Source organism: Mytilus galloprovincialis, chromosome 5 (genome assembly GCF_965363235.1).
Source record: "Mytilus galloprovincialis chromosome 5, xbMytGall1.hap1.1, whole genome shotgun sequence".
Taxonomy (NCBI): domain Eukaryota; kingdom Metazoa; phylum Mollusca; class Bivalvia; order Mytilida; family Mytilidae; genus Mytilus; species Mytilus galloprovincialis.
Window position 1 is genome coordinate 9,548,859 of NC_134842.1, and position 218,662 is coordinate 9,767,520.

Below are 218,662 nucleotides of genomic sequence, written 5' to 3' on the forward strand. Positions count from 1 at the left end.
TTCACACCTTTTGCATGAAGGAAAAAAATGCCTATCAAAATCCAAAAGAGATTTTATCTTTCTGAAACACAAAATGCATTCAACTTTATTATATCTAGTGGATGCCAGACATTAAAACTTTTCCAACTTCACAGGTAAGTCTGTACTTAGAGTCATGTAATACAGCCATATTTGTCCGTTTGTTATGATGAATCTTAATTTCATTTGGACCACAGGCACTTGTTTCTATCCATTGGAAGACCCACTATCAACGTATATTTATGGATAGAAACGAATGCTAGTCAATTCGTTCCAAGTCCGATTCGTTCCAAGCCAGTTCGTTCCAGATTTGGACAAATCGTACCAAGTCAATTGTCAATTCGTTCCAACTGATTTATTTCATTATTAATCAGACTTAACAATGTGTTCCACCTGATTAAGTTCATTATTAAATCAGACTTAACAATTTGTTCCAACTTTTGCTGTTACTTATAATGTATATGTCCCTATATCACTGTATTTTTGTAAATCAACCTACAGTGCACGGCAAAAATCGGCAATTCCTTGTCCATTTTTTCTGTATATTTCATATAAAAGATAATTTCTCAATAACATATGTTCATCCTAACAGTTCATAAGATAATTGTTCAATAGTCTTTCAGTATTTCACAATTTCATAATTTTCTGGCTTCTATAGCTGTCCCAAAGCTCCATCATCTTGGACTGTGATCTGTTTGTGGCAGCTGCTTACTTTTTTTTCGGTTTTGTACAAGGACACTGAGTAAATTTTTATATTGTACACAACCAGCTAGTGCTAATGAGTAATAACGATGCACGTAAGAAAAACATAGCAAATGTGGTATGTCAGCCTTCAATTATTATTGACAAGCGTTTATGACCCAAAGTACGATATTATTCTTTTGATGAATGCATTAACAACTGTTATGCGCACATCATTAGAATACAATAATCAATTATAATGATTACTATTTCTTTAAAAATATCATTAGTTAGTCACTTTATTCATTTTTTAAATATTAAATTTGTCATGAAATACTTACCTTAATAATAAATATAAATTATCAATATATTATCATGTCCAATATAGATCGTTCTTCCCAATTAATAAACCATAGAATTTTTTAGATACGTATTTTTTATAAGTACAGCATTAAAAATTAAAATAATAAGTCTATTTAAATGGTTAATATTGTTTAATACTGTTCTTGAATAAGTTGGAACGAACTGAGCAGTTTTTGGAAAAGTTGGAACGAACTGACCAAGCAACTTGGGACGAATTTGTTGGTACAAATCAGAGTTGGAACGAATCATCCAGATACCATAGAAACAAGTGCCTGTGATTTGGACAGATTAAATGAAGATGAAAATGGATATCAATTCACAGCACAATTTTTTTATGTTAAGGTAATAATCTGAAACTTACTAGTTTTCAACTTGTATCTTATATGCGTGGGGATTGTTAACCATCAAGCTGTCAAATGTTACGCAATGCAGATACACATTGACAGGTCAACATTTAGATCAAGTAAGGGATGGGGAAAGAAACGAAAGCGCAACGAAAGATATGAGTTAGAAATGATTTTTACAACAACAAATACGGGTAGTAATTTCCGGATGTAAAAGGTTTTTCAAATTAAATTCAATTTTTATAAAGCACAAACAATATATCACGTAGACCTGACATAGGCGGATCCAGGGGGCCTGGGGGGCCCGGGCCCTCCTTTCGTGGGAAAAATTTGGTTGATTATATAGGGAATCACTGAAGCATGACTGGAGCGGGCGCCCCGGCCACTTGTAATGAAAAGTTCTGGATCCGCCACTAACTAACCATGCTTAAATTTGTCTTGAAATAGCCTTTATTTAGAAGAAAACACGTGACGAGTTATACTTTTATGTATGGACTCCTGCATGACTTGCAGGACAGAAACCTATATAAATTGAATATAGCGGGTTTGGCATGTTTGTGAGTGCTCAAATCTCCCGTAAAGTAGAAAAGTGATGTAACAGCACAACAAAAGAACAAACTATGAAAATAAGTTGGAAATGACTCGACTGACTCACAGATCAACAAAAGAACAAACAACTAAATTAGAGACAGAGGACGCTTAATGCCGATCTACGATAACTGAAAGCTATTAAAAGTCAATAACAAACATTTAAGTTCTCCCAGACTAAAGTATAATTCATGGCAAGTCCAATTGATCATATTGTAAAGTTGAAAAAGCATGGCCGCTTATATGCCATGCCATTGTAGCACCATACTTGTGCCTAATAAATTATCTTGTCTTATCTTGTCAAACTATAATTATTCTTATATCAACGTGATGTAAAACACGAGTGCGATTGGATTTAATTTTTCTTGGTCTGTTTGATTACAAGTGTACTAGAACACACCCGCGAAATCGCGGGGGAAAGTTGATAGTTAATAGTAATATATATACATCAGTGAACGCCATAAATAGTAAAGAGCCCCCCCCCCCCCCCCAAGTAAACCATCGGAATTAATAATAAATTATAACAAATACAATTTATTCATAGTAAATGTATGTAAGTGTACAGAATATATCTGTAGATAGTAAACTATTGGAATTGATAGTAAATAGCAAATATTATTTATATTCGGTTTCCTCCCAAAATAATCCAAACTGAAACACTTTAAGCAAGGATGATAAATTTTTACGATTTATGACATTTATTTCGGCAATACATAAACTTGATTGAGAAGAGAAAAGGGGAATGTGTCAAAGAGACAATAACCCATCAGAAAACAGACGAAGGTCACCGTGACCAATGGGTCTTCAATACACCGAAAAAATCCCGCACCCGGTGCGTGTTTCAGCTGGCCCCTAACTGACAAAACTGTGTACTAGTTCAGTGATAATGGACGTCATATATATACTAAACTCCGAAATATGTAAATGAACTATTTTGGTCTCTTGTGGAGAGTTGTCTCATTGGCAATCATACAACATCTCCTTTATTTTATAAAATTAAAAATCATACAAGCCTTAAAAAAAAGGCAAGAGGCTCCTTACTTTGGACAGGCGCAAACATTGCGGCGGGGTTAAACACGTTTTGTGAGATCTCATCCCTCCCATATTCCTCTAGCCAGTGTAGAAAAAAAATTGACACACAGCCGAATGCACACAGTAAAACTCAGTTTAAAAGGGTCCTACTAAAAAGCGCCCGGGAGCGCCCGGGTGAAGAAAAAGCGCCCGGGTGAAGAAAAAGCGCCCGAGAGAAGAAAAAGCACCCGGGGAAAAATATATATATTGTATTGGCATGAGACAACTTTGTGTCGATGAAACAAGTTATGCACTTTTTTTTAAAATCTTGGACAAGTATTTTGCATATTTAGATAATAGACATTTGTAATAAAGCACAAAAACAAGTATGAATGTTTCAATTTTAACAATAATATATGAATACTATTTCGAAAAACATATAATAATGGATTTATATATACAGTCTATGCTGAAGATTTATAAAAAAAATAACATTGAATCACCGATAAGCATTACAAATCGCATGCCGCGATGTTAACAGTTTTGGTTTAAAAAAAAAAATAATAAATCAGCAAATAAAGCAGTACTATACATGTACCGTAGTTAAAACAAAGGCTAAAAAGCAGGAGTTTCACTTTGGTTTAAATTTAAAACTAAGCATTAAAAAACCGATAAGCATAGCCATTAACAGTTTTAGTTTTATAAAAAGATATAGTAAATCTATATCAGCATCTGCATATAAACATCTACTATTGTTAAAAAAGCACTTCCAACGTCAGTTAAAGTGTGTTTAATAAAATACAAAACTTTCAAAAGTGTTTACCATGCAGTTGCGAATATTAGACCTCGGGCACTGCTTTTTTTCAAATAACCAAATATACGTTTTGATCGAGAACAATATCGTTCTTGATTCTTCTATATGCTCTTGTTTATTTTTACTAACGTACTTGTATAGACGTCGCGTACGGTGTTGGTGATAATACGGGTTTTGCTTTCCAGTTCGCCTTTATTGCATTTGTTAGAAGTTTCGGAATTGATAACTTTATAAATGTATATATCAAAATGTGCGTAATTAAAAGTAGAAATGGAATATGCTTTAAAATCAATACTTTTATTCATTTTGTTACTCGAATGATCCCTTATAACACTGATTTTGAGCGTGTCGACAGGTAACACCGCGACATATGATCAGCGTTGCTTTGAAGTTATTCTTGTCATTTTTTAAACTTATTAAAAAAAAGTTGTACTCCTAGCAAGAGTAGTCTTTGGTGGTAATGGTGTATGTTTTATTTATGACGTCATCGTTAACTGGACGCGTCTGACCAGGACGAAAAGTTCACTTTGTTTTGTGGTCAAGCCGAAAATAGAAAAAAAATATGGATAGGGGTGAAGTAAAGAGTGATTTTAAAAGGTAATTCAAATAGATTATTCCGAAAATGATATATCTTTTTCTTCCGTATATAATAAGGGAAAAAAATAAAAAGTTTTGTTACAACATTTCAAAAGATCGTGGCAGAATTAATGATTTTTTGAAATTTGTATTTCTGTCACAAAACCCAAATCTCGCATATATTTTGGAGCTCTTCAAAATTCAAACGAATGCTGCAGATCCAAACCACAATTTACATATCCACCCTTCCTGTGTCAAAATTATACAATAAATATACAACTTTCTATGTCTTCAACTAGTAAGTATTGTTTAAATTATGTCCTAAATTGTTCATTTTGTTAAATCCGTTGAAATGTCACACTCGCCGTTTTCTGACGTTTTGGCGTATTTGTTAAGTATCTTATGAAAAGTAATAGGCAGTTGCAGTCTTTTCTACGATATGAAATTTTATTCAAACGTGAAAACTTTTTTTTTAAGTGTATGAAAAAAATTGTGTCGAAGTTTTAAGAGAAAATATTGAAAAAAAAATAAATGCGATCTTTTTGTTTTTGTCTAGTCAAAATGTCACAAAACGCCTTTTTTACATTTTTGTTACAAGTATGATAAGTCATATTATACAGTTTTGGAGGTGAAAAATTTTGAAATTATAACAGCACAAAAAATACTATATAACATTAAAATCTACTGTTCAAGGATTTTTTTGAACCCATTTTCGATCACATATTGGAAGTATTAACGACACAGTCAGCGACTACTTTTGTCTAGTCATAATGTCACACCATGCTTTTTTACTTGTTTTGACGTAACGTTCTGTAAAACTTGACATGTAGTGCCTAACGTCGCAAATTACGGAAGCCTTTACGTGCCATGCTAATTTTAAAACTTTTTCCAATTTGATATAACGAATTATGAATTTGATATAACCGATTATGAATTTGATATAACAAATTATGAATTTGATATAGCAAATTATGAATTTGATATAGCAAATTATCAATTTGATAAAACAGATTATCAATTTGATATTAAAATTATCAATTAGAAATAACAAATTGTCAATTTGATATCATAAATTGTCAATTTGATATCACAAATTGTCAATTTGATATAAAAAATTGTGAATTTCTCTACCAATAGTATGATTATGATCACAATGATTTAATTATAATAACGAGATTGATTGAAACTGCGTAACCCAAATTGGTGCATTTTTTGTGTATTGATTGTTTATCTGACGTCCAGCGACAAATATGTCATGGAATGCTTATTTAAAACTTTCCTAGCAGGTTTAATGTTTATGAAACCCTCTCCCTCCCCTTTTATCTATTATTTGAGGCAGTTTGGGGGACTAGTTTGAACGTTCTCTATTCAATACATAGGACCTGGTGTCTTAGAACGAACGATTATGATAGAAAAAGGATCAATTTATATTGCACATTTTCAAATCCAAAAGAATGCATGGTGTGTTTCTAGGGATATAGGAACATGCCAGGATAAAAAATGCTTCCCCTTCTTCAAAATCCTGGCATGCTTCTTTACCAATTTCGATGGGCACATACAAGGATTAATGAAATTTTCTTTATATATTTGTTTCAATATTTATTTTGTTTGCAAACTTTTTACTAAAAACAAAGACCCATGCGCGAGATCTAGAAGAGAAAACCCATGCACAATCAGTGCAAAAGGGACCTGATGTATCAAATTTATTATTTTTTATTTCAAATTATCATAATTTGTTATATCAAATTGATAATCTGTTATATTACAATTTATTTGTTATATCAAATTGAAAAAAAGTAAATTTGCATGGCCCTCAAATACTTCTGTAGCAAATATCTTATGCAAAAACTTTTTTATATTTTTTTTATATAATATCTTAACAGATTTTTATCGAATCTAATTAAAATTAATATCTGTATCTGTTTTTACGGAGGACATTTTAGCGCATTGGTAGGACATTTCAGAGAAAAAAATCTAACGTTTTAGCGGCAAAGTAAAACCCGTTTTAGCCCAAGATTTTTAACCAATTCGAGCGAAAATGGAAATTATCAATGTCCATTTTAGAGCAATGCTTTAATCCTTTTATGATTAATGATTAATGATCAATATTTTTTTTTAAATAGAAGCAAGACAGCACAATTTAAAAAATATCATGTCCATTAAAATATAACACTAAGATTTTAAAATCAAATTTTAAAAGTCCGTTCTAGCCTGGAATTTATATTCCAGAGAACGTACGTAATGGGCTCTGGGTATACCCCCTGTACAATACTGTTCATAAAGTTGCAGTAGGAACTGATTTTTCTCTTTATCTTGTCTAGATTGTGGTGCACATTCGCCTATACATTGTATTTTTATTTATGTTATTGTTTGTAATTTGATGATAGTATCAAGAAAAACGTAAATGGCTGAGTGACAACTAAAAAATTACTTTTATTTCCATGATGAACCAAAGTGAACATATATATATATATATATACATCTTCTGACATCAGACTCGGATTACTCTTGAACTGAATTTTAATGTGCGTATTGTTATGCGTTTACTTTACTACATTGGTTAGAGGTATAGGGGGAGGGTTGAGATCTCACAAACATGTTTAACCCCGCCGCATTTTTGCGCCTGTCCCAAGTCAGGAGCCTCTGGCCTTTGTTAGTCTTGTATTATTTTAATTTTAGTTTCTTGTGTACAATTTGGAAATAAGTATGGCGTTCATTATCACTGGACTAGTATATATTTGTTTAGGGGCCAGCTGAAGGACGCCTCCGGGTGCGGGAATTTCTCGCTACATTGAAGACCTGTTGGTGACCCTCTGCTGTTGTTTTTTATTTGGTCGGGTTGTTGTCTCTTTGACATATTCCCCATTTCCATTCTCAATTTTATATATATATATATATATATATCTACTCGTCTAAACATCAACCCAACAATGTTAGATCTGTAAATTTGCTTTCGCAAATTTTTGGTTCTTCCCTCGCCGGGATTCGAACCCATGCTACTGTGATATCGTGACACCAAATCGCCTGCACTGCAGCCGTCATAGTTATATATAAACAAACAACTTTAATATAAAGCCAGCATAAATTAATGCTCATGGTTTTAGTATTTTTCAACTAGGAAAGTTTTCGCTAAAATGGGCTATCGAAAATACAGCTGAACGAATTAATCCTGCGCTAAAATGGGCTCTAATGTCTGTGCTTAAATGTCCCCTAGTAGTTACATTGTTCGCTAAAATTATCTGCGCGGCAGCGCCCATCTGTTTTCTTGTTCATAGTTGAGATTAAATTTTCTTTTGTTTATGTAATATGCAAATTTGATTAAATTAATTTTATTGTGGTTAATTTTGAATTTGCTTTGAACGGTTGATTCTTATAACATTTAATACAGACGATGAAACAAACGATTCAACTGATAAATTTTTTTATTCGGAAATTTTCAAAAGCGGATAAAAGAATAAGCCCTTGACACCATTTGCGAGTATGATGGTCTTGTTAAACAATGATAGTCCGTCGGAAAGGGGCGATAAATGACTGACCCGTGTTAAGAGAGAGCAATATCTTTTGCACGTAAAAGTCACCCTTTTAGATTTCGAAAAGAACAGGCTAAGGCTACAAGGAAGCACTTGCACCCTCAAAGTGGAAACGGATTAATATAAGTTGTAATAACTTGTTTCCCAATCCTATAAATAAATATGTTTAAACTAAAAGAAAAAGCAGCAGAAAAGACAGTGGTTTGAACTTTTTTTTAAATATCCTCTTTCAATAAAAAGAAAAGAAAGAGAAGATATCTTTGCTCCAAGGGGATACTAATGTCAATGGATATTATTTTTCTGTTTTAATTTAACTGTACTTAAAAAAATATGTGCCGCTTTTTCATTTCGGTTCTATACGTAGCAAGTCAAGCAAACCGCTCATATAAATTATGCTGTATGATTGAGCTGCACGAAACGAAAAAACGTACGACGCTATTATACAATGCATGGAAAATAACGTCAAACTAACGTTACCAAAACTAACACCAACACCGTACGCGACGTCATACAATTTTGAAATCTTAAATGTAAAAGTGCAGCAACACTATCTACACACTTTAGATGTAGCATCGTACATATCCCCATTTATATTAAGGACAAAACATGCAATGATTAATTTATTTTTTTATTCAGGAAAACATTTATTGTTATAAAATGTTATTATTTTATCCTCCCGGGCGCTCTCGTGCGTTCCCGGTCGCTTTTTAGAAGGACCGGTTTAAAAGAAGTCCGAGTCCGATGTCTGAATAGATAACAAAACTGAGAAATTTCAATTACCTTTATCTTATTTAATTAACATTTATGTATATATGTCTCTGATAATAACAAGGTAATTAAATAATTATAATTATTTAATGTTAAAGCGAACGCATATTTTTTTTTAATGCGGTGACCCTGCAAATAGGGTGGACATCAAATAGAAGAAGAATAAGAAGATGACCTTTTGAAATTAAACCGGAAGTAGTTTGTTCAAAGGAACTTTGCATGCAGAGATGGATGATCAGTCAGACCATGAAAAGAGTGGAGAAAAATGCGAAAACACTATTGTTAGATCCATGATGGAGGACTGGGAAGATTTAGAAAAAGATTATATGCAACTAGAGGTAATATGGCAATGGTTAAAAATAACATGCGTCATAACTTTACAACAAAATGTACTATTCGAATTCTGATGAAATCATAACTTTTATGGCCTCATTTATCAGTCTGTTCTGTGCAAAATGACAGCTATTTTTGCTATTTGCAATTAAAGGATGCTTTACAAAAATGGATAATAATGTACTTTATTTGAGGTCAATATTGCATTTATTTAAAACTCTATGTTACATGTACTTTGTCACAGTGTGAACAGCTGATAAGCTTGAATGACACTGCCAGTGAGTTCAAGGTAAAACATTTCATTATCATGTGTTTTGGCCTTGAGATTTGTTAATTTAACTTCTGAATACACACTATGCATACATGCAACTGTATGGGATAAATAAATTGAGTAGTAAGTTTATTTGGGATAAGTGACATAATTAGGCTTGATTTCCAAATTTGCATTGATCGCGTTGAATCTTTATCATCCACTTACATGTACTACAGTTCTACATGTATGTTACAAATGTTAATAATCCATAATTCAGGTAGCTGTTAAAGATTGATATTAAATCAATTACTAATAAAAAGGGCTCACGCTAGCAGGTGACCGTGACTAGGCATAGGTCTAAGTCACTATCCAATTGATATATTTACCTAAGCCCTACCCTTGAAAGTGATGTCTTGTTGCATTGGTGTTCACAATTGTAAGTCACATGCAGCCACACTTTCGTCAATAGGCAGTTTTTCTGTTATACAAAGTTGTTAAATTACAGCAATTTTTTCCCATGTTTTGCATTAATGAATAGCATCCTATTCCTTTTCATATCACTTTTCAAACATTGCTTATTTTAGCAAATTTTTCATTGTCCTACAACTTATTGAAAATAAATAACTCGACAGGTCTTTTCAGGAGCAGGTTTTCAAAGCGGGGTTCCAACCATATGCATGAAATGTCCCAATTAAATGAATTGAATTGACCCTGGAATGACAAATTTCAGAGCTGTGCTATTGGCCAACTTCTGGCATTTTTCTGTACAATTCTGATCACTTGGTTGGCTTGGTTGATGTGTCTGAGACATCTTTTATGAACCTAATGAAGATAAAAATCAGATGGGCCAGTTCAATAAAAGAACAAAATGGAACCATTTGCTACTATCTATAATAGTGTACTTTGTAACTCGAGTAGTTGTAATCTCATGAATCTGAAGTCTTTTTCCACAACCTTGATTCTCTTGAATTTTAAACAATCTTTTATAACACTGGATGAGTCAGGTTGATAAAGTCATAGTTATATGCAAACAACCAAAGTTTTGAACCTTTCCATTCCATCAGCCTGATTCCATACACATCAACATGATCAAGTATTGGGTTTTTCTTTGTTCAAGGCCATATACTTGACCTGTAGTCAGAACAAGTAATTGTTTAAATCCTTGTCTTTGTCCTGTTATAATATCTTTTATCATATATTTAGTACAAAATACAGCTATTTTGTATATCTAATAAAGGTTGTTTTTCCAGTCTGTATCACCTACCCTGTATCGCATACCCCGTATCGCATAGCTAAACCCGTATCGCATACCCCGCAGTGTTCTCCCCAGGATTTTGGGATAGCACCAGGGTAACGCGTGTCAAAATGATTTGTACAATATGTCGTGTCGCGTTGCATCGCTTATTTTTTCTTCTTGTTAGTTTTTGTGCCATTACCTTTTTGTCTTTTGTTTTGTTTACTGTATGACTTTGGGTAAAAAAAAATACTGGTAAAAAAAAGTAAATCAAACAGTTTGTATACTTTAATATCTTTTAAGAATAAATAACAGAAAGCACTTTTAGTCTCTAACTAGTCACTTTTTATACTTTGATCAAGCCAATTTTGTCCTTATACTTGTATAGTTACACTACACATTCCCCATTTTTGTTAGATTACACCATAACAATTAACGTTAAACAAGATTAAATTTTAATGTAGAACCGTTAGTAAATTAAATACTATTTTCCATAGCTTTAGACATGATTCTTTTAGACATCAATAAAATTATTATTAAAATCATTATTGTGTTATTTCATGATGGACATGAAAAGTATACTTGTATTATCTATGTGGACACTTGTGACAGGTTGTCATGTCTAGCTGAGTTCCAATCATTGTAAATTTATTTTGTAAAAGTTAATCATTAAACTTCTTTAATACTCTTCAGCTATATATATGAAATGGATGTTTTCAACAACATACAGCCCTAGCTCAGTCAGTTGATGTATAAAGGGATATACTACCTATTTAATATAATATGTTTGTGCTTTAATAAAAGTATGATTGTCAAAAATAATTTGCAATATATTTTTGTTGGTATATTCAAAGAAAGTTTTTATCCTTGAGGTAACATCCTTATATAATTTTGCATTCAATTTGTACTTTATTTCTATTTCAAATGATGGATAATATTTTAGGAGCACATTGTTGTAATAAGCTAAATCAGGGGAAGTAACTCAAATTTTAAAAATACGCAAATCATTTATGACCAAAGGCTGGAGTAATAGAGTTTATTAACAAATGTCTGCTTGTCCCTCAAAAGTCTCATAAGTCTGTGATCATTAAGTTATGATCTCTTAATTAATTAAAACACAAGAATCATGTACATCGATTAAATCCAATCATCAAGGTTAACCTCAAAAGGTAAATCGATCACGTGGTGTAAACAATCTTCTTGTCAGAACTGGATTGAACTGGTTTGAACTGGTCAATTTTCATCTGAAATGTTATACCCCATGGAAAGGTTTACCGTTATATGATTTTTTTTTACCGATAATTTTAGCACCTCGGTGAAAATTATACATCGCGGCAAGACCGATACCACCACGGTAGAAAATTATACATCGCGGGCCCGTGGTCCTTTAAGGGCCTGGGGAGAACACTGCCCCGTATCGCATGGTAAAACCCGTATCGCATACCTTTTTTTTTTTTTTTTTTTTTTACATAAAATTTTTTGTTTTTTTTTTGCTTAAGAATAAATTTCCTCAAAATAGGTCATTTTTTTAATGACGTCATTGTTTGGTATGTAACGTCACGAACGTCAAGTTTTCATATTGTATGTGACGTCACGAACATCAAGTTTGCATATTTTTTGGCACACTAAATGCAACTATAAAAAATACAAAACACTCAAATAAATACAATAATAAACAAAATATTTTTAAAACAGCAGCAGGCAAATGGTAAGGTAACCCAGGTGCTTTGTATAAGCAGTTATTTTAAGGCTTTGAACCAAGACAAAAGCAGAACTGAAGGTAACCCAGTGCTAATCTATCGGGATCAGAAAACAGTTCATATAATATAATACTCTTCTGTTGAAATATATGATAAAGCGTATAATACATGGCAAAATCCGTATCACATGCCGTATCACCCTCGACCAATATCATCCCTCGGGCCTAAAGGCCCTTGGGCTGATATTGATGTCTCGGGATGATACGACATATGATACGGATTTTGCCATGTATTATTCTCTATATCTCTTTATATTCATATGAAGTAGTTTAGTGCACTTGTTGAATTTTATTGCATTCCATAATTTTATTATTTATCATCTTTATGAAAAAAACTCTCAATGGTAGCAAAGTAAATCACATCAAACAATCATGGGAATGAAGCTTGGTGTGAATTAGAAAATAAGTTAAGATTAGGCTTAAATTAAAATATTGTTTGTTTGCAGTTTACCGACCGACCCTTGAAAATCCTCCCGACTGAAAATTTTATTGCTTTAAATTTGAAGAAATTTTTTTTAATACTTCTATTGACGCGATCCAGAACTTTGGGTCCTTTCCGGAAATGATTTAAAGTCTGGGTCAATTACGCATTTCAAGTTCGGTTTTTCTTAGCTTCCCGTCAAGCGTTCATGTTACCATTTAATGATAAAGCACATGGAAATTGTTTACAGGTATACATGAAGTCACAGAGGAGTACTTTATGCTGTCGTCTCGTGTCAATTTTAAGACAAATAACAAACAAAAAAGTTTATTAGTAAACTGTTTATACAGATTCAGGCACATGTAATGATGTGTGATGATATCATTGACAATGATGCAGCGGATATTCATAACTGACACGATAACCATTCTGTCTCAAACAAATCGGGTACAGAATCTGACTTTATCGAACCAATTTCAGTGGTTAAATAATTCGACAGCAGCTTGAAGTATGGCATATTTTCTACAAATCGTTGTGAAGACGACAAAGATGAAACCACTCCTCCGTGACTTAAATCTTCATGGATATCTGTAAACACGCCTGTACGGAGGAAGGGCTCATTTGAAATGTTAATGGATATAGATCATGCCAAATCAATAAGAAGCAACCCTAACTACACAAAGATGTAGAGAAAATGAATGGTTAGCTTGAAAAATAAATATACTCTCTCTATATTAAATCGATTGCAATGAGTATGCTCCTTTAGGGAGCTACCATTTGATTTTTATGGGGGGGGCTAGGATGAAAAATTTTGTCCTGCATTTATTTTTATGCCCCATTTATGGGCATTATGTTTTCTGGTCTGTGCGTCCGTCTGTTCGTTCGTTCGTCCGTCTGTCCGGCTTCAGGTTAAAGTTTTTGGTCGAGGTAGTTTTTGATGAAGTTGAAGTCTAATCAACTTGAAACTTAGTATATATGTTCTGTATGATATGATCTTTCTAATTTTAATTCCAAATTAGAGATTTAACCCCATTTAAAATATTTAAAACATAGAAAATGATAGTGCGGATGGGGCATCCGTGTACTGGGGACACATTCTTGTTAGCTGTAATCTCTGTCCTGCCTTTTTATTTTTCACTCTGATCGGTCCTCCCTTTTTTTTTTAGTGTATCCTGACTCTTTTTACCGAAATTGTCGTCCTGACTTTTTTTTTGCAAGTGTCTCATCCTGCCTTTTTTTTTTACTCAAAACTCCTGTCCTGGCTATTTTTTTCAAATTTCATCCTAGCCCACCCCCCCCCCCCCCTAAAAATTAAAAATCAAATGGTAGCTCCCTTAGGATAAGGGGGGCTGCCCCACTCATTGCAATTATTCTCTTTTTTACAATATTAAATATACCCAAACTGTGTGGACTGTGTGAATCCAATTAAAACATGTCCTTAGGAGCTATGCTGCCAATTTTTTTTTAATGCATTAAAAACATTTCAGTACAGACCATTTACTTTAAATGGGGTGCTATGGATTTCACCCCAAACTTTAGATTTCTTTGGTTTTCATTAAAGCCTGGCAAAAATATAACCTTATCACATATAATTAAATATTGTTAGAAATATGAAAACAGTCGAATGTCTAAATACTTTTTTTTCAATTTGCCTTTTTTTCAATTGAGGAAGATTCAATGGTTATTTTTATTTTATTAAAAATACACTCTTTAATACATTGTCTTATAAATCTTTAATATCTACATTTTTCTGATGAAAATACTCTACTCATGAAAACATTCTAGTCAAGAAGCATACATGTCTGAATATATTTCTTTAAAACAGTTCTAGTCACAATGACATTCCTTGTTTATAAGTGTTCCAGTATTTAATAATTATACCATATTTTATGTCATAAATTATGTTAAAGTTTCAGTTTTGGTTAAAAAGTTTTTTTATCTGAAAATGCCTGTTCATTTGATGTTGGTTTTCAGCATGTCCAGTGTTTGTTGTTTTAAAATGTTTTTTTTTCTTCACAAGAAACTTAGTTTAGTGTAACTGCTTGTTTAAACTGTATTTTGGCTGATAAAATAAAATATTTTTCCTACCTACCGACCCTTCAGTCTGAAGGTACAGTCGGAAAACTGCAAACAAACTTATTTTTAAGGTTGGCCTTATAGTTTTATATTCATAATTTATTTTGAGTTGCACTTTGCTCAGGCCTAAATTAAAATATTGTTTGTTTGCCCTTTTCCGACCCTATGTTTTGAAACAGGGTAGGTAGGTAGGTAAAATATTTCATTTTTTTCCAAAAAAAATAATTTGGCTCGGAATAATTTTTGTCATGGGTAGGCAGGTAGGTATAATATTTTATTTTATAGATACAAAATCTGCATAATGTCATTTTTGTCTGTTTTGCTTTTGCTAATAAGTTTCTGGGACTCCCAGGATGTTTTGAAAAAAAAATATCTGACATGTAGAATGTGAAGTTTATTCATATGCACGACTATTTTGTTTTCAAATATCAAAATATAGAGCTGTGCCGCATATTTTCAACATGTATATACCTGGAACTTTTAAGAGTTTTAACTTGCACTAATATTCTGTACTACGTACCTTGTATGCTTACCTCTACCTAAAGGTTTTCTGTAAGAGATAACTTTGTCCTAGTAAAATATGTCTGGGCAGACATACTTTTGTAGTAGAAAAAGTCCCTAGAGTGTTTAAATTTTCGTGTGTGCCTGGGTTTCCAATAAAAATGCTACAAGACTTGAACTCAATTGTCTACATCGCATTTATAAAAGATCTGTTTGGAAAACTTGGGCGATTTTACTGCCAAATATTCTTCACTTTACAGGTTTTTGTCACCTTTGGTTCATACTGTATAGAAGTGGGATATTTTCAATAGACTGTTCGTCATATAACATTTACATATGCCCGAAACACAGTTTTGTATTAAACGAACTTTTTTGTAAATGAACCCTGCTCATCAAGTATAAAGATACATTTACAGAGTAACGTACGTCATATCATGTTTTCAAAGCGTTCAACATCGATTTCAAACAAATGCTTTGAAACTCTTAATGCAAATGTTCATGTCAAACGCTCACGTGATACCAAACGGACTAGACCTTATACGGTAAAGATAAAACCCGAGGATTCCGGTAAAAGGTGTATCCATAATTGAAAAGAAAATGCGAAACTGTTTAATGGCTATTTTCCTTAAAAATATATATGAATATAATTTTAGGTAGATCATGAATCATACAAAAAAACTTTGGAAGAACTTGGACTACTGCAGAAAAAATGTCTGAATGGGGTGGCACATCAAAGATACAGGATGAAAAAAATACATGAATCTCTTAAAAGGTAAAAATGTTTTAATGGCATGTACATGTATGTAAAAGGATATCTGGGTGTATCATGATAATGACTAAACAATCAGACAGTAAACACATAAATGTATGATACTTAGGAGGTAACTGTATTTTAAGCTCCGACAGCATTGATTGGTGATTTGATGGTTACAACAGGGCTCACGCTACCAGGCGACTTGGGCGAAGAAGTCGCCCTCCCGACCGTCACTTCGCTTTCCCCAACCCCCAAAAGCGAAAACAAGTCACCCTGTTCTTGACGATAGTCGCTTTCAGTCGCTTCCGTCATCGGACATTTTCAATTTTTACCAAGTTGATGAAACATCAATTTTTTACTGATAATTAAAGAAATTCAGACATAAACTATTCATTATCTTTTGAAAAGAGGTTGAAGCATTGTCTTCGCAGTGTGTATCAGGTTATTTGATAAAAATGCAACTTTTTATCACTTCGTGCATTTTCGCAAGTTCCGGTGCTTGTTCCTCGAAAAAGTACATCAACCTAAATTTCGGCCGCAAAATAAGTTTGTTACTTCATTTAAACGTGATAAAAGTTGCCTCCAGTAAATGTTTAATCCATTTATTGCATTAAAACCGTCATGTTCCTTTCCAAATAACTTGTCAAACATCGTTTATTTTTGTAAATTTTCTTGCATTAGTCCGCCATTGACCGATTTCTTAACTACATATCTGAACCGGACCAGCTATGACTGAAATCCGTACTTTTACAATAATTACTACGGACGCACGGATGGAACAGCTGACAGAAGAATATTGATCCCAAAGGGGAAAATTACGCATCCCACACGCATTAAGAGACTTTTGGTTACATCTAATTGATTGGTGTATATAATTCCCTATATTTTTGGAAAATGACGCAGTCATTGTTTCATTACTGGCGACCTGAACTTCATTACATTTCTCTGCCTACCGCGCTTGGTTTCGTATTTACTATTTTCTATACAAACTGGAATCTGCTTGTGTTATCATTAATTATGCATGAGAGGTCATTGTGTAGTAATCAGCCAGGAACCAGTTTACAAACTAACTGGTGTCTGCTTGTATTCCACTACACTCGGACAAAGTGTTGTAGTTTGACGGGAACCAGTTTAGAATTTGTAAACTACAAAACGTAATCGGTTACTGTTCATTCCGTTTTGGTGTTTCATACCGACTTTTATGGTTTGAATAAGCTTAAGACCCTTCAAACATTAATGTGATAGGTATATTAAAGACTGTTTTACAAAAGGATGGAACTGTTTTGCTTTCAAAGTCGTACTATAGTGATATCTGTTATGTACGGATTTCCACTCTCACCGGTTAATTTCTTTTCTTACACGTGCTTTTGAAACTTCCTGTTTAAACATCGCAAGTTTTTAAATTGTTTTTTGAGTGAATTTAACTTATTTTAACAATCATGAAGCGTTCCAGAATCATTTTCAAGCAGTTTCTTCTTCTCTTTGATGATGGAAAATAGGTTTTTAAAGAGAAAATACCACAAACGATCGCAGAGGAATTGAAACGTACAAGTCAAGTCGGCACCTGGTTAAATTGGCATCTAGTCAAATCGGCACCTATTTGACGTCAATTCGGCATCCAATAATATTTGTTATAATATTTTCTATTCAATTAATTTATAACTGTTACCAAGTACATAGTGAATATGTTGTTGTGTATTTAGGTAAACAACGAAACCAAAGTGAAATTATGTTGTTGTGTATAAAGGTAAACAACGAAGCCCTTACCCAAGCTGTTGTTTTAACAATTAGACAATTATTAAAAAAAAATGGAAAACTATGAGTCCCTTTCAATAAATCAAACTTTCATGCCAAATAATAAGCAAATTTAAGGAGTTTTTTTTCAGTAAAGTTTAAAAAGCATTAAACAAACAATCCTGTAAAATGCTCAACTGGTTTAAATAATGCATAAAAATATCCAATATCTCATGTATTAGTCCAAATAATTATGACGTCTGGCAAGGCTATTTTTTTTTTCTGTGACGTCTTCCTACGAAGTTCGTAGGAAGGCTTTCTTAGGAAGGCGTCCCATAAAAAAATTAACATAGCCTTGCGGTCATAGAAAGGTGTCCCAGAATAAAATTAAAAAAGCCTTGCCAGACGTAATAATTATTTTGACTACTCATATATATATCATTAAAAATACACCAAAAATGTCATTTAGTTGAGAAAAATAAATATATACAAAATGTACAATGAACACCCAAAAATGTGAAAGTTAGTATTTAACTCTTTTTGCTTAAATACTGAAAAAAATTCTGGCAACCCCTTACTTATTTTTACTCTTTTTGCTTAAAATACTGTTAAAATATATATTTAACATGGGTGACGAATTGACTATATCAGGTGTCGATTTAACCAGGTGCTGATTTGTCCAGGTGCCGGTTTGACTAAAATTCTTTGACAAATGTTTGAAATTACCTGAGTTTCATTAGACCTTTGATAACAGTAACAAAAAGATTATTTACTTAATATTTTGTGGTATCAGGTCTGTTCGCGCCCAATACACTTTCGCACCTTGCAGGTTCGCACCTCGCACGTTCGCACCCAAGGTCCGTTCGCACTCTACTCATTCGCGCTCAATTTTAATTCAAATTCAAGTTGAATAATTGGAAAATCATGATTGTTGTTTTAAATTGCTTTGGTGTAAATACTGAATGTATTTATAGCTTGGTATGAGTAAAACATTGAAGATTTTAAAGGAAAAACACAAAAGATAATTGTTTTTAACAGCTTGGTCCCTTTGATCTGAAACAACGAAACAATAAGATATAGGAACCAAAATATAGCAATCCTCTATTATAACCAAAACATGATAAAATCTATTCAACACACAGAAAAAAAACATAGTCAGAATCTCACTTCATTTTGAAAGAAGTCAATGAAACAAAGTTATAGCAATACACTAACCAAAACATGATTAAGAGTTATTCAACACAAAATAAAACGTTGACAAAATACCACTTTAATTAGAAAGGATTATTATTATTTTTAACAATACGCTATCCAAAACATGATTAAGATTTATTCAACACAAATAAAAATGCTGTCACACTTTATTTTGAGACAGTGACAACAATTATACTTATAAGAAAACACTTGCTTACAGAGTTATTAAACACAAAACCAATTAAGATTGGGTGCGAACATTTAGGGTGTGAAAGTGAAAGGGGGCGAACATGAGTGGGCGCGAACGGACCCGGATTCAGACTATGTACCAGTGAGAAATATACAAGCCTTTCTACGGTATTTATTTGTACAATTCAGGTAGTCTTGACCTATTCATTTGTCTTAAAAAAACTGCCAGTTGTCACCTTCACTTCACACACACACATATATACGAATATCAATTATATGCTTACGAGACATGTTGCATTGTTAAACTAATTACGGTATGTGAAAATCAAGACTTGCATAAAAACTATCCCAATATTAGAGACTGTGGTGTCATTTTTCTTCAGAGCTTTCAGCTCTTTGATTTATGAAAGTTTCAAACTATTGATTAAAGTTGCTTAACTCTGAGACTATTATACTAATATCAATATATTATGGCCCAGCTTAATAACTTTTATATTTTTTTATGAGAAACACTGAATTTCATACACAAGATAATTTTTAATTAAATTGTAATTGATATAATTTCTTAACCTTTTTTAAAATAAAATTTGTTTTTTTAGGGCTAGATATTTAGTTGGTAATTTCTCACAAGAACCTTAGTAAAACTTAAACAACTTTTAATTTCAAATGTTACTATAATTGTAATTTTTTACTCATATGAATTGAACAACATAAAAAGAACATTATTTACATATGGCCCTTTATACTATTGTAAAATCCAAACATTGTTAGCGCACCCGCGCGAATGAGCACTTCTCTTTCAAATCTCACCACTTCTCCCTATCAGTTTCAAAAAGAGAAGTCACTTCTCCCTATAATTCTGAAGTAGTGTGAGCCCTGGGTTACAATAATAGTTTACTGACGACACTATAGTGGAGCAAGCAAACAGGTATTTGCAACCATCAAATCACAATTTGATGCTATTAGAGCTTAAAATACAACACATGTTGATGAAACTGACAGAAAACAACGTCAAATAATACTATTAAAATACGTCAAATGTCGTCTGCACTTGCGCACACATTTTCATAGCATCAATTCAACATTATCCAATCAAAATGTACGTTACAAACAAGGTTGCATTAGAATAATCATTACACATGTGCAAATCAACTTAGGCAAAATAAGTATACATGTGATGTATGTGAATAGGGTTTCAGACCAATCTTTTTTTTGAATGACAACCCTGACATTTTATTAGTGATTGTTTTTAATCTTTTCATCAGGACATCATTTGTTGTAAACAAACTTATTTCATCAACTTATATATGATAGAGTTGCTTGTATTTTAGGAAATTTTCCTTTGATCTTTCTGACTGATAATTTCCTTTCTCAGCTGAGTCGAGTGATATGTAATATCCTGGGTAAAATAACATTGTACATATATACCAGAGTGTTTAATAAAGTACTAATTCTTTGTTATTGTTCTAGGGCTAATAAGTCAGACGATCCACAAGTGAGAGCAACAGGGAAAGAGCTCAACCAGAAGGTGCTAGGTCGTAAAAACTCTCTCAGAGATATGGAAGATATTCTACCTCACAAAAATGGGTAAGATATTATATAAATGACTACGTGTAACTACTTTACAAACTAAGATAGAATAACCAAACACACAAAATGAAAACAACAGGATTTGTACAAGTTTCCTGACTTTACTTTATTGCATTTAAAATGATTGAATACTATTTTAAGATTAAGATTCATGTCACTTTTGTGTGGTTTAACTTTTAGATTCTGGACTAAATAACTTTATCAACATGTCTGACAGTTGTATTTTAAAATGATTCATTTAAGGTGGTACCCATCACTTTGACTAAAATTAATTTGGCTCATTTAATTTTCATAAATTTCGACAAAGATATTTACTTTGACCCTTTGCAAAAAATATAAAAATGTCAAAAAACTTGAACCAATCACTTTCTCAGAAAAAATATTTTGGATTTGTAGCAGTTTGGCAAACACTAATTTTGATTATTTAGAAGCTTAATATTTGATGGAACACCATGACTGCCTTAAAAAATGTATGTTAATGATCAGCATTATATGCAGTGTTCACAACATTATATGCAGTGTTCACAACATTATATGCACAGTGCTCCATACAAATGTTGTGAGAACTGTGCATATAATGTTGTGAACACTGTGCATATAATGTTGTGAACACTGTGCATATAATGTTGTGAACACTGTGCATATAATGTTGTGAACACTGCATATAATGCTGATCATTAACATGAGGCAGTCATGGCGTTCCATAATATTTACTTAACAATAGAATGTGATTAAAACGTTTAGCTGATTTAACAGAGTTATCTCCCTGTAGTGTTAAGTACCATCTTAAGTATTTCTCTTTATCCATATCTTTTGAGGTACGTTCAGAAAATCATGGTGTCATAGCTTTCTGAAACTATCACTTTTGACCCAGTTACGTTTTTTCAGTATTTACATGATGAAAAAATATTAAACTATTTAATTCACATCTAGTCAAAACAGTATGAATCATTTTGGCTGTTTGCAAACAATCGTCAAAACACATGGTACTGTTACTCAGTACTCACAGATTTTGAACTATATTTTTCAGACTTTACCTGAGTATTATTCTTGGACAAGTGAGTGTGTCACTCCTAAACAAAGCAGACAAGTAAGTATCATAGTAATATAAACAAGTCTATGATTGCGTTTTATAAAAACTGCAATTTTTATACGTGTGCATGTAAAACAAATGTCTTGGTAGAAAGTTCTAAATACAAAACAACATGAAAGACAAAAGACCAAAAAAGTGAAAAAAGTATATTTTACAAAACGCATTTGTCATAGTAATATATATACATGTAGAGTCAACGGAAAGCTCATTATTGTTTTCAAATGAGAGTCAATGAAAAAAATATTGGCTTAGGTATTTTTAACTGAAAATCATTTGATAAGCTAGAACTTGACAAAATAATTATAAGTTACGATGTACTTAGATGTAATGTCATAGCTGAAAAGTAGTTTTCAACCGAGTAGCATGGAAAAATAAAATACTTAATAATGTAGGTATTACCAATACTTATATTTAATACATGTAATACCATAAGAAATTCTTCAAGTTAACTCTGATTATACATTACAGAATTTATTTATTTCAGATACACCTACAAGCATGATTATGAGAAGTTTAAAGTGACTGTCAGTTATATAACACTGGCTCTTTCTACTTTACTATTCTTCAACCCAGGCTACAGGTATTTATATGGGTTAACTTGGATATAGTTATTTGAAGATGTACATGCAGACCCAAGTAAATGTATATGACTTTAAAAAAAAACACTAGTAACTTTGTGTCAACAATTTTCCTGGATATATTCCTGGATTCTAATACATAAATGCTTATAAAAAAAACCCATTGAAATAACTGCCTATAACAAATGCATTACTTGCTTAAAGAGCTATTTATCTTAACCCTGATCCTCCATTGGCGGATCCAGGGTGGGGGGGTCCAAAATTTAAACACCCCCTTTTTCTTGGCCGATCAATGCATTTGAATGGGAACATATAGTTGGAACCCTCCCCCCCCCCCTTTGTCCTGGGTTGGGAACCCCCCCTTTTTAAAATGGCTGGATCCGCCACTGTCCTCCACAATAATAATTACTTACTAACTCAAATTATTACACTTCCTTAGCTCCACATGAATTGATTATCAATGTGTTTGTTCTGTTAAAAAGTCTGCAAGTACTTGAAGTGGAAGATTCTAGATCTATAAGCAATTGGGTTTAGATGAAAGTCTGTTCAAAACACCAAGATACTACTTTTTTCTGTATTATGAGGACATTATTATTCAGATATATCAGGAGTGATGATAATAAAAACTACAATTCAACTTCTGTAAGGTTTCTCTCTAGGAACCCTCTCTTATCAGAAAGACTGGCTTATTAATTTGATAAAATGTGTCACAAGTATCATCTATTTGATTCTACGTTTAATTCATTTTTACAGATGGATGGATGCAGTATTACATTTCCTTTTGGTGTGGTATTATTGTACATTGACTATTAGAGAAAACATACTGAGAATTAATGGGTCCAGGTAAAACTCAAATATTTAAATATTTTTAAACCATATTTTATCTTTTTATACATGTATTTTTTTAAAATTTTTATTTGGTTTAAGGATAAAAAAGAAGAAACATCAGTCAATACAATTAATAGAAGTTATAAATGTCATCAAAAGAGAAGGAATAATCTTGAGTTTTTTAGCATCTTTAAAGTTAAGATTGTAAGTGACCGCATAGAACGTTTCAACAGATATTTTAAAATCTGAGAGATTTAAGACTTTGATAGTAGCTGTCTTAGTTCAAATATGCATGAACACTAGCAAGACAACAGTCATAAAAGTTCCCAATAAAGTTAGGTAATGCAACAAATATATAAGTAAATAAGTATCAAAGAATCAGACTATGATCGCAATTTTTGGCCTGTCCCAAGTCGGGAGCCTCTGGCCTTTGTTAGTCTTGTATGATTTTTAATTTTAGTTTCTTGTGTATAATTCAGAGTTTAGTTAGTCGTCCATTATCACTGTACCAGTATACATATTTTTTAAGGGGCCAGCTGAAGGACGCCTACGGGTACAGGAGTTTCTTGCTACATTGAAGACCCATTGGTGGCTTTCGGCTGTTGTCTCTATGGTCAGGATGTTGTCGCTTTGACACATTCCCTATTTCCTTTCTCAATTTTATTTGATTATTGTTTCAAGAATATGTTATCAGTCATAAAAAAAAAATGCTAAAAGACCAGGCGCAATAAACGATTAATACTAGCATTTTGAGTTTGTTAGCAGAGGTTACAATTCCTAATATTGAGTGGAATAAGATAAGCTTCTTATTTTTCAGTATCTATAGTGCATGCTACACCATTTTTGTTTCCAAATATAATATTGATTGTATATATTATGTCTATTACAGAATAAAAGGTTGGTGGATAACTCATCACTTTATATCAACGGTGTGTGCTGGTATAACATTGATTTGGTAGGTTTTATGTTTTTTAAAAGATGTCAAAATTAGCCTTTTTTGAATATTAATATTACTTGGCATACTTGGTATTTCAAATACAATTAACTTGGAATAATCTTATGTTATCATGTTCCAGTTTGCAGTAATTGTTCCAAGTCAACCTCATAGGATAACTACTTCAGACCAATTACCAACCCCACTTTTCAGACAAAGAAATGATCAAAACATTAACAAAACTTTCTCCATGGTGTAAGTGAATAAAATTAAGACGTAAATAACTACAGACAAGATATAATTGATATTTAACATGAAGATCTCCCACTTGTGTGACAATAGGCAGGGGAGCCATCATCTTAGAGTAGCTTCTGTCAGGGCGGCTAGCTATGGATAGAGTTAATGGAAGAATTGGTAATTAAAAAACTTTGATAGTAAAATTAGAACAACATTGAGTATCATTTGTTTGTATTTTTTTTTAAATTTTGATTAGAATGGAAATATTCAGAAGATGACGATTCATATTTTCTTTATTTGTATATCAACATTGGTTTAGAAGGATCTTCTTCCTTTCGCTCAATGTCAGTCATAGGACAAAAGTGAGTTCCCACTCGAAAAATGATTTGCAAAAAAAATGTTTTTAGTTGAAATGATAGGACATTTTTTGAGTGGGAACTGACTTTTGTCCTATGAATGTATATTCTAACTTTTATATGATAATTTCAGGCCAGATGGAGTTTCGTACCAGTCCTTCAGATTCCAGTATCTTTTCTTTAGTTTTTACCTAAGTAGGTATATTGTTACTCATTAGTATGTATATTGTTACTCATTAGTTGGTATATTTTTACACAATATTTTATACATTTCAGGCAAGATGGATATTCCTACCAATCATATAGATTTCAAAATCTTAGTTTTAGTTTGTACCTAAGTATGTATATGTTTAAAATCATTTACCTATAACCAGACCTTGTTTACTTTTATGTAAGCACTCATATCTGTTGCAGCCAAGCACCTGTTTCTGTTATATGCAGAACCTGTTTATAACCATTTCATTTCTAGTTCTACCAATATATTTCCTCCTTAGCTAACACCTGTATATACCTTTTTTGTAACCGTTTTCTTTGTATTTCTACCCAGTTACTTCCTTCCTATCCGTTGCTAGTTTACTTTGCCATGTAACAATCTTCTGACTGATATGATAATCAAGATCTATAACATTAATGAAAAGTGTAGGCATCAAAATTGATCAACAAAGGTATCAATAGTATTGGATGATAATATTTATCGATATGACACATGCTGGTTTCCTGATTGTTTACTGCTTCTTTTTCAGAAGATAGATGTGTTGCATAATCTATATCTGATACACAGATGTCAAATGGTCTGACATTCATGGGTGTTGTCCTTGACCTCATTTTGATTATCAAATGAGTTTTTAATATCTATATTTGTTGTTTCATTAATAAAGGTAATTTGTCTGATAGTTAAATAATGTAATTAAAAAGAATGCTTTGACATAAGGAACTAATTTTTAGGAGGGAGATATGTAAACAATTGTGTTATTGATTTTGTGTAATTTTTCTTGTCGTGAGTGATTTCCTTCTCTTGCAATTCATTTAAAAATTAAATTTGAAGTTAAGTTTTGTTCTGTAATATAATTTTTTTGGGATATGATTGCTTTCAAACAATCTGTAGACTTATACCAGTGGCTCAGGGCAATGCCCTCATGTCAATTGTTTTATTCTAAATATTAAGGAACATCTCAGATTCTTATGATTGTCTTGCTTTAAAAGGTAAAACCAAACAAAGGGATTGAACTTAAAGATCTTTAATATCATGTTCTTCTCATAATCTTCATGTTTGATATTTCTCTTGACTTATATGCGTGTTTTTAACAACACGGAAAATCAGAATTAAGCAGTATTTATATTTAGTGTTTTTATAAATTTAGAAACACTTCAGAGGGAAATCCCCAGTTTTGCAAGAGTTCTCTGAATTCCGATAAATCTATTTTTGTCATATAAGAACTGAAGTGGAGTTTCTCTTATATGTCACCGTTATGAAACTGATATTTGATATTGTACTTCCATAAAGAAATAAAGAACCATCTAGGTCGTTTAATTAACATTTAATATACGTTCTTGCTTCAGGGTTTGTTTAGGTAATTATGTGCATGCGTATAGTTTTCTTGACTTAAAGGGTACATCGCAACACCCCTTACGGCGAAATGGAGTCATCCATAGTATTGTTTCGAGTTGCTCCCTTCTGGAAGTAACTTCCGTAATTTCTGAAGACAAAACATGTCGAGAAAAATTATCTGGCTTTGTCGACAAACTTCGTGTTATATTAAATACGATTGAAGTTTTAACTGAGGAATGTGTAAGGAAAGGAGTCATGACTACTGACCCAAAGGAAATTTAATATTTTTAAAGGAGTTAGGAATGGGTTCCTCCTAGAATTATCGTAGGAAAATAGGTGATAAGATATGAAGTGAAATACCCTCTCTCACTCTGAGTCTCTTCTGTGACCTCTGTGGAAAATACACTTGGAATTTATAGTACAAAAATAAAACACAATGAATACATTGTTTGTACACTTGTATCCTGGATTGGCTATTTTGTAACTTCAGATTACGTAAATTACATTTTACATGTGCAGTTGAATTAGTTTTGAAAATAATATTATTCAGCTACATGTATACATGTGTTAATGAAGACAATGGCAGTCGTATCCTTCAGAGCAATCTGCTCTTTGATTAGTATTTATTATTAAATATCCCCCAAAAAGTTTATCTTTGTAGGTCGTTGTATGGGTAAGGCCTTATGTAATTTGATAATTGTATGAAATTCCTGTTTTCTTATTTTGAATTCTCATTTCTTAAATAATGCTCATGAAAAGAGTTAGTTATAAAAAATCCTTAAATTGATTCAAATGCCAGAAAACAAAACACCATATTAAATTTGATATAGAATTATATCAAATGGATTACTTCCCTTTGAGCTGCTTATTTCCTTGACTTGTTGATCATCTTATTTTTATGTACCATCTCTTCTAGGTTTATTATATGTATTCCTCAAATGGATTACTTCCCTTTGAGCTGCTTATTTCCTTGACTTGTTGATCATCTTATTTTTATGTACCATCTCTTCTAGGTTTATTATATGTGTTCCTCAAATGGAGTACTTCCCTTTGAGCTGCTTATTTCCTTGACTTGTTGACCAAGTTGACTGTGGTTAAATTTTTTATTAGGTCTTTGAGCTGCTTATTTCCTTGACTTGTTGACCCCATTAAGAGTTATTGCCCTTTATAGTAAATTTTTAACCATTTTTCGTAAATCTTAGTTATCTTTTACAAAAATCTTCTCTGAAACTACTGGGCCAAATTGAACCAAACTTGGCCACAAACATCATTGGGGTATGTAGTTTAAAAAACGTGTCGGGTGACCCGGCCAACCAACCAAGATGGCCACCATGGCTAAAAATAAAACATAAGGGTAAAATGCAGTTTTTGGCTTATAACTCAAAAACCAAAGCATTAAGAGCAAATCTGACGTGGGGTTAAATTATTTATCAGGTCAATATCTATCTGCCTTGAAATTTTCAGATGAATCGGACAGACCATTGTTGGGTTGCTGCACCTGAATTGGTAATTTTAAGGAAATTTTGCTGTTTTTGGTTATTATCTTGAATATTATTATAGATAGAGATAAACTATAAACAGCAATAATGTTCAGCAAAGTAAGATTTACAAATAAATCAACATGACCGAAATGGTCAGTTGACCCCTTTATAAGTTATTGCCCTTTATATTCAATTTTTAACCATTTTTCATAAATCTTGGTTATCTTTTACAAAAATCTTCTCTGAAACTACTGGGCAAAATTAATCCAAACTTGGCCACAATCATCTTTTGGGTATCTAGTTTTTAAAATGTGTCTGGTGACCGTGCTATTCAACCAAGATGGCTACCAAGGCTAAAAATAGAACATAGGGGTAAAATGCAGTTTTTGGCTTATAACTCAAAAACCAAAGCATTTAGTTCAAATCTGACTGTGGTTAAATTGTTTATCAGGTCAAGATCTATCTGCCCTGAAATTTTCAGATGGATCTGACAACCCGTTGTTAGGTTGCTGCCCCTGAATTTGTAATTTTAAGAAAATTTTACAGTTTTTTGTCATTATTTTGAATATTGTTATATATAGAGAACTGTAAACAGCAAGAATGTACAGCAAAGTAAAAATAAGTCAACATGACCAAAATGGTCAATTGACCCCCTAAGGAGTTATTTTTTTTTTCTTAGTCAATTTTTAACAATTTTCATAAAATTTGTATGTAAATTTTTACTAACATCCACTGAAACTACTGGGTCAAGTTCATTATAGATAGAGATAATTGTAAGCAGCAAGAATCTCTTCTAGGTTTATTATGTGTTCCTCAAATGGATTACTTCCCTTTGAGCTGCTTATTTCCTTGACTTGTTGATCATCTTATTTTTATGTACCATCTCTTCTAGGTTTATTATATGTGTTCCAGTTTTTCTACCAGAAGGGATCTTTATACAGACTGAGAGCATTAGGACAGGGTCATGATATGGATGTTACTGTTGGTTTGTATTAGATTATATGTCTGATGTGGGTCTCATTGGGGTCTAAGCGTGACGCCGGATTGCTGATTTTTTGTAAGCGTGACACGTGAAAATCAAATTATTGTGCCGTGAAAACGGGAAATGAAGTCTAGCAGGACACGGGAAATTGCAAAAAAATTGAGAATTGCTTATGTACATAGTGTAAGCAGGAAACGGGAATCTGACAACACAGTAAGCGGGATCCGGGATCAGAACCCCCAATGAGACCCCCTCTGATTTCTTTCCCATCTGTGTACATTTTGTGTATGCCAAATTATATGAAGTATCTTTATTGATTTAGGGGGATTTTGGAAGACCATTTAAATTTTCGAATTTTTAGAAATCAGAAGTATTCCACATTCGAATAATTCCTTATTATTAATTATTATAGTATTAAACACCTTTTTAAAGGAATTCATTGGTGTATAAACTCGACCAATTCACTCACAAACAAATGAAAGTCCGAAGGACTATTATGCTATGATTGTGAGTGACTTGGTCCAGTTTATACACCAATGAATTCCTTTAAGGATGTTTGCTTGTCATGTTTTGGGATTTTTGTCAGAATTTTGGAATCCTCTGGTTTCATCCATTTGAATGCTTTAAAAAAAATTGTCCACTAACCCCCATTTCTATTTTTATAAATCTTTGCATTTATAATTATAAGCCATCTGTTAAAGTCTTATAAAATCCTTGTTATTTTTAGTTCTTTTTAAGAACTTAAACTTGTCAATGATAAAGCTATGAAAATCAAGAGAGAACATTTTCCTGCCAAATTCTTAATGGCTAATATCTCAAAAACAAGCATACAGACTTTTAACTTTTTTTCGCTCTTTTGATTTCTATATTAATCTCGTATAAATATATACCAGTTTTATGAAAAGCTTGTTATTTTAAAACTCAGTAGCAAACTTCCTTAAAAAGGCGTTTAATCCTTATAATTCTTTAAACTTGAAGATCAGGAATATATTTTTCCACACTCGTTACCTCTATCACACATTAATTGTATATTTATTTCAGTGAATAGACCTGGCGCATGAATATATTTGTTGGTTAATGCAAAAATATGTACTCAATGAAATTTGATATCTGATAAAAAGTAAACTGCAAAAACTCTTATTATCATTCAAACTAATGTGTTTGTGTAATGTTTTATCAAACGAATAACGTGCAATGCAAATAAATTTTGTTAAGATCGATGTTGTTATCGTCGCCTTCTTGTTTACATTGGTTACGAAAAGGAGTTCGGTCAACATCGTCTATCGAATAATAACCAATGTCAAGATCCACTACCGGAAGTTCTCTGGGCCAATCATATCAACATTTTTCCTTATATGCAAATCATAAGAATTATTACCTCATATCAAAACCATATTATGTTGTTGTTGTTGGGGGGGGGGGGATTAAATTGACTTTTTCATTTTCATTAAAGTTATATAACATGAAATTATGAAGCATTCAAGCATTGTTCCTGCATTATTTCTTATTTAGTGTATTAATTATTTGAAAATTTAATATAACATTCTATTTGTTTTTTAGAGGGATTTATGTCCTGGATGTTTAAAGCTTTTTATTTGTTTTTTAGAGGGATTTATGTCCTGGATGTTTAAGGGATTAGTTTTTCTGTTGCCATTCCTGTTTGCAGGTTATGTAAGTATGAAACATTTACTGCTTATAGACATGTTATTTTTAACTGAATGTGTGCTTAAATAAGGGTATAAAAACAATAATCTTAATTTTAGTGCCCACCACCCTGTAAGATATGTGTAAAGAAGTTTTGTTTTCATTGCATTAGGCAACAAAAATATGTCTGTTTAAGGTTACATCATCAAAATAAATAGCATAGGTAAGTCACTATTTCCATTTCATTAATTTTTCCATTTTTTGTGCCATGATTTAGAGTTGTGCAGTCCGTCTTGCTGTGGTTCTAAGTTGTTCATGGGCCGTTTTACACATATTTTTAATGATAGGATTATTCCCCTTGGTTATTTGTTGAAAGAAAATGGCGGCAAATTTTTTATTTCATTACACGAGTTGCGAGTTTCCTTTAAACAGCTGTCATATTCGCGATTGTGAACATTGGGATGAATCAGGCAATTGATTAAATTTATTGGCAACCCTTACTTTACTTTTGACACAAGTTTTATTAATTTTTCACTTTACGACGGAAATAAAATGGCGCTCAAATTAGGGTCGGTCAAGGTAACCGTAACTATAATTTTTTTTGGCCTTAAATAGAAAAATATCGAATTACAAATTAGAAATGAGGCAAACTAAAATTAGAGACTGAAACAATTTTTCAATTTGTAAAGGGACACCACCCAAATTCAATCTTTATCTGTGTTTTTGTCGAGCCTGCAACTTTTGTTGCAGAAAGCTCGACATAGGGATAGTGATCCGGCGGCGGCGGCTACGGCGGCGGCTACGGCGGCGGTGTTAGCTCACTTCTTAAAAGTTTTATATTTTAGAAGGTGGAAGACCTGGATGCTTCATACTTTGTATATAGATGCTTCATGTTACGAAGTTTCCGTCAGTCACATGTCCAATAACCTTGACCTCATTTTCATGGTTCAGTGACTACTTGAAAAAAAAGTTCAAATTTTTTGTAATGTTGAATTCTCTCTTATTATAAGTAATAGGATAACTATATTTGATATGTGCGTACCTTGCAAGGTCCTCATGTCTGTCAGACAGTTTGCACTTGACCTCGACCTCATTTCATGGATCAGTGAACAAGGTTAAGTTTTGGTGGTCAAGTCCATATCTCAGATACTATAAGCAATAGGGCTAGCATATTCAGTCTATGGAAGGACTGTAAGGTGTACATGTCCAACTGGCAGGTGTCATCTGACCTTGACCTCATTTTCATGGTTCAGTGGTTATAGTTAAATTTTTGTGTTTTGGTCTGTTTTTCTCATACTATATGCAATAGGTCTACTATATTTGTTGTATGGAATGATTGTAAGCTATACATGTCTAGCGGGCAGATGTCATGTGACCTTGACCTCATTTTCATGCTTCAGTGGTCAGTTAAGTTTTTGAGTTTTAGTCTTTTTATCTAATACTATATGCCATAGGTCAACTATATTTGGTGTATGGAAATATTTTATGATCTTTATGTCAGTCGTGCAGGTTTTATTTGACCGTGACCTCATTTTCAAGGTTCATTGCACAGTGTTAAGTTTTTGTGTTTTGGTCTATTTTTCTTAAACTATCAGTAATGGGTCAACTATATATGTTGTATAGAAGCATTGTTAGCTGTACTTGTCTGCCTGGCATGGTTCATCTGACCTTGACCTCATTTTCAAGGTTCATTGGTCTTTGTTTAGTTATCTTGGTTAATGTTAAGTTTATGTGACAGTTGTAATAAAGCTTAGCTTTATACTTAAGACTATCAACATAATATCAATGATTAGTATAGAAGGCGAGACATTTCAGCGTGTGCACTCTTGTTGGTAATAAGAGTTGTGTATAAGATTCATAACATTTGGTTGAGGCAAACAAAGACCGAGAATGGAAACCAATTTTTGGATGTACAGACTGATATGGGTAAAATAATGAAGCCCCCTCTGCTACGGTTGGATAATAAAAATCAGTACAGAAAAAAACACTTAACTCAAAAGAAATGTGTTCTGTGTGACTTAAATCCATAAACTAACAAAACAAAGACAAATAATATTATCTTATGAAATAATGGTTGCCGTTATTTAAACCAAGCATTAGTTCTTCGACTAAACTCAAATTACCTGTAAAACTCATTGGGAATTTTAATTTTATGGCTCCAGAAAACCATTATGCTCAAGAAATTTTGCATACATGCTATATAACCTATATTATTCATTTCAGTTTTTCCAGATGTACAATGCCTACACATTATTCAAGTTGTCACTTCTTCCACAAACTAACGAATGGCAGGTGTGTATTGTTTTTCAAAATACTTATTATTCCTTTAGTCATTTGTACACTTTTATGTCAAATTTTAAAGAACTTTTGATTGAGTTTGAAACCTGAGTTTAAAGCAATCTCATTCAATGAATCACCCAACTTATAAGAATAAGACATGGTATGATTCCCAATGAGATAACTCTTCAACAGATGAAATCACAGTAAACCACCATAGGTCACTGTACAGCAATCATCAACAAGCAAAAGTCATATCAAACATTAGTTATCAAATTTATTTTGATTTCACCAAAGAGTTTTGTAGGTTAGTTGTTACATTTACTGACAATTTAAATGAAGGGATCATTGGTGGATCCAGGATTTTCAAAAAGGAGGGGGAGGGTTAACAGACAAAAATTGCATCAAAGGGAGGGGGTTTACAGATCAAAAGTATTGAAGAGGGAACAGGTATATTTTAAATTCCAAAAAATTTACCAGGAATGTGCCTGAAAGTAAACAATCAGTGTGTTGATATTCTTCTCTGAAGGACAATGCAAAAAATTCAGCTGATTGCTTATTTATAATAATTTCTATAATTAACAACATGATAATTTATGCTTTTGTTTGTTTTAAGGTGACAGCCCTAGCTATAATTCACTTTATTCTGTCTGTTGGGAATATTACCACTACTCTGAAGGTCGTACAAGGCAAGATTCAAGGAGAAATGAGAAGTCGTAGTCTAACAAGCAAATACAAATTCAATAATGGTGTTGCAAAATAGTCACATGACACAATCCTGACCAATCAGATGTTTAGAATATTTATTTTTAAATTTTTGTACAGCTGTCACAATTTGTTTTGAATTTCGAAGAAGACTTTTATGCCATAATATTGATGCATTTATAGATCTAGAATTGACACACAGTTGTATTTTTGACAAGCATGAGTCTACATTTTATTTGCTTAAAAAATTAGATTTTTAGAGTACAAAATTGGCAAAAGAAGAATAATTTAAATATGGAACCATTTATTATGCTGAAAATAAAATAACAGTACATATGCAATTTTATTTCTAATTTCACAATTGTATTTTGTGGTTTGGAAGTATTTTGGAAAAGAGTACTGTTATGCACATTCTGTTATTTGTTAGTCTTCAATTTTTAGCTCACCTGGCCTAAAAGGCCATGTGAGCTTTTTTCATCACTTGGCGTCCGTCGTCGTCGACGTCGTCGTCGTCGTCGTCGTCGTCTGTCGTCGTTAACAATTTTTCAAACATCTTCTCCTTTGAAACTACTGAATGGATTTGAATGAAACTTAACATGATTGTTCCTTAGTATATCCTGCACAAAATGTGCGCTTCGATTTTTGATCCGTCAAAAAACATGGACGCCGTTACTTAAAATAGAACATAGGGGTCAAATGCAGTTTTTGGCTTATATCTCAAAAACGAAAGCATTTAGAGCAAATGTGACATGGGGTAAAAATGTTCATTAGGTCAAGATGTATCAGCCCTGAAATTTTCAGATGAATCAAACAAACCATTGTTGGGTTGCTGTCACTTAATTGGTAATTTTAAGGAAATTTTGCAGTTTTTGGTCATTATCTTGAATATTATTATAGATAAAGATAAACTGTAAACAGCAAAAAAGATCAGCAAAGTAAGATCTACAAATAAGTTAATATGACCAAAATTGTCAATTGACCCCTTAAGGGGTTATTGTCCTTTAATGACAATTTTTCACAATTTGTTCATCATTATATTTGCTAACTTTAAAAAATCTTCTCCTCTGAAACTACTGAATGGATTTGGTTAAAACTTAGCATGGTTGTTCCTTAGATTATCCTGCACAAAGTGTGTGCTTTGATTTTTGATCCATCAAAAAACATGGCCGCCGTTACTTAAAATAGAACATAGGGGTCAAATGCAGTTTTTGGCTTATATCTCAAAAACGAAAGCATTAAGAGCAAATCTGACATGGAGTCAGATGTTCATTAGGTCAATATCTATCAGCCCTGAAATTTTCAGATGAATCAAACATCCAATTGTTGGGTTGCTGCCACTTAATTGGTAATTTTAAGGAAATTTTGCAGTTTTTGGTCATTATCTTGAATATTATTATAGATAAAGATAAACTGTAAACAGCAAATATGATCAGCAAAGTAAGATCTACAAATAAGTCAATTTGACCAAAATTGTCAATTGACCTCTTTAGGAGTTATTGCCCTTTAAAGACTTTTTTTCACAATTTGTTCATCATGTTGACTTACTTTAAAAAATCTTCTCTTATGAAACTGCTGTATCAATTTCAGCCAAACTTAGGCTAAATGAGTTTCAGAGTTTCAGAGTATCTAGTATAAATTTTATATTTCATTTCCTTGTATGTCAAGAAACATAGCTCCTATGGCTAAAATAGAACATAGGAGAAAATGATTTTTTTTTGTTTTTGAAGAAAATAGGACGATTTAAAGAACATTTAAATAAATTGAAAAGCCAAAATAATCATTGATGAGAGATTAAACCAAAAAAATTCAGGTGAGCGATTCAGGCTCTTGAGAGCCTCTTGTTTTTATATATCTTAAAGTATTTTAGATTTTATATTGTCATATCTCAGGTGAAGGACTGGGGCATTATAGTTTGGGTTGAAGCACTTTCTCCAAATTTATTGATTCATTCTCAATTAGAGCTTTTGAAAACAATATAATTTTTGGCATCAATGACAATGATTTTTTTTATATGTGTAAAAATACTCTGAAAAAACTATTTTAGAAAATCAGCTCACATGACAATGCATTTTAATATATGTAAGTTATATATATAAATTTTTATCAGTTTAATTTAGGCATCATCGGTCTTGTAGGTTCATGTTTCTTGGTATGCTGTTTGTTGCCAGTTGAGTCGAGTCCTCAAAACATTTGGCAGCAAAGAGTGAACAGGTCTTAGTCAGAATAACATGTCTTTGAAAGATGACAGGTCTGCTTCCTGTTAATTATCACCATGTGAACTTTTGTATTAAAAATCTTGCTCAGTATAAAAGTCTAGTACAAATCAAGAGTTCAAATTCATATTCATAACACATGGTCTCATACTGAATATTTTTATTTGCTACTGGACATTAAGCAGCAATATCATCCATCCATCTTTCAAACAAATGAGAACGTTTTTGGTTTTCTGAGGTAGGAAGAAGAGTTCAGATTGGTGCTTTCTTAGTTGTTTGAATATATGATTCTTTGTAGGGTGCTTATTTAAGAATGTCACAAAATAGATATGTTACAGATAATTAATGATAAAAATGGTATTTTTTCCCTTAAATGAAAATGAAAGTTTAGGGACAGCAAACAAACAGTATAAACGAGAGAAAAAGACATGGTGTAGTCAACACACATCTCAATAGACACGTCTCTGTATCACAAACCAAGCTTTAAAATTGTGAATTCATTAAGTATGTGCTATCAACTGTGGTATTATTTTCTTAACATTTCTGATCGATTTAAGTGGAAACATTGGCTCCATATTACTGCAACAAAACATGTTTTCAGGTAAATTAAGTAAATACCTGTGGAGGGAACAAAATAAATATAAAACTGTTTTATAATATGTTATAATAGTTTTGTACAATCTTATGTTTAAGAAATGATAGTTTTTTTTTCGGCAAATGGCTTCTACTGCATATTGTTTTATTTTTATAATTGTATTATCTTCAATGGACAAATAAATAAATGTAGTATTATAGTAGATAATTAAGCCAGCCACTAAATGCTGTTGTTCTATTATATACATTTCAGTACTATTAAATCCATAGAAGTCTGTACAAATAATTGTTCCCTGTAACATATTTGTTAGTTAATAAAAAAGTTTATTTAAGTTGCATTTCTTACCAGATAGAGCTTGTTGAAAACAATAAATAATATATATCTGTTTGGTTTATTACATATTTATGGACAATTATCGTTATAAAGAATCTCTCTGTGATACTAATATTTGCCTACCATTAGGCACATGAACCTTGCTTTTAATGTAATAGAAATAATGATATGTGGTATGATTGCCAATAAACAACTCTCTTCTAGAGACCAAATGACATAGATTTTAGCTCCTTTTGATATGGAAAACATAACACATTATTTCTTAAACAAAAATGAACATTCTATAACACATATCTTTGATTTGAAGTGAATTGATGTATACCTAATGAACATACTGTAGGACCTCACATTTTTCAGATTTTATACACTGTTTTTGAAAAACTATAATTGATTAGTTGTCCTTTGATTGGTTTAGAAGCATTTATTTACTACACGTCATGACAAGAACTACCTTTTGTTATGCATTGCATAGTAGTATATGGTCTTAAGAGTAGGAGGCATAGGTCCTGTAAAAATTCATTAAATGTAAAATATTAAGTAAAAATAATTTATTGCACATAATATATGTAAGAAACGTAAATACACATTAATTGTTTAATAATTAACAGAGTTGACGATAAAATAGAACAATTACCACATATTATGATTACAAATGTACTGTTCTAGACTCAGAGTGGATTTTAGGTAAATGCGCATAGTGTCTATTAGTTGAACATGTCTGATGCATGTCCAATCATGTTATCTTCCTGTAAATTTAATGTACATTTTATACTTATTATAGGACATAACGGACATGGGTAATACTAAAATAATTGAAAAAAATTCAAACAATTTTTTGTCAATAATCTCAGATTTTAAAGTTTGTTTTATATACATGTAGTCACAAATAGGTTAGTTGAATGTCACATAGAAACATGTTTATTGCACATCTATATTTACAATCTCAAGACTTCAGAATGAGTGTAAACTGTCATACAGATTATCAATAACCTGTGAGATCTTTACATAGATTGGCAGTATCATGTGAACGTCCTGATTTAAGATCACACAAAAGAGAACTTTTACAGTCAGTACCACATATTTCCTTGGTTGCCAACTTTTGAGAGAACCTAAAAATAAAATAAAAAAATATAGAAATTTTAATCTGAAAATTTAGTTTAGTATGTATTGTTCTTTCATGAAGAACAACCGTGTTGTGGTTGCATGAGCAACGCTACTGCTGCCATATGTGGAGCATGATATGCGTTGTTCTTTATGTACTGTTCATGTTGTTAATCGTTTTCTGTTTTTAACATGCAAGGGAGCTTCCATTTGATTTTTATGGGGGGGGGGGGGGTGCTAGGAAGGAATTTGAAAAAAATAGGCAGGACAGGAATTTTGAATTTAAAAAATAGGCAGGATGAGACACTTGCAAAAAAGAAAAAGTCAGGATGACAATTCAGGTAAAAAAAGTCAGGATAAACTAAAAAAAAAAAGGCAGGACCGAATAGAGTGAAAAATAAAAAGGCAGGACAGAGATTACAACTAAAAACAAATGCAGGACAAAATTTTTCATCCTAGCCCCCCCCCCATAAAAATCAAATGGTAGCTCCCTAATTATCTGTTTGAATATCGTTTTGGTATCTTTTCTCTCGTTTTTGAGATGATTTGGTAGTTGCTCAAAACACTCGGACACCTTATGATACACAAGGTTGTACTTGTGTTTTCTGTCATCTTGGATTGCAAATGTTTGGTTAATGATTTTAACTAGCATTATATTTTTTTTAAAAGGTATCCAATATATAAGCTTTTTTCAAATGAAATACATTTATACTATTTTACCTTGAAATAAATTGTGTACAATCACAGAAAAAGTTTAATGCATAAAAAAAATTGATCATGTTTTGTGTAAAAGAGAGGCAGAAGATCCCAAAGAGACATTCAAACTTATAAGTGGAATATAAACTGACAATGCAAACAACAGAAAAAGACCAAAAGATAAACAACAGAATGCAAAACATAACATAGAAAACAAAGACTGAGGAACACGAACCCCACTAAAAACGGGATGATCTTATGTGCTCCTTAAGGGTAAGCAGATCATGCTCCACATATTACACATATTGTGTCAGGAGCAATATTTAATCATATAATTTTATTTTGCGAAGAAGATGTACAGATACTAAATAATTATAATTTTGTTATCAACCAGAAAAGATTTCAGAGTTTTTAATTTTACTTGCTGAAAGATTTCACTCCTGGCTGAAGATTCATTCATTTCAATGTTTCAAGTTTATAGTTTTCCTACAAGTCAGAGAAAAGTGTTTTCCCTAGTAGAATTCAAATAAAACTTGTAGCTTGAAAACAAGGTAACACATACATTTAGTTCTAGTTAAGGACCAAGCTTAATGTTGATTTGTTCTTTTTTACTGATCTTCCATTCGAATCATTTATATTTTTATAACCTTACCTATAATATATCTGAAATAGTGTGTCATTAGTTTTAAACCTATTGATCAGATCATCCCAGTCTGCTGGATATAGACTTTTTAGTCCAAGATCAGCCTGAAATAAAGGAATTAAATATTCTAAAAATAAACCAATTCCCCAGTAATTGAAAAGCAGTTTTTAGCCAATATACAAAACACGACTGACCCCTAGCTTAAGAAGCACTTTGTATTTATTAGTATCAAAACTTACTTCAATACCAGATAATATATGTATTTACATTTTTTAGATGTTTTATTTTAGTATTAATGAATGGGTGTTTTTATAATTGCCCTGTTTTATGTCCAAGGTCTGTAATAATGGTCGAGGAAGTCTGTAATGGCCTGAGGCACCACCGAGGGCCATTACAGACATCCGAGGACATTTAACAGGGCCATTATAAAAACACACATTTCTATTTCTAAATACATTTATTAACCAACTGAACAAAAGTGTATGTGTTGCTGCCAACTTGATGTACTCTCTTACTCTTTTAATGACAGTTTAGTTTAAAAAAAATAATTTGTACTTCACCTTGATAAAGCTTTAAATATACCAAATATCCAAGATGTTAAGTTGAAAGAAGTTATGTTTTGAAAAACAGGAAGAACAGTGATCCCTTTATATGATTCTTTAATGAAGGTTACTTGTTACTAAATTAAATAAAATACAAAAAGATATTATACCTTTACAACTTTATATTATTACTTTTATTAAAAAAAAACTTGGCTTAATACAGACAAACTGGGCATTAATACAGAGTTATTACAGGAAAAACAGGGCCATTTAGAAAAAACAGGGCCATTACAGAAAATATGTAATTTTTTAATAAACAGTCATTTTAGGCAATAATGTACTTAGTTGGTTAATAAATTGTGATTAAGAAATGTGTTCAAAGTCGGCTCTTTTCCTATATAATTTAGACTAAAAGAATAATCATGTATTTTTTATCGATTTCAAATAGTTCATTGTTTTCTTAATTAACCTTATTGGATTTCACAATATGCGAAATTAACTCTTTCCAATCCATTATCAAAGCTATCCATTTTGTGAAATTTCCGATTTTTGCATTTTGATGGATTGTGAACTCGCAAGGTAGTGTTGCCTGTATAGGAGAATACGCCTTTTCAGTCGACGCACCCGGTATTGCTCTTTTTGAGTTGTTTCGATTCCGTCGGATTTTGTTTTAACTTGATTTGCCTTTAATTAGTTGACTTACAAACTTTGAACTTCAGTAAACTGCTATCGCAAGTGAAGAGGAAATATAAAAGAAACAATGATGTAATAATATAAATTTATATAACAGTATCCTGAGATAGTATGATTTGTACATCCAATGCCATTTAGAGGTGCGCAACCTAAAATTTGTTAAGCTATCTTAATTCTCACCTTTGCATTGTATTCAGGTTCCCACACTGGTGTATTGTCTTTATTGACTTTTGTCAAATTTAAATAATAATTCTGGTAATTTAGAGGATACTGAAAAGGAAACAAAGTTAATCAAACCTGTATCACTACTACTAGTAGTATATATATTTGTATTGAATATCGTTGTTCCGTCGATCTATTTCATCTATGCAACCTTAACATATCCTCTTTCAAAATTGAGACAACTTTTTATTCCATGAAAAATTAAGCCCAACGTAGATACATACATTCCCTATTATGAAGGAACATTTGCAATTGTAAATAAAAAAAAATGTTTTTCGCAACCAAGATGCTTACTTTGTTTTTATTGACAACACACTGGTTACATTTGGTATGCGTGTTTTTCGACGTGTTTGGAATATGCTTTATGATTTGTATGAGACATATCTCTTTCAGGGAATTATCTTCAATAATAGTAAGTAGCTATTCTTTAAATATATTCATCAACTTGAGGTTTTTGATTGCCACTTGCTATCTGCCTCTTTTAAACTGAAGCATTTTTTAAATTACTCATCAGGTGTTTGATGTAAAGCAAGTAAAACAGGAGTTAGATACCTTTAGTAAAAGGAAAGCTGAAATGTGATATCCATTATCAATCGGAAGAAGGATTACACAGTAGAAAATTAAAATAATATTATACCCATGAACTTCCATTGTAATGTCCGTCTACTTCATATATACGGAATCCTGGGTTTAAGTTAGAAAACGTAGTGACACTTCCTGGGTTATAGAGGACACTTGTTGGTCTCTTAAACTGAACTTCATCATAGAACATAGTAAACATCTCGTTATGGACATGTCCGAAAAATTGTGCGGTAACTGTACTCTCATATCTGGTCAAATAAAAACAGTTTTGTAAAGAAAAAAAACAATAAACAAGAATAAGAATTATGAACTATCAATCTTTTAATATTTACTTGTTTTTGTTTTGAACAAAAACAAACAGCACCACAGTTATATTATAATATTCTACATCGTTAGGCTGATACCTATATTTGATACAAATTTGAAAACAATACCTCAAACCTTTATAAAAGGTCAATTATCGAAAATCTAAATTCACCGAGTCGTGTATATATATATATATATATAGCGATAGCAAATAGCAGGACATGGTTCTACATTGTTGGGTATTCTATACATAAGAATCGAATAAGAAAAATGAAAATGGTTGGTCTGGAAAAGAGGTCTTTATTTGAAGTGACAAAAAATAAGCTTAAAAAAAGTAAAATCACAAAAATACTGAACTTAGAGGAAAATCTAACAGGAAAGTCCATAATCGCATGGCAAAATCAAATAACAAAACACATAAAAACGAATGGACAAGAACTGTCATATTCCTAACTTGGTACAGGCATTTTCAAATGTAGAACATGGTGGATTAAACCTGGTTTTATAGCGCTAACCCTCTCACTTTGCACTTTGATGACAGTCTCATCAAATTCCGTTATATTTACAATGATGCGTGAACTAAACAGATATAAATTAATAAATAAAATAGTCAAAATATGGGTATAGCAGTCATCATCGTGTAACAATTTTAAAAGGAACAATTTAAAAACACAAAAACATCTATCTACAAACACATTCATTGATTCGCGTGTCTGACGTAAGAAAATATTATACGTCACATAAATTTGTTTTTCAATGTATAGTAGTAAACAATTTTTAAAATTTCACATAGGCAATGTTAGCATACAGGCTTAAAAAATCAAAAGTATGTAAGAATCAATTTCAGAAATAGACCAAGATTAAAAATAGTCCAAAAGTTCTATAGAATTTATAAGAGTCCACAAATAGTTAATTCCACTACGCGATTGAATAATTTTGACGTTTGTGGTTCAACGTATTTTGTAATTCATAAAAGAAATATATTATAATGACATAAAATAGAGCAATATCATACTGACGGGATCTTTTAAAAGGTACAGAATCACTTTATTAAAATCAAAAAAATACAAAAAGTCGCATATACAAAACACACCAGCAAAAATGAATGACAATACAAACACATCGACGGGATGTATAAGTACCAAGCCACGTCAAACGGATATCACATAAATAAAGGCAACAGTAGTATACCGCTGTTCAAAACTCATAAATCCATGGACAAAAAAAAATCGGGGTAACAAACTAAAACTGAGGGAAACGGATTAAATATAAAAGGAGAAAACGACACAGCATTAAAATGTAACACACACAGAAACGGACTAAGCATTAGACAAAATCCTATGAGAATAACAAATATAACATCAAAACCAAATACATGAATTTTGGATAGATAAGTACCGTGACACGTCTTATAGTAATGCGAATTCACACTCAAAAATAAGAGAAAACAAACGACACAACGGAAACACAACGTTAAAATGTAACACATACAAAAATGAACTATAATATAACAATGGCCATATGCCTGACTTGGTACAGGACATTATTAAAGGAAAAATGGTGGGTTGAACCTGGTTTGTGGCATGCCAAACCTCCCACAATCCAACAGCAAAAGTAATATTAATAATAGAACAAAGACAAATGAAAGAACAATAAAACACGTTGTTAAGAAGATAATTAACATCAGTACGCAGAATCTATACATCAGGACCATCATGTATAATTTGTGAAGTTGACACGGAATATTTATCGACATGGTCTTGGTAGTACATTCCGATGAACTTTTTTTAGAAAAAGGACGAGACATTCTTTGACATACCCATGGTTCATCATATTTCTACTCAGACACTGATGACGTTTTACAAGCTCTTGAATATCGAATAAGTTTGGAAATATATATCCCATATGCAGGTGAAGTTGGTATATTACTACTAAGGTGGGGGAAATTTATAATTTCAAAATCAAAATCGTCTTGTTTGTCATAGATTCTAGTACTGAGATGACTGTGTAAGTCAAATTCGAGATATAAGTCTAAAAAAATATACAATCATGAATGTATAAAGGTTAAAAAAACTTGACACGAAAATATCAAAACTGAGTTGCACGAGTACCACGTACATGCAAGAGTATTATCAGGAACACGTCAAATGTGCTGGCTGATCAAAGCATGAACAATTGCAAACGATATTAAGATTATATATACGACTACAAAGCATATTACTCGACACTTTGAAATATGAATTCAAATACTCTCTGGCAAGTTTTAATGAATAGAATAAGAAATACCTGTTGATAACTTTATAGTAGTTCCAGCTCCAAGCTTTTAAGCAGCTGCCACCACCGGGGATAATATGACCAATGATATGAACCTATAAAAGAGCCATGGTAAAATTATGATAAAAACGAGGCGACAAAGGGACCCTGTTGGAAAGTGATATTGAAATAGAGAAATACGACAAGTATACAACTTTAATTTTGTTCTAAAAAAAATTTAAGGTTTTGGTCTGAAATAATATTGTAATCTACGTGTTGTTGTTCATTAAGGGTCCTTTATTCTTCGTATATTCAAAATTATTAGAGTGACTAGTGCAAAGTAATGCTGACGAGTCATGTGACTTTGATTGGCGGAAAACGAGAACCGGATCCGAATAATGCAGTAATCATTTCTCTTTAATTAAATTGGTCTATCTTAAGAAAGAGATCTTAAGAAAGAGATAAACCGTATTATGACTTTTGAACACCGATTTACTGCTGTTGCCGTTATTTAAGGTGTGTATTAAAACGTAAAATCACAATTATATACAGAACTTAGAGGAAAACTCAAAACGGAAAGTCCCTAATCGGATGGCAAAATCAAAATACCAAACACATCAAACGAATGGATCAATTTGTATCTGTTATTAGAGTTTCACTAAGCTTTAAGATTTCAATCCATTTCTTTATTATATATACATATTTTACATATATTGAACTGATACTTATTAGATGTATTACATATTGTCGTACCTTTTCTTTATTGTCCTCTGCTTTTTGTAGAACATTCATAAGCCAATTGAGTTGTCCCATGGGGTCAGTTGTATTAATCAATAACCACCTAGTGATATAGAATTCAATTTGTTGGATGTTGATTGTCTACTAGTTAAGTACATTAAAATGTATAGCTCACATGTGCAGACACGACAACGTCTATGGGTAAAAATTGTAAAACATATATTTAAAAAAAAAAAGCCAAATATTATAAATTGGAAATAAGTCAATTGAAATGATGCAAATTAACATTTTTATGAGTCCCTTAAACGTTTGTTGTTATCAATTTATTGGATTTCTCTCATAATTTATATTTTTTGTTAACAGAAACGGCGAAAACCAAACACACATAACATGTCAAATATCCTATTTGTAGTTTGTTCGTTTCCGTCAAAAAAGTAGAAGTCGTCAACTATAGGAAACAAGTTTTTAAAAAAAACCGGATTAACAAAGAAAATTGTCATTTAGACATATCATTTGAAAGTTTGTGAGTAACACAAAATCACAATCAAGTGTTCCTATCTTTGATTAAATGATTATAACAAATCGAAATAAGCATTTACAAATTCCTTAATTTTGATAAAAGACGCTAATTCGGAAATACTGTTGAACCAAATTTTGTAAAATAATCTTGCCTTAGTATTCTAATATAATTTTCAACCAAGTATTTAGACTCATATTTTACTTACCAATTCTGATTATTGCAGTAGTTCATGTTGAGTGACACAAGTCTGAGCCCCTGTTGTATCATTGTTGTATAATATCCTGCTCTACAACCAAATAAGAATCCCATGACTAGATATTTTTATGATCAAAACTATGTGAAGGTAAAAATCATAAAATATAAATGTTGAATTTACAGACACCTCAAGACTTTCAAATAAACTTTATGTTTCAATTCATTAGCTTTATTTTAAGATAAACATGTATATATGATAGTGTCAGGTTGATATATAATCAAAATAAACGAATATATTGAAAACTCAATAATAAAAATACCTTTTTATATCTTTCATGGTATCTGCAGGTAGCCAGTTTTTCCAAAGTTTTGCTGTTTCATTATACAACCAAGTTTCAGCATCGTTTCCGGTTATGTAGCTCGGTGGAAAACTGAAATCAGAGAAGCAATCATGTTTCAAAAAACGTCTTATTAGTTCATTCGTCTGGAATATACGATCCCCAGAAAGGTTTTAAGATTCCTTGATAATCATTGCAAGAAATATTTCTGTCGAAAAAAATAGAAAACAAAAATGGTGAAATATTTAACTAAAGGATACATTTTCAATGAAGGCTGTCAGATTTAAGCATGTTCTAGTTCTAGATATATATCCAAATAAACGTAATGATAGAGGATACGAAAAGCGACAAAAACTTTTCTGTATCTGAATTAATAATAATCTTAATCAGAATCGTAAACAAGAAAAAGACCGAAATTCAAGAATCACAACTATTTAGGTGTAATATACAGACAAACAAGTTTGGTGAAATTAAACGTGTTTTATCAACTCTCTAGACGTGTACGTCCTCCAATAAAAGATATTTGGAGTAAGAATTTCAACCCAATTTCGTACCTGTTGACAGGTGCACTTTCATGATTGCCCAATGTCTGGTAAATCTTTTTACTCGGAAGATAAGTTAGGAACATTTTGGCAACAAGTTCCATAGCTCCCGTAATGTCTGATCTTGACTGGTTCCAAACATTGTGAGCTGGTAGATCTCCAGTAAACACTACATAGTCAAACTACAATAAGATGGTACAACAATATGATAGGTCGAAAAATGGTTTAGTAAACATGAATGATTTATTTTTAAGGATCCAGTGAGCTTTGTAAACGCAAAACAAATCGATCTTAAAACAAGCTCGACGATAAATAACTATATAATGATTGTCAAAAGAGTGTGCCAAACTGCTACAAAGACTCAGCTGTTCTTCAATATATATAAAATGTCAAACAAGTCCAACTACAATAGGAAAGAAGCGAGGATGATACCGAGAGAATAAAAAAGTGGGAGATCAACAGACAATACTATGACTACAAACAGAGATACGACAAAACACAACAGTCCACAAATTAACACATGAAAACTTATTATTTAAGATCGAGTATCACGAACCCTACAAAAACCAAAAAGAAGTCATGTGTTATAGAGGGGTACGCAGTCCCTGTTCACAAACACCCCATCATATTGCTCTTAGAAAGTTAATGGTACAGGAAAATTGGTACCGTTAATGTCATTGAAGGATTAGGTCCGGTAAGGGCAGATTTTGGCCTACAACTAGATGAAAAATTTTGACCACTTTTTAAACGCTTAAGTGTCTACTTTAGTAGATTCAATTAGTTTATGTGAAAGATTTTGACTGATTTAGTCATTAAAGACGCTCAAATTTAATCTTTAATATTAAAAACCTTTAAAATATGCCATAATATGTCACTATTCAGATGGTTTTTGTCAAAAATTAGACTGGTCGCATCCATGTTCATCCTCAACCTTTATATATATGTTATGTGTTAACATCAAGTACAACTTCCATTTAAGACAAAACCGTCTAAAAATTAACGTATATGCTAGATAAAGGCAACAGTAGTATACCGCTGTTCAAAACTCGTAAATCGATGTACAAAAATCAAAATCGAAGTAACAAACTAAAACTGAGGGAAACGCATTTAATATAAGAGGAGGACAAAGACACAACAGTAAAATGTAACGCACACAGAAACGGACTTAGCATTAGAGAAAATCCGATGAGAATAACAAATATAACATCAAAACCAAATACATGAATTTTGGATAGAAAAGTACTAAAATTATAAAGATTTTAGTAATTAAGCATGTGTTAATGATGCTAGTACTCGATAAATGTGCATTGTATTGTCAAAAACAGCCCATATGTATGTAACAAAAGTATTCTACGTTCCAATAGATAGCTAAAGATTTAACAATTTTGTAAAACTGCTATATTTTTGGGCAAAAACTGGACCTACTATTTGCATATGGCCATGTCACAATCACGAAACAATTGTAATCAACAGTAATGGCATAAATACCTCAAAAGCCACATTCAGTAAAACATGTTTCAAAAATTGGAGAAAAATAATCTGAAGTTGCTTGTGAGGTTACATTCGATGACAATACATAAGCAGAAAACGATTCAATGCAGATATGGGCTACCTACAAGTCAGACAGACAGCAAAATAACAAAACAATAAAACAATTATTAATAAAAAGAAATATAAAACAACACTTAAGTCAAATTGAGTTTCCTTGTTGTGAATGTCTGTGACATAAGCTGAATTTAATTTACTCTACACAAACAAATGGTTTTAGATAACTTTACCTGATCTTTGATACTCCTGAGATACTCAAATAAACTTTGTAATGTAACATAAGGAAGGTCACAATCATCCAATGAACCCCATTTACCAGCAGCCTTTGCACCAGTTGCTAAAAAAAGACAAAGACAAAGACATAAAATATTTGTACTAAACATGTGAATATAAAATGCAAACTAATCGATCTGACATAAACAAGAACAAAAGCTTTAGAATATATGGCGGTAAAAGGTTTGAAAATGCATCATCAGGACAAAATACATAAAAAGAAAACATCAAGATGGCAAAAAAAAACATCTCTTATACGGATTTTCTTGATGGTAAACTTTGAAATATCGTAGATATATATATTGTATAAACAAGTGAGCCTTGAATGCCACTTTGTAACGGAAAATAGACCATGGGAAAATTGAAGAAGAAAGAGCAAGAACGAATTACTGTTGTATGTGCCTTCTCAATATGATGTAGTCTTGCTATGATTGTGCATATAGAAGAAGCAAGCTACACTTTATTGGTTGTTTATAATTTGTTTATCAAGTTTGTGTCCTTGATAAAATAGAAGTAAAAGTAAATCAAAATAAGTATTTTATTTCTCTGCTTTCATTATATATACTAACTCATCGTATCTCCTATTCTGCAGCACAGAGGTTCACCGCAATCAGCATTAGCCCCTGCCAGATACTGGCTGTCTATGTGGATATCTGTTAGGTGTAGTATCCGAAGTTTAGGAGATCCTGGCTAGTTAAAAAATAATATCCTTGTTAACATGAGAAAGGTTTTGCCGCCGCAAAATTGAAGCACATAACGAAGCAAGTTAAGTAAACAACCAGTTAATTATTTTTATTTTTCAATTAATTTTCATAAATTCTTGTTAATCATATATTTTGCTTGCTGTCTTTTTCTATTGTTTAATTTGCAGTTTCTACATAAAGAAATATATGTACTAAATACTTTATCAAATAGTCCGTTAAAAAGTCCGTTTCTATGTATGTTGGCCATTGTTTTTGGTGCAGTTCAGACGTGCTTCTGTTGTTCCATTTTTTCCTATTATAGTTTATAGTCCCTCGGTTTTAGTTTGGAACGTGGATTTGTTTTCACTTAATCGATTTATGACTTTGGAACAGCGGTATGCTTATTTTGCCTTTGTTCTGTACCATTGTGTTATATTATTTGATTTTGCCAATTGATAAAGGACTTTTCTATTTGATCTTTCCTTGGAGTTCGGTATTTTTATTGTTTGACTATTTTCTATCGGATAGTTTTTATGCATTATATTTTTTTGGTAAATCTAAATGGAAGGAAATTTCTGTATCAACAGCATAGTATTGGAAGACACATGTATGAACTAGTAGAAATTATAGATTTAGTGATTTTAAGAAAAAATTAAGAAAGGTGTTCACCTATTTTGATTTCTCCCTCAAATTACCAATTGGCGACGAATGTTTCACACATGACGTTTGGATTACAATTCACTTTTGAGAGAACGTGTTGTTTCGCTTAAAGCTGGGAACGTTTTGTGAGTGGTGTTTCACGTAATGTTTAAGTCTGAAATATTTAACCTGTCGGAGTACATGTGATTTCATTAGAGTTCTGTGATATTTTGGAGAGTGATGAACCATAAAATATACAGTCTTAACAAAGTCACCGTTAGGAGTATGTCTGGTTTCTTGGGAAATTTTGAAACATTTAGTAGAACGTGTTGTTTCGCTTAAAGCTTGAACGTTTTATGAGTGATGTTCCACATAACGTTTGGGTCTAAAACAAGTTACCTGTGGGAGTACATATGGTTTTACTGGAGGTTTTGGAACATTTGGTAGAGTGATGTTCCACATATCTTCTGGGTTGTAAGATTTCCCACAACTTTCTCCAACTACAAGACCGCATGCTTCTTCAGGAGACAATACTAATTTTTCAATTACTCCGACGAATTCATCCTGTAAATTTAACACATCTTTATATTTAGGTTGGTTCCTTCATATGTCTTCGTTTGAAAGACTATTTTCTGTTTGTTTTGTCTTGTGTGTCATTTAGTACTTTTCCACGTCTAAAGGTAAATAAGTTGAGAAAACTGTACTAGATATATAAACATGATAAAATCATATAGTCTTTCTTCTATCTCCCTTATCAGTTATTATTGTCATCATTACTAGATTTTGTGATATGACATAATTATAAAAGGACTTGGATGCATAGCTTAATATATTTTGTTTCATTTAAATATAAATTGTGTTTCGTTTAAATATAAATTTGACCATCTATGGACTTTTTTTAATGCTGAACCATTCTTTTGAAGTATAGTATGGTATATTCAAATATTAGAACAGGTATACAAGTATCCTTGCTTTTCAACGCATGTGTTCTTAGTTATGTAATAGTAATGTCTACATGACTTTTTGTATTGTTCCAACTGGTGCTTTTATGTGATGTTTTAGTATTTATGTATGTATCAATTTCTCTATATTTACTATTCAGCACTTTTACATGATCCAGAACTTTCACTTCAACATATAGTTCCGATTCATACGTAGACTGGAGTAAATGCATTGCATTTGATAATACAAAATAAATTATTTAAAAGTGCTTTTTGACGTATACAGACTTACCTTAAACATTCGAACAATACCCTGACAAACCCTTTCATCTTCAATATGAAATGTGTCACAAAGTTCAATTGCAAATTTTACTATGTCAGCTTCTGGTGCTTGCCTTCCTACTAATTCGCGTAGTCCAACCACAAATAATTTACAGACATCACACGGTATATTTTCTAGATTGCCACAAACTATTTTTATCCGAGGCTTCTGTCGTATATTTCCAGCTATAATTGAGTTCGAGTCATGTGTCGAGTCGGTACCACCCAAAAAGCGGTTGTACAATATTGGTCCAACTGACAAGAAAAATGTAGAGACTACTGCCGAAATAACAAAGAAGTATGTCTTGTCCATGGTTATAACTTATGTAACTAAACGTCTAAATTCAAAAGTAGGTTGATAGTCCAAGTGATAACATTTTATTTTATCACTGGTGTGTATATAAGGTGTTATCATAACATCACATATGACCACTTAATCGGATGACAATGTCAACCTATTACATATGTTAAACATGTTAACCTCAGATTAAAATACATGTATATACTGCGTTTGAATAAATTGAATTTCCTGGTCGAGTTTACCCCTAATCAATCGGAAACGAAACAAAGTATTTTCAATTATGTACTATATATACGTTAGATCATAAGGAAACTGTTAAAGTAAATAAACTTTCAACCTAAAAGAAATTTATTACCGTCACATGTATTCATCATATGTGTATATAGTTTATCAAATACATGTATCAAACTTATTTTGGTAAATTTATCATAATAAATATAACTCCTTTCAACCTGGCAATGATTCAAATGTATGTCACAATACATATCATAAATAAACGGAGTGTCTTACTCCAAATTTACTTCTTAAAGTTTTCTAATATAGAAATTAAGTACATCAGCACTTTTTAACGCATCGGTTCCTTTTTAGGCATGGGTGGGTGGAGAGTCTTATTTCTATTTCGTCCATTCATATACATTGTAGATTGTTTTCAAATAAAAAATAACAATTACTGGGAATAAAAAGACGTTTATATCCCTTTTTTCTTATATAAAATTTTCATTCACTAAATAACAAAACAATAGATAAAAGCATTATCAAATATATTTTCTCCTGCTTACAATTCCAAACAGCGCAAAAGTCGTTAGAAAAACTTACCAAATAGATGTAGAAAGATGTGGTACGAGTGCCAATGAGACAACTCTCCATCCAAGTGTACATTTAATAAAAGTAAATCATTATAGGTCAAGGTACGGCCTTCAACACGGAGCTTTGGCTCACATCGAACAGCAAGCTACAAAGGGCCCCAAACATTACTAGTGTAAAACCATTCAAACGTGGAAACCAACGGTCTAATCTATATATTAAAGACAAGAAACGAAAAGCACGTATTAACTACATTAACAGACGACAACTACTGTACATCAGATTCCTTTAGAGAGAACACGTAAAAGAGCAAACAGAAACGCCAGCAATCGTCAGTCAAATAAAAAGCTTAAAAACTCATTGAAAGTTTTTGAAGGAAATATGAAAAAGAAGAAAAAAGAGTTAAAAAACTTACGGATGAACAGAAAATGACACCACGAAAAAGAAAAGACAATATGATGAAGAAAGATGGATTATCTGGAAAGAAACATGTATCTATCAGAAGGAAGTTGTCTAAGGCTTATTCCATGTTCCACGATATAATGCAGGTGAGGAAAGACGGAAAATTTTAAAAACTTTTTGGGAAATTATAGACTGATAACGAAATATTGATGTGTGTCAAGTCTCAGTAAAGAAATCAAGATACACCGACGAACTAGAGCTTGAACAGTACATCAAATAAACGAAAATCAAAGAATTCATGATCAGAAAGAAAAGCTTATATGAGAGTTTCGTGAAAGAGAATTTTAACAATAGTATCATCCATCCAGGAAAGAAAGATCATCACAAAGATCAGGAGATTCGAGAAGTAAAACAAAGATAGTTCTAACATATTACATTCATAGTCTTCATAAAAAGCTTATGCTGGAAAACCCAGATGTCAAAGTTTACAGGTCTGCATTCTATACGATGTAACCATCAAATATTGTGCATGTAATATTTTTTTGGCAGACAAAGCATCAACATTGGCCTAAAATTGAAAGGTCTTCGACATACCGGTAATGTCATACTGGATTAAAAATATCCTGACGTCTTGGTTAAGGAGTGCAATAGAAACGAAAAGATTCTAGGAAATATAAATGAAAATGCATGGAAGAATTTCAAATATTTCAATTGAAAAAGGGTTCAAAACGGTATAAAACTCAGATGGTAAGAAGTTGAGGAGAAAAGTAGAAAAACCTGCATGCAATGACCTCTTTAACAAGGAACTGGTAGTGTTCAGGGGTTATGTACAGAGAGTACAAAACACAATGCAACAACAGTATTTACAATTCTTAAAAAGGCCATCCTATCGTGAAGGAAGAGTATCTGGAATTGACTACTGTGCATTATCTACCGACTCTCCGACAGGCCAATATGGGAATAAATATTTAATTCAGATTATTGCCAATCACGAGGTCGATTTTGGTATTCAAATAGATGGAACTATCTTGAAGCGGTTTATTGAAAGGGCTTTTGTGATGGCCTCGGAGCCAGCGTGAAACGAACTGCAGATCAAGCAGCCAAACAAGGGTAGTGTTGTATCTAGGAAGCGTCTGATTTCTTTGCATTAGGTATACATTTTCAAACTAGAGGCTCTAAAGAGCCTGTGTCGCTCACCTTGGTCTATGTGAATATTAAAGGAAGCAGATGGATTCATGACAAAATTGTGTTTTGGTGATGGTGATGTGTTTGTACATCTTACTTTACTGAACATTTTTGCTGCTTAAAATTATCTCTATCTATAATGAACTTGGCCCATTAGTTTCAGTGGAAAATTTAGTCAAAATATATACAAATTTTATGAAAATTGTTAAAAATTGACTATAAAGAACATATCTCCTAAGGGGGTCAATTGACCATTTCGGTCATGTTGACTTATTTGTAAATCTTACTTTGCTGAACATTATTGTTGTTTACAGTTTATCTCTATCAATAATAATATTCAAGATAATGACCAAAAACAGCAAAATTTCCTTAAAACTAACAATTCAGGGTCAGCAACCTAACAACCAATTATCCGATACATCTGAAAATTCCAGGGCAGATAGATCGTGACCTGATCAACCATTTTACTTCCTGTCAGATATGCTCTTAATGCTTTGGTTTTTGAGTTATAAGCCAAAAACTGCATTTTACCCCTATGTTCAATTTTTAGCCATGGCAGCCATCTTGGTTTGTTGGCCGAGTTACCGGACACATTTTTTTAACTAGATACCCCAATTATGGCTAAGTTTGGTTAAATTTGGCCCAGTAGATTCAGAGGAGAAGATTTTTCTAAAAGATTACTAATATTTACGAAAAATGGTTAAAAATTGACTATAAAGGGCAATAACTCCTAAAGTGGTCAACTGACCATTTTGGTCATATTGACTTATTTGTAGATCTTACTTTGCTGAACATTATTGCTGTTTACAGTTTATCTCTATCTATAATAATATTCAAGATAATAACCAAAAACAGCAAAATTTCCTTAAAATTACCATATCAGGGGCAGTAACCCAACAACGGAATGTCCGATTCATCTCAAAATTTCAGTGCAGATAGATCTTCACCTGATTAACAATTTTACCCCTGTCAGATTTGCTTTAAATGCTTAGGTTTTTGAGTTATAACCCAAAAACTGCATTTTACCCCTATGTTCTATTTTTAGCCATGGCAGCCATCTTGGTTGGTTGGCCGGGTCACTGGACACATTTTTTTAACTAGACATCCTAATGATGATTATGGCCAAGTTTGGTTAAATTTGGCCCAGTAGTTTCAGAGAAAAAGATTTTTCTAAAAGATTACTAAGATTTACAAAAAATGGTTAAAAATTGACTATAAAGGGCAATAACTCCTAAAGTGGTCAACTGACCATTTTGGTCATGTTAACTTATTTGTAGATCTTACTTTGCTGAACATTATTGCTGTTTACAGTTTATCTCTATCTATAATAGTATTCAAGATAATAACCAAAAACAGCAAAATTTTCTTAAAATTATCAATTCAGGGACAGCAACCCAACAACGGGTTGTTCGATTCATCTGAAAATTTCAGGGCAGATAGATCTTGACCTGATTAATAATTTTATCCCATGTCAGATTTGCTCTAAATGCTTTGGTTTTTGAGTTATAAGCCAAAAACTGCATTTTACCCCTATGTTCTATTTTTAGCCATGGCGGCCATCTTGGTTGGTTGGCTGGGTCACGCCACACATTTTTCAAACTAGATACCCCAATGATGATTGTGGCCAAGTTTGGATTAATTTGTCCCAGTAGTTTCAGAGGAGAAGATTTTTGTAAAAGATTACTAAGATTTACGAAAAATGGTTAAAAATGGACTAAAAAGGGCAATAACTCCTAAAGGGGTCATCTGACCATTTCGGTCACGTTGACTTATTTGTAAATCTTACTTTGCTGAACATTAATGCTGTTAACAGTTTATCTCTATCTATAATAATATTCAAGATAATATCCAAAAACAGCAAATTTCCTTAAAATTATCAATTCAGGGGCAGCAACCCAACAACGGGTTGTCCGATTCATCTGAAAATTTCAGGGCAGATAGATCTTGACCTGATAAACAATTTTACCCCTGTCAGATTTGCTCTAAATGCTTTGGTTTTTGAGTTATAACCCAAAAACTGCATTTTACCCCTGTTCTATTTTTAGCCATGGCGGCCATCTTGGTTGGTTGGCCGAGTCACGCCACACATTTTTTAAACTAGATACCCCAATGATGATTGTGGCCAAGTTTGGTTTAATTTGGCCCAGTAGTTTCAGAGGAGAAGATTTTTGTAAAAGTTAACGACGACGGACGACGACGACGGACGACGGACGACGGACGACGGACGCAAAGTGATGGGAAAAGCTCACTTGGCCGTTCGGGCCAGGTGAGCTAAAAAAAGGAATCAAAATTAAATACATTTTCTATAACCAGATTGACTATGACAGTGCAACTACTAAACTTCCTAGAAGACCTCAATAAAATAGTATTCCAGAAACAACAAAACTGCATGCAGTTGTGAGATCATGACTGGAAACAACATCGACGTCTTGTGGCAGTTAATCAAAACAAAATGGCAATACACATCTCAATGGACACGTGTCCTGTATCACGAACTAAGCTCTAAAATTGTGAATCCATTAAGTATGTGCTATCAAAGACCAGACTTGGACTACAATATTAGAAATGAAAACTATTTTTTTTTAACATTATGATAACTTCATGTGAAAAATTGGCTCATTTTAAGTGTGCAGCAAAACTTGTTTTCAGGTTAAGTAAGCAAATATCTGTGGAGGGAACAAAATGAATATTAAATTATTTTATGATATATAATAATAGTTTTGTACAATCTTGTATTATTGAAAAATAAAGCCCTAGACTTTTGGAAATGGCTTGTACTGCATATTGTCCTATATTTATAATTGTATTATCATCAATGGGTAAATAACTAAATATAGTATTATAGTAGAACCTACAATGAAGACAGCAAATAAATGCTGTTGTTCTATTATATGCATTTTAGTAGGATTAAATCCATAGATGTCTGTACAAATAATTGTTCCCTGTGACATATTTGTTAGTTGATAAAAGAGTTTATTTAAGTTGCCATTCTTACCAGATAGAGCTTGTTGAAAACAATAAAATAGTTTATTACATGTTAACATCATGTGTGGAAACTGCCTCTTGTAACAAATGGTTGGGATAGGAACTCTCTTTGATAATGATTTTTGCATACCATAAGGCACACGAACCTTGCATTCAATATAATAGAAATAAGATGTGGTATGATTTTCAATAAAGACAACTCTCTATCAGAGATGGAATTACTTTTTTGGATTTGGGAAACATAAAACTTTTAAGTTGCAGATTATGTCTCAAACGAAAATGCACCTTCCAAACCACATAGCAAATCTATGATATATACCTAATGAACATCAATTAGAACCTTGCATTTTTCATATTGTTGAATAAACATTGTTTGTGAAAACTGTCTAATATATAAGTTGTCCTTTAAATTGATTAAGAAGCATCAATCTACTACTGTTCGTGACAAGTTCAATCATTTGTTATGCATGATTACCTTACCTGTATTTGGCAACACTTTTAGTAATTTTGGATCTCAATGCTCTTCAACTTTGTACTTTATTTGGCCTTTTTTTAAAAACTTTTTTTGGATTCGAGCGTCACTGATGAGTCTTTTGTAGACGAAACGCGCGTCTGGCGTATATATAAAATTTGGTCCTGGTATCTATGATGAGTTTATCTGCATAGCATTATGGGTTTAAGGGTAATGATAGGTCTTGTAACAATTTATTTAATAGAAAATATTCATTAAAAAAAAAAGAATTTATTACACATAATATATGTAAGAAACATCAGTTCACATTAATCAGAGTTGACTGTATAGAAGAATAGTTTCCACATGTTATAACAAATGTACTGTTCTAGGCTCAGAGTTGGTTTTTTTTAAAGTTAACAAACACAGTATTTAATAGTTAAGTCTAGCATGACAACTTCTCACAAGATTGTAAACGCAAGACTGAAGCATATCTAATCTGGTTAAACTAAAATGATTGCCAAATTGAAATGTTGCAAAATCACAAAATTTCATAAATAATCTCAGATTTTAAAGTTTTATTGTATACTGTCACAAATAGGTAACTTGAATTTTACATAGAAAAATGTATATTGCACAACTATCTTTACAATCTCATGACTTTAGAGTCAATTAACTGTCACAGGTTTTATCACTAATAACCTGTGATATCTTTGCAAAAAGTGGCATTGTCGTGTGATCGTCCTGACTTAAGTTCACATAAAAGCCTACTTTTACACCCTGTATCACATATTTTTGCGGTTGCTAACTTTTGAGTGTACCTGAAATAGCAAGAATATATTGAGCCTATATTAAAGGTAGATAGTTTAGACTGAACATTGTTTTGTTAAGTATGGATTGTTCTTTAAATGAATAACATACGTGTTGTTCTTGCATGATTTACATCACAAATGTTTATGAGGAGCAATATCTGCCTATCTTTCTGGAGAACCATAGTTCGCCCTAGGATTTTGTTGGTTAGTTATTTGGTTGATTGTTTTCTGTGTTGTATTTGTTGTTGGTAATTTTTCGTTTTATGACATGTAATTGTCAATTTGAATGTCCCTTTGGTATCTTTTGCCTCACTTTTGAGATGAATTGGCAGTTGCAGTAAACACTGTGACACCTTATGACATATAAGGTTATACTGCTGTGGATTGCAAATGTTTTGTTATGAATTTTAACAAGTTTTTAAAAAAGATACGTATTATATTATATTAGCAGGAATTTGTTTTTAAATGAAGACATTTTTACTATTTTATCTTAAGAGAAATAACTTGTTTTCGAACACAGAAAAGGTTTTGATCCATAAAAAATGAAGACGTTTTGTGTAAAAGAAAGACATAAGATACCAAAGTGACAATGTCATTGTAAACATAAGAAAAAGGCCAAAAGACACACAACAGTATACAAAACACAACAATGTAAACAAAAGACTGAGCAATGGAAACCCCACCAAAACCGGGGTTGATCTTAGTTCCTCCGGAAGTGTAGGCAGATCCTGCTCCACATATGGCAAAATAGTGTTTGTTTTCTTTTTTATGCGTTTATACCATTTTGATCGTAGAACTGAGTTGAACCAAACAAAGTGTACAAAGAAATACATACCATACTTATTTTGCTAATATGCTTTGTTTATATGCCTTTTTGTGTTTCCTTGTTACATATGACGTGTCGTTGTACTTATACTTGCCGTCGTTGTGTTATTGTGCAATGGTAAAGTATGATTATATATTTGTTTGTTTTATAGTGATTAAGATACTAACACAATGTTGACTGCTGCATCCCGATTTTTGATATTTTTACCTGTTATGTCTGTTTGTTTTGTTCACACATCTTTGTCAGTATAACGAACTTTTATGTTACTGTTAAGCTAGCTATCAAAGCAGGTTTAATACACCATTTTCTATATATAAGAAAATACCTGTACCAAGTCAGGAATATGAAAAATTCGTTTCATGTTTTAGCTTTTGATTTTGCCATTTTATGGGACTTTCCGATTTGAATTTTATTCTGAGTTCAGTATGTTTTGTGATTTTACTTTTTACATCAGATAAGAAATATTATTTTCACTTACTTGGATTTTAATGATGACACAAACTAAGGTAAAACATTGCAATTTGGAAAAAAAACACTAACGATATATTTGCTTCATAAATATTCTGTTATTTATCTATGACTAACGCAAAAAAAAATGTTCGGTTTGCTGTCTACATACTTACCTTAAATGTTATGGTCATTTTCGTTGAGCAACGTCATAGAATAGAGTTTTTGGTTTAGGGCCATTAAAGTGCCGAACATTTCATATATAATATTTTGTCAAATATAGAAAAGCACAATAGTTTACCTACCTACACCACACTCTAACTTTTTTCTGCATTGAGGCAGGAAACGAGGAAACGAATATATATATAATATTTTTTTTGATCACCTTACCTATAATATCGCTGAAACAGTGTGTCATTAGTTTTGAACCTATTAATTAGATCATCCCAGTCTTCTGGATATAGACTTTTAAGTCCAAGATCAGCCTGAAATAAAAGAATATAATATTCAAAAAATTAACTTCAGACCAATTACCTAGTTTTGCAAAAGTAGTGTTTATCCAATATGCAAATAAGACTGACCTTTGTATCTACTTTTCCTTAAAAAAACGTACCTCAACACTAGATAATACATGCATTTAGTATTTAAATGTTTCTAGATATTTCACATTGTCATTGAAAAATGTGCTTAAAAAATCTGCACTTTTCCTGCATAATTTAGACAAAAAGAATAATCTGTTACATGTTTATCAAGTAGAATTAGCACACAATATATTCCGAGTGTTTAACATTGATTACACATGGTTCAGAATAAAATGATCAAACTGCTTTATTTTTATCAACTTAGGAAAACAACAAATATTTGCAGTGTTTAATCTTGTATTCATAAACACATTTCGAGTTAAAATCTACGATGCTCAATGAGCTCACGTGTTAAACTCTTATGTGTGTTTGAATAGCTCACCTAATTTGCTCAATTCAACAGATGTATAACAAATATTATACAAGTGGTGGTTATGCTACGTATAAAACGTGGCTTTACTCATGATTTTCCTAGAAAAAAATATTCTGTAACATGTCACAAATATGACAGTTGTTTAACTCTCTCCGTTTATTGATAACGTCTAACGGTTGATTTTGTCCTTGCAACTCAGTATTATTGTTAATACTTTTTTTCTGTTCTTTCAAGACTCCCATTGCTCTGTATGCTTTATTCTCTCTCCGAGGACAAACATGTTGTTGTTTTAGATGACTGAGCCTCAAAAATGTAAACAGCTTCATTTGGAATGTCTCGTTAAATAACTTGGAATTCAAAGCAAAACTGTGAAAACCACATGTACTTCTACATCATTCACAAAAGAGGTTTGAAAAAAAATCATAAATCCGTTCTTCCCTAGGTATTTACATAAACATACGATGAAATTCTCCCATCTTTATACTGGATGTCCAAACTTTACGAACACAACTTGTAGGGAACGGTTATAAACGATATATACTCGGATTAAAATTTTCAACTTAAGATGTTTACGAAACCTGTTTTTACCCTTATTTTTTCAATAGATATAAATTGATTTTCGAAATAATATTATGCGGTATATTCAACTAGCGGTGTCAATCAGACGTGGATTCTTACAAAATCACAATCGCAATCTTTACAATTTTACAGTAACCTTTTTTACACTGTACACTAATATTTCCGAAGCTCAATTGAAAGATCGACTTCATGATCTGACTAACCAGAGCTTTTCTTCAAAATGTGAAACGTTGATATACATTCCTTGTTATAATTCATGCAAACTCTTATTTTGTGAACATTTTTATCGAGTATTAAAACAAGCATGGCATTGATTTCTACATAGCAGTTGACGCACCCAGCTTCGCTCCATTTTGGGTTATTGCGATTCCATCGGTTTTTTTGTCTGTTTGTAATCGGATTTACAAGATTTGAACATCGGTAAACTGCTGCGTTTAAAGTGGAACTTTCAAACGATGATATCAACAAAGATTTGGACAAAGTGGTAAATATTTTAAAGGCAGTTATCAACAGTATCCTGAGATACTATGATTTGCTGTATGCAATTTAAAAATTGTTAAGCTATATAATAATTAATTCTTACCTTTGCATTGTATTCAGGTTCCCACAAGGGCTTATTGTCTTTATTTACTTTTGTCAAATTCAAATAATAATTCTGGTAATTTAGAGGATACTGAAAAGAACAAATTTCGTTTGAAACACAGTTAATAAAACCTATATCACTACTAGCATTTGTATTAAATATCGTAGTTCAATAACAATGATAGATTTCATAAATTTACTTAATTTTTAATCAATGCTCTGCAACATCTCTTTCCAAATTAATACTATCTATTCCATAGGTAATCTGATATAGGCTTCAGAAATATTGCGAGACATGACACTTATTTTGTGATCCAAGAATATGTTGAACCACGTTCAATCTAATTAGCTATATAGGTTTGCCTTTGTAAAATTATATTATTAACACTTTGCACTTTACCAGCCTTAACCCAATATACTCTTTTCTAACTTTTAAAAGACAGATTGAAAAATTTAGTCAACTTTTTTTTCAGGAACCCCCCTCCCCCAAAAAAACCTACAACCTAGTTACAAAAATCCTGTATAAATAAGGGACAAATCAGAATAACAAAAGGTGTTTTTCTTCATCAGGATACATGCTTGTGTTTGATTAACGATAAATAAACTCATTATAGATACCAGGATTGAAATTGTGCATTTGCGTCAGACGCGCGTTTCGTCTCAAAATACTCATCAGTAATGCTCGAATTAAAAAAAATTAAATGGACAAATAAAGTTTGAAGTTGAAGAGCATTTGGCACCAAAAATTCCTAAAAGTATTGTCAAATACGGCTAAGGTAATCAATTCCCGAGGTAAGAACGCCTTACCATTTCAAAAATTCGAAGGTTTTGTAAACAGTTATAATGTAATTGTTGCAATGATAACGATAGTTGACTGGTGATTCCATCGGGGAATAAAAACTCCACCAGCTGTGGCATCGACCTAGTGATTTTAGATAAACTCATAGATATCAGGATTAGAAATTTGTATTTGCGCCAGACGCACGTTTCGTCTACAAAAGACTCATCAGTGACGCTCGAATCCAAATAGTTAAAAAACGGCAAATAAAGTACGAAATTTTAAGAGCACTGATGACCGATAATTCCCAACAACACACTTGTAGCAACAGTAGTATTCCGCTTTTCAAAGCTTTAATCAAGTTTTCTGTCAAGATTTCTTTGATCCAAAAAGCTATTGAAAAAAGAAGACGCTTCACAATAACGATATCTTTAAAAAATCGACCTACACCATCACGGAAAATCATGATTTGGTTGACTATAGCTACTAGGGAATCTGTACGAGTAGCAAACTTGTCGATCCTATATTTGTGTCGCATATGACCAGATATATGTTTTTTTAGTCGTAGCCACTATCATATACTCATCATATCATGCCCTTTTATCACCTAGTTCATTCATATATGATTTCCAGTTTAAAGCATCTATTTTGCACATGATTTCTCTTTCTTTTACACTGTTTGATTCGGTAGGATAACTCAATTTTGTATTAATATTTGTGTAATCGTTCGAAAATACATCAAATAACACCTAAACAAACTGAATCCCGTTTATATATATATATATATTTAAACAAAACGCATTTGACTAACAGGTTGAACAACTGATGTTCTTTAACCCTGCTGACTGCCATAGGCGATTGCCAAATATAATTGATCACGAGATGTAACAAAATGGATCTTAATATAAATTTAGACTTGTTCATGTATATATATATATATATATATATATATATATATATATATATATATATGTATATATATATATATATATATATATATATATATATATATATATATATAATGAACAAGTCTAAATTGAAAACTACGTTCAAACCTATGATTGCGTTCGATAAAAAAACGCAATTTTTATACGTGTGCATGTAAAACATGCACACGTATAAAAATTGTAAATTTCGTTGTAGAAGGGTCTAAATACAGCACAAACAACATTTTCCAAAAGACCAAAAAGTGAAAAAGTATATTTAAACAAAACGCATTTGACTAACAGGTTGAACAACCGATGTTCTTTAACCCTGCTGACTGCCATTGGCGATTGCCAAATAAAATTGATCACGAGATGTAACAAAATGGATCTTAATATAAATTTAATACATTAAAACAATAAACTTGTGGCCATATACTATTAGTTACATATTGTGCTAGTGACCTAATACGGTATATATGGGGTCAGTAAATTCCATATGGGGTGAGAGCGAAGCTCACTAGCACACTATGTAACGAATTTATCTTACCGACTATCTTAACGTGTAAAATTAAGACTAGCAAGTCTTCAATACAGTTAGCATTAACATGATGCCAACAATGACAACTTGTTAGAATTAAATGTGTTTTCTGAATTTATTTCACTTTATCATCACTTTCTTCGTCTGTTGAAACCATACTAACCGTGTATGAAATAAGCCCCGCCTCCTTATTACCTTATATGGAATATAAAGGGACGTAACTCCACTACTAACCGTGTATGGAATAAGCCCCGCCTCCCAACTAACCTAATATTGAATATACACGGTTTCCACGAGGACGCTTTTAACCAATCATATTCCTAGAAATGTATAGGAGGTAAGATAAATGTATATATTCAATTTTGGAAATTTATCTGTGACTTATTTTTTGTGTAGTTGAAAAGTTCGTGTGACGCACAGTTCGTAATTCTATAATGCTGTATTTGTGTTCGTCGTTAATTCATATAAGCTAGGTGTTTGTTATTATTCTGTGATTAACATGTACATCATATTATTTATTTATGCATTTCTCTGTCGTAAATGTTCTTGTATGTATTTGTCTTTTACACGTAATATTGTCATTTTAGCTGTAATCCTAACATTGCCAAAAAAGGCTGAGATGTTTTACTCATAATTTTGTTCTTAAAATGTCCTATACCAAGTCAGGAATGTGGCAGTTGTTATCTAATAATTCGTTATTATGTATGTTGCATTGACGTTTGTTTTAGTTGCACTTCAGTGTTCCTGTTGTTCCGTTGTTTTCCTCTTATAGTTGATGCGTTTTGTCGGGTTTACTTTGTATTATGGATTTGTATTTTTTCAATCTATTCATGACTTTTGGACAGAGGTTTACTACTGTTGCCTTTATTTATAACTTCACCAAATGCGATTGATCACCATGCTTTATTGTTTGTATATTTTCATTTTATCTTGTTAATCCTTAGTTATGCTTAGAGCCTGTCAATTTACCTATACCTATGGTATATGAATAATGAGGATATCTTTGGTATGATCAAGAATCATTTTCCAATCTTTTATTTAATGATTCCTCATTTTCTACTTTGACCCGTAAACGGATTTAACAGGAGTACAATGAGATATGGCTATTGGAACATGATAAGCTTATCTATTGCAGTACCACAGTTCATACCCGGGTTTTGCACGTGCGATTTATATTGACAAATCGATTCATATTGACAAATCTTATTGTGGTGTGGAATTTTTAACAGTCAGTCGTATTTTTTCTATAAACAATATCACTTATCGACTTGAATATAATATAGACTTTGTAATTAACACTGTAGATATGAATTTGTTTGAATATGTTCATAAAAGCATTCAGTTTCCACTGTAGCTGTAGTTGTTAATCTTGTATTCCGGGTATTTAAGCTTTTAGCAGCTACGTCTGTTGCTCAAACTTTTTCATATCTTAATGAATAAAATATGTTTACAGCAAAATGACTTGAGTGTGTAGATAAAGATAATATATTTTGCTAGCTTGCTTGCTAGCTGAACCGTGAAATCATTATTTGATTAGGGATAACTCTCCTTTAACAGTAGACTAGTCCGACAGATAACCAATCTATCTGTCTGTAGGATATAACTACTCCGAAAGGATGGTAGTATACCTAACCTGATAATGATACTTTACCTACACACGCAAGTCATTTTGCTGTAAAATTAAATCGACTTGTGATTTGTAATTACTCCTTTATATCTGCTTACTAAAAAGAAGTTAATTCGAAATTGTATAGCAGGTGTTTGATGAAAACCAAGTAAGACAGGAGTTGGATACCTTTAGATATTCATTATCAAGCATATAGGCCATTTATATGCACATTAAGTTAATCATTACCCATGAACTTCCATTGTAATTTCCATCAACTTCATATATACGGAATCCTGGGTTTAAGTTAGAAAACGTAGTGACACTTCCTGGGTTATAGAGGACACTAGTTGGTCTCTTAAACTGAACATCATCATAGAACATAGTGAACGTCTCATTATGGACATGTCCGAAAAATTGTGCGGTAACTGTACTCTCATATCTGGTCAAATAGAAACAGTTTTGTAAAGAAAAAAAATAAGAATAAGAATTATGAACTATCAATCTTTTAATATTTACTTGTTTTTGTTTAAACAAAAAAAACACAGCACCACAGTTATATTATAATATTCTACATCGTTAGGCTGATACCTAGTAAAACAAAATAAGAATGAACTATTAGTGACCTTCTGCTGTTGTCTGTTTATGGTCGGGTTGTTGTCTCTTTGACACGTTCCCCATTTCCATTCTCAATTCTATAAACTATTTTAAAGTCATATGAAACGTCAAATTAAAAAAAATGATGCATGTGTTTTTTTATAACCAAAAGTCTAGTATGTATCTATACATATACTTTTGTCTGGAGAACATTTTTTAATTTGTCAAAATTTCAAAGAAATTAACTTTTTTTTAATTGAAAAATGAAAATGATGATGATATCGATTCTCACAAAAAAGAAGTGATATGAACTAATAGCATAAGATGAAAATAGAAACATCCATGAATGTATGAGGTAAAAAACAAAACGTGACACGAAAATATCAAAACTGAGTTGCACGAATGCCGCGTACATCCAGGAGTATTATCAGGAACACGATAGTCATAGGTACTTAAATCTGTTGTCTGGTCAAAGCAGTTAGCTTCCAATTATATATACAGCTACTGACGTATAAGCCGACACTTTGAAATAAAATTTTAAATACTTCCTGTTCAGTTTTAAAAATAGAATAAAAAAGAATGTTTATAGTACACGGATGCCCCAATCGCACTATCTTTTGTAATGTTTACTTATAAAATTACCTGTTGATAACTTTATAGTAGTTCCAGCTCCAAGCTTTTAAGCAGCTGCCACATCCGGGGATAATATGGCCAATGATATGAACCTATAAAAGAGCCACGATAAAAAAAATAATAAAAGAAAGGAGACGGATACTAAAGAGACACTGTTTGAAATTGAGAAATACGATAAGTATATGGTTCATAAGTGTATCTCGTTTGTTATATAGATGAGACCGTTGGTTTTCTCGTTTGAATGGTTTAACACTAGTATTTTTGGGGTCCTTTATAGCTTGCTGTTTGGTGTGAGTAAAGTCTTCATGTTGAAAACCGTACGTTGAACTATAATGGTTTACTTTTACAAAGTGTGACTTGGATGGAGAGTTGTGTAATTGGCACTCATACCACATCTTCTTATATCCAACTAAGATTGTTATTGTCAATAACTTTATAGTTTTGGTATGAAATAATATTGGTATGTCAGTGTCATGTGGTCCATAAAGAACCCTTTATTCTACGTATTTCTTAATTATTTAGTCCGAGATAATAGAACTGAAATCTGTTGATGTGAAGGATGATGAGTCATAGTGTTTAATTTCTGTTTTTCCTTTTAAGTATACAGCAGACTTGCAAGTTCTCTTTCAGTAAAGTATACATGGCAAATTTACGTCAGTGTTTAAAGGTGTGTATAAATTTATCACTCTGCGGCGGTTTATAAAAGTTCACTAAGATTTAAGATTTTAAATGGAGCCCAATTAAAGAGTATAATATAATAAAATACATTGTAATTAGACAATAACAAACAACAATAGTCTAGTATGCATACAAAGAAAGAAAAAGAAGTTTGAAGATCAGGAACTACACATTCATAAATATATTTATAAATATTCGTTCAACCGAGTTTTCCTCCTTCTTAGATTCACCCCAACATACAACAGTTACTAAAATGAATTGGCATTGATTGAATATTTAACTTAACTGCAAAAGCTACTATGGGACGGTGCTGCATGGCAAGGTGTGAGAGGGACGATCATGGTATTCATGAATGTAAATAGATAATTTGGTTATGATATTATGGTAGCAGACCACCAATTTACTCCCTCCAATTTGGTAGGTATGTAAAAGTAGCCCTAAAGTGCTTGTATTGTCATATTTTACGTAACTAAATTATGATTTCTGTGTACTTAATTTTGCTTGTGTAAGAAGTTTCTTCAGATTTTGGTGCTTGTCGCCGGCTTCCAATAAGCTGTGATTCATCGACTAGATCTTTCATTTTCTTTGATTGATGCAAAATAGGGGGAAAAAGACTTAGCAGAATTAAGGAAGGATCTGTTGATTACGTGGATTATGAGTTATAACAAACGGAATTGATTGTTGCTTATCTTTTTTGTCATCCCTTGATCATACTGTTTTTCTTATTTCAGCGATTGGAATGCTCAATGCGTTTCTTATTCCATTGTCAATTAAACTGACTTGATAATTTTGTCTTCTTAGATAATTTTTCAATTCCTGTAGTCTCATATATCACGTAACTCAACATTTATTACTATTGTGCATATATATACAATGTATACATATACAAGTCTAAATTGAAAACAACGTTCAATCCTATGATTGCGTTGGATAAAAATCGCAAATTTTATACGTGTGCATACCACAATTATTTGTACACTTTAATTTAAACTGTAATTGTACTGCTCCTCGGTGCGTCTTGATTGACAAATAAAAATTGTTGTTGTTGTAAAACAAATTTCGTTGAAGAGGTGTATAAATAGTGCACAAACAACATCGTCCAAAAGACAAAAAAAAGTAAAAAAATATATTCTAAGTAAACGCATTTGACTAACATCTGATGTTCTTAAACCCTGCTGACTGCCATTGACGATTGATATATACCCAACGCAATCATATGTTTGAACGTTGTCTTCAATTTAGACTTGTTTATATAAATATACTATACTTTGTAGTGTACTACATATAATGCATGTTATACTTTGCATGTTACTGATACTTATAAGATGCATCACATATACGCTTTACCTTTTCTTTATTGTCCTCTGCTTTTTGTAGGACATTCATAAGCCAACTGAGTTGTCCCATGGGGTCAGTTGTATTAATCAATAACCACCTAGAAAAATAATGATCAATTAATGTTAATGTTGCTTTTCTATCAACTAAGTACATTTAAACGTATAGCTTACATGTATAGACGTGACTATGGATAAAAATGCAGAAAATACCCCCCAAAAAATGGCAACTGTTATAAACTTGAAATAAGTCAATTCAAAAATTATGCAAATTATCATTATTAGGAGTCACTCAAAGATGTGTGGTAAATGGTGACAACAGACGATACTGCTGTTCGAAAATCATAAATCGATTGAGAGAAAAATAATCCGGAGTATATACTTAAACCATGGGAAACACATCAACTATAAAACAATGAAACAATAGAAACCGCATTACAACAAAATTAAACGACAATGCAAGATATATAGAAACGAACTAGTAGATAACAACTGTCATATTCCTGACATAAAAAAATAAAAATGGGGGGTTGAAACTAGTTTTTTGGCTAACAAACCTCGTGCTTTATGGCAATATTAACTATACCGCTAAAATGACAACAGATATGACAGGAATACATTACAAATAAATGCACGATACTCAGGACAGAGACGTACATAAATAAATAATATGATAGTACCTTTCGACATGTTTACCACAGAATAATAACGAATACCTAAACTTAGTAGGACAATACACACAAAAACAAAGTAATAGAATATTACGAATTGTGTGGCACACGAATGTATCCATACCTCAAAAAGTGTAATCCATTTATTGGGTTTCACTCATAATTTGATTATTTGTTTTTTACAAAAGCAACGAAAACCACACACTCATAATATGACAAATATCCTATTGGTGGTTTGTTCGTTTCAGTGAAATAAGTAATAGTCGTCAAATTTTAAAAAAAAATAGAATAACGAAGACATTTTTCATATATACTTGTTAATTTCAGCGTCATTTGGTCTTTTGTGGCCAGTTGTCTCATTGGTAATCATACCACATCTTCTTATTTATATGTCTTTTGAAAGTTTTTAAGTAATACATAATCGCGATTCTAAAGTTCCTAAATTTGAAATGGATAAATAGTTATAAGCCGAGTACTCGCGAGTATCATGACCGAGTATCCGAGTATTAATTTCCAGATCTTGTGACATCCCTACTTAATACAAATCGAAATAGGCATTTACAACTCCTTTATTTCAATAAAAGACAATTATGAAATCCTCTTCATTGATTCTAATATAATTCTCAACCAAGTATTCAAACTCATGTTTTTACTTACCAATTCTGATTATTACAATAATTCATGTTTAGTGACACAAGTCTGAGCCCTTGTTGTATTATTGTTGTATAATATCCTGCTCTACAACGAAATAAGAATTCCATGACATTCTGGTGATCAAAATTATGTGAAGATGAAAAAAGTAATGTTGAATATACTGACACAACAAGGCTTTTTAAATAGACCTATATCATTGATAAATTCACATTGACTTGTACGTTTCCAAAAATACAGAAAAAGATTTTAAAGTAAGGACTATATTCAAAATTATTATAAAAAAACACCTTTACACTGAACCACACATCTAGGTATGTAAAGTTCGCATGTAGATTTAAACAAGAATGTGTCCATAGTACACGGATGCCCCACTCGTATTATCATGTTCTATGTTCAGTGGACCGTGAATAGGTGACAAAACTCTTATACGGCATTAATATGAATAGATCATACCACAGGAACATGTGTACTAAGTTCCGAGTTGATTAGACTTCAACTTCAACAAAAACTACGCTGACCAAAAACTTTAACATAAAACGGGACACACGGACAGACGAACGAACGGATCCACAGATCAGGAAACATAATACCCCTCTACTATCGTAGGTGGAGCATAAAAATGACAGCTTGTTTTCAAATGTATTCGTGTAATGTCTATTCAGGTTTTATGAAAATTTGGATTTTAAAGAAATATGGCATTTTCATTTGCCTATGTAGAATTATGAGCAGTTTAAAAGTCTACATCTTATTAAATTTGAATTATTGAGTGATATCCGTCTTTCTTTACTCCTAATGAGAAAAGCAAAGCCATCGATTGTATGTCCATGAAAATAAAATGCAACAAATATGAAATAATTCACTTCAAACTTTTTACTTCAATTATAAGATATTTAAGATAACTTTCCATAGAAGAGATATGAATTTGGTCTTTGATACAGGTTTTGCATAAACACATGTTCCAATCTATTAGCTTTATTTCAAGATAAACATGCATATTTCAAAGTGCCATGATGAAATATTAACAAAATAAATATGCTGAAAGCTTACAGCTAATTTCCTACTGCATGTAAAGAAACTTTGGTTAGCTTGCTTGCTTTGTTTGTATATTGTACAATTGTAATTGGGATAATGTTCAATCAAATTTGAATATAATATATACAGGTTATAATATGCCTATATATATATTGATTGAAGATGTCAATGTTAACTACAAAGCTTGAATTAACATTTATACAAACAGAGCAAGCAAACCTACCTAAGTTTTACTCTACAAGCATTAGGAAATCAGCTGTAATGCTAATGGTTTGTTACCTTTTTATATCGTTCATGGTATCATCAGGTAGCCAGTTTTTCCATAGTTTAGCTGTTTCATTATAGAGCCAAGTTTCGGCATCGTTTCCAGTTATATAGCTCGGTGGAAAACTGAAATAAGGAAAACAATCGTAGTTAGTACATGTTTTAGTTCATTCTACTGGAATATTGGTTCCCAGGAAAGTTAAAGATTCCGTGATTATCATTACAAGAAAGATTTCTTACGAAAAGAACAGAAAACTGGAAACTCATTTAGCTTAAAGATAAATTTTCAATGAACGTTGTCAGATTAATTTTATTATTATGTATATTAAAATAATTGTAAAGATAAAGAATGCAAAAAGCGACAAAAAACGTATCAGCACCGACAGTCATCTCAATTAGGATTGCAAACCAAAGAGGCAGAAATCGACATTCAAAGTACAACTTTATGTCTAGGTACAACCAAAAGCATTTAGGAAAAGATATTTGGAAAGTTAACGTTTTCACTAATAAATGTATCCCGTGTTTTTCGTACCTGTTGACAGGTGCACTTTCATGATTGCCAAGTGTGTTGTAAATCTTTTTACCCGGAAGATAAGTTAGGAACATTTTGGTAACAAGTTCCATAGCTCCCGTAATGTCTGATCTTGATTGGTTCCAAACATTGTGAGCAGGTAGGTCTCCAGTAAACATTACATAGTCAAACTAAGATAAAATGGTACAAAAATATGATAATTGAAATGTTTTAATAAACATAAAGGGTTTATGATCAATGAATCTAGCAATTTTTGTAGCAAAAAAAAAACTATCTTAAAAGAAGCTCAGCAATAAATTACTATATTATGATTGTCCACCCCCTTTGAAGATAAATGGTAGTTTCTTAAGACGTTTAATTATCAAAAGAAATTAAATGCAATACTTCTGTCAAATTGTATTTCCTTATTGTCAATGTCTGTCATAACAGCTGAATATAATCTACCTTACAAAACAAAAGATTTTTTTTAAAACGCTTTTGTATTACCTGATCTTTGATAGTCCTTAGATATTCGAATAAACTTTGTAATGTTACATATGGAAGGTCGCAGTTATTCAAGGTACCCCATTTACCGGCAGCATTTGCGCCAGCGGCTAAATAAAGAAATAAAATATGTGTAATAAACATTTGAATAGAGTCAAAATACAAGGAACGTGAAGAGTATATATATATATATATTGAGGGGTAAAGGCAATCCTACACGTGGAATCTATGGTGGTTAAATGTTGAAAATATACCTAGGGAACAAAATACATAAACAGAAGATATCAAGGTAACAATAATAACAAAAATGTTGAAGTAAGACAGACTTCTCCCTGACACGGATTTCCATACTGGTAAAATTTTATACTAGTATATCGTATCACCTGGAGAATTACATATGGTAGTGGGTATTGATTGCCACTACGTAGCAATGGAACATAGCCAATAGGAAAATTGAAGAAGAAAGAGCTAGAACTAATTACAGTTGTTTGTGCATGCTCAATATAATAAAATAGGTTATCGTTGTGTATATAGAAGAATCAAGAGACGTTTTATTTGTGATTAAAATTTATTTAATCATGTTTGTATGATTAATCAAATAAACAAAATAATTTATATGCATTTCATTTCTCCGCTTTCATTATATACACTTACTCATATTATCCCCTATTCTGCAGCACAGAGGTTCACCACAAACAGCATTAGCCCCTGCCAGATACTGGGGGTCGATATGGATATCTGTTAGGTGTAGTATCCGAAGTTTAGGGGATCCAGGCTAGTTTGTGAGTAAAAACATTATCATATAAATCAGTAGAAGGTTTGGCTACTGCAAAATCAACGAATATATATATAAAATTGACATCAACGTTCAAACCTGTGATTGCTTGGATGAAAACCGTAATTTTTATACGTGTGCATGTAAAAACAAATCTCTTGGTAGAGGGGTTTAAATAAAGCACAAACAACACTTTCCAAAAGACCAAAAACATATATTTAAAAAAAACTGCATTTGACAAAAAGGACAAACGACTGATGTACTTAAACCCTACTGACTGCCAAATAAATTGATCACAATATATAACAGGGATCTTAATTATTAATTTAATAGCAAATAGAAAACAATCAACTTGCGGAGAAGATGGTATACCACAAACACGAGGTGCAAAAATGTGTACACCATATCCGGATTTCGACAATTGATGTCTCTTCAGTGATGTTAGGGATCAAAACGGTATTTGGAATGCCGTATAATTTACCTCAAGTTAGGATAGACTCTTCAATTTTAAAAGGTCGAAATAGAATGAACGGATCATATAAAATATAATACAAGCACAAACGAAAAAAAATATATAAACACGTCTAAATTGAAAACAAAGTTCAAGCCTATGATTGCGTTGGCTAAAACCGCAATTGTTATACGTGTGCATGTAAAACAAATTTCTTAGCAGAGTGGTCTAAATACAGCACAAACAACATTTTCCAAAAGACCAAAAAAAGTGAAAAGTATATTAAACAAAACGCATTTGACTAACAACTGAAATAGACAAATAAACTCATCATAGATACCAGGACTAAATTTAATATATATGCCAGACGCACGTTTCGTCTACAAAAGACTCATCAGTGACGCTCGAATCCAAAAAAGTTAAAAGGCCAAATAAGTTACGAAGTTGAAGAGCATTGAGGACCAAAATTCCAAAGAGTCAAGTGTTCACATCATATGTCCACATTCTAAATCGACCTGAATAACAACTGACAAGGTGCGCCGAAGAGTATACTTGATACTTTCTTTACTTATGTTAATTACAAAACGTTGGTCTTGAATATTATGAAATATGCAGATATATTTTTCTATGCGTTCCTCATTGTTGATTGATCTTTCGTCATATTATCCCCAAAAGGTACACCTTAAAATACAACAAATTCGAAAAATTGACAAGCAAATAAAAAAATCAGCAGAAATGATTTTAATATGATTTGCTTTACATGAGCAAATGACAACAATTTATATTTGGGATTACACAAAGGAGAGTGGTGTTCCACATAACTTATTGGTCGTAAACAATATACCTTTGGGGTATGCATGGTTTCATTACATAACGTAAATGTCGATAACAATTTAACTTTGAGAGTACTCGTGGTTTCACTGGAGGTTTTGGAACATTTAGGAGAGTGAAATTCAACATAAGTTATTGGTCAAAACACTTAACATTTGGTGGTACGTGTGATTTAATTGAAGGTTTATGGACATTTGGGAGGTCTATATACTGTCTTGGTCGGAAACGGTTTCAGTGGAAGAGTCGGAACATTCTGGAGAGTGATGTTCTACATAACGCCTGCCTCAAAAACAATATTTACCTTTAGGAATACGTGTGGTTTAAATAAAAAAATGAAGATTTAGGAGGGTGATATTCATCATAACTTTTTGGTCTAAAACAATATACATTTAGAAGTACGTGTGATTTCATTGGAATACTTGATATTTGTTAGAGTGATATTCCACATAACGCCTGGGTCTTTAACAATTTACCTGTATAAGTACATGTGATTTTATATATTTGGGGAAATGATGTTCCAAATAACGTCTGGGTCTTAAAAAAATACTTTTGTAAGTATGTGCGGTTTCTCGGGAAATTTTGGAACATTTAAAAGAGTGATGTTTCACATAACGTTTGGGTCTAAAACAATTACCTGTGGGAGAACATATGGTTTCACTGGAGGTTTTGGAAAATGTGGGGAAATGATGTTCCAGATAACGTTTGGGTCTTAAAAAAATACTTTTGGAAGTATATGTGGTTCCTCGGGAGATTTTTGAACATTTGGTAAAGTGATGTTTCACATAACTTCTGAGTCCTAAAACAATTTACCTGTGGGAGTACATGTGGTTGCACTGGAGGTTTTGGAACATTTGGTAGAGTGATATTCCACATATCATATGGATTGTAGAATTTTCCACAAGTTTCTCCAACTACAAGACCGCATGCTTCTTCTGGAGACAAAGCCAATTTTTCTATAACCCCGATAAATTCATCCTGTAAAAGTAATGTTATTTTATAATTTAGGTTTTTCTCTTTATAAGTTATTTATTTGTTATAGAAGACTCGTTACTATTTGTTTTGTCGTACGTGACCTTCGGTGATTTTCCCCCATCCAAAGGTGGATTAGTAAAGATAACTTGTAAAACCTACACTAAATATTATATAATGATAAAATAATATTTGGCTTTTTCTGTATCTCCCTTACCTGTTATCATTATTCTTTTTATGATTTAGAGATATGACCACCTATAATTTAGAAAAGGCTCAGATGGAAAGCTGAATATGTTTTGAATCATTTATATATACCTGTGGTCATTGAGGGGATGCACAATGCTGTACCATTCGTTTATAGTGTAGTTTGTTGTAGTGCAATTACATGTACTGTATACATATATCTTTGTTTTTCAATTTGTTATTGGTTAAGAACTGGCATTGTCTACAGGACTTTTATATTGTACCAATTAGTGCTTTATTTCTAGAGATCTTCTTGTTTGTATTTAAGTTTCATTGGGTTTCTGTCTTATTGACGTATATCCCACATCTCTCTATATTCACACTTCAACATGAACCCCTTTCACTTTGTATCTGTATAATTACTTAAAATTTAGAATGGAAATGGGGAATATGTCAGCGACAACAACCCGACCAAAGAGCAGACAACAGCCAAAGGCCATCAATGAGTCTCTAACGTAGCGTGAAAATCCCGCTCCCGGAGGTGTTCCTCAGCTGGTCCGTAAATAAAATTGTGTACTATTTCAGTGAAAATGGACGTCACACTCAACTCCAAAACATATAAATGAACTCAAATTTAAAAAAAAATATACATGACTAACAAAGACCAGAGGCTCCAAACTTGGGACAGGCGGGAAAAAAAGCATTTTCAAATTATTTGTATTTACTAAATAACATTTAAAATTTCGACGTATACAGACTTACCTTAAACATTCGAACAATGCCCTGACAGACCCTTTCATCTTCGTTAACAAATATGTCACAAAATTCAATAGCAAATTTAACTATGTCAGCTTCTGGTGCTTTTCTTCCCACTAATTCTTGTAGTCTTTTCACCAAAATTTTACAGGCTTCACAATTTAAATTTTCTACATTGCCACAAACTATTTTTATCCTAGGCTTCAGTCGTATATTTCCAGCTATGATTGTGTTCGAGTCATGTGTCGAGTCGGTACCACCCAAATAGCGATTGTATAGTATTGGTCCAAGTGACAAGAAAAATGTAGAGGCTACTGCCGAAATAATAAAGAAGTATGTCTTGTCCATGTTTTATAAGTTATATAACTAAACGTCTAAATTCAAAAGTAAGTTGATAGTCCATGTGATAACAATTGATGTTATCACTGCAATTGTTATCACTAGCGTGTATATATAGACAATAGTATTGCATAGACTTGACATATCAACGATATAAGGATGAGGCTTAGAAACAGGGAAATGCGAGGCTCGGGTCGAAACTATTTAATGCGTTTCCCTCGGTTTTGGTTTGTGACCCGGATTTGTATTTTTCTATCGACTTTTGAGTTTTGAACATCGGTATACTACTGTTGCCTTTCTTTATTGTCTTTAAACTGCAATCTGAAAAAAATTTAATTCAATTGTTGTTTAATGTGTTAATGTTACTTATTTGATTTAAATATTGGGGAAAATCCCCCTTAAATTAGGCCTCAAATCATGCAGGCGGAGAAATATACAACACGATGAAGTGTACATTACCTGTTAAAACCCGAAATCGATGGTGAAGGAATTCGTTTGAATATGGACAAAAATATCAACAATAAACATTAAAGTATATGAGATATCTTATAAACAATTTTAATACAAGATATCTTATATAATTTATAAGATATCTTATATAGTTTATAAGATATCTCATATAGTTTATAAGATATATTATATAGTTTATGAGATATCTTATATAGTTTATGAGATATCTTAAAAAGACAATTATATAAGATATCTGATAAACTATATTAGATATCTGATAAACTATATAAGATATCTTATAAACTTCAGGAGATATCTTATAAACTTTCGGAGATATCTTATAAACTTTAGGAGATCTCTTATAAACTAAATAAGATATCGCCTATGATATATAAGATATCTCCTATAATATATAAGATATCTTATATAATTTCATTTTTATGAGATATCTTATATATTATATAAGATATCTTTAATGTTAAATAAGATATCTTCTAAAATTTATAAGATATCTTCTAAAATTTATAAGATATCTTATATACTTTATAAGATATCTTCTAAAGTTTATAAGATATCTTATAAAGTATATGAGATATCTTATAAACAATTTTTATATAAGATATCTTATATAGTTTTTAAGATATCCCGTGTAGTTTATAAGATATCTTATATAGTTTATGAGATATCTTATAAAGACAATTATATAAGTTTTCTGATAAATTATATGAGATATCTTATAAACTATATGAGATATCTTATAAACTATATAAGATATCTTATAAAGTTTATGAGATATCTTGAAGTAAGAATAAATAGCAAAACGGCTTGCCATAGTTTTGCCCCCCTCCAGATTAAACATTTTAAAAAGTGGCTGTACTAAGACTATTAATGTAATAGGCAATGGCTATTTTGTCGGCTCTGATTAAAATATCTTAGAAATGGCTATTTTAACGGCAACGGCAAAATAGTGAATTTGCGAAATAGCCACCTTCTTCTTTATTCTTTCCTCCACTATCTGGAGTACCACCTTTTGTTGTGTAGCACGGATAAGCAACTGATCGATGCTATATATAAGCAACTGTGTGCATGTGCAGGAATATGTTACAGTGAATATGATCGGTGCACAAACCAGTATTATTTCGCCTAAAATTAATTGTTCAAGATACTGGTGTAAAGGATATAAACACAGCCTGTCGTACCCACCACCAATTTACAACGCAACGGCAGTTGGTCTTATCCAAAATGAGCTAAGACTGCGATCCCAGCTGGGTGCTCAATTAAAACATAAAACTTCAGTCTTATTAAAATAACTTCATCACTTTTGTACATGTGCAGGAAACTGTTCCATCACCATACTATATACATTTGTACTCCATTTAAGGCACACATGTTATTATGTCAATTATACACTAATCAATGTATATTACAATGTACTTTAAAAGTTCATGTACTGTGGCATATACTAAAATCTAAAATCACTTCATGTACCACCAAATTATCAATGTTACTGTGACAGTTTGTAACTCAGCATATAACTCAACTTTCTATTGTTCATTCTAAATTAAACCATTATGCACATCTTTATTGGTACTTCGCTTAAGTCTCCCTACACTGCACCAGTAGCCTTATGTCTCCTACTTCACTAAAAAAAAAACCACAACAAGTTAAGTTAGGGAGAAAATCAGTAGCTTACACAATAGTTACTTTATCACTTATTTGGGACATATATTTTATTGTCTGAGTATAATTTCCTTATACCTTAATAGAAAAGTAATTTCCCTTAACTTAATAGAACAACTTAGCCATTTATATCATCCCTTAAGTTTCCTTACAAACTGAAGTATAAGTACTGCAAAAAAAAATATAAGAACACAAGGCTTATACTTAACATTAAACCTTAAACTTTAGATTAATGGTAACTTAATAAATTGCTTTATTTTATTTTAACCTATTAAATGATTTTAAATGACATTGCCATCCTAGCTGCCAACTTATTCCAGTATACTAGTAGAGCATCTTTTATGGTGTAGAGCATATACCATTCCTCTTGTTATGGCCTCAATTTTCTCCATAAATAAAAAAAGTCTGTATTAATATTGGAACTTGTGGACTAGAAACATCCAAAATCACTCTCCATAGCATTGAATTGTTTGAGAAGACAAGATTTCCTATTTCATGATTAAAGTCATAAAGCAGAGTTCTTAGCTCTGGAATAAATTGATTCCTCACAGTATCTGTACTAGCACATTGTAGCAAGAAATGTTCAGTATCTTCGATCTCATCCATACACAACGGACATATCGCACTTACTTCGTACTTGTTAAATCTACTACGATTTTATTGCAGTGTATACACTCCTGCAAGTAATCGAGCTTTTACATTAGCTTTCATAATAGAAATAGAGTCAAGTCCTGTGTTGGCCCAAACGTTTTGAACAGTTCCACAATTCATTGACATGGGATGCGAAAAGCGAAGAGTAGACTTTCCTTCTGCCATATTCGTTATCTTCTGTCTGCAGAATGTTTCTATTCTCTTTTTCACATAGACTTAGTTTTTCCAACTTTCTCTATTTGGAATTGAATTTAAGATGTCAAAAATAGATTCAAATTCATAAAATGAGAGTATATCGTTCACATAAATAAACCAGCTATGAGAGGTGTTATAATTCATCACAAGTTGTCTAATACTAGCTTCTTCTCTATATCATTGTTTCGCACAATGTTGCCAAAGTTTACTAACTTGTCTATGTAAAAACGCTTCTATTTGCATCTGGCCAGACAGAATACATATTGCTGCATCAGCGGTTCGTTCTGGCAAGTTTTGCAGAATTTTAAGTTGTGATTTGTGAAAAAAGTTCAATTCATCCAATTCCTTTCTGCTAAGTGTTACACAGTCTAGTCCAAAAATTAATCGTGGGCGAACATATGTATTCCATAATTTGATGACTATATTTGGGTTGACTCCATTATATCCGTGCATACCTGCACCCATTACCGAATACGAGGTTCGTCTAGCTAATTTAATTCTTTCTGATACCAAACATTTTTCTACTGAATTTCGATTAATTCAAACATGAGTATATGAAACAACATGTTCTATAGGTTTTTCGTGTAAATAAAATTCATCCACACATTTTTCATTTCTTCTACAATTGAAAGTCATAATTTTACTTTTAGCTTCACTAATAAAATATCTATCTTTATTTGCAAAAGTTTCTTGTAAATTTAACATTGTCTGTAACGAAATAGCATCTTCCGCTAATAATACAATATCATCTGCGCATGCTGGTGAGGCAATATGTATCGTTCCAATACGGAAGCACAAATGTTTGTTTTGATACCAATCTAATAATGGATTAACATAAAGTTTATACAGAGTAGGAGACAAAATACCACCTTGTCTAACTCCCTGTTGCTCATCAAAAGCTCTTGAGAAATGTCCATCCCACTTAACCTTTGATCTCATTTGCTGATACCATTTATATACTACAGTCACTGGCACATGAGATGACAAATTTAACGGCGACATACAATATATATCTGTCTTAATAAAAAAGTTACTATCATTAAAAGCTAAAATATAGTCTATTTGTGACGAAGCTTTGTCATTATGGTGAAAAAAAAGTATGACTAGAAGGATAATTCCTTGGTACACATTAATTTATTTCCTGTATTGATGTTAAAAACACTTTGTCTCTTGTAGTTTTCTGTTTACGAATCAATGAGGCATTTAAATCACCTAGCACTATTATGGTGTGGTCTGCATATTTAATAGTTAATTCACTTATCTCATCAAAACATTGCTCATATTTTCGGTCTTATTCCTTACTACCAGTACAGGGCATATATACAGCCACAATACAAATTGGTTTCGGCTTAGTGTCTAAAGTTATAACACAAATACGTTCATTACCATCATTATGAATTTTCACAAATTGGTCTAAGTGTGCTCTCCATAAAATACCACAACCACCCCATCCCCGCATGCGCTGTCTATTACTAATAGGATCATATTCGTCAGTACATTTTATAGTAGTACAAAAAACGCGTTCAGCAGCAAAAGTATCTAATTTTTTTTTTTGAAAGACCATAACCAATGTTCCTGTATAGCTAGAATATATATATATTCCCGAGTAGCTCTGATAGGTATACGGCATTTGTTGTGAAGTTCTCAACATTGAAGGGTGAAATAACGGTTGCCTTACCATTGATGTTGGTATTTGCTGTCTCACATAGTGATTGGCCGATATGTTCAGATTTTGACTGTGAGGATAGAATGGTAACCTTGCATATACTTGACTCGGTAATGTTGGTTGCATTGGCCATTGAGGTTGAAGACTGTTTACAACATGCTGTTGTTGTTTTTGGGGTTTTCTCCTGTACCTTGGAGGCCTTTTTTTCTTCACAGTTTTTTCTAAAAAAAGATGTATCTGATTTTGCGGTATTGTCCTGCTCAGAAATGTTACATGATGTATTTATCAAGTTGGTATCTACTGAGACCCCACTATTGACTGGATTTTGTGAAACAGTGTCCTGAGTACTAGAACTACACTCTGTCGCCTGTACGTTATATACTGGTGTATCGGACCCTTCTTGAGACAGTGCATGACGATTATTAGAGCCATAATTGTTATCATTTATATCTATACTTTTATCACTATTTAGAAATTGTACTACTTTGCTTTCTAACAGATTAAACCTGTGTTCAAGAATTTTGAGCTCACTATTAGAGTTATTGTTAGTGTTAATTTGAGAATTACAATCACTGTTAACATCCTGCACACTTTTAGCACGTTCACTTAATATAAGAGACTGTTCTAATTCTTCAATTTTCTGTTCCAAAGTATATATATACGATTGTGCTGCAGCTAATTTCTTACTAGTGTCATTTAATGTTCGTTCTTTTACTTTGAGAGCTGATTCTTTATTAGCTAGTTCACCGGCTCTTTAGCTTTTAATTGTTTTTCCTTATCAGGTAAATTGTCAAAAATTTTGGTATCACTAAAGCAAATGTCAGTATTTATAGCTACATCTATACATTTTCTATTAATATTTATACGTCGTGGTAAGTTTCCAATGGACTTTGGAGTACTCACACTTTTACTCCTACTTTTCTTTTTACCCCCAAGCTCCCTTGCATTTAAAACTTTCACTATGGACGGACAACTAATGTCATCAGTGCTATTAACGGACGGATTACGATCCTGAATTTCAGATCTATCAATATTGTCTATAGTAAATAAATCCCTACAGCTTGTAAAAGTGTAATAATTATTTCCAGATTCAAGGCCCTTTCTATCTGAGAGTGATATGTTTTCACAAGCATAATGAGACCAGGCGTTGCACCTATCACACAATACTGCGTTATCTGCACAATGCTTATCGCAAACCAGACAAATTTCAGTTTCATTTATACTCAAGTTCATATCTACAGACCGCCCTCTTCCTGGAAGACTAATTGTGTCAAAACTAATATTTGATGCTGCATCAGTGTTACTCACAATGTTAGAAGAGTCAGTTACACTTTTTAAATCTTGTGCAATTTTGTCAGTTTCTAAAAGTTCACAAATTTTGTCCCTCATTATCTTGTTCACATTACTAAAATCCCCAATCTTGTCAAGCTCACTAATAATAAAATGCAAGTGATCGGAATAAAAAGTTTGTAAATGACAACCATTCACATTAACAACTGAAGTCGTCAAACATTTTATCCTGTATAATTTAATACCACCCTTAAATGCCACCAGAGTTCCTCTGCCCTTGTAATACCACCTGTCGACTATTTAACCTTGCTTTTAATAAAATAAAATTGAGAATGGAAATGGGGAATGTGTCAAAGAGACAACAACCCGACCATAGAAAAAAAAAAAAACAACAGCAGAAGGTCACCAACAGATCTTCAATGTAGCGAGAAATTCCCGCACCCGGAGGCGTCCTTCAGCTGGCCCCTTAACAAATATATACTAGTTCAGTGATAATGAACGGCATACTAATTTCCAAATTGTACACAAGAAACTAAAATTAAAATAATACAAGACTAACAAAGGCCAGAGGCTCCTGACTTGGGACAGGCGCAAAAATGCGGCGGGGTTAAACATGTTTGTGAGATCTCAACCCTCCCCCTATACCTCTAGCCAATGTAGAAAAGTAAACGCATAACAATACGCACATTAAGATTCAGTTCAAGAGAAGTCCGAGTCTGATGTCAGAAGATGTAACCAAAGAAAATAAACAAAATGACAATAATACATAAATAACAACAGACTACTAGCAGTTAACTGACATGCCAGCTCCAGACTTCAATTAAACTGACTAAAAGATTATGATTTCATCATATGAACATCAGGCACAATTCTTCCCGTTAGGGGTTTAGTATCATACCATCATAACATATATGAGGAGAACATAACCCGTGTCATGCCAACAACATGCCGAAAACCCTGGTGTTATAATTTTTCAGTAATACATAAATTTCTCTCGTTAAAATCTAAAACATTGTTACATACACGAGCGAATCGTACACGTTGAGATATATATATAAACACCGTAAGATGGAGACAAGGGAACGTCACCATCTAAAAATGGACAATTAACGATAGGAAATGAAAAATCATCTCTTTTATCATAAATTTCAGAATTCAGCTTTCCGTTAGTGATATAGATATCAAGATCGAGGAAAGGGCAGTGGTCATTGTTAATAGTATTAGCTTTATTTAAAGTAAGTTCAACAGGATAAATTTCTTTAATATACATACTGAAGTCGTAATTATTGAGAGCCAAAATATCATCCAAATATCTAAAAGTATTATTAAATTTGTTTATCAGATGTTGTTTTGATGGGTCTTTGCTTATTTTTGTCATAAATTGTAACTCATAGCAATACAAAAACAGGTCCGCAATAAGTGGTGCACAGTTAGCAACCAAACAATATTCATTACACAGGTATCTCAATATTCGATGCATAAAAACCATGACCAGTGGCGGATCCAGAACTTTCCATAAGGGGAGAGCGTGACTACCTGAAAAGAGGGGGTGGGGGCTCCAGTCATGCTTTAGAAATTTCCTATACACTTTACTTTACTAAACAATCAGCAAAAATTTATTTATTAATTAAGCTGCCTTAATGCTGTTGGGAAATTTATTCAAGTCAATATGAGTTAGATGTATTAATTTTTCATATTTGAATATATTATATATTATGAACCAAGGGCTTTATTATTTACAGTCTAATTGAAAATGTAATAAGACTGAATATTTGACATTCATGGTTGATCATGTTTGAAACAGCAGACCATTTGAAGATCAAAATTAACGTATTCTGATCTATTCTGATCAGCCTACTTTCACTTTCAGATTTCGCGCTAGTTTACGTCATAGATAAATATTTATTTATATCTGAAAGCGCACATGCTTATGATTTGAAAACAAGAGAGAAGCCGCTACTAGTGAGACGGTGTGTCAGACGTGTTTTGTCTATTGGATAGCGTGGAATATGGCTAAAAGACTGCAAAATCTTGTTGGTGACACAGTAATTAGACTGTCAGGTGAAAGTGTAGAGGAAATAAGGGTTGAGTCATTATGTGGAAAAGATTCTGTGATTGGGATTTATTTTTCTGCACATTGGTGCCCTCCGTGTAGAGGTTTTACACCAAAACTTATCGAATTCTATAATAATGAAAAACAGAAAAGGAACGGTACTAAGTTTGAAATTATTTTTGTGAGTTGGGATAGAGATGAAACTAGTTTTAAGGAATATTTTGCTACAATGCCATGGTTGGCTTTACCTTATGACCCAGACAAAAAACACAAGGTAAGTTTACCTGTAAATTATGTGATAGGTGTAAATAATTGACATTCTAAGTAGCATTTTATAATGTTAGATAACACCACTTAAATTTTGAATTTTTATCACTATTGATATAATTTAAACCAAAAACATTTAAATACAGGTACAGTGCCATGCTTACTAATTAATACACTACAGGAGGCAAAAGTTGGACATTATAAACATTTAATATTCCAAATACTAACATCTTTCCAGTCAGCCTTAAATTAAATTTCTCCAAGAATCAAATTTAATAAGTTGACTACAAATTATATTTATCTATTAAATTTTATACCTAGGAAAAAATTGAATGTTTTATTGGTACATGTAGAAACTTGATTCTTCTGGAAACCTGAAAATCTGTATTGTATGTAGGAACAGTGTAACAATTAAGACAGTGTAAAAACAGCCAATGTACAACAAAAAAAGGGAGGTGTTTATCCATGAAGATTTAAAGCATTTGAAATCCACATTTTTTGTTTGGTGGTGGCAGAATGTGATAAATCCAGGGGTCCCTCTTATGACAGTCAGTGTTCCCCCTTGACCCACCACTGTAGAATGAATAATTTTAAAGGTAGCAAAATAAATAAGTCAGTAAAAGTATAACTAAGTTATTTCTTACTTTTGAATGGTCAATACTTTTCTGTATAAAATAGTTTCTCTAAAATAAATAGCTTTTCTTCAATTTATGTAATATGTGCATTTATATGATACATCATGGACATAGTGCCACTTATTGTTGTGAAAACTACAACATGTATGTAAAAAATGTACAAGGTTTTTGAGTATAGCTTTGTTAAAAAGTCAACTCATTTGCAATCAAACTTTAGCCTTTTGTAAAACAGATCTGCCCATACAGAAAAAATTATCACTAGGCCAACTGCATTGCTCAACTGGCCGCCAGTTGAGCTAACAGTTGAGGGCCAGTTGAGGGCTAGCTGGCCATTAGTTGAGCAAATAGTTGAGGGCCAGTTGAGGGCTAGCTGGATTTTTGCCATGCAAATTAGGTAGCCCTCAACTATCAATGCTCAACTTTATGCAAATTTAGTTGAGCAACGTTGAGAAAATATCATAGTTGAGGGCTAGGTGTCCAAAAGTTGAGCAATTAAGAGTTGAGGGCTACCTGGCCAACAGTTGAGGACCAGGTCATTAAAAGTTGAGGACTAGGTGGCCAATAGATGAGGGCCAGGTCATTAAAAGTTGAGGGCTAGGTCTTAAAAAGTTGAGCATTATGTGGTAATTGCAAACTGATGACTACACATTGTAGAAAAGATAAATTTAAATTGTGTATTTTTATAGCCAAAATACTGCTGAAAGATCTTAACTCACGACATACTTAATGTATGCTTTATCCTTGCTTTTTAGAAGTTATCTAGCAAATAAGAATAGATCTCTAGTTTTATACCAAATTCATTATATTAGAATATTCTTATTTTATTAGTAATACTTTCTAAAACAAATTTTCTTAATAATAAAATAAACATGTCTTCTGTCTTACACATTTTGACAATATATAAATTAATGCATAAATATATTGCCTCATTTTTTTCTTCACTCTTTAAAGTTTATAAAGAAAACACTTTAAATATCACTATTTTGAACTAAAAGAGCATAATTATACACTTATTCAAAATGGTGGAATTAATCAAATCTAATCCAATGTTCTTACCAAAGGATGTTTCTAGAAATATGTGTTAAACACCAATCTTCCTAAATCCAAGAGTCATGTCATCAGAAGAATACACTGCACTTTTCAATGTCAATACAGTTATTTGTAACTTTTTTTTTATCTACATTCATTGTAAAATTCATATTTTATTCATGATAGCCAGAAGACATCTTTGCTTGCCATGTGCATGCTCAAACCCAGTACAAATTTTAAATGTTTGAGGTTCTTTTGGGTATTGTGACAGTGTGATCACTTTGAGATTTGCCCCTAATAATAACTGTTAATGACCTAAATCTTGAATATTTGATATATCTTATAATAAAAGAAATACTGTTTGTTTTTTATCTTTATGTCAAAGATTTAGTTAAGTTAAAATACAGAAAAATGTATAAAATTGAAAACGTGCTTCCCTTAATTTTGCCTCAAACTTTGTGTACATTTATAATAATACTTCCTGTCCATTTGCACTAAAGACAGATAAAACAGATGGCACATAACATTTATATCACCAGGTCATATTTCTAATTGCTTAACTTTTGCTCAACTATAAAAAAAAAAATCAAAGTCTGAACCCTCAACTTTTCCTCAACTACAAAAATTTCAAAGTCTGAATGCTCAACTTTTCCTCAACTACAAAAATTTCAAAGTCTGAATGCTCAACTTTTGCTCAACTATATGAAAACCAAAGATCAATTGCTCAACTTAATGGCCAGCTTCAGTTGAGGGCCAGTTGAGCGACATCTATCCAACATACAGTGCTTGGCCAGGTTTGAGTTGAGCTAAGATGCTCAACACCTAGCCCTCAACTATTTTGCTTAAAACAGCTAGCCCTCAACTGTCTGCCACATGGCCATCAACTGGCCCTCAACTTTTTTTTCTGTAGGGGTGCTCCTATTTAAAAAAAAAAAAATGAATAACTAAACTATCAACACATCTGTGAGTTACTTCCCTTGATTATTAATTAGTTCATGTAACTATACATCTTTGAGTTACTTCCCTTGATTATTAATTAGTTCATGTAACTATACATCTGTGAGTTACTTCCCTTGATTATTAATTAGTTCATGTAACTATACATCTGTGAGTTACTTCCCTTGATTATTAATTAGTTCATGTAACTATACATCTGTGAGTTACTTCCCTTGATTATTAATTAGTTCATGTAACTATACATATCTGTGAGTTACTTCCCTTGATTATTAATTAGTTCATGTAAGTATACATATCTGTGAGTTACTTCCCTTGATTATTAATTAGTTCATGTAACTATACATCTGTGAGTTACTTCCCTTGATTATTAATTAGTTCATGTAAGTATACATATCTGAGTTACTTCCCTTGATTATTAATTAGTTCATGTAACTATACATCTGTGAGTTACTTCCCTTGATTATTAATTAGTTCATGTAACTATACATCTGTGAGTTACTTCCCTTGATTATTAATTAGTTCATGTAACTATACATATCTGTGAGTTACTTCCCTTGATTATTAATTAGTTCATGTAACTATACATCTGTGAGTTACTTCCCTTGATTATTAATTAGTGCATGTAACTATACATCTGTGAGTTACTTCCCTTGATTATTAATTAGTTCATGTAACTATACATCTGTGAGTTACTTCCCTTGATTATTAATTAGTTCATGTAACTATACATCTGTGAGTTACTTCCCTTGATTATTAATTAGTTCATGTAAGTATACATATCTGTGAGTTACTTCCCTTGATTATTAATTAGTTCATGTAACTATACATCTGTGAGTTACTTCCCTTGATTATTAATTAGTTCATGTAACTATACATCTGTGAGTTACTTCCCTTGATTATTAATTAGTTCATGTAACTATACATCTGTGAGTTACTTCCCTTGATTATTAATTAGTTCATGTAACTATACATCTGTGAGTTACTTCCCTTAATTATTAATTAGTTCATGTAACTATACATCTGTGAGTTACATATCATGGAGATCATCAATAAGACGTTTCATTAGTCAAAGTTGTGTTTTTGTAACAAATGTTTGCAGCAATCAAAGTTACGATTTTGATGTGCGATACATGCAGCTGTTTTTTGATAGGGATACAAATTTAATAAGAAGAAATTTTTTGTTTTTCTTGAAATTTTATGAATTTTTGTATATTTGAAAGTTTTGTAATTTGGGAATAGACAGATGTAAATAAGTCAAATTTTACATAATGAAACCTACATGATAAATTAACTGACAAACTAGTCATGCTTGTACACCCCAGTTATCATGACTGATAAGAACGTCTTACAAGTTTACTTAAAGATTTGGGCCCAAACAAAATTTGACATTTAGGACAGAAAATTTGATGACTTTAAACCAATCGAGATCAATAAAAGATATCTTGATTTTTTTTTAGGATGGTATACACATTCATGGCATTTTAAGATAACTTAAAATTATCTTAGGCTTATACATGTTATAAGAAGAAAACATGTCTGTTTAGGGTTACCATATATATATCTAACAAATGACTTTACTAATTTTCATGTAGCCGTTAACCAATAACCAATTAAACTAAATTTTGTGGCCAAGTATAAATGATAAACATCTATTTTTTTTTAAAGATTTTAAACTTATGTACAACCTGAAATTGATATATTTGATAACGTATGGTTAATTATTTTAGTATCTTGTGAACATTACATGTAGGGGGAAAGGAGAAGAATGACATCATATGTTGATGATGCATGCAAATCATGTTTTACATACATGTACTTAATAGAGAATAATAGATTTGGGGTATTCATCCATGGCACAACATCAGTTCATGTATATACACAGTAAAAACCACAAACACAAAGGAGTAGCACTGTTATTGCTGTTCTTCATCTCAAAGTCACATTAAGCCCTTCTACACAGAGCATTCTACACAGAGCCAAAAAAACTTTCACCTCATTGCAAGTTTAGGACGACCTTTAGTATGTGCTTGAGCACAATTCTTTCCAAACTGACCAGCACACCACATCTATAAATTGGAGAAAACATCCATAGAGTATCATCAATAAAAAAACCTTTCTAAGATGTATGTTATTGAAATACCAAAGTTCACATGTCATTGGTGTGAATTACAAATCAGCAAATAGAGTTTTACATCAATTAGGCCATTAGTTTTTGGTTTGAATTGTTTTACCTATGTTTATTTTGGGCCTTATAACATGTATAAAGATGACTTTTATAGCTCTTATAGTATGGGCATTGTTGATATGGTGACCTGTAGTTGTTAATTGTGTCATTTCAATTTGGTCTCTTGTGAAGAGTTGTCTCACAGGCAATCATACCACATATTTTTTTTAATTTTTACCATAATTCTGGCTCTGAGTTACATTTTTAACCAAGTCATAAACAAACTTTCAATGGCATTTTTAAACCTGGTATAAAGAATAGAATCCATTAGTTTGATGGACTATAGAATAACAGGAAAAGGAAGAGAATACAGAGGGAGATTATGTGCATTCAACATGCATAGTTCTTTATTGATTGACATTTTTTAATTAGAAATAGTTGCATAATGGATTGCTTATTTTTCTACCTTGATGTATGAAATGATACACAATGTAATTTTGAACAGTGCTGAACAAACACCACTTTTCATCAGCTGTCTGTGTAGCGGAGAAAAGACCCTCTGGGTTTTTGTTTGAATTTATAATTGCGCAATAATGATTTTATGAAATTTGAGTGCACATTGCATGCATTTATATTACACTGTAAAACTTTTGATGTTTTATTGAATACATTTGTAAAGGAGTATAATTGGAAGAAAATCAAATAAGATTGAGTTTTTGAATGTTTTTATCATGTTTATTGTACTGTAATATAATTAGTTCCACTTCTGCAAAACAGAATTTATTTTGTTTCCATGAAATAAAATTTTCAGCTATGAAATTCATATTAATTTATCTTATTTTCACATTATTTGATGGATAAATACATTGAAATATGAGAAGAAACTGTTTTTGAATGCATTTAAATGTTATTTGCATAATTTGTTTTAATCCAAGTATTTAATGTATTGAAAAACTGCGTTTGGAAGAGAAATTTAATGGTATTTTAATATGTGTAATTTTCATGATTTTGAAGTCTTTAAGATGTAAGATCTTTAATGCAATTATAACTTGTTTGATCACAGAAGAAGTTGCAAAGTTTTATAGTTGTACATGTAGTAAATATTTATGACTAATGACTATTTGAAAAGTACTGATTCACACTGCACTTCTGAAAGAGGGTAAAGTCAGGAGTACCTTAATAATATCAACTCTTTAAAGAGGGTAAAGTCAAGAGTACCTTAATAATATCAACTCCTTAAAGAGGGTAAAGTCAAGAGTACCTTAATAATATCAACTCCTTAAAGAGGGCAAAATTCAGGAGTACCTTACGGTAATAATATCAACTCTGACTGAACTCTTAAAAGAGGGTAAAGTCAGGACTACCTTAATAATATCAACTCTGACTTGTGTTTTGTGTATTGTTGCTTGTCTTTTCACATTTTTTTCGAGTTTGAATATATATATCCCTTTGTTGTCTTTCCTCACTCTTTAAGTCTATATTACTTTTTGGTAGATTAAAACTCCAAGAAAGCTATCCACCCAGTATTTTGGACTTTGCCATACTTAACTTTTTATTTCAATTTTGATTTTCAACTGTTTCAATTTAATTTGTGTGTTAAACATGTTAAACTAACAGAAGAGTATGAAGGGTAAGAATTTGTCTCACCTTCAAAGTAATAAGGTAACAAAATCAGGGACATATAATTATGATAATAGAAAATCCATTTGTTGTCTGATGTCATCAAGCATACATTTCTGTATGGAGCTTCATTTTCAAAAGGAAGAAAAAAAAGGGGGGCAATCTTTATCTTACATATATATGCCCAGAATTTTTTGTCTTAAACCTTATTTAAATGATATAATGACTGCATACAAAATCTAGTATAGAATTGTCTGTTGCTGCTTCATTGATGGATACCCAACACCTAGTTTTATTTGTATTAACCATTGTATCTGGGATATAAAGAATATAATTACAAACTGAACCAAACAAGTAGAGCTAATATCTGACTTTGACCTCATTTTCATAGTTCACTGATCAATATCAATTTATTTTAGGTTTGGTTAGTTTCTCTAATATTTTAGATAGTAAGTTTGTACATATATAATTTATTACCTTCTACATGCCAATTTTCAACGCATGTTTAAAAGTCTTGCAAGAAGAACTGCCCTGTTTTCTGGTAATTTTCAATTAGTGTAAAGGAGTGCATTAATCCTCAATGTTTAATGCAAACTCCTAGAAAATTAGATTTTGACTCAAAATGGTAAAAAATATTTCTTTCACCAAAAATTTCATTTCTGCAATTTTGTTAGTTTATGGGCGTTTTTCAATAAAAGCGTAAATTTCAGACCTAAAAAAAAATGGAAAATCAACTTGTCTAAAATTTAATTTCAAGAGTTATTTTGAATACCTCTATAACAGACCTGTTTGTAAACAAAGAGTGCAATCTTAAATATTCTTTAAAATGATATTATTTTCAAAATTTGTGTAATGTTTCGTAGGGGACTTTTGTCCCCTACGAAACTTCTTCTAAACACACATATTTTTTGCAATTTTAAATGTTTCCTATAGACATTCCAGTTTGTTTACTTTAAATACTAGAAAAATATCATTTTTTTCTGAATTGGAAAACCATTTTTATCGATAAAGATTAGACAGTACTTCACATATGAAGGTTCAACTCGTGTTACGTAGTGGACATTTTGATGCGTTTCGTAGTGGACAAAACCGTTTCGTAGTGGACAAAAAGTTTCGTAGTTGACATCAACCCTATCATATGTTAATAAAAATATAATAAAAATTACATGAAACTAACCCTTGTTATTTGTTTTGCACAAATATAATTGAAAAAAGATTAAAAAAAGACTGCATGGTAGTGGTAGTGTCCACTACGAAACGTTTTTATCCAATACTTGTTTCGTAGGGGACCGTTTCGTAAGGGACGTATTCGCATGTTTTATTTTTTTCCCACAATCCCTATATCATGTATATTGCAATAGTAACAAGACTGATTATATTCATCTAAGCATTTATCAAGCTGTACACTGATATTTTTTTCATAATTTTAAAACCAGATACTGAAGGAGATTTGACCCGTTTCGTAGTGGACATTATCAAAAATACTGTATCACTCTGGTCCATTTGATGTGCTCAATTTTTCTTACCAACAATTTAATTGCTGTTATAAAAGCATCACTTCTTTTGTAAGACCCTAATGTTTATATCTCTTGCTAACAAAAATTACATTGATTTTATAAAACTGTTTATTGGCAAATTTTAATGACTTCGTTTCGTAGTGGACATTTTGTGAGGGACACACCTTCTGAAATTAAAAAACCTATATTGAAAGCTGTTTATTAAAATATGTTGGCTCTGAACATACTTTTGAATTATTAAAGAACTTATGTAAAGTAAAAAAAACCATTTATTTCTTCATTTTTTTACGATATTTTAGAGTATGAATGTTGAACAGGCGGTCTAGGGACATGCCATTTTGGTTGTTTTGGACCATTCAGGAGTCAAGATCTTATCAATCCCTCTAAAAATAAACTGTTTCTTTGCTTAAAAATGTTAAATCTAATTCAATGTACTGACTGCACAAAAAATTACTTGCAAAGATCAAACACATTTTTTTTAAAGTGGCTGGGACAAGAAAATACGTTTTTATTGAAAAACGCCCTTCTAAGTAAACAATGACATCAGAAGCACTGTATTTTGTCAGAGTATAGGGCTACTTTTACTAACGTTCTAAATTGGAGGAAGTGAATTAGTGGTCTAACATCTGCAGGTTATATATAGGAGTAGGTCCGGTGAGGGTTGATTTTGACCTCAAATTTCAGATTCATCTGATGAAAGATTTTGGACATTTTTTAAACATTTAAGTGTCTACTTCAGTCGATTCAATCAGTTTATGTGAAAAATTTAAACTGATTTAGTCATTAAAGTTGCTCAACTTCAAGCTTAACTATGAAAAATCTATCAAATACGCATAATATGTCATTTTTCAGATGGTTTTAGTCAAAAATGAAAGTGGCCGCATCCTTGTTAATTCTCAACCTTTAGATATATGTTATTTGTTATCATCAAATACAACTTACATTTCAATATTAAGAATGAACACAAATGCGGCCACTTCCATTTAAGATGGAAACCATTAAAAATTTAACTCAAATGTTAAAATTGTGAAAGTTTAAGTAATTTAGCATAACTTAATGATGCTACTACCCAATATATGTGTATTGTATTGTCAAAAACAGACCATATTTATGTAGCAGAAGTATTCTACCTTCCAAAAGATAGCTAAAAGTTTCCATTTTAACAATTTTGTAAAACTGCTATATTCTGGGGTCAAAAATGGGTCTTATTAATAACTGGACCTACTCCTTTGTTCATTTAACTTCTTGAAGAATGCACATTGTCACACTTACATGACATATATGTACATTCCACTGAACTAGGGTAAATGAATGATAAAAATCATTTGAAAAATAATAACATGTATCTCATAATTTTTTAACATGAGGGTTTTCTGTGATTCAGTGCAAAATTACAATGCCATCAAATATTTCTTCAATTTTCTTTATTAATCATATCAAATAATAATTAAATTTTATTTATTGATAATTTTACTTTGATGTTTATGTAACAAATCAATGATAATTTGATAACAATTTGATATTGGCAAGTAGAAAATAAACGATTGCTTGCTCTGTTAAATTAGCTGCAATTAAAAGGCAATACTGTGTTTTATTACCATAATTTCATGGAACTTTCAAAAGAGGGGACATTTATGGAAAATCATAATTGAAAAATGAAATTATCAACCACAATGGAACTGCTTCTATATTCTATTTAATGATTTTTGTGTTTCCTGCTTTGCTTGTAATTCTGATTTGAACAAATATTGGTCTGTTGTTAAGACTTGCACTTAGTAAACTACAGTGCATTCTAAATAGTAGTGCATGTTTTGTATTTGTACTATTCCTTGTTGAATGTATCCAACTACTCCCTTTGCCAATTGTAGATGGGTTTTATACTTGGTATATAGACTGCTGCCCATTCAAAGCATGATAAGTTGACAGTGAAAAATAAGCTGTTCAACCAATTTACATTGGAAAGCAACTATTGACATCAAAAAATTAAAAAAAATGATATGAAAAAAACATTCAAGATTAAACACATACTTCTTCCTCAAATGGAAAAAAAAAGAAAAAAAAAAGAGGATCGCTTATTACAGGGTCAATTTTGGAATTTGGTAAATAGACAATGTGCTTGATGAAAAAATATAGTTAAAATATGTAGCTATGAATCTTCTGTATACAAGTGACACTTGATGTAAAATTCTATGGTACATGTATGTAAGAGATATATGTATTAGTTGTTTTTACGATGATGTAATCCTGAAATAAAAATTTAGATTTATCTATATTATGTATGGCCTAAAAAACCACAAAACTATAAAACTTTTAGGGTGCTTGCCTCAACTATTACCAACATGTTTAAAATCTTAAGAATTTGCCTCTTAACCTCAATCATGTAAAACTTCTAGTCTCTACATCATTTTTTTGTACTTCAGGGATTTAATTCACATCTAACATTATTCCATTAATAAACGTAAATCATATTTTGACTGTCATACTTATCTGGATGTAAATATTATAAAGCTCTATGGAATACATATGTTTTACTTTATTTGTTTGTGTATTCAGTAAAAACATTAAAAAGTTATACAGTATGTCATCTGATTAAGTGTCAAAACATGATTTATAAAACCTTTCTCCTATTGACTTAAAGCTGAGTCTTTGTTTGAAATAAAAACTCAAGTGTTACTATAATACTTCATGATGTAATAATATAATTTTATAGTATAAAATTGAGGATGGAAATGGGGAATGTGTCAAAGAAACAACAACCTCACCAAAGAGCAGACAACAGCCGAAGTCAAACCAAGTAGTTTATTTTATTTGATGGACTTATGATTGACATGTGATATCAAGGAATTCCTTGAATGACAACCCTTTCAATCCGCTTAGATGTTGGGACTTTCTTACATCACAGTTAGAAGACTACCCAGATGATTGGTGTTTAATATCCAGTGGCAAATATTACAATCACTGGCTAGCATTTACATGCAAATGTCATATGAATACCTCAGATAAACTCTGCTTTATAATGGACCGAAACACTGAGTCATATGCTACATTGGTAGCTCAAAAGATTGGAGATTGCTGAAACACAAAATTAATACTTTGTATTGCTACCCAAGCATTCATTTCTGACTTTGGGCTCTGAAATTATTGCTCTTTTAACTCTTAAATCTAGTGTGGTTTACAAAAGACAAGACATTACAATTTCAAAACCTTTTTTTTTGCCTGCACTAAAAAATTTGTAAATGAAAAACACGTTCAAGCCTTAGAATAAAACATTAATTCACACTACCTTTTCGGAAAGTTCTTACATAGTAAAAACCAAGCCTAAAGTCCTTTAGCGTGCTGAAATAAAACAATGTCAACTTAAACTTTAATATGGAAGATACATTTCAGAGTAGATTTAAAACAACAGCAGTAAAGACACAACCATGTGCAATGCCAAGAACACACCTATACAGTATATGAATGCTAAAACAAAGGGTTCATTTTAATGGTTTCAAATAATAACTTAGAGAAATAGATGTTCATCTAAAAGATATTGGAATGATTTGAATGACAATTCCTATTAGGTTTATTAATGATCATGATGATGTTATAGTAAAAGGCGAGGTTTGAAGTATCACATTTACCTACATTCTTTTATCATGTTTATGTATTTTTTCAGGGTAAACTGACAAAAAAATTCAGAGTTCAAGGAATTCCCAAATTAGTTCTGATTGATGGAGAAAATGGGAAAACTATAACAGTTGATGGTTATACATGTTTAACAGATAATCCCAATGGGGAGGGATTTCCATGGAGACGGAAAAAGGTCACAGAGGTCATCAAAGGACCAATTATAACCAGTAATAAAACAGAAGTAGAAGCTTTAGAGGCTCTGAAAGGGAAATATGTTGGGCTATACTTTTCTGCACATTGGGTAAGTATTTTATATTAAAAATGTAAAATGGAACTAATGTGTCCTAAAATTCCCTAGAAATTGACCCTATACAGGAACAGATCCAGCCATGCATTTTCTAAAGGGGTGGTTCCCAACCCAGGATAAAGAGGAGGGGTTCCAACTATATGTCCCCATTCATATACATTGATTGTCTAAATAGGAAGTGGGAACTGGAAACACCCTCTTCCCCCTTGATCAACCATTGCCTACATTTATTTTAAAGAAGAAAAAAACAATAGTATTAGTTACTGAGGTAAAATGTCTTTATTGTCCATATTCGGTTTCACATACCTGTAGGAAGTTGTTAAAACTGTCAGAGACATTTGAACACAATATTGTATTTTTATAAATTTGTAATTCAGTGCATATGAATTAACTTTTATACCTATATATACATAATATCTCACAAGGATTCAGTAGCTTTGTTTAAAATATTTAAATAATAGCAGTTGACAACTTATTGTATTATATTGTTAACATACACAGTGTGGAATGAATATATTTTATTGAAACTTGATACAATGTCTGTATTGGTCTCACAAGTGTGCTGTTGTTATCCTATAAACATTAAAAGTGCAAATGTAAAATTGAACAAATTAATAAAAAAGTCATACTGTAAAAGCAGAAATTATTGTGAGGTTTTTATTTATGGGAATAATGCAACTTGGTGAGTATCTCAACTCATATTTTGATAAATAAATCATAGATCTGTATGTAGATTTTCTAAAATTGCAATAATTAAACTCGCATTCTTGTCCATTAATGAAAAATATCTATAGATAATAAATTCACAAAATAATTTTTGAGTTTACAGCAGTTTTCTAATTGTGTAGTACAGGGGCATGGACCAATCACAAACAGCAGTTGTACAAAAAGAAAGATTTTTTTTTAGTCATAAAGAAAACCTACCAAATCACTGAACATTGCTTGAGGTAAAAACAATGTGAGGTACAACAGACATGACAGACCATTCTGTTTATATTGTAGTTTCTTACAGCACTTGTAGAAAATTAAGAGGCTCTTGCTGTAATAAACATAATAGTATATGTCATTATAGATGACTTGATTTGTTGACAGATAAGAATGTTCTTTGCCAGATCTTAAATTCAAAACTTGATAGGGGAAAAAGGGGGAGGAAAGGGGTAAGGTCACATGTTGGAAAGTTGGTTTTAGTTGGTGGTGATTTGATTGTTGAAGAAACTAAGGGTGATTTTTAGGTCTTTTGTTTCTGGTAAATTTGTTGACAGTAAATGTCACACAAGATGATAATGTTGAAAAATAGATGTCAATAGCTGGTTCTAATGTTAATAACTTGAAAAAAGGTGATTTATTGAAAATGTATTGGCATGCTGATGCTAATTTTTGCAACAGTTGATGAAAGGTGTTTTAATGAGAAGTTGGTTGTGTTTCCTATGGAAGTAAACTAGACTATTTCATGAACTTGTATTTAGTTTTTAGAGAATAAAGTTTCTATCTATCTATAATAATTGGGGATGGAAAGGGGAGCGGACTATACACAAATGACAACAATATAAGGCTGATATAACGGTTATAACTACTGAAGGGCAACTTGGCTTACTGAAAAGCAGTGCTTAAAGGTTGGGATACAATGTCAGATTTTTTTTTAACAATTAGCATTGTGGAAGTGGTACTTTAAAATGTGATTGTGTATGTGCTCTCCTAGCTACAAAATGTATCCAAAATCAAAGATGTAGAACATATTCTATCATAATCATTTTGGTAACTAATGCAATTACTGTTTCCTCCAACCCCGTCTTGAACATAAAAAAAAATTAAATAAATAACACTCCTAATGCGCAGATTGGTTGTCATTGTGCAACACAGTTAGTAACACCATATATATAGGAAAAACATAGAACTCTTTTGTCATACTGTCTAACATCCAAACATACTATCCACACTCCTCTGTGTCCACGCTTGTTTCCCTAATAATAAACTTTTATATCATATTCTTTTAATATTAAATCGGCCTCGTTACACTTAATGCCTCTTACCATAATTATGTCCTACATTGCTCATATTATCAATTTATTATTGACTCATTATTTGTGTATTACGTATTGTATATTTCACTAATGTTTATATAATCATTGTATTATGATGTTTTTGTATCTTGCCCGACAAGGGCCCATAATTGGTATAATAAAATAATAATGTCTATCTGATCTTGAGGTCACAGGTGCTGAAGTTTTCAATTTTGAAAATAATATTTATGAAAAAGGCTTTGTTATAAGCCACGTAACTTTTTTCATAGCAGGGAAGAGTTGTTTTAATTTTTCAGTGATTGATTTAAAAAAATGATCTCAGGAATTGTAATCAAAGTTTTGCATAGGTGCAGTGATGTCTGTTTTTTTTTTGCATTGAATGTTGAACAATAGAATAGAAAATGTTGAGGATCTAGTTTTGATGAAGATATTTATCCCTGCAGGTGATTACATTCACCAGGCGCTATCACTGACTCTAGATAAACATGCTTTTATTTACAGTGTGCTAATGATTTAAATGTCTGTTTATATAATTATCTGCAAAATTGCATCTTGTAAGAAAAATTTTCACCTTAAAATTCGATCACATTCAGTTTGTTGAGATGTGGTTGCGTAAGAGTTTTGTAGATTTATGGCGTAATCTGGAAAGATGCTTGTGCTTCAAAGTAATTAACTTTCTGTATTTTATGAAACTGTTATCAGCATGCATTTCTGAATTATCTTTGATATTCTGGTTCGTCTCTAAATAATATTAAAAAAGTTCAATAAAAGTTATATCTGTGCATGAGAAAATGTGCAGAAGTTTTTGGTGTCTGTTTCGTCTGATCAAAGTGGGGTAATAAATCTATAATTGGAGTTTGTTATGTAAACTGAGGATCACAACTGTTTACTCTTCATTAAGTTTGTCAAAAGGGAAAGCCATTTTTATGTCCACATAAATCAAAAGAGCTACTATATAATTGTTAATCCTCTTAACTTCTTGTTTTTTCTACTTATTCAAGTAGAAGCAGCATTCAAATTTGAATAAAATGTAGATTTTAGAATTCTGTTGCAGTACATGATTACTTATACTATGATTTTTGGACTGGTTTTCACTTGCCAACCACAGTTATCATACACATACATTTATTAAATAAGATTGGGAAAAGAGGCAATTGGTAAAAATGACAGGAAACTGCCTAAATGAATTTTAACATGCAATTACTTAGTAGTCTAGTAATAATATATAAATAAGAAGATGTGGTATGATTACCAATGACACGACTCACCATGAGACAAAATAATACACAAGTTTACAAATATAGGTGACTGTTCGGCCTTCAACAATGAGCAAATCCCATATGACAGAGTAAACTATAAGATGCCAAGAAATGATCATTTTAAAACAATTAAAAAAAAGATAATGGCCTGATTTATATCAAATAAATAAGTGATAAACAAATATGATATACAGCAACAACCTCTGAATTTCAGGCTCCTGAATTTAGGGACAGACACATAAATAAAGTATGAGACAAAAGGAGATGTAACGTATGTAGGTCAATAAGACAACAACATTACCCAAGGACAAATATAACTATAAAAAACATCTCATCTAACATATAAAGATATAGGAACCAAGAAATAAGGCAATTTCCCCATTAAAGCTATATTATTAAACAATCTGCCTAGTACTTTCTGACATTGCCTCATAAATATTATTATATTAAAAGTTCATCAGTAAGAATTTTTTGTTTCTTATATAATTTTTAAGAAGGTCATGTGAATAAATTGTTTTGTTACCATTCTGATGATTGTAGCTATCTCAATATGTGGATTTTCAAATGATGTTTGTATAACATGACATAATATAGCGGCTGGTAGAACTTTCACAGCTCCACTGTGTTGTAAACAATGTTTTAGAACATGTGTGTAGGGAGTAAAACAGAATATATAATAGCAAAAAAGCCAACTGATATTGTTGCATCTGTTTAAAGTTAAAAAAACTAAATTCTGTTTATTTTTTTTGTGTTTTTAAAAGATGTAACATAAAATTGTTTAAGAATTAAAATTATTAGAGCTAATAAATTTACACAACTAAAATCTAAAATCAAATTCACATCTACATATTTTTTTGGACAGATAGCTTGTTTTGTTAGACAGCTTGTCACGAATTAATTGATGTTATGAGTAAAATCACCTTAGATTTCACTTAAAGAAAAAATATCCAGAATTTAACCCACTATTTAGTTTATCACCTGATAATCTTAATTGTTACTCAAAATCTTAAGCTATACACAGCCCAAAAGGCCAAGTGAGTTTTTGCCATCACTTAAGTCATAGCCCTTGTCTAGTTTTCTGTTTGTCACTGTAAACTTTAAAAAATATCTTCTCCTCTGATACTGCTTGTCCAAATGTTACCAAACTTTACCTCAATGTTCCTTAAATTAGGATACTGGTATCTAGTTTAAAAACTGGCTCTAGGGAATTGATCCATCAACAAACATGGCTGCTGTTGCTAAAAATAGAACATAGGTGAACTATGAACATTTCATCCACAGGTTGGTTATGCAAGGTGGGAAAACTTGGGCAGCAACTACAAAATTATGTTATGTTAGACAGGGGCAGAAATTTTGCCGGGCAACAGGGTACTTGCAACCTCTCAAAGGGTTGTCCCAAGGGCTCTTGTGTATTACATCCCTGAAAGCCAAACAGACATTCGACTTTAGCAAGGGTTTTACAGGCAGTGCAAAATAAACCAAGATTGCCATATTTGTCTATCCAAACCACCATTGGGTTGTAAAAAAGGAGATGTTGGGTACATCAATCCAACAACATAAATAAACCCTAGGCACCTAAATTTGTTTTAAAGAAAATGATGAAAAGACAAGAAAGTTATGTCAACCTATTTTTCATGTTTTTTACCAAGACTTATTTATAGGATAGATAATTGAGTAGACATTAGAATAACTGGGTTGGTTGGGTAACTAGAAGCCTTACTTTGTTAATTTTCACCTTATGGCCAGGAACTATTGTATGAAATGTTTTACTCAGTTTCATGAAAAGTTAAGTGTTGCTATACCTATACATCTATCTGAGAAAAGCTAGACTTGTGACAACCAACATTGACTATGAATAAGACTTGTTTAACAGGGTATGAATTATTCAGAGTTATGAAAGAGAGATATAATCTATTTTGTCATGCTATTAAGTAGTTATCAGAATAAACAGCAGACTTATCACTCAGAATATGATGGCTGCGACATGTGAATGTTCTCATTATAATGTTTTTGCTTTCATTAACGAAAGGTGCTCACTAATTTGCCATATTTTTTATGTACATTTATATAAAACATGAATTGCGCCTGGATTTGTTGATTTACTAGAGATCTAACATGTGGTAGACAAATTATGTGATTCTTGTTTGACTTTGTATATACCTTACTAATGTGGGGGGAAATTATATTGATTACCTTTTTAAATATATTTACTAGATCTTTATTGATGATTGAGTATGTTTACTTGATAAATTTTAACTTCTGTTTGTGAAGGCCCTGGGTTAAGGTCAAAGTTCAAGGATTGTTAAACTATTGACATTTAGGTCAGTGGGATATCTAGCAACAGACAAATATTGCTTAGATGATATAGTACCGTCACTGTATGTATATTCTTTATAGTCAATATTGGTTATCTTAAGTCTAAGCATTTCTTTATTATTTATAAATTGTAAAAGTCACAGTCAATATTTCTTATTTTGAACAACTATGAGTAGGTCTGCTTACTTAAGAAATTTATTAGAAAATTGTTACTAGTAATTGTATCAGGCTATAGATTATGAGAACATTCTGAAAAGTTGTCTACGGAAAAAGCGTTGAATATTGTATATAATTTAAAATACATGATATTTATTCCAAATATGGGTTTACATCTGTGAGATATCAAGTGAATGTGATAATGAAGATTCTAATGTAATTCATTCATGAACAAATTTGATTTCATCCCTTGAAATTAATCAGTTTAGGGTTTCTTTTCTATAGTTCTCCGCTCTCCAATTATCCCACTATAGAAAGCTGTTTTCAGAACACAAATGTCTACCTTATATAGTATTTGCAGTTTTATAAATGCATGGTGTTGACAAAAACAAATAAAACAAGAGCAATAACTTTATATGGTCAGACCAGAATAAAATTGTGTTGCCTATAACAAAAAGGACAAGGTACCGACAATCAAATGTTGATAATATAAACCCTTTCCACCTTCTCATAATAGAAACAATTTATAAAGAAATTGATAAACTAAGTCATGTAAGTATATTGGGGATTCTTTCAATATCATTAAATCTTAAAAATCCTCAATCTTGAAGTTGTTGAAAATGCATGATTTGTAAAAGATAATTCAATTTGTCAACAACCCTGTACTTCACTGACTACAATAAATAGTTAAAACAACACATAATGTTTCCAGTTAATAGAGTAACATTGATGATTTCATAATTAATGCACATGCCTCATTACATATTGTTTGTTCTGTCTGGAAATCTCCATTTTTGCTGTGAGCCAAAGAAAACATATCCTAGAGGATGGTTCAAGGGAAACATATGCTTTCACCAATTAAATTATTACAAACGATATGCTGTTAATTATGGATGTAATTTAACAACAGCTTTACAGGAGAGAGAATTCCATAAATCATTTCAATCAAAATATTATATGTCCCCATGACAACAAACGTCTGCTTTTCAGGGAAAAATTTGCATCTTACACCCAATCAAAGAAATTATTTGTGTTATGCATGATAAGTGATATATCATCTGATGACGAGAGGTATCTTTTATTATTGGCATACACCTGATACAGAGCTGCATGTATTGTTTGAATAATATAAAAAAGAAGATGTGGTATGATTGCCAATGAGACAACTATCCACAAAAGACAAAAATGACACAGACTTAAACAACTATAGGTCACTGTACGGCCTTCAACAATGAGCAAAGCCCATATCGCATAGTCAGCTATAAAAGGCCCCGATAAGACAATGTAAAACAATTCAAACGAGAAAACTAACGGCCTTATTTATGTAAAAAATATGAGTAGTATATCTGAGCATTTAGCCTACACCTGAGTGTTGACTTGGAACCTGAGTATTTGTAATGCAGGTGTCTGGAAAGAGTTGGTTGTTATCTCCCCTTTTTCCTGTGGGTTGACATTTTCTTGATACTGGTTTTCCTAGTTGGAGAAAAACTTGTTGATTGTTAGATATAAGTGATATTTATTTTAAAGATAAATACACAGTATAATTGCCTCTTTTTGTTAATGCTTATAAACTGTTGTTGTTTTGAGAACAGTTATGAACGGGGGTCCAGTAGATTTGATAAACCATAGTTAAATAAGTGATAATTGCTTAAGCTAGCTTCTTCAGGTACAGCCTTTAGTTACGTAATATCACAATCTTGTTACACTTTGTAGACTGATTGAGCACTGGAAAACTTTACATAGATCTTGATCTTTGTGAAAAAAGGATTTTATGAGCTCTAAAACAGACATAAATATTGTTGAAGGTGTAAAGATATGATTATTAATTACTTTTGAAAGAGATTGCAGAATCAAAGGAATTCCTGTGAACAACAAAATAACTGTTCATAATATTTATAGCTGTAATTCTCAGTGCATCTCTTTATTAAAATAACATTATTTGCACAACAGTGAAGAAATACAACTATTTCTCACATGATTCTTAGAATAATAGGAAATTTATAAGAATTTTCAAGAGTGCTTGTTCATTGCAAGCCTATATAATGTGTTTGACTTTTTCAAGTAGTATAAACTTGTGTTAGTTTTAAGTTAATTAAAATAATGTTTTCTTTTTATATCAAGATTTCTAGAGAACTGTTTAATTTTTTTAGCAACAATATTTTTGGACTGTTCTATAATGTGTAGGTTGTAATATTTTGTTGAAGGTAATTTAATAAGTTTTCAAGGACACTTTACCCAAACTTTCAACAAGGATATTGCTATATAAATGTTGAAATAATATAAAATGTATACATGCTCTTATATAGTGGGTTAATTATTAGATGATTTAAATGGAGAAAAAATCATAAGTCTGTTATGTCTGACTTGTCTGTTATTCAATTTGTATTTGAGCAAATAAAATATGTTTTAAATAGCTAAAACCATAGATGTGAAAATTTGTATTTGCTGCTTTTCTGTCAAGAAAAAAACTTTCTGGTTATCTGAAAATCATACAAATGTTTTGGGTTAGGTGACAGCACATAGAAGTAATGTATGAACTAACATGTTAGAAATTCTGATCCCATGTTAATATAGAACAAAGCACTGGTTTCATATTCATATCAAATTAACGTATTATCATCCTGATATGCACAGGCAATTTGACACTGGACATGAAACACATATCCAGTCATCCATCAAATCATTGAATTGCAATATTGCTTCCATCTGGGTAGCACTCTGTGCAATTATTTTCCCATATATGAACATTTGAAATGAATTTCATTAAAGATCATATCAGGAAAGTCAAGGTTAGACCATGAGAGCAATGTTATTCAATGGTCAACCTTCAGAAATTGTTATGCAATCATACTTTGGCCATGTCTTATCTGCCTATCACTCCTACCTATTATTACATGTAATCCAAAGTTGTTATAGTGCTAACGGGAAGACTTGGTCACAATACCAATTGGCTAAAATGTGTTTCCAGGTTGCAGTATATGAATATTCATAACTTAAAACCTATCAACTGAAGGGATGTTTATCTGTTGCTAGTAAAAGGTTGTTAGTTTTATGCATTTGCAGTAATATAAACAAATATTCTTTACAATCCAATTCCAGTGGTTCTCTCTTTTTAATGTGAAGGTTAGAACTATTTTAATCAATTTTTAAGTTACTATTTAGGAACACAAATCTAATAAAAAAAAAAATACACAAAGTTTCTCATGTATATAAATCCTTGACTTTCAAAGTTTAGGGTTTTGATATTCCTGATGAAAGTTAATCAAGAGAAGTGGTCTTTGGATGCACCAAATATAATGAACTGTTATTTGCATTTTCTAGCACTGGGTCAATATGACTGCTGGTAGACTCTAGTCTTTTAGTTCTTTATTGGTCTTTTACCTCCACATGTTTTGAAATGATTTTATATTGAAATTGCTTCCAAAATTTTGGGTTTAAAGGTTTCAGATTAAGAGTAAATCTAGAAAAGTGCTTTGAATGTACCAAAGTTATTCTGAATATTAATTTCATAATGTATATGAAAAATTTCATCCTTTTATCTTGAACAAAAGATTATTGCTTTTTATACGACCGCAGAAAAAAAAAATTGCGTCGTATGATGGTATGATGTTGTTGTCGTCTACGTTGTCGTCTGCGTCATCGTCGTCCGAAGACACATTTGGTTTCCGGACAATAATTTGAGTATAAGTCAATGGATCTCTATGAAATTCAATAAGTTACGTTCAATACCACAAAAGGAAGGTTGGGATTGATTTTAGGGATAGTGGTCCCAACTGTTTAGGAATTAAGTTCCAAAAAGGGGTGAAAACAAGGGTTTTCTGGTTAAAGGACAATTTAGACACGTTAAAAGCAGTGAAGGGGAGGTAATCCAATTGAAATTTAAAGAACACTGTTATATATATGTTTGATTACTTGATTACCTCCCTTACACTGCTTGAAAATTATATGTATTAAGAAATAATTGTCTTGAGATGTGTAGATTGCAGTAGTAAATTTATTGTTAGAAGTTAACGTTACTTTTAATTAATATTAATTTTAACCATGACTGTATATCATTTTACATTTTGATATTTTATTATGTATTTAAATGAGAAGTTTGAGATATTTTTGGGAATAAGAAAACGGGGGAGGTGAAAATATTTGGGAGGGGGTAAAATTTTTCTCATTTCAGATTTCCGAAATTAAAAAGAATTTTTCTTCAAATATTTTTTTTCAGGGGATTTATATTCAACAGCATAGTGTATTGCTCAAAAGGAAAAAAAACATTTTTTTAAGTTCATTAGACCACATTCATTCTGTGTCAGAAACCTTTAATGCTGTGTCAACTATTTAATCACAATCCAAATTCAGAGCTGTATCAAGCTTGAATGTTGTGTCCATACTTGCCCCAACTGTTCAGGGTTCACCCTCTGCGGTCGTATAAAGCTGCGCTCTGCGGAGCACCTGGTTTTATCAAAGGGAGATAACATAAGAGCTAAATCAATAGGGTTTTTAATTATAAACTGTCATAATGAGGGAAGTTTTCATATCTTTGGCACTTTAGTCTAGAATTTTAGTTAATTGAAGGAACTTTTGTCTGACTTTAAAATATTTATGCCTTTTTGTCCATCTGATGAATTAAGCATTTTTCAGCTGATTTTTATACGACCGCAAAAATTGAAAATTTTTTGGTTGTGTATTGGTATGACGTTGGCGTTGGCGTCGTCGTCGTCGTCGTCGTCCGAATACTTTTAGTTTTCGCACTCTAACTTTAGTAAAAGTGAATAGATATCTATGAAATTTTAACACAAGGTTTATGACCCCAAAAGGAAGGTTGGGATTGATTTTGGGAGTTTTGGTCCCAAAATTTTAGGAATTAGGGGCCAAAAAGGGCCCAAATAAGCATTTTCTTGGTTTTCGCACTATAACTTTAGTTTAAGTTAATAGAAATCTATAAAATTTTGACACAAGGTTTATGACCACAAAAGGAAGGTTGGGATTGATTTTGGGAGTTTTGGTTCCAACAGTTTAGGAATTAGGGGCCAAAAAAGGGCCCACATAAGCATTATTCTTGGTTTTCGCACCATAACTTTAGTATAAAATAATAGAAATCAATGAAATTTAAACACAAGGTTTATGACCTCAAAAGGAAGGTTGGGATTGATTTTGGGAGTTGAGGTCCCAACAGTTTAGGAATTAGGGGCCCAAATAAGCATTTTTCTTGGTTTTTGCACTATAACTTAAGAATAAGTAAATAGAAATCTATGAAATTTAAACACAAGGTTTATTACCATAAAAGGAAGGTTGGGATTGATTTTGGGAGTTTTGGTCCCAACAGTTTAGGAATAAGGGGCCCAAAGGGTCCAAAATTAAACTTTGTTTGATTTCATCAAAAATTGAATAATTGGGGTTATTTGATATTCCTAATCTAACTGTGTATGAAGATTCCTAATTTTTGGTCCCGTTTTCAAATTGGTCTACATTAAGGTCCAAAGGGTCCAAAATTAAACTTAGTTTGATTTTAACAAAAATTGAATCCTTTGGGTTCTTTGATATGCTGAATCTGAAAATGTAATTAGATTTTTGATTATTGGCCCAGTTTTCAAGTTGGTCCAAATCGGGGTCCAAATTAAACTTTGTTTGATTTCATCAAAAATTGATTAATTGGGGTTCTGTTATATGCCAAATCTAACTGTGTATGTAGATTCTTAATTTTTTGGTCCTGTTTTCAAATTGGTCTACATCAAAGTCCAAAGAGTCCAAAATTAAACTAAGTTTAATTTTAACAAAAATTGAATTCTTGGGGTTCTTTGATATGCTGAATCTAAACATGTACTTAGATTTTTGATTATGAGCCCAGTTTTAAAGTTGGTCCAAATCAGGATCCAAAATTATTATATGAAGTATTGTGCAATATCAAGACATTTTCAATTGCACAGTATTCAGCAATAGCAAGAAATCTTCAATTGCACAGTATTGTGCAATAGCAAGAAATTTTCAATTGCACAGTATTGTGCAATAGCAAGTATTTTCAATTGCACAGTATTGCGCAATAGCAAGAAATATCTAATTGCACAATATTGCGCAATAACAAGAAATTTTCAATTGGAGTTATCTTTCTTTGTCCAGAATAGTAGTTGAATCAACTTAAATCATTGTTTTATACAATATACAATGTATATTCACTTTTACTACCAACTGATAAATTAAAACAATCTTTACCAAGTTCAGTGATAACAAGCACCTTTTTTACATTTTAATATTTTATGATGTATTCAAATGAATACTTATTGTTGCAAACTCCATTAGAAATTTGAATTGAGATCAGTTTTGGAATAAGAGAAAGGGGGATGTGAAAAAAATTTGGGGGGGGGGGGATAAATTTTCCTCATTTCAGATTTCATAAATAAAAAAAAATTCTTCAAACATTTATTTGAGAGGATTAATATTCAACAGCATAGTGTATTGCTCAAAGGCAAAACAAAAATTTTAAGTTCATTAGACCACATTCATTCTGTGTCAGAAACCTATGCTGTGTCAACTATTTAATCACAATCCAAATTTAGAGCTGAATCCAGCTTGAATGTTGTGTCCATACTTGCCTCAACCGTTCAGGGTTCAACCTCTGCGGTCGTATAAAGCTGTGCCCTGCGGAGCATCTGGTTATAGTTCGTTCTTATGTTGTACTGTTATACCACTGTCCCAGGTTAGGGGGAGGGTTGGGATCCCACTTACATATTTAACCCCGCTATGTTATTTAAGTATGTGCCTGTCCGAAGTCAGGAGCCTGTAATTCAGTGGTTGTCGTTTGTTTATGTGTTACATACTTGTTTTTTGTTCATGTTTTATATAAATATGGCTGTTGGTTTTCTCGTTTGAATTGTTTTACATTGTCATTTCTGGGCCTTTTATAGCTGACTATACGGTATGGGCTTTGCTCATTGTTGAAGACCTACGGTTACCTATAGTTGTTAATTTCTGTGTCATTTTGGTCTCTTTTGGAGAGTTGTCTCATTGGCAATCATACCACATCTTCTTTTTTATATTTGAAAAAAAAAAATGTAAAATTATTCGAATTAGCTCTTGCCTCATAATTGCCTTTTTGTGCTAATGTGGTGTAAAGCAAACAACAATCAATCAATGATATCCTTGTCATACTTTTTAATTGATATTCCTCATTAGTAAAACTGTATAAGCTTTGTTTATACCAGTACTGTATGTAGAAAAAAAATGACAAAAAACACTGAAATTGATTAAGAATGTTTTTATCATATCAGACTTGTTTGATACCAAAAAATGTTTACGCAATGGGCTACAAATGGTCACCAGTTGATCAGTTTGAAGCAGTTAAAGCAAACATCAAATTGGACAAACCTTTTGACCTGTTGGTAATTGTGAATGGACAAGCCTTTGGAATAAGCCCAGTAAATGACCTCTTACCAAGTTCATTCATAATTGGTTGGTCAAGATTACAACCTATAAGTAACTGGAATCATGTCCTAGCTGTATATCAAATTTTATATTTAGTTTCAAAGATAAAATGTCCTAGATGATCTGTCTTGAAAGTTGAAAAACAGTGTCAGGGCTCTCTAGTTCATCTATAAGCTCATAATAAAGAGTCTCAGTTTTGGTCTATGTTATTTATGATTATTAGTCACATGAAACTTCTGGTTATGTGAATTTATTTTACAGCCATTTTTCTACAGTCCATAAGATATGTAAGACTGAATACAAGTACTGCAGTGACTTTGCTTGCTATGTTATATATATATAAGTACGTCTGAGTCAGTGACAACTCTACAACAGATTTATCCATCAGATGTGCACATGCAAAACAAATTTCTTGGTATAGGGTTCTAGCACAAACAACATTTTTCAAAAGATCAAAAAAAGTGACAGAATATTTTCACAAAACGCATTTGACTAACATGTTGAACAACTAATGTTCTTAAACCATGCTGACTGCCATTGACAATTGCCAAATAAAATTACAGAAGTAACAAAATGGATCTTAATAAATAATAAAGGGTTGTTATGTTTTTATAGTTGATATGATAAATTCATCACTGATTATTTCCCAGACCATTATCACCCCTCCATCACTTATCACTTTCTCCTTAATGGAATATTTATCTGTAAAACTGGGATTTTGTCTCTACTATTTTACCTTGTGATTAAATACTTATTATTCTTAGATTATTTTGTGCCTACATTTTATTTGTGTGATTAAATACTTATTATTCTTAGATTATTAACAAACGTGTTTTGATTGTTGTAAAGTTTACAATCCTAGAGTTGTTTTTCCACTGATTTAAGATGAATGAGAATATAGTAATTTTATGATATATTTACAGAATGCATTTGTCATTATGATGACATTCTTATATATGATCGTGGGGTTACTTGAAATCATCATTTATTTCTCACATCTGGAAATAAGATTTTCACTTTAAGATCAGCTGACTATCTGTGAGATATTCTTAATATTTTCCCTGCTTTTTATATAAAGCTTTTCTATTGGCCAATTGGGACAACATTTTACTTGATGATCGTAAACAGATGATGATATTTCCACTGTTTCTTCTGTCATTCCATTTTACTGTTATTTTCCCACTTCTTCCTAAGAGCATCCATGTTGTATAAAAGTGTTGTTGCCCTTATGCACTTGATAAAAAGTTTGACATTAAGTATGAGGTTTATGAGACTTTGCTTTTGTCACATTGTTATTCAAGTGTATGCAGAAATAATATATGTATGCAGTATGTGCAATACTTGATTTTTTGTTCAGAAGAACAATTTCTTTAAGATTGACAAACTTCATATACAATAATAAAATGCTACCATGGTTATATATTTCATAATTATCTTTTTCAGTGTCCGCCATGTAAAGCCTTTACCCCAGAGTTGATAAGAATTTATGAGCTGTTAAAGTCAAATGGGAAGAATATGGAGTTTGTGTTCGTCAGTTCAGACAGAAGCCAGGACTCGTTTGATCTGTTTTTTGATTCCATGCCATGGATGGCCATTCCATTTGGTGATCCTAGGACAGAAGCACTTAAAGGCCTATTTGGCATAGATGGTAACATATATACATAAAATATACTTCTATGAAAGTATAAGTCCTACAGTTTTATGGTCATATGACAATTAGATTAACTTTTAAGTTTGCAAATATAATCTCTTTTGTGTTATTTAGAGTTGCAAACATAGAATATCTTTCAAAAGTTTTTGCTGATTTCAGCTATATATTTTGTCATTCGTGATGAGACTATTTAGTTTGGTGCTATAAACCTCTTTCCACTGTAACATATTCTCTACACTATTTTAAAAACCGTAAACCATATATGTAATGAAAAACTGATGGCAAAGATGAGTTACATGTTAGTGAAACACTCCAACATTGGAGTCCTTTTACATCCAAATTAACTAATATCACTTGGCTTTGGTAATGCATTTTCTTATTTCATATTCCTCCTGACAAAATATGTTAACCTAGCTCTCTCATTTAGGATTTGTCCACTCTTTCAAAATACACCACAATCCTAGTAACTTTCAGCCACAGGAACTTGGACTTAAGGTCTTCTGTACCATATGATCTGAGTCAAATTTATTTTTTTATTTCAATATTTATTTGAAACACAACCAAAGACCAAAAATCTGCTTGCTCCCAATGACATAAAACTCAGAAAATTGAAGTCATGACATTTATTATGTATTATTAAATAAGGGCTTGGATAGGAATAGGTTTGGGAAACTTCTATGGTCAAGAAATGACAGTAACTTTATTTTATAGAATTTGTTTTTCAAACATTTTCTGTTCAAAATTGATGATTGGAAAAAAGCAGCAATTGTAATAATCTGCAAATGTTTCCTGTATTTATAAAAATCTTGCATCTGCCTGCTATAACATTACTCAATCCAAATTGATGAAAGAGTATACTGATAAAATTTCCAGATTAAAATCTTGAAATCTTGAAACATTAAATGAAGGAAGAAATTTAGATAAATCATCATTTGTTAATCTTAAATCTAGATAGCACACGTTAATGAATGGATACATTTTATAACCAAGATTATGTAATTTGCAAATATCTATTACATCAAGTTCACAGAACCTGAAAATAATATTTGGTGTTTTTACACATTTATTTTAAAGTACATGTATAAATTTCTGTGTTGTATCTGTTGATTTTAGATAGTATCATCAAAATAGAGAAACTGATCCCTAACATGAAAAACTAAACCCCCTCCCCTAAAAGGTCAGAATTTAAATTAATAATAGTGTGTAAACTACTTTAACTAGTTATAATACTTTACTATTAAGTATCTTAAATATCAAATATATGTTGGAAAAGATTTTATATAACTTTTTTTTAACCATTGTATTTTGACCTGTTTATAGTCTCTGTCATGAAAAGTTGAACCTCTACCCCTTATAGTATAAACTAACTTTTAAATTTCAATAAGTTTTGTTATGGAAAAGATTTAATACACATTTTATAGGTCAGGCTACTCTAACCCTTTACTCCAAGTTGTCAAAATTTCAAGTAGTAATATTGTTTAACTCTTTTAGCTATATATAATGTTGTTACATGTATTAGTATCTTAAATGAAAAATATATGTCGAAAAGGTTTTTGAAAAATTCCGTAACCATGGTTTTTTAACCCTCTTCTATGGAAATTGACAGGATTCTGAGTTTCTAAGCAAAGAGAACAAAACCAAAATATGAAAACTGCGTTGGAAAGTTTTACAATCTATACCACTGCTGCCACCAGTTGTTACATATATTTTTGTCAATAAATGCTAATGAGTCGAAGCCCATACACATGGGTGTTCACAAAGTGTGTATATTTTGTCTCTTACACACTTAAGTTATACGGCAGCATTAACATGTAAACAAGATGTCAAATATACAATACTTTATTACCAGAAAACAGATATATAATACAATCACATATTCACGTGTACAGATTAGTCTGCTGTACCTCTTCTTCATTTATTTCCCAATTTGGACAGCTTCAACAACTGGGAACTAGTGTTTACAACACTTCTCTGATTTAGGCGGAAGTTGATGTCAACAATTGGAAAGTTAATGCACAAAAGAATGTTATTTCGTTGAATATGCACAATCACAACACTCCTAATTATAGGTGCAATATGTACATACTCAAGGTCACAGATTCAAATCAATGCAGAACTACAGAACTCTGAAACTGATTTGGAATCTGAACAAGACTGATGAATTATTATTTACAGGTGTACCTATTTTAATGAAAATTATTTTGTTACAGGTATACCAAGTTTAGTTATGATAGATGATAAAGGGGAGATAATAAACTTAAATGGAAGGGCAGCTGTTGTAGAAGATATTGATGCAAAGGTATTTGTTGTGTGATGTGTTATATTTTTTTCATGTATTATTGATTGATATATGTAAGCAAATAGCTGTCTCCAATAAACCAAACTCAGCAAAACTTGCTACTGTTACCACCTTTGTCTTTATGTAAACCATTGATGTCGTCTGTATATTTCTATTAAAACAAATTGTTGTAGTGTATAAGAAGGGTGTTAAAGGAGGGAAAAGGGGGGGGATGGTATGGCAGTAAGTACAATTTGATATTTCCTGCATATTTTAATTCTCAAGTTTCAGTTCTAAACTGAGTTACTTTTATCATATTCAATAAACAGGAATCATTTATCCTGCTTCATGATTTTTTTTTGCAATATATTTAGCAACAAAAATTATGAAGCATCAAAATTAAATCTAGTGAACAGGTTGAATACTGCCCTGTCTTGCAAGAATGAATGCCAAATACACAAATGCAAGCATAAATATAAAAAAGAAGATGTGGTATGATTGCCAATGAGACAACTCTCCACAAGAGACCAAAATGACACAGAAATTAACAACTATAGGTCACCTTACGGCCTTCAACAATGAGCAAAGCCCATACTGCATAGTCAGCTGTAAAAGGCCTAGAAATGACAATGTTAAACAATTCAAATGAGAAAAACTGACGGCCTTATTTATATAAAAAAAAAATCACGAAAAACAAATATGTACACAAAAACAATCGACAACCACTTAATTACAGGCTCCTGACTTGGGACAGGCACATACATACATAATGTGGCAAGTTTAAACATGTTAGCAGGATCCAAACCCTGCCCCTAACCTGGGACTGTGGTATAACAGTAAAGATCGTTAGAAAAATACAGCTAGAATCTTGCATGAAAATACTCATTTTCCAACCCTTATTAGTTTTAACATATAAATTTAATGCAGGTCTTTCCTATTTTTAATGTTTTATAAACGCTCGAAATATTGATTAATTTACCTCACACTTTGCATTCGTTGCAAATAGTTTTTACAAATAATCGACAGAAGTACTTTTTAATGCTTTTTTTTATTATTATTTAAAAGTGGATTGCCAACAAATAATCCTGCTTGTAAAGATTCTTCTAAACAAAGAAGTAATTATTATAAAGTCATTTATTTATGTTGAAAAAACAATTTCTATTAACTTCCATTGAAGAAAAAATGCGAAAGTATAGAAAACCTGAACCGGGAATTTATTTTTACTGACATAACATGTGATTTTAGATAAGAGAGAGTGTTTAGGTTATTATATGGATTTTATAAGTGATGTATCATATTAGATAATTGAGTGTTTTAAGTCCTTAAATTGCTTCTGTAAATAGCAGACTGGATTAATAGATCTATTTCAGAAAAAACTCATAACCGCTTAAAAAAGAAATTAATAAAAATGCATACAGCATATTCTCTATTGTTAAACATAGTTAACTAGTTTTACTTCAATAAGGAAAATCATTGAAGCAATAAATTTACCTTTATTTCTGTCTGGTTAAATCTAACAAAGAGGCATTAAATAGAAAGTCTTCTTGTTCTGATGATAGTTCAAGTACGGAAATGTTTTTGAAGTTATCAACAAAACAAAAAGAGGAAAAAATAGAGTAAAAGTAGGCTGATTTTGTTTTCTCTCCTCCACAATTTTTTTTTTATAAATAATACAAAGACAACCAGAAAAACCAGCATCAATTAAAACCAAGAACAGGAAAAAAACACTCTTCTCTTTTTATAAAACTAAATGTTTAAGTCATCTATTTGATAAATATGTGGTATGATTGTAAGGTGTACATGTCTGACCTTGACCATATTTCATGATTTATTTGCTAATGTTTTTATGTTTTTGTTTTAGTCTATTTCTCAGATAATATAAATAAAAGGGCCACTGCATTTTGTGTATGAAATGATTGCATGGTGTATTAGTCTGTCTGATAGGACCTATTTGACCTTGACCTCATTTCCATGGTGCATTAGTTAATGTTAAGTTTTTGTGGTTTTGTTAGTTTTTCAGATACCATAGTCAATGGGTCAACTAAATTTGGTGAATGCAATGATTATAAGTGTTTATGAATTTCTGCTCGTTTCATCTTACCTTCACCTCATTTTCATGGTTGTTGGTAAGTTAAGTTTTTGGGGTTTGTCAGTTAATGGTTTGAAGTATGATAGCCAATGAGACAACTCTTCACAATAGACCAAAATGACACAGAAATTTACAACTATAGGTCACTATATGGCCTTCAACAATGAGCAAAGCCCATACCATAGAGTCTTGATTTCCTATTCCTTCTTATACATTGTACATCATCATATCAGACACTTAATAGTTTAAATAAAGGCAAATTCCATTACATGCACCGCTCCTCATCTTAATATTAAAAACCAAATTAGCCTCTTCTTTCCACAAATAAATTGAAAATTCAGACTTTTAAAATGAACTAAAGGTACTTTCTCAGTTGTAAGTTAGTACAGTAAAACTATCTAATTGCAGGAGTTTCCATGGTACCCAAAGCCTCTGAATGAATTAACTGGTTCAGCCTCTGTCATGTTGAATGAGTCAGCTTGCTTAGTGCTGTTTACAGGTTGGTAATCAGGGGATTGTGGGTAAAAATGAAATTAATGATTTCCTGATGACAGAATGGATGCATGAATGTTGCATTTTAACTTATTTTGCACAAAAGACAGAGAATGACAACCCTCCTGCACAAACATCTCTGAAATATATTGTGCACATGTTCATAATAGTTCTACCACTCTCTTAAATTTGTTGTAAAAAGACAAGCAGCTGTTTGGGCATATGGATATAGCTTCTGAAATTTCTATCAAATGCTTTAGAACGGTGGGTATGGTTGTCCTGCGAGAAAACGTACTGTGCTGGTGATTCGGTCCTGACGGGTGCTGGTGATCAATGAAAAAATGTAAACAAAGACAAAAATGATGATTTTTGACGTTTTCACTCATAAAAAATGGAAGAAAACAGTTGAGATTTTTCAATTTCGTTTCTTATGGGTTCATATATAAACCATTAAAAAAATGACCCTCTAAACTGTTTCAGTAAGCGTAACACAAAAATGCTCATTTTCAGAAAATCTCGAACTGAAAAAATAAAACAAAAATGCTCATAGAGTCCGCTTTCTATACCGCAGTCCACACGACAAAACAATTTTGTGAAAAAACATTGCAATTTATTAAAATTTAGCATTTTCTCAATTTATTCATGTCCTGATACTGTGCTGGTGGGTCCTGTCATTGTGCTGGTGGGTCCTGATACGGTGCTGGTGATTTTGGATAAGAAGTTGGTCATATTTGAAACAAATGTTACAAAATCAATAAAATTAGCCAGATAATTGTTGCCAACAGGATCTATGACTCCTATTTTAGCTCTTGTGCATCCATTTGGCTGTGTTTTCAAATGATCTGAACTTGTATTACATAATAACATAAAAGGGCAACATCTTTCGTCCAATATCAGATAACAATATATAGTATCTAAAATAAGTTAAAAATTCCACAATACTATATAATTCATTTTATGTGTCAATTTGTTCGAAAAAAGTCGAAAAGAAGAGACTTTTTTTAATGTCATGATTATATGTCGCTTTCTAGATCTATGCTTAGCATTTATTTCAGATGACATGGACTCCTCACCCTGATGACCCTGTTGCCTTTCATAACTTTATCCGTATACATATATTAATAGTTAAACAAAAGGCTGCATGCAACACGTATTTTTGTATTTAAAATGATTCGTTGTAACGAGAATATTTGTGGTGAATGGAAACTGTGAGGGTCACAATCTTAAATTGCTTATAAATGTTGATGGAACCAGTTTCGTTATCTGATCTGAATTTTTTGAAATGTGCAAGGTAGATAGACATTTTAATTTTTTTTTACTCGGTAATGAACCATTGTGTTGATCCCATGCTAAACATAACAAAAATCTCTGTACAAAGGTCTGTGAATTTTCTACAAAAATAGTGATTTTATTTTCACTAAATTCTCTTTTTCTACTAAATACAATAATGAACTATGAATATTAATGCTTTGCAAGAAGTTTCCCCTTGATATATGTACAAAATTATATCTATATTATTCATTGTCTGTGCTGTTTTGATACTATTGCAGTTTGCACATTTCGGAATTGACAGGCCACAGGAGGGGTCATAAACCGTACACGAAAAGATAAAATATTGATATAAGTACTTAATATGCATCTTTGAACCCCCACCCCGGCTTGTTTTTTTAGGAGCCTGGGGTGTCTAAAAATGGTCGATTACAGACAGCTGAGTACGCATTTTACTTTCCAGGCGTGTTATTGTTGATTGTTAAAGTCCTGAAAACGGATAGTTGGAAACAAAAAGGTTTTATATATCTGGCTTTAGATTCAGTTTTTTTTTAAATATAAATTAAGGCTACATTTTAATATAATAATTCTATGAATTCACAATATAAAAAAATGCAGAAAAAAAATGAATGAAGTGAAATATCTTAGTAAGGAGTCATTACTACAGAGATGGTGTGTTTGACACACAAAACTTAAAAGCTTAGTGATATTACCAATATTAAAATAAAAGTGTATTTTAGTTGGGTATTTTTTCCATTTACTCATTTTCAATTATAATCAAGGCACATTTTATTTTTATTCATGGAAAATATTTATATATAGAAAAGAAGGACACATTGTTCACTTCCTCCCCCGTAATTCTTTATCAAAAATATTTATTTTGAAATGAAAAAAGCTAAGAAATCTTAATTTTATTAGTGTTCTCTAGGTTATCTCGTCTTCATTCTCTGACATATTCTAGCCTGCCCTTTCAAAAAATAGTGATTTGTTTTAGTGTTCTATCGAACTTTCGAAAAAAAAAATACCTGATAACCGTTAAGACAAAAAAAAATGTGTTGGAAAAATCTTACAGCAAGTGATTCTTAATAGCTATAAGATACATTTTTCTTTTACAATACAACTTTTAAATCTTACGGGAAACTATTCCAAGCTTTCACTGTAACCTCGCTCTAACTTATCCCCATCCCCCCCCCCCCCCCCCCCCCCCAAAAAAAAAAAAAAAAAAACACCAAACAAACAAACCCGCAATTATATTGTCATTCTTATAGTCAGCACTCAATTGTTCACAAACAAATGTGTTTTAAGCTGCTAAAGACATGATTCAAACGCTCAGAAAGTCCTTTGTTCTATATTTTTGCTCTCCATTTTTATGCAAAACCTTTTACATTTTTATCTTATGGGTTATTGTTGAAGGTCGTACGATGACGTATGGTTGTTAACACATACTTCCTTTGGTTTCTTATGGAAGTTTGTCTATTGACAACAAACATACCACATCATCTACTTTATATAAGTATTTATAAATTACAACGTATTTTGGTGATCTTGCAAAATGATCGTAATCCCGAAAATCGTAAACATATCTTCATTTCTTCAAAGGGGGCAAGAAGGGTTCCATTAACAGGCCAATAAATAAGATTACAGTTAGTTTAAGATTTTTTAAAAAAATAGGTTTTTTTTTTCTCTCATAATAACAGTAAACAAATTCACAACAATGTCAATTTCAAGAAAGCAGACAACAGCTAATAAGTCAATAACAGTACAGCATAAATGATCTTGAATATTTGCCACTTTTAACTAAAATATAAAAGCACAGAACCAGGACATAGGAGCACAGAACCAGGACCGTTTTTCTTATCACCAGCACAGCGTCAGGACAATTCCGTTTAACGAACTTGCACGACTTTTGCAATATAATATTGTTGTAATATACTTTGCATGGTACTTATGACACATCAGAGAAAAATTAAGCAACAAAACAGTCGTTTTATTGCCGTTCTGATACAATGTAAACAAACCCACCAGCACAGAATCAGGACCCACCAGCACCCGTCAGGACCAAATCACCAGCACAGTACGTTCTCTCGCAGGACAACCATACCCACCGTGTTTAGTATAGAAATTTAATTTTCAATCATCAGTAGAAAAATAAGAAGATGTGGTATGATTGCCATTGAGCAAAATTATCACCAAAGGGTATAGGATTTCATAGTGCATAGTTAGCTATTAAAGGGCCTGTGTGACAAAATTTGAAACAAATTCAAAAGAGAAAAAAACAACAACCTGATTTAAGCCTATAACCTTTAATAAAAAAACAAATACAGCATTTTGATAACTTGGAGGATATTGCTTTTGAAAAGATTGGTAACAATAGAATAAATTCTAGAATACCAATTTTGTTAGATTTCGTGGTTTTAGGTAAACCATGAATTGAAATGTATGAAGAAAAACACCTTTGATAATAGACTTGAATTGATACTTTGGAAAATCAACAAAATGAAATATACATGTATCTTAAATTACATATTCCCTGAATACATGAAAACTTTTCTCCATGAATATGAGAGTGGTAGAACTATTATGAACATGTGCACAATATATACAATACAATACAGATATGGCTATAGATGTACTGAGTGACTTAGCTAAAGTATATATAATGTTATTGTATTACAGAAGGAGAAGATAGTGATATAGATATGGCTATAGATGTACTGAGTGACTTAGCTTAAGTATATATAATGTTATTGTATTACAGAAGGAGAAGATAGTGATATAGATATGGCTATAGATGTACTGGGTGACTTAGCTAAAGTATATATAATTGTATTGTATTACAGAAGGAGAGGATAGTGATATAGATATGGCTATAGATGTACTGAGTGACTTAGCTAAAGTATATATAATGTTATTGTATTACAGAAGGAGAGGATAGTGATATAGATATGGCTATAGATGTACTGAGTGACTTAGCTAAAGTATATATAATGTTATGGTATTACAGAAGGAAAGGATAGTGATATAGATATGGCTATAGATGTACTGAGTGACTTAGCTAAAGTATATATAATGTCATTGTATTACAGAAGGAGAGGATAGTGACATAGATATGGCTATAGATGTACTGAGTGACTTAGCTAAAGTATATATAATGTCATTGTATTACAGAAGGAGAAGATAGTGATATAGATATGGCTATAGATGTACTGAGTGACTTAGCTAAAGTATATATAATGTCATTGTATTACAGAAGGAGAAGATAGTGATATAGATATGGCTATAGATGTACTGAGTGACTTAGCTAAAGTATATATAATTGTATTGTATTACAGAAGGAGAGGATAGTGATATAGATATGGCTATAGATGTACTGAGTGACTTAGCTAAAGTATATATAATGTCATTGTATTACAGAAGGAGAAGATAGTGATATAGATATGGCTATAGATGTACTGAGTGACTTAGCTAAAGTATATATAATTGTATTGTATTACAGAAGGAGAGGATAGTGATATAGATATGGCTATAGATGTACTGAGTGACTTAGCTAAAGTATATATAATGTTATTGTATTACAGAAGGAGAGGATAGTGATATAGATATGGCTATAGATGTACTGAGTGACTTAGCTAAAGTATATATAATGTTATAGTATTACAGAAGGAGAGGATAGTGATATAGATATGGCTATAGATGTACTGAGTGACTTAGCTAAAGTATATATAATGTTATTGTATTACAGAAGGAGAGGATAGTGATATAGATATGGCTATAGATGTACTGAGTGACTTAGCTATAGTATATATAATGTTATTGTATTACAGAAGGAGAAGATTCTGATATAGATATGGCTATAAATGTACTAAGTGACTTAGCTAAAGTATATATAATGTTAATGTATTACAGAAGGAGAGGATAGTGATATAGATATGGCTATAGATGTACTGAGTGACTTAGTTAGAGTATATATAATGTTATTGTATTACAGAAGGAGAAGATTCTGATATAGATATGGCTATAGATGTACTGAGTGACTTAGCTAAAGTATATATAATGTTATTGTATTACAGAAGGAGAGGATAGTGATATAGATATGGCTATAGATGTACTGAGTGACTTAGCTTAAGTATATATAATGTTATTGTATTACAGAAGGAGAAGATAGTGATATAGATATGGCTATAGATGTACTAAGCAGGGGTGTGGAAATGCTATGCCCGACTCGCCCGACTCGCCCGACTTGCCCGACTCGTACATTTGAACAACCGGACAAGTAATTATTTTTGTCTCGGTTGCCCGTGGACAAGTAAAAAGAATATACAAGACAAATTTCAAATCCAACAAAAATATAGAATTAATTCCAAAACGTATAAAGATGTTTAATTTATGTAAAGAAACCAATAGTCAGCGAGTAAAAACACCAATGTCCAGACGATAAATATTAGTAACATAATACCGGAAATAGATCGATAAGGAAATTGATAAAAAAAAATAGGTATGTGAATCCAAGTCGCGTAACATTGCATTGACTTTGTCCATTGAGCCGGGATCGTCGATTATGTTTTATCCATTATTCACCGGAAGTATTATTTCTTTAGTTTTTTGTATCGACAGTCAGATTGATAAATATTAAATATTAAAGACCCCGGTCGAGTAAGCCAAAAAGATTTATGAGTCAAGTAGAAAACCTAAAACGCAGATGTAGAAGAACACGTATTTTAAAAAAAGATTTGGAAGCGAGAATTTCAGACATCGTGTATATTAGATTGCCCTGGCTATCTTGGATGGAAATTCGTAAAATAAATAATTTGTTGTCTTATCTATAGAAGACAGGTCAGCATCATTTGTTGTCAAAGTGGTAAATAGAAGAGATGATTGAATTGCCCCTCAAGACAATTACAAAAGAAACAAAACGTGTGTCAGTTGAGAGAAACACCAAAACTTCACCATGTTCACTAACTGTCCTCTTAATTTAGTATATATATGTACCTACTGGCTACAATTTTTATACAAAAAATGCTGTAAAATCGTCCTCTCATGATATCTCATTGGTTGGTATGTTGTTAGGTTTCTGTCCCATTGATGTTAACCCATTTCCTACTTTCCTAAAGGTTTACACAATACAAACAAATGGATTTCATTTGTTTGTGATGCAAAAAAGTGCTAAGAATCATATATTAGCTTACAATGAAATACTTCAATATTTATTGAGAACATCAGGGCAAGTAACTTTTTTTCCGGACAAGTAAAATTTACAGTTTTACTTGCCCAGGGACAAGTGCTCACAACAAATATTTCCACACCCCTGCTGAGTGACTTAGCTAAAGTATATATAATGTTATTGTATTACAGAAGGAGAAGATAGTGATATAGATATGGCTATAGATGTACTGAGTGACTTAGCTAAAGTATATATAATGTTATTGTATTACAGAAGGAGAAGATAGTGATATAGATATGGCTATAGATGTACTGAGTAACTTAGCTAAAGTATATATAATGTTATTGTATTACAGAAGGAGAAGATAGTGATATAGATATGGCTATAGATGTACTAAGTGACTTAGCTAAAGTATATATAATGTTATTGTACATTATTACAGAAGGAGAAGATAGTGATATAGATATGGCTATAGATGTACTAAGTGACTTAGCTAAAGTATATATAATGTTATTGTATTACAGAAGGAGAGGATAGTGATATAGATATGGCTATAGATGTACTGAGTGACTTAGCTAAAGAAGAGAGCGAGAAGGGAGAAGATCAGGAATTATTTTTCTTCTTTGGTGCTGATGTATGTATTATACTAAATAAACTGGAGCAATCAATGCACATCAGGATATGTAATCACAAATTTTGAAGTAATTGCAAACTGTCCTGAATATTATAATAATACAATTTGGTATATTTACCCATTAGACTATCTATCAGAAGTCAAATAATAAAGAAGTTAGCACCTATAGGCCACCATACAGCCTTCAATGATGAACAAAATCCATAGGGCATAACAAGCTTTAGAAGGCACTGAAATGACAATGACAAATGTAAAGCTATCGAAACAAGAAAACTAACAGCCTGATTTATGATGAAAACAATAAATAGAAAATAAATATGATATGCAGCAACAAACAACAACCAGGGAATTACAAGCTCCTGACTTGGCAAAGGCACAAACAACAAGCAGGGAATTACAAGCTCCTGACTTGGGACAGGCACAAACAACAACCAGGGAATTACAAGCTCCTGACTTGGGACAGGCACAAACAACAACCAGGGAATTACAAGCTCCTGACTTGGGACAGGCACAAACAACAACCAGGGAATTACAAGCTCCTGACTTGGGACAGGCACAAACAACAACCAGGGAATTACAAGCTCCTGACTTGGGACAGGCACAAACAACAACCAGGGAATTACAAGCTCCTGACTTGGCAAAGGCACAAACAACAAGCAGGGAATTACAAGCTCCTGACTTGGGACAGGCACAAACAACAACCAGGGAATTACAAGCTCCTGACTTGGGACAGGCACAAACAACAACCAGGGAATTACAAGCTCCTGACTTGGCAAAGGCACAAACAACAACCAGGGAATTACAAGCTCCTGACTTGGGACAGGCACAAACAACAACCAGGGAATTACAAGCTCCTGACTTGGGACAGGCACAAACAACAACCAGGGAATTACAAACTCCTGACTTGGGACAGGCACAAACAACAACCAGGGAATTACAAGCTCCTGACTTGGCAAAGGCACAAACAACAACGAGGGAATTACAAGCTCCTGACTTGGGACAGGCACAAACAACAACCAGGGAATTACAAGCTCCTGACTTGGGACAGGCACAAACAACAACCAGGGAATTACAAGCTCCTGACTTGGGACAGGCACAAACAACAACGAGGGAATTACAAGCTCCTGACTTGGGAAAGGCACAAACAACAAGCAGGGAATTACAAGCTCCTGACTTGGGACAGGCACAAACAACAACGAGGGAATTACAAGCTCCTGACTTGGCAAAGGCACAAACAACAACGAGGGAATTACAAGCTCCTGACTTGGGACAGGCACAAACAACAAGCAGGGAATTACAAGCTCCTGACTTGGGACAGGCACAAACAACAACGAGGGAATTACAAGCTCCTGACTTGGGAAAGGCACAAACAGAATGTGGCAGGGTTTACCAATTTAGCACACCCATCCTTTCCTAACCTGGGACAGTGGTGTGACAACACAACATAAGAAAAAACTATAAAAATCAGTTGAAAAGGGCTTAACTCATCAGATCTGTACAAAACCCCCTTCTTTACCACCACCATCACAAAAAATCCAACCCTAAAACAATATAGACAGTAATACAGATCTGAGAATAGGACTGAAAATTAGTTGAAACCAATATTAACATGTATCTGTAGACTAAATTATCAATCACTAGACTCAGTACACATCCATCATCCAATGGATTTAGTGTATAGAAGTCTATAACAGTCTAGACATGAATATATGAGACAAGATTTATCTTTATTTTTTAGGATGATATATGTTATAGTGTACGAGATTTTGCCAGTTTAGATGACCAGTGCCCATTACTTGTGATATTTGACTTTCCAGAACAGAAAATATATGTATGTAAAGAGACAGACATTACTAAAGACATTGCACGAGCGTTTGTCAAAAGTTATTTTAATGAAACGTTAGAATCTAGACCATTGAAACCAACCGTGTAAAGTGTGCTCATTTTTTAATGCAGAAATCATCATAAATAGTTCGGAGAAGTTGGATGCTTTATTCAGCTTAGTAGAATTGCTGGACAATTTATTTATTTAAGCAATATCTCGATTTAAGATTGAACTGAATGGAACTGTGAGAATTTATCAACTAACCTGGATAAACAGACTTGCATTTGGACTTTGGACTTTGTTTTAAGTAAACTGAAGTATAAAGATCTGACTTTTATGACGTAAAGACCAGATTGGATTTGTAAAGAAAGTTGAAATATCATTAGATCCTTTATATTGATAATCAAAATATGTAGAGTTGGTTTGCACACTGTACATATATCATTTACGATGAACATTGAAATATCCAGAGTTGATTTAAATTGAGAAAAGAAATATAAAGAGATGCATGTTTATAATGTAAATGGAAATATTCTAAGTTGATCTATAGTGTGAATTGAAATATCTAGAGCTGTTATATAATGAAAATTGAAATATCTAGAGCTGTTATATAATGAAAATTGAAATATCTAGAGCTGTTATATAATGAAAATTGAAATATCCAGAGTTGATATCTTGTTAATAAAAATATCTTGAGTTGATTTATAAAATTTAAATTGAAATATCCAGAGTTGATTTATAAAATTTAAATTGAAATATCCAGAGCATTTATAAAATTGAAATTGAAATATCCAGAGCATTTATAAAATTGAAATTGAAATATCCGTAGTTGATTTATACAATGAAAATTGAAATATCTAGAGCTGTTATATAATGAAAATTGAAATATCCAGAGTTGATATCTTGTTAATAAAAATATCTTGAGTTGATTTATAAAATTTAAATTGAAATATCCAGAGTTGATTTATAAAATTTAAATTGAAATATCCAGAGTTGATTTATAAAATTTAAATTGAAATATCCAGAGCATTTATAAAATTGAAATTGAAATATCCAGAGCATTTATAAAATTGAAATTGAAATATCCGTAGTTGATTTATACAATGAAAATTGAAATATTCAGAGTTTTTTTATATTGTTTAATCAAAATATTCAGAGGTGATTTATAATGAAAATTAGAATATTCAAAGTTGTGAAAATGAAATTTCATTCATGGTTTATGAAAGTGTTCAGTAAATTGTAATGATTTCATATAACTTGACAGTATATTTATTGGTAGATTCCCTTTTATATTAATTTGGGAGAAATCTTTGGTATATGGTTTATGGAATTGTGATTTTACACTTCAAAATTAACAAATGAATGAAAATTGTGCATATTTTTGTGTTAAAATTCATGGTTTGACAACCCCAAAATCCACTACATGTTAAAATTTACAATCAGGAGCCACTTCTTATAGAAAAGAGAGCAGCATATCAAAAGGCATTAAATGGTATTGTTAAAAAGATTCATGGACTGTGTGCAACATTAGTTTATTGGGCATTTTTGTATTAAAATGTACTGATATAATTGTATAATTTCAAGTACAAATTACCCACGTTCAATCAAGGAGGGATGTATAGTAAATCGATTGTAAATATTTCCTGTTTACCACATCTATCTATATTTCCTAATACTTTACTGGCTGCATTGAGACGTACAGATCCCTTAAACCGAACACCTCTGCTGTAGGACTTTCAAACAGCCAAATAGTTTTTCACATGTTCAGAACCTTCAGCTTGCAACTATTACTATAAACTTGACTATAGTTTTGCCATGGCGAGAAGTATTGTAGGAGTTTAAGTCATGCTATTATCTTTTCTTAAACATGTTTTAAAATGGCAAACAGCATCAGATATCAATTCATGAGCTTTTTAGTGACTCTCTAAAGATCTGTGGTTTACAGCGTAAAGTAGGTTTGGCTATCACCAACATCAGGAAATTCACATCTGACCACATTTCGTAGGCTTTTAAAATTTTTCCTCTAGTCACTGGATCTAATGCTTATAAGTGGGTACCCTCCTCTGGAATCTGAATTTTACTCTAAAACTGAAGAAACTCTAGTACCTCACTCACTCCCACTTACTTGCTTCACCAATAACCACCATGGTTACCGGTATTAGTACTATACAAAGAAGAATATATAATTGGACCTTGTTAAGAATCATCTATTGTAACTCAATTTGTTTTACCCGGTATAATTGATGTAAAATGAAGATCGATAATAATTGGATTACTACTTAATGATTTTACTGATTTTGTAAGGACTGATAATTTTTTTTAGATAACTGATGTGATTACTTAAATATATTGAATTTTGTGTCATTTATGTAATTATTGTTTGACAGGGTTGATTAAAAGTTATATAATTGGTGAGATGGAATCAAGGTTTAGGTAGTAATTTCTTTCCTGTCACATCAACATATCATTACAACACAGATTCCTAGCTACTATAGGTAGACAAAAGTTATTATTAAGTGTTAGATAGGGAAAAATCCATGAAAAAAAGAAGATTTGTCAGCACTAAATAGAAACCCAACAGAATACCTTGAATAATTCTCATGTTTCAATAAATTCTGATTGGACATAAGAAATATATCATTTGATTGAAATGATGATTTACTACATGAATATCATTTGATTGAAATAATGATTTACAACATGAATATCATTTGATTGAAATAATGATTTACAACATGACAATATATGTGATTTATTTGTGATTATTATAGATATGTGTTGTTGTCTATGCAATTATTTTTGTATAATTATGAATTGCAACAATTCATTCTTTTATTTATAGATTGTGCTTTTAATTGATATCATTAAATGATTGGATTTGTTAGTTTGTCTTTTTATCTTTCTTATAAATGATCTGTTAGTTTCATATTTACAAGGATTTATTACAAGTACTTTATAGAGCTGTTGTTCCTCTGTACCATTTTTACAACAAAAAACCCTTTGAAAGATCACATTTAGTTAACAAATCAAGAATTTCTTTTTATGCACTTTTGAGTCTAATGTCCGTGGTATTAATTCTCGACTGGATTTGATTTCAAACAATGTTTGTGATAACAAAACTCTTATAACTAAAGTTGAACACATTTAAATTTGAACATGATTGAGATTCATGAAAAGGACACATTACGGCATCCTTCATTTACTGAACGTGTTTGGGAGTTTAAGAAATGTTTCTCAGTTACATATATCTTACTATATAAATCCTTGACATTTATGAAATAACATTTATAAACCTTTTGAGTTACATCACAAAATAAGGAGATAACTATCCATCCACAGTGAAAGTCCCTAACTGCATTGCAAAGACCCACTCTAAAAATAGCTTTGTCTTATGTCTTGTGACAAAATTCAAAACAAAATGGAACATACCAAGAGCCAAACCAAAAGTTGATGCTGTGAGCAAGCTAGGATAACAAAATACAGCATATCCATACATGTAAATTATAGCATTTAACCATTTTTCAAATGTATTATTGAAGGTAGCTGTTGGACCCTCTATTTTCAACAAGGAATGAATGTACATTTATTATTTTACCCCCACTTTAAAAAAGTGGGGGTATACTGTTTTACCTCTGTCCATCTGTTGGTCTGTTCATCCCATGAATATTTTTCACCTCATCTTTCTCAGGAACTACAATACAAGTATTTCTGAAATTTGGTTTCAGAGTTTATATGAGTCAGCTTTACGGTGTGATGCTTTCTCAGATTCATCACTCAACAACAAATACTGCTGCTTTTGTTAATCAATTATTACTAAATGTTCATTTCTTGATTTTTTTTCTTCAAAAAATGAAGTAGTATGACTGCACTGAAAAATTATGTGTATTTATATGTATCATTAAGGACAACAGCAGCTTTAGTAACTGCTGACCTCCATCACTCAGTCATTCCGAAAAAAAAATTGATAGAAAACTTTTGACCAAAATTTTGTACTTCAATGAAAGGGAATATTTTTATATTTAGTATCTAGCTTCATAAAATTGAGTTGTAGCATGCAACAAATATTTACATTTGCTTTGCAGCCAATTGAAATTTAACAACTATCATTGAACAAAGAAAACTTGGAGTCAAGACTTTTGTTGGTGTCTTTGAACATCTGCTTTGCATCCACTTCCTGTTTGCAGATAGAATGAACTTAAAAAATGTTCATTGTTCAAGGAAAACTTTTTGTCAAATTATTTTTTCTTTTTGTCTGGAGCTGGGTAATGTAGTGTTGTACCATGCAATCAATTTTTACATCAGCCATGCAGCCACTGCCTGTTTTCCAGTAGTTGGAAGTTTTACAATAATGCTCATTGTACAAGGAAATCTTTCATTTAAGTTTTCTTGGCTTCAATGAAAGGAAATGATGAGTAAAGCCTCAGTAGACATGTTACATCAATCAACTACATGCTGCAATGCAAATCCAGATTTGGTATTAGTTTTGCTTGCAACGTAATGGGTAAATTTGAACAAAATGGGGATCTTGTACTCATCATTGTTGTAGCAAAATTTAGATATATTTGTAGGCATTATGACCAGTATAATTTTCTTGAAAGTCCAAGGGCCATAATTATACAAAAAGGCAGTCATGTGGAAGGTAACACAAACTTGATTTTGTATGTAAGTCACAATTATACGGTAATGAACAGTACCAAAAATCCACTTTAATCATTATTCTAAGGTATAATGAAAAATATTTGAATGACTGATTGGTTTTAAAGAGATGTTTCAACAGACATGGATAACACTTTATGCCCTGAACACTTAATAATAGTTGTTGGGGAAACAATTCTCAATGTCCATATGAGCTGTTGGATTAGCAGTCAGTGTGAGCATATTCATCTTTTATAAAGCTCTGAATGACACTTCAAAGTATTCTCCAAAAATAATTTCAGAAAAAATGTTCAACTCAAATGTTCCTTTTTGCCATGTTTATTGATTTTTATAAAATCACAAATTTATTGATATGTGTAAAAAAAGCTGTACAAAAATTGAATAACCATATGAAATTTATAAAATGTGATTGTAAATACAATCTAGTTTGCAACCAGATGCTCCGCAGGGCGCAGCTTTATACGACCACAGAGGTTGAACCCTGAACAGTTGGGGCAAGTATGGACACAACATTCAAGCTGGATTCAGCTCTAAATTGTGATGAAATAGTTGACACAGCATAGGTTTCTGACACAGAATGAATGTGGTCTAATGAACTTAAATTTTTTTTTTGCCTTTGAGTAATTCACTATGCTGTTGAATATTAATCCTCTCAAAAAAATGTTTGAAGAAATTTTCTTTTTATTTATGAAATCTGAAATGAGAAAAATTTACCCCCCCTCCCCCATTTTTTTTCACATCCCCCTTTCCCTTTTTCAAAAACTGATCTCAATTCAAATTTCTAATGGAGTTTGCAACAATAACTACTCATTTAAATACATCATAAAATATTAAAATGTAAAATAAAGTGCTTGTTATCACTGAATGGTAAAGATTGTTTTAATTTAGCAGTTGGTAGTAAAAGTGAATATACATTGTATATTGTATAAAACAATGATTTAAGTTGATTCAACTACTATTCTGGACAAAGAAAGATAACTCCAATTGAAAATTTCTTGCTATTGCACAATATTGTGCAATTAGATATTTCTTGCTATTGCGCAATACTGTGCAATTGAAAATATTTGCTATTGCACAATACTGTGCAAGTGAAGATTCTTGCTATTGCGCAATACTGTGCAATTGAAAATTTCTTGCTATTGCACAATACTTAATATAATAATTTTGGATCCTGATTTGAACCAACTTGAAAACTGGGCCCATAATCAAAAATCGAAGTACATGTTTAGATTCAGCATATCAAAAAAGCCCAAGAATTCAATTTTTGTTAAAATCAAACTTAGTTTAATTTTGGACCCTTTGGACTTTAATGTAGACCAATTTGAAAACAGGACCAAAAATTAAGAATCTACATACACAGTTAGATTTGGCATATCAAAGAACCCCAATTATTCAATTTTTGATGAAATCAAACAAAGTTTAATTTTGACCCTGATTTGGACCAACTTGTAAACTGGGCCAATAATAAAAAATCTAAGTAGATTTTTAGATTCAGCATATCAAAGAACCCCAAGGATTCATTTTTTGTTAAAATCAAACTAACTTTAATTTTGGACCCTTTGGACCTTAATGTAGACCAATTTGAAAACGGGACCAAAAATTAAGAATCTACATACACAGTTAGATTCGGCATATCAAAGAACCCCAATTATTCAATTTTTGATGAAATCAAAGAAAGTTCAATTTTGGACCCTTTGGGCCCCTTATTTCTAAACTGTTGGGACCAAAACTCCCAAAATCAAACCCAACCTTCCTTTTATGGTCATAAACCTTGTGTTTAAATTTCATAGATTTCTATTTACTTATACTAAAGTTACGGTGCGAAAACCAAGAAAAATGCTTATTTGGGCCGCTTTTTGGCCCCTAATTCCTAAACCGTTGGAACCAAAACTCCCAAAATCAATCCCAACCTTCCTTTTGAAGTCATAAACCTTGTGTTTAAATTTCATTGATTTCTATTTACTTATACTAAAGTTATTGTGCGAAAACCAAGAATAATGCTTATTTGGGACCTTTTTTGGCCCCTAATTCCTAAACTGTTGGAACCAAAACTCCCAAAATCAATCCCAACCTTTCTTTTGTGGTCATAAACCTTGTGTCAAAATTTCATAGATTTCTATTTACTTAAACTAAAGATATAGTGCGAAAACCAAGAAAATGCTTATATGGGCCCTTTTTGGCCCCTAATTCCTAAAATGTTGGGACCAAAACTCCCAAAATCAATCCCAACCTTCCTTTTGTGGTCATAAACCTTGTGTTAAAATTTCATAGATTTCTATTCACTTTTACTAAAGTTAGAGTGCGAAAACTAAAAGTATTTGGACGATGACGACGACGACGACTATGCAGACGATGACGCCAACGTGATACCAATATACGACCAAAAAATTTTCAATTTTTGCGGTCATATAAAAAACATTACCTAAAGTCACAGTACAATCTAGTTTGCAACAAACATTACCTAAAGTCACAGTACAATCTAGTTTGCAACACACATTACCTAAAGTCACAGTACAATCTAGTTTGCAACAAACATTACCTAAAGTCACAGTACAATCTAGTTTGCAACAAACATTACATAAAGTCACAGTACAATCTAGTTTGCAAAAAACATAACTTAGTCACAACACAACCTAGTTTGCAACAAACATCACTTAAACTCACAGTACAACCTAAATTGCAACAAACATTACTAACAGTCACAGTACAATCTGTTTTGAAACAAACATAACTTAAAAGTTACACATATTAAATGCATTGAAAATATAATTATATCACCAGTACCATTAAATAAGTTTAACAGCATACATAGTAATATCAACTGAATGTCAGTTTTCATAAAAATTAAAGACAAATAAACTATAAACTTCTTGTAAGGTTAATAATTTTATAAAATAGAAAACTTTTATATGTATTATTTGTTGTTAAATAATTGTATATTTACATAAAGACTTACATTATTCATATTCAGTGGAAACAAAAGAGAAGTTCAAGGGGAAGCACTCTTTATAAACAGTTAACAATAGCATATCAAAATATATCTCTAATCAACAAAAAAAATGTGTTAATGGTTTTTAATGGACGGCCAATTGATTAAATATCGGTATATTGAGTAAACATGGCTTTGTAAATGCATAGGGGTTACCATTCTAGTTTTTTTATTTGGTTAAAACTCCATAAAAAGAAGAAGGGCTTCTTTGAATATTTTTAATCTGGGACGGACATGATTCTAATATTAAATCATTATCAGCTGATACAAATTGCCAACCAATACTCAATTCCTCAATGAAGACAACCTTGTACTTAGATTCAAACCATACTTAGCTAAATTATTAATGTTTCATTAGTTACCTCCCCTGTTTAAATATTGAACATTAAAACATAATATCCAACAAAAAAGTCAGATAATGAAAAAAAAACCATTTGAACATGTGACTCTTTCTGAAAGAATCTAATTACTTTGATGATACAAAATAATAATAATATATAAATATAACTGTAAATACAGAGTAGTAAATTAATAGTTTTAAAATATTGTATACTGATGTTATATTGTTAAATTGAACACATGTACTTTGACTATTATTTTCTTTCTTTGGCAGACCAATAAATATAAAACATGTATGGTTTTCTTTCTTCGGCATTCAAATAATATATATAGAGTAAAAGGTAACCTGGAAGAATTACCATACTTCTAATACCTGTCAAATACAAACTATGATTAATTTGGATCCTTTAGACTTTAAATATGTATCAGAACTCGAAATTGAAATAAAATAAACTTTTCAAAAATCATGTAAAAAATTATAAATTGTGAAATATCAATGCACTAACTAAACAACTACCCAGTGTAAAAAAATGCAAATTCAGAGATTCTTTATCTCATAATTTCTATGACTAGTTAAAAATGGCAATTATAAACTAATAGCACTACACATACCATGGTACCATAAAAAGTCTACCAAATATTGGGTTCAATGAAAACATAAATGTCAAAATTTTCTATTAAGTAAAAGACTGCTGTATACATTTGAATTAAGTCAATCCATTGAAAATATCCATGAATTTTAGTAGGCATTTAAAACTAAACAACAATTTAGAATTCTTATAAAATGTCTTAAATGATTGAAATAAACTAATGGGGTAGGAATGAAAAGTCAAACTGGATTACAGAATAGCAAGAATATGTTAGGTAACTTGTATTAAAATGAATCATCTTTTTAAAAGAAGATTTGAAAAGTGTATACACAGAGCATCAATGAAAAATTACTTAAAAAGTGCATTGTAAATAAATCATCATATGATGTTTAGTAATGTATATCTTGTATTTACTGCAACCACTTAGCCAATGGTCATTTATATAAAAAAAAAACATCTACCAGAACAGTGAATAAAGATGACCACTGAAATATAAGCATAATTCCATCAGTTAAATTGAAACAGTTTTAACCTTTACATACAAAAAATGGATCAACTGTTAGTTAATAAACAAAAATATACCTTTTTTCTATATGGTGACCAGTATATCAAAAAGCCGACAATAAATTCTTAACAAACAACATAACAAAGACCATATAAGGAAATCTACAAAAAATATATGTACACTATTTGGCCTTTTTAGTAAATTACAGTTAACTTTTTTCCATTCATTTAATTTTTAGATGAACTTCAAATTCCTAGGTGAAAGACACTGTGTTGAAAATTATAAAAGAATGTTATGGAATAACTGGTTAAAACATTGGTTTTAATGGTTTTAATATATTTTTTTTTTACTTTCTCTGGTTCTTTTGAAAAACCACAACAATTGTTGATGTGATATCTTTGCATATTACAGAAACCATTGATTTATTAGCCATTTTTCTAGCAGAAGTCAGTTATATCAGCAGAGCTTTTAAACTGAAAAAAAGTTCAGGTTAATCTATGATAACTCTGACAGTAAGTTTCCTTATGAAGCTCTCCTCTACATAGCATTTACGGTTTCAAAAGCTAACAATTTTTAAAATGCTTATGCAAGAATGTGAACAAATATGATTATTTGCATGTAAAATGGTTAACAAATGAAAGATCCTTGTTTGAACATGATATGTAAATTAGACATTTATACCCCAAAATAATACAATAACATTCTGGTTTTGACTAAAGATGGTATCTGTCTAATGTTACTGATGGCACATTGGAAGACTGAAGAATTTACATATCACAGCATTTTCCTAAAGGATTCTTCTTACTTCTTCTTTCAAATACATTTTCATTGTCAACTTCTGTAAAGAAAGAAGTTATAAATACATGAAATAATATATTGAATGGTCCATCAAGCAAGTTCATTTACAAAACAAATGAACATATAGTAGTACAGTTTTAACACTAGCTTGCCATTTAATCTTGGCCTTCTTCAACCCTCTCCTATTGAATACATGTCAGGGTGGTCTCCATTTGCTGACAGATATCAGAGGTTAACTCTGACATAAATATATGTGAATGACATTTTTAAGATATATGTTTTTAGGTAAAATCAAAATTAAACAATGAAGCAACTGAAAACATGTCGTACAGTACAGCATTACCAGATGAAACTTGCAATATATAAAGAAGCAATACATGTAGTTGCTTAGAAAAATGAAATAAAAAATGTCTTAGACAGATTTTGACACACAGACAGAATATACTGCATACCAAATCATCAATTTTCTAAAACATTTTGATGACTTAAACCTCAGTGATTACCCTTGTATATGAAAACCTTCCAATACTTATCACTTAAACCTCAGTGATTACCCTTCCAATACTTACTGATTAAATCATTTCCAATCTGTTTGGTAGGTCCATCACTAGATGTATCTATCTCTCGTAAAATAGCTGCTTCAAAAGTTAATGCTACTGCTCTGAAGAAAAACTCTTTCACATTCTCACCTATGTAAATAAAACTCAATTTATTCATTTTCATATATCGGTCTTGTGATTTTGATAATACATCAATATTACTCCTAAAAAATTTTGAAAAGATAATGATTTATTAAATGCTCTTGTTCATACTTTGTTTCTTGGTTAAGTATCAATTCTTATTTAGTAACTGAAATGCACATGTCTGTGAGTGAATTAATGATAAAATTTAAAACTCAAGGCCAAACTAATTGTAAATTTATTATATACCTGTTTTGGATGACACAGCCCAAAACTCTGCCCCTAATGAATTAGCAATTTCCACTGCATTCTGTTCTATTGATTCAAAAGCAGCTGGTGACTAGAAAAAGAGAAATTTATTTCAATAAATGATTTTCATATTCAACAGCAGTTAATGTTTATTATAGCATACAGTCAGTGTATTTCAAATACGAGAATACACCTGCAACATTTTGGTTATGCAACTGAATAGAAAAAGTATGTTTATTTTTGTTCAGGATTTTAGGTATTGTTATTGTCATTAAATGAAGTTGCACAGTGAATTACGTGAACAGTTTTCTCTGCAATGGCTTTTTGTCTGAACCTGTCCTTGTTTTCATATTTGGTTTCTTACTATTATTAGACTTTTACAGCTGAAGGGTTAAAAGTTAAAGTTTTATTTGGGTGCATGTTTGCCACTTGTTATCCCCTTTTTCTAATGAAAATGTTGAGATATTATAATGAATATAACACGTCTCTTTATCTAATATTACAGATATGGAGTCACAGTTTTGAAGGTATCATAAAAATAATGAAAAATCAATACAAGGATATTTAAAAAACAACAATACAGTTTTCAATCGTGAGCCATATCTGTCGGGTCTTTGGTTGATAGTCTCATCTATATAGGCAATAATAATTAATTTCAGAAATAATCTGTATATACATCAGAAGAAAAATAGTTACTTCAATGGATTCATCTATTTTTGTGGGTACTAATTTTTGGTAAAAGTGTGAAATAGTATGTTGTAGATATTTGATAATTGAGTTAATATAAAATTATTATAAAGTTTATTGCAAATCCATATTTATTTGAGTATTTCATTTCATGGATCGCCTTTACCCACAAAAATTGGTACCCAAAGTAATAATACTAAATTCATAATTAGTATATTAACATTCCAGACTTAACACTGTTTTTTTCTGTTGTTCTGTGAACGATAACATATAGACAATACAGATGTCTTACTACTAAGTCTTTCTTTGTACCAACAACAAATTTGATTGGATCAGACGAGTTTCCAGCAGCATCATCCATCCAACGTGCTACATTGGCCAATGACGATTCATCAGACAAATCAAATACAACTATTGTCACTGAAATTATACAATCAAATTTGTTATCTTTATCAATCTGTCTTTGAACTTTACTGTTGTTTGTTAAAACTGTATGAATGTATCATTTGCATCTGACTTTATAACTGATTGTCCATGTTATTGGTAACAGTTGTGCATAAGGGACGACATCAAAAGATCAATGTAAGATAAAAAACTTAATTCAATTAGTTTGGGGATGGGGGGTTGAACAGCTGCAAGATTTGGTTATCCGACATTGATTTTTACATATATCCATATCGGTCAATCAATTTTTCCCAAATTAAGTTAAGAGGGGGGTGGTCAGAGAAAAAACTATGTGAATTAAGTTTTTTATCCTTCATTGAACTTTTGATGTTGTCCCTAACTTTCAACATGATTTTGAATTGTATAATTTATCTTTGAACTTTGTAAATGTTTCAACATTTTACTTTGAAAGTAATTTCTAATATCTCCTTTCACTTGTTCTTTTAACTGGTTGTAAAAGTCACAAATTTAACTATATAACCAGTAACCATATTATTTTCAAATCTTGTAATTCAAATGAACAATGTTTTTTTTTGATTTAGTAAAAGTAACCAATTGCTAAAATTGTTAACAGTAGTAATTTCAATATTTTACAAGCAAGTTCTTTTTCACCAGAAATATTCAGTTCTTGATTTTGTAGTTTGCCTCAAAAGTTGCCTGAATATAGGTTTATCATGATAAGGATTGTGAATAATGAATTCACAGTATTAAAATGGTCTGAAGATTTTATCTAAATTCTAAGCACATGGTATCACACGAAGATAATTATAAACAAAGACTCTAATGCAATTTTTACGTAACAATTTTTTCATTGGCTTAAAGTTACCGTCAAATCCACCTCTAACCAGGCGTAACTAAAGAGGGAGCCGCCATTTTGAATTGATTGGATCAACAAATGTTCCATTACTACAATATTATTGAAAATAAAACAACATCTATCTCAAATTCACCGTTTTAATGTGTTTTTATCTGAATTTGAATCATAGAGGTAGAATAATAACCTCCAGTTTGTATGTTTTCATTTGTATGATGTCACTTTTAGCTACGTCTTTGCGCCAAAATCATTCAGGAAGATTCAGATTTTTTTGTATTTTTGTATGTCAAATTTATACATTTTTTCAAGCTCTAACGTTTTATTTCTTTTTGTAATGCATTAGAATCAGAATAACAGTACTGTAGTTGACAAGTTGCCACCATCAATTTTGATTTGTCGCTAGTAAAACTGTCTTTGCAACTGTCAAATCCACAATTGACAGTGGCAACTCTTCAACTGTATTAGAATCTCTTTGGATTCTCATAAAATTACCAAAGGATCATCTTATAAAAATATGTAGTTGGATTTACATTATTTTCATAAAATGCAAATGAAAACTCAGTTTTTTATATTTTTACAACACCTACCATTAGCACCCCTATAATATGATGCTGCTATACATTTAAATCGTTCTTGACCTGCTGTGTCCCATCTAGAATTGAAAAATTAAAAATTGTTAATTATGAAACTTCTAACAAATGAAGAATAAAGTGAAGACCTGATAATTGTCAATGGTATTAAAATCTATCCCTTTTTTTATGTGTTTTGACAGTATGTAATTACATTAATGTCATACTTGTATGATAACCAGATTTATAGTGGGGGTTTGTGTTGCTCAGTCTTAAGTTTTCTATGCTGTATTTTGTGCACTGTGTACTGTTGTTTGTATTTTTGTCTTTCTTTTTAAGCCATGGCCTTATACATTATTTTCAACCTATAATCTTTTGCCTATCTTTCATACATTAAAAACATATGAAAAGGGAAAAGATTTGAATTATTTTCAAACTAAGTAATTGTACTTGATAGAGTGAAAAAGATGAATTATGAGATTTCATCAACAGGGTTAAAAAATTGATGCTGTGATAGTTTAAATCATGAACGTGTCATCTAACATGGTATATGTATAACAACTTATATAAAGTAAACAGGAGACACTAAATTTTGTTCACAGTTATATCAAAATAGAAATCGTTGTTTGCTCTTCTTGGTTAAAAATGTTTTACTTGAAAACTTCCCACCGTTATCTATGCATACTTACATTTGTAATGTGAAAGGCACATTTAACAGACTAAATTTTTCTACTTCAAAATCTACACCTATAGTGGCTTTGTAATCTCTATCAAATACATCATGGCAAAATCTGAAATATAAAAACTTAATATTCTGTTGTACATGAACCAATCCTGTATACAACATTTTTATATTTTTTTTTTCAAAGAGTTTGGTGTAGACAGATCTTTAATATCTGTCAAACTTATTAATGTTTAGACTCTGCAATGATTTTGAGTTTGACATATTGAATAGATACCGGTAGACACAGGAATAATGTTCAGTATTGACCTTATGATGTCTTTTCATTGTGTTAATGGATCAGTAATGCTAATCCCATTTCTTTTATTCCTTACAAGAAACGTCTGACTGTATTTGTTTTCAGGTACCTTTGGTTTTAACACTCCCAAACAGTTTTTGAGCATCATACTTCCCAAAATTTATAAAAGGATATATTATGGAAATGTAATAAATCTGTTATTTGAAACAAACTAGACAACTTGAGAGTAACAATTCCTACCTGTTGACTAGACTAGTCTTTCCCACAGACACATCACCAACTAACACAGCTTTACAAATTTTTAACCTGCAAAAAGTAAGCTCAAACTAACATAGCTGGTCTTTCAAACTGAGACACCATATGCTGGCAAGTTAAAAGATATTTTACTTCCATTCTATGAACATATGTGTACATTACAAATTACTAGCAAAGTCTTATACATCTTTAACCATCTGACATACTTTCACCTGAGCCTCAGTGGTCTAAGTAATTTATGTATAGCTATAGTGAACATTAACCTGCAAGAGTAAAGTTTATAAGTGAAATCGTTTAAATTCAATAGAACTTCAAATTTCTGCATGAAACAGAAGACTACAAATTACATGTACTTCTGGAAGTGGTTTATCATTTTTTGTTATAATTTGTCTATAAATTAACCATAAAGATGATAACAAACTTAGATTTTATAAAGATGAGCTTTGTGTCCTCTACTATCGTGATCGAACATAATTACCCAACTCTGCCTGTCTTATTATCAGTACATGCAGCCTTGACCTTAGGGTGAAAGTTCATCTTCTGATATGGTGTTGCATCTGGATGAAAGGCCTTAAAAGTAAGCAACACAGAACTTATTGAATTGAATTTTAACAATCAAATGTGCATTTATCATGTTTATAGCTTGCTTTTTGGTGTGAGCCAAGGCTCCGTGTTGAAGACTGTATTTTGACCTATAATGGTTTACTTTTCAAAATTGTAACTTGGATGAGAGAATTGTCTCATTGGCACTCATACCACATCTTCTTATATCTTTTTACATATAAAAGGAAAGTTACATTACTTTTCTTGTTCATTTCATTTTAATTATATTTACAGCAACTATACAGAAAATCTGTTTTGAAAATAATTACTATATAAAAACATGTAATCGTACAAATATCCATATAGATTCTACCACTCATTCTGGGTCGATATAAAGTACCAAGTTTGTTCTCATGACATTTTACATGAAATGTGGCCAAATATTGAATTCCTTTTCCCTTTTAAACTGTGTATGTGCAATAAATATTTCTTATTATTGTTCAACCATCAGATATATCATTCCATTTTCTATAACTTTCCCCATATATCAGAGAACTCTCAAGATGTAATTTTAGTCATATAAAGTATTATGTAGTATATAGTCTATAGAAAAATTAAAGATTGAATCAATCATAAAAGTGAGTTACAAAATTTTGTGTTTCTAAAAGACGAGACACACCTGTGGGAATTTTGTAACGATTCTATCCTTGGCCACATTTTGTGACATCATTGTCCTTGCTGCAGACATGGTTGTTTTCAACTAGTATCAAAGCCTTTTATATTGTACGTTCATCTGAAAAAGCCAAATTAACATGAAAAAAATACAGCTGCTATTCCTGATTTTTTTTAAATGCATTATCATCTGAAAAAAGCCAAATTAATATGTAAAAATATATTTCTGATGAGTTATAAACATGATAAAGAAATAATATTGACAGTCATGACATTAGAGGTCTCTAACTATAATAAACTTAATAGAGCTTTTGTTAATTGAAGCCAAACTAATTACTAGTATGTGTATCCAGCGGATATAAATTTTATGACAAATTTATCAAAAGTAGGTTATAAAAAAAAGTATAGGTAATGATAAAAACACATACATTGTAACTAACTGGTGATTATTCATAGCCTGATCAATTTTGGTCCATCAAGGATGGATCTAGTAATGGATAACTTTTAGACACATTATAATCAATCCATCATTCTACCTCTGAAGAACATAAAGAACAGCCAGATTATAATTCAACTGCAGATGCTGTTAATGTTTTTGTCATTACCTATATACTTTTTTTTAGCTGTTTGTCCTGTTTAACAGTATCGTTATATGACTTTTGTTTGCTTGTAAGGGAAGTCATCCTGGACATGAAATATTATCGGGACGAAGTCTCTTATTACAGTAGAAAAAGTAGAAAAATTAATTAAGAAAAAAAAAAAAAAGGAAAATTTCCCGAAATTTTCAATATACTAATGAACTGAAAATCGTTAACTTTTTTTTCATACTTTTTTAAATCCCTGCATTTGTGCAGAAATTTACTTTCTTTTCCGGTCTTGTTTGCATGAGACTTCTATAAAATATATATTTATCAGTCTAGTAAAATATAGGATTGGAACTCAATACCAATTCATTTTTAATAATTGTTTGATTAAATGATATGAAAGAAACGCAACATGATGAAAGCGTTTCATTGTTTACATTGAATATGACATCATAATTTAAAAAACTTCACAACTAAATCTCTAACAACAGAACCAAAATCGGAAACGTTACTGTAATTCCGTTTCTTTTATTTACATGTTTGAAAAAATTAATTCATACAGACTTCGTCCCCATTCACAGGTAATGCCTGCCTCATATTACAGTCTTGCTAATACAACAAATGTAATACTTTTAAATCTTTTATTTCATGATATTTATAAAAGTCAAGGCGGAGGGCTAACTGGTACTTTGGGTCTGTATTTAATTACTTGTTGTAATTAAAAAAAAAAAAGTTGACAAATGACTTCTCTTATTAGATTGATAACAATATATTTATGGGTAAATTTTAGAGTGGATGTTTGACATGGTGTTTTTCTTTATGTAAGTCATTTCCCATTTTATCATACATGTCATATGTGACCATATATCCAAATGACTAAACAATTAATCATGAAAAGTGCTTGTTGTATGATGTCAAAGGTTCATGAGGGTCAGATTTTCAGGTAAAGTGGGACAGATTTCCAAATAGCGATAAGCCATAAGGTGTTTTACTTGCCATCCTCCAATATTGCCGAACTAACCAAAAAGTGGCCTATTTGTGCCACCACTGATTAGGCCTTCAGATTGATCTTAATAAATAGAGATCTGACGGTCAAAGTTGCTGTTCTACTGTTGCCAACATATGATATTGAACATTTTCATCAAGCTGTGAGTGTGAACCATTTGAGAATCATTTGACAGCTTGAAAGTGAAGAATCATGGAAATTGGAATATAAATTTAAAAAGATTGTAGAAATTATGCAGGCTGTTGAGGTCACAATTGAAAAAATATTTTCCGTTTTTTCTCACCATGGAATCGGATTAGTCTTGTTTATCTTAATGTGTCCTATTTGACCCTGTATAGTTGGTAAATGTAGATTGTCTTCTGATTCAGTCTTTAAATTTCCGGAAGTGCAACTATGTACGCGAAAACTTTGCAACTTATCTAGACATTTCTTAATTTATAATAAAAAGTCCAAAGTCCCCCGAAGGAAAGGAAATAAATTTTAATTGACGCTTGCGCAATTGCGATATCGACCACGTGGGAACTTTGCAACTTCCTTTTTAACTTCAATATGGCACCCAAAGACAAGAAGAAGGGTGATAGTGAGCAAGAATTTAGTTTTTACGTTAAATTAAAAAAGATATAGCATATGAATACCTCCAGCTGACATATTATATATACCTTTAATAGATTTTAAGCTTAATTATTAAAGATCAACTACTCATTAATCGTGAAATAAGAAACAAAATAGATGAAATAAAGGGGGGTTTCCTACACGTGCTTGTCTTCTTCTTCGATATCTGTGAACATGTTCAACACACATATATTAATTTCAGATTTCTTTATGGCTATACCATAGTAATTCTAATTGAACTTTATAGCACTTTTCTTAAGAGTGTCTAAAAGTATTCTACACATTACAGTCGCCCAAAACTTTATATAGAGTGATGATTTTTTAATTTCATCAAAACAAATAAACACATTAGATTACCCTAATTAATTTATAATTCTATCTTGCATCCTGTCCAAAGCCCTTTTTGTATCTGTTAATCCAGAAGCAATAAAATCCAATTGACAATTATCAAGAACGAAAGTAGTCCAAATAATTATGACATATTTGTAGGCTATTTTAAATTATAGTCGCCGTCAGCTGAAATTCATAGCGGTTATATATCAAAATAATCTATCAACCATGTCACTCGTGATATAGTTTTTCAAGTTCTATTAATAAATTGCTAAAAGAAAAACCACTACTGACCTACCTTTTAAGTGATTGCACTGTGATAATCCTGACCTTCACATTTTCCAAGACGATTTTGAATGGTGGAATCTGCCATTATTACCGGAAGTGTTTCCGTGGAGTTCAATTTCATCAAATTTGCATAAAGCGTGGGAAACTTTATCACATTAATGAAAAGAACATTACAAGAAACTCCAAAAGTGACGTGTGTCATATGTAAACAAATGATCCTCATAGAAACGAAGATGGCAGAATTACAATGAAAAACATTCTGGAAAATGTGAAGGTCAGGATTATTACAGTGTGATCACTTAAACAGTAGGTCAGTAGTGGTTTTTCTTTTGACGATTTATGAATGGAATGTGAAAAACTATATCTCATGTGAACGTGACTGATAGTTTAGATTATTTTTACCAATAACCGCTATGAATTTCAGCTGACGGCGACTATAATTTTTGCCTTGGCGCTTTCCTACAAGGTCATAAGTTGAAGCCACCATTTTCGGTTGGAATTTGCTGTCAACTTTGAGACCCAATTTAGTCATTAAATATTCATTGAATGCTAAAAATTTTCACATTAATAAAAATTCTTACCTTTTATGTGTTTGTTTGTGCAAAATATTTTCAATAAATCCCTACAGTAATAATAAAAGAGGTGGGAGCTTACTTCTGCTATTTTTCAAATGTTTGTCTGATTTCTTTAAAGGAGATTAAAAAAGAATTTTTGCACAAAACTCTGTTAAATTTGACAGACTATATTTCCGGAACCTTTGTATTAAATTATCCGGAAACTCGGATACGTCATATTTTAACCGAGTTTGGTTCAAAAATATATTTTATACTCCTTGAATGAAGCATTTTGAAGAGAAATTAGCTTAACGTTTTAATAAAGCAGTAAATTCCCTCTCAAAGTCCAACTGCAATACTGGGACATTCACTTTATCATGTTTAATGTTTACAGTGAGATCATCTTATCTTAAAATTGAACTACCCTTTTATTCAGAACCAAAAAAAGAGGGCAAGAAGGATGCCCCAGCTAAAGTTGCCCCAGCAGGCAAAAGCAAAAGCAAGGCCAAGGATAAAGCAATGAAAACCAGAAAGAATGTGGTGAAGGGTATTCATGCAAAACGTAGTAGAAAAATCAGGACTTCAGTACATTTCTACAGACCTAAGACACTGGCACTACCAAGACAGCCAAAATATCCAAGGAAGAGTATACCTAGGACAGATAGGTATTGTTTGATTGTACTTGTACTATCTTAACTGACTAAAATTATACAGGGGCCAATTTGGAAAATTATTTCATAAAAAAAAAAAATCATATGTATATGGGCGCTGCTCTTATCAGACAAGGAAGGAGATATGAGTATAAGAATATTTTATTAATCCAATCATGGACCCTTGCGGGTTTTAAATTTCATACAATGATTACAATGATTTGTGTTATAACAAAGAAATAATAAAATGAAATACATGACAATAGAACACTGAACAGTTATTGCATGCACATGGAAGAGAAAGTAATATGGGAGACAATCAATTTCTGTAAGGATTATTCCCCTTTAAACAGATGTGGTGTTTTGAGCTGCATAATAATGAAATGCAGCCCCAACTGATAAGATATAAGATCATATAAGGGTATTTTTCTCCCATGTACACACAGCAACCAATTACTAGACAGTCTGCACGGTTAGCCACTAGTCCGATGCCCCAGACTAGTAAAATTTCTTTCAGACTTGTAAGTTTTTGCAAAACTTTGTTTGGACCAATAAGAAAAATGTCAGAATATTGGTCTTCGGACTAGTAGTTGAAAAAGTTTTTAGTGCAGACTGACTAGATATTTATGTATATAATTATATTTCTTTCACAATTGCAAAAATATGATAAGCACCTTAGAGATTTGACTGCAGTTTTACATACAAAATTTACAAAATGGATCAATGAATGACATCAAATTTAGATAATTTTTTTAACTTATCTATCAAATGAAGATATACATGTATGTGCTCAGTTGATACAACATTATATCTTGATGCATCCTTGGACTGACTTAAAAAGCTAATTGTCTTTAAAATCTATTGCTAGTGCTGTTAACAAAATTTGTTAAAATAAACTTCTACATAATTTGTATGTTTTGTTTTTGTAGATTAGACAAATACAGAATTGTGAAGTTTCCACTGACCACTGAATCTGCCATGAAAAAGATTGAAGACAACAACACACTGGTCTTCATTGTTGACAAACGAGCAAACAAACCACAGATTAAACTAGCAGTGAAAAAATTATATGATATTGATGTAGCTAAAGTGAACACATTGATCAGGTTGGTAAAGTATTTAAAGATTGATGACAACTTGTGACAAAAGTTGCTTTTACATATCAAACTTTGCTTTTTAGCTCACCTGGCCCAAAGGGCCAAGTGAGCTTTTCCCATCACTTGGCGTCCGTCGTCCATCGTCGTTAACTTTTACAAAAATCTTCTCCTCTGAAACTACTGGGCCAAATTAATCCAAACTTGGCCACAATCATCTTTGAGGTATCTAGGAGTTATTGCCCTTTATAGTCAATTTTTAACCATTTTTCGTAAATCTTAGTAATCTATTACAAAAATCTTCTCCTCTGAAACTACTGGGCCAAATTAATCCAAACTTAGCCACAATCATCTTTGGGGTATCTAGTTTAAAAAATGTGTGGCGTGACCCAGTTAACCAACCAAGATGGCTGCCATGGCTAAAAATAGATACATAGGGGTGAAATGTAGATTTTGGCTTATATTTCTGAAACCAAAGCATTTAGAGAAAATCTGACATGGGGGTAAAATTGTTCATCAAGTGAAAATCTATATGCCCTGAAACTTTCAAATGAATCGGACAACCGGTTGTTGGGTTGCTGCCCCGAAATAAGTCATTTGAAGGAAATTTTGCAGATTTTGATTATCTTGAATATTATTATAGAAAGAGATAAACTGTAAACAGCAATAATGTTCAGCAAAGTAAGATCTACAAATAAATCAACATGACCAAAATTATCAGTTGACCCCCTTAAGGAGTTATTGCCCTTTATAGTCAATTTTGACCAATTCTTCGTAAATTTTTGTAATCTTTTACAAAAATCTTCTCCTGAAACTACTGGGCAAAATTAAACCAAACTTGGCCACAATCATCATTGGGATATATTGTTAAAAAAATGTGTGGCGTGACCCCCCAACCAACCAAGATGGCTGCCATGGCTAAAAATAGAACATAGGGGTAAAATGCAGTTTTTGGCTTATAACTCAAAAACCAAAGCATTTAGAGCAAATCTGACATGGGGGGTAAAATTGTTTATCAGGTCAAGAGCTCTCTGCCCTGAAATTTTCAGATGAATCGGACAACCGGTTGTTGGGTTGCTGCCCCTGAATTGGTAATTTTAAGGAAATTTTGCTGTTTTTGGTTATTATCTTGAATATTATTATAGATAGAGATAAACTGTAAACAGCAATAATGTTCAGCAAAATAAGATCTACAAATAAGTCTACAAGACCAAAATTGTCAATTGACCCCTTAAGGAGTTATTGCTCTTTATAGTCAATTGTTAACAATTTTCATAAATTTTTGTAAATTTTTAGGAAATATTTTCCACTGTAATTACTGGGCCAAGTTCATTATAGATAGAGATAATTGTAGCAACAAGAATATTCAGTAAAGAAAGATCTACAAACACATCACCATCAAAAAAACTCAATTTTGTCATGAATTTATCTGTGTTTATTGTTAGTATGCACATAGACCAAGGTGATCGACACAGGCTCTTGAGAGCCTCTAGTTCTCAGTAGCCCAAGTTCTGAAGTTATTGACACTCCTCTAATGCAAAAAGATTGCTGGATAGTATTCTCATTAAAGATTTTTGGTGGGACTTACAATTCTTTTCCCAAGGCAAGTCCAAGGAAATACCATTTTGGTCAACTTTTAGTAACCTGAAAAAGTCAGCTTTAGGTTATTATGTTGGTGCACCATATCTGAAATTGGATATATTTACCACAAATAAACTGATGCATAATATTTTCCTGTGAACAAAAAAAGTGAAGAATACAGACCTCGAACAGATTTTTAGCAAAATTTTTATGAAGTTAATGTAGGCAAAGAAACTACACCCAGAAAGCACACTATAAAATGACTTTAAAGCAAACAACACACAATCTCCTAGAATTAAATGTAAATTCTAGGATTTCTATTGTAGACCTGATGGTGAAAAGAAAGCTTACGTCAGATTAGCCCCAGATTATGATGCTTTGGATGTTGCCAACAAGGTAAGTTACTAATAAGTTCTGAATTATGTAAGAATGTTTAGAATCTTTCTAGTTTAATTAAAAGGCAACATACACTGACACAATTATATAACACATTGTTCTACGACCCTAAAAAATTTTTGTGATCGTTTAATGTTATGATGTTGTTGTCGTCTGCATCGTCCGAAGACACATTGGTTTCCGGATGATAACTTTAGTTTAAATGAATAGATCTTTATGAAATTTTTTCAGAAGGTTCAATACCACCAGGAAGGTTGGGATCGATTTTGGGGATGATGGTCCCAACCGTTTAGGAATTATGGGCCCAAAACAAGCACTTTTCTAGTTATAGGATAATAACTTGTGTACAAGTATTTCAATTGCTCTGAAATTATACCCCAATGTTGAAAACAACAAGTAGAAGGTTTGGATTCATTTTAGGGGTTAAGGAGACAAAGTTTAGGAATTAAGGGCATAAAAGGGGCCAAAACAAGCATTTTTCTAGTTTCCAGACAATAACTTGTGTGTAATTGTATGGAACTCTCTGAAATTGTACCATATAACAAAGGGGAGGCTGGGATTAAATTTTGGGTTAATGGCCCAAAATATGTAGGAATTAGGGGCCAAAAAGAAGCATGTTTTTAGTTTCCAAACAATCATGACAATAACTTGTGTTTAAGTGTATGATCTCTCTGAAATTGTACTACACTGTTCAATACTACAAAGGAAGCATGGGATTGAGTTTAAGGGTTATTGCTCTAAAGAGGGGGGGGGGGGTCAATAAGTTTGGGGGATTTTTGTTTACCATTTTTTTTAAGGGAATCCTTTTTTTTTTTTCAAAAAATTTTTAAATTTCGAATTTTGAAAAGTTTCAAGAAGAAATCTTCAATTGCACAGTATTGTGCAATTGATTTGTTAGATCATTGACCACATTAATTTTGTGACAAAAACCTTAATCGTGTCAGAAATTTGATCATAATCCAAATTCAGACAGTATCAAGCTTGAATATTGTGACCAAATTTGCCCAAATGTTCAGGGTTCAACCACTGGGGTCGTATAAAGTTGCACGCTGCAGAGCACCTGGTTATCATCTTGTCACCAGGATTATTTCAACAATGCTCTAATTGAGCATTCCACATCAATTATTATCTTGATAGTGACATGGTGTGTACGTGAAATAATATGAATTTGTCAATATTCACTGAGAAAAAAACATGAAAACAAATTCCCATGATCCATTAATGTCTTGGCTTTATATCAGAAAAATATTTCATGTGGAGTAAATATCATTGAGATAAATCTGTGAAAGAGCTCCTCAAAAATAAGGTTTCTAGAAACAGTTGTGGTCTACGATGTTGAACAAAACTCAACACTAAGTGGTTTAAAGTATTGTATAGCCCTCATCATGCTCACAAAAGAAATATTGATAACATTATAACTTTTAAAATTATGATATATTTACACTTTACCTGATTATTATATAAAATGGGATGAATTTTTATTTTCCTCCCAATTTTGTAAGAATTGATATTTTATCTGTGTTAGTCTTTAAAACTTGAACAGCTCTAACTGTGTACACATGTACTTGTGCTTTAATACTTGAACAGCTCTAACTGTGTACACATGCACTTGTACTTTAATACTTGAACAGCTCTAACTGTATATCAATGTACTTGTGCTTTAATACTAACTGAGTACACTTGTGCTTTAATTTATTTATCTTCTTTTCCAGATTGGTATCATCTAGAAAGGACATCATTTTGTTTGGGACTGGAATAAAAAAAAAATATGTAGTTTTGTTTATGTTGTACTATGATATGTTTGTCCTTGTTTATACTCGTGCAAATATTTAAGAGGATGCATCGAAATTGTCATTTCTGTCTGTCATTTAATTTTATTACATATTTTGTGAGTTACTACATGGCTAATTCATACATGTTGTAACATGTTGTGGCATGAAAATCCAGGGCCATAATATCTCGCAGGCCAAGGTCACAAAATACACATATTTAAATGGTCAAATATTAGAAATGTGGTATAATTGTCTTTGACACAATGATCCACCGGAGTTTCCACCCACTAACTTTCTACTTTTTTCTCTGGGACATTTTACACTACTGCTTTTGCCTAGGTAAACTTTTGATACATAAACTGAAATGATGTTTGGGGCATATTGTTGTAATATAAAAATAATGGGATGGTGTATGATTGCTAATGAAACAACTGTCCACCAGAAACTAATGACGTGCAGAAGTTGGCCTATCTGTAATTTTGTTCTGACAATGTGTATCATTTATTATTAAGTATTTGTACATGTACATGTAGTCTTATCACAAGGAGTTTATTTTTTGTACAGAAAAAAATAATGATTGGTGTTTTTGTGTTATTTTATATTTTCGAATGTACTCCTCAAAGGACACATGATTGTATTTATTCAATGAGACAGTTCATCTTCCTGGAATTTTTAAATATCCTGGCCTGATGCTCATGAAACTTTTCATTTTCTTCTAAAAATTTGTGACCTTAAAAACTTGTTGATAGATTCTGTAAAGGCCAACTGGTACTGGCCACTTTCCAGAGGCAAACATTGAAGGATGGGGAATATGTTAACCATTGCAACATATAACACATTGTACACAATTCCTTTCAAATACTTAGTCTCAATAAGAAATAAAAAGGTTCTATGAAGTATCTTACTGAAATTAACATCATACAACTTGAAGCTTTTTTTTTCACATCGAATTCTTTATGGAACTTTCAATTTGCTAAAACTGTCTCAGTCTAAGATACCTTCATCATTTAGATGTGAACAATTTCCGTCATAATGTCTGGATTATTGAATTTTGGTAAAGGTGTTTGTTGGTCATATTTTAATTTTAAAAAATTACCAAAAATATGTCATTAGTATTAAAATAAAACTGTTTTGGTATTTCTGCAAACAAAAATTGTCAAACCTAACCCTGCTTCAAATACTGTTAAATAATTTATAACTGCTAGTTCTTCATATGAAGTTGCAAGGTATTGACCACATCTTAGATTGAGTTAATCCAGGTTTGCTAGTCATGAATTTTGTATGGTACAGGACCTCCAATATATTGTTACAGGATCCTTGCAACTGTAAATTCTTGATATAGAACGTCTAAATTTGGTGGTCATGATTTTTGTACGGTGGTACATTGTGTCCGTAAGTGTCTGCTGTAGGACATCTAGTATACAAATTAGAATAAAATTTCAATGTAACAACTCCACCAGAAAACAAATGACATGTTAGCAACTAAGGTCACTGTATGTCCCTCAACAATGAGCTGAACCATTACCACATGACAGGTAAAAGGGGCGTAAATGACCAGTTTCAAAAAGGAAAACTCACTGCCTGATATATGTACAGAAAAAAAGGCACAATCTTGCTACATGTATACCACTTGTATGAAGGAAAGAGCACATTATGGTAACAAATGAATGACATAGACCATCCAGGTTGGAATTGCCTATGATTCATTTTCTAAGGGATAATGTATGGTATTAAATATGACCTAGAACATTTGATGGTTGCTAGGCTTGCATTTTTTAAAGGGTACATTATGAAAATTAATAAACTTGATATAGTATGATGTCCAGGTTTACTAGATATGAATTAAATGTTTGGTACATAATTGTAATGAGATGTACCTATGGTCATACAGCATAAGCAAAAGTTTCCAAGTCAATAGCCCATGAATGAGGGGGTGGGAAGAAGTATGATGTGTCAATGCTAATACAAGGGTAACAGGTACCACAGTTGCCTATAATAGTTTACATCCAGTTCATTTGAACTTGGGTGGATAGTTTGTCTCATTGGCAATCATTCAACATCTACCATAAACTTCAATAAATTCATGAGGCAGCCAGAAACAACACCTTGCCTATAGATGTGACTTTTATATTAAAGTAATAAACTGAAATGTTTTCCCGTTTTACTACAAGACTCCCATAAACATAACATGTTCTATGAAAATTGAAAATGAGGTCACTAAGATGAACCTGCCAAACAGACATGTACACCTTACAATCAGTCTGTCGGGTTCATTCTATAGACCAAGTATAGTGATCCTATCACTTATAGTACCTGATCAATCGCCCATTGAAATGAGGTCAAAGTCCTATGAACCTTTGCAGACAGACATGGACAACTTACAATCATTCCATACACCGAATATAGTTCACCTTGTATCTTGTATCTTGGATACAGACTTGATAATATGCATGTAACTTTAACATTGATCACTGATCCATGCAATCAAAATTAGCATTTGCCAAAAAACTTATTTTTCAAGCAGCCACTTATCCATGGAAACTTCGTCACATAAGGTATCCGTATACAAGATATGAGGCATCCTGTATTCTACCTTCTGAATATAAATATACAATATTAAGTCAATGAGAACCTCACCCTTCCCCAGTTTCTCAGCCTCATACAAAAAAGTTTATATTTTTCTGACATTGATATAATATTGTTTTTATACTGTAACTTAAATAAATAAATTGACAGCTATTTAAATTGTAACACAAAATTTAAAACTTATTTAAATCCCTTAATAAACCCCTGACTGTTGAAAAAGTGTTCCATGATGAAATTGACATTGCACAAAATATGGCTGTGTTACTATATTTAGGAAATAAAGACAACTAGTTGCAGTATAAAGCTTATTACAAACAGATTATGATGCTGTCCTTGCATTCTGAGACTAATTATTCCTTCATTAATACTTTATAAGCTTGAAGTTTTCATATAAAATACCAGGGGTTATAACCCTTACTGTATCTGAATTGTATTTTGTCTCTACCCATGATGATGATTCAGCTGAAGTTTGATAATGCCAAGTTACAAGAAGGCTAACATGATTCTGTGATTCAGGTGGTCTAAAAAAGAATCAAATAAAGTAATTTTTTTCAAATATTTTTATTTTTACATGATCTTTTATCACAGATGAATTGCACTTGACATTTATAGCATAAATACACATAACTCATTTCTCAATTACCTGTCATACAAATCAACTATAAAAAAAAAAGTTGCAATGTCTTTTGGTTTTTCTCTGATAGTTGGTTGATCAATGACTGCTTTCAATTTTCTTTAATTGAAATGAAATGCATTCTGTTGTTTTATTTCATTAATTGTGGGGAACTACCACAGATGAATATTTTATAAGATAATTTTTCAAAGGCAGATCCAGGACTTTCAAAAAGGTGGGCCTAGAGTAGGCTAAACAAAAATACAGTGGACACTAGGAGTCGAAAATAAGAACAGAATAAAAGTCAGCAATATTTTGGCAGTTTTACAAAGGAAAAGAGACTATGCTGTATAACAGCAATAGCTTAAACTTGAAGATGAATATTTTCAAATGCATTATTTAAAAAAAAATCATAAAGATGCTAAAATAATGGAAATTGTAGACACTTCAGATTTGAAAATGATCAAATGATTATGTTGTATGATTATTACAAGTGGTATTAAAAATATGATGATGACCTATGTTCTGTGTACAAAATTAATAATCATATTTACATTTTCCAAGCTCTAAAGATGGCAAATACTAAAAATATACCATTTAAGTTTCTAATAAATTTTGATATCACAATATAATAATAGGACTCTTGTCAAATGTTTAAGCAATTATCAATAATCTTATTAAAATGTATGATTGATTGTTGGTTGCTTAATGTCCAGTGGCAAATATATCACAAATGTTCAGGACATTGATAGTGAATAATGCAACAGCCTATTAAATATAAGCTGTGTCCTGGAGAACATACAAAAATTAATACATTTGTAAAAGAAAATTCAATATTTCTTACGAATTTCAAAAACTGATATTGATAATCAACAATTTATATCAATTCCTGCTTTATATTTATCTATTACAATGTTGTATAAATGTGAAAATAACCAGAACTGAAAAAAAATCTTATCATCAAATCATTGTACAATTGTTAATTATTGGATTTGTAAAATATTCAAAGGCAAGAAATAGACAGTATAAAAGAATTCTAATGCGATTTACTAATTAGATTTAGTTTGTAGAATGTGTCATTATGGTCAAGGCAAAAATAATAGCAGTTGCTCTACTACTAAATCAAACTGGAGGCTCTCAAGCGCCTGTATCGTTCACCTGATTCTACTTGGGTTTTTGAAATCATAAAAAAAAACATAAAATTTGGCTAAAAGTAACAACACTTTAGAAGAAGACTTTCGTATGCATTTCCCATAGGGTCCTATGTTAAACAAAGTCCCCCCACTGGCAGCCATCTTGGATGTTACAATGACAACAAAGTAACAACACTTGGTCAGCATCTCATTTGGAACATTCATGCTATGTTTGGTTTCATTCCATTCAGTGGTTCACTAAAAGAAGACATTTTTATGTATTTCCCATAGGGTCCTATGTTAAACTAAGCCCCCCACTGGCGGCCATCTTGGAAGATGGATCGGCTACAAAGTAACAACACTTTGTCAGCATCTCATAAGAAACATTTATGCTATGTTTGGTTTCATTCCATTCAGTGGTTTTCTATAAGAAGAAACTTGTATGTATTTCCCATAGGGTCCTATGTTAAACTAAGTCCCCCCACTGGCAGCCATCTTGGATGTAGCAATGACAACAAAGTAACAACACTTGGTCAGCATCTCATTTGGAACATTCATGCTATGTTTGGTTTCATTCCATTCAGTGGTTCACTAAAAGAAGACATTTTTATGTATTTCCCATAGGGTCCTATGTTAAACTAAGCCCCCCACTGGCGGCCATCTTGGAAGATGGATCGGTATACAAAGTAACAACACTTTGTCAGCATCTCATAAGAAACATTTATGCTATGTTTGGTTTCATTCCATTCAGTGGTTTTCTATAAGAAGAAACTTGTATGTATTTCCCATAGGGTCCTATGTTAAACTATGTCTCCCACTGGCGGCCATCTTGGACATTGGAATGGCAACAAAGTAACAACACTTGGTCAGTATCTCATTAGGAACATTCATGCTATGTTTGGTTTCATTCCATTTAGTGGTCCACTAAAAGAAGACATTTGTATGTATTTCCCATAGGGTCCTATGTTAAACTAAGTCCCCCTGCTGGCTGCCATCTTGAATGATGGATCGGCTACAAAGTAACAACACGTGGTCAGCACCTCATAAGGAACATTCATGCTATGTTTTGTTTTATTCCATTCAGTGGTTCTCTAAAAGAAGTCATTTGTATGTATTTCCCATAGGGTCCTATGTTAAACTAAGTCCCCTTGCTGGCGGCCATCTTGGATGTTGGATCGGCTATAAAGTAACAACACTTGATCAGCTCCTCATAAGGAACATTCATGCCATGTTTGGTTTCATTCCATTCAGTGGTTCTCTAAAAGAAAACATTTGTATATATTTCCCATAGGGTCCTATGTTAAATTAAATCCCCAGCTGGCGGCCATCTTGAATGATGGATCAGCTACAAAGTAACAACACAAGGTCAGCTCCTCATAAGGAACATTCATGCCATGTTTGGTTTCATTCCATTCACTGGTTCTCTAAAAGGACATTTGTATATATTTACCATAGGGTCCTATGTTAAATTAAGTCCCCTGCTGGTGGCCATCTTGGATGATGAATCGGCTACAAAGTAACAACACTTGGTCAGCACCTCATAAGGAACATACATGCCATGTTTGGTTTCATTCCATTCAGTGGTTCTCTAAAAGAAGTCATTTGTATGCATTTCCTATAGGGTCCTATGTTAAACTAAGTCCCCCGCTGGCGGCCATCTTGGATGATGGATCGGCTACAAAGTAACAACACTTGGTCAGCACCTCATAAGGAACATTCATGCCATGTTTGGTTTCATTCCAATCAGTAGTTCTCTAGAAGAGGTTCAAAATGTAAAAAGTTAACGACGACCATGACGGACGCCAAGTGATGAGAAAAGCTCACTTGGCCCTTCGGGTCAGGTGAGGTAATAAAAAAATGTACTTGTTTATTATATTAAGCTGTCAGTGTAATACCAAAACTTTCACCTTCATAAGAAGTTTCACCTTTCAATTTTTTATATAAAATATCTATGAATTTTACCAATAATTTCTGGTTGAAAATATAGAAATTTAACAATTTACAACAAATAATAATTATTACAATGCTCCCTTCTTACAACAAGTATAAATAAATAATAAAAAACAAAGTGAAAGTAATAATTATCTATCTTTTTTCCTTCCTCGTCTAGATATGGGTGATGGTGTATTCCCAGAAGCACCAAGTGTTATTTTACCGTCTTGTATTTCTTCCTGTGATATTTCTGTAGCACTAGATAATTTCTGTTGAGCTTCTAAGTAAAACATCACATCTCGTAACTGTTCTCTTAACTCAGTAATTTCCTGTAATAAAATTCAAATTAAGTCAGTCAATAAAGAAGACAGTATCAATTTGAATAAAAAGAAATGTGTGGTATCTGTCACTTAGACAGAAACCTGAAGATACAAAAAAATCCTAAAGAAATGTCACTGTAGCTATTTATCATAGTACAGTTATATACTAGTACTACACTATATGTTGTGTGTACTATATATTTACTACGTTCATTCATACATTCATTCATTAATTCATTCATTGACGGACAGTTAGAAAAAGACTTCCTGTAGATGAGATATGCCAATGCTAATACAACTGCATACCAAATACCATAACCTATTATAAGTCGTTCCCAAAACCTTAATTCTAACATTAACTTGTAAACTATGTAAAAGTTTTAAAGTCAATGAACCATGAAGAGGGGGTGGGGCTATATAATCTCCATGGAAACAATACTTGCAAATGCCAATAAATTTGCATACCAAATATCATTGACTTAACATAAGCAGTTCATCTTAAACTGATCTAATCACAAACTAATACATGTTAACTAAGATAAGTTTCAAAGTCATTAGACTGTGACTGAGGGGCATGGCCAATATTCTCCATGGAAATGAGATGTGCAAATGCTTATACAATTAACATTGACCTACCACTAATGGTTCCCCTTGAACTGATCTAATCACAAACTAATACATGATAACTTAGAAAAAATTTCAAAGTTAATAGACCATGACTATGGGAGCGGAGCCAAATATCTCCATGGAAATAAGATATGCCAATGCTTATACAACTGCAAACCAGTTATCATTGACCTACCGCTTGTGGTTCACCATAAACTAGACCTATTCACAAACTAATACACTGTTGAAGCCGTCACCGACACCAGAAACAGCTTACCTATGTCTCGATTTTTGACTCTGTCAAGGCGAGACAAAAACTGTTTTTTGCATACGCTGCAAGTTTAAAATTACACACATACAATTTTGTTTCCTTTCACTCATTTTCTATGGACATTTTTTAACCTTTTAGTATATTATAATTTTTTATAACTGACAGGTTATTGAGGTGGACATCACCATAACTTTTTTATCAATTAACTTATCAGTAAAATATTGGTCATTTTATTTTCTTTTTTATGTTGCTATAATAAATTTATCAGATTTTTTACTGAGCACATTTTTACCTTTTCTTTTGTACATGTTAGATCCTTAACTTGAGATTCTAAAGTTAGAACTTTTTTCTGCCACACTTGTTGGTTTTCCAGTAAACATTTATTCATCTGTTTTTCCTCTTGTAACTCGGATAAAACTTTTGTCAACCTTGAATGCAGCTAAAGAAGAAAACAGAACCAGATGCTCCGCAGGGCGTAGCTTTATACGACCGCAGAGGTTGAACCCTGAACGGTTAGGGCAAGTATGGACACAACATTCAAGCTGGATTCAGCTCTAAATTTGGATTGTGATTAAATAGTTGACACAGCATAGGTTTCTGACACAGAATGAATGTGTTCTAATGAACTTAAAATTTTTGTTTCTCTTAGAGCAATTCACTATGCTGTTGAATATTAATCCTCTCAAAAAAATGTTTGAAGAAATTTTCTTTTTTATTTATGAAATTTCAAATGAGAAAAATTGAACCCAATTTTTTTAATCACATCCCCCTTTCCCTTATTCCAAAACTAATCTCAATTAAAATTTCTAATGGAGTTTTCAGCAATTACTACTCATTTAAATACATCATAAAATATTAAGATGTAAAAAAACTGCTTGTTATCACTGAATGGTAAAGATTATTTTAATTTATCAGTTGGTAGTAAAAAGTGAATATACATTGTATATTGTATATAACAAAGATTTAAGTTGATTCTGGACAAAGAAAGATAACTCCAATTAAAAAAAAATCTTGCTATTGCACAATATTTTGCAATTAGATATTTCTTGCTTACTATTCTGGACAAAGAAAGATAACTCTAATTAAAAAAAAATTTGATATTTCACAATATTGTGCAATTAGATATTTCTTGCCATTGCGCAATACTGTGCAATTGAAAAGACTTGCTATTACACAATACTTAATATAATAATTTTAGATCCTGATTTGGACCAACTTGAAAACTTGGCCCATAATAAAAAATCTTAAGTACATTTTTGGATTCAGCATATCAAAGAACTTCAAGATTTCAATTTTTGTTAAAATCAGACTCAGTTTAATTTTGGACCCTTTGGACTTTAGTGTAGACCAATTTGAAAACAGGACCAAAAATGAAGAATCTACATACACAGTTAGATTTGGAATATCAAAGAACCCCATTTATTCAATTTTTGATGAAATCAAACAAAGTTTAATTTTGGACCCCGATTTGGACCAACTTGAAAACTGGGCCAATAATCAAGAATCTAAGTACATTTTTAGATTAAGCATATCAAAGAACCTAACTGATTCATTTTTTGTCAAAATCAAACTAAGTTTAATTTTGGACCCTTTGGACCTTAATGTAGACCAATTTGAAAACGGGACCAAAAGTTAAGAATCTACATACACAGTCATGACAGTTAGATTCAGCATATCAAAGAACCCCAATTATTCAATTTTGATGAAATCAAACAAAAGTTTAATTTTGGACCCTTTGGGCCCCTTATTATGTTGGGACCAAAACTCCCAAAATCAAACCCAACCTTTCTTTTATGGTCATAAACCTTGTGTTTAAATTTCATAGATTTCTATTTACTTATACTAACGTTATGGTGCGAAAACCAAGAAAAATGCTTATTTGTGTCCCTTTTTGGCCCCTAATTCCTAAACTGTTGGGACCTAAACTCCCAAAATCAATACCAACCTTCCTTTTGTAGTCATTAACATTGTGTTTAAATTTCATTGATTTCTATTTACTTAAACTAATGTTATTGTGCGAAAACCAAGAATAATGCTTATTTGGGCCCTTTTTTGGCCCCTAATTCCTAAACTGTTGAGACCAAAACTCCCAAAATCAATCCCAACCGTTCTTTTGTGGTCATAAACCTTGTGTCAAAATTTCATAGATTTCTATTAACTTAAACTAAAGTTATAGTGCGAAAACCAAGAAAATGCTTATTTGGGCCCTTTTTGGCCCCTAATTCCTAAAATGTTGGGACCAAAACTCCCAAAATCAATACCAACCTTCCTTTTGTGGTCATAAACCTTGTGTTAAAATTTCATAGATTTCCATTCACTTTTACTAAAGTTAGAGTGCGAAAACTAAAAGTATTCGGACGCCAGACGACGACGACGACGACGACGACGACGACGACGACAACGACGCAGACGCCAACGTGATAGCAATATACGACGAAAATTTTTTCAAAATTTGCGGTCGTATAAAAATTGGAACACATCACTGAATTTTATTTTTTTTAATTATTTCCTGCTATTACTGCTATATATGCTTATTGAATCAAGGACTTCATACAAAATGGCTGTAAACTCATGTTAGTGTGTGTGTGTGTGTGTGTGTGTGATTTAGTTATGTAGAAATCAGATGTCATTTTTTGTTTTGAAGGAAAGTGTTCAAACTTTTTTTGTGTCAGTGGGAAAGGAATTCCCATCTTGAATTATTGATTTTTTTGTACATGTTAGATTATCAATGTTTCTTCAAACATGAGAAAGTTCCTCATGGAAGAGAAGTAGCCCTGAAATGAGGTAAAGCATTGAAACATCTTCAAGTTTGAAAGACCATTGATATTAAGTAGATTTATTGTTACCATCTCAGGGAATGTCAATGTTGTAGGTTTTGACATCATGACAAAGGGAGCAGGGACTCGAAATATTTGTCAAACTGAAATAAACTGATAAATAACACACCTTTATATAATATATCATTGACTTATCACTAGTAGATCACATCAAACTATTATAATTAGTAAACACTAAATATAAACTATCTATTACAAGCATTTCCTAAAATACTAACTTAAAAACTATATTGACCCTATTGTCATCATTACTGATAAAGCAATTCCTTCGCTACATTAGTCACAGGCATGTTAAAAATAATGAAATCTAGCATTTTGCCTAACTCAGAGCATGACAAAAAAAAACCCATTTAAGATCAACAGGGTGACACATTATGATTATGGTGTGGCAAATATTTTTTTTTTGAAAATTAAGACATTAAATGTATTGAGGTGAAATTTGGTGGAATTCTGTATCATGTCATGGCCAGCTCATTTTTATATTTACAGAGAATTGATATTAAAGCTTTTGAACTGTTTCTAGTAAGAAACGAATAAAACGTAATAAGACTTACATGATTACATTTCTTGTCCATGCTGTGTTTATCTTTCTCTGTTTCCCGTAGTTTTAATTGTATATCCTCATTTATTTCCCTTTCCTTTTGTAATCTGTGATCCAACTCCTGTGCCTGTCAATATAAAATCAAATCTTTATTAAAAATTTAAAGAAGGAATGAGCTGCCAAATTGACAGAAAGTGTTATTTTCCAATCTATCATAACTACTGAACAGTTAAAGTGATAAGTCTTTGATATCAAACTTATCCTCAGCAAAAATGTCCATTCATATAGTTTTCAATATTTTTTTTATATTATAATCAGTTATTCTGCTTACAGTAAAATTCAACTGTCTGTATCAAACAGAAATACAGCATTCACAGATAAATTTATCAAAATAAGTTAATTCCCAATTACTTTTAACTTTAACTTTAACTTTTTTAAACTATGACAAGATATATGATACATCATGAAGTTATTCCTTCTCTGACATATAACCTCACCGTCAATTTTCCATTTTAACTATGACAAGATATATGATACATCATGAAGTTATTCCTTCTCTGACATATAACCTCACCGTCAATTTTCCATTTTAACTATGACAAGATATATGATACATCATGAAGTTATTCCTTCTCTGACATATAACCTCACCGTCAATTTTCCATTTTAACTATGACAAGATATATGATACATCATGAAGTTATTCCTTCTCTGACATATAACCTCTAACCTTCTCTGACCTATAACCTCACCGTCAATTTTCCATTTTCCTCTATCTGATTCATCTTTTCTTCAAAGTATAGTCGTTGTGATTCTAGCTGACTTGTTAGGAGGTAGGTGTACTGAAATAAACAGGAAGGATTGTGCCTGATGTTCATATGATGAAATCATAATCTTTCAGTCAGTTTAATTGAAGTCTGGAGCTGGCATGTCAGTTAACTGCTAGTAGTCTGTTGTTATTTATGTATTTTTGTCATTTTGTTTATTTTCTTTGGTTACATCTTCTGACATCAGACTCGGATTTCTCTTGAACTGAATTTTAATGTGCGTATTGTTATGCGTTTACTTTACTACATTGGTTAGAGGTATAGGGGGAGGGTTGAGATCTCACAAACATGTTTAACCCCGCCGCATTTTTGCGCCTGTCCCAAGTCAGGAGCCTCTGGCCTTTGTTAGTCTTGTATTATTTTAATTTTAGTTTCTTGTGTAGAATTTGGAAATTAGTATGGCGTTCATTATCACTGGACTAGTATATCTTTGTTTAGGGGCCAGCTGAAGGACGCCTCCGGGTGCGGGAATTTCTCGCTACATTGAAGACCTGTTGGTGACCCTCTGCTGTTGTTTTTTATTTGGTCGGGTTGTTGTCTCTTTGACACATTCCCCATTTCCATTCTCAATTTTATACATGTAATGTGATTCTAGCTGACTTCTTAGGAGGTAGGTGTACTGAAATAAACATACATGTAATATGATTCTAGCTGACTTGTTAGGAGGTAGATGTACTGAAATAAACATACATGTAATGTGATTCTAGCTGACTTGTTAGGAGGTAGGTGTACTGAAATAAACATACATGTAATATGATTCTAGCTGACTTGTTAGGAGGTATGTGTACTGAAATAAACATACATGTAATATGATTCTAGCTGACTTGTTAGGAGGTAGATGTACTGAAATAAACATACATGTAATGTGATTCTAGCTGACTTGTTAGGAGGTAGGTGTACTGAAATAAACATACATGTAATATGATTCTAGCTGACTTGTTAGGAGGTATGTGTACTGAAATAAACATACATGTAATATGATTCTAGCTGACTTGTTAGGAGGTAGGTGTACTGAAATAAACATACATGTAATGTGATTCTAGCTGACTTGTTAGGAGGTAGGTGTACTGAAATAAACATACATGTAATGTGATTCTAGCTGACTTGTTAGGAGGTAGGTGTACTGAAATAAACATACATGTAATATGATTCTAGCTGACTTGTTAGGAGGTAGGTGTACTGAAATAAACATACATGTAATATGAGTCTAGCTGACTTGTTAGGAGGTAGGTGTACTGAAATAAACATACATGTAATATGATTCTAGCTGACTTGTTAGGAGGTAGGTGTACTGAAATAAACATACATGTAATATGATTCTAGCTGACTTGTTAGGAGGTAGGTGTACTGAAATAAACATACATGTAATATGATTCTAGCTGACTTGTTAGGAGGTAGGTGTACTGAAATAAACATACATGTAATATGAGTCTAGCTGACTTGTTAGGAGGTAGGTGTACTGAAATAAACATACATGTAATGTGATTCTAGCTGACTTGTTAGGAGGTAGGTGTACTGAAATAAACATACATGTAATATGATTCTAGCTGACTTGTTAGGAGGTAGGTGTACTGAAATAAACATACGTGTAATATGATTCTAGCTGACTTGTTAGGAGGTATGTGTACTGAAATAAACATACATGTAATATGATTCTAGCTGACTTGTTAGGTGGTAGGTGTACTGAAATAAACATACGTGTAATGTGATTCTAGCTGACTTGTTAGGAGGTAGGTGTACTGAAATAAACATACATGTAATGTGATTCTAGCTGACTTGTTAGGAGGTAGGTGTACTGAAATAAACATACATATAATATGATTCTAGCTGACTTGTTAGGAGGTAGGTGTACTGAAATAAACATACATGTAATATGATTCTAGCTGACTTGTTAGGAGGTAGGTGTACTGAAATAAACATACATGTAATGTGATTCTAGCTGACTCGTTAGGAGGTAGATGTACTGAAATAAACATACGTGTAATGTGATTCTAGCTGACTGGTTAGGAGGTAGGTGTACTGAAATAAACATACATGTAATATGATTCTAGCTGACTCGTTAGGAGGTAGACTGTACTGAAATAAACATACAAGTAATGTGATTCTAGCTGACTTGTTAGGAGGTAGGTGTACTGAAATAAAAATACATGTAATGTGATTCTAGCTGACTTGTTAGGAGGTAGGTGTACTGAAATAAACATACATGTAATGTGATTCTAGCTGACTTGTTAGGAGGTAGATGTACTGAAATAAACATACATGTAATATGATTCTAGCTGACTTGTTAGGAGGTAGGTGTACTGAAATAAACATACATGTAATGTGATTCTAGCTGACTTGTTAGGAGGTAGGTGTACTGAAATAAACATACGTGTAATATGATTCTAGCTGACTTGTTAGGAGGTAGGTGTACTGAAATAAACATACATGTAATGTGATTCTAGCTGACTTGTTAGGAGGTAGGTGTACTGAAATAAACATACCTGTAATATGATTCTAGCTGACTTGTTAGGAGGTATGTGTACTGAAATAAACATACATGTAATATGATTCTAGCTGACTTGTTAGGAGGTAGATGTACTGAAATAAACATACATGTAATGTGATTCTAGCTGACTTGTTAGGAGGTAGGTGTACTGAAATAAACATACATGTAATATGATTCTAGCTGACTTGTTAGGAGGTAGGTGTACTGAAATAAACATACATGTAATATGATTCTAGCTGACTTGTTAGGAGGTAGGTGTACTGAAATAAACATACATGTAATATGAGTCTAGCTGACTTGTTAGGAGGTAGGTGTACTGAAATAAACATACATGTAATATGATTCTAGCTGACTTGTTAGGAGGTATGTGTACTGAAATAAACATACATGTAATATGATTCTAGCTGACTTGTTAGGAGGTAGGTGTACTGAAATAAACATACATATAATATGATTCTAGCTGACTTGTTAGGAGGTAGGTGTACTGAAATAAACATACATGTAATGTGATTCTAGCTGACTTGTTAGGAGGTAGGTGTACTGAAATAAACATACATGTAATGTGATTCTAGCTGACTTGTTAGGAGGTAGGTGTACTGAAATAAACATACATGTAATATGATTCTAGCTGACTTGTTAGGAGGTAGGTGTACTGAAATAAACATACGTGTAATGTGATTCTAGCTGACTTGTTAGGAGGTAGGTGTACTGAAATAAACATACATGTAATATGATTCTAGCTGACTTGTTAGGAGGTAGGTGTACTGAAATAAACATACATGTAATATGATTCTAGCTGACTTGTTAGGAGGTAGGTGTACTGAAATAAACATACAAGTAATATGATTCTAGCTGACTTGTTAGGTGGTAGGTGTACTGAAATAAACATACATGTAATATGATTCTAGCTGACTTGTTAGGTGGTAGGTGTACTGAAATAAACATACGTGTAATGTGATTCTAGCTGACTTGTTAGGAGGTAGGTGTACTGAAATAAACATACATGTAATGTGATTCTAGCTGACTCGTTAGGAGGTATGTGTACTGAAATAAACATACATGTAATGTGATTCTAGCTGACTCGTTAGGAGGTAGGTGTACTGAAATAAACATACATGTAATATGAGTCTAGCCGACTTGTTAGGTGGTAGGTGTACTGAAATAAACATACGTGTAATGTGATTCTAGCTGACTTGTTAGGAGGTAGGTGTACTGAAATAAACATACATGTAATGTGATTCTAGCTGACTTGTTAGGTGGTAGGTGTACTGAAATAAACATACGTGTAATGTGATTCTAGCTGACTTGTTAGGAGGTAGGTGTACTGAAATAAACATACATGTAATATGATTCTAGCTGACTTGTTAGGAGGTAGGTGTACTGAAATAAACATACATGTAATATGATTCTAGCTGACTTGTTAGGAGGTAGGTGTACTGAAATAAACATACATGTAATGTGATTCTAGCCGACTTGTAAGGAGGTAGGTGTACTGAAATAAACATACATGTAATGTGATTCTAGCCGACTTGTTAGGAGGTAGGTGTACTGAAATAAACATACATGTAATATGATTCTAGCTGACTTGTTAGGAGGTAGGTGTACTGAAATAAACATACATGTAATGTGATTCTAGCTGACTTGTTAGGAGGTAGGTGTACTGAAATAAACATACATGTAATGTGATTCTAGCTGACTTGTTAGGAGGTAGGTGTACTGAAATAAACATACATGTAATATGATTCTAGCTGACTTGTTAGGAGGTAGGTGTACTGAAATAAACATACATGTAATATGATTCTAGCTGACTTGTTAGGAGGTATGTGTACTGAAATAAACATACATGTAATATGATTCTAGCTGACTTGTTAGGAGGTAGGTGTACTGAAATAAACATACATGTAATATGATTCTAGCTGACTTGTTAGGAGGTAGGTGTACTGAAATAAACATACATGTAATGTGATTCTAGCTGACTTGTTAGGAGGTAGGTGTACTGAAATAAACATACATGTAATATGATTCTAGCTGACTTGTTAGGAGGTAGGTGTACTGAAATAAACATACATGTAATATGATTCTAGCTGATTTGTTAGGAGGTAGGTGTACTGAAATAAACATACATGTAATATGATTCTAGCTGACTTGTTAGGAGGTAGGTGTACTGAAATAAACATACACGTAATGTGATTCTAACTGACTTGTTAGGAGGTAGGTGTACTGAAATAAACATACATGTAATATGATTCTAGCTGACTTGTTAGGAGGTAGGTGTACTGAAATAAACATACATGTAATATGATTCTAGCTGACTTGTTAGGAGGTAGGTGTACTGAAATAAACATACATGTAATATGATTCTAGCTGATTTGTTAGGAGGTAGGTGTACTGATTCTAGCTGACTTGTTAGGAGGTAGGTGTACTGAAAGAAACATACATTTAATATTAAAGTAGTTTGTGACAAAGTATATGCACAAGACATTTTACTTATGTAAAACTACAACTTCTACAAATTAAAAACCCATTCTGTTAATAAAGTTTTTGGCTACATAAACCTTTCCATTTGCATGATTTTCTCCTTTCTGTTAAATTGGTTTTTAAAATTTAGAATATTTTGTTCAATTTAGTTTAGCAAGAGTTATCTCACATTCTACAAGAGATCTGACCATGAAAAACAGGTTATCCTTCCTTTGCTAAAAGGTATTCCCCTTGATGCATTCTTAATTCTTATTCTATATGATTGTTTGCCAAATAGTACCTGTACCTGTACTTACAGACAACAGTGGAATTCAGCAAAAGTATTTGAGTTTCTCATACAATTATAAAATAATTTTTACTGCATTCAATCAATTTCAAAACAAAACGCCATTTGGCAAGTATGGAATCCATTTTGATAAACATTATAAAATATAGATTCAATTTAAATTTACCTCTAAAGCTAGAGAATCTACTTTCTCTTCATGTACTACCCTCCCTCCTTCATCTACCTCAACAAGTTTACCATCTCCTTTGTTCTGTACTAATCTATGGACATAGTTATCTCCAGCGTAATCCCACACACGATTGTTACCAAGCTGCATAGAATAAGTATGCTGTGTTTCTACAAAATGACTGCAACAAGAAATTTGAGAAGTACAAAATACAATAGTCTCCCTTCTACTGACTTCCATAAAAAAATAAATTGAGAATGCATCCATGGGACACAGAACATGCTCTGCTTGCATATAACATAATTGAGAAAGGTGAAGATGATGACACCCAAATTCAAACATGATCTAGTTTTGTGGGAATTAGTATGGTGTATTAGTTTCATAACATTTGGTTGAGGCAAACCAAAGTCAAAGAATGGAAACCAATTTCAGGACGTACTTATGAGCAAAGGTAAATCTTAATGTCCTATACACTATGGTGGGGCATACAAATGTGGGATTACTATAGGTTTAGTGTCTTTTATAGCTTTGATGTAAGATGCCAAATAAGAGAAATGGCACATGTTTGAATCTTCTTTTTTATATCTCATTTAGGTTTATTGGTATTATAGAACTATTCATATGTTTTAAGTCTCCATATAAAAAGACTGTTTACCTATGTGCATGTTGTCCAGTATATCTCCCACAACCAATATTTCCACAAATCAAACATATCCATAAGCTCTGAAAAAAAACACCTCTAAAACTGAGAAAACAAACTCTTACAGTATCTTTCTCATTAAACCGAAACACTACATATGTTTTTCTATTGAGTATTATACTGTGGATTCATTAATTCATTGAGGAAAACATTGCATTTTTGTGAAAATTTGATTTTAAGGTGTTTTCAATCAACTGTATGTATTTTTTTTTAGAAGACTGCCTATTTTTCGGTATACCTAAGTTCATTTGACATCCTTATAGATTTTTAACATGAGTGCATACGCTGAAATGTCTCGTCTTCTTTACTAATCATTAGTCCTAAATATAAAGCTTTATTACAACTGTCACATAAACCCTAACATCAACCAAGAAAACTATACATTGGCCAATGAACCATGAAAATGAGGTCAAGGCAAATAAAAGCTGCACGACTAACAAATAGACCATAAAATATTTCCATACACCAAATATAGTTGACCTATTGCATAAAGAACAAGAAGTAATTGTAACAGGATGCTGTTACGAAGTCTCCCAAACAAAGCTCCCATAACTGGCCATTTATATGGTCCCATGTTCATTTGATTTGATTTTTTGTCCAATACAAGAATATATATGGCTTACGGGTGGGGATCTCCACCATTTACAAGTATTCAAACAGGAGAGGGTGGTGGTGACCCCCAGGGACTTTACCTACATTATATTTGATTTGTTTTATTGTCCCATACAAGAATATATGTGGTTTAGGGGTGGGGATGTTGACCGTTTACAAGTTTTCAAACAAGAGGGGGTGGGATGACCCCCTCGGGACTTCCCTTTTATTTCATTTCATTTGTTTTATTGTCCCCTACAAGAATAAATATGGTTTAGGGGTGGGGATCTGGACCATTTACAAGATAATAGCACATTCTCAAATTGAACGGGGTGGGGGCAACCCCCAGGAACTTCCCTTTAATTTCATTTGATTAGCTTTATTGTCCAATACAAGTATAAATATGGTTTAGGGGTGGGGATGTTGACCGTTTACAAGTTTTCAAACAAGAGGGGGTGGGGTGACTCCCTCGGGACTTCCCTTTTATTTCATTTCATTTGTTTTATTGTCCCCTACAAGAATATATATGGTTTAGGGGTGGGGATCTGGACCGTTTACAAGATAATAGTACATTCTCATATTGAACGGGGTGGGGGGTGACCCCCAGGAACTTCCATTTAATTTCATTTGATTAGTTTTATAGTCCCATACAAGAATAGATATGGTTTAGGGGTGGGGATCTGGACCGTTTACAAGATAATAGTACATTCTCAAATTGAACGGGGTGGGGGTGACCCCCAGGAACTTCCATTTAATTTCATTTGATTAGTTTTATTGTCCCATACAAGAATAGATATGGTTTAGGGGTGGGGATGTTGACCGTTTACAAGTTTTCAAACAAGAGGGGGTGGGGTGAGCCCTAGGGACATCACTTTTATTTCAATTCATTTGTTTTATTGTCCCCTACAAGAATATATATGGTTTAGGGGTGGGGATCTGGACCGTTTACAAGATAATAGCACATTCTCAAATTGAAAGGGGTGGGGATGACCCCTGGGGACTTCCCTTTAATTTCATTTGATTTGTTTTATCGTCCCATTCAAGAATAGATATGGTTTAGGGGTGGGGATCTGGACCGTTTACAAGATAAAAGCATATTCTCAAATTGAAGGGGGTGGGGATGACCCCCCAGGGACTCCTCCTATATTTCATGTGATTTGTTTTATTGTCCTATAATCATTTCTGAAGACTGCATGTATCTATCACTTACAGTTTTCAAGTTATATTCATTTGAAAATTTTAGAAAATAAAATCCCATAGGGTTCTATAGTAAACCCCTCCCTCCTTTCTACCCCCCAAAATACCTCTTAATAGACCCCAATGCACAAACGAAAGATTGATGGCTCACCTAGACATATTAGTCTACCATTTTATGAAATCCTAAGTCAATCTGACAAGCGGTTTCGGAGAAACGCTGCGGACAAGTTCATTTTTTAAAGTGGCGAAAGAAGAAAAAGAAGAAGAAGAAGAAGAAGAAGAAGAAGAAGAAGAAGAAGAAGAAGAATAAAAATAATAAGAACCGAGCAAAAACAATCAGTCTCCAAACTTTGTTTGGAAGACTTAATTAAAAAAAAGACCAAAACTCGAAAATTAACTTTGACTACTGAACCATGAAAATGAGGTCAAGGACAGATGACACATTCCAGCTAGACATATATACCTTGCAATCATTCCATACACCAAATATAGTAGACCTATTGCATACAGTATAAGAAAAACAGACAAAAACACAAAAACACAAAAACTATAACCACTGAACCATGAAAATGAGGTCAAGGTCAGATGACACCTGCCAGTTGGACATGTACACCTTACAGTCCTTCCATACACCGAATTTACTAGACCTATTGTTAAAAGTATCTAAAATATGGACTTGATCACCCAAACTTAACCTTGTTCACTGATCCATGAAATGAGGTCGAGGTCAGGTGAAAACTGTCTGACGGTTATAAGGACCTTGCAAGATACGCACATACCAAATAAAGTTATCCTATTACTTATAATAAGAGAGAATTTAACATTACAACAAATCTTAACTTTTGTTTCAAGTAGTCACTGAACCATGATAATGAGGTAAGGACATTGGACATATGACTGACATAAACTTCGTAACATGAGGCATCCATATAAAAAGTATGAAGCATTCAGGTCTTCCACCTTCTAAAATATAAAGCTTTTTAAGAAGTTAGCAAATGCCGCCGCCGCCTCTGCTGGATCACTATCCCTATGTTGAGATTTCTGCAACAGGCCCGCCAAAAATTAATTTCTATTCTGTGGAAGTTATTATTTAATGAGACCTTCAACTGTCTTCTTATTGGACAATTATTCATTGATTTATCTACCTATTAAAACATGTAATTCAATTCCCAGTGATGATTCTGAGGAAATCTGTCATTTCTTTTGCTATAAATATTACAATTTGTCAAACTATTGCCTAAAGATTAGTAATAATAAATTTCAACTACCAGTATTTTAATTACTATAGCAGACCTCTTGTGATCCACAAGTCATGCATCTGTTGTCCACTACTTCTTCAGGTGTTTGTATATATCTACACACCGGACAACTAAAACAGAAAAAAAAACATATATCAAAATTATTTTATCAGAGCTACAGAGATTGTCAATTCATGCATATATAGTATGGTACATTTGCTGCTTTCTGTCAAAATGTAAACAAAACTGAAAAAAAACCCTAGAAACAGAACTATGGTAGCACTATCAGACCTTTGAAGAACTACTACAAACAGGACTATGGTAGTACTATCAGACCTTTGAAGAACTACAAGTCATACATCTGTCAATATATATGTCTCCATGCAAACATTAAGAGAATCAGTGTTAAATACAGCAACACTGTGTAAGAAATCTTGAAATACAAGAAAATAATATAATTTCTTTAGATAATACACTTAAACTAGAGGCTCTAAAGAGCCTGTGTCGCTCACCTTGGTCTATGTGAATATTAAACAAAGGAAGAAGATGGATTCATGACAAAATTGAGTTTTGGTGATGGTGATGTGTTTGTACATCTTACTTTACTGAACATTCTTGCTGCTTACAATTATCTCTATCTATAATGAACTTGGCCCAGTAGTTTCAGTGGAAAATGTTAGTAAAAATTTACAAATTTTATGAAAATGGTTAAAAATTGACTATAAAGGACAATAACTCCTTAGGGGGTCAATTGACCATTTCAGTCATGTTGACTTATTTGTAAATCTTACTTTGCTGTACATTATTGCTGTTTACAGTTTATCTCTATCTATAATAATATTCAAGATTATAACCCAAAACAGTAAAATTTCCTTAAAATTACCAATTTAGGGGCAGCAACCCAACAACGGGTTGTCCGATTCATCTTAAAATTTCCGGGCAGATAGATCTTGACCTGATAAACAATTTTACCCTTTGTCAGATTTGCTCTTTATGCTTTGGTTTTTGATTTATAAACCAAAAACTGCATTTTACCCCTATGTTCTATTTTTAGCCATGACGGCCATCTTGGTTGGATGGCCGGGTCACCGGACACATATTTTAAACTAGATACCCCAAAGATGATTGTGGCCAAGTTTGGATTAATTTGGCCCAGTAGTTTCAGAGGAGAAGATTTTTGTAAAAGATTACTAAGATTTACGAAAAATGGTTAAAAATTGACTATAAAGGGCAATAACTCCTAAAGGGGTCCATTTCGGTCAGTTGACTTATTTGTAAATCTTACTTTGCTGAACATTATTGCTGTTTACAGTTTATCTCTATCTATAATAATATTCAAGATAATAACCAAAAACAGTAAAATTTCCTTTAAATTACCAATTTATGGGCAGCAACCCAACAACGGGTTGTCCGATTCATCTGAAAATTTCAGGGCAGATAGATCTTGACCTGATAAACAATTATACCCGTGTCAGATTTGCTCTAAATGCTTTGGTTTTTCAGTTATAAACCAAAAACTGCATTTTACCCCTATGTTCTATTTTTAGCCGTGGCGGCCATCTTGGTTGGTAGGCTGAGTCACCGGACACGTTTTTTAAACAATATACCCCAAAGATGATTGTGGCCAAGTTTGGATTAATTTGGCCCAGTAGTTTCAGAGGAGAAGATTTTTGTAAAAGATTACTAAGATTTACGAAAAATGGTTAAAAATTGACTATAAAGGGCAATAACTCCTAAAGGGGTCAACTGACCATTTCGGTTATGTTGACTTATTTGTAAATCTTACTTTGATGAACATTATTGCTGTTTACAGTTTATCTCTATCTATAATAATGTTCAAGATAATAACCAAAAACAGCAAAATTTCCTTAAAATTAACAATTCAGGGGCAGCAACCCAACAACGGGTTATCCGATTCATCTGAAAATTTCAGGGCAGATAGATCTTCACCTGATAAAAATTTTTACCCCCGTGTCAGATTTGCTCTAAATGCTTTGGTTTTTGAGTTATAAGCCAAAAACTGCATTTTACCTCTATGTTCTATTTTTAGACGTGGCGGCCATCTTGGTTAGTTGGCCGGGTCACCAGACACATTTTTTAAACTAGATACCCCAATGATGATTGTGGCCAAGTTTGGTTTAATTTGGCCCAGTAGTTTCAGAGGAGAAGATTTTTGTAAAAGATTACTAAGATTTACGAAAAATGGTTAAAAATTGACTATAAAGGGCAATAACTCCTAAATGGGTCAACTGACCATTTCGGTCATGTTGACTTATTTGTAAATCTTACTTTGCTGAACATTATTGCTGTTTAAAATTTATCTCTATCTATAATAATATTCAAGATAATAACCAAAAACAGCAAAATTTCCTTAAAATTACCAATTCAGGGGCAGCAACCCAACAACGGGTTGTCCGATTCATCTGAAAATTGCAGGGCAGATAGATCTTGACCTGATAAACAATTTTACCCCCATGTCAGATTTGCTCTAAATGCTTTGGTTTTTTGAGTTATAAGCCAAAAACTGCATTTTACCCCTATGTTCTATTTTTAGCCATGGCGGCCATCTTGGTTGGTTGGCCGGGTCACGCCACACATTTTTTAAACTAGATACCCCAATGATGATCGTGGCCAAGTTTGGTTTAATTTGTAGTAGTTTCAGAGGAGAAGATTTTTGTAAAAGTTAACAGACGACGCCGGACGATGGACGCAAAGTGATGAGAAAAGCTCACTTGGCCCTTTGGGCCAGGTGAGCTAAAAAATAATATTCTTACACCATACTGCTCAATTGCATAGTTTTTCATGTTATAGGATCATTTAAAAGAAGCCAAATCCTCTTATTAATTGTGCACTGCAGTTAAGTATAAAAGTTATCCATTACAAAACATGTTTTGATCAAAATCACTTCTTTACCATTTAGTGTGTAACCACACAGTAAAAGACATTTCAAATGGAGTGCATCACTACAAAAAATTTAACCCAGTATAACATGCTATTGCCAGATATTTTATTTTACCTGGTATCACCCCACTGTGCCAGACATTTCATATGGAAAGCATGGTTACACAGGATTGTTAATATTCCATCTACTGACTCATCCTGTTAAAGATAAAAAAAAATATACAAAATTTACATAGAGTTTTTTTCATTTTTTTTTGCCAGATCATGAATCTTTTTTGGGTACTTTTATGAATACATAAACAGTATTCAAGCCTCATTTGTTTCTATTATATCTCTTTATCTGTTTGGACAGTTGAAATAAAGATGAGAATTCAACATTGTCATTGGAACTATGAAACTTTTAAGATGCTTCCTTCTCCATTTAGGGGTAAACATTTGAAAAAGAAAAGAACAATTATATGTAATATAAAGAATTAAAGTTTACATTTTTTCCAAATACTGTAAAACATTTATTTTTTTGTTTGTTTATTTTTTGTTATTTTGTGGCTAAAATTGATATAGATCAATTTTCTTGGTTAACAATAGTCTTTTTGCCAATTCCTGTAATTAACCCTGTATTTAGAATCCCTTTTTAGTTATTTCCCTTATGAGGGAAATGATTTTCTATTTTACAGCGACACTGGAGAGCTAGCAGAAAGAGCAAATGTACCTGTGCGTTATGCAATTAACTTTTAAGTTTTTCAAATCTTTAAATTACATTATTAATTAACTGCACTGTTATTGGACTTAATATGATGAAAACTGCCTTTGCAATATAATGTGTAGACTGGGCCAATACAGAATAACTAGGCCAATACAGATTTTTTCTGTATTGGCCGAGTTATTCTATATTGGCCGAGTTGACACAAGTGCAGGATTTCGGAACGTCTCTAGGTTTTACATCGAAAGTCACGATAAACACAAATTGAAAGTAAACAGTTGTTTTGAAGACGCAGTTGTCATTTAGTTATCTTAAACATGCTGAAAATGTCAGTATGGCATACATTTCAGGCGAAAGACGGTCACATTCATTTAAAAGGTATTTTGAAAGCAGACGTGACGTGACGATAAAACTATTTCAAGTTTGGGGAACGAGTAGAATTTATAACAAAGTTCATTTCTTGACGACCTCATAATTTCACGATTGTACACATCGATTTTAAATTAGTTTCTGCATTACACATGCAATGGCAGTACCTTTCCAATTACTATTTATGTGTTGCGTCTAAATTTAAGTTGTAACACTTTATAGTAACTGAAAAGGGTAGAAAAATTCATCAGATGAGAAAATGCTGAAGACACCTGGAAACAGCACCAGATCATTATGTATTGCATCTAATAAAAAGAAACAAACAGATTTGGATAGTTCCACTTCAAGGTAAAAATATTTATCTCTTTTGAAATGAAATTAAAAAAATATTGTAACACTGTAGTTAATTAATAAAGATATTATTACGTGTATTTCTGTATTGGCCTTGTTATTGGTCCTCGGCCAGCTGTATTGGCCTTCGGCTTCGCCTCAGGCCAATACAGCAAGCCTCGGACCAATAACAAGGCCAATACAGAAATACTTACGTAATAATATCATATTAATTTGTTGTTAAGCTAAATACTTTTGAGATCAAAAATTATTTTTCATGAAAAAATAGTTTAATCGCCAATACATCACAAAGGGAAGTAATTTGTTTAAAAAGTGTGTAATAATAGAATCAAATCGGGAATTGCTAAATGGACTATTGAAAAAGTTAAATATTGATTATTCTATAAGAGTATATTCTCATTGGGATTTTAATTTTGTGGATAATATGAATACATGATACGAAGCAAATTAAAATCTGTACCAAAGTGTCTGCTTTTACAGTATAGCCTAATTTATCAATTGTAATATTTACCATTCTTTCTAAGCATACAGGACAGTTTGGTAATTCTGTAAGTCCTGGCACAGGTAAACTAACTTCCTGAAACAGTCAAAGCATTAATTTAAAAAACGTGTTCAATTTTCCCACATTTAAAATTGCTGCATTATTTTCAAACACGTTTTACTACTGAAGCATTATACAAAAATGTAAACAGCAAATCTGCCATCACTTGTATCAGTGTTTAAAAAAATACTGAAATTCTCCATATAACAAACTGATTTGTCTTTCTTTGATTACAATGCAATCAAATTAAAAAAACAACTTTCTAGTTATCTGAATAAGAAATTGTGACAGAAGAAAACTCCTACATATCTGAGGGATGCCGGTACTTGTTTCCTAGACAATCATATTCTCATTTTTACAATAACAATTATCAATAAACAGGCTATTATTTCAACTTGGAATTATTTTTAATAATGGAATTTGAATAATTTGTTGTGCTTGAAATTTTTAATAAATTCCATGTTTATTCTGTATTTAAATGTTTTGAGTGGTGCATAACACTTTTCATAAAATGTTTTTTGTATAGATAGTGGTTGTGCGTGGCACAGGTCAGTCTTTTGAAAATGTGCCATTTTCTTTGTAATAAAAAGTGTTGTGTGCCGCATTGACCATTCAAACACAGAATAAACATGGAATTTAGTAAAAATTTCAAGCAAAAGAAATTATGCCAATTCCATGATTAAAAAATATTCCAAGTTGAAACAATAGCCTGTTAATATTACAATGAGGATCAATACACCAGTTAAAACCTATTGCTTAAATGTTTAATTGTTACCTCTTCTTCTTTTAAAGTTTCCATTTTAGCCACATAAGTCAATAAACAAATATCTGGTTCAATTGAGTTGTATGTTACATTGTTATAGGTGTTGAAGAATTCGTCTGCTAGTTTCTGGAAGATGCAAAAGGTATAACTAACTCACAAAGAAATAATACAATCATAGGTAGTGTTTGAATGAATTTAATAATTATAGCATGATTTTAGCTATTCCCTTTAACTCCTTACAGGTTAGACATATATACCAATATACTTTTCAGCTTTGGGTGTCTCAAATTTTGGAGAGCTTCTGTGATAACTCTGCTTAATTAATCCTGACATTTGCATAGTAGAATAGTTTCACTTTGATATATCAGATTTATCTACTGTGACATAAATGCATTTCCCAGCATTTAAATTACATTGTAATTTCCGGTTAACAAAAAGCACATGGAGCATATATACAGGTGCAATTACATAAAAGATTTAAGATCCTCAATACTAAAGATCTAACTCAGATGTAAATTATGATGTAAGAAACATGAAAAAAGAAAACTCTGATCATATTCAGTGATTCACTTCATTTCTCTTTTAAATTATTTTTTCTAGTTATCAAGTTTTTACAAAACCTTAAATATATATGCTGTAAACCATCTTATTTTTGTGTATATTTTTTTTCTTTTTTTCTAGACTTTTCTAGTCCATTTCACAGCAATTTAATTGTACAAATTTTAAATATATCTGATGTAGTTAGGAAAGATCCATGTTTTGTGTAATTCCTGCTATTTGTATTTGCATTATTTTTCTTCTCGTGAAAGTCACGAAAAATAAACGGCTTGAGAAATTAAGTGGGTTTACACTTTACAGTAGATACACTGGAGAAATCATTTATGAAAAATAACAAATTTATTCTAGCCCATGTACCAATAATTTGTTTGATCTATAGAATAGGTCAATATAAGTTACCTGTGTTCTGAACTTCACCAATACCATATACTGATTTGGAGTACTGTCTCTGACAATTCTTAGGTATTCTATTCCTTCACTGAAAAAGGTGTTTTATAAAACTATAGATAAATAGCTCATTCTAATTGTAAGAGTCCACACTCTGTAATGAGAAGCCTGATTCATTGATTTTGATTGAATTTATTTTGAAAGTATGTCAGATAACTTATGTTTTACTAAAAGTTTAACATAAACCTCAAATTATCAATTATTCATTTAAATCAGGTCAAGGTCAGATAAACCCTACCAGACAGACAAATACACCATACAGTCATTTTATGCACTTATGTAGTAGCTGAGAAACAAATTTAACCACAAACATTAATATTGACCAAAGGTAAACTAAGTAAAGGTCAGATGAACACTGCCAGACTGACATGACCAAATCAGCTTACTATGTGTATATTTCTTGTTTTTGATTCTAATTATCTTCAATCAAGATAAAATGTATGTGAGCCAAAATTTTTACTTAATCTCGAAATTAGCAAAAATAAAACACTAGTGAAAATTTGTCACCTTACAGTACAAACTACTCACTGAACTGCTGCTGTAAAGTTGAGTAAATCATGAATGGTGTAGGCAGCAGGTACAGCCAACATGCAGATTAACTCACTTCTTGGTACTTCTGACTTCAGGGATGTAATATGACTATAAAATAAAACATCATTGCCTTAATGTGTTAGTTCAACCAACATACAACTATAGTCATGACATGCATATGTCAACTGTTAATTTGAATGTGAATTTTAGCCTACATAAAATTTGCATTCTAATATGAAGTTCTTCTTTCAGTTTGGAAACAAACCAATGTTCTCATTGCAATAGAACATGTGCTTCACATGTTTGACATCATAATTGAAATTGCAAGGTCAGTTGTACATTGAACTAGAGGCTCTAAAGAGCCTGTGTCGCTCACCTTGGTCTATGTGCATATTAAACAAAGGACACAAATGGATTCATGACAAAATTGTATTTTGGTGATGGTGATGTGTTTGAAGTTCTTACTTTACTGAACATTCTTGCTTCTTACAATTATATCTATAATGAACTTTGCCCATTAGTAACAGAGAAAAAAAAAATTGACTATAAAGGGCAATAACTCCTTAAGGGGTCAATTGACCATTTAGGTCATGTGGACTTATTTGTAGATCTTACTTTGATGAACATTATCGCTGTTTACAGTTTATCTCTATCTATAATAATATTCAAGATAATAACCAAAAACAGCAAAATTTCCTCAAAATGACCAATTCAGGGGCAGCAACCCAACAACGGGTTGACCGATTCATCTGAAAATTTCAGGGCAGATAGATCTTGACAAGATAAACATATTTACCCCATGTCAGATTTCCTCTAAATGCTTTGGTTTTTGAGTTATAAGCCAAAAACTGCATGTTCTATTTTTAGCCGTGGCGGCCATCTTGGTTGGTTGACCGGGTCACGCCACACATTTTTTAAACTAGATACCCCAAAGATGATTGTGGCCAACTTTGGATTAATTTGGCCCATTAGTTTCAGAGGAGAAAATTTTTGTAAAAGATTACTTAGATTTATGAAAAATGGTTAAAAATTGACAATAAAGGGCAATAACTCCTTAAGGGGTCAACTGACCATTTCGGTCATGTTGACTTATTTGTAAATCTAACTTTGCTGAACATTATTGCTGTTTACAGTTTATCTCTATCTATAATAATATTCAAGATAATAACCAAAAACGGCAAAATTTCCTCAAAATTACCAATTCAGGGTCAGCAACCCAACAACAGGTTGACCGATTCATCTGAAAATTTCAGGGCAGATAGATCTTGACCTGATGAACATTTTTACCCCACATCAGATTTCCTCTAAATGCTTTGGTTTTTGAGTTATAAGCCAAAAACTACATTTTACCCCTATGTTCTATTTTTAGTCGTGGCGGCCATTTTGGTTGGTTGACCGGGTCACGCCACACATTTTTTAAACTAGATACCCCAAAGATGATTGTGGTCAAGTTTGGATTAATTTGGCCCAGTAGTTTCAGAGGAGAAGATTTTTGTAAAAGATTACTTAGATTTATGAAAAATGGTTAAAAATTGACTATAAAGGGCAATAACTCCTAAAGGGGTCAACTGACCATTTTGGTCATGTTGACTTATTTGTAAATCTAACTTTGCCGAACATTATTGCTGTTTACAGTTTATCTCTATCTATAATAATATTCAAGATAATAACCAAAAACAGCAAAATGTCCTCAAAATGACCAATTCAGGGGCAGCAACCCAACAACGGGTTGACCGATTCATCTGAAAATTTCAGGGCAGATAGATCTTGACCTGATAAACATATTTACCCCATGTCAGATTTCCTCTAAATGCTTTTGTTTTTGAGTTATAAGCCAAAAACTGCATTTTACCCCTATGTTCTATTTTTAGCCGTGGCGGCCATCTTGGTTGGTTGACCGGGTCACGCCACACATTTTTTGAACTAGATACCCCAATGATGATTGTGGCCAAGTTTGGTTCAATTTGGCCCAGTAGTTTCAGAGGAGAAGATTTTTGTAAAAGTTAACGACGACGGACGACAACGGACGACAGACGACGGACGACGACGGACGACGGACGCCGGACGCAAAGTGATGGGAAAAGCTCACTTGGCCCTTCGGGCCAGGTGAGCTAAAAACACTGGAGATCATAATGGACATTTGTGTTGGTCTCCAGGGCTCACATTTCTTCAGAATCATTGAGACTTCTTATTTTGGAACTGATTGGGAGAATGATGAGATTTGAAGGAGAGAGAAGTGCACTACATTGTTTGTGTTTTTACTATAATTAGGAGATAACTGTATTGTATTTTAAGCTCTGACGGCATCAATTGGGGATTTGATGGTCGCAAATTAAGTTTACTGGCGACGCGTTAGCGGAGACAGGAAACGGGTATTTGCGACCATCAAATCCCCAATTGATGCCGTCGGAGCTTAAAATACAATACTGTTATCTCCATTCTAATGAAACTGACAGAAAACAACGTTAAAACATGTATTTAAAATCTGTCATATGCTGTCTGCCCTTGCGCATACGTCCCATAGCGTCAATTGTCAATTCTAATCCAACAACGTTTGTAACGTTCATTTTGATTGGATAACGTCACTTATTTACATGGCATCAATTAGGAGATAACTGTATTGTATTTGATGGTCGCAAATACCCGTTTACTGTCTCCGCTAACGCGTCGCCAGTAAACTTAATTTGCGACCATCAAATCCCCAATTGATGCCGTCGGAGCTTAAAATACACTACAGTTATCTCCTAATTGATGCCATGTAAATAAGTGATGTTATCCAATCAAAATGAACGTTACAAACGTTGTTGCATTAGTATACCTGGTATAAAGGGCCATATGTATGTTTTTACCCCCTAATTGTTCAATTCATACACAGGTATTCAATCAAAGTAACCATTCAAAGTTGCTTAAGTTTATCATATCTGTTTGTACAATTATATTAGTCCATATCCTGTACATGTCAAACTGTTACCAACTTAATATCTAGCTCACTAGGAAATTAAATAAATTAATTCTAAAAGAAAGTCCACATGTATCTATGCATCTTTAATCATGAATCGCTTGATTTTCTTTAACATTTCAGACTCATCAAATCAAAATGGCTGCCTTTTGAATGTGCAATATAGGTCAGCTTCAAAGTACAAAAGATCAAAATGTTTCAATCAGAATCAAATTACTCTATCATGCCATGTTCTATGCTGATTTGAACATGAGTAGGCATTATATTTGTTAATATTTTACACCTCACTAACACTCGGTATAAAGATATTGACAAATACAATGCCTACCCATTTTAAAATGAGAATAGAGCATGGCATGATAGAATAATTTCTGAAATAGAATATTTATTGATTTTTTTTGTAATATGCTTCCTTTCTATAAAATATGCCATTGTCAAATCAAGCACTAGTTAGCTTTTAATGGACTTAAAGACTATCTATACAAATATATGTTTGTTTAAAAAATAAAACAACTGTCTCTGAAATTAAATTACAAAAATTCTTGAAATATCTACATCAAGTAGCATGTGTTGTCATGCACAGTTACTTGTCAGGAATATTAAATGAACAAACAACTAGTTCAGCATTTAGACGTGGCAAATCAAAATATAGGTTACTTTCTTAAGTTGACTAAATACATGTTCTAGAAGTTCAATTGTAAATAATTATATTTTTTTTAAACACGATTTAAAACAATTATATCAATATACAACAGAATTATCAGTAACAGCCTAACAGGTGATTATATATACTTATCAGAGATTTATACTAAGAACTCAATTTAAGTAACTTTTGTAGAGCAAAATAGATTGATAGAACAAAAAACAGACACAAAATTATTAATTATTGGATATAGTTTTTGGGTTATGTCATGATGATGTCATAACTATAAGGTTTAACATATTACATTCTATCTTTATTCTAATTTCATTAGACCAACCTTACTATGGCAAGACTGATTTTACTGGTTGCTGTGTTTGTTGTTTTGATGCTCAGTATATCAGAAGCCAAAGATATAAAAAGTAAGTTATCTGTCTGACATTATTTGAATCTTTATTTTTTTAGACATCTTAGGGATCCCCATGGGCAAATTAAGCATGGTGGTTCTCCAACATTGAATTTCTCAACACCACCAATGATACCCCTCCTCCCCCTCCTTCCCACATAAATTTCTCAACACCACCAATGATACCCCTCCTCCCCCTCCTTCCCACATAAATTTCTCAACACCACCAATGATACCCCTCCTCCCCCTCCTTCCCACATAAATTTCTCAACACCACCAATGATACCCCTCCTCCCCCTCCTTCCCACATAAATTTCTCAACAACAAATAATTTCTATGTTTCATCTTACATTAAAAAAGTTACATTATAGTATTAGTTATTTTGGAGTGTTATAATATTTCTTTACAATAGGATTCTTCAACAGGTTAAAAATACAGTGCAGATACTTTTTATGAATTGACTGTTATACATAAAATGGGATAACAAGACTTCCTGTTGGTGACCTTCTGCTGTTGTTTTTTTCTATGGTCGGGTTGTTGTCTCTTTGGCACATTCCCCATTTCCATTCTCAATTTTATTCAATATTTCTGTTTAATTCTCATTTTTCTAATTGCTCATGAGAAAAGTACCAGATTTCACAAATGTGTGTTCATTTATCATGTTTATCTGGTTTTAAATTAAAAAAAAAGTTTTTTAGTTGATGGATAGTAACTTTTTTTTTTATGAAAACTCTATCCTTGAAACCTAATAAAACATTTTTTGACAATGACCCTTTCTGTTTCAGGAAGCCTCCATACACAAGAGAATAAGCAACAAAAAGCAATTAGAAATAAACCTGGCTTCCAACCTCCAAACATTGATGAAACAGATAAAGTACCTCAAAGCCGAGGAAATCGTGTAACCGGTATACGTCCAAAAGATGGACGTTAGTCAATGAAATAAATACAATTCACAACCCAATTTTCTTTTTCAATTTATTTTCATACATCAGTATCATCAGTATCGATATAACAGATAGATTTTACTACTCAATGCTACTTTTTGGCAAAATCACAATATTGAAACACCAAACGGCTTTACCCTACAATTCTGAATGGTGTTATAAGCAAACAAACTTCATCATAGATCTATGCATGTATAAATGGATGATATGTCTTGCAAGGCATTACTGTAAGAAAACTGGGATTTGTAACATATGGCTTACAAAATTGATTTCTGAATTTTAAAGTGACATTTGTAAAATGTCAACCACTTTACTTTGGAAAAAAAATCTCTCACACATTATTCAGAAATTTTTCATTTGAAAAGGGGCTTAACTCAGGAAAGGTAAAAGTGACGTCTGTCACCAAAATTCAACCTTGATCTGTGTTTTGTGGCAATACTCATTGTGTATAAGTTTCATAACATTTGGTTGAGGCAAACTAAAGTTTGAGAAGGAAACCAACTTTAAAATGTACAGACAGACATTTAGACGGAAGTTCATACTGACGAACAGACAGACAAGGGTTAAACTTAATGCCCCCTCTGCTACAGCGGAGGCATAAAAATCATCAAAGATACCAGGTTTACAATATGAAAGATACCTTATAAAAAGTAAAGACCTACAACTGGGGGAAGATTATCAACATATATTATTTTGCTTAAAATCCACAATACAAAATATTGACCAAAATAAAAACAAACTTGGGATACCTACACTTTTACAGATCTTGTAGTTATTTCAGTACAATATGTTATCAGTTACTCATTATAAACTTGGAAGGAAACAGATGCATCCATTACACTTCTAACACGGTAAATGGTTATTTGGGTTAACAAATTTACTTGTCAGCACAATATGGCTGTTCAACATATTAGTCATAACACAAGTGAACGAAAATGAACTATAACAAAACATGTCTTTATAATACAGCAAATATTTTTTAAAGGATATTAAAAAATCTTTTCAATTTAGCTTTTCATTTCAACATCTTAATAAAAAATATCTGCTCATCAAGTGATTCTTTTTTACTTTCCATGTGTATGTGAAATTGTGATTCTAGCTGGGGATTAACTTTTAACAATAGTTAGCATAAGCCATGGAGGTTTATAAATTTATCATATGAAAAAATGTTGAGACCCAGACTGTTTAAAATAGTTAACTATAAAAAACAAAGTCCATCTATCAGAAAAATACTGCAAATGAAGAAAAAAAATGTATTTTAAAAAATTTGCATCAGATTATATAAATCTCTTCATCATTAACAAGAGTGCACACACTGAAATGTCTCGCCTTCTTTACTCATCATTGATAGTATGTTGATAGTCCTAAATATAAAGCTTTATTACAACTGTCACATAAACTTAACATTAACCAAGAAAGCTAAACATTGACCAATGAACCATGAAATTAAGGTCAAGGTCAGATGAACCATTTCATAAAGACATGTACAGCTATCAATTCTTTCATACAACAAATATAGTTGACATATTGCATATAGTATTAGAAAAAAAGACCAAAACTCAAAAATTAAACTTTGACCACTGAACCATGAAAATGAGACCAAGGTCAGATGACACCTGCCAGCTAGACATGTACACCTTACAATCCTTCAATACACCAAATATAGAAGACCTATTGCATATAGTATATGAAAAACAGACCAAAACACAACCAGATGCTCCGCAGGGCGCAGCTTTATACGACCGCAGAGGTTGAACCCTGAACGGTTGGGGCAAGTATGGACACAACATTCAAGCTGGATTCAACTCTAAATTTGGATTGTGATTAAATAGTTGACACAGCATAGGTTTCTGACACAGAATGAATGTGTTCTAATGAACTTAAAATTTTTGTTTTGCCTTTGAGCAATTCACTATACTGTTGAATATATTTTTCACATCCCCCTTTCCCTTATTCCAAAACTGATCTCAATTCAAATTTCTAATGGAGTTTGCAACAATAACTACTCATTTAAATACATCATAAAATATTAAAATGTAAAAAAAGTGCTTGTTATCACTGAATGGTAAAGATTGTTTTAATTTATCAGTTGGTAGTAAAAGTGAATATACATTGTATATTGTATAAAACAATGATTTAAGTTGATTCAACTACTATTCTGGACAAAGAAAGATAACTCCAATTAAAAAATTTCTTGCTATTGCACAATATTGTGCAATTAGATATTTCTTGCTATTGCGCAATACTGTGCAATTGAAAATACTTGCTATTGCACAATACTGTGCAATTGAAGATTTCTTGCTATTGTGCAATACTGTGCAATGGAAAATTTCTTGCTATTGCACAATACTGTGCAATTGAAGATTTCTTGCTATTGCTGAATACTGTGCAATTGAAAATTTCTTGCTATTGCACAATACTTAATATAATAATTTTGGATCCTGATTTGGACCAACTTGAAAACTGGGCCCATAATAAAAAATCAAAGTACATGTTTAGATTCAGCATATCAAAGAAGCCCAAGAATTAAATTTTTGTTAAAATCAAACTTAGTTTAATTTTGGACCCTTTGGACTTTAATGTAGACCAATTTGAAAACGGGACCAAAAATTAAGAATCTACATACACAGTTAGATTTGGCATATCAAAGAACCCCAATTATTCAATTTTTGATGAAATCAAACAAAGTTTAATTCTGGACCCCGATTTGGACCAACTTGAAAACTGGGCCAATAAATAAAAATCTAAGTACATTTTTAGATTCAGCATATCAAAGAACCCCAAGGATTCAATTTTTGTTAAAATCAAACTAAGTTTCATTTTGGACCCTTTGGACCTTAATGTAGACCACTTTGAAAACGGGACCAAAAATTAAGAATCTACATACACAGTTAGATTCAGCATATCAAAGAACCCCAATTATTCAATTTTTGATTAAATCAAACAAAGTTTAATGTTGAACCCTTTGGGCCCCTTATTCCTAAACTGTTGGGACCAAAACTCCCAAAATCAATCCCAACCTTCCTTTTATGGTTATAAACCTTGTGTTTAAATTTCATAGATTTCTATTTACTTATACTAAAGTTATGGTGCGAAAACCAAGAAAAATGCTTATTTGGGCCCCTTTTTGGCCCCTTATTCCTAAACTGTTTGGACCTCAACTCCCAAAATCAATCCCAATCTTCCTTTTGTGGTCATAGACCTTGTGTTTAAATTTCATTGATTTCTATTTACTTATACTAAAGTTATTGTGCGAAAACCAAGAATAATGCTTATTTTGGCCCTTTTTTGGCCCCTAATTCTTAAACTGTTGGAACCAAAACTCCCAAAATCAATCCCAACCTTTCTTTTGTGGTCATAAACCTTGTGTCAAAATTTCATAGATTTCTATTTACTTAAACTAAAGTTATAGTGCGAAAACCAAGAAAATGCTTATTTGGGCCCTTTTTGGCCCCTAATTCCTAAACTGTTGGGACCAAAACTCCCAAAATCAATCCCAACCTTGCTTTTGTGGTCATAAACCTTATGTTAAAATTTCATAGATTTCTATTCACTTTTACTAAAGTTAGAGTGCGAAAACTAAAAGTATTCGGACGACGACGACGACGACGCCAACGTGATAGCAATATACGACGAAAAATTTTTCAAATTTTGCGGTCGTATAAAAACTTAACTATATAACTACTGAACCATGAAAATGAGGTCAAGGTCAGATGACACCTGCCGGTTGGACATGTACACCTTACAGTCCTTCCTTACACCGAATATACAAGACCTATAGCACTGATTTATATGCCGATGATTCAACCTTACATCTTTCTGGTAATTGTTATCAAACTCTTCAGTCAAAGGTACAAGAAGATTTACATGGTGTAGAGGCATGGTGCAATGATAACAATATGTTCATCAATAAAAATAAAACAAAATATATGATTATTGGAACGAAGCAAAGAGCAATGCCACATTACAATGAGAGTTGTTTAACTATTAACAATCAAGTGATACAATCTTCCACATGCGAAAGTCTTTTAGGCATTAAAATTGACCCTTCCCTCACATGGACAACCCAAATTGACTTGATCTGCTCAAAAATATCATCTAGACTATATCTACTATTAAAGATTAAAAAATTTCTAAATCTAGACTGCAGAAAATTATTCTATAATGGTTATATCTTGCCACTTATTGATTATTGTTGTATAGTGTGGAGTAGTTGTAGCAGTGAGGGTTTAAAAAGGATATTAAAATTACAAAAGAGGGCTGCTAGATTAATACTAGAAACAGACCCATTCGCTCCTTCTGCACCCTTATTCAAACACTTAAACTGGATGACAGTTGAACAGAGAATAAAATATCATAAGTTAGTGATGACATTTAAGTGTATTAATAATGATGCCCCATCATATCTTACTAACAAGTTTCATTATGTTTCAGACAGAAATCCGTACCCCTTGAGAAATGCTGTTCAAGGAAACCTCATACTCCCTAAACCAAAAACAGAATTATTCAAAAAATCTTTTATGTATTCTGGACCATTCTTGTGGAATAATTTGCCAATACCGTTAAGAAATATTACAAATATTAATTCTTTCAAATACAAAATAACAGATCATTTATTGAAATCAACCTAGCTGTATAAATAATATAAAAAACTGATCATGTCATCATGTTTATTTTTTCATCACATTTTATCAAGTTGTATTGAACATTATTATCACACTTGACTTTTTATGCTAATGTATGTATGCAATGTACTAGTATATGTTTGTGTTTTGTTTGATTTTTCATTACGAGGGCCTCAGGGAAGATTAGTTATATAGCTAACTGTGTAACCCTCTTAAAATAAAGTATTGTTGTTGTTGTTGTTGTTGTTATAGCTTATAGTATCTGAGATATGGACTTGACCACCAAAACTTAACCTTGTTCACTGATCCATGAAATGAGGTCGAGGTCAAGTGAAAACTGTCTGACGGGCATGAGGACCTTGCAAGGTACGCACATACCAAATAGTTGTGATTTATTTAATTATTTTTCATGCCTTCATGCTTATTAGAAAAATACAAATTTATGTAATGTGCTATATAAATATAATGTATATTCATGTATATTATGGAGAAGACGGAACTAAGTTGAAAAACTTGTGTCTAATCCATTTGTTTTGAACAATAAAATATGTTTAAACTAAACATACCAAATATAGTTATCCTATTACTTATAATAAGAGAGAATTTAACATTACAAAAAATCTTAACTTTTTTTTTAAGTAGTCACTTAACCATGAAAAAGAGGTCAAGGATATTGGACATGTGACTGACAGAAACTTTGTTACATGACGCATCTATATTCAAAGTATGAAGCATCCAGGACGTCCACCTTCTAAAATATAAAGTTTTTAAGAAGTTAGCTAACGCCGCCGCCGGATCACTATCCCTATGTCGAGCTTTCTGCAACAAAAGTTGAAGGCTCGACAAAAACCTTCTGCCAAAACAGTACAGTTCTGCAAATGTTTGACAAGGACATGGAATCTAAGATGGCTAATGTTTGACAAGGACATGGAATCTAAGATGGCTAATGTTTGACAAGTACATGGAATCTAAGATGGCTTTGTCTTGCTTTCACAGCTTTATGTTGCATGCTAGACAATAAATGAACACATAACACAGTATGACAAAGATTTTGGTACCAGATTATATAATATTAATTCAACTTTGATATTAATTGTGCTACATCTAAAAAATAAAATTGATTAATTTTAACATTCCCCTCACACCCTACAGATTTTACTAACACTCTATGGATTTGTAGGGAGTCAACCTATATAAATATAAAAATCATAATTGATTATATACAGTTTACATTTTTAGTGCAGTTTGTAAGGTAATTTCCCTTTTTTTATTTTTATAATCTGAGTTCTATAAAATTTAAAATTCATAAAACCAGAAATAGTATTAACACATATATTTTAAACAAAAAAAGAAAACAAAAACAAGTATATATGTCAGAGTTTACTAGGATTAAATCTCTTTAAATGTCATCAGATTGTCCATCTGGAACAGCAACATATTTCAATAACTTGAGAACCTAATGCAGATGTGACCAACTACTCTTTTAAAAATTAATACTATCTTCATTTCATCAGACAAACCGTCAATGGCAAGACTGATTTTGTTGGTTGTTATCTTTGCTGTGTTTATACTCAGCATATCAGAAGCTAGATATGTGAAACGTAAGTTATTTACTCGTTTATATGTTTAACCAGCATTACTGAATAAAATAGTAAATATGAAAATAAGAAAATGGGGTGTGATTGCCAATGACCAATTGACATAGAAGTTAAAAGCCATTTAATATTTTATTTTTTACTTTTATTCTTTCTCTAAAATATATACTCATCAAGTTTATCTGGAAATCATTGAAAAATGAAAGAAAAAAATCAAAGTTCACCTCATGTATGTTATAGTGATCCTTCTGCATGTTGTGCATCACCTATTTTTCAACTGAAATACTTTTAATGATTAAATTCAGCTATATCTATAAGTGAAGAGAGCAGAAGCCGGAAGTATGAATTTGTGAGATCTGCTACATGTGGGTTAGGGTTAGTTTTTCTGTGTTTCTGGTTTTCCTTTTATTTATAAGGTTTTAACTTTGTCAGTCTGGTAAAAGGAAAAGAAGGGACTTTTTTTCATGAAAAGTTTATTTCATCAAAATATACATGTATTCAAATAAAAAATTCTCAAATATTGAAAAGCAGTCAAAATATTAAATCCATGATCAATTTTAGCTTGATGGTATCTAACATGTCTATTATAATGAAAAGAACAATTAACAGATCTAGAGCATCTGCTAAATTGATATCAAATTGTTTTTCAGTACAGTAAATCTTTTCTCTAACATAAAAATTGATGTTTTATTCCAGGAGACATACACTTACAAGCCAAAACTAAACTAGAAGCTAAAGCAAAACAAGTAGGAAATGATTTTCCAAAGAAAGACAGAAAATTGGAAAAAGCTGGTGAAACAGAAATAGCTGGTTGGAGAAAGAAATTCATAAAGAAAGGATGACACGGGTCTATAATATTGATAGAAATTAGAGAACTATGATCATAAGTGTTAATATATTATATATATATAATTGCATATGGTTATCTCTGTACCTATGACCATGATGACATGTAATTTATAACAGTAAAGTTAATTCATTTATCAATGAACCATAAGACCAACTGTGTTCATTTATCACTGCACATTACATTCAGCCCAAATATTTCATTTTTTTATATATTATTGACAACATAAAAATCAGGAGATGTGCTATGATTGCAAATGGAACAGCTACCCACCAAAGATCAAATGAAGTGGATGTAAGCCATTATAGACACTCATACAGCCTTTAACATTGAGAAAAACCCATATCATATAGTTAGCTATAAAAGGCACTGACATAAAAAATGTAATTTAAAGACATTTGGTGACATTATTGAAGCAGTATTCACTAAAAGTTAACCACATGTCTCAATGAGAAACTAGATGTGTCGAAACGACACGAATGGCCCTGTCTCAACAAGTTGAAAAATCTGCAATTTCAATAACACATGTGGACACAAACATGATGGTAGTCTCACATATCCAAAATCAGCTCAAAATCTGAAGGTTATTTAGAAAATAAGTATGTAATAATAACTGTGATTTTCAACAATTTTCAAAGTCGTAAACCCTTTATTTTGGCAAAAATCAGCGCAGCTGAACTAAACTGAAACTTGATCTGTAACTCATCGTGGTTAACTCACATACCAAAAATCAGCCCAATATCTGAAGGTGTTTAGAAAAAACGTATAATGGTTTGTTGCGGAATGAAGGACAAGGTTAAAACTATATGGCCCCGCAACTTCGAAGTTGCAGGGACATAAAAATATTAACAAATTCTAATAACAGGAGTGCACACGCTGAAATGTCTCGCCTTCTTTACTAATCATTAATATTATGTTGATAGTCCTAAATATAAAGCTTTATTACATTTATTGTCCACTGAATCATGAAAATGAGGTCAAGGTCAGATGACATCTGCCAGCTAGACATGTACATCTAACAATCATTCCATACACCAAATATAGTAGACATATTGCATACAGTATAAGAAAAACAGACCAAAACACAAAAACATAACAATATCCACTGACCATGAAATTGAGGTCACGGTCAGATGACACCTGCAGTGCTAGTTGGACATGTACACCTTAAGTCCTTCCATACACCAAATATACCAGACCTATTGCTTATTGACCACCAAAAACTTAACCTTGTTCACTGATCCATGAAATGAGGTCAAGGTCAAGTGAAAACTTTCTGACAGGCATGAGGACCTTGCAAGGTATGCACATACCAAATATAGTTATCCTATTACTTATAATAAGAGAGAATTTAACATTACAAAAAATCTTAACTTTTTTTCAAGTAGTCACTGAACCATGAACATGAGGACAAGGACATTGGACATGTGACTGAAGGAAACTTCATAACATGAATAATCTATATACAAAGTATGAAGCATCCAGGTCTTCCACCTTCTGAAATATAAAGCTTTTCAGAAGTAAGCTAACACTGCCGCCGGATCACTATCCCTATATCAAGCTTTCTACGACAAAAGTCGCAAGCTCAACAAAAATGACTTAAAATGATATTAAATGTTCAACTAGTAAAAAATGAAATAAATATTTACTCGTCTTTATAAAGATGAAGTATTCCTCTAGTCTTTTCTACCATTGGATTTCCAGAATAAAAGTATATCATATGTGGAGACTTCAGTGGTGGTGTATGACTTTTAGGCCTTGTACTCTGACTGCTACTGGGTCTGTGGTCATCTGATGATGGACCAGGAGACTGACCATCTTTAATTGGTCTAAAGTCTTCAGTATGCCTGTCAGTCTTGTCTTCAGCTGCTTTCATTTCAGATTTGGTTTCAAAATTCACTGCAATGTAGAAAATATGAATAATTTATTCTTGTAGGTTTAAAATTGAATTCACATATTGTAGTTAATATGTAAGTGTTGGAGACATTAGCCAGTCAGATATAAGAGGAATATAATATGGCATGAGTAAACCACAAAAGTTATTTAAGGAATGACTGTAATATTTTTTCTGTCTATGAAGAAATAACATAAAAAATTTGGTGCACACTGAATAACACGCGTAGCAGGTTATTTAACAGTGTGCACCACATTTTTTATGTTATTTCGAATAGACAGAAAAAATATTACAGTCATTTCTTATAATTTAATTCTAAATTCCATTTTAAACCGTAGAAAACAATGAAAAAACGTTGATGACGTCACGGTCACATGACTAAATTATGTCTATGGGCTGATAACAAAATAACGTCAGCCAATCAGAAGACGTGTTACATCCAAAATTAAATTATTTGATTATGTGTACCACATGAACATGATGAACCATGTAAAAGTAGTTTTTCCACAACCACAAAAATCCCACTGAGACTCACATACCTTAGAAACCTGAAGATGTATGCCAAAATCAATTCAATTATTATAAAGCTGATGATTTTTTTAATTAAGGATAAATAATGTTAACGGTACCAATTTTCCTGCACCACTTCTTTTGCCCCTTTTCTAAGAAACAGTTAAAGCTACAGTCCTAAACATCAATACCAATTGTCAACTTTTTTTAAAGGTTTTGCGAAAAAGGGCAGATAAAGTTCCTTATTGAAGATAACAACAAACAACACACCATAAACATAATACAACCTTCCTAATTTGTTGTTGTGTAAAAATGGGTTACATTCATTTGTTGTTGTGTAAAAATGGGTTGCATTCATTTGTTGTTGTGTAAAAACAGGTTACATTCATTTGTTGTTGTGTTAAAATGGGTTACATTCATTTGTTCTTGTGTAAAAATGAGTTACATTCATTTGTTGTTGTGTAAAAATGGGTTACATTCATTTGTTGTTGTGTAAAAATGGGTTACATTCATTTGTTGTTGTGTAAAAACAGGTTACATTCATTTGTTGTTGTGTTAAAATGGGTTACATTCATTTGTTCTTGTGTAAAAATGAGTTACATTCATTTGTTGTTGTGTAAAAATGGGTTACATTCATTTGTTGTTGTGTAAAAATGGGTTACATTCATTTGTTGTGTAAAAATGAGTTACATTCATTTGTTGTTGTGTAAACATGGGTTACATTCATTTGTTGTGTAAAAATGGGTTACATTCATTTGTTGTGTAAAAATGGGTTACATTCATTTGTTGTGTAAAAATGGGTTACATTCATTTGTTGTTGTGTAAAAATGAGTTACATTCATTTGTTGTTGTGTAAAAATGGGTTACATTCATTTGTTGTGTTAAAATGGGTTACATTCATTTGTTCTTGTGTAAAAATGAGTTACATTCATTTGTTGTTGTGTAAAAATGGGTTACATTCATTTGTTGTTGTGTAAAAATGGGTTACATTCATTTGTTGTGTAAAAATGAGTTACATTCATTTGTTGTTGTGTAAAAATGGGTTACATTCATTTGTTGTGTAAAAATGGGTTACATTCATTTGTTGTGTAAAAATGGGTTACATTCATTTGTTCTTGTGTAAAAATGAGTTACATTCATTTGTTGTTGTGTAAAAATGGGTTACATTCATTTGTTGTGTAAAAATGGGTTACATTCATTTGTTGTGTTAAAATGGGTTACATTCATTTGTTCTTGTGTAAAAATGAGTTACATTCATTTGTTGTTGTGTAAAAATGGGTTACATTCATTTGTTGTGTAAAAATGGGTTACATTCATTTGTTGTGTAAAAATGGGTTACATTCATTTGTTGTGTAAAAATGGGTTACATCCATTTGTTGTGTAAAAATGGGTTACATTCATTTGTTGTGTAAAAATGGGTTACATCCATTTGTTGTTGTGTAAAAATGGGTTACATCCATTTGTTGTGTAAAAATGGGTTACATTCATTTGTTGCATTATTTGAGACACAAATTTATAACTACCGTACTAATAAATATCATAAAAAAAAACTTCACTTATGGTTACTAAATGAAACACTATTAACTGCAATAAACATGATAAAGTACATTTGAAAATTTTTGATTTACAAGTATCCATGGTATCAGATAAAATACCATCAAATGTGACTTCTCAGAACAGTCAATTTAACCTACAACCATGACAACTATGCAAGTATTTGTTTTATACAATTTACCTGAGAAATAAGATTCTATTGTGAAGTCACCAAACCCACGCTGTCCTCTACAAGTGAGGTTCAACTCTACAGGCGACTTTTCTTCACTAGAACTTGGTCCTGGTGTTTTTACAACTGAAGCATATGATGCTGTCTCTCTAGATTTTATATTAGTACTATGGAGGTCTGATGCTGAAATACAAACATCAGATTCTTTATCTACTATGTGGATATCATGTGCTTAAATACAAAATCATATTCTGTTTCTATAGGTTGTAAGACATGGAGATCTGTATTGTAATCTGCCAGCAGAAGTCCATCAAAACTAGACATCTGTTTATATATATATAGCCTTGTAAATTACAAGTTATCTCCCTTATACCAATTTTGATAGCAATCTAACTTTGCTATGAAGTAAGTTGTATTAGCCTACAAGATTTAACAATTTTCAAAATTCTTTGGTAACTTAAATCATCATTGCTCCAGCAACAATATAGCCTTACAATCATTCCATACACCAAATAAGTTGACCTATTGTTTATAGTTTCTTAGAAACGAACTTAACCAGGAAAACTTAACACTGAATAATGAACAATGAAAATGATTGATTGTTGGTTTTAAGGGCATCCGATACAGTTTTTGGATATAATGTCATTTTTATAGTTTTGAAATATGTTGTAGGCCTTGGCGAGTTATAAAATAAAACACAAAATAAAACATAGGTCACCGTGCTCGTTTTCGAGAAAATTGAGGCTGAAAATTGGGGATTTGTGCAATTTTATAAAAAAAGGTAGGCAATGATATAAAATTTTTGGAGCAAATATTCTTCGTCGTAAATTATTAAGATCGGGTTCAATCTGAAGCTGTGAAAAGTGACAATAAGGAAAAAAATAAATCCCTCCACGAATGACTATACAATTATTCAAGCCTTGCTTGACCTTGCGGACCAGATGCTCAAAGTGGTATTTTTTAAATCCCAAAAATATGGAAATAAAGTGTTTCTGAAAATGTCATTTTTATCATTTTTCTGCATAAACTGCATTTTGTCATACTTTCTCCAAATCTCAAATAAAAAATATATGTCACCGTGGTGGATTCTATGATAAACGCAATTTATCCTAAAAATTGCGTCCCCCCTTTGTAACCTCAACGTTAGAGCTAAAGTGCACGACGTCGTTGGCAGACTTTTTTGACGTTATCGCTGCAAATTACCGGCAACATTTTTCAGATGTATAAATATTGCTTGTAAAGAGCTACCTATAAATAGGTAAAATTGTTTTCGGAAATAAAATCTTGTAAATCATAAATACATCTCTTTGTTTGTGGTCTAAGTGAGAAATATTTCAAGAAAAGTGATTACGGACTGTTGATAATTTTTACGGCTTTTAAAATTAAAGACTCAGCAATTTAGAACTTGACATACAGGTACATGTACTGTACACACTCGTGTATTAACGTATGTATTAATTTATACCACATGTTGACCTCTAGATGTTTGCATGTTTTTTTGTTGTTTTGTTTTGTTTGGTAGGTTGCTGTTTCATTACAATACTCCTTTAAATTCCTCTATTCACGTTTTAATCACTTTTTAGAATTTCACAATAATTCATAAAATTAAACTTATATTCGGGTCAACGATAACAATTGAATAAAATCGGGAGGCTCCTAAACAATTTTAAAATTCACAGTTTTTATAGCTGACTATGCGGTATGGGCTTTTCTCATTGTTGAAGACCGTACGGTGACCTATAGTTGTCAATTTCTGTGTCATGTTTGTCTCTTGTGGAGAGTTGTCTCATTGGCGATTATACCACATCTTCTTTTTTTTGTTGCCAGAAAACAAAACAAAATCTTATAAAGGAGAATCTTCAATATGCTAAAGGATGCTTTTGTCCAGACAGAGAAACTATACCATAATTATTTCAATTTGGCAAAAACGATTGAATTAATAGCGAGAGGACTGGACATATTACCTATGCGTAATTTCATTGGTAAATCATAACTATATAATATTTTTTTCACCACAGCGCGACGCATTGCGGGGTACATAAAATATCACACGTTCATTCCTCTGTCTACCCTTCCAGTCCTTATGGTTAATTAGATTTTTCAAGTGTACAATTCTTGCTAAATTTCTACTAAACTGATCTCGAATGGACACATTCGAAAATCAGTGCATATCAACTATCCTTTAAAAGAGTTAATTTGGAAATATTAATTATATTGGAAATCGCATTGTATTTGCTGTCATTCCGTCATTTCTCTAATATATTTGTAAAAGAAATAAAAGAACAAAATAAACAGCTGCACTACGAGCGCATGATACGATCGTCAATCGTCTTATGAAAAAAACCATAATACATGTTTTTAAAACAACACGGGGGTGGTACAGGAAGTCATGGGAAGTATATCCTGATTCATTCCTTTTTCTTGCTCAAAAGGAAGTTTGTATATCACAACATGTTTTCTATGATACCAAATTGTAGCTCGATAAAAATTCAATGAGAACTCAAAAATGAATAAAAGAATCATCACGAAAAAATATAGATCTTAAGAATAATTTAACTAACAAGTATGTGATTTTTTTTATGCAATAATTTTCTATAGTTTTTAAGATATGGCGTGACATGTGAATACCTCTCTTTTTTCATAAACTTAATAACTCTAAAAATAAAATTTGAATCATCCTCAAAAAGTATACAGATCTTCAGATTCATATAACTAAGAAGTGTGTAAAGCTATTAGCAATAATCATAAATCGTTTTTGAGATACAGCACAGACTGTGAAAAAACACCCCTGTTTTGGTTACTCAAAAATTTCACCAAAAAAAATAGATCGTTTGACCATCATGAAAAAAACAACCATGACATTAGGATAATATGCTGTACCGTGTTTACGATGGACAGACAGAAGCTGGACATTTGTATACCATAATACGTCCCGTCAAAATTTTTGCATGAAATATTTGCCACTGGACGTTAAGCAACCAAACAATCAATCAATTTATAGGACATAGTCTTGGTATTAAGCTGGCATTTAAGGTAGCGCCTTCCTCATATCAAAAATGATAATTGACATGCATCATATGTGCATTATATTAGTAACACCAAAAGGGTCAGTCATCTTGAGATTGCTAACTATACGATATTTTGTTGAAGATCTCACAGAAACAGTAATGTGTTTTATTTCTTATGGTTTTATTAGACTGTAATCCTGTCAGAATCAAATGCACTAATATTAATGGTGTAGAAGTTAGATGCGGGAGAAACCGAAATTGGAGCATCGAAAAATCCACATTACGTTTCTAATTACAGAAAATTACATGCATTACGTCCCGAAAAAGTGACGCTTTGAGGGAATTCAAACGCTTAACGTCGCGCCAAGAGTTAACTCCCTTGAAACTGTATCAGATGCCCTTAACACCACTTTTGAGCGCCACATTTAGGCTATTTAATGGCAGCCAGTTTTTATTGGTGGATGAAGGGGGGAGTGCCTGGAGAAAAAAACAGACATTTGATAGGGAAACTGACAACAATTTACATGTATATGCAAAGTATGAAAGATCCAGGTCTTCAACCTTCTAAAATATATATGAGACTTGTTGTCACTATTGATTAACTTGTCATAAATAAGATTATAGATTGGTCAGATACTTCAAAATCAGTAACCAACAAATTTTTTATGAAGATCCTGTAAAACTCAAGATTTTGACTTGTTTTACAATCCCGTTATCAGGGTAAGGATTAAAGCATGAAAACTGGGATAGTTGGCAGGTCTGTAAAAGATCCATTTTAGCAATAGACCTTATCACTATTTGAGAATCTGCAGCACTTGAAGAACTAATGACATCATAAAACAATCACTTTTCCTTTGTGACGTCAGCCATTTTCGTTTAAGATTTAAGAATTTTACGGGAACCTTTGTAATGTCCAGTAATGCAGACAAATAGAAGTAGTACTGCTGGAATTTGGAACGGATTTCCATTTACAAATACACCTTATCTCTACTTTGAAATCTGTCCCACTTATACTTTTGACGTCATAAAACAATCACTTTTCCATTGCTGTTTAACTCAGGTGTAAGGAGATTGGAACATATATTCCAAGGACATACATATCTGACTGTTTATGACGTCTTTACACTGAATCCATTGGATGTTGGATGTGTATTGATTGATAATTTAGTCTTATATGCATGACTTTTTTATTAGTTGTTAGTGGCTTTAAACTAGCTGGCCATGTCCACTTGTATTTGTAATATTTGTATTTTGATCTATTTGGTGAGTTAAACATTTTTCAACTGATTTTTTTTTTGGTTCGTTCTTATATTGTACTGGTATACATGTACCACTGTCCCAGGTTAGAGGAATCCCGCTAACATGTTTAACCTCGCCACATGTATGTGCCTGTCCCAAGTCAGGAGCCTGCAATTCAGTGGTTGTCGTTTGTTTATGTGTTACATGTACATATTTGTTTTTTCGTTCATTTTTTGTACATAAATTCTGCCCTTAGTTTTTCCCTGTTTGGATTGTTTTACATTGTCATTTCAGGGTCTTTTATAGCTGACTATGTGGTATGGGCTTTGATCATTGTTGAAGGCCGTATGGTGACCTATATTTATTAATTTCTGTGTCATTTGGTCTCTTGTGGAGAGTTGTCTCATAGACAGTGGCAATCATACCACTTCTTATTTTTTTTTACATATATTGGATACAAAGACATGGAAGCCTACAGTCAATTTCATATCAAATGTAGGACAGAATGTTTTACTTCTTTAAAATATTCATTTATTTTATGAACATTAGCTTACCACAGTAACTGAAAGATTTTGGAATTTCGTGCTCATTCTCTATTTCAAGCCTCAGAATACACAAAGAGATTGATTCAGACATGTGAAATTCATTAACATCTGAATGTTAGAATCATGGATTTTTATAGTAGGACTATCAAAGTCCTAGTCAGAACAAATCCTTCTTATTTTTATTTTTTTCCAAGAATATTACATTTTTAACTTTAAAAAAAGAGAGCACCTGTAAGAAAAACAATGACGGAAAATATATTTCCGGATATTTAATTCACATTCCTGTAAAGTTTATTGGTCATTCTTGATAATATATGGGACTAGTGTTTTGTTTTATTCGCCTGTTAATGTTTGTGTCTATACAAAAACAATAACCATCATGCAAAACTTGTTTGCACGATAAATCAACTTTGTTTCGACCAAAACAAGGATTAGAATACGTCACTTCCTGTTGGCGGAACTTTCAAAAACGAAAATAACATCAGAAAATGTGAATATCAGTCTGGGCGCAAATACTTTTGCTTAAACTTGTTTTAATCATCCAGACATATTAAATCCATATACACTCAACGCAAAATCTATAGAGTAAGCACCTTTATGACTGCTGTCATTCACCCATTTGTCTAAAAAAAATAAAAAAAAATAAAAATGAGTTGAGACATAATTTTTACTAAATCAGTAAATGAGGAAAAACATCTTCGTAATGGCAGATTTCTAATGAAAAATATCAAAAGCATTAGTTCATATATGCCCTATTTAAGCCAACTTCCTTTCAGACCTTCCAAATTTAATTGATTGCGGAGTTCATGGGGGTTCCGATATGGATCCCACTTACTGTTTCGTCAGGTTCCAGTATCCCACTTACACTATGTACGTAAGCAATTCTCAGTTATTTGTAATTCCCCGTGTCCCGCTAGACTGTATTCGGTATTCTGTAGGTGTCGCTGTTGACACTGGATTGTCTCCCTTGTAATTATTCAAGTCTCGCGTGTATTATATATTTCACTCTGGTAAACAACTCACTTGTACTTTAAAATATATACTATTAGGTGGCAACTGTGCTTAACATATTTTTACAAAAATTAAAAATATATATATATATACATTTATTAATTAACATGAAAATTTAAAGGAAAAAATAAAAAAAAATAATTTAACATTACATTAATCAAACCGGCGCGACTTGCAAATAAAGTCACCCAACAATCGCATTAGTGTTTCATTAGAGACGGAGGCATTGTCGTTTTTTTCCATTGACAATAAAAGTTCCAAATCAATATGCAACTATCCTGTGTTAAAGTATATCTCATGTATACAAATGGTATAAGTTTTTGTCTTACCTCTTCATAATTTTCACAAAATAATAAATAATGTTCCACAGTTTCTAATTGACCACATTCACACTTGGGGTCTATATTTTGATGGATTTTGTTTTGGTAATTTTTAAGGTAGTATCCGGATCTTAAATTTCTAATAATTTTTGCTGTTTTATGATCTGGTTAATCAAATGTCGATTTTTTGCTGACAGTCTGATGAAAGTTATAATAAAATCTTCCTGTATCACAGTCACTATTATCCCATCTATGTTGCCACTTTTTATTTACTAAAATTCTTGCTGCTGTTTTAATATCTTGTTTAGTTACTGTAATATGAGCTTCTTTCTGAATTTGATTTGCCTCTTTAGCTGCCTCTTTAGTTAGTTTATCAGCTATTTCATTTCCTCTAACATCTGCATGTCCTGGGGTCCAATCAAAATTAATTTTTATACCATGGTGTTTTTGGATAGATTTAATAAGGGAAATAATTTCATGTGAAGTGGATCTGTGATTTTCAATTTTCCAGTTTAATGTTAAAATTCCAATTGCTGATTGACTGTCCGAAAATATTTTTACTTCTTCTATTAATGTTTTATTTTCAATTCTGCTTACATAATCTAATACTAATTTAATTGCAACAAGCTCTGCCAAAAGAATTGAACCCCTTTTTGAAACTGGTTGTTTAAGTTCTATTTCTTTATTGTTGAAGATTACAATTGCACCTGCTCCACAAGGTCCTGGGTTGGATTGGCAAGAACCGTTTGTAAAAGCAACAACTGTTGATGGAGATACTGTGTTAAGTTTGTTTAATATTAAATTTTTTCCTGTGATTTCTTGTTCTTTAGTTCTGTTTTTTGAGGAACCAAGAGTACGCCAATATTCTGGTGGAGATTTTGATGCTTGTAGACCTTGAAATTGATATTCTGGCTCTATGTCATCAACACTGATATCTGTTTCTTCTCTCATGTTTTTTGCTTGTTTTAACATTAAGCCTAAAGGTGATATGAACTTGTCCACTGTTTCTTTGTTTTTCCATTCATCTATTTTGTTTCTGATAGGGATTTTGGTTGAATAAGAATTTAGTCTTACAATATCTCTAATAGCCATTTCTTCTCTTCTAAGATCTAATGGCAATACTCCTGCCATAACTTGTAATACTTCCAAACTGGCTGTTGCAGAAACTCCTAGACAAATAGATAAACCCTTTCTTTGGATGGCATTTAATTTTTTTAAGTGTTCTTCTTTCCCTGTTTGCCAAATACAGCTTGCGTAAAGAAAAATGGAACCTATATAATAATACTATTGTAGACTTGAATAAGAAATTTTGTTTTTATGTTACCTATTCCTTTTATTTCTCTTAAAATTCCGAGTGATTTTCCAGCTTTTTTTTTCTGTGATGTTGATATGTTCACTGAACATCTGAAGGTAAGTTTTTCATCCAATGTAACTCCTAATAATTTGGGATTAGGATTGTATTTAACTGGTTGGTTTCCTAACACAAGGTGTACTGTTCCTGGATGCTTTTTATTTCTTGAAAAAATGCAGTATTCTGTTTTATTTGTATTAATATTTATTCTCCATTTTTTGCTCCAATTCATGATTGTATTTAATTCATCTTGAGTTTTTAATCTTATTTCCTCTAAATTGTTACCAGTATTCCAAAAGGTACTGTCATCAGCAAATTTGCATTTTCCAGCCTTTACTTTTTCCAAAAGGTCAATTACAAAGATATTAAAAAGTATTGGTGAAATAACTGACCCTTGTGGTAGACCAGTTTCAGTCCTACACCATTATCCTTCATGTTTATTTACTATACATCTGGAGTACCTTTCATTTAGAAATGCCTGTATCCATTTCCATATTTTCCCTTTAATTCCATATTGGTGTAATTTTACCAATAATCCTTCTCTCCAAACACTGTCATAAGCCTTTTCGAAATCAATGAGAACTGCTAACATAAAATTATCTAAATTAAATCCATCCAGTATAGATTGTGTTAAATTTAATAGTGCATTAGTTGCAGATCTAAAATGTCTGAAACCTTCCTGTTCTATGTCTAAAATATTTTCAGATTCCACATAACATTCAACTCTGGTAGTGATTATTCGTTCCATGGTTTTTCCCAAAACGCTTGTTAAACTAATTGGTCTGTATGAAGATGGATAATTATAATTAGATTTACCTGCTTTTTTTAAAAATTTTACATTTGCCCTTTTCCATTGAATTGGTATTCTTCTTTCTTCTATTGATTTGTTGAAAATGTGTAATAAGGTTGGTACGAGTGAATCTCGTGCATTAATAATCAATTCTGTAAAAATATTGTCTGGTCCTGGTGCAGAGTTTTTCTTTAATTTGGCAATGGATCCCTCTAATTCATCTCGACTAATTTCTTCATTCATATACCCTTCTTCTTTAACTTCTTCAGATAGAGTGATGTTGATTTATTTTTCCATTATTTCAGTGTAAAAATCATTATCAAAATTGTTAGCATTTATTAAATGATTGCCTTTAAAAAAGGTGTCTTCCAAAATTTTTTCTTTGTCTTCTTCTTCAAAGAGTATATTTCCATTTGAATCTAAAAAAGGTAGAACGAAATTATTTTCATTCTTTTTAGTTAATTTTTTAAAATTTGACCATTTTTCCTTGAGGTTTTTACTTCCATTTAATTGAGTACACAGCTAATGGTAATTAGGTTTTATTGTATGCCAGAAAATATGCCAGAAAAAGCACCATAAAATTTGACTACAATTTACAAATGAATGTGAAATTTATTACAAAGGAGTGTATATTAAATGTGTTCAAGTTATCTACTTCACAGTTACTGTTAAAACCTTGCCAGAGATTGGCAGAGTATAAGTTTACTTTTACATGATCAACCTATATGAAAATAGCTGATGTTCAAAACCTGTGGTATAACTTTTAGGACTATAATAACCTTTATTTATTATACCACATGTCCTCAAAACAAATGGCTCAACATTAAATATGAATTTTTGATATTTTAGAATAATGGACCAGGAAGTACAAGAAACAGGGGATGGTTTATCAAAAGTAACAATATCACAGGATACTAAAGGTAGTTTAACATATATCATGTGTATCATATATCTGTCTATGATAGCCATGTCAGGATTTAAATTGTTTAATCTTTGTTTTTTCACAATCTGGCATCAAGTATTTTCAAAATAAGCATTCAATACTTTCAAACTGTTCTCTCAGAAATTAGAAAACAAATAGATTTTTTTTTAATGGAAAGCAATACATTCTATAATTTTTCCCAATAACACAAGCATGTCTGTGTTCAAATACTAATAATGAAACAACATTTTATATTTTATGTACTATTTTCCAAATATTCTCTCAACAGTTTATATACATATAATACCAAATTATGTCAAGCTTTAAATCACTTCAGTCTTGGCAGGTTCTGAACACATTTAACAGAGACGTTCAAAGGTTTACTATAATACAAATTTTCTGGAAGGACAATAAACAAAAAGAATTCCTGACTAATGACTAATGAAGGCACATTACTTAGTCAGTAAGTGACATTGTTAAACTTTTATTGACTCATCTCACCACTTTACAAATTTTACTTGTATAAAGAATGTACATTTACAAAAAGAATTTTTAAAAAAGCACAACTCTATATCTGTGAAAATCATGGGAATAAGGGAAAAGTTTTTTTTTTTTCATTTTCCAGAAATGAGTCAAGAAGAACAGGAAATATTTACAGAGTTGATCACAAATGCTAAACAATTAACAGCAGAAAGAAAAATAAAGGAGGCCTTAGATTTATACAGACAGGCACTTCAGATGCACTACCATGAAAAACTAGCCAAAAAGATCGCAAAGATGGAGGTATGTGTTGGACAGACTTAACAGCTGTGTCTACTAAGAAGTATTTTGAAGCTGTCAGTAAATCCAGTTACATTCCTTTAAACCTGTTTAAATCTCTTGATATGTTTCTTATTTTCCCTTGATGTTATTTTTGTCTCTTGGAATAGAATCCATCAGCTCTGAAAGCATTTCTGAAGATAACATTAATACTTGTGTTACATTTAATTTTGACTAGACTTGAGCTTATTTACCTGATATTTTGTTGGTCAGAAATCATCTTACATTGTATAGAAATATTCTATAATATTTAAAGATAATTGAATAACATGTTGATGTTTTTCCAGGCCTACCTTAAAGAAACCGGTGAAGATGGAGATACAGGTAACTATAGCGATTAACCCTCTTCTTATCTGCACCTTGACCTTTAAAATAAAGTTTTTGGTTCTAGAAAAATCTATCACTTGCCCCCAGTTATTATAAATACAATCTGTATATGAGTTTAAAGAACAATCATGAGCTTTTAAAAATGAAAACAATATATTACTTTTCATATGTTAGATTACTTATAAATATAACTAAATGATAAAGTTATTAGTGCATTGGATTGTTGTAGCATGCACTTAAATGTGTGTGGTTTGATGGAGATGGTTAATTTTTTACAACAAAATAAAAGAACAACACCATGGCCATGATGGCTGCCTCTATAAATTTTGCAGGATTAAAACTAAAAAGATTCACAACACTTAATATTTTTTTTATCAAACAATGCTGTATTTATAACTATAAAAAGACAATAAAATCCTGGATTACTGCAAGGAATTGCTTTTTGAATTGAATTTTCTGGTCTACATGTTTCACCACTTAGAATGGCGTCTACAGGACAATTTAATGATAGGAAACAAGTGTAGAAGTACATATAATGCAGTTCATATGGGGTTTCTGAAATGGTGTATTTAAATTAATATTTATAGGGAATGCAAATATTTACAACTATGACGTACAATATACACCAGACATTATTAAAACTAGTTTTGATATGACTCTGATTGACATTTTTACTTATATTTAAGGAGACAGGTCAAGGTCAAGTTCTACAGACACTCCTGGTGAGAACCTGTCTGAAGAGGACCAAGAGATCTACAATCAGATGATATCTGGTGCTAGGAACCTGGTGGAGCAGGGTAACATCAAAGAGGCTTTAGACTTAAACAAGGAAGCATTAAAGATACATCACAATGAAAAACTGGCCAGGAAAATTACTAAAATGGAGGTATTGAAATAAAGTCCTATATAGATATAGGAAGATGTGGTGTGAGTGCCAATGAGACAACTCTCCATCCAAATGACAATTTAAAAAAAGTAAACCATTACAGGTCAATGTACGGCCTTCAACACGGAGCCTTGGCTCACACCGAACAACAAGCTATAAAGGGCCCCAAAATTACTAGTGTAAAAACAATCAAATGGGAAAACCAACGGTCTAATCTATATAAAATAAAAAAATGAGAAACGAGAAACATGTATAAATTACATAAATAAACGACAACTACTGTAAACTGTTTTTAGATGTATCACTTTTAGTCCCTAAAAATGAAATTAAAACACAGATCTTTGTGAGTCATTCAAATTGTATTAAGTAAACAGTTTTACACAGAAATGGAAACACACTTTTTAGCTTAAAAATTGTTTCTTGGGAATGACTCATTATAGCCGTTTGAAGTATGTTAATACGTTTCTTTTGTTCTGTTAAATTATTTTTATTCAACCAAGAAAAATATCTGTTGAACATGTTTAATGATGTCTTATGTTGTAATTGTAGTATAAGGTTATTCAAATCTACCGCTAATTGAAATGATATTGTCCCAAATGACAGCACTCTAGATCACATGCAGTAACCCACTACATAGTCAGACCTGCCAACTTTTGAAAATCTCCATGGGGGATTTAGCGCGCGACCAGATTTTTAAGGGTTACAATTTTAGCGACTTTTCTGTGTGCATTTTTTTTTCTCCTAAAAAAGTCTTAAGTTCTCTTCTTTTTTCTTTTGGTATAATAATGATGAGCTTGTAGGCCTTTTTTTCTTTTATTTGCATGATTCTTGTACTATTAAATTATAAAATTGACAAAATAACTGAAGAATAGAGAAAAATGGCATTAAAAATAAAGGATTCAAAGTAGAGACCCACCCCCCTTTTTCCCCTCTAAGATAAGACCTTCTTATCTATGAACCTTGACTCAAAAGACCTAAAACTACATGCCCTAAAGTTAGAAGGATGAAGACAGATTTTGATTTACTCTTACTTATGGTCTTATCAGTATCAATGAGAAAATGGATAAAATTTGAGTTATCTTTCTTTGTATTCAGAGGTGCTCTTACCGGCGGAGGCTTATTCAGTAACACAGTAGAAGAGAATACAAAATGGCGTCGATTTTAAATCAACAGACATTCGTCGTCTGGTTTCAAAAATTAAACGGATTTCAAGATAAACGATGTTTTCTTGAGAGTTCATTACAGTTCTCAACTTTCAATTAATTATGATTTTGTTGTGGAACTACGGCAAATGTTGTAAATTGTGCTGGTATGATATAAAATTGATTAAAATTGAAAGGCTGTTTGACCAAATTTGTGTATACAAATTAATTTTGAGGACTGTTACGACCCTTTAGGTAATCTGATTACATACAACCAGTAATTATGACACCTGTTGTGACTGTTAATTAGCGTAGGGTCGTTAACTTGTCATAATATGTCCCCAGGTAAAATTATAGATTTTTTAAATTGATCAGAAAAACTTCAAAATCGGTAAACAACATTTTTTTCGGGTAAAGTTGGTGAAAATCGGGATTTTGACTAATTTTACAATCCCGATATTGGGATTCGGGTTGAGGGATAAAAATCGGGATGATACCGCGAAAATCGGGATAGTTGGCAGGTCTGCATAGTATGTCAAACTTTTGATAAGAAGACAAAGTTCTTTAAATTCATGACAAGATCATGATTTTTAGGGATACATGTAAATAAAGCTGAATATTGTTGAATTTATTTTTCTCAATAATGTCGATACATTTGTACTAAATCATACAGTGGTACTCAGTCTGTCACTAGTTTGTTATTTGCTTTATGACATTAATGACATTGCATGTCCTTTAAAATTTTAAAGGTTTCAGATAGCATAATTTCTTATAAAGTATATACATAGTTACCATTTTTAAATGAAGTTTACAAGAAATGCAGATTGTCTATAAATGAAATTTGGAAACGTTTCTTCAATTCAATCGAGTATGATATTTTAAATGAATCATAAAATCAGGAGATTGCTTGTTTTTAGATGTTTTTAAAGACCAGTGGTAATCAAGGTACAGGAAATATTAAGAGTCAAGGTCAGTCTGGTAATACAGTTCAAGATAAAGAGTTGTTGTTATAAATCCCATATGAACGAAATAAAAATAAATATTCAGTAGTTTTATTTTTGATCTTCAGAAAGTAACAAAAAGTATGTTCAAGAAGTTTTGCTGTGAAAGATTTCTATTACTGTCAAATCAAAGTCAGCTCATCTCATAATGGATTCCTATGAATTTTCAAGTTTATCTTATGGTACAACCATCAGGAAATAGGATAAATATTTATTACTCTCATTTATATTTTTGTCGAGCCTGCAACTTTTGTTGCAGAAAGCTCAACATAGGGATAGTGATCCAGCGGCGGCGGCGTTAGCTCACTTCTTAAAAGCTTTATATTTTAGAAGGTGAAAGACCTGGATGCTTCATACTTTGTATATAGATGTTTCATGTTACGAAGTTTCCGTCAGTCACATGTCCAATGTCCTTGACCTCATTTTCATGGTTCAGTGACCACTTGAAAAAAAAGTTTAAATTTTTTGTAATGTTGAATTCTCTCTTATTATAAGTAATAGGATAACTATATTTGATATGTGCGTACCTTGCAAGGTCCTCGTGTCTGTCAGACAGTTTTCACTTGACCTCGACCTCATTTCATGGATCAGTGAACAAGGTTAAGTTTTGGTGGTCAAGTCCATATCTCAGATACTATAAGCAATAGGGCTAGTATATACGGTGTATGGAAGGACTGTAAGGTGTACATGTCCAACTGGCAGGTGTCATCTGACCTTGACCTCATTTTCATGGTTCAGTGGTTATAGTTAAATTTTTGTGTTTTGGTCTGTTTTTCTCATACCATATGCAATAGGTCTACTATATTTGTTGTATGGAATGATTGTTAAGTGTACATGTCTAGCGGGCAGATGTCATGTGACCTTGACCTCATTTTCATGGTTTAGTGGTCAAAGTTAAGTTTTTGAGTTTTGGTCTTTTTATCTAATGCTATATGCCATAGGTCAACTATATTTGGTGTATGGAAATATTTTATGATCTTTATGTCAGTCGAGCAGGTTTTATTTAACCGTGACCTCATTTTCAAGGTTTATTGCACAGTGTTAAGTTTTTGTGTTTTGGTCTATTTTTCTTAAACTATAAGTAATGTGTCAACTATATATGTTGTATAGAAGCATTGTTAGCTGTACCTGTCTGCCTGGCATGGTTCATCTGACCTGGACCTCTTTTTCAAGGTTCATTGGTCTTTGTTTAGTTATCTTGGTTAATGTTAAGTTTATGTGACAGTTGTAATAAAGCTTAGCTTTATACTTAGGACTATCAACATAATATCAATGATTAGTATAGAAGGCGAGACATTTCAGCGTGTGCACTCTTGTTACAATAGTAGAGTAGTTTAAACAGGAATTCATCAAATATATGAAAATTTTAGTTGTTTTTTAATACAAGCATCATTTGGAATTTGAAAGTACATATATTAGAATTTGAGTTCATAAAAAATTCTAGTACATATATTGTACTCAGACTCGAAATTCAAGCAATTAAAATAACTGCATTTGATGTTTCAGGCTCAAATTTTATACTCCTTGTTCTATGTAAAGTTTTATGACCAAGGACCTTTAGATCAATTGAATGTATAAGTGATTAATGATTAAATTTAGATTATTCAATTTTAGAATTGAGAAGTCGATTAAATAGATTTTTTGTGTGTTTTAATTTTTGTAACTCTGACTTGTTCCATTGATTTGAGTACATCTATATTACTTGTTTAAATACAGGTACACCAGACACTGCTCATAAAGAGAGCATTTCAGATGACAATAATGAAATATTTAGCCAGCTTATTCATACAGCCAAACAATACACTGAAGAGGGTCAAATAAAAGATGCATTAGAACTTTATAGAGAAGCGTTACAAATTAATCCTGGTCATGACAAACTTGCCAAGAGAATAGCCAAGATAGAGGTATTTATATCCTTTTAAAAGTAATTTTCTTTTTGTCATCTGAATATAGGATTCTACTTTAAAACCAATCTATGAATTATTCAATAAAAATGATTTATTGGAGATTGGAATTTTTGTGAAGGATTTCTAATGAATAGACAAGATTGATGAGAACAATGTTAAAAATAATCTATGAACGTGAAAAAATATCAGTAATCAATGTTATTCATGAAAAAATAAAAAAAGACTTGTGGCTGACTTTAAAATATTAAGAAAATGAAATTAACTGTGTTAAAATCTAAAGAAAACTTAATGTTGACATAGATGATGACCAGATATTTTTTTATTAATTTAATACTTTGAAAACCTTTTAAGTGACAAGCATATTGATTTGTTAACATTTTTCAAAGCAAACGAAAAGCTATCAAAAATATACTGAAATAAATATTGGAACTTTTCCTATTATCTCAAATGTATCTTTTTACATTTTTAAGAATAAGAAACTCTTTATAGGAGTGGGGATTTTATTGTAAAGCCAGATTGTCTGGGAACGTTGCAGATATTTCCATGGTAATTTTGTCAAGATCATAGTACTCATTGATAAAAATTTCAAACAGCTAGATCAGTAGATGCATGTGTTCCTTAATGTTTGTCAAGATTTCTAGTGGAGCACCCTATTGATTTATTTTTGACAATTTTATTTTAAATATTTAAGGTATATTTAAAAGAAAGTGAGGAGCAACAAAGTCACAGACCTGAAGAGGATGCCAATGCAGCAAAAACTAGTAAAATAACATGTTTAAGTATCTGATTTAAAAAAATGTAATGAATAATTTAATAGTGTTGTAGATTAATTTTGTTTTTACTGCAGTTGAATAAAATATTTTTTAGCATTATTTAGTAAAGTGAATGTGTATTATACAATGTGTACATGGCCTGTTTTATCAATTAACAATTGTGTTGCATTTTACAGAAACAAAATCTGAGTCAATAGGAGGAACTCCTTCCAAAGAAAACATTTCAGAAGATAATAAAGAAATATTTGACCAGCTCATTCAGACTGCCAAGCAGTACACAGATGAGGGAAAAATAAAAGAGGCTTTAGAACTGTACAGAGAAGCTTTGAAAATAAACCCAGACCATGACAAGTTGGCTAAGAAAATTACCAAGATTGAAGTAATTTATTTCACAAACTCAAAAAAAAAGACTTCACTTTCATTCTTTAACTTATAAGGCTAAAGAAAGAAATTTATTAAGACAATTTAGAAAATATGGAATTTCAATAGAACTTTTAGTTCCAAAACAATTTTTTGAAAGAATTAAAACCACATTTATTCATCTTACATAGATACAATGGAATGAAAATCACTTCTTTAACTATCTGGTAACACTTTTGGTAAAAGAAGATAAATAAGTCAAATAATTTTTATGCCCAACCTATGATAGTAGAGGGGCATTATGTTTTCTGGACTGTGCGTCCGTCCGTTCGTCCCACTTCAGGTTAAAGTTTTTGGTCCACTGAACATATAAAATGATAATGGCCCTAGAACACAGTTATTGTGTAGTGCATTTCTTTTAGACAATAAATTCAAATTAAAAAAATCGCACCTGCTCTTTCTCAAAAAGATTTTTACAGTGTAGTGTACTACCAGTGAGACAAATAATATCAAAATTATAGAAACTCCTACTAGCTCTAACTCAAAATATTGACAATTCTGTGTTAAGGGGGTGTAAAATTCAGTTTGACAGCTTCAGACGTGATAAAATTTGACCTTTTTGAACTGGACCAAATCACTACTTAACATAAAGATTCAGCACCCAAATTTTTTTTAACATGTAAATACATCCCCCTACTTAATATTTCATGCATTTAATATCAAGAAATAAATTGGGAAAGTGTATCAAATAAAACATGCAAGGTATACACTGTTTACACTAGGGACTATATTCGTAGACAACGAAAAGCAAAGGACGATAACTGTCCTTGGACCATAATGCGAAGTTCAGGTTAAAGTTTTTGGTCAAGGTAGTTTTTGATGAAGTTGAAGTCCAATCAACTTGAAACTTAGTACACATGTTCCCTATGATATGATCTTTCTAATTTTAATGTCAAATTAAAGTATTGACCCCAATTTCACAGTCCACTGAACAAAGAAAAAGATAGTGTGAAACTCAGGTTAAAGTTTTTGGTCAAGGTAGTTTTTGATGAAGTTGAAGTCCAATCAACTTGAAACTGAGTACACATGTTTACTATGATATGATCTTTCTAATTTTAATGCCAAATTAAAGTATTGACCCCAATTTCATGGTCCACTGAACATGTAAAATGATAGTGCAAGTGGGGCATCCATGTACTATGGACACATTCTTGTTTTTTATTCTTACTATATATATGTCTGTTTCACTTGTCTTGCATATATATCAGGGTCATTTGTGCTTTTGACTTTCATCCAGATTTCTTTTTTTTATTATCTTTTATTTGTTTTTCAATAGTCAGGATTTCACACACCCCATTACACTACCACTTGACAATGGTATCAAGGGGTAAAAGGGGGAAATACAGAATCTCTCTCTCTCTCTCTCTCTCTCTTTTGACTTTCATCCAGATTTCTTTTTTTTTATTATCTTTTATTTGTTTTTCAAAAGTCAGGATTTCACACACCCCATTACACTACCACCTGACAATGGTATCAAGGGGTAAAAGGGGTAAATACAGAATCTCTCTCTCTCTCTCTCTCTTTTATAAATTATTTCTTTTCTCTTAACTAAACATACATTTTAGATAATATGAAAACAACACTCACTTAGTTAAATATTACATGTAAAGGAGACCAAAATTTTTCACAAACTTGGACTTTAACATTTTTCTTCGCAATATGATTTTCAAGAAATTGGTATTTCTTTATTTTACTCTTTAACTCAACCATTTTTGGTTTTGTTTCATTTATTTTACATTTATATATATAATTCTTTGTAATTATGATTAGCAGATTCAATAATAAACTTTCATGTCTGCAACCAAGAAACACATTCACTTTGTTGAGATCAAATTTTACAAAAAAAAGTTTCACTATATTGGAAAAAGACTGCCACAATTGAAAAGTTATTGGGCATTCAAAAAACAGGTGTTCAATGGTTTCTTCTCCAAGTTTACAAAAAGAACATAACTTGGTATATTTTAATTTGATTTTGTACAAAAAAGTATTAGTTGCTATAATTCTAGGCAAAAATTTATATTGAAAGGTTCTTAAATAAGCATCTCTACAAGTTATTTTTGTTATCATGAAATATTCTGACCATTCTGTAGTATCAATAACTAACAGTTCTTCCCATTTCAAAAATTTGATTGTTGGTAGTTGAATAACTTCATCTACTAAGTTTTTATATACAAATTTGGCTTTCACATTACAGCTGATTTTTTTTTAAGAAAAAGGGTTAGACTTATCTAAGTCTTGATTTAGACAGTTCTCTTTAAGTCATTTTTAAAGGCAGTGCTTTAAGGCCTGACTTTCAAGTCATGAGGTTAATCTTTTCATACGCAATCTATGCAGGGGGTCTTTTGGCCAGAAATAGATTCGGAAATGTTCGAATTTCTCCTCTTCTTTTTATGGTATGATATGGTTTTTGTTTCTTTCATTTATATTAGGAACTAAAGAAACGATCAGTGTGTATTGTTCGTTTTATAGAACTTGTTATTAATGTGTATTTTGCATTATAAGCAGTCAACCTGACTACAAACTATCATTATTTGTATTCCGTGTGGAAAGAGGTCGGGTCAATTTCGAGTGTTATCTGACATCTAAAGATTTTTTAATTAGTTCAGACGTTGATATAACAATGAAAAGTCGACTGAACATGATTAATATTGCATCTTCTATAATTCAAAGCGGAATTCGGTTTATAAACGAGAAACCGTAAAGCGTTTTCAATTTCGGTATTAGTTATGAATGTTGTCTACGTATTATCCTGGTTCCCGGTACTACGTTCCGGGTATTAGCTATTTGATATATCTGATGTGTAACATTACGATCAGGTACCAGCCAATCTACGTGTGTATGTGTACATGATTTCCCGCCAAAATGACCGACTTACAGCTATGGAAAAATAGTCCATAAACGTTCCGTATAATGATATGCAAATTCATAATTAATCATAACTTTTTTTTATCTTTGTATAATAAATATAACAAAATGGATTCCACAAAATTGAAAATAGCATTATTTTACGAGGATTTCTAATATTTTTTTCACTTCCGGGCGCAGTAATACGTATGTTTTGAAGAAGGTCGAAGAAATTGACAAAGTGAATTGAGAAGGAAACGGATAGATATACGTCCTTGCTATCAGGTAAAACAATTTAAATGTACAGAAAAAACACATTTACTTCACACAAATAGTACAGGCTTAAGCATTGTATTGTCTTATACACGACTGTAGTCTAGTGTTTAAACGACGGCGGTGACCTACAAGGTACGGGTCATACTGGGTCAAGTCTAAATATGTAAACATATCCACGTGCTATTAGGTAGAAAGCATCGTAATGCAATATCTACAATTTTTTCCTCCTTTATACATCGTTTAACCAGATATATTTCTCTTTCAAATACACTTAAACACGGGTTGTATGTACGTATCTTTTCTAGTGTTTTCTTGTCCTTATTAAAGTTCATTTGTTGATGTTTTGAACGACTGAACACAGGAGTGAATGAATGCAACAGTTATATATACTGAAGACTTGGGCTGTACAATGATAGTGTACGTATATCATACTGATAATTATTCTAGCAGTAATTATGTTAATTTAGGATGTAATGACAGGAATTCATGAGCTATGCCTCAGGCTTTCTGAAAAAATATCAATGACAATGTAAACAGGAACAAAACATTGACACGAATGATGCTCTCTTCTATTTTATAGTTATTTAGGTATGTGTGTTGCACAAGTTTCAAAAAAACTTAAGTTATAAAACTTTTTTCAGGGCACAAACCCACTTTAAAGAGACTTGTCTACTGCCATACCCATCCTATTTTCATGCACCATTTGCAAGCAAGAGACTGAATGGTTTGCAAAATTAAAAATCAGGACGGTGTCCAATTAAACCAAAAGAACTAAACTGGATGAATATTGTAGGAGAAATCTAGAGGAAAGTTTTGATTTGTGAAATTGGTTTTCCTGAAAAGTCATTCATCCTAGCCTGCAGAAAGGAACTATAACTGTCCACCACCAACTGACGAGCTAATGTTGAGCTTCACATATGGAATTACTCAAATACCATCAATGTCTATGTTTTCAGCACAGATTTCACAAGTTATGACACACTGACAGCTGTGCTTTTTTTTTTATACCCGTTAAAGAGTTGTATACTAAATTTTATTTTTTTATCAATAAATATATCTTGTGTCATTTAAGAACTTGTATTTTGCCAAAAGATGCATACTAGTGAATGAAAGTGGTGCAGTTCATTTTGCTTTGGTATATAGAATTGAATTACAATTGTTCATGTTATTGGAATGCATATAAAAATAAGGAGATGTGGTACAATGTATATACATGATATTTAGTGAGTTTATTAAGCAAAAGTGAATAAGAAATAGGTATAAGCAGTTACAGGTACTACTGTACAATCTCAAACAATGAGAAAAACTCATACCGTAAAGAGAATTTCATATTTACAAGTAAGTTTTGTTTTTGCGTTGAATAATTTTCTTCTATTGTTTTAATTGCAAATATGGGAAGTGGTTAAAATGCTGATGAGACAGCTGTTATGGCCACAGAGCCTTAATTGAAAACTTCTTTTTCATTCATACCGGTAGATTTTGCCTGGAGTTAGAAACATATCTGCCAACTTTTCAAAATGCACATGGGGGTTTTACGTGAAAGATGGTTCATATAGTCATACAAAACCTTCAAGGGGGCCTTCAAATGGAAGCAGGACAAGTCGCCCCACTGGCTAATCGCCCACTTTTTAAAAAAACGCCACAAACTGATTTATCAAATCGCCCCACATGTGAAATTGGTTAAATCATGTTAAATATTACTCCTGCCAACCCGCCCTACTTATAAAAAATAAAAAAACGGTAATATGTAGATTAATATATATATATATATAATTAAAAATAAAAACTCGCACCACTTTAATGAAAACTAATCTACACAGAAAACAAACAAACCGAAAATTTATTTAATTACTATTATTGATATACTGAAATTATAATTCTAAAAAAAAAATGTATTGTTGAAGAATAACTAAGTTTTGAAGCTTAGTTATTTGCATAACAATTGAAAAGAAACCTGTTAATTGTATCATAATGCAATATAAGGAATTTAACTTATATTCAACGGGATAACATCTTTTTCCATAAGTGGGGAGAGTTGGCATTACTAAATTCATCCTGGTTAATAATATATTTATCTAGATTTCACCGATTTCCATTAGGTAGGACCAGTTAGCAGGAGTAATATTAACGGAATTTAACTTATATACAACGGGATAACATCTTTTTACATGAGTGGGGCGAGTTGGCATTAGTAAATTCTTCCTGGTTAATAATATATTTATCTAGATATTATCGTTTTCTATTAGGTGGGGCAAGTTGGCAGGAGTAATATTAAGGGATATAACACATTTCACAAGTGGGGCGATTTGGTTATCCAGGTTGGGGCAGTTTTTTTTTAAAGTGGGGCGAGTTAGTGAAAAAGTGGGGCTATTTGCTAATGGGGCGATTTGTCATGGATTCCCTTCAAATATATTCTAATGTGGTTTTTGGCTTCTTCGTGCATAAACAAGCTCATTGCCATTGTTGAATTAATTGTTTTCTTTAAAATAGTCGACAAAATTGCTCTTACAAAATTTCCATTTGGGAGCCTCGAGCTCGATGGGGAAAATACTCTGCAAATACTGACAGTTGGCAGGTATGGTCATCAAAAAAGTTGATGTGTTACTACGTACATTTACCATTATGTTACTTGATGTTCTTGCTATACACACAGTACAGAGACTAGTCAATCTTTGTGAACTATTTTTTATGGGAGTCATAGAATATGCATATACAATCAATAATTAAAAATAGTCTATTTATATTGAAAAGGAAAAGTTCTTATATGTCTAAAGAAGAGGGACGAAAGACACCAAAGGGACAGTCAAACTCATAAATTTAAAGCAAACTGACAAGGCCATGGCTAAAAATGCATTTCATGGCGAGGCACAGAAAATATACTGTAAACAGTATATACCTAGATATAGGTGAACTAGGTACAAAAGAACTCTAAATCTTAAATTCTACAAACCACCTCTGTTCTATGGAAGATAATGATATAACTGGACTAGAAATACACACAACCTGTAATTAACTGCCTTTACAGCGCTTTCGCGCTTTGATTTCATAGTGTTAGGGATTTTTGATATCAGACCACAATATTTAATAAAATTGTTGGTTTGTACTTTTTCTTGAAATTGCTCAAATCATATTTTCACAATTAATAAGGTCACTTACTGACTGCACCCCCCCCCCCCCCCCCCACCTTTTCCCATTGAATGTAATATGGAAAATCATCCAAAGAAGAAAAGTTCCAAATATCTAAGGATAAAATGTCACTGACAGAAATCTCAGTAATAGGTTTTGCTGCAGAAAAGCAAAGTAAAACATCCTTTCAGAAAGAATTTTTACATCTTTTAGAAATCCCAATCAGCTTTTCTTTCTGAAGATGTAAAACCCTTTCACCCCCATACTGCATAAGGTCTGTCAGTAACAACTGCTGCCAGCCACCGCTAGGTTTTGCCAGCAGTCTTTTTATCCAACTAATTTTGAAATAGATATTAAGGGAATGAAGATGTACCATATTAAGTCCACCATGTGAAATATCACCAATAAGTGTGTTTCGCTTAATTCTGTCTGGTTTTCCATTCCGTATGAAATCATAGAATAATAAAGTGAGCTCTGTTAACCTGGAGTGTGATAGGTTTGGTAATGCAGTCAATAAATGGACCAACTTTGAAAGAGCAAGTGATTTAATTACTGTTATTTTCCCCAATAATGTGAGTTTTTTGATGTTGCCAGCTCTTCAAAACTGCAGAGACCTCTTAAATTTTCTTAGCAAAATTAATGTCTGTGATACAGCTTAAATCTAAAGAAAATTCAATCCCCAAAAGTTTAAAATTTGAATGTAACCAATAAAGTTTTAAGTCGGGACATAAAATAAGATCAGAATATTTTTTACCTCCAACCCATAGTGCTTTTGTCTTTGAAGCATTTATTTTCAAACCTGAAATTTTATAAAAAGATTCAAAACATGGGAGTGTTTCCCTCAACGATACTTCCCTTCCATCTAACATAAGAAATGTGTCATCTGCGTACATGCTTAAAAGTGATTCAATATCATTGATAGTAACTCCCCTTATGTCAGGATTACCTTTTAATTTCAGAGATAATAATTCAACCCCAATTATAAATAAATAGGGAGAAAGAGGATCTCCTTGTCTGCAACCTCTTTCTAAATGAAAAAACTTAGACATGAGTCCATTATTTATAACACAACTCAATGCCCCTCAGTATAAAGTTTCAAACCATCTACATATGGATGACCCAAAATTAAAGATTTTTAAAGAATTTTTTAAAAATAACCATTCCAAGTAATCAAATGCCTTTTCAAAATCGACAAGTAATAAAAGACCTGTCTTATTATTTTCCTCAAGATAGTGCATCAAATCATATAAAAGGCGTGTGTTCTCACCCATAAATCTGTCTTTAATGAAATTTTTGTGTGTGTCACTTATGATAAATGGTAAAATGGGTTTAAGTCTATTAGCTATAACAGCAGAAGCTATTTTCATATCAGTATTCAAAAGACTAATAGGACGCCAGTTACTAATATACATATCCAGAATTGTGGTTTATATTTGTCTAAAGCATTTTTCTTATTTTCTGTCAGAAGTACATTGACGCAATTGTTCTCTATTACAGATTTATTTAAATGAAACAGATAGAAAGAAATTGCCAATGGTTACTGAAGGTATTGTATACAGTTACCCTTATATAATAAAACATCATGGAATATGAAATCAATATCGTCGCTGGGCTTCTAAAATGTTGTTTATGACTTTTTTGGCTAAAAATACTTTTTGACACCAATTTTCTGGGCGGGAGGAAATCTTTGGTATTACAAAATAGCATGCAGTAAGACCAATCAAAATGTGTGAAATAAGACATATTACAAAATTGCCAATGTTAGTTGTTTGTAAAGTTTGCTTCCAAAATGTTGTATGAAAACTTGAAAATCGTTGTAGAATGGCTTTGGGAAAAAAATAATTGTACTTTTTAGCTCACCTTTCCTAAAAGGAAATGTGAGCTTTTGCCATCACTTGGCGTCCGTCGTCGTCCGTCGTCGTCGTCGTTGTCGTAAATTATTTCAAAGATCTTCTCCTCTGAAACTACTGAACCAATTCAAACCAAACTTCATCTGATTGATTCCTAGGGTATCTAGAATAAAGTTTGTGTTTTAATTCCCATTTCATCAAAAAATATGGCCGCCATGGCTAAAAATAGAACATAGGTGTAAAATGCAGTTTTTGGCTTATATCTCAAAAACTAAAGCATTTAGAGCAAATCTGACAAGGGATAAAAATGTTCAATAGGTCAAGATCTATCATCCCTGAAATTTTCAGAAGAATCAAACAACCCATTGTTGGGTTGCTGCCACTTAATTGGTAATTTTAAGGAAATTTTGCAGTTTTTGGTCATTATCTTGAATATTATTATAGATAAAGAGAAACTGTAAACAGCAAAAATGTTCAGCAAAGTAAGATCTACAAATAAGTTCATATGACCAAAATTGTCAATTGACCCCTTAAGGAGTTATTGTCCTTTAATGATAATTTTACACAATTTGTTCATCATATTTGCTAACTTTAAAAAATCTTCTCCTCTGAAACTACTGAACCAATTTCCACCAAACTTAAGCTGAATTATCATTAAGGTGTCTAGAATAAAGTTTGTGTTTTATTTTCTGTTTTGTCAAAAAATATGGTTGCCATAGCTAAAAATAGAGGTTCATTGGTCAATGTTAAATCATCAATGATTTGGTCTTTTTATCAGATACTATAGCGATAGTAGAACTATATTTGGTGTAGGGAATAATTGTAAGGTGTGTATGTCTGTTTAGTAGGTGTAAGTTGATCTTGACCTAATTTTCATGGTTCATTGGTCAAAGTTATTTTTTTATGAGGTTATTTCTGAGATACTTTTAGCAATAGGTAAACTCAATTTGTTGTATGGAATGAGTGTATGACCTACATTTATGTCTGAAAGGGTTTATCTCGCCTTCATCTCAAGTACAGTTAATTT

General features: G+C 31.9%; 9 protein-coding genes and 1 long non-coding RNA gene across 11 annotated transcripts in view; 5 read left to right on the forward strand and 5 right to left on the reverse strand.

Moving 5' to 3' along the window:
* Window positions 1-1,533, reverse strand: part of LOC143075095 (uncharacterized) — a 12,820-nt gene extending 11,287 nt beyond the window's left edge. The window contains exon 1 of the mRNA XM_076250392.1: window positions 1,424-1,533. The gene's annotated coding sequence lies outside the window, so the exon portion shown is untranslated. The remainder of the gene's footprint in view (window positions 1-1,423) is intronic.
* Window positions 1,534-8,875: 7,342 nt separating this feature from the next.
* LOC143075098 (transmembrane protein 120A-A-like) lies at window positions 8,876-33,604 on the forward strand. 2 transcript variants are annotated; one of them, XM_076250397.1, is made up of 12 exons: window positions 8,876-9,031; window positions 15,924-16,042; window positions 20,612-20,728; window positions 21,762-21,821; window positions 22,309-22,404; window positions 23,156-23,245; window positions 24,120-24,185; window positions 24,891-24,952; window positions 28,680-28,772; window positions 30,376-30,440; window positions 32,637-32,705; window positions 33,307-33,604. In XM_076250397.1, exons 1-12 carry the CDS (start codon window positions 8,921-8,923, stop codon window positions 33,451-33,453), a joined length of 1,095 nt encoding a protein of 364 aa, XP_076106512.1. In that variant the 5' UTR covers window positions 8,876-8,920; the 3' UTR covers window positions 33,454-33,604. The 2 variants fall into 2 exon arrangements, with proteins under 2 accessions (XP_076106512.1, XP_076106511.1); XM_076250396.1 differs by lacking the exon at window positions 24,891-24,952 and adding an exon at window positions 25,034-25,095.
* A 3,465-nt stretch (window positions 33,605-37,069) lies between these two features.
* Window positions 37,070-50,771, reverse strand: LOC143075097 (sphingomyelin phosphodiesterase-like). The gene is made up of 13 exons (XM_076250395.1): window positions 50,284-50,771; window positions 49,450-49,614; window positions 48,298-48,418; window positions 47,686-47,792; window positions 45,920-46,089; window positions 45,348-45,458; window positions 45,038-45,118; window positions 44,328-44,415; window positions 43,608-43,690; window positions 41,071-41,263; window positions 40,392-40,481; window positions 38,986-39,080; window positions 37,070-37,645 (listed from the first exon to the last, which is right to left on the reverse strand). Exons 1-13 carry the CDS (start codon window positions 50,623-50,625, stop codon window positions 37,519-37,521), a joined length of 1,773 nt encoding a protein of 590 aa, XP_076106510.1. The 5' UTR covers window positions 50,626-50,771; the 3' UTR covers window positions 37,070-37,518.
* A 5,948-nt stretch (window positions 50,772-56,719) lies between these two features.
* LOC143075099 (sphingomyelin phosphodiesterase-like) lies at window positions 56,720-75,758 on the reverse strand. Its single transcript, XM_076250398.1, has 13 exons — window positions 75,341-75,758; window positions 74,234-74,398; window positions 72,021-72,141; window positions 71,370-71,476; window positions 70,884-71,053; window positions 70,367-70,477; window positions 69,059-69,139; window positions 67,744-67,831; window positions 65,728-65,810; window positions 64,738-64,930; window positions 60,642-60,731; window positions 58,916-59,010; window positions 56,720-57,261 (listed from the first exon to the last, which is right to left on the reverse strand). Exons 1-13 carry the CDS (start codon window positions 75,680-75,682, stop codon window positions 57,135-57,137), a joined length of 1,773 nt encoding a protein of 590 aa, XP_076106513.1. The 5' UTR covers window positions 75,683-75,758; the 3' UTR covers window positions 56,720-57,134.
* A 7,735-nt stretch (window positions 75,759-83,493) lies between these two features.
* On the forward strand, window positions 83,494-127,211 carry LOC143075102 (nucleoredoxin-like). The gene is made up of 7 exons (XM_076250401.1): window positions 83,494-83,932; window positions 95,506-95,760; window positions 110,372-110,576; window positions 112,790-112,878; window positions 115,355-115,445; window positions 122,393-122,502; window positions 124,241-127,211. The coding sequence occupies exons 1-7, from the start codon at window positions 83,615-83,617 to the stop codon at window positions 124,433-124,435; spliced, it is 1,263 nt and encodes a 420-aa protein (XP_076106516.1). The 5' UTR covers window positions 83,494-83,614; the 3' UTR covers window positions 124,436-127,211.
* A 2,074-nt stretch (window positions 127,212-129,285) lies between these two features.
* LOC143075103 (ras-related protein Rab-34-like) lies at window positions 129,286-142,121 on the reverse strand. The gene is made up of 10 exons (XM_076250402.1): window positions 141,971-142,121; window positions 140,105-140,218; window positions 139,361-139,452; window positions 138,868-138,933; window positions 138,337-138,438; window positions 137,666-137,730; window positions 136,113-136,240; window positions 135,134-135,224; window positions 134,774-134,893; window positions 129,286-134,244 (listed from the first exon to the last, which is right to left on the reverse strand). The coding sequence occupies exons 2-10, from the start codon at window positions 140,171-140,173 to the stop codon at window positions 134,174-134,176; spliced, it is 804 nt and encodes a 267-aa protein (XP_076106517.1). The 5' UTR covers window positions 140,174-140,218; window positions 141,971-142,121; the 3' UTR covers window positions 129,286-134,173.
* A 35-nt stretch (window positions 142,122-142,156) lies between these two features.
* On the forward strand, window positions 142,157-148,965 carry LOC143075104 (large ribosomal subunit protein uL23-like). The gene is made up of 5 exons (XM_076250403.1): window positions 142,157-142,267; window positions 143,908-144,136; window positions 145,051-145,227; window positions 147,123-147,192; window positions 148,905-148,965. Exons 1-5 carry the CDS (start codon window positions 142,237-142,239, stop codon window positions 148,917-148,919), a joined length of 522 nt encoding a protein of 173 aa, XP_076106518.1. The 5' UTR covers window positions 142,157-142,236; the 3' UTR covers window positions 148,920-148,965.
* Window positions 148,966-152,077: 3,112 nt separating this feature from the next.
* LOC143075101 (BRCA1-associated protein-like) lies at window positions 152,078-198,065 on the reverse strand. Its single transcript, XM_076250400.1, has 15 exons — window positions 197,880-198,065; window positions 193,091-193,261; window positions 190,601-190,850; window positions 176,933-177,043; window positions 176,357-176,435; window positions 175,412-175,525; window positions 174,607-174,672; window positions 172,791-172,873; window positions 169,830-169,905; window positions 166,704-166,771; window positions 166,049-166,229; window positions 160,556-160,645; window positions 159,817-159,930; window positions 156,718-156,864; window positions 152,078-155,557 (listed from the first exon to the last, which is right to left on the reverse strand). The coding sequence occupies exons 1-15, from the start codon at window positions 197,959-197,961 to the stop codon at window positions 155,378-155,380; spliced, it is 1,812 nt and encodes a 603-aa protein (XP_076106515.1). The 5' UTR covers window positions 197,962-198,065; the 3' UTR covers window positions 152,078-155,377.
* Window positions 198,066-198,292: 227 nt separating this feature from the next.
* On the forward strand, window positions 198,293-217,378 carry LOC143076992 (uncharacterized). Its single transcript, XM_076252882.1, has 10 exons — window positions 198,293-198,455; window positions 202,192-202,262; window positions 202,890-203,047; window positions 203,371-203,407; window positions 204,097-204,296; window positions 206,356-206,407; window positions 208,156-208,343; window positions 209,038-209,107; window positions 209,296-209,498; window positions 217,283-217,378. The coding sequence occupies exons 2-10, from the start codon at window positions 202,196-202,198 to the stop codon at window positions 217,376-217,378; spliced, it is 1,071 nt and encodes a 356-aa protein (XP_076108997.1). The 5' UTR covers window positions 198,293-198,455; window positions 202,192-202,195.
* On the forward strand, window positions 211,799-213,725 carry LOC143075105 (uncharacterized). The gene is made up of 2 exons (XR_012978229.1): window positions 211,799-212,668; window positions 213,301-213,725. It is a non-coding gene; the product is annotated as an uncharacterized LOC143075105 (long non-coding RNA).
* Window positions 217,379-218,662: the final 1,284 nt, after the last annotated feature.

Excerpts from the sequence above, each read along its gene's own strand:
- LOC143075101 (XM_076250400.1), bottom strand. The coding sequence starts at position 197,961 with ATGTCTGAATCAATCTCTTTGTGTATTCTGAGGCTTGAAATAGAGAAT. Across the intron at positions 174,673-175,411 it reads AAACTTTAAAAGAAGAAGAG|GAAGTTAGTTTACCTGTGCC; the intron begins GTAACAATTAAA and ends TGACTGTTTCAG. Across the intron at positions 159,931-160,555 it reads AGGAAAATGGAAAATTGACG|GCACAGGAGTTGGATCACAG; the intron begins GTGAGGTTATAG and ends TTATATTGACAG.
- LOC143075102 (XM_076250401.1), top strand. The coding sequence starts at position 83,615 with ATGGCTAAAAGACTGCAAAATCTTGTTGGTGACACAGTAATTAGACTG. Across the intron at positions 112,879-115,354 it reads TAGAAGATATTGATGCAAAG|GAGTTTCCATGGTACCCAAA; the intron begins GTATTTGTTGTG and ends ATCTAATTGCAG. Across the intron at positions 122,503-124,240 it reads TTTTCTTCTTTGGTGCTGAT|GATGATATATGTTATAGTGT; the intron begins GTATGTATTATA and ends TTTATTTTTTAG.
- LOC143076992 (XM_076252882.1), top strand. The coding sequence starts at position 202,196 with ATGGACCAGGAAGTACAAGAAACAGGGGATGGTTTATCAAAAGTAACA. Across the intron at positions 209,108-209,295 it reads TGCCAATGCAGCAAAAACTA|AAACAAAATCTGAGTCAATA; the intron begins GTAAAATAACAT and ends TGCATTTTACAG. Across the intron at positions 209,499-217,282 it reads AGAAAATTACCAAGATTGAA|ATTTATTTAAATGAAACAGA; the intron begins GTAATTTATTTC and ends TCTCTATTACAG.
- LOC143075099 (XM_076250398.1), bottom strand. The coding sequence starts at position 75,682 with ATGGACAAGACATACTTCTTTATTATTTCGGCAGTAGCCTCTACATTT. Across the intron at positions 70,478-70,883 it reads GAAAGTGCACCTGTCAACAG|TTTTCCACCGAGCTATATAA; the intron begins GTACGAAAAACA and ends TCCTTATTTCAG. Across the intron at positions 60,732-64,737 it reads ATTACAATGGAAGTTCATGG|TATCCTCTAAATTACCAGAA; the intron begins GTAATGATTAAC and ends TGTTCTTTTCAG.
- LOC143075097 (XM_076250395.1), bottom strand. The coding sequence starts at position 50,625 with ATGGACAAGACATACTTCTTTGTTATTTCGGCAGTAGTCTCTACATTT. Across the intron at positions 45,119-45,347 it reads ACCATGAAAGATATAAAAAG|AGCAGGATATTATACAACAA; the intron begins GTATTTTTATTA and ends ATTTGGTTGTAG. Across the intron at positions 41,264-43,607 it reads TACTATAAAGTTATCAACAG|ATATGAGAGTACAGTTACCG; the intron begins GTATTTCTTATT and ends TTATTTGACCAG.
- LOC143075103 (XM_076250402.1), bottom strand. The coding sequence starts at position 140,173 with ATGTCTGCAGCAAGGACAATGATGTCACAAAATGTGGCCAAGGATAGA. Across the intron at positions 139,453-140,104 it reads TCGTTACAAAATTCCCACAG|GCCTTTCATCCAGATGCAAC; the intron begins GTGTGTCTCGTC and ends CTTACTTTTAAG. Across the intron at positions 136,241-137,665 it reads ATATTATAGGGGTGCTAATG|TGACAATAGTTGTATTTGAT; the intron begins GTAGGTGTTGTA and ends GTATAATTTCAG.
- LOC143075104 (XM_076250403.1), top strand. The coding sequence starts at position 142,237 with ATGGCACCCAAAGACAAGAAGAAGGGTGATA. Across the intron at positions 142,268-143,907 it reads AGACAAGAAGAAGGGTGATA|AACCAAAAAAAGAGGGCAAG; the intron begins GTGAGCAAGAAT and ends CCTTTTATTCAG. Across the intron at positions 144,137-145,050 it reads AGTATACCTAGGACAGATAG|ATTAGACAAATACAGAATTG; the intron begins GTATTGTTTGAT and ends TTGTTTTTGTAG.
- LOC143075098 (XM_076250397.1), top strand. The coding sequence starts at position 8,921 with ATGGATGATCAGTCAGACCATGAAAAGAGTGGAGAAAAATGCGAAAAC. Across the intron at positions 16,043-20,611 it reads ATACATGAATCTCTTAAAAG|GGCTAATAAGTCAGACGATC; the intron begins GTAAAAATGTTT and ends TTATTGTTCTAG. Across the intron at positions 32,706-33,306 it reads CACAAACTAACGAATGGCAG|GTGACAGCCCTAGCTATAAT; the intron begins GTGTGTATTGTT and ends GTTTGTTTTAAG.